The sequence below is a fragment of the Tenrec ecaudatus genome, chromosome 1 (assembly GCF_050624435.1).
Source record: "Tenrec ecaudatus isolate mTenEca1 chromosome 1, mTenEca1.hap1, whole genome shotgun sequence".
NCBI lineage: Eukaryota > Metazoa > Chordata > Mammalia > Afrosoricida > Tenrecidae > Tenrec > Tenrec ecaudatus.
The window spans coordinates 125,032,751-125,319,420 of record NC_134530.1 but is presented as its reverse complement, the minus strand read 5'-3'; the positions used below and the strand labels follow the sequence as shown (position 1 = coordinate 125,319,420).

Sequence of the window (286,670 nt, the reverse complement as noted above, 5' to 3'; positions counted from 1 at the left end):
GTTCATGTTTCTAATGGGTGCACCAGTGGTGGGGATGGTAGATGGGTGGGTAGACAAAGGGCTGGCTGTTGGTGGACGTGGCTCAAGAGTGCCTGGTCACAGTGGGTAGGTACAACCTCAGCTTGTCCAGGAGATGGATGGCCTGGCCAGGAGTGGTTGGGGTGGGTGAGCTGATGGACACTGGACCTCTTTGCCATCAGCTTCCTGGTGAATTCCTTAAACTTCTTAATTTTCTTTGGTATTTTCTTGTCCATTTTGGCCACGTGAGTCTTCTGGGACTTGAGCAGGGCTTGGCTCTGAGTGAAGACCTTGAGGTTGTAGTAGTAGCCTCCAGGCTGCTGGATTGGGCGCACTTGGTCCTTCAGCAACATGAGCTTGTCTCCCGGGTAGAGCAAGACTTTCAGGAGGATGTCCTCGGTCAGCAGGAAGCCGTAGGACTCAGAATTTCCAGCACTGCAGGCAGAACGGAAAGTTGTCACTGCAGAACCTGTTGATCGTGTCCCCAGTGTCACTCTGGACCGTGGACGGGAGGCAGTTCTCATCAAAGTGCTTGTCCCTGCTCAGGAGCAGGCGACAGCATTCCGAGTACTGGATGGAGGCCACGGAGATGGCCTGCAGTCGCTGCCTCTCTCCGTACCTGCTGAGACATGGACCTGCTGGATGGCGCCGGGCATCCACTGTGATGGTTTCCTTTCCCAGGGCGCGGCGGAGGAGCCCTCTGTCCTCCCTGTCTTGGCGGTCCCACTGCCCTCAGAGCCACACGGAACTCGCCCCGGTGATCTTTCGGCTGTCGCTGTGCTTCCCCGTGTTGACCATCTCCAGGATCTTGATCTTGCCGTGGCGCAGGTAGGAGAAATGGCCGACAGGGCAGCAGGTTTGGGCAGGTGGGGCAGGGGGACCAATTTGCGCCAAGCTCGCGAGGATTTTCCTACAGGATTTCCCCTGTAGGAGTGAAGTAGCCAGTTGCCCCGGCCTCCTGCCCCTTGGGCAGGCTGTGTCCGACCTCTGAAGATGTCAGGCCGGGCTTGTTCGACCACTTTTCCATGTTGCCATGGGAATCTAGCGCCTTCCGAAGAAGCTTCAGTCTCTGGCTCAGTCAAGTGGTGGGCTTGGGGGATCCTGGGGCTGGAGGGTGGGCTTCGTGTGAGGTGCACTGAGTGGCGCCTTTGAGGAGGGTGGGCTGCTTGAAGCCGTGGTCGATGACCAGTTCAGGACTGAAGGAACGAACCTTGTGAGAGGATTTGATTCATTGTCTGCTGAGGCTTGAAATATGTAGAATCCATGAGTGAGGAGGGTTAAAAGATGAGGTCCTGTGGGGTACCAGCCCTCACAATGGACGGGTCCAAGGAGCACCTGTGTAATTGTGTAAGGTCTCTCTCTCCGGGCTAAATCCCAACCTCGGTCCTTGGCTCCACACGTGAAGGAATTCACGCCGAAGCCGGGCTCGTGATCCAAGTGAATTTAATGAGAGTTAAAAGAAGCTTCAGGTTTTATGCGGCACCCATAGGATTCCTTTGACCATGTGGCCTGGCAGAGACTGCTCAGGGTCACGCAAAGATCTCTCTCCCAAGTTTCCTCCGAAAGAAGACCAGACCCGCCAAGATAAGCCAAGCCAAGCCAAGACCAGCCCCTCTCCCTCTTGGTTCCTGCCTTTTCAAGGATTCCTGGGGCAGGCGTGGTGAACGACCCCAGGTTGACCCCATTGGCTGAATTGCAATCACCTGGCCACCCATCCGTGCCCACCGGCGGGAAAATCCAGCTTTGTCCTATGCTGGCTCTCCTGGGCATGCGTCAATGGACATCCCATCCCTGATGCTAGCTACCTAACAATTGAGGGGTAAGATTAAAGAGGCATCAGGCAAGATAAGGCATGCGATTGCTCACCTCTGCCATGGCCATGATCTCAGCAGCCAGATCCGCGCAGAGAGAGCAGATGTATTTCCAATCACAGCATATATACATTTTGGGGGACGTGCAAGCCCCCATGATTATATCATAATGGGAAGGGGTTGTACAATAGGCATACATCAATCAGAAGGGGACAAGCTAGTGGTGTACACGCAATCAGAAGGAGCAGCCCAAAGGGTACACATGTGACAAGATGGGCGTACCCTAGATTCAAGATGGCAGCCTAACCTTGGTCTTCCTTGAGTTGGCTTGACCTGGGCTCTCCTTCTGGGACACAATCCAATATCCTTAACAGCAGGGAGTAGGCCCTACTCAGGGTGGAACAGTCTATAGAGGTTGATTGCTCTAGAATGGCTTAGAGATAACCTCCAAGCAGCTTACATTGACCTCCAAGTGTACAGTCATTTACCATGTGTTGCAAGCAGCATCTTAGGTTTGGCATATATTTGGGGAACAACAGGTGGGAAACCTTTCTGTATGCCACAAGTTCCTTTCAAGCAAAGATGCTAATGCACTTGGGTGCCATGAGCCTGATCATTCATTGCCTCACTAAAAGAAGGAAGAGTAATACTGCTAATGTTTTCAGGTCCTCCCAGGAACATGCGGAGGGCTTATATATTTTTTGGTATTTAGTCTTCTTAGATTTTACTCAGACTCTACCCCAGACTCTGTTATTCCTTATTGGCAGCCAGAATAAAATTTTATTATTATTATTAAAAGATCATTGGAGGGGGGCTCTTATGTTGCAGATTTGAATAAATGACAGTGACTCTAATGTCTTGGTCATTTAGAAGAGTCTATTCGGTTATAACTAGATTGCTGGATTCTGAAAGTGATTCTTTGATTGCAGTCATGAGTCCACATTTCAGTTCATCTTTAAAGGTGAAAAACTCATTGATCCTTTGTCTAAGACTTAAGCAAGCGTGGACAGAAGCAGAAAGCAAAATTAATGTTATTATTCTTTAGAGTTAGGGAACGTTACAGGGTACAGTATTGATTATAACGTTCTGGTAACTTCAAGCAGAGCCAGCATGCATTACAAGGTACATTCCTTATCACAAAAGAAACAATACCAAAATTGACTATAACATCTGGTTGCCATAACAAGATTAACTACACTATTCAGATTACAACATCAAAAGGAACAATATTAAAACAAATGATATATTGAACAATAGTCAAAACTAATTGTAGTGTCCAGAACCTGAGTACATGAGAGTACATTCTAAAATCAATCACTAGTGGGACTTTCCGAGATGGGGAAGGAGGCAGGTCATTCAGCAGCTCAAAAATGGAGTTTCTTTTGCTAGTCTGCCTCATTTATAGCTCATATAACAATCCATACATCAATTGTATCAAGCATGTTTGTACATATGTTGCCATCATCATTTTCTAGCCATTTACTTTCTATTGAGCCATTGGTATCAGCTCCTCTTTGTTTCCCTCCCTCCCCTTCCTCCTCATGACCCCTTGATAAATTATAAATTATTATTTTCATATCTTACACTGACCGTTATCTCCCTTTTCCCCTGGTTTCTGTTGTTTGTCTGCCTGGAGGGGTGTGTGTGTGTGTTTATGTGTCGATCATTGCAATCAGTTCCCCCTTCCTCCCCTCCTCTCTCCACCTTTCCCCTACTCTTCTGGTATCACTACTCAAAAGTGCGAAATTTTAAAAGTGTTAAAATTAATGGGAAAATATAGCTGGAGTCATTCTTTATACTAAGTGTCAAGATAAATTCAAACAGACAAGAGTTTTTGACATGAAAAGAGGAAAATATAAAAATAGAAGTACATAGTGGGGAAGACAGATGCCATTTGAGAACTGCCAAGGAGTGAAAGAATGGCCAAAGCCACAATAGGAGGACACAGATACCACCATGACCCTGATTGGGACTTTCACCTCCAGAACTGTAGGAAAGTAATTTCTGCTTTAAAATAAAAATAAAGGCAAACAGTGAATTTATCTATAACCTAGGAGTGGGAAATATTCCTATGCTAACACAGTAAAAAGAAAACAATTAACAAATTTAATTTCATTAAAACAATTATATGATAAAAACAAAACACAAAAATCACTGCCATTGAGTTGTTCTGACTCATAGTGACCCTATGGTATGATAAAAACACAACAAGCAAGATTAAAAGACAAATTCCAAATTGTAAAAGGTATATGCAACACTTATCATAGAGAATAGGTTAATACCGCCCATTAGAGAGAGACCTTCTAAGAAGAGAAAAGACAAAATTGGGATAGAGAGATGAGCAGGAAGTACACACACACACACACACACACACACACACACACACACCTGAAAATGTCTGAGCACTTCAAAAAGTATTCAATCATACTCATAAGAACAATGGAAATTAAAGCTATAGTGAAATCCCATTTTCCACATATAATATTTGCAGAAAGTCCAGTTTTATAATGCTCTTAATGACCAAAGATGTACGGTTTAAACATTAAGTTATTAATAACAATTTAAAGTATTAGAACACACCAACTTTATTTAAATCCACGAATGTGTAATAAGAAGCAAACCCCTGCATTGCTGGTTTGTCCCAGTAGACACCAATACTTTATTCTGAAAATAAAGGGAAAGAAACCAAAGCTCACTGCCATTGACTGATTCTGACTCATCTCGACCCTATAGGGCAGGGTAGAATGACTGTGGTGGGTTTCTACAAGTGTCACGTCCACTGGAGTAGAAAGCCTCGTCTTTCTCCCGAGGAGTGGCTGGCAGTTTTGAATCACTAACTATGCTGCTAGCAGGTCACCATGTAATCCACTACACCACCAAGGACCCAGAGGGAAAGAAGCAAGCCATTATCCTGCCTTTGCTATACAAACTTTACCAACTAATCAAATAATTGAGGTCAGAGAAACTTTCTCTTTATAAAAGTGCTCTAGTTAATACATGCAGAAGGACTGAAAAGAAACAGACAATCACCATTTTATAATCTTTAATAAATTAATGGATCTTGGCCCCTGCTATCTCACCAGGACTCTTGTGTAATTTTTGTTAGAGCTGTTTTAAAGAGAGAGCGAGGCTTTAGAAATAGAGAGCAGAAAGTCATCTTTTATTTATAACAACACCTCTCATATAAATTAAAGATTTTTTTCCCGCTAGTGTTGGGACATTGACTGCATTTCCTTTCCATTCAGGATCTTTTAAAAAATGCTCCAAGATCGGTTTTAGGATCTATTAATAATAGGCAAGGAAATTTACAAAGCTAAAAAATTTCAATTGATTTTAATACCCTTTTGAATATACTTCCTTTTTAAAAAAAAAATTCAAAGTCTGAAAGGAAACAAGTTGTCACTTTGATGTTGCCAAAGATCTAAATCTAGTCTTCTGCAGGGACTTAAACAGAAATAGCTACTCTATAGAAGAAAAAGTATATCCTGTTGATAAAATGACAGAGACAGTCACACCAACTCTGCCTCTGATTAACCCTCAAGCTGAACCTCGAGCTCCTGATGACCTATTCACTTCTCCACTCACTCAGCACACGTGTAAGCACCTTCTGTGTGCCAGGCGTTGTGTTAGGTATAAGAGTACAGTCACGGCCACGATTGGAGCATGTCTTGCTTTCAAGGAGTGGGGAAAGGGACATTAAAAACCCAGAGACACTGAATGTTATGGCACTGTAGATTTGCTTTGCTTGGTTTTAAATTTTTTCTTGTTCTATTTCCTCATGGTTGTAGTGAATGTCTTGCTCATTCATTATCTATCCATATACAAAAAAAATTTTTAAATACAATTTTTTATTGAATCCAATTTAGCATCTGCAAGGATCCACTTTCTTGAAAGAGTCTTCCTGGACAATCCTTGGATCATAATACATAAAATGCTTGTTTATTGGTACTATACTATATGCTCAGCTAGACGCCCTTGTGGTACAATGGTTAAACCCTTGATGGATAACCTAAAAGCTGGCAGTTCAAACCCAGCCAGTGGCTCCAGAAGAGCTAAAACCTGGTGATCAGCTCCCCTAAGACTACAGCCTAGAAACCCTATGGCACAGTTCTACTGTGTAACATAGCGGCACGTGATAACAACAACATTCATATATTACCTTTGTTAACCTCACATTAACCCGTAGAGAGTGTGATGATAATGCCCACTTTTAAAGTAAGGAAATACGGCTCAAAACCAAAACCAAGCTCCATGCCATCGAGTCAAATCTGATTCACAGAGACCAGAACTGCCTTGGTGGGTTCCTGAAACTGTAACTCTTTCCAGTCCCTGAAACAGCTGGTGGTTTCAGATGACTGACATTGCATGTAGCAGCCCGTCATGTAATCACTACGACACCAGGGCTCCTTAAATGAGCCTTAGAGAGGTTAAATAACTTGCTGAAGTTCTCCCTGCTGCTAAATGGCTGTGTTGAGATGGGGGAAGGAGGGCACACCTGATGCCCAAACCTGTGCTCATACACACACACAGCATATAATAGTCTACACTTACGTTTTCTGAACTTTCATAGCATGTGTCAGCTCTACTTCTCATCCATATTTTTCACTCTGTGTATGTGTGTGGCTGATACATGATAGGTGCTTACTGTTATGTCATAATAAACAAAGAAATAATTTTGTTGTTTATTAATAATAAATTATGTTGTTTCCTAGGCTATTGCTTATTAGCTAGTTTGTGTGTGTGTGTTAATTGTCTTCCCTTCACAACTTGATTGAAAATATGAATAACAACTTTTAGGTGCACCCTATAGTATCACTGTAGCCTTGAGAAGAATGGGAATTCCAGAACGCTTCATTGCGCTCAAGGAGAATCTGCCCATGGATGAAGGAGTTGTTTGAACAGAACAGGGGACATTACATGGTTTAATATCAGGACAGGTGTGCACCAGGGCTGCATCCTCTCATTATACTTATTGAATCTGTATGCTGAGGACATCGTCAGAGAAGCTGAAGTACATGAAGTATGTGGCATCAGGATTTGAGGTAGGCTTATTAAATAATCTGGGATATGCTTGCTGAAAGTGAGGGTGAAGTGAAGCACTTGCTGACAAAGATCAAGGACTGCAGTCTTCAGTGTGGATTATGACTCAATGTGAAGAAGACCAAAATCTTCACAACCGGTCCCATAGGTAACATCATGATAAACGGAGGAAAAAGTGTCGAGGATTTCATCTTGCTTTGATCCACAATCAATGCTCATGGAAGCAGCAGTCAAGAGATCAAATGACACGTTGCATTGACTAAATCTGCTGCATAGACCTCTTTAAAATGTTAAAAAGCAAGGATGTTACTTCGAGGACTAAGGTGGGCATAACTCAAGCCACGGTATTATCAATTGCCTCAAGCACATGTGAAAGTTGGATATTGATTAAGGAAGATCAAAAAAGAATCAATGCATTTGAATTATGGAGATAGAGGAGAATATCAAAAGTTCCATGGACTGCCAAAAAAAACAACCAAGTCTGTCTTGGAAAAAGCACACCGGAATTCTCCTCAGAGACAAGGATGGCAAGACGTTGTCTTATGTACTTTGGACATGTGGTCAGGAGAGACTGGTCCCTGGAGGACAGCGTGCTTGGTAAAGTAGAGAAGCATTAAAGAGGAAGGCCCTGAAGGAGATGAACTGGCACAGTGGCTGAAACAATGGGTTCAAGCACAGCAACAATTGTGAGGACGGGGTAGGACTGGGCAGTGTTTTGTTCTGTTGTACATAGGGTCACTATGCATGTTAGAGTGGGTAGACTAGAAAAACAACTTCATTGACACTCATATGTGTATAAGAGAGTGTCATATAAAGGGTAATTGTATACTAAGAAAGCATCCCAACCCAGTCCAGTCCAAGCTCCTAAGTCCAATATTAGCACATGTGTCTGATACCAATCTATAAAGTCCTCTTCAGACTCACGAAACTCATGCAATGACACCAAATGCAGGACGATCACAGGCCAGCAAGTAGAAAGTCTTTGGATCCAGTGGTGTTGTAAACATCTCAGGACTGGCAGGGATCTCCACATAGCTTCTCTAGATCCAGAGTTCTGGCTGCATCAGGGTAGGTCCATGTGGCTTCTTCGTAGGGATATCTCTCGGGGAGTCAGTCTAGTAAGTAGAGAGTTGCCAAGGGAGTGAGTAAAGTCAGAGAAGTCTTTGCCTCCAAGGAGGAAATACAGGATTTCCCAGAATTCTCAGGAGAAGGCCATGCCCACACAGAGGTCTCATTGGCTATGATCCCATTGACAGGCTAGACTCCACCCTTTCACTCTTAATCCTCTCAAATTGACACCAGATTATGTAACTACCACACTATGAGTCAGAACCAACTCCACAGCACCTACCGAAAATACAGTATCACTTTAAGCTTACATTTGGTTTCCACCCACCTGAACTCCAAACCTTCTTTACTATCTTAAAATGTCTCTCAGAGCTATTTCCTTTTTTCCCAATCCATTGCCTGTCCCCTAACTTAACTTGCATCTTCTCTTGCCTGAACCGTTGTCTCTTCAATGGATTCGGAGCCGCCATTCTCTTCTCTTGTCTTCAAAGGTTCCTTCTTGCTGCAGTTTAGGATTGTCGTTCTGAAATATAATTTCTCTTCTTATATCTGTTTCATCTACAGGACAAAGGCAACATTCCTGAGTCCAGAACATTCCTTTTCTACTCTATGACCCCAGCACTCTCCCCACTCAAAGCAAATACTTTTTTTCAACAACACAAAAGACTTCCCCAGATGGAATACAGAAATCAAATTGACTACATCTGTGGAAGACACACTATCAGCAGCTAAAACCAGAGCAGAGGCTGACTGTGGAACAGACCATCAATTGCTCATATTTAAGTTCAGAATAAAGCTGAACTTTGGCTGGAGCCAAAGTGGGTGAACAAGTAAATGTGGTGAAGAAAGCTGATGGTGTCCGGCTATCAGAAGAGATAGTGACTGGGGACTTAAAGGCTTGAAGATAAACAAGTGGCCATCTAGCTCAGGAGCAACAAAGTCCACATGGAAGAACACACCAGCCTGTGTGATCGAGTGGTCCCAAAGGGATCAGTTACCAGGCATCAAAGAACAAAAAATCTTATCATTGACTGCACACCTCCATGATAGGATCGCTGAAGACAAATGGGTGCATAAGCAAATGTGGTGAAGAAAGCTGATGGTGCCTGGCTATCAAAAGAGATAGTGTCTGGGGACTTAAAGGCTTGAAGGTGAACAAGCGGCCATCTAGCTCAGAAGCAAATAAGCCCACATGGAAGAAGCACACCGGCCAGTGCGATCACGAGGTGCCCAAGGGACCAGATATAAGGCATCATGCAAAATAAAAAGATATAAGTGTGTGTATGTATGTGTATATATGTGTATATGTATGTGTATATATGTATATATATATCATATTAAATAAAGGGGGAAGTGCAGAGTGGAGACCCAAGGCCCAAGTGTCGGCCAATGGAGATCCCCTCATAGAGGGGTTTAGGAGAGGAGATGGGTTAATTAGGGTGTGAGGTAGTATCGATGAAGAACACAGCTTTCCCCCAGATCCTGGATGCTTCCTCCCCCCAACTACCATGACCCGAATTCTACCTTGCAGGGCTGGATAGGACAGAGGCTGTACACTGGTACATATGAGGGTTGGAGGTACAGGGAATCCAGGGTGGATGATACCTTCAGGACCAAGGGTGTGAGGGACGATGCTGGGAGAGTGGAGGGTGAGTGGGTTGGAAAGGGGGAACTGATTACAAGGATCCACATGTGACCTCTTCCCTGGGAGAGAGACAGCAGAGAAGGGGGGAAGGGAGACTCCGGATAGGGCAAGATAAGACAAAATAATGATGTATAAATTACCAAGGGCATATGAGGGAGGGGGGAATGGGGAGGGAGGGGGGGAAAAAAGAGGACCTGATGCAAGGGGCTTAAGTGGAGAGCAAATGCCTTGAGAATGATTGGGGCGGGGAATGTATGGATGTGCTTTATACAATTGATGTATGTATATGTATGGATTGTGGTAAGAGTTGTTTGAGTCCCTAATAAAATGTAAAAGAAGAAAAGAGAAAAAATGATTAGGGCAAAGACTATACAGATGTGCTTTATACAATTGATGTATGTATATGTATGAACTGTGAAAAGAATTGTATCAGCCCCAATAAATTGTTAAAAAAAAAAAAAAGTTCACAAGAGCCAAAATATGACCATAAGTCTATCCCATTTGGATTTTGAGAACATCTCAATAACCGATTTGGAGCATTGAACACTAATGACAGGAGACCTGATGAGCTGTGGGAGGGCATCGAGAACATCTTTCATGAAGAGAGCAAAACATCATTAAAATGAAAGGAAAGAAAGAGATCAAAGTGGATGTCAGAAGAGACTGAAATTTGCTCTTAATTCTAGAGTAGCTAAAACAAATGGTAAAAAGGATGAAGTCAAGGAGCTGGATAGCAAATTTCAAAGGGCAACTCGAGAAGACAGGCAAATAGTGTAACAAAATGTACAAGGACCTAGAATTAGAAATCCCCAAGAGAAGAACACACGCAGGATATCTGAAACTGAAAGAACTCAAGAAAAATTCAAGCCTTGAGTAGCAATGTTGGACAATAAATACTGTAGAGAAAATATTGAACGATGCAAGAAGCATCCAGAGAAGATGGAAAGAAGACACAGAGTCACTGGACCAAAAAGAACTAGACAACAGTCTGCCATTTTGGGAAATAGCCAATGAGCAAGAATCAATGGTACAAAAGGAAGACGTTCAAGTGGCACTGACTGCATTAGCCAAAAACAGGGCTCCAGGAATTGATGGATTGCCCATTAAAATGTTTCAGCAAAATAAACAAACAAATAAATAAATAATGTAGCTATACTATTTACTAAAAAACAATCAAGAAAGAAATGTTTCAGCAAGCTGAAGAAGCACTGGAAACACTCCTTTGCCTATGCCAAGAAATTTGGAAGACAGCTAATTGGCCGATTGACTGAAAAAGATCCATATTCCTTTTGTACCCACTGTAGGTCTTAAGGGCATGGGGCTGGGGGGAATGGCTTTCAGCACAGGTGCTATCAGCATGTTTTTGATGATTTATGAGTCATCGGTTTTGGGTGGCTCCTGCCAGAATATGTGGTCCTCATGAGTCTGAAATCTTTGTGGAAGCAGGCTGCCACATCCTCCTTTTGCAGAATGGCTGCTGGGTGTGAACCGATGACATGCAGGTTAGCAGCAAGCACTTGATGACCATCAGGGCTCTTTTATTTATAATAATAATAATAAAGCCACCCCGACTACAATGACCCCAATCTATAGGGTTACGAGGGACTGTGGTGGCTTAGGGGGTATCCATTGTGTTGCTAGCCACAAGGCCAGCAGTTTGAAACCACCACCACGTTACAGGAGAAAAATGAGGTTTTCCACTCCCACAAAGATTTAGTCCTGTAGGGTTGCTATGCAGAGTAATCAATTCAAGGGTAGCAAGATTTTTAAAATTTGTTTTTCAATAGAGTTTCTGAGACTGTAAATCTTGACAGGAACAGACAAATTCATTTTGCTTCTGAGAAGCAGCTGGTGAGTTTGAATCACCTCCTGATGGTTAAAAGCCCAACACTGACTCCACAGCACTACCCAAGATCTTCATTCATAATCCTTAGCAGCACTTTAGTATTGAGGACTTAGGTACATCTGGCCCAAGTCGTGGTATTTTCAAATGCCTCATGCATGTGAAAGCTGCGCAATCGAGAAAGAAGATTGAAGAAAAATTGGTGTCTTTGAATCATGGTGAGGTAGTTAGTTTGTTGTGCCAACCTGGCGATAAACACATGTGGGGTTAATTGAAGGGCAGAGGGATAAATGGCTTGGTGAGGGCTCGCCTTTCAAGTTCTTGGGTCTCTTGCTTTGTGATGGTCGGACCAGGGTGCAGCTGCCTCAGCCAGTTCCCTGCTTGAGCTGGAAAAGCTCACTTCCTGTGAGACATTCCCGAGGAGAAGCCACATGGACCTGCCCTGATGCAGCCCTGGGTGTTGGAGCAGCCGTGTGGAGACCTCTGCCAGCGCTGAGATGCTTACACGCTCACTGACTCGCCTTTCCTCCTACAGTCGGCATCATTGTGTGTATTTTGTGAGATGGAGGAGGACTTTGTGGATTGGTGTTGGACATATGGGTTAATGTTGCACTTGTGGGCTTGGGCAACACTGGGTTGGGATGTTTTCTTAATGTGCGCTTAACCTTTATATAAAACTCTCTTATACATGAGTTTCTGTGGATTTGTTTCTCTAAAGTACCCCGACTAACACATATGGTGTTTTCTAAGAATATGGAATAGACCATGGCCTGCCAGAAATATGAACAAATCCATCCACGAAGAAGTACATCCAGAATGTTTCTTAGAAGCAAGGATGGTAAGATTTTGTCTCGTACACTTTGGACGCGTTATCAGGAAGCCTGGAGCAGAATGTCGTGCTTCGTAAAGGAGAAGTTCGTCGGGAAAAGAGGGAGACCCGCAAGGAGATGAATTGACACGGGGGTTGCGGTTATAGGCTCAAACATCACAACAGTTGTGACGGCGGTGCGGTTCTGGGCAGCGTCTTCTTCTTTTGTACAAAGGGTCACTAGGGGTCCGAGCTGACTCAGCAACACCTAAGAACAGCAGTTCTTAACCAGAAAAATCCTTTCCTCAATGTTCAGTAGGTAAAGCACAGAAGACTTCTAAATTACTTTATAACTATTGTATTAATATGACTTCAAGAATATTTATTGAGTGTAGAACTAGAGGGGGGAAAGCAACTCTCATTTTGAAGAAAAATAGTGTAAGCTGGAGTGATGGGCCCCTAGGCCCAAACCCAAAGTAAACCGAAACCTATAGTCAAGGGGATGTCGACTCAGGTGCCCCATGAAGGGTGGAGCTGCTCCATAGGTGTCCTTGGTTGTAATCTGTATGGATGTTGCTATTATTAAATACAATATGTTCTACCATCCCATATTCTATTAGCACAAAATGCCTGCTCATTGACACTTCCCTTTTAACTCAGCACTACATACTGATGAGGGGTTATTACGTAGAAGACTATCAAACTCACGGAGCGATCCAATGTTGCTTTAGTATATGTGATTTATTACAACTAAAGCAAAAGCACCCCTGGGGGGGCGAATAACAGAAATGTGGGTGAAGGGACAAAGAAGATATGTATATGTATGTGTATATATATATATATAATTTATTAAGGGTTCAGGAGGGTAGGAGGGTGGGGAAGGAAGGGGGAAAAAGAGCTGATATCAAGAGGCTCAAGTAGAAAGCTAATGCTTTGAAAATGATGATGGCAACATATCTACAAGTTCACTTGATGTAATAGATCTATGGATTCTTATGATATCTGTCAGAGCCCCCAATAACATGTTTTAACAAACCAAACAAAGAAACATCCTAAACAAAACAAATTTACTGTTGATGCTAACTCCCAGGAGTTTGCTATGCTACCAGACACGAGTCAAGTAATTAAAGAACCTTTCGATATTTTTTTAAACATTCAGTTGTAGAAGCTTTAAGGTCTATGTTGTAGCCCCTCAAATAAGCTACAACCTGCATTTTAAAAAGTGTTTTCTCTACCAAGACTCTTATCAGCCAAACAAAAGTCTTTACACAGTTTTTTCTTGAATTCACCTTCCTGGCTAAACAACAGCCTGAGCACTCATGCATACCCCATCCAGTATTGCAGGGTAGCCGCCGCCGCCGCCTCCTCCTCCTCTTCCTTCCTCCCTCCTCCCTCCTCCCTCCTCCCTCTTCCTTCCTCCTCTGCTTCAGGACCCTCTCGCCCCTCCCCTTTGGCCCTTGGCACGGTAGGTGGCAATCTCTTTTTCATATTTCTCATTTAGCTTGGCTGCTTTCTGATCATATGGTTGTTTAGCTTTCGCTGATTGTTCAGATCTCATTTCACCGTCACCCCTTTTTTTGTTGTGTTTTTTTAGTATCCCGAATGGACACTTTTTAATCTACTCCCATAAACAGTTCCAGTCGCGGAGCAGCATGGACTGGATAGCAGTGAGGTTTTAGTAAGTCATAGCATGCTTTGTCATGTTTTTACCAGATCTCCAAACGTTGACTCTGTCTTTGCAGACACGGTCTTCACGTTAGGAGGAAAAGGGAGTGGGGTCTTCCTTTGCCCGGCGTGAGCTCTGTCTGTGTCTGTATACTGGTGCGAGTCTAGAAGCTTTCCCTCGGCCCCGCGAGGTGGTTGGGTCCGACAGAGATGTTTCCTTCCACGGGTTCCAGTGTGAACTGTTTTGCAATACAATTTTTTAAGACGATGACGATGACAACACAATTTTATTTTAATTAGTATTATCAAATCTCTGTGCTTTTGGATGTGATTACTAGGACACTAAATTTATAGTGTGTACTTGGGACTTCTTTATTAACATACCGCTAACCAAATACAAATACTCTAATAAGATCTTATTTTCCCTATATATTACTCAAAACATATTTCAGCTTTAAAAATACTTGCTTTTATTACCGTCAGGTAAATGCAATTATTTATTTATTTTCACAGATTCTTGTTTTGTTTTTTTTAAGGTTATGAAATTCACTTTTGTTGACATACTTCTTCTGTCACAAGCCAGGTTATCAAAACAATGTGCTCTTTCAAACAGCATGATGCAAGTGTAAACTTTATCCCTGTGCAGATGGCTAGTCCACGGCTGTTTGGTAAAGGGAGGTGGAAGCATGGGAAATACAATCCCCAGCCAATTTTCAAGCATTATTCAAGCATAGAACAATCCAATCAGAACAATTAGAAAGCCCACCTGGGACCTTCTTCTATGTTAAGAATACTCAGTGCATGAAAAGATGCATCTACCTAATCTTTTAAAATAATAATGCACCTATGTTATCTCTTGAAAGAAACTATTAATATCCAAAAGAGATATTTATAACTTCTCTCCCTTATGTTTCCTGGGCATAAAATTGTAGGAGTCAAAACTTTTTCTACCCTTACTCTCCCATTTCCTTCACTTGAGTACTGTGAATTCCCACAGTATAGGACTAGGTCCAGTAGATAACTCCATCACTGATGTTGTCAGTTCTAGCTTTATCTAAATGATTTCCCACAAAAGGTATAGTGACTTAAGTTCATGTTAGATATCTAATAATCCATAAATAATGATCAGTGTCAGCGCTGATCATCTGTAACTGGGAGGCTGCATTGGACACGATGAAGCCATAGAAGATTTGCTGCTGCTTTTTTATTTTAATCAGTCAGACTGAGAGATCCAGCATATGCTAAGTTTGCAGTACTTCTTGATCTCACGAGGGCGATTGACAGAAGAGGAGGTGGCACTTGGGACCTCATTGCAGACATCAGATGGATCTAAGCCAGAAGCAGAGAATAGGAGAAAGGTGCTTATTAGTGTTTTATTGACTATGCAAAGAAGATTGAGAATTCTAGCACATCTCATCGACTCCTTTGGAACCTGTCCATGTTTGGAACCTGTCCATGTTTGGAACCTGTCCATGTTTGGAACATGTCCATGGAGCAAGAGGCAAGTGTGAGCAGAAGAAGGGATGACTGCGTGCTTTAAAATCAGGGAAGGTGTGCGGCGGGGTTGTATCCTCTCATCTTTCTTATTCAATCTGTGTGCTCCACAAAAAAGCAGAGCAGCTGAGCTACATGAGGGATTGGTGGAAGGTTTATTAACAAATGTGTTATGAAGATGACACAACCTGGCTTACTAGAAACAAGGAAGACTGAAGCACTTGCTGACGAAGATCAAAGATTGTAGACTTCACTGTGGATTACGATTCAGTGCAAAGAAACCCCAAATCCTCCTTACTGGGCTCATACACAATATCATGATAAATGGTAAAAAGATTGACGCTGTCAAGGATTTTTTTTGTTTGGATGGAAGCAGTAAAGAACCCAAACAACAGATTGCAATGGACAGACGTGTTCCACAGAGCTTGTTCAAGTGTGAACGAGTAGGGTGTCACTTTGGAGACCCACACCATGTGAAAACTGGACAATGAATAAAGAAGACCAAAGAAGGGTGGATGCCTTCAAACTGTGGTGTTGGCAAAGAACGTTGAAAGTACCATGAGCTGCTAGAAGGACAAACAGCTCTTTCTTGGAAGAAGTATAGCCAGACTGCTTCTAAAGCAGTGAGGATAGTGAGACTTTGTCATATGTACTTTGGTCATGTTATCAGAAGAGACCAGTTCCTGGAAAAGAACATCATGCTTGAAGAAGTAGCAGGCCCATGAAAAAGAGGAAGCCTGTCCAGGGGATGAGTTGACAGTGGCTACAACAATGGGCTCAAACGTAACAATTGTGAGGATGGGGCAGTGTTTCAGAGCAGACTCAACAGCCTAAAAACGACATTCAAGTGTAGGCTGGGTGATGGCAGGACATGTAGATCCAGAGTTGACAGGACACTGCACCCAAAGGATTCACACGGATAAAGGTTTATATCAGTGGGTTTGATTATGGTGTCAAAGTTGTGTTTTTTAAGAAAAACTTTGTTCAAGCAAATCCTTCACACACAAGAACAAAACAACCCCCCCCCCCAAATAGACAAAGTGGATAAAAAATGGAATGGCTTTAGAAACGAGGGCAGGGGAAGGAACAAGGGACTTCCACAAACCTGTTGGCCTTTTCAGAACTCAGGGCACTGCTGACCCCACTTAATAATAGCCAGTTGCCCTTGAGTTGACTACAATTCATGGAGACGCCCTCTGTGTTAGGGTGGAACTGTGCGCTGTAGGATTTCAGAGGCTGTTTTGTTTTTTAAGTAAGGTTCAGAATACTAGCTAACATTCATTGAAACTTAGCATGGCCAGGCTTTGTGCTAAGGACCTGAGAATCCATGATCTCACCTAGTCATCACCACCATCGTCTTCTCCACTTTACAGAAAAAGAAAATAAAAAGGGCAGAGTTCTTCGGTAAAATGCTCCTTCTTCCACAGACCTGGGTCTTGAAACCACATTCCCTGCCTCCCGGGCTCAAGATCGCCACTGCTCTGATGTGGTGGCCGTCTAGGAAAGCAGGCGTGTTGCCCTTGTCCAGGGCAAGGCAGTGCACGGGACTCTACGCAGTTCCACCCCAGAGCACGTGTGTGTCGGCCTGCTCTGCGCTGCTTGCCCGTTTCCCGGATGCATCTCCTGGCCCCTTCTGCCTCTTCCAGCTTGACTTCTTCTTTTTAAAAAAATTATTTTGCTGACATGTGACATGGGTTCTGTGGAATATAATGTTTTACATATTATTTTTAAAGTTTTGCCATTGTCGCCGCAATCAATTTTAGATCATTTTTGTATCATTATTAGCTCCCCGTTTCCCTCCAACTTACCCTGTCATAATCCTAAGGAACTTTTAATCTAGTTATTGTATCTATCAGTTTTCCTATCCAGGATTTCCTATAAAGAAATTAATATATATTTAAAATCCTACAAAATTAAATGCCAAGAAACCTCAATCCAAAGGAAAGCAAAAGCAGAAAATAATAAAAACTGAAACAAGTTGAAAATGGATCAAAAAGGAAAACTAAGGTAAGATGTTGGCATAGTGGTTACCTGTTAGGCTGCTGTTAAGGTCAGCAGTTCAAAACTACCAGCTGCTCCCTGGGAGTAAAGAGTGGCAGTCTCAGAAGCCCACAGGGGCAGCTCCATCCTGTCCTCGAGGGTCACAATGAGTCAGAATCTACTTGATGACAATGAGTTTGGTTTGTTACATCTGCAGTAATCTACTCTCCAGAGCATTCTGTCTGAGGACAGGACTATGCACAGTCCTGGTCAATAGACAGAGAGGAATCACCAGGGGATTAATCCGCATGGATACCCTGCAAATGCATTTTGGGCGTTCACTGATATCCATAGCCTCTGCAAACCAAGGGCTCAGAAGTTAAGCTCTGATACAATGTCCTTCTCGGATTTGGGCTTTTATTATTTGCAATCCTTGGATCACACAGCTGGTGTGCTCGTTCTGTGTGGATCTAGCAGGCATCTCATTTAGACGACTGCTTGTTTTAAGACCCCCAGATACTATTCTTTCTGGTAACTGGGCACCCTCTTGGCATCTTAGCTGCTGCGGCCCTTGATCAACTTTGACACCTTGTGGTTAAGCACAAACTTCAGCCTGTGATGTTCCCATTGCTTCTCTGATTTATGCTGACACTCTCGCCTCTAGGAACCCACACATCTGTTTTCAGTTCTGTGATGCCCCAGGTGTGACCACCAGAATGCCAGATGTGGGGCAACAGTTGGTCGTGGGAACATAAAGAGTAAACATCAAATACATCGAGTTCCTGTTACTGAGGCAAGCCACTTCAGCACGGAGGTGAGACGTGCTTTAGTTCCCACACTTACATGAGAACTTCTCCCTTCCTAAGATCCACTAGCCCGAGCAGTTATTTTATTGAAATCTCTTTGTGATAACCACCTGTGGTTATGCCGTGTCCTCCAAGAAAATCTATTAAGATTTCCCTTTTGAGTCACCCCACCCCCCAAAAAAGCAGTTGCCCTTGATTTTTATCATTATTCATCATTTTATTGGAAGCTCTTACAGATATAATAACAGTCCATAATTCAACTGGATCAAGCATAATTGTACAATTGCTACCACCATCAGTTTCAAAACATTTTCTTCTTGAACTCTTTGCTATCAGCTCCCCCTTTCCCCCCACCCTACTCACAGGAACCCTTATTATTAGATATCATTATTATTATTACTGTATCTTACACCATCCAGTAAGTCTGTTCACCAGCAATTCTGTTATTCGTTCCCCTCAAGTGGGATTACACAGTCATCATTGCTATCAGCTCCCTTTCCCCCCTCACGCCACCTCTTCCCATACCCTCAGGGAATCATTACTCCCATTACTGATTCTGAAGGGTTATCTATCTTGGCTTTCATGCATAGAACAATCTTAATTATAGAAATAAACATAAGCAGGTCTAATGAGATTAATGAGGTAAAACAAAGACCATAATAGTAAGGGGAGGAAATATTAAAGAACTCCAGGATAGCTATGTGTTTCATCAGTGCTATACCACTCCCGAGATTTACCCTCCCTTCTATGTAGTCCTTCTGTGAGGGACTGTCCAACTATCTTATAGGTGGTTTTTGGATCTCTACTTTGTCCATGTTCTTGCACGTCAATTTGATTGTTTGTTTTTGTACTTCTGATACCTCTCCCTGTCGACACCTCATGATCACACACGCTGGTGTGTTTCTTCCACGTGGGTGTTGTTGCTTCCCTGATAGATGGCTACTTGTTTAACTTTAAGCCTTTAAGACCCCAGATGATGTATTTTTTAATAGTCAGGCACCATCGTCTTTCTTCACCACATTTGCTTATGCACCCATTTTGTCTTCAGCAGTCCTGTCAGGAAGGTGCATACGATACCGTGTGATATTATTAGAACAAACTATTCTTGTATGGAGGTAAGATATAAGTTGAGGTCCAAAATCCATCAGCTTTCTTGTTTTATATATATATATACACACACACATACCTATCTACATATTTATATATATAGTTATAGCTATGTATATAATTTTTACTTCTTTCCTCTTTGTTTTCTTTCTTCCTGCCTAAACTATCGTGTTTACCCATTGTTCACCTCTCAGTAATTCTTCTCAGATATATTTCAATTGATCAGACATGACCAGGAATGCTGCCCGCTCCTCACCATCAATTCGAGATCCCTTGCTAGTCCCCTGTCCCTGCTGTTATTGGCTCTCCACTCACCTCACCCCCCTCCTCCCCTCTCATTCCCCCCCAGTCCCCAACCATCGGCCTGTCACCATCTCCTTGAGTTGCTTATCTTGCCTATCCTATAAAATGAGAAAGATGGTACAAAGAGTTCTGAGTGTCCTTCTGACCCAGACTAGATGAGCATCTCCCCGTTAAATAGCGAGCAGGCCATCGGTCAAATCCCCCTTCCTTTCAGGGTTCCTATCCCGGGACCCAATTACCTAAGAGCACCTACACCCTTTCAGTCCTCAGCCTTCGTGACCCAAAGGCACGCCTCCTCCATGTCCTCATTGCTCTTCTGGTGGTCAGGGATGGAGCGGTCTACTGTCCCCCCACTCCCACCCCACTTTACACCTTTGGACTTGCAGTGTGGCCCCTTTGTGAGTAACCCCAACCAGTTCAGATGAGGTGCCAAGCGCTGCCTCCCACTCTCCGAGTCAGAAGTCTACAATCGGGATTCTTCAGGGACTTCATGACTTTGGGTTGCCCCCGTGTGGGTGGGACAGACCGTCCGCGCCCTCCAGCTGTATCTTCAGTGCTGTCATCTACAGGGGATATCATGTCTTCATGCCCTGAACTTCTTTTCTTTAATTTTTATTGCGGGCTCTTACACTCATCACAATCTATACATACATCCACAGTGTCAAGCACATCTGTGCATATGTTCCCATCATCTTTTTCTAAACGTTTTCTTTCCACTTGAGCCCTTCGTATCAGCTCCTCATTTTCCCCCCTCCTGGTGGCTTCTGAACTTCTGAAGTGAACACTCTGCCTTGACTTTAACTGAAGCAGCAAGGAGCCTTGGTGGCATAGTGGTTATACATTGGGCTGCAATCCATGAGGTCAGAAGTTCAAAACCACCAGTTGTTCTGTAGGAGAAATGTGGGGCTTTCTACTCCTGTAAAGAGTGAACAATCTTGAAAATCCGCAAGGGCAGTTCTACCCTGTCCTATTGGGTCAATATGAGGTGGCTTTGACTTAGTGGCAGTGAGTGTGAATGAGCAGATCCCTTGGAAGTTACTTTTAGATATTTTTTAAATTAATCATTTTATTGGGGGCTTGTACAAGTCTTATCACAATCCACACATCCATCCATTGTGTCAAGCACATTTGTACATGTGTTGCCATCATCATTTTCAAAACATTTGCTTTCTGCTTGAGCCCTTGGTATCAGCTCCTCTTTTTTCCCCTCCCTCCCCGCTCCCAGATTATTATTTTTTAGGCACACTGTAAGACTCAGACAAGTATAACAAATGGAGAGCTTGTCTGCTGCCATCCACTGATAGCAAAGTCATGCTTAAACACATTTCCTTTGGAATAAACCCGAGGATGTATTAACTGCGACCCCAATAGCAATACTTTTCTAATTTTCAAAAGTAGATCATTCAGCCTTCATCCTTCCTTTGTCCTTATCTGGAGGCTCCACGGACCCCTGTTTAGCATCATAGCAACAGGTGACCCACCACTGACAGGTAGAGGGCAGCATCGTCAGAGGTGCCTTGCCAGCAGCTGAACGTCACTCTGCCCTCTGCCAGGCCAGGATTCTGCAAGACCGCCACTGCTTCCCAAACAGCCTGCTGCTGTCAGTCACATCGGCTCCTGAAGGTGACTCCATGGGCCCCCTTGTGTGGAGAACAGAGCTGGGCCACAGTGCGAGTATTCAAACCTGGGACCTTCTCTCTTTCTTTTTAATGAATCATCTTATTGGGGGGCTCTTACAAATCTTATGACAATCCATCCTTCAGTTGTATTAAGCACACTTGTACATATGTTACCATCAGCACTTGAAAGCTGGGCCCTTCTGCAAGCAGATCACTAGGCCTGGCTTCCAAGGTACTTCTGGGTGGGTTAGAACTGCCAACCTGCATCTAGTAGTGGAGCACTGAACCATTTAGCACCACACATAGCTGGAAGCTGTGTCACTGGTACTTCAAATGCCAGCAGGGTCACCCAAAGGGACATCAGCTCAGTCGAGCGCCCAGACTAAGGAGAGACCGTGAGGGAGGCCTCGGTGCCTGACTTTGGAGGAGGAAGTTGTTGAACACTGTATGCACAGCTTCAAACACTGTCAGAGACTGAAGGCCCACCTTCCAGAACAGTGCCATGGGCCGCTAAAGGGCAAAGGGACCTGTCTTGAAAGAAATACAGAGTGCTATTTAGAGGCAAGAATGGCCAAACTTAGTCTTACATACTTTGGGCCTGTTGTCAGGGGAGAGACCAGTCCCTGGAGAAGGACAGCATGCTTGGTACAGTGCAGGGGCAGCAGAAAAGAGGAAAATCTTCCAGGAGATGGAGTGACACAGTGGTTGCAACCCTGGGCTCTGACAGGAGCCATTGTGAGGCTAGGGCAGGACGGGCCAGGTTTCATTCTGCTGGGCCTGGGACAGATATGTGTTGGAACCTACTTGATGGCACCTAACAACAACAACAACAGAAGAAACCATAGCAGTCCTTAAGAGCTTAATCATCACTTTAAAAGTCCCTTTCTCAATTAATAAAGCAAGTAGGGACCTCCTTCGATGATTTGTGTCTCTTGATGGATCAGAAATCACCAAACTTGCTGTCTTTAAAACAATAATCAACAGCAACAAAACCCTAGAGACTCCTCTGAGCCAACGAGATTCTTACAAGACCCTCCTTTCACAACAGTACAGGCTCCATTTTCTTGCCTTCTGGAAGCATTTCCGAGTTCTGCCCTGGATGGGATCGAGGAAGGGGGCCCCACCAGGCACCAGCACACAGAGAGCTGTGAGGTACTGCGACTATGACTCATGAGGCAGGGACCCCAGTTTCGTTGACCAGGAGGCAGAGCAGCTAGTTGAAGAGCAGGCAGACCCACTCCTCCCCCAGGCCTCTCAGCGCACCCAGAAACTACCTCAGAGAAACCTGGAGGAAGGATCCTGCTCCCTGACCAGCTCCTTCCAGCTCCCCAGCCTCCTGTGCCTGGTTCTCAGCCCAGTGTTGGCGCTCTTCCCCCAAACCAGAATTTTACCTTTCTGGATCCTTCTCCACAGGTCTCAAACACATTCCTCTCTGCCACCCCCCATAGTCCCAGCCTGAGGGGGGTGCTAGAACCCCACCAGTGGCTTTGCAGGGCCGAGCAAGCCTGCTCCACGCAGCCTCCCGACAGGCGGGTGGTTAACATGACGTGCCACTGTATTTTGCATGTCTATCTTCCTATGACACTCTTTCACAGAGTTCCTGTTTTATAAATGCCGTGTAAATAGCTTCTTACTGCCCTCCCTTGGGAATGCCAATGGTGTCTGGCTGCCTTCCACCACCCTCACCACCCTCTTCGTTTTGGTCCAGGACATTTTGTGTTTGTATATAACTGGGTTTTCAATCCCAAACTCCTTTCTCTGTAGCATTTTAAAAATAAGTGTTTACAACATTAAAAAAAAAACAAAAAACCCAAAGCCCCTGGAGACTGACTGACTTAGTACAGATCCATTTTGATGTGAAAAAGAGTACTGAGCCCCATTGACTTTTTCCCCTTCAATATTTATTGATCCCTTTTAAAAAAAAACATTTTATTAGGGGCTCATACAACTCTTATCACAATCCATACATATACATACATCAATTGTATAAAGCACATCCGTACATTCTTTGCCCTAATCATTTTCTTTTTTTTTTTACCCCTCCCACAGTCCGCCCTAATCATTCTCAAAGCATTTGCTCTCCACTTAAACCCTTTGCATCAGGTCCTCTTTTTTTCGCCCCTCCCTCCCCGCTCCCCCCTCCCTCATGAGCCCTTGATAATTTATAGATTGTTAGTTTGTCATATCTTGCCCTATCCGGAGCCTCCTTCCCCCCCTTCTCTGTCGTCCATCTCCCTGGGAGGAGGTCACATGCGGATCCTTGTTATTTATTGATCCTTTATTATAGAAAATTTGAAACACATTTTATTTGATCAGCTTGGTCACCAATAGAAGACAGGCTTTCGGCACCACTGGGCAGCCCCTGAGGGAGAGGCAAAGAAGGTGAAAAGCATTCCTCTAATCCGTTCCATAAGGCCATGTGCTTAGATAGAAGTTTCTAGGTCCTCATTGCAACAACCATTTATTAGTACCAGAAAGTGATTATAAGATAAGTACACATCAGTCTTCAAGGTCAGAGTCTCTTGAAACAGTCCCCTGCTATTAGCTGTGAGGGTAATTTAATTGTATTTTAAGCACATTCTAAATAGTCTAACAAATCTCTGTCCATTCAAGCATTCCTAGAGGCGATGCTAGACGTCTAGATTAGTCTGAAAGGAATCCCAGCTGCGTGTGCGATCAGAATTTATGTTCCAAATGACCAAACCCGATTCTGCTCCACACCAGACAATCGACTTCCCTCCGTTTGTATGCAGATTATGCCAAGCAGGTGCTCTGTCGCTTGCAACTGACAAGACTTTCCAGCTGTTAAATTTACATGAATTTAAATGCTGCAGTGCTCTCCAGGCACTCTATTTACAGATCGCGAACCCCTCTCCGAACCTGAAGTCAATTCCAGTCACAGTGGCTGGAAGGACAGAGGAGAATTGCCCCATTGGGCGGCCAAGCGGAATCTTTGCAGAGCAGACTCTTGCCGGGTTCCAACCACTGGCCTTTTAACCACTGCACCGCCAAACCCAACCAACTGTAGAACCAATTTAGACTCAGAGTGTCCCTGAAGGATGGCGTAGAACTGCCCCAGAGAGTTCTCAACACTGTAAATCATTACGGAAACAAACGGCCTCATCTTTCTCCCGCAGGCTAGCTAGAGTCAACCTTGTGATAAGTAGCCCGATGCTTAACCCTTGACATCAGTAGGGCTTCACTGTACCACCAAGCCGAAAACAAAACTCACTGCCATCAAGGCAATTCCGAGTAGAACTGTCCCTACGGGCTTCCAAGACTGTAGCTTTTTACAGTGTAAAATGCCTCTTTTTTCTCCCTGGGGCAGCTGGTGGCTTTAAACTGCTGACCTTGTGGATCACACCTTACCGCATAACCACTCTGCCACCAGGGCCCCCTTACTGTCCTACCAGGACTCCTTAAACCCAGCTTGGATGACTCTAAGACTCCTTAGCCTGCAATCGATTTTAAAGTTAAACAAAACGCACAGTCCCTTGGTACCAATTTCGCAGAATCATCTTGTACTCTGAGTGCTGAGGAGCCCTGGTGGGAGTGTGGGAAAGCATTGGGCCTCTGACCGCAAGATCCATGGGACTCCAAGCCCCATCGGCTCAGAGGTAGAGCTGAGGCTTTCTGCTTCCTGTAAAGATGGACAGCCTCAGACCCCAAGGAGCCCCTAAGGCCCACCCTGCTTTGCCCAGTAGACTCTCTAGGAGTCAGAATTTAATCCACGGCAGTGGAGCTTTGAAGGCTTAAGATTATTTGCTTTAAAAAAAATGCACATCTGAGGTCTTTCTAGAAGTTAGTTTTTGAGAGAACTAAAAAGACAGAAACTTCCAGGCTTTCTACTAGTGCCTTAGCATCCTTGTTCCTTGAAACAAACCCGCCTTCATACTTAGAGTGTATCCAGGATGGTCAGAGAAGATGAAGCAAATATTAATAATTTGGGAACAATGACCAGTTAACATTATGAGCTGTTTCAATGTCAACTTCACCTGACTAAGGATCAAGAAGCCCCCACTTATCTTTTGGCTTGTCTTTCTGTGGGGACTTGCATGTTGCTATCATGTTGGAAGCTATGCCCCTGATATTTCAGATGCCAGCTAAGTCACACAGAAGGGACAGATTTCGGTGGAGCGTCTAGACTATGACAGACCAGGAAGAAAGGGTTGGTAACTGACTTCAGGGCATTCAGGAAATTGGTGGGTGAAGACTGTCAGGATGGCAACAGAATTTTCCTCCCTGTACTGGTGGAAGACGAGCCCGCACACCCACCGTGATCGCAGCCCGAGCGCTGAAGACACGCAGAGCCCTCAGTGGGTCCTCCTGTCGTGCGTCGAGCTCCACCTTTCAATGGCAGAGGGCTCCAGCCGCAGGAAATTCGGGGATTTGCTCAGCTGGAGTCCCGGACCCTCAGATCCCTGTGTCTTGGGCAGTACCTTGACCTCTTCCCCACGCAGTCTTTCCAGCTCCTCCAGTTTAGCAGCCTGGATAGGTGTGCCCTTCCAAAGTTCGTCGGAAAATTCCATTCTCCTTTTAATTCCACTTTTCTTCTTCTTTTTTTAATTCCATTTTCCTACGAACTTTTCAAAGCCTTGTACATAGTGTGAACGCGCAGGGTGGCGAGTCAGAGCCAGCGGCCTCTCTGGTGTCGCCCAGTGAGGCAGCTCACACTGTCACCGCCTCATGGACCTCCTCCCCCACCTGTCCGTTTTCATCACGGACAACTAACCGCCGCAGCAGAGGCGGGAGAGTGGCAGGAGATGGGAGGGGGCTCCCAGCCCGCTGCTGAGGCTGCTGGGTGCCTGTGGGTGGCAGGCGTGCGGGCCCAGGGGAATGCCTCCACGCCCTGAACGTGGAGGCCAGTGCCGGCCTAGGTTTGCTGATTCCTGAAGCTAGAGCCGAGCACGCTAGGGTTAAACCGTCCTGCTGATGGGGGGGGCTTTCCCTTAAGAATTTATGAGCCGGACCAGAAGAGCCCTGTAATACTTGTCGAAGCAAGGCGCAAGCCTGGGGCTGCGGGGTGAGGTGGGGCCAGAGAGAGGCAGGTCTGTGGCAAGACGGAGGGAGGCTTGATGTAAGAACTGCAACCTGAGCATTTGTGATTCTGAATTATAACCAGTTACTTCCCTCAGAAACTCCGTAACTGTGAAAAAATGTAATCGCAGAATCTTATGTGATGAATAGACAGAGGTGCTGTGGCTTAGGCGTTAGGCTGCTAACCTCGAGGTTTCCAGTTCAACTCCACCAGCTGCTCTGAGGGAGAGTGAGGCACGGCCCTCTGCTTCTGTGACGATGGACATGGACGGTCTCAGAAATCCAAAATAGAGTTGCTAGGCGTTGGAATCAACAGATGGCAAAGGGCAAAAAGTTTTATTTAACTGTAAATTACATGAATGCATTATTTCTTAGATTGTATAAATATTAACAGTTGCCTTATAAATCTTTCTGTACTGACTCATAAAATTACTCGTTACAATATTATTAGTAACTGAATGGAAGTCATTTTTTTTACCTTTAGATTACGACTTCAAACAGTTATTGCCATAGGTTCACAAATTCACTGTCAGGCTGTCATGTCACTTCTGACTCCGAGTGTCCCTCTGCCTGATGGAACAAAGCACCGCCTGGTCCTGTGTCCTCGCAATTGTTGTCTGAGCCCTTGCTGCAGCCACTGTGACCTCCAGCTCAGTGAGGAGCTGCCTCTGGCTTTGCGACCTTCTACTTTCCCAAACCTCGTCTCCTTTTGTAGGGACTGGGCTCTTCTGATTACTTGTCCGCAGCATATGAGACGAGGTCACAAATATGAACGACCACAACATTTGACAAAACCAGGAAATTTGGCAAACTCGGTGACTCTAAAAACACCAGCAGTGACAAAATCATAGCCTGGACTTGTCGCGGATGAAACCCTGTGATTCAAACATCATGTTAATTGGGTAATAATGAGAAGATTCAAAAAAATGAATTAGTATAGAATTTTAGGCTTGTGTATATACATTTACCTTAAGGAGCACATTTAGTGTCCCACAAGAGACAAAGACACAGACATATCATCCAGATGAGGGAGGCCGCGAGTGTGAAATCAGATGGCGTTCCAGCCTTACGTACATGCGAGCTGAGTGTACAAAAACTGTTTTCGTTCTTTGTAACTAGCTGTAGAGATAGTTGTACTTTAAAAATAATAATTTTTTGCTAAAACAGTGCACACAAATGTGATAGGCGGTCATGTGGTGTTGCTCCATCTGACAGCGTCACTGGTGTGGTCCGAATTCCCCTCTGCCTCACATCCACACCATTGGATCTCTTCATTTCACTTCAACAGTGGGGAGAGAATCATTACTGGCCCCTCTGCCCCAGTCTGAGTGCTGGGAGCTGTCAATGCCACCCCCCAATCTTTCTCACCACTTCTGATACCAGCCATCCCTCCCACAGAACTCTCTACTTCCCTGCTTGGTTCTTGGATTCTTTGCAGTGACCATGTAGAACTGAAAGAGCATATTCATAATTATGGGGATTATTAGAAAATCAAGAGATTGCAGTGCAGGAACAGGAATGCCTCAGGATACACTTCTCTCTTGCTCTGGATTCTAGAAGGTTATCAGCACAAGGACTCCAGGTTCAAAGGACTTGCTTTGCTTCCATTTTTTTTTCTTGATAGTAGTACTAAGGTTCCCCTTTTCTGCCTCCGGGGTGGCTCATTTTAAGACCAGTGGAATGGTCAAAGAGACCAATCCTTCCATTAAGCTTCCAGATATCTTTTTCATGCTCCCTTTCCCCACCAAGGGTGCCATACAACATGTTGTATCACTGCCAAGCCGTCTAATCCCATGGGTGGGACCCAAGCACCTTATTTGCATAGCACCAATCACTCTTATTGTAGAGTCCTGGTGGCAATGTGAGTGAAGCATCAGCCTATTAATCACTGGGTTGATGGTTCAAACCCATCTGTAAAGATTTATAGTCTCAGAAAACACAAAGAAGGCATTGTCTGTCCTATAGGGTCACTATGATTCAGACTCAATTAAATGGCGGTGGTTTTGACCCACTGCGTCTCTTTAGGTGGGTGATACAAAACCATAGCTGGAAAAAATGTTTTTAAAGGGACCCAGCACACTCAAATTTCAAGAAGCTCTCAAGAACAGACTTGATGCATTGAACATTAATGACAGAAGACCCGATGAGCTGTGAGACGACAGCAAGAACATCATCCACGAAGAGAGCAAAAGGCCATTGGGAAGACAGGAAATGAAGAGAAGATCAAATTGGATGTCAGAAGAGACTCTGAAACTTACTCTTACTAGATGAATAGCTAAAGCAAATGGAAGAAATGAAGAAGTCAAAGATCTGAATAGGATATTTCAAAAGGCAGCTTGAGAAGACAAAGCAAAACACGATAGTCAAGTGTGCCAAGATCTGTAGTTAGAACATCAAAGAGGCAGAACACACTCAGCACATCTTAAACTGAAAGAACTCAAGAAAAATTCAAGCCTCGAGTTGCAATATTGAGAGATTCGATGCGCACAATTTGAATGATGCACAAAGCATCAAAAGAAAATGGAAAGAATACACCATGTCACCGAACCAAAAAGAACTAGTCAACATGCCATCATTTCAGGAGGTAGCATCTGAGCAAAACCAGTGGTGCTGAAGAAACAAATTCAAGCCGTACTCTTTGGCTGAAAGCATTAAACAAAAACTAAGCTCCAGGAATTGGTGGAATATCAATAGAAATGTTTCAGGAAGCTGATGAAGCACTGGAAGCACTCGCGTGTCTATGCCAGGAAATTTGGAAGACAGCTACTTGGCCAATTGATTATAAGAGATCCATATTTGTATCCATTCCAAAGAAAAGAGAGTGCGCTACAGAATGCTCAAATTATAGAGTAATATCATTGATATAAAAAAACCTGGTACGTAGTGGCTGCGAGTTTGGCTGTTGTCTGCAAGGTCAGCAGTTGAAACCCATGAGCCTCTCTGCAGCAGAAAGACAGGGCTTTCTACTCCCGCAAACAGTCACAGTCTCAGAAACCCACAGGGGCAGTTCTACCGTGTCCTACATGGTCACTATGAGTTGGCACTGTGATGGCAGTGATGTCACATACAAGTAAGTTCTTGCTGAAGCTCATCCACCAATGGGTGTAGCAGCACACTTTCAGGAAGCTACCAAAGGTACAAGCTGAATTCAGAAGAGGGCATGGAACAAGGGATCTCATTGCTGCTGTCAGCTGGATTTTGACTGAAAGCAGATAGTCCATGAAAGATGTTCACTTGTCTTCTATTGACTATGCAAGGTCATTGGGTTGTGTGGACCATAACAAACTATGGATGACCTAAGAAGAGTGGGAGGTCCAGAACACTTTATTGTGCTCATGCAAAACCTGTACACGGATCAAGAGGCAGTTGTATGAATAGAACAAGGGAATGCCACTTAATTTAAAATCAGGAAAGATGTGCAACAGGGTTCCATCTATGCTGGGAAAATCATCAGAGGAGTTGGCTTATATGAAGAAGAATGTGGCATCAGGATTAGAAGAAGACTTATTAACAACGTGCAATATGCAGATGACATAAACTTGCTTGCTGAAAGTGAAGAGGTCTTGAATCACTTGCTGATGAAGATCAAGGATTGTAACCTTTAGTATAGATTATGACTCAGTGTAGAGAAAATAAAAATCTTCTGGACCAACAGGTAGCATCATGATAAATGGAAGAGAGATTGAAGTTTTTGAGGATTGTGTCATGCTTGGATCCACAATCAGTAATTATGGAAACAGCAGTCAAGAGATCAAAAGACAAGTTGTATTAGGCAAGTCTGATGCACAAGACCTCTTTAGAATATTGAAAAGCCAGGATGTTACTTTGAGGACTAAAATTCGCCTAAGATTCGCCATGGTATTTTCAATTGCCTCATATGCCTGTGAAAGTTGGACATTGAATGAGGAAGACCAAAGAAGAATCGATGCATTTGAATGATGGTGCCGGAGAAGAACACTGAAAGTACCGTGGACGGCTAAAAGGACAAGCTGATCTGTCTTCTTAGAGGTAAGACTTTGGATATGTTCCCTGGAGGAAAGGGCCCTCGAGGAGATGGACTGGCACCGTGGCTGCAGCAATGGGCTTAAACATACAAACAGTTGTGAGGCTGGCGCAGGAGTGGACAGTGTTTCAGCTTGTTGTGCATAGGGTCACTATGAGTCAGAACCGACCCAATGACACCCAACAGCAACAACAATAACATCATACTAAAATCCTTAGAAAAGATACAGAAATAGAATTCTGTTCAACCAGTGATATAAAAACAAAACCAACCCATTGCCACTAACCAGATTCCAACTCATTGTGACCTTCTAGGACAGAGGAGACCTGCCCCACAGGTCTCAGCTATAAATCTTTCCTGTGGCAGATTGCCAGCGCTTTTCTCCCCAGAGCAGCTGCTGAATTCTAACCACTAACTTTCCAGCTAGTTAACAGACAAGCACTCAACCAGTGAGTCCCAGGTGCTATTTACTTTAAGTCAAACCACAGATGAAAATTATGACTAAATGATCAGTTTGCTTCTTGACTTCATTTAAAAGGAATTACCGTTGATTCTCTAGCTAAACTATCTAGCATCTTAAAAAAAACCCAAACTCCCTGTCATCGAGTCAATGCCAACTCATAGTGACCCTATTTGTCAAAATAGAATGGGCTGCCCTTGGGAGTTTTGGAGACTCTGTGGGAGTAGAAAACCCCTTTCCTTCCACGGAGTGGCTGGTGGTCTTGAACTTTGAGCCTCGAGGATCCTCTAGCTCCCATAGAGGATTTAAAAGTTGGCTTTGCCCACCTTAAGCACATATCTCTTATTTAAGTGGCAATATCTGCTCATTCACACTAAGTGACTGTTTATGAAGTTCCTGATGCTGTGCCCATCTATAGTCTCAAAAACAAATACAATCTATAGTACAAGCCGTGCTCCCATTCACAAGTAGCTTGCCTCTTAGACAAACAAATGACACGCCTGAAAGCAAAACATTATGCAGTAAAATGTTAAACGGCACGGTATGAACAATGTGTAGGCCATCTACATATTCATATGATAAAGAAAAAAAGACGTGAAAATGTGATCTGGAAACATCTCTGTGCTAATTTTGTGGGACAGACAGGCTATCTGCTCCCTCATAGAGTCCACTGGATGGTAATGGATTTGGATTCATCTAGGCTAGCAAATGATAACAGAGGTCAAAGCAAGTTAGAAACGAAGTACTTCCTTAAATTTATCATTTATATATAAAATACAGCCTTTAAAATAAGTATTGGGGAGATTTATAAGAGGCATATCGCCCCCTTGTGGCCAATAATAATACAGTCCACTTCAATTCTGAAATAATTTTTGATACTAAAATAGTGGGAAGCATTATTTTTAAAGTCCATTTTGAATGAGCGGGACAGCGTAGTGTAGTGTAGACTAGTGGTTAAGCACATAATCTCTGATGCTAGACTACATTAATAAACACTACATCCTTTACTAGGTAATGAAATCAATACTAGTAATAATACTATCTCCTTTGTGTCATTGTATGATGACGAACAGAGCTAACACTTAGATCAGTATCTAAGAAAGCACTTAGAACACCATGTAAAACAGAGTAAACACTATGTAAATGTTTACTAAATGAATTAGAATAAATCATATTGTTATATTGAGAATGTGCCCACTGGTTGAGTTGATTCCAACTCCTCGAGACCTGATAGGGCAGGAAAACTGCCCTGGGGGGGTCATCAAGACTGTCAATCTTTTTTGTTGGGAAGAGGGAGCACAGCAGGTCCCTTGAGCTGGTGAGGCAGGATACACTGGGGACACACCCTCTGTGGCAGGGTGAGAGTAGTGAGCCTCCGCCGCCCAGAGCTGGCCGGCCCTTTTTATTTGTCTGGTAGGGGCTGTTGAGCTCATGGCTGTATTTTTTCCCAAAAAAAGTCGGTTGTCCCTGGTTGGCTGGGACTCAAACTATGTCTTTATTTGGCAAGGTGCTGGGTGGTCAGGCTCAGGATCGGCCTCCCATTTCTGGTATGTGGTGACTCATCCATCAGACTAGTCAGGTGGCTTTCCTTGCCCTTGTTATTCTCCTCTCGAGAGAGACAAGGTTCTAATTCATTAGAGGTTGGCCCTGCCTACCATCTCCACTCTGTCCTGGCTGCCCCTACAAAAGGCTTGTGCCAGCCTGTCTAGGGCCTCCTGCTGGAGAGGCTGGTAGGCTGCGTGGTCTTGAGTTTGGGCTGTCTGTCCGCCTGCTGATGAATCCAGTCCAGGAGGCCTGGAGCAATTGGCATCAACCAGCATTCTACTAGGACTAGGGCTCCCTCAACTCCAAGAGAAGTTCATTAGGACCTAGCAAGGCCTTTCCATCCGCCAAAGCATTGTCTAGTCAACCCATCAGGGGGATGGCTACCAATTTATGGGTGAGGGCAGTTAACCCTTGCAGAGTCTTCCTGACGGTTCCATGGGGTGCGGTGCTGTTTGGGAGGAAAGTACAGCACTGCCCTTCCACACCCCCACCCTAACCTGAGGCTCACCCCTCCTTCCTAGGCTAAGCGCCAGTCTAAGGCTAGCCTGTTTTTCCTGTCTTCCCCGGTGACCCCCCACTGTTCTGAGGGGCCCTTGCTGGCCTCTCTGGTATAATGAACAAATCGCTGTTGGTTAGGACATACGTAGTTGATCCAATCTGCTAATGGTGACCCACCAGAAGATGGATTCAAAGCCTGGTGCTATTTGATCTCTCTCTCGCTTTGCATCCACTGGGGACTAGCCGCGGAAGTCTGACTTTTAAAGTAATCTCTACTGGCGACACTTTGACTGCTATTCCGAGCACACCCTCTGCCCAGGCCGTCGGGTCGACGGCCGGAAACTCAGGTGGGAGGCTCCTGTCTGGGAGCACAGGCTACACCTCCGTCAGGAAGCACATAGGAACCACCTGGAAAAGGACTGGACCTTCGCTCGGGCCAGCAAATCTGGGCCTGATCAGGGAGAAGGAGCCCCTGGGATCACTAAGAATCGTCGTGAGAAGAGGACCCCTCTCCACACGCAAGGCAAACTGGGGTGAGATACCTCGGTACAGGCCGATCGTTGACGCCAATGACCACGTGGTGCGCGGAGTAAGGCGGCCCGCACAGGCTCTTAATGCCGAACAGAAGGAAACAAGTGGTCTTGACTTATCCTCAACCTCTAACGAGAGAGACCCACGGCTCCCCAGTTCAGAGCTTGACTTCTGCTGGTTGGTTGCCGGAGAGCTGTGCCAGGGGCGTTCCTTCAGCGTGTGGCCGGGCGGCAGGCACTTAGGGCTGGTCTGGCAGGTCCCCCGCTCTGCCCACCGGGTCTCTAAGGGGCTGGCGGCACTCCCACGCAGGAAGCAGGGTTTTCAAGGTCGCCTAGAGCAGGTGGCTTCTGACCACTGGGCAGCTGCAGCGATGGCTGCTCCAATTATGTGGCTCTATGACACTCCTTCCCCTCCTCCTGAACTCACCCCCCCCCCCAGTCAAGGCTGCGGTGGCCAGGGCAAGCCGGCTCCGAGCGGGGTCCCAGGGGTTTTCTCTGGAGTTTTTGTTTAATATCTTGCAAAGACAACTTGATAAAACGGATGTTTAACACTCCCCTTCCCTCAGGTGACTCCGGTTCTAAGGTGGTGAACTTGGCCATAGAACCTCAAAGCAGCTGGGATTCTGGGTAGGGGTCGGTTAGTGCCGCCAGCTTAGACTGGTTCACCTGCTTTCTCTGGATTTCCCTCCTTCCCTCAAGGAAGCAAGTCTGTATGTAAACCTGAGCTGCTGGACCAGCATGGCCAGCACACCCCAGTTCTTCATAGCACCCTGCTTGGGCCCCATGAGCACCATGGGGGAACATGACCCTCATATTGTCCGCCCAATGGCAAGCCACATCAAGTCTTCCGCGTCTTTCCTCAGGAGAGCAAGGGCATGCCAGGATAGTCATGACATCTCCCCAGGCATGTCAAGGGCGCTCAGCGTTGGAAAGCAAGAATGGAGGTCCCCAATCCAGAAACCAAACCAAACCTCTTGGCCCTTGCCTCTGACCACTCCTGTAAAGGGCACAGGGCCTGTAGAGCCACCCCACCAGCTGAAGGGGCACCAGGCAAGGCTCCTCGACCAACATGGCATGTGCGTGGAGTGTTTAACCTTTTCTTTTCTGAACCACCCTCATAATGGGGAGGTTTGGGGGTAACTTCTGGGTTTTCTGGGAAAACTTATTTTTCCCTGATTGGAACGGCTGGTGAGGTTAGGGTGGGCTTAGGTGGGATACTCAGGGAGCAGCCTGAGCAAATTTCCAGGTGATCCCCCCAAGTGACCTGGTTCACTCCCCTTCTGCTCGGCATGAGGCCAGCCCTCTCCAACCTCTAGGGGCTATTGAGGAAAAGCCTATTCCAGGAACTTTCCCCCTTTAGGGAGTCTAACTGGAGGCGCAGTTTAGTCCAGTTCTTAGGGCTACAGTCTAATGGAGTCGCTCTGGGTCTTGCAGGAGACTGATTTAATCGGTCCCCTGACTGCAAGAGCTGCAGGGACAAGAAAGGAAGCGTGCAAGAGCGTGTAGGAAAAAAAGAAACGATAAACCAGAGCTTCGCCTCCTTAGTCACTTTCTGCTGCACAAACCTCAGGTTCCTATACCTGCCCCTCTTTAGGGACTTGTTTGCCCCAACTCAGGGGACATGCCAAGAAGCAGCAGATCGGATCCATGGGAAAAGATTAATCCCACCCAGCACCCTGGTCTAGGATTGTATGTCCGCCTTCGGAGCTGGATCCCAGGAGACTTTATAGTCCTGATCCACCCTCCCCACCCACCCCCACAGCCATTAGCCACTGACAGGGCGCTATCCCCTGGGCGCCAGTCTTACCTTTCTGGGCATCCCTGTCTGTTGGGCCGGGAAGGACCCGTCTCTTTTCAACCAGGGTGCTTTGGCTGGACCCTGTGTTGAAGGCTGGACCCTGAGGAGGGAGACAGGAGAGTTCCAACCTACCCAGCAAGGCCGCCTCATCGAGTGGCTTTAGCTTATGCAGCAGAACACATTTTGGTGAGGATGATACTTTTGAAGGAGGTGTCGCTGGGCCCCATGATGGGCTAGGATAGACTGGATCAGCGATCGTCATGCAATAATTTCCAAGGGCTCCATTTCCTGAGCTGGCCCGGAACAGGCGGACACTCCTTAGAGCCGCAGAACAAACAAATGCAGATGTGACAGAAAACCAGGACACAGCCGGTGCCAGGCCATATGGGCCGAAGTTCGCCCCACAAGGAAACCTGGTTACCCCTCAGTCCTGAGGCAGAGTAGGGAGAAATGTCGAGGCGGTCTGAATCAAAAAGGACAAAGACTTTGGTCCCCAGTAGGCAGAGTCACGTTTCCAGAGGACCCAATGGAAAGCAAACTTGTTCGCCTGCATTTCGGAGCATCAGCTAATCTCTAAAGCAATAACTCCAACTCCGGACAGAAAAGAAAAGACGTGCCTCAGGGGAAGGCCAGTAAAGCAGAGAAGTTGTCCTTCCAATTCCTCCTGGTCCTTAGAGATGAGGCAATAATTTGGGTGTTATGTGCTGCTTGACACTTGCTGACTGGGAGGCTCATGCAGGTGAGGGGTTCACTCTTGGGTGTACCTAGTCCATATCTCTAGAGACTCTTCTAGGGGTGACCTCAGGCTCAGGATAATCATGACAACACAGAGGAATTGCACCAGGCCAGGTTCCTCTCAAGAGAACTTTCGGTAATCTGCTGACATTTTGGATGGGGGCTCCACTGTTCTCAGTAACTGGCAGACCAGGTCAACCCACTAGCTTCCAGCTGCTGGTGGTGGTGATGTTGGTGGGGATCATCTTATCCCCTACAAGTCCATCTTGCTACATATTCCAAAATCAGGCAGGCATAATCTCCATTTTTCTAATGGCACAGAGATGCCCAAGGGGCCTACAGGAAAAAGAGAGAAATAAAGGGGTCTCTCTGTTCCTGGAGGATTCTGCTGTTGATCGCCAATCCTGGATGAGCCCCCAAGATGTTAGGTTATGGTGACCCCTTTTCCAGGTGGATGCTGGCATTGCCTGCTCCTCAAGAGGAACGTTGACATGGTAACAATGTAGGGTCCAAACCAGCAGGTAGGAGGGGGCAGCACAGCAGGCTTATTAAACAGGAACGTTAGGATGCACTGGGGACAGACTCCCAACCAGTCTACACGATGAAAGGGTGAAAGTAGTGAGACAAAGACTGTAAATCTTTTTTAAAAATTATTAATCATTTTATTGGGGGCTCATACAACTCTTATCACAATCCATACATACATCAATTGTATAAAGCACCTTTGTACATTCATTACCCTCATCATTCTCAAAACATTTGCTCTCCACTTAAGCCCCTGGCATCAGCTCCTCATTTTTCCCCTCCCTCCCGACGGTAAATCTTTCTGGAAGCAGACTGCCACATCTTTCTCCCGTGGAGTAGTTGGCTGGTGAATTTGGACTGCCAGGACTCTTTCTTTAAGCTAACAGGGATTTAGAAGACTGAAGACTGCTTTATTTGGATTGTGGTGCTGGTGAAGAATATTGAAAGTACCATGGACCCCTAAAAGAACAAACAAACCCTTTTGGGAAAAGTGCAACTAGAATTGTCCTTAAAAGCAAGCTTGATGAGACTTTGTCTCATATATCTGTACGTGTTATCGGGAGAGACCAGTCCCTAGAAAAGAACACCAGCAAGAAGGAGGAAGACCCTCGACAAGATGGGTTGACACAGTGGCTGCAACAATGAGGTCAAACATGAGAACAATGGTGGGAATGGTACAGAACCAGCCGGTGTTACTTCTGATAGGTTTAGACAATAACAATAGCAACAGCAACAGTAATTTACATTTCTGTAACTGCGGGAAATTATTTTACTTTTCTAGGCCTTTGGGTTCTTTAATAATAAACACTTTTGTTATAAGCAATTTTAAAAATTGACTCGTTTTTAGAACAGTTTTACATTTAAAAGGAAAATCGACAATATAGAATTCTCATATTCCCAGCCTCAGTTTCCCCTGGCAGATTATGTTGCTGCTGTGGTTAGGTACCATCAAGTCTGTTCCACTCATAAGCCTGTGTACCACACACTGCCTCGTCGAGCCTGTCCTCACAATCGTTGCTACCTTCTTGCTGCACGGCGGGGTCTTCCTCTCTTTCACTGACCTGCTCTTTCACCAGGCACGGTGTCTTTTTCCAGGGTCTTGTGCCTCCTAATAGCATGTCCAAAGTGTGTGAAATCAAATCTCTCCACCCTGCCTCCTCAGGAGAATTCTAGCTGCACTCCCAAGGCAAGTTCCCTTTGTTCTCCTGGTGGTGGTTGTCAGGGGCCATCGAGCCAGTTCCAGCTCACAGTGACCTTACATAAAACAGAGCTAAACTCTTTGCCAACACCGTAGTTCAAGGACGTCAATTCTTCTTCTGTTTTCCGTATTCATTGTCCTGGTCTCACAGGCATGGGAGGCGATTGAAAATACCACGGCTTAGTTCTTAAATTGACACCTCTGCTTTTGAACACTTGAAACAGGCATTTTATAATTAGTCCAAGACAATACTTCTGTCACTTGATGTCTTGACTGCTGCTTCCATGGGCATTGATCGTAGACCCAAGTAAATGGAATCTTTGACAAATTCTAACTTTTCCCCACTTGCATGATATTGCATATTGGTCTAGTTATGAGGATTTCTGTAATTCATATTAAAGGCTATCGGCTTCATCAGCAGGTGCTCCGAGTCCTCTTCACTTTCAGTAAGCACGGTTGTGCGATGTCCGTGTATCGCAGGTTGTTGAGCAGCCTTTCTTCAATCCTGATGTCGAGCTCTTCTTCAATATGATGCGGCTTCGCAGCATGCACATTGAATACATATAATGTACCTAAATAGCAGTCTACAAATTTGGAGCCACACGCCCACGGAAAACAACGTTATCAGTAAGAGTACAGTGAGAGGACAGTGCTGGGTGAAACCCAATCTGCCTTTGTTCTCAGACCCCGCTGATTGCCAAAGTGACTTCCATCAAGGCTTTCCCTGCTTCTGAGAGACTGCATCATGCATGGTGGTCCAGAGTCTTTGTCTCAGTTTGCATTCCTCTGGGAGGTCCTCTGACTTCTGAAATGGTTTTATTTTCATTTGCATCCATTAAAGTTCTCTTTTGGGACCTGTAACGTTGTATGTGGGTTTGGCAAGTGTGTAATGTCATGATTACCACTGTAGTATCACTCAAGACCCGCGGTGGTGTAGTGGTTATGCATTGGGCTGCTAGTGGAAAAGTCACTGGTTTGAAACCACTCCCCTTTGTGGGGGGGAAAAAGACGAGGCTTTCTACTCCGGTAAAGAGGTACAGTCTCAGAGAGCCACAGGGCAGTTCTACCCGGCCCTGCAGGGTCCCTGTGAGTAGGAATAGAGTCAACGGGAGTGAAGGTCTTTCTTACTCGGTAGCATCATAGTTTAATGTCCCTAAAAACACCCTTCCCCCCACCCTGCCTTATTCATTCATCTCTTCCATATCACTTGAGCCCTTGGCAGCCACTGATAATTTTTACTGTTTCTATAATTTGTCTCTTCAAGAATGCCACACAGTTAAAATCATTCAGTATGCAACCATTGCAGATGGGCTGCTTTCACTGAGCAGTATGCATTTAAAGCTCTTCCAGGACATTCCCTGGTTTGATAGCTCATATCTTCTTATTGCTGCAGAATAGTCTCTTGCAGGAAGGTACCATGGTTTCTCTAGTCAGACAATGTCTTAAGAAATTGAAAATACAAAGATAAAGTAAAAAAATCACTCTTCCCCTGGAGGAATTCATGTATTGGAGTTGGCAAGACATAACTAAATTACAGCATGCTAAGAAATATATTCCATGTAAGACCAAAGTGCTGTGTATTCCATGCCGAACCGAAGGCACCCAGGAGCAAGAATGCACATCTAGGTGGAAATGTGATGAAGAGACCTGTGTCATGAGCCTTGAAGAGAAAGTGGGCATTTGAGGGTGAGGTGGAAAGGGAGGGAGAAGGTAATTGGGGAACATGAACCTGTTGAGAACTTGCTGAGAGAAGGCAAGAGAGACTGCTCCAACTTCCAGACTACAAGGGTGTTCCAAAGGGTATTGTACCCCCCCCCAAATGTGTGCTGGAAACCCTACTATACCAGTGGTTACAACCCCATTTGGAAGGGGGTCTTTCTTTGTTATGTTCATGAATCTGTATTGGTGTCAACTCAATCCAGCTCATTGCCATTGGATTGGTTCGACTCATGGGGACCCAATAGGACAGAGTGGAACTGCCCCTAGGGGTTTCTGAGACTTTACATTTCTATGGAGCAGGAAGCCTCATTTTTTCCCATGGGACAGCTGGTGGGTTCCAACCATTGTCCTTATGATCAGCAGTTTAGTGTGGCGCCCATTAAGCCACCAGTGCTCCTTCTGTATTAGTGTAGAGCAGCGGTTCTCAACCTGTGGGATCGAGACCCCTTCAGGGGTCTAATGACCCTTTCACAGGGGTCGCCTAAGACCATAGGAAAACATATTTCTGATGGTCTCAGGAACCAAGACCCTGCTCCTCTCTATGTCTCCAGGCCGGCCTGCCCACATGAAGATATCCCCGGCGTGAAGACTGTTACCCATACTACACCATGCTTCAAGACAAAATTCATTTATTTGTTATTAGAAATAAGTACTTCATAATATCTAATTACATATTATTTTTGTGATTCATCACTAAGTTTTCAATATGTTCAATTTGTAACAATGAAAATACATCCTGAATCTCAGATAGTTATATGACAATTCATAACAGCAGCAAAATTACAGTTATGAAGTAGCAATGAAAATACTTTTATGGTTGAGGATCACCACAATTGTATATGAGGAACTGTATTAAAGGGTTGCGGGAATAGGAAGGTCGAGAACCACCCGTGTAGAGAATGTCCTCAATCAATCCCTTTCCAGATAAAAGAGAGCAAATTATGATAAGCAAGCAGAGACGGGGACACAAAAGCGCCACCACATGGAGATCACCAAGGACGTTCTCCGAGAGCCCACGAGAATCCAGCTTCTAGTCTACTAGCCTGTGAGATAACGCGCTTTGTTCATAAAGGCCACCTGCTTGCAGTATTTCTGTTATAGCAGCGCTAGCTACATAAACTAGAATCCTAACCCCTGCACCTGTGGGTAAAGGAGCCCCGGTGGCTGAATGCATTGAGCTGGGAGCCCCAAGGTTAGTGGTTTCAACCCACCCCCCACTCCCCACAAGGAACATGAAGCTTTCTTCTCCCTTAAAGACTTCAAGTCTCAGGAACTTAAAGGGGCAGCTCTCCTCCGTCCTGTAAAGTTGCTGAGTCCGAATTCACTCAATGGCAGTGATTTTGGGGCTTCTACTGGTGGAGGTAATCTGATTTGAGAACAGCGTTTTTTGTTGCTATGTTAATGAAGTCACATCAGCATCACTGCCGAGTTAGAAACAGAGCAGAGTAGGCACAGGGAAAGGACAATCTCTAAGGACTTTGGAGGTAAACGATCTATCAGCTCAGAAACATTAAGGACTGCTAGTGCACACGACTTGGGCCAGGCCAGCAGTTTGAAACCACCAGCTGCCCCGCGGGAAAAAGAGCTCATGCTCCTGTAAAGAGCTGCAGTCTCCGACGCACAGGTGCGCTTGCCTCTTTCCCAGAGAGGTCGTGGGTCAGCATCCACTTGATGGCCATGCTTGTGGGGTTTTCCCGAGGTACCTGAAGCAAGACAAAGAAGGATATCTCCAGAGAGCAATACTGAATTCTGACATCCAGCATCCTGAACTCTGAGAAAATACGTGTTTTTCTAATCTAAATACACAGAGTTGGCTTGTCACACCAGGAACGAGGGCTTTATGGTATGCTTCAGTTTGATATTATTCATGTCAGTAGCTCTCGTTTTTAAGCACTGACTATTGTATGTCAGGCACAGTACTGGGTACTGTACAACTTTACACATAGTTTTTCTTAGCACTAGAACTATGCATGTGTAACACATCCATGCGAAGTTTGGAGGACTTTAAATTATTCTTCTTAGTCTTGTTCAAAGCTGACGTTATTTGTGGTACTTGCTATCCAAGTAAGTGTGTGTATGTGCGTGTGCATGTGCAAGAGAGGGGTGACTGAAAAATGGCTATCATCTATGAGCAGAGCCACCTCCTCTGCTGTCTGCAGGGACCAGACCTCAAGATCACTTTGTCATCGTCTCTACTTGTGCAACTATATTTTTCTAAACAGCTACAAAAATGAGTGATGATGGTAATGGGATCAAAACTGAAGGACCAAGTTTCTCTTTGATGACACTATCCAAACGAAGGCAGCTTTCTCTGGACTCTGCCCTATGTCAGTTCCCTAAAGAAAGTCAAAGCCAATGGGTTGATCTGAATGTAGGCTGCCTTCCTCCCACTAGAAGCCCTGGTAGATTAGCGGACTACTCACTGACCTGCTGATCACAAGATGAGCAGTTCGGAACCCATCAACGGCTCCTCAGGAGCTAGATGAGGTTATCGGCTCCCATAAAGATTTGAAGTCTCAGAAACCATAAGGGAAAGTTCTACTCTTCCCTATAGGGTCAAGATGGAAAACAAAGCAAAGACAAAAAACCTTACTGCTTTTGAGTCAATTCCAGCCCATAAACCCCCATAGAACAGAACTCCCCTAGTTAGTTTTCGAGACTTCAACTCTGTATAGACGTTAGAGCCTCATCTTTCTCCTCTAAATGGCTGGTGGTTTTGAACTGCTCAACTTGCATATCACAGCCCAACTTGGAACTCATTACATTACCAGCAGTAAGAGTTGGAATCAATTTGATAGCAGTCAGTTTTTCATTTTCTACTCAGAATTTAATTGTGACTCATAGTGACCCTATAGAATAGAGTAGAACTGCCCCTGTGGGTTTCTGAGACTGTAACTATTTTTTAATTAAAAAATTATTATTAATTGGGAGTTAATACATATATCATCTCATAGTTCAATCATGTCAAGCAGAATTGTACACTTGCTACCACAGTCAGTTTCCAAACATTCATTTTCACTCTGGACTCCTTGACATGGTCTCCCTTCACACACACACCCATCACAACTGTAAACCCCCCAAAAAATACCCTTATTCTACTTGCTGCCCTATAGGATCATCAATTCTGGGTTTCATATACCGAAACACAGAAAAACATGTAACATATAGCACAACTTATACCATATAACACAACTTCAAGAGGGTGTCCTCCAATGACGCTGAGATAAACCCTCATATTTACAAACCAAAATACAATGTTGACACACAAATTAGGTCCAGCATGCATCAGAGGGGATCAACTGACAAGGTTTTAACGGTTTAAGTCAGATTTAGCCTGTGATCTTTATATTCCTCTCTCACGCACTCTGTTTAGTAAGCGCTGTGCTCCCAGCCCTCAGCTGTGGACAGAGGGAGCTGACCAGAGGCTGCTTTCCTTTGTAGTCCCACAAATGTACCTTGGGTACCCACTGTCATCCCTGGCTCTCTGCAAACCGTATTCTCACAATTTAAGCTCTGATACTAATCTCTCCTTCGACTTTGGATAACACAATTTACAATCCTTTGGTGACTGATCATGGTTTGCTTCTTCCATGTGGATTTTTGTTGATATCTCCCTTAGATGGCTGCTTGTTAGACTAACTCTTCACAGGATTAGAAAGCCCCGTTTTTCTCCCGCAGAGCGGCTGTTGGTTTCAAATAGCCGACTTTGCAGTTAGCAGCCGCAGGCCTGACCACGATACACCAGAGCTCCTCCTCTGAGAGAAAGAGCTACACAAACGTGAAGCTAGAAACCTAAGAGCTGCCTCCATTCCAAGATTATTCGGTCACTGGGACTTTTGACACTCAAAGAAGACATGCCAGCTTGCACCCCAAACCAAATGACCAGTTTGGGATAATCTTCGACAAAGACTTGGAAGCCCTGTTGACATTGCAGGGCTTTTTCATGTTTCAGTGGATGCAGTCCACCGGGAAATGTGTACCGAGTGGCATGTGTCATGGCTAAAAATAAAGCAGTGGTTAATTTGACACCCACTACCAGATGATAAAAATAGAAGCTACCAAGTGACTCATAGTGGTAATAGTGTTTCCTGAATTCACTTCCTAAAATGCAAACAAGTCTAAAAATTGAGCTCGAATTTCTTGTGGAAGATTATTGCAGGAAGCACGGAATTTCAGAAAGTCAGAATTGTGTACATATAAAGACATGTCCTTATCCTTGTTTGGTTAGAGTTTAGTTCATGGTCCTTATAATTTTATCGTTATTGCCTCCATCAATTCTGCTGCGAGACTGAAACGCCCCGAGAGGAGGGCTTGGATTTCAGGTGTACCTTGTTCCCTCCATGCTGCTTCAGGGCTGTGGTTTTCATCATGGCAGGCTCCCCTCACCTGTCCAGTTTTCACACGGCTCAAAATTCAAGATCACATTTTCCTCCTCCTGCCTGACAGACTAAATCCAGCAATAAATTCAGAGAAGTGAATTATAAACCTCAGTGCTAATCAGCAGTCTCTGGGTGTCTTCCTAAATTCTGCTTTCTTCTCCATCCCTTCTTTCTGCTAACTGAGTTGTGAGTCTAAAGACCAGCCGTGAGCAGTGATCTTGGACCAGGAAGAGATCTTGGAAGAGAAATCAGACCCTACAGGGCAATTTGCTATGGTTTTGGGCGCCATTGCGTTGTTTCCCACTCACAGCGACCCCGTGCACAGCAGAACAGAGCACACCTGGTCCTGCGCCATCCCCGAAATTATTCCCATGCCTGAGCCCCTCGTGGCAGCCACTGTGTCCATCCATCTGGTGAGGGGCTTCCTTTTTTTCACCGCCCCTCCACTTCACCAAGCGTGATGTCCTTCTCCAAGGACTGGTCTTTCCTGACAACATGTCCGAAGTGTGTAAGATGAGGTCTGAAGGTAAGATGCAGTGTCTAAGAAGAAAGGTAATTTAGTGGAGCAAGATCAGCATACCAGCTTTGTCTTGTCTCTCTGGGAGCCTGTATGGCATAAACTTTTATCTGATTTAAGCCACACTCATGTGCATTTGAACATAATTCTGGATTTCTGGCAAGGGATGCGGTTGGACATCCTACAGTGCACAGGGCAGTCTTCCACCCCAAAGAATGATCTGGCCCCAAATGTCAACCGAGCCAAGGTGGAACAATCCAGAGCTCGCTGACTCCAGCTACACAGGCTTGCTCCCAACCCCCGCTATTTGGAATTCAGATAAAATATATTCTTTTACCAGCTTGGGTAACAGCTTGGAAACAGACAATCCAGACTTTCGTGTTCTGCACCATTAGACAGGTTTTGCAACTAAGCTGAGTACCTGCAAATTGCTCTCTGAATATTAAGTAGCTCATACCTGCCAAACACAAAGCCAGCTGGGCCCTCCACCACCAGCCCAACAGGGGCAATCCGCTAAGGAGAGCCTGGCATAAGACCAGGTTTGCCTTGGGGTTCTCGGGGCTCAGAGAGAAGCTCCCTCCTAGTGCGAAGGTGGGGAGCTGAGTGAAGTTGACCCGAAGCCTTTGGTGTGTGTCATAGGAGTCTAAACGTGAGAACCATTTCTGCGTTCCCCAGGTCCCTGGCAAGCAGCCGAGAGAGCAGATCTATTCTTGATTCTGAAGATGGCCGGCTGATTAAACTGGAGTAGCCCTCTGACTCTCCCAGGTGCCAGTTTTCCTCACAGTGAGAAAGCCAAAATTATCCTTAGCCCGAGGGGAAGCCTGAGGGAGCGAGGGAGCGGCTTGATGGAGCTGGTGGGGCTGCCAGACCCTCCAGACAGAAAGCAGCTCACTTAAACCTCACAACAGCCTTGCTGCTCTCCAGTGACAGGAGGGTTGCGGAGAGAAGTCCTGCTGACTTTAGTGGAGCCGCCTGGAGGAGCCCTGGGGGCGCAGTGGCGAAGAGCTTGGCTGCCTAACCCGAACCAACCAGCGGACCTGCGGTTGTAATCTACTGGTGATCTGCTCCCATGAAGATGAAAAGCAAATCCAACCCATGAGTGGATTCTAGCTCAGAGCGATCCTACTTAAAAAACAGAACAAAACAAAAGCCCCCACTGCGATGGAGCAGATACTAATGCCTAGTGACCCTACAGGACAGGGTAGAACTGTCCCTGTGAGTTTCAGAGACCATAACTCTCTGAGGAGCAGTGGGTGGTTTCAAACTGCCAATCTTTCAGATTGCTACCTGATGCGTGACAACTACGCCTAAACCACAAGAGGGGGCGGTTTCACTCTGTCAGCCAATGTCACTCTAGTCTGAATCAGCTGGATGGCAGCACTAATTGAATGCATGTTATACATACAGAAAGCACTATGCTAGGCATTAATAAGTGGGATCCCTGGTGGCACCGTGGATTAAGCATTGGGTGTTGGCTGCAAGGTTCAAACCCACCAATCACTCCGAGGGAGAACGATGGAGCTGTCTGCTTCCATAAAGATTACAGCCTCAGAAACCCCAAGAAGCCGCTCTACTCTGCCCTATAGAGTCGCTACGAGTCAGAATCAACATGACGAGCAGTGGGGTCTGGGTTCGGTTAGTGTAATACTCAGTACACCCAGATATTTCCTGCCCACAAAAAAGCTTTGTTCCAATGAGAAAGCAAAGATTTGAACAGATAAATTAACATACAATTCAATGGCGTGAAAGACACAAAGTATTGTGGGGGTTGACACATGGAGTTGTCATGCATCCAGAGTTGATAAATGGCCAGTTACCCAAATCTCTGTCCCTCCCCCCACACATGGAATTAGATATTAATTGGGAAAAGAACGTCTTTTCAGATCTAGTCTGTAATTTAAATCCTCCATGAGGAGTTTTTAAAATGAATGGGCAACATTTCTCCCATTCCTGATATCTAGGTTGCTTCTAGCAAATGCCGTGAAAGTGGTCCTGACGTCCTCTGATTCCCCAAGGGGGGAAGGAGAATCAAATGCAGCGTCAGCCCAAGGCTGATTTAATTCCAATGAGGCTGAGGTCAGACATGTCTCCACCTTCCAACCTTTCTTACCAATTTTGACACCAACCATCCCTCTCACGGCATTCTCTATTTCTCTACTGGATTTGGAAATTCATCGCAATGGCCATACAGAACTCACTGGCCACACTCAAGATTAGGGAGCTTATTAGGGAGGCTAATAGTTTACAAAATAGGATCTGAAATGTTCAGGATACAATTCTTTGGTCAGGACAGCCTCTTCTCTGCCATCCCCACAGACAGGACTCTGTCTGACCCTCTCGCCAGCTCAGGAAATATTTCAAAACTCTTTTAGCACTGCTGATAAATGTCCCTAAGGCATGCCACGGTGGGCATGTTATCAGGCGGTACCAGACCATGGAGAAGGACATCGTGTTTGGTAAAATAAGTGCAGGGGCAGCAAAAATGAGGAAGACTGTCAAGGAGATGGATTGATACGGTGGTTGCAAGAATAGGCTCAAACACGGTTTTGAGGATGACTAAGGACCGGACAGTATTTCACGGAATCTATGTTGGAGCAACAACAACAGCAGCAGGTTATTTCTGGTTGGAAGCTGTTATTTAAAATGATGGAACAAATGATACATCTTTGTGGATTGGTGTGAATATTTCTGCAAACTAAAGTTCAAAATTAGGATAATAAATGAAGCTGGGGCTGGATCGGTCTAGTGATAGCCCTGCCCAGCAGGTCAACATTGGGGTTTTCTTAGTAGATCTGTACCCCTTACACAATTCTGTCTTTTTTAAAAAAATCATTTTGTTGGGGGCTCATAGAATTCTGTCTTAATGAGACTCATTTTTGTCAGGGTTTGTTGAGCATTATGTTACTACTTATTAGCAGACAAGTGGAAGCAACATCAAAATCATAAAATAAATTTATGGGAGAAAACCATAACATTAAGAAAGATATATATATTAACTTCCTCCCTGTAATTGAAATAGATGGTTTTAGCTCTTAAACTCTGGGTCTGAGGAGAATTTCAGAACCCTGGGATCCGGTCACGTGTTAACTCGTGGTCTGGTTTGCTGAGGGGCTTGGGAGGATGACAGAGCAGAGAGGAGAGTCCAAAAACAGCTGAGTCATTTTCAAAGCGAGACACCGTTACATTCCCTGCAGTTTACGGCTCCTATCAGATTCAGGACATGTTTGTCACCTCAATAAAAGCTTTGTCCCTATTGGTTGGCATGTTCCTTATCTCCCTTGCCTTCTGGCCCCTGCACAACCACTAATCTACTTTCTGTCTCTATCCCACCCCACCCCCATGTGTTCTGGATAGTTTATATTAATGGAATTATAGACCAGGTGGCCTTCTGTGACTGGTGTCTTTCACTCAAGGGTCGCCCACGTGGCACCATGTGTCAGCTCTGCATTTCTTTTTTTGCCCAAGGCAATAAGAAGTTTTCTTTGGACGACTGCTTCCAGGAGCACTGACTGTGGATCCAAACAAGATGAAATCCTTGGCCACTTCCATCTTTCCTCTGGTTGCCATGATGTTGTCTCTTGGCCCATTCTTTCCTTCTTGTCCTCGTGGCAGATATTCCACTGCACGGGCAGACGGCAGTCGGCACGCACGCTTCATTTAGTTTACTTCCACCAACCGTTCAGTTAGTGGTCCAGTGCTTAGCCTACTGGGCCTCCGGCGCTGCTTTGATTAAGGAAAGGGAGGAATTGCTGGCAGGCTCCCATCCTTGTAGAAGGGAGGGGGCTGTGGCTCAAGCACTTCAGAACGGGGTTTGGGGGGAATCCAACATTCTTTCCCGTTTCTCTGCTTCTCTCAGCATGATGCGTCATCTCAGCATGGCTTCCTCCGGAGGGAACACAGGACTGCACACAGCTCCAGCCACTGCCTCACTCGCACAGGTTTCGCTTCTAGGACAGCCTGGGTTTCCCCCTGGACACTCCATGTATAAATCTCTTGGGAGTGTTTGCTATTAATTTGCCTTATAATTTGGCATAACCTTGACGAGGCAATGAAATACTCTCTGGCCAGGCCATGAAATACTCTGACCCAGTTTGGGTCTTGTTCTCACTCATGGATCCATCAAAGAGAAGGATTTGTGACCAACGAGAAGGGTTTGCCATAATTTGTGGGCTCTTTTAGAACCATATGGCAATAGTGGGAAGAACATGTCCCAGGAGAAAAGGGACCATTCCCTGAAGAAGGGAAGAGGAAGGCTGGACAGACACATGCTAACTCTGCGTCCACAGCCCACGTGGGTAGCTGAGCGCTCTGGGGCAGGAGGTTCCTCAGGGGTGTTTGCTGCCCTTACAGCAAAGACACACTCCACCTATTTGCAGGTGTCTCTAAGGCCCTCGGAGTCTTCGCAGCCCTGCAGGCCTCCCACCCCCAAATCATCCTGGTTTAGGCATTTTATAATCTACCAAGCCACTTGCTAACTGAGCTGCCTTCTTCAGAAGCCTGTTAACCTTCTGTAATTCAGTTAGGTGATGAATGAAATGTGGCCATTTGGAGGCATCGTTCTGCCTACCCCAGAGGATTAAGTTGTAACATGAACCACAGGGCCTGAGAATGGTTTATCACATCAAATATCACATCACACTGACTTGCTCCCCGCCACCCCCTTCTCTCACTGCATTCACTTCAAAGGTCTCCTCTTCAGAAAGACTGCCTAGACCCGTCCAGCTGTCCGTGCCTCTATTCTCATGCCTGATTTTTATCACTAACCCATGTCTCTTTAGTTTTTGTTTATTTCCTAATACAAGAGGAACCCTGGTGGTGTGGTGGTTACCCCCTTGGCTGCTAACTACCAGATCTCTAGTTCAAAACCACCAGCCGCCCCGTGGGAGAGAGAGGAGGCTTTCTGCTCCTGTAAAGAGTCGCAGCCTCAGAAAACCGCAGAGGCAGGTCTACTTTCACCTATTGGGTCGCTCGGAGTTGGAATTGAGTCGAGGGCAATGCGTGTGATTTTAAAATCTAGGACAATGTTTACCACAGTGAGTGGTGTCAGTGCCCCAGCATGGGGTCGGGGGTGAGGAACGCTGGGACAATCCAGAGGGGCTGGAATACCTATACCTATACTTTATTCTGGATTATGGACGACAGTGCAGGGATTTTTTAATTGCCGGAGAGGCGCTGAGTAATTTCTTTTCTGAAAGGGGATGCAGTAGACAAAATAAGTTTGGGAACCCGTGGCCTGGTAGAAGAGGAGCTCCCTGAAGGCAAGGATTCTGTGCAAAGTCTCGTGTTCCAGCGCTGCCATGCCAAAATGCCACTAACTGGGTGACCTTGAAGAACAGGAATTCCTACCTCACAGCTCGGAGCCCCAAAGCCCCACCTCTGTCTCAGCAGCCTTGCTTCTTTCTGTGGCCCTCTCCCCTCGTTCCCCTGCTCTGCTGCTATCCGTGACCTTTTGCTACCGAGATACACGTCTGCCTCCTCATCACGTGGCTTCCTTCTCTTCCTGGGGCCACTCCCTTTTCCTAAGTCTTCACTCGGAAGGAATTTAAACACCCACGCTAGGACCTACCCTACTGACCGGCATGACCTTTTTTTTTTTTTTTTCCAAAAGAAATGTCCTGTTTTACCAAACAAGGTCACATTCTCAGGGACAGGGGTTAAGACTTCCACACATCGTTTTCAGAGCCACAATTTCATTCATGCCAACTGCTGAAAATCCCTGTACTCGGTGTAGCACCTTATCCTGTGAGAGACACTGAATCAATATGTCTAGCTCCTGGGAAGCATCTGATGAGATCAATAGTCTCCACACGTCATTCAGGGCGAAATTAAGTGTGAAATACTGGGGCATCATGGTGTTTTTTTGTGAAATAATCATGCATTTCATAGGCTAGGAAGAATTATTTTTTGGAGAAAAATTATTATATATATATTGGAGATTAGCTTGTTTGTAACTAAAGACCCCAAGTCCATTTCACTTTTACTTTTCTTTCTTCCTTTAAAAAAAAAAAAGCCATTCAGACCAACTATTTAGGTTTGAGGGATAAGGAATCTGGAGGGATTTTCTTTGTTTGTTCTTAAAGAAACATACTGCATATAGTTACACAGGCCATCTCAAGAAATGAAACCAACACTATCCTGTTAAACCCTCCATATTGGTGATGTTGTTTCTTCCCCTCCTGCTCCCACCCCCCGCCCCAACATCCTTCCTCCTCAGTCATAATTCGGACAGAGATCTGGACATGTGGATTCTTAACCTCCTTAAAACTGGATTGGAATTATCAAAATTCAACTCACTGCCATTGATTTCAACTCATAGTGGCCTTATAAGACAGAGTAGAATGGCCCCTGTGGCTTCCGAGACTGTAAATCTTTACGGAAATAGAAATCTTACTCTTTCCACTGAGGAGCAACTGGTGGTTTTGAACTGCTGACCTTAGCAGCACAACACATAGCAACCCGCTCTACCACCAGGGTTCTTGAATAGAGTGATAGATGAGTGATTTCAAAATACAGCCTTTAGGAACCAAGAGGAATCACTTCAGAAAGGACCTTAACATTAATTGAATATTCTAATATTTTTACAAGATAAATGTATACATGTACATATACGTGTACATATCTATGCACACTCACGTGTGTGATATACACACATATATATTATATATGATAATACACACACATATATCATACATATATATATATATATACATACATATATGATCCAAGCTGTCACAGTAGTTAAGGGCTTAGCTACTAACCGAAAGACAGAAGTTTGGTAGTTTGAACCCACCAGCAACTCCACAGAGATGTGGCAATCTGATTACGGGGGGTGCGGGTGGAGACTACAGTCCAGGAAACTACTCTGTCCTATGAGGCTGCTGTGAGCCAGAATCAATTCAGTGACACAATACAACTTAAATAGTAATATTTTAAAAATTGTACATATGTGAAAAAAGACTAGAAGCAGACATGTCAAAATACAAATAAGGGTTAATTTTGAGTGAGAGCAATTTGGCAGACTCTTTTTCCAGTTTTCCCACTTGCTTTTAACATCCTCACTAAGCAAAATCAAATCTAATAGAAGTATAAATTCATCACCCAAAGAAGAGACGCAGCGATGACAAAGAAGGCCTTTGCAGTACTAAGCTGATGGAATACGTTTTACGAGTCTCTTCTGCAACCCCGAACTTAACATCTTGCTCTTTCTCTCTTCTCAGCACCGTGTTGATGTTTTGAAGCTCTCCGGAGAAGATAGACTTCAGAGTAACCCTGTGCTGTGTGTCTGCTTTCCGGAGTCATTTTAGATTCAGAACTGATTACATGTTATCTCTAGCCGGCAGAGTGATTCAGCTCTTTGAAAGAATAGAATCTTGATGCCTTTATTAACATTTGGTATTTTCATATGCTTACAGAGCAGACTCGTCTTAAAGAGGACCACAGAAACTATGGTAAAGCCAATTGAACCAAAAAAAGGTCTTTGATGGAACCAGGAAATGCTTTGCACCCCTTTTTAGCACTCAGGATTTTCGCACCACGGCACAGAAACAGTCTGAGCGGTAGAACCACCCAGGGCAGCCGCTGGTGTCTGTTTGGGTCACTGCCGTGTTTTCCCAGTCCCTAGCCCAGTAGGCACTTGATGCAGACGTGGATTTGAAATGTAAGAAATCCTTACTGGTGTCTCATTTATTTATTTATTTTAAAAGATCATTTTACTGGGGGCTCTTACAGCTCTTCTAACAATCCATACATCAATTGTATCATGCATATTTGTACATATGTTGCCATCACCTTTTTCTAAGCATTTGTGTTCTATTTGAACCCTTGGTATCAGCTCCTCATTTTCCCCTCCTTCCCATCCTCCCAACCCATTGATAAATTATAAATTATTATTATTTTCATATCTTTCACCGATCGCTGTCTCTTTCCCCAGGCTTTCTGTTGTTCGTCCCCTTAGGGGTGGGGGCCTTGTGTATTATTTAGTATGTGCCAGATTTGGTCCTCTGGGCGAGAGTCTCAATAATATGTATAATAAAGCACCCAGCATAAAAGCATAGATTGATCCGACTTTGGCCGCTGGCCCTGCGAGGGAGCAGGAGGCAGTCTCGGGGCTGGACTCCCACCAAAACCCCATGCTGCTGGAGGAGGATCTGCTAACGTAGGTGGAGGGCTGTCACCAAGACTAAGTAAAATAAAAGGAGGGCAAGGGCCCAGGGAAGCAAAAGCCGCGTGGTAACCAGTGAGCACACAGCAGACTGTTCAACCACGTTAGGAGGCTGAGAAATGAAATTTAAGCTGAGGACAAGAGAGAAAGCACTGATGAGGGGCTGCAGTCGGAGAGGCGGGCAGAACATTCAGACATTCAGAGAGGACGACAGAGGGAGCCGGGAGCAGCACAGGCAGGGCACCAAAGTGTCTCTCTTTGGTGAGAAAGTGACATAATTGGCCTATATCTTTAAAATGTCATTTTGGCTATTATACAGAGAAAACGAAACACGAAGAGGTGGAAAAAAGGGAAGCTTGGAAACAAGTTGGAGGTTACTTCAGCCATCCAGGCAAACCTTGAGGTGCCCTGATGTTGTAGTGGTTATGTGTTTGGCTGCTAAGTACAAGGTCAGCAGTTCAAAACCACCAGTTTCTCCATTGGGTAAACTGGGGCTTTCTACTCCTGTTAAAGTTTACAGTCTGGGGGGACATGGGTGGTGGGGTTGTCATGAAAGGGCGCTGATGTCAAGGCGCTCAAGAAGGAAGAGAATGTTTCGAAACTGACTGTGACAGCAATTGTACAGCACTGCTTGATGTGACTGAACCATGGAACTATAGGACAACTGTATTAGTCTAATAAAATGGTTTTGGAAATGAAAAGGAAGGAAGAAAATCTTCCAAAATTGATTGTGGTCATGATTGTACAACTCTTCTTGATATGACTGAACTATTGAATTGTATGATACATGGATTATGCCCCAATAAAACTGTTCAAAAACTTACAGTCTTGGAAACCCACAGGGTCAGTTTGACCCTGTCCTCTAGGACAAAGTGTGAGTAAAATCGACTTGATAGCAGTGAATTTTTATTTATTTTTGTGAGCCATGATGACGGTCTGGGGAAGGGTGGTAGCAGATGCACTGGTTAGCTATGTTAGATTCACCAGCATGAACTGACTGTCGATTTACACAAATAATTGTAGTTGGGATCAGTGCTATGAAATAGATGAGTGAGGCAACTTGGTCTGATCTGGCCAGGGGAGAGCAACGAGGGCAAGCGAGTAGAATTCTTCCACAAATGACAACCAATAGGGCCTATATCAGGATTCTCAACTGTGGGCCACAGCTCCTCTGGGGGTCGGACGACCCTTTCACAGGGGTCGTGTAATATATCCTGCATATCAGATATTTACATTACAACTCATAACAGTAGCACAATTACAGTTATGAAACAGCAACGAAAATAATGTTATGGTTGGGGGGGGGTCACCACAACATGAGGAACTGTATTAAAGGGTCACGGCATTAGGAAGGTGGAGAACAACTGGCTTATATGAACAAAGAAAGAGAGAAATACTTCTTTTAAGGATTTGGCTCACATGATTGTGAGAGTTGGCAAGTTTAAAATCCATAGAAGCAAACAGGCTGGAAGTTCTGGCAGAATGGTTGTGGTGTTTGTCTTGAAGCTGAATTCCTTCTCTTTCAGGAACTTCAGTTTTTGTTCTTAAGGCCTTCAGTTAATCAGACGAGGCTCACCCACATTATGAGAGGAATCATCAGATATTAAATGTCAACCAATTTTACAAAATACATCCACGGCAACAGCTAGACTCCTATTTGACCAAACAACTGGTCAAGTCAATACACAAAAGTAACCATCAGATAAAGTTTCCCTCAGGAAGAGACTTTTTTAGCTGTTTTACTGACATATATTTTATGTACAGTACAATCCAGTGGCTTAAATATATTAAAAAGAGTTGTGCAATCATCACCATTATCAAATTTTTATAATTTTCTTCACTCTTTTATCCATTAAAAGATAATTTTATTGGGAGCTCATACAACTCTTATCACAATCCACACATACGTCCATTGTGTCAAGCACATTGTACATCTGTTGCCATCATCATTCTCAACACATTTGCTTTCTACTTGAGCCCTTAATATCAGCTCCTCATTTCCCCCTCCTTCCCCGCTCCCCGTCCCATCTTTTATCTATTTTAATTAACTCTCCATTTGACCCCAACCTCCCCTGTGGGCAAGCTAACCCTAAAGAACTATCAATCTAGTGATTGTGTCTATAGACTTACTTATCCTGAATTTCATATAAAGAAAAGCATACTAAAAAACAACACCAGCAACAACACAGTAAAACACAGATAAACTTCAATCCAAAAGAAAGCAGAAAATAAAAACTAGAACAAATAAATAATTGGTTAAAAAGGAAAACAAATGGTAGTATGTTAAATTTTAAGCTACCTATAGCTGAAGTAATTCATTTCCCAATGCATTCTGTTCTGGGAAACTATTCACATATCTGGTCAATGATCGCAGGGAGTTCAATGTAGACTTAATTTACATAGGGACTCCGCAAATGGGGTTTGGGCTTTCACTGTCATCCACAGCTGTCTGCAAACCTGGTGCTTGAAATTTAATCTGTAATACAGTTCCCTCCTTTGGTCCTGGGTTTTATTACTTCCAATCCTTTGGATCACATGAGCTGCTGTGCTTCTTCCATGTGCACTTGGCTGACACCTCATTTACATGGCAGCTTGTTTTAAGATAAGCCTTCAAGACCTCAGACTACCTTTCTGATAGCCGGGCACCACCTGTCTCTGACACCACCCTTTGAGTATCATGGCACCTAAATCTTCAGTGATTACTTTAAGAGGGCAAGTATCCAGCCTGGCCAAATAATAGGAGCTAATTGTTCTTAAATCAGGGCTTGATTTAGTGTGAGCTCAAAATCCATTAATATAGCTAAGGTTTGTATTTATATCCCCGGTCCACTTAAGAGGCAGCATTATTAGCTTCTGCAGCAGACACTTGGTACTTCTTACAATAGTAAAATGAATCTAGCTAATGGTATGGAAGTTAAAAAACAAGTGAGAAAAGGAAGATAGACATATATAGGAAAGCTTATTAGGTTAAAATACATGGATTGTTAAGTTACACACATTAAAAAGCTAGTGACTAAAATTTCTTGAGAAAACAAAGAGGGCTCAACACAAGGCAACATTTTTTAATGCTCATTCACTAAGCAAAACTATGCTTGCCGAACCAAGACATGGCACAAAAAGCAAGGAAAATAAGAAAATAGCAAATTTTCTTGTCTTAAGTAGTCAATTACTGGACAACCTTGAAAGCAGGAGACTTGAACCCAAACCCCATGACTTCTAAGACCATGAGAGTGGGATAGTGGTCATCCTCTTCTCACCAGAGGGAGCTTCAGCTTTCAGTCTGATGGAGTGTTTCAGTCAACTTCCATCCGAAACAGGTTTGTGTAAGGTGAAGAGTCATTCATTTTAGCCAATGAAGAACACTTAAAGAGATATTTTAGCTGCTACCTGAAGCATGAGTGAAGAGGCACAGTTGGAAGGAGAAAAGTCCAACACAGAGGACACAAGTGATAAGATTTTGAGGCCAGGAAGGGCAGAGTTCACCTGAGGCCAAAGTGAATTGGGCTGACAGCAAAAGGGGCAATGGTTGTGATGAGGTAGGAGGGACTAGCGGGAAGCAGATCTTGCAGGTGTCGTGCAACCCTTATAAGACGGTTGAGCTTTAGCCAGAGAGCAGTTAGGAGCCAGGCAGGGAGTTTAGGCCTGAGAGCAGCACCACCGTTTCTCATTGAACATAAGCATGTTCGATATATAGCAAAGCCCTGGTGACACCCTGGGCTTGGTGTTGGGCTTCTAACTGTGAGGTCAGTCGTTTAAATCCCCATGCCACTGTGAGGAGAGACATGAGACTCTGCTTCCATAGAGACTTGCAGTCTTAGAAACCCTGCGGTAAACAATTGAGTACTTGCCTTCCAACAGAAAGGTTGGCTTTTTTTAATCCACCCAGAGATTCCTCAAAAGAAAGACATGGTGATCTACTTTGGAAAGGTCTCCGTCATGGAAACTGCTGTGGAGCACAGTTCTACATGAAAACACACGAGGTTGCTATGAGTCAGACTGGACTGGACGGTAACTGGCTGGTTGTTGGTACAGGACAAGACCAAATCTATAGTTTAGGAAGAGCACTTTGATGTCCAGAAATAGAAAATGATTAAGAGAAAGCAAGAATGACTGTAGAGGACTGGGTGGCTACTGAAGTTGGACACAGTCGTGATTTAGACCATGGAGGTGGCAGGGGGGATAAAGGGTGGTAGATGATGTAAGTGCTAGTTAGGTTGGGTGTCAGCTTGGTTGGACCAGGATCCTCAGTGGCTTGGCTGTTAAGATTTAGTAATCCCCCATGCTGTGACATAACACAATCAACTCCATAATCAACTCCATAATGGGATTGACTGTGAGCAGTCAATCAGTTGTAAGAAGATTAGGATGGGATGCAAGTCCCTTATTCAGGTCACAGCCCTGAGGCAATTGAAAGGAAGTTTCCTTGAGGCTGTGGCATACTTCCTACAGAAGAGGACACGGTTGAAAAGCTTCTTTGCTTTTTGCCAGGTCTAGATCCTGCATCTGCTTCAGAGACCTCTGGTTGTTTGGACTTGAGCTAGTGGCCTGCCATATTGCCTGCCAGTCCTAGGAGGCATCAGCAGCCTGTCATCTGACTTGCTGACCTTGGATTCATTTGCCTCTCTAGTCACAAGACTGAGCTGCTAACTGGATTTATCCACCTCTGCAGCCACCAGCCTTTGGTGTTCCTACCAATCTCGGCTTCATCATCACCCCCTCCCCGCCCGCCCACACACACCCCCAAAGCTATGAGAATCAGAAGAATCCTCCAGCTTAACAACATTTGACCCACAAACAACACCTGCCTGAACTCACACTGGACTTACCCATTTCCACAACTGTGTGAGTCATTTTCTTGATCTGAATCTCTCTCTGGGTGTCACTGGCCTTGCTTCTCTTTAGAATCCAGCCTACACCATGGTGATTGGCAAGCTGGGGAAGTAGGGGTGAGCGAGACGCCCAGAGACCGGGTGCTGCACAATAGGAGTTAGCAGACAGGATTCAATAATGAGCTCAGACACTGTTTTCTATGCCACGGAGCAGCTCGTCAGCCCACCCTGTCTCTCAAAATTCCTGGGAGGACTATGGACTCTCGGGGAATGACAACATAGTGGAATGAAGAATGCTACTAAATATCAAAATTGTTGAATTCACAAGTTTTGTTAGATATGTTTTTACCACAATGAAATCAAAATAAACCAAAACCAAAAACTTGCAGAATGACTAACAGAAAATAGATAACAGACTTAAATTAGAATAATTCAAAGTGGGTTAGTTGATGGTCAAATGTAACCCACCCACCCCCACCTAATTTACAATTTAAACATTACTGGAAAAAAACAAACAAAAACCAAGTGGATTATTCACCCTGAACGATTGCTTATAAAGGTGTGGGCAGGATGTGGGGAAACCATAAAAGACAGCCCTAGTCTCAGAAGGAGACCATCCTATGGAGAAGTCGCTTTGAGAGGAACTCTAACTCTCACAGGCAAGAAGCCAGGGGAACAAGCACCCTCCTCCACTCACTTGTCTTTTTACCAATTGACTGCTCAGGTTCCTCACTGATCAGCCCTGACCAGAAGCAGATGTATTTAGGCCCACTTCCAGGTTCAAGAGCAAGGTGAAGGTGGAAAGTGGTTCTGGGAAGGCAAACAGAAGTCTATGCTGGAACTCAGCCGACCAAACACCACGTTCGATTTCTCACTGCCTGGCCCACATTCAGGTAGGATTTCAAACCTAGCATTCTTTGGTTAATGGGGAGTCAAAGATGGAAAGTGTCTTCAGATGCTAGGCAATTCCCTCTACCCCTTCTGTTTCACCATTCAAGGTATTGAGATGTAAATTCTGGCCACAATAATCTTTGGAGATCTGCAACTTTTGCCAGTCTTTCAGTTCAAACTCATGCTGTTTGGTAAGAGGAGAGTTTCACAGGGAGGTTCAGAAGCATTCCGTTTGCATCCTGTACAAATGTGGGTTGTTTTCTAAAGGGTCGACCTAGGCAACTCCCTGGATGGTAAGCCCAACAGAACCAGGGCAATCTTGGCCAGACGACAAAAGGGTTCTGTTGCATCATGAATCCGAGCTACCCAAGCTTTCTGCCTTTGTCGTTCCCATTGCCCGAGTGACAGCAAATTTGTTTTTCTAGAACATTGTCCTTTGTAAATCCATGATAAATCATATGGAAAAGTTGTCACTCTTGTTTAACCAGTCAGCACATTTTCCATCTATGACCTAGTAAAACAGGTTAGCCAGCTATCTGACTTCTTAGCCCTTTGAAATGTTATGATCCCGGACTAGGCTTTTAATATTTTTTCTTAATGTCTCTGATTTCCACTGCGAGTTAACAATGATTACTTGTGGTCTGACAGTTCCCTTGGCTTTGCACCAAAAACAGGGACGAGAAAGCACAGGCTCAGCCAGAGAGGCTTAACATCTCAGCCAGACCTTCAGCTGTGAATCCAAATTTCTCTCCTCCTGTAGCTAGCTCCTTCCTCCCTGGAGGAAAATGTCATCTGCTTTCCCGACTTCAGAAAGCAGTTCCCCCAAATGTCACAGCATTTCCGAGCCGGTAGCAACGCCGATGCCTGCTCTTGAGTTAGGGTATGTGTTTCCAAGTTAAAAGGAATGAAAAAAAAAAACAAAACATTTCCCCTCTCTTCTGCTTAGAATGTTGGTTATCAAATATTGTCTTGGGACTGAACTGCAGCCCGAGATTAATAATGTGGATAAGTCAATAGCAGGTTGTGAGATGAATACAAAGACAGTGGAAGGCTGCTCCTTTTTCTTTAGCCCTTCTTCCTCTGGCTCATCCTTGCTCCTGACCCCGCCTCTCACAGTCCTCCTCCTGAGAAAGAACCAGAAGGGGAGAGGTGAGGAAGGCTGTGTGAAGAGCTAGGGAAAGTTTGGTTTCTCAAGTTAAAGGGTTAATAATAATGTGTTTGAATCAAAAGCCTTAGGAGTTCAAGACAATTTAATTTAACCCTTTAGTTTCTTTTAAAAATTGAACTGTTATGACCTGCTGTCCAGTTACCCCAGCTCACGGAGATCCAATGCACAATCGATGGAACACAGTGCTGCCCGATCCTGGCCGTCCCCATCACTGTGAGCAAGGTGATTCAGTGCATGGGCTGAAGTAGATTGCCAGAGTTCTGCCGACCCCTGCTAAGCATCACAGCAACACATAAGCCTCCACTGACAGGTAATTAGTAGCTGCATGAGATAGTTAAGGTTGATTGTGCCAACCTGACTGATAAACACTTGGGATTAGATGAAAAGTGGAGAGATAAAATGGCTCCTAGGGACTCACGTTTCTGGTTCTTGGGTCTCTTGCTCTCTGATGGTCGGACCAGGGTGCAGCGTCCTTAGCCAGTTCCCTGCTTCAGCTGGCAAGGCTCATTTCCTGAAAGACATCCCCAAGGAGAAGCCACATGGACCTACCCCGATGCAGCCCTGGGTGCTGGAGCGGCATGTGGAGACCCCTGCCAGTGCTGAGATGCTTGCATGTTCACTGACTTGGCTTTCCTCCTGCAGTCGGCATCATTGTGTGTGTTTTGTGAGATGGAGGAGGACTTTGTAGATAGGTGTCGGACATATGGACTAATGTTGGATTTATGGGCTTGGACAGCACTGGATTGGGATGCTTTATTAATGTACACTTAGCCTTTATATAAAACTCTCTCATATACATATGAGTTTCTATGGATATGCTTCCCTAGTTTACACAGAATAACACACTGCACATTTGGCTGAGAATTAAACCAAGCTAAGACTCTACCATTGCCTCCTAAAATCAAGAATGCCAATAAACTAGGCTTGCTGCCATCGAGTTGATTCTGATTCAAGTAACTCCCTAGGCTAGAGTAGAACTGCCACATACAATTTCCAAGGCTATGAAACTTTACAGAAGCAGACCGCCACATCTCTCTCCCACCAGGGGCTGGTGAGTTTAAATAGCCAACCTTTTTGTTATCAGCCCAGTGCTTCACCACTGGGCAATCAGGTAAGAATCTCACTCGAAAAGTCATGCCCATCAAGTTAATTCCTACCCATAGCAATCCTATAGGACATAGTAGAACTGCCCCCTCTAGTTTTCACATTTTTACTGGGATAGAGAGTCTCGTCTTTCTCTGGTAAAATTAAGAATACAGAATGAAAACTTCTATTTAGCAAAAATTAAAAGTTAATTAAAAAAATCCAGTTCTACATTATCTTGGAGAGAGAGGTAGTCATCATCACAAACCAGCATAACCAGACAAACTGTGAATCCTACAGTATCAAGAATTTCTTGTTCCTACCATTATTTCCATGTACAACAATCTATGGTACATTTGCTCATTTATTCAAAATGACAGTCATGTCATCAGGTCTTATTTTTGGAGGAATGCCATATATTTCAGCGAGAGGCAAAGCTGTAAGTAGGTCTTATTTTCGGGGGATTCTTACTTTCGGGGAAACAGGGTAGTTCTTAGCACTAGAACTTGTTATTTTTAAAAGAAGAAATTCCTACTCTTTAGAATTCAGAAATTTTGTAACCCTTTGCAAAATCATCTATCTTCATTAAAGTAGAAAAATTCTTACTTCCTGATATGAAAAGTGGGACTTTCGTGTCATAGTTTCTATGGAAATTGGTCTAGTTGTGTGGACTGACAACCTCCTATCAAGATGAAAAATAACAGTACCGAGCGTTTGGTGAAAGTCTGCATGGCAGGCTCGCTTCCTATTCGACACTCCCATGACCTTCCTCCCAAGGTGTCAGCATCTCCTTCACTCTGTTCAGTTTGTTGAAATCCTTTGGGATGCTGTTGCCCATGAGGTGTAACTAAGTAGCGTTTTTATTAGTTATGTGTTTTAACTCCAATAATGGATTTGCTCTGTGAGCCTGAAGGAATCAAACCTCTGGCCCTGCCTTGCATGAAAGGCATCAACTACAAAATGACAGGAAGGAGTCTGAAGACATCTTTAGATTCTTTCATAAACTCTGACTATCCCCACGCCTCCAGCCTGTGAGTACAAGGGAGCCACATGGGCGTTTTTGCCCACATTTTATGAGCTCATGACCCCCACCTATAATGACCTTATCCCCTACAGAGCTCTCCGCCCTCCTCCACATGGCAGCTGGAGCAGTCCCGGGGTATACCTCATGTATGCTCAGGAATGAGGCCACAAGTCCTGGGGCCTGCCTGACCCTGTCAGACTGCTGGTGGCCATCTCCATTCCATGTGGCCTCTGTCGTGTGAGCAAAGGAAAGAGCCCACTCCCTTGCTCTCAGCCCCCTTTGGATGCTCTCACACTGCTTTTGGCTCACAGAGGACTCTAGGCAGCTGTGTGGTGAATTGGTTCCCCTGCCCTTGGAAAGCCTAGGAGTGAGGTAAGGGTCCAGGAAAGGGGTGGTGACTAATGGGAGGACCGGGGAAGAGGAATTATCACAGAGGGAGGGCCTGAGGCTTGCCTCTCCATTTCGGGCAGTAGGATAGAGAAACATTTGCAGTTTCCATGGTTTCCAGTCCACCTCACCAGAGTAGGACTTGGGATTTGGGATTTGGGATTTGGGAACAAGTGGGATTTGGGAACATGGGCTGGCCTCTTGGACTTGACTTCAACTCCTGGTATATGTCTATAGACCAACCACAAACAGGAGCCCTGGGGGGAGCAGATCATCACAGTCCATCAGGGACACAGAACACAGCTCACTTCTACATCTACCTAGGGTCAGAGACACCCACAGCAGGAAGCATTGGATATTTTTTTTCTTCCTTTTTACCTTAATCTTTCCCCAGAAACCTTAGAACACCGTTCACTAGCAACTGACTTCATTGATGTTAACTCCTCTTTGTTGTTAGGTGCCACTGAGTCAGTGCCAACTCACAGGGACCTTATGCACAAGAGAAGCTGTGTTAGTCTGGGTTCACTAGAGAAGCAAATTCATAGACCCTCATATGTGTATAAGAAAGAGTTTTATATCAAAGAGTAATTGTATATTAAGAAAACATCCCAGCCCAATCCAGTTCAAGTCCATAAGTCTGATATTAGCCCATATGTCCAATACCAGTCTGTAAATTCATCTTCAGACTCACACAACACATGCAATGATGCAGACCTGCAGGGAGGTCACAGGCCAGTGGGTGGAAAGTCTTGTGGATCCAGTGGTGGTGGAAGCATCTCAGTGCTAGCATGGGTCTCCAGGTGGCTCTGCTAGCTCCAAGGCTCTGGCTGCCATCACCATAGCTTCAAGTGACTTGTCAACAGGAATGTCTTGTACGGAAGACAAGCAGAGTGAGTGTGTCTGGCCTCCAGTGAGCTGTTTATCTCTGTAGCACCTCCACATGAAGTCATCCAGCTTGACATGATTGGCAGGCTAATCTCCACCCCTTCACAAGTTGACAGGGGATGATGTAACTGCCACAGAAACAAACACTGCTCAGTTCTGCACCGTTCTCATAAATGCTATGTTTGAACCCATTGTTGTAGCCATCAGGTCAATCCATTGTTCAGAGTCTTCCCGTTTCACTGACCTATTTTATCGGGCATGATGTCCTTTTCCAGGGACTGATCTCTCCTGAGAACATGTCCAAAATCTGTGAGATGAAACCTCATGAACCTCACATCTAGGGAGCATTCTGGCTGTGCTTCTTCCAAGACAGATTTGTTGTTCTTTTGGCAGCCCCTGGTATTTTCAGTATTCTTCACCAGCACCTTAATTAAAATGCAGCGATTCTTTTCTGTCTTCCTTACTCACACGAACAGGACGTGATTGAAAATGCCAGGGCTTGAGGGGTTAAGCCTCATGCAGTGCAGCCGATTTGGCGAATGCAATGTGTGTTCTAATTTCTTGACTGCTGCTTCTATGAGCTTGGACTGTGGATCCAAGCAAGAGGACATCCTTGACCCCTTCAATCTGTTCTCCATTTATCTGTTGGTCCAGTGAGAGGATTTTGGTTTTCTTGACATTGAGTTGTACTCCTTGATTTTCACCAGCAAGTGCTTCAAGTCCTCCTCACTTTCAACAAACAAGGTGGTGTCATCTGCATGTCACAGGTTGTTAAGAAGCCCTCCTCAAATCCTGACACCATGTTCCTCTTTATGTAGTCCAGTTTTTCCAATTATTTCCAATTACAGCACACAGATGTAATAAGCATGGAGAGGGGATTCAATCCCGACCACACCTTTCCTGATTCTAGGTCATGCAGTATTTCCCTGGTCCTGTCTGACTACTTCGTGGTCCATGTCGATTCCTCATGAGCACAGTGAAGTGTTCTGAAAGTCTCATTCTCAATGTTATTCAGACTTTGTTATGATCCTTTGAACATCAGGCAAATCAGCCAAGATATACAAAAAGAAGTTTTATTAAGATTACTTTGTGGAAATGAGGGCTGGTTAATGTTTAACAGCAAAATCACAGAGGCCTAGAGTCCCCCGGATCCTTTGGAAGGTGTTCTCTGTGGTTATTCTCAGTTCTGGGGGTTCTCTGGGGGTTCGTGACTCTAGCTGTTCTTCTTCTTGTAGGATTTCTGACCTCTCTGAGATACCTGGCACAGGTCTGGGTCAGGCCCCTTCCCGTGCAGGACACTGGCTGAACAAACACAGTGCACATGAAAAGAAGAGCACATTCGAGAACCGTGTCCAAGACAGAGGGCAATCTGAGCCAGAGAAGTGTATCCAAAGAGGTCATAGGACAGATGGGCTCAATGCCGTCCAAGTGGACTGGGGTGAGGGAGGCCATGGGGTCAGAGAAGGTGGCAGGATGAATTGCACCAAAACCAGTGTTGGATGGTGCTCACACACTCTTTCGGAAGAATTCACACAGATGGAGCACACCCATTTAAAGGCGCCGTGCGGCTCATTTTGACTGCATCCTGTTAGGACCTTGGTTCCTGTCCACAGAGTCTTCTTTAGCCAATTACAAATTCCATCTCCCTACCACTCACCACTCCCCCTCCACCCTCACCCCCACCAAGTCTGCCAGGTTTCTGGCCGGACTGCTAAAATCTATAGCACTTTCATTTTTATTGGTCTGGTTTATAAAATCTTGCTTTGCATCGGCCTCGAATTCTTATGGGCACCTGGATAAAATATTTATTGTTGACTCATTGTTCAGCTTTAACAAATGACCTTTGTCTTTTTCTGAAGCAATGTAAGTAGTAGAATTGCCTAGGCCTCTTAGTGAGATTCAGTGAGACAGGAACGCTGGTGGTATAGTGACTAGGCATTGTGCTACAAACCACAAGGTCAGCAGTTTGAAATCACCAGTCTCTCTAAGAGCGAAAGATGCGTCTTTCTATTCCCATGAAGAGTTTCAGTCTTAGAAACGCACAGGGGCAGTTCTAGTCTGTCCTAAAGCGTCACTAACAGTCAGAATTGACTCAATGGCATTGAGTTTTGAGTTTAGTGAGACGGATATGAGTTTCAAATCTACCCTGCCAACCTACCAGCTCGGTGATCTTGGTTCAGTTGCCCAACTATTCTGAGCCTCAGTTTGCTTTTGTCGATTGGTCCAGTGGTGTGGACGTTGGTTTTCCCTACATTGAGTTGTAACCCACACAGAAGCCTCCAGTCCTTGAGTTTTGAATGTGGGCTGCAGGGTCATTGTGAAGAGTGAGATTTCATTTGTAAAACAACGAGCAGACGACCTGATAGAGTGTTGTTATACTATCCTTTTCCTTTCCTTCCAACCCATCCAATTTGGAAAAAGTGAGAAAAGCACCTGTGGGTTGTTTTTTTTTTTTTTTGGGGGGGGGGGGCATATAAAGTTCTGTTTGGTATTTCACCGAGAAATTAGATTCCCTGGGTTTATGAGAGCCAGGCAAATGATGAGTCTCAGCCCCATGATTTTCATTGTAAGGAAAGGAGTGGTGTCTACAGTGGCAGTGACATTACTCAGCACGCCCGGGCGGCCAGTCAAATTCAAGAGGGATTATTTCTGTGATCAATCTTTTCTTTATTCGCTTGGCAAACTAACATGGCCTAATTTTCCTAAAGGGATTTGGATAGAGAAAGGAAACCCCTGACTATCAATCATCTGCCATGCTGATAAATAGTAAACCGAACCAAAACTGTCTGATCAAATGAATCCATCCAAAACCAAAACGAACCAAAACAAAAATGCCTAAATAAGTGCAAAATGGTAAATCCATTAAGAAATAACAAACACCTAAATAAGGTAAAATAAAGTTTGGCCTAATATGTATCTAAATATATATTTCCCCCAAACCATAAGGGTAATAAGCAAACAACAGCAACAAACAAAACCCCAAGGATATAAAATCGATATATGTGTGGCTAAGAAGCACAACATCATAAAGTGAAAACTGTGATGTGAAGAGAAACCCAGACAAAGATTGTGTAATGAATAATTAATGTGATTAACGGGCGGGCATTAAAGAGAAGCGACCCTCCTAAATGAATCCTGACTTGGGAAAAGCGCTTACTGATTTAGAAGCTACAGAAACAGCCCCGTGATAGACAGGTAGCGCTGTTGAATGATGGGCACTTGGGAAGAGAGAGGGAATGAATGCGTGCTATACAACTTTACTGGGGAAAAAACATATAAATAAATGAATACACTTTACCTGTGGCTCAAGGTAGGGCTTGAGATTCTGCCCCTCACCCTCCTTTAGATTGTTCTAAGCCAGCGGTTCTCAACCTGTGGATTGCGACCCCTTTGAGGGTCAAACAACCCTTTCACAGGGGTCGCCCAATTCATAACAGTAGCACAATTACAATTATGAAGTAGCAACGAGACTACGTTTATGGTTAGGGGGTCACCACCACATGAGGAACTGCATTAGGGAAGTTGAGAAGCGCTGCTCTAAGCAAAGATATTACTCGAGACATAGGATGGAGGAGTCCCTGCGCTGCATGTACTGCAGTCCTGGTGGCACAGCGGATTGGAGTTGGGCTGCTAACCTCAAGGTCAGCAGTTCGAAATTACCAGCTGCTCCTGGGCAAAAACATAGGGCTTTCTACTACCATACAGAGTCAACAACAACAAAAGAGTAACAGGCTCACGAACCCAGAAGTGCAGTCCTCCTCTGTCCCTGGGGTCACTATGAATTGGCATGGACTCGGTGGCAGTGAGTTGGGTGAGGCTTACTCATCAGGTCCTTTGGGAATCTGAAACTTGGAGCAGAAAGGTCATATGCATCTCCCTCACCCCTGCAGCGATCGCAGACTTCCTCCCACCCCAATCCGGAGACATAAGAATTGACAGCTCAAGTCAAAATAAGAAAACAAAAGAATGCAGGGGTCTAGCCAGCTCCTACTGCAGGGTCAAGAGATTATAGGAAATCTGATTCAAAGCCTTTGGGTTCTGGTTTGCCTCTAACCTCCATCCTACTGGAATAAAACACAGTGGCAAAACCACGAAACGCCCCATTGCATTAATGGACCTGGAGAGCACCATGTGGAGTGAAATGAGCCAATCACAAAAGGACAAAGATTACAGTGTGGACTCCTGTATAAGTCAAGTTTTCTTTGTAAAAATCAGTTTATTGGGGGGCTCATACAACACTTATCACAATCCATACATACATCAATTGTATAAAGCACATTTATACATTCGTTACCTTCATCATTCTCAAACATTTGCTCTCCACTTAAGCCCCTGGCAACAGTTCTTCATTTTCCCCCTCCCTCCCTGCTCTCCCCTCCCTGATGAGCCCTTGATAATTTATTAATTATTTTGTGATATCTTACCCTGTTCAACGTCTCCCTTCACCCACTTTTCTGATGTCCATCCCCCAGGACAACAAAACACCAGTGGCAACAAAAACACTCGGCGGGCCTCATGTGGGCCATTTGTCTTCAGCAATCATATCTAGGAGGTAAGCACACAATGATATGATTTTTTTTTTGTTCTTTTATGCCTGATCCCTTCAGCACCTCGTGATCACACAGGCTGGTGTGCTTCTCCCATGTGGGCTTTGTTGCTTCTCTGCTAGATGGCTGCTTGTTTGCCTTCAAGTCTTTAAGACCCCAAATGCTATATATTTTGATAGCCGGGCCCCATCAGCTTTCTTTACCACATTTGCTTATGCACCCACTTTGTCTTCAGTGATTGTGTCGGGAAGGTGAGCATCATGGAATGCCAGTTTAATAGAACAAAGTATTCTTGCATTGAGGGAGTACTTGAATGGAGGCCCAATGTCCTTCTGCTACCTTAATACTAAACCTATAAATATATGCACATAGATCTATTTCCCCATCCTCATATGTAAATATATTTACATATGTACATGCCTTTATTTAGACCCTATAAATGCCCTTTGTTTCCTAGCTCTTTCCTCTATTTCCTTTGACTTTCCTCTTGTCCCACTATCATGCTCAGCCTTCATTTGGGTTTCAGTAATTCCTCTTGGTTACATTACCCTTGATCACGCCCTACCAGGCCTCCTACACCCTCCTCACCACCGATTTGGATCACTTGTTGTTCCCTTGTCCCTGGGTTTGTTATCACCACTACCTTTCCCCACACCTCCTCCTCTCCTATGCGCCCCCTGGAACTGTCAGTCCCATTGTTTTCTCCTCCAGATTGTTCATCCAGCCTATTTTATTTAGACAGACCTGCAAAGATAATAATATGCACAAAAACAAGGCAGAGCAAAACCAAGCAACAAAACAACAACAACAAAAAGCCAATGACAAAACACACACAAAAACACAACAACAACAAAAAAGGAAAGTTTTTCGGGAAAAAAAAGAAAGAAAGAAAAGCTTGTAGTTAGTTCAAGGACTGTTTGTTGGTCTTTAGGAGTGTTTTCTGGTCGAGTCTGATGGGTGTCAAGACGACCCCAAAGGCTACTTTTGGTATTACTGGGGACTTCATTGCTCTGTTCCTCTTGCTGTTCTGTTGCAAGACCTTGGTGTTTTGCCTCGGTGTGGTGGGATTAGGTCGGGGACAATTCCCACACTGTGTCTCCAGTGTTATCCCCTGTAGGGCTATGGTTCAGTGAGGGGTGTTGTGTCTCATAGTGGGGCCTGCCATGTGCTCTTCTCTATGGATTGGCTGCTCTGAGTGGGAATATAGTCGTCAAGGCTTGGTGGGCCAGGATGTGCTCCACTCCCTCTTCCTCCCCCTTTATTTTCTCCCTTGTGCTCTGATCAGACATGTCCCTCTCCCTGAGCTGCAGTTTCAATGTTGTCCTCTGAAATAAATTCTTCTGAGGGAGGGACAGTTGTCCACATAGTTGGAATTGGGGCCAACCCTAAGTCGAGTTTTTCAGCACATTTTTAAGGCCTTTTTTACGGTAATATTAGGTGCCTTGGCTGATATTCAGGTCGGTTTATACTCAAGTATATACGGTATTACAGTGGTTTCATATAAGACTGGAAGATGGAGGGGAAAAAAACTAGAAAAATTTTCATACTTTGGTATTTGACAAAGGCTGTAGGGTTAGAGAAGTGAGGGGTGGGAGGGCTGACAAGGGAGGGAGATTGAAGCTATAGGCTAGAGAGTTGATGGGTGTTAACTTGGGTGAAGAGGAAATGGTGACCCACAGGAGGAAGAAGGGAAATAGAGGAGTGGGAGGAGGTAAACTGATTGGGGGGGCAGGTGGTGGTGGTGTTGATTAGTAGTTTAGAGTGTGGAATACAAAGTTAATGATCTGAAAGTTATAATAAAAACAAAACAAGATGTAGAGACCGTAACTGGATAGATAATTGTCTAGGGGTGTGATGGCAGGGGAGGGTGGGGGAAACAGGGAGCTAACAACAATGAGTTCAACAAGGAAATGTTCTGAAATTGAACATGGCGTTGATTGCACCAGTCTTCTTAGTATGAGTGAATAATTAAATTGTATGATATGTGAACTGTATGCCCATAAAACTATTATTTTATTTTATTTTTTTTTTAACAATTTATTGGGGCTCATACAATTCTTATCACAGTTCATACATATACATACATCAATTGTATAAAGCACATCTGTACAGTCTTTGCCCTAATCATTTTTTTCTCCTCTTTTCTTTTTTTACATTTTATTAGGGACTCATACAACTCTTATCACCATCCATACATATACATACATCAATTGTATAAAGCACATCCATACATTCCCTGCCCCAATCATTCTCAAGGCATTTGCTCTCCACAAAACTATTATTTTAAAAAGAAGAAAATGCCACTTTGCCTGAGCTGATTTTAACCCATGGTGTCAATCTCCAGACAACCTAAATCTGCAGATAGCATAGGGCTGCTCTGTCCCAGCCGATGGCAGGGGACGCAAGTCTGCCCGGTGTGAGCCTGTGCTGTTATGACTAGTCTAAAGCCAAATCCTGGGTTTGAGTTCCAACCACTGCTCAGGCCAAAGCATTTGCCTTGTCATCAGACTGCAGACCAGGGGGATTACATTAGCCTAACTGAAACAAGTAGCTTACTTTCCTGTTATTCAGTGGCTTGTTTGCCCTGTAAGTCTACCTTTTTTTCCTTTTCTTTAATTGGGGGTAAGTCTGCTTCTTGATTAGGCAATGTTAACCGTGGAGGTGTGCATGTGTGTGTGTGGGAGATGAACACAGCAGTTGAGAAAGATATGTTATTATAACTGCTGAGTCTTCTGCCACTCGCCTCTCTCCTCTGGACACATCCTCTCTGTACTTCAAGTACAATTCAGATCTCGTCTGTAAATCATTGTTCCATTTAATTGTTTATTTCTTCATTCAAGAGACTGAAGGGTATTGTGTTAAGATATTTTTCCCTCTACGAATGCCATTGGCACTCTGTCCTTCTCAGGCTTGGTTACATCCAGCAATCAATCCCTCTCCATGCCTTTGTGGACATCTCATCTGTGGGTCGTCACTGCGCAGCTGCTGTGAAGTGGATGAAGATGCAGTGTGACCACTTAAGAGGAAAGGACGCCGCTACTCTGAAAGCTCATGGGAAGCATGAATGCTAAGACCCAAACAAATAATATTGACAGGAAGTGGTGTGGGTCAGGAAGATCTCTGTGGCCAGGAAGATCACTGAAGATCTCTGTCTTTCAGAAAGATCCTTGTAGTCTAAAGTGGCCAGTGAAAGATGACTTCCTGAAGGTGCTCAGACTGGAGTCAGATGTATGCAGCAGGAAATGCCAAAATCAGATCCAAAGGCCTGCAATAAGAATGCCCATGAGGGGCCTCCACCCAATTGTTCCGTCAATGCAAGAATACTTTGTTCTATTAAACTGGCATTCCATGATGCTCACCTTCCCGACATGATCACTGAAGACAAAGTGGGTGCATGAGTAAATGTGGTGAAGAAAGGTGATGGTGTCCCGCTATCAAAAAATATAGTGTCTGGGGTCTTAAAGGATTGAAGATAAACAAGCGGCCATCTAGCTGAGAAGCATCAAAGCCCACATGGAAGAAGCACACCAGCCTGCGTGATCACGAGGTGCCAAAGGGATCAGTTATCAGGCACCAAAGAACAAAACAATCATATCATTTTGTGCTCACCTTCCTGATACGATCGCTGAAGACAATGGGTGCATAAGCAAATGTGGTGAAGAAAGCTGATGGTGCCCCGCTATCAAAAGATACAGCGTCTGGGGTCTTAAAAGCTTGAAGGTAAATAAGCAGCCATCTAGCTGAGAAGCAACAAAGCCCACATGGAAGCAGCACACCAGCCTGTGCGATCACAAGAAGTCGAAGGGATCAGGTATCTATCATCAGAACAAAAAAATCATATCATTGTGAATGATGGGGAGTGCTGGTGGAGACCCAAAGCCCATTTGTAGGTCACTGTACATCCCCTTACAAAAGGGTCGTGGGGAGGAGATGAGCAATCAGGGTGCAGTGTAGCAAGGATAAAACATACAACTTTCCTCTAGTTCTTTAATGCTTCCTCCCCCCGCTCTCCCCCACTATCATAATTCCAAGTTCACCTTACAAATCTGGCTAGACCAGAGGATGTACACTGGTACAGATAGATACTGGAAACACAGGGAATCCAGGGCGGATGATCCCTTCTGAAGGTGACCAGAGTTTAACATTAGTAAAGCAGGACACCAGCGGGACACCATTGATAAAACTCATATCCTGGCGCAATAGCCGCATGGCTGCCCTAGCTTGTTGGGCATTCTTTCCAAAAATTGGGATTTTTTTTAAAACACCGCGGGACACGGGAAAAAATGTTAAAAACGGGACTGTCCCGGAGAGCAAATGTTTTGAGAATGATGAGGGCAATGAATGTGTAAAAGTGCTTTACACGATTGATGTATCTATGAGTTGTGATAAGAGTTGTATAATCCCCTAATAAAATGGTGTTTGTTTGTTTTTAAAAAGAATGCCTATTAGGAACTGTAGGTTGTGTATGTTTGTGAATATTCTCAACAACAAAATAGAACAGATGATTCAAAAAGAATGTATATTAAGGGAACAAAGGAAAAAAAACACCCATAAGGAGTGTAAAGTTTAAGAGGAACCATTTGGGAAGCAGAATAGCTCAACCTCACTGCCATCGAGCCAATGGATTGAAGGGGGACATTGGTGTCCGATTGTGGAGAGTGTTATGTTTGGGTTTTATCCTTAGGCATTGATAAGTCCACGAAGGGTTTTGTGTGGAGGAATTGGCATAAGCTTTGCCTCTGCAGTCCAGTCTATCTGCAGCGGTCTGCACAGTGTTTAACGTTCATAGGTTGACTCATAGGTTCATAGGTTGAACCTAGCAAGAAGTCAGATGAGCAATAAAGGAAGAGCGTTCACCTCAGTACCCATTTGAGTCTACAAAATAAACTTCAGTCCCCTGCAGGCCAGGTGAGTAGAGGCCAGATTGCCATCCACAAAGGTTCTTGCTGGGTCTCATGATGAGAATCCACCGTTAGCCTCTGCTGTCCCACCCCATTCCTGCCAGCCTAGACCCTTTGTGAGATGGTAGGCCACATTCTCGACCCTTCTTCCTGAATTTTGAACAGCTGATCTTGAATGGTGTTGCTCAGCATTTTTCAGGTTAAGATCGGCAAATCCAATAAACTCCAGCCTTACAATCCTTACTGTAAAATAAGTTCCACCTTCAGAAGAAACGGCGATGGGGCATTCAGTAGGTCTATAGAGAAAAGTTTCTGGGAGCAGTATGATAGGCAGAAGTTCATTTATTCAGAACAGGTTGCTATTCCCATGAGGACAAAGGCCTGTCCCCCACCAGAAATAACTAGTCATAGACATAACAAAGAATGAATGCACTACTAGTCCAAAGGTTCGAGGTGGGGCTGTGCAGAGGCACCTTGAGGACAAGCGTGGAGATCTGCTTCTGATAAATCAACCGCCGGGGGCAGTCTGCCTCTGTAAGGATGCAGCCTTGAAAACCCTGCAGCGGAGTCTGTTCTGTCCTGTAGGGTCCTGTGTGTCGGAATGGACTAGATGGCAAAGGGTTATGTTTGGTTTTAGGAAAGGCGATGAGGGTGGGGGAACCAGACCCTTCCATGTAATCAACCTGCCACCAGGTGGCAATCTTTTCCTGTTGTGTCTAATACTGAATGAGGAGCTCTGGTGGTACTACCAGGGGCTCCCAAGAATCCCAACATCTCATTGGTCACAGAGATGGGTACATGGATTAAGTGGGCAGTGGGCATGATGAAGATGGGAGATGGGAACGTGGGAGCTCCCAGAACTCATGGATCCATCTTCCTGAAAGCCAACATGCTGAGGGCAGCAAAGACGAACTGACGGTTTCTGGAAGGGTTCACTTCCCTGCTCCAGGGCCTCATCGTGCTACCTGAGCCCCCCGGGTGACACTGTTCGTTTCATCTATTAGAAGCAGAGCTAGACTGCCAAATAAGTAAGGTCAGCATGCAAGGGAGTTACCCCCCACCCACACCCACACAAAGGATTTTTGCCCCAAAGCTATGCATTTAATTTAAAAAAATTTATTAGGGGCTCATACAACTCTTATCACAATCCATATATACACATACATCAATTGTATAAAGCACATCTGTACATTCTTTGCCCTAATCATTTTCAAAGCATTTGCTCTCCACTTAAGCCCTTTGCATCAGGTCCTCTTTTTTCCCCTCCTCCCCGCTCCCCCTTCCCTCATGAGCCCTTGATAATTTATAAATGATTATTTTGCCATATCTTGCCCTATCCGGCATCTCCCTTCACCCCCTTTTCTGTTGTCCGTCCCCCATAATTTTTTTACAAAACCTTATCACCGTCAAAGTACTCTCCTTTACACTTCCTACATTTGTCAAATCTGTGGTTCCATTCTTGGAAACATTTTTCAAACTCATCTGTTTGGATGGCTGTCAGCACCTCCCTCATTTTTCTCTTCACCTCTTTTTTTTGAGGTTATATGGATTTTATTTTATGATTATGTAGCAAACATACACATACGTACCAAGCCCACACTTTTGATAGGATTAATGGGGTGATAGCACTTACTACAACTGGAAAACCAGCTTTTCAAGAAACTTGAGAGTCCAAAAATATCGGTAGACAATACAAGCTCCACAGGTCATAAATCAACTACAGTTGAGTAAACACTGATTCAAAAAAAAAAAAACCCTGTAGAACAGAGTACACCTGCTTCCTAAGGTTTCAATGGTTATAAATCTTTTTTTTTCAAGCACGTTTGTACGTTTATTGCCCTCATCATTCTCAAAACATTTGCTTTCTACTTGAGCCCTTGGTATCAGCTTCTCATTTCCCCCCTCCCTCCCTGTCCCCTTCCCTCATGAACCCTTGATAATTTATAAATTATTATTTTGTCAAGTCTTACACTGTCCAACGTCTCCCTTAACCCACTTTTCTGTTGTCCGTCCCCCAGGGAGGAGGTTATATGTAGATCCTTGTAATCGGTTCTCCCTTTCTACTTCACCTTCCCACCACCCTCTTGGTATGGCTACTCTCACCACCGGTCCTGAAGGGTTCATCTGTCCTGATTCCCTGTTTCCAGCTCTTATCTGTATCAGTGTACATACTCTGGCCTACCAGATTTGTAAGGTAGAATTGGGATCATGATACTGGGGAGAGAAAGCTACACTGCACCCTGACTGGCTCATCTTTTCCCCACGACGCTTCTGTAAGGGGATGTCCCGTTGCTTATAGATGGGCTTTGGGTCCCCACTCTGCACTCCCCCTCATTCATGATTATATGATTTGTTAGTTCTTTGATGCCTGATACCTGATCCCTTCGATATCTTGTGATCACACAGGCTGGTGTGCTTCTTCCATGGGGGCTTTGTTGCTTCTGACCTAGATGGCTGCTTGTTTACCTTCAAGCCTTTAAGAACCCAGATGTTGTATCTTTTTTTTTTTTTAAACAAGAAGTTCATTTAAACAATAAGACACTTGACTTGAAGAGAAAACTATCCAGGTTTCATTTCTTTGAGAGTAATTTACCCCTACTTATAGACAGAGTGCCCTACATGTAACAGCTATGTACAAAAAAAATTATAAAATTGTTCTTGGTTTAACAATGATAAATGAAAAACATTAAAATTCTCCAATCCAACAAGGTATGCAAGGATTTTTATGTATTTTTTTTTTGGTGTTTGTTAGACTATGAGAGCAAAATAACTTACTGGAATATAGAGAGAGGAGCTGAGTGAGCATGCCGCTGATGGCGAAGGGGGGGTTTTCACAGAGCCAGTGTTTTCCCCATCCCATTTCCACTTAGTATAGATCAAAACATACCCTTGGCCATTTAGTTAAAAAAATAGACAAAGGGAGAAATGCAATATGCAAGTGCACATGCACCAGTTACTTTATGTACAATAAAGGAATGGGGAAGGGGAAATGAAAGAGAAAACTATACTGTAGTCGTCAGGAGGTGGTGGAACCAAATTGTGGTTTTCTAATAGAGAATGGATTCTTGGTTGGTAGGAAGAGAGTTCTGGAGGAAAGGAGCAGGCTCCCTTTTAGAAGACGCCTCCTGTCTGCTGCTGGAACACATCAATTGTATCTTCATCCTCCATTTCCAACTATGCAGGTGTGTCTGTTTCATTGATTGGCTGTCTGTCAAATCGGAATCTGATCTGCCTCATTGACAAACTGTCATTCACAATAGGTTTTCATTAGTTTGCTAAGTGGCGTATGCCTCTTAGTCTTAAACTGCACCATAGAACCATCTTGCCCCGCCACCTTTAAATTAATATGATCGTTGTCCTCAGTCTTGACTCCTTCCTTGGGTTTCTTGTCAGCCATGTCGAGCACCGAAGTCTCCTCAGCTGCCGCTTCTCAAAAGAGGTACCAGGTCCGCACCAAACAAGCCGACACTGTATCTTTTGATATCTGGGCACCATCAGCTTTCTTCACCACTTCTCTGTCATCAAATCGCTGTCCTTTCATGGTCCTGTTCATTCTCGGAAACAAAAGAAATCACATGGAGCAAGGTCAGGTGAGCACGTTACGTGGAGGAAGAGAGGCATGCTATTTTTGCCCACAACTGGCTCACTGAGACAGCTGCATGAGCAGTGCATTGTCGTGGTGACCAAGCCAGTCCCCTGTCTGCCATAAATCAGGCCTTTTTGGTCTCACACTGTCATGCTATCTTTTAAAACTTCTAAATAGAAAGCTTGATTAATAGTCTGATCTGGTGGAACAAACTCCAAATGCACTACAAGTCGATAATTTCATCTGTTTGGGAAGTTGACAGACATCCAGCATGAGGTTTGTCATCAATCGACATTTCGCCTCTTTTGAAACAAGAAAACCACTCATGTACTTGATTTTTTCCCCCATAGTGCTGTTCTTGTGAGCTATGTTCAACATCACAGCAGTTCCTGTGGCATTTTTCCCAAGCAGGAAACAAAATTTCACAGCAGCATGCTGTTCCCTTAAGTCAACTATCATAAAAATTGAGGTTCGAGCAAAACTGCTTTCATGAAAAAATTCACTGTGACCAGAGAGAACCTTCCCAGGTGATGCCACTGGGTGCACTAACTCAGAGCTAATTGCTCAATGTTTGCTTGGCAGGAAAACAAGAAAAAAATGTGTACTACAAAAGCTCCACTTAGCTCAGCACAATTCTGTTTTTTGGGGGGACCCCCTTGTATGCTTATGCCATCAACAAAGCATGGGCATCAGTAGGCCAAAGCAAAGACAGTGGAAGGGAGTGGCAGAGCACTAAATGAAACTGATACCAGTTCCAGAGCATGAGAAATAAAGTTCACATAGGGTCATGCTCCTACCAATTCAATACCCTCATAAACATCTGTCTCCTATGGGCCCCTCCCATGGCTCCTTGGGAGTTCCTTTCTAATAGACAAGAGGTGGATTGAGCTGTCCTGTCTAACTCTTGCTACATTCACCCAATATGCAGCGAGATCCAACATGAGTGGTTACCGGGCATAGACACATGATAGTAACAGGTTGTAGATCTTAAATGGAACAACTGGGGGGTTTGAACTGCTTGAGGTGAGCCATCCAATGTCTAGTCCACAAAAATTACCTTACTGTATTTAATTTTTCATTTCCCTCAAATCAACTTTCTTTTCAGAAATTTCTTGATATTGTTATGATTTGCAAAACAAACTTGGTATTATCAAGAATGGTATTATAGCTGTATCAATGAATATGGAAGTTAAACAATTCCACACACACACAAAAAAACCCCAAATCGACATTTTAGATACGGTAACAATTATTACATTTTCCTTTCTCATTTCAGGCCTATCTGGCATAACCTCTTGTTGACCATAGAAGAACAAGCCAGCGGTATGATAACCCCATTACTAATGCATATTTGGCCCAGACCTGAGCAAGTGAACCAAAACACATCTTCATATCGAGCAGAAAACTTCGGAATATAATGAATATGGCACTTTGGTACCACATCCTGTGCATTCACTAATTCGTTAGCACACAGGCCAGTAGATCGTTGTCTGGAAGCAGTTGGTTTTTTGTTTCTTGGAGTCAGAAAGTTCATCTTCTTAGCAGACACAAGTCGGGCAGGCTTAGTGCTACTGAGGCCTTCGTGAATGCAGGGGCCACGACTGGGGGTGTATTTCACTCCACAGCCATGTGGGGTGAGGCACTTCTCAGGCACCATGTCTTCAAGCTCATCAGCTGAAACCTGATAAAGCCTCACATCCTGGAGATGTGGCTCTTCTGATGCCCAGGGAGCTTGAACTTGGCCCTGTGTAAGGCCTCAATCATGAGCGCCTTGTTTTGAAGCTTGTTGCAAATGGACATAACTTGGCTCACATCGATCCTAGCCGCAGGGCTTTGTGCTTTTTCAAAGGCACCTCACATCTCAGTCTGGAACCTAGATTAGGGACAGTAGAAATTAACAAGGTCAGAGACATCAAAGAACAGGAGAGGCTGTCTCCAAGGTCCCGTAGGGCAGCCCAGGCATGGCACCTGGCTGAGTACACTATCAAGGAGGTTGCTTTCACAGCCATTGCACGCCATCTTCCAGAGGAAGGAGGACAGGCAGTTTTATTGGTTGCAGAGCCAGTTTATATTTTCCTAAGGTTCACTTGCTCTACACAATTTTTTTCATCTTTGCACACTAGTAGGCAGTTCTAAAAGCTTATTTAGGCAATGATTGAGTATTAAAATGCCTTTCTTTTTAAAATCATTTTATTGGGGGCTCACAAACTCTTATCACAATCCATACATCCATTCATTCTGTCAAGCACACCTGTACACCCATTGCCATCAACATTCCCAAAACATTCACCTTCCACCTGAGCCCCTGCCATAAGCTCATTTTTCCCCTCCCTTTCCGCTCCCCCTCCCCCCATGAACTCTTGACAATTTATAAACCATTATCCTTTTGTCATATCTTGCCCTGTCCAATGTCTCCCTTCACCCACTTTTCTGTTGTCCGTCCCCCAGGGAAGGGGTTATATGTAGATCCTTGTAATCAGTTCCTCCTTTCCACCCCACCCTCCTTCCACCCTGCTGGTATAGCCACTCACACCACTGGTCCTGAAAGGATCATCCGCCCTGGATTCCCTGTGTTTCCAGTTCCTATCTGTGCCAGCGTACATCGTCTGTTCTAGCCAGATTTGTAAGGTAGAATTGGGATCATGATAGTGGGGGGAGTAAGTATTTAAGAACTAGAGGAAAGTTATATGTTTCATCGTTGCTACATCGCACCCTGACTTGCTCATCTCCTCCCAAGACCCTCCTGAAAGGGGATGTCCAGTGGCCTACAAATGGGCTTTGGGTCTCCACTCCCCCCCCCCCTCATTCACAATGATAAGATTTTTCGTTCTGATGATGCCTGATCCCTGATCCCTTCGACACCTCGTGATTGCACAGACTGATGTGCTTCTTCCATGTGGGCTTTGTTGCTTCTGAGCTAGATGACCGCTTGTTTACCTTCAAGCCTTTAAGACCCTAGACACTATATCTTTTGATAGCCGGGCACCATCAGCTTTCTTCACCACATTTGCTTATGCACCCATTTGTCTTCAGTGATGGTCAGAGAGGTGAGCACACAATGATATGACTTTTTGTTCTTTGATGCCTGATAACTGATCCCTTTGGCACCTTGTGATCACACAGGCTGGTGTGCTTCTTCCATGTGGGCTTTGTTGCTTCTGATTTAGATGGCTGTTTGTTTACCTTCAAGTCTTTAAGACCCCAAATGCTATATATTTTGATGCCTGGGCAGCATCAGCTTTCTTCACCACATTTGCTTATGTACCTGCTTTGTCTTCAGCAGTTGTATCAGGAAGGTGAGCATCATAGAATGCCAATTTAAGAGAAGAAGGTATTCTTGCTTTGAGGGAGTACTTGAGTGGAGGCCCAATGTCCTTCTGCTACCTTAATACTAAACCTATAAATATATGCACATAGATCTATTTCCCCATCCTCATATATAAATATATTTGCATATGTACATGCCTTTATTTAGACCTCTACAAATGCCCTTTGCTTCCTAGCTCTTTCCTCTATTTCCTTTGACTGTCCTCTTGTCCCACTATCATGCTCAGTCTTCATTTGGGTTTCAGTAATTCCTCTTGGTTACATTACCCTTGATCACTCCCTACCAGGCCTCCTACACCCTCCTCACCACAGATTTGGATCACTTGTTGTTCCCCTTTCCCTGGGTTTGTTAACACCACTACCTTTCCTCCCATTTTCCCCTCTCTTGTGTGCCCCCAGAACTGTCGGTCCCATTGTTTTCTCCTCCAGATTGTTCATCCAGCCTATCTTATTTAGACAGACCTGCGGAGTTAATAACATGCACAAAAACAAGACAGAACAAAACCAAGCAACAATATACAACAAAATAACAACAAACCAATGACAAAAAAAACAAAACAAACACAACAAGAAAGAAAAGTCTGTGGTTAGTTCAAGGACTGTTTGTTAGCCTTTAAGAGTGTTTTTCAGTCCAGTCTGTTGTGGCACCGATCCCTGGCCCCAAAGTCCTCCTTCAGCATTCCCTGGGGACCTCACCACTCCATTCCCTTGCTGTTCTGTTACACACCCTTAGTGTTTTGCCTCGGTGTGGTGGGATCAGATCGGGTGCAATTCCCACACTGTCTTCGGTGTTTTCCCCTGTAGGGCTATGGATCAGTGAAGGACGTTGTGTCTCATAGCGGGGCCAGACACATGGTCCTCTCTGTGGACTGGCTGTTCTAATTGGGAACATTGTCCTCAAGGCCTGGTGGACCAGGATGTGCTCCACTCTCTCCTCCTCCCCCTTCATCTGCTCTAGTCTGCTCCACTCAGATATGTCCCTCTCCCAGAACTGCAGATTCAGTGCTGTCCTTTGAAATAAATTCTTCTAGGGGGAGGGCAGGTGTCCACATAGAGGCTGTAAATCTTTATGGAAGCAGAAAACCTCATCTTTCTCAGTGAACTTGCTGTAGTCTGGTGGAATAATCTTGTAATATTTTCATTGGGCAAATTAATTTCAAAGCTCAGAAGTTAATTTAAATGCATGCACCCATCTCTACTAGTCAGTAATAGAGGAATAATTTAAGGGAAGATTTTGTAAACAACAAAACAAGTACTGATTATCAAGCAGTTCACCGTTAAAAGCTTGAGAAAGACACAAGCTAATGACAGTACAATGCTCTGAAAGTACTGAAATACAGATGTCAGTTCCGCATAACCACATACTACATCGCTGACACACTGAAATCTTGCAGGAAAAGGAGGGCGACCGTGTATGATGCTCTTTCAAATAGATTTTCCTCCTTAAACAATGAAGAACGCTTAAAGGCATCCAAGAAGTTAGTGCAGACTTATCCAAATGAGTAAAAAACAAACTTTCTTCAGAAGTAAGGTCCTTTCATTCTTACATAAGAACTAAGTTTGCAGATTCGGGAAAAGCAAGCTGACAAACGAGGCATCTGTAACCCCAGAACAGAAGACGAAACACAAGGCGTATTTCCCGGTGTTGAAGTTGCTTGCCACATATTCCTGATTTCAGCCATCAAAACCCAAACGCACACAGCATGCCCATTTCATCCTTAAAGAGACTGAAAAATCTGCAGCGTAAGCAACAATTCAAGAGGAACTTGATTTAGTATGCTTTTTACTTATGTATGGAAGCAGGTAGTTTGGCAGGTTGATTGTGATGAAATCCATGAAGAATTTGTAAGAGCAAAGAACAGAAAGAAAGGTTTTTTAATTATAACATGTAGCTAGAAAGATCCATCTAAAAATAAAATATAGAAATTTGTTGTAATATTTGCTTTCTGGTCATTACATTTTCTCTTATGACCTCTTCATTTGTTCATTTATAGTTTTAGCATTTTTTGAGACAGTATCACCCGTTTATTAGAAAAGGGAATTATGGAGATTATGTACAGGAGGGGAGGTCTCAGAACTGCAGTGGAATGGGCAGCTTCACAAGATGCCATTCCAGTACCGCTTTATTCCAATGTGCCTACTTCTCAAGGTTGTCGCCATCTCGAAACAAGGCCTCACCCTTGCCATCGAGAATGACTTTGGCGCCTCCCTATGGGGGGGTGGTGACCTTCATCTCCTCTCCCACGCGCTGCTTGCATCACTCCCGCTTTCCTTTCGAGCCGGAACCCACAGCTAGACTGCTGCTTGCAGGCTTTTCCTTGAGATTTGTGGGCAAGCATCAAGCCTCCTTCGGTGACAGTGTCAGCGGCACTCCTTGCCACCAACACTCTGTCAAAGAGCCGGAGAAACTGTCTGCATACCTGTCCGGCCACAACGTCAGCGCGTCCTCCTCTGGTGCAAGCAGAGGTCCGTGAACGTGGGAAAAGCCATTTTAGCGTGTATGATAAAACATGCCCCAATTTGAAATTCAAGCTATTTAAGGCAAAATTGGTGAAAGTCAACTTTCATTATGGGAGGGCAACAGAAGTTTATGTTGCTTGTTAGAACATCTAGGTTCTCGGATTCATATTCTTGGTTGTAGAATATATAGAACATTATTTTTGTAGAAAATATAGTGTACAGTAAAAGCTTTAGTCCTGCACATCCACTGTTTTTGTGTGTTTTTTCAATCCAGGTAATCTCATTCTGCTAACATTCTAATTCACCAAAGTGATAGTTACATTTGAAGAGAAGCTACATCATGGGTAGTTAAGACACACACAGAGACATATATTTAGCATGTATCTATGGGGAGACTTCAGAAAGTCTGTAGAAAAAGGGAATTAAAAGGTATCAGAGTTTTCCTATGAACTTTTTGAAGTCCCCTTATATAATCCACAAATCCCACTCAAGGATGTAAGTAGGTAAGCAGAGGAAGCGACACCACACATGGTCTGCTTAGGGCTCTCAAGAGCTTTAATCCAGCCCTGGTTAGAAGTACGAAGCTGATGAGGCTGTGACTTATGTACTTTGGACGCATCGTTAGGAAAAGACTGATCGCTACACAAGGAGGGGCGTGGAAACTGAAGGAAACCCTCGAAGGGGTGGGCTGGCCCAGTGCCTGCAACAATGGACTCAAACACACCAGTGAGAAAGCAGCTGGTGGCAACAGTCCACTGTGGTGGGCATACGGTCACCAGGACTCGGATTCAATTATACAACAACTACCCACCACCACATCCCAGTATCTATGGCACCTGAGCTAATAGAACTTCTCCAACCCAATGTTATGGAAGGAAAACACTACAGGACCAGTTCGAGTCCCCGAGAAACTTCCTCGTGAACTAGTGGTACTAAACACTGCCTTAGAAGCAATTCACAGAGGAGGAAATAGAAATAGCTAACAAGCATATGAAAAGAGATGTGTGATCTCATTTCAAATCAGAAAACTACTGATTACAACCAAAGAATACCTTTCTTTGTACCGACTAGATAAGCAAAGTTTCAAAAACAAAGTAATGCCCAATGCTAATGAAAAAACAGACATTTTAATATGCTGTTGGAGGAATGTAGGGGCCCTGGTGGTTAGTGGTTACCATGGAGATGCTAACTGCAAGGTCAGCAGTTCGAAAGCACCAGGCACTCGAAAGGAGAAAGACTGTTTTCTACTCCCACAAACAGTTGCAGTCTTGGAAACTCCCAGGGGGCAGTTCTGCCCTGTCCTACAGGATCGCTATGAGTCAACATAGACACTATGGCACTGAGTTTAGGTTTTGTTGTTTTTTTAATTATAGGAGTGTAAGTTGGTAACACATTTGTAGAGAAAAAAATGTTAGAGCTCGGGAAACTTTAAAATGCATGTATCTTTGATGAGCAATTTTACTTCTAGGAAGCTGCTTTCCAGAAATAGTCTCTCAAGCATTGAAGACCATATGCATAAGGATACTCACTGCAGCATAATTTGAACAAGGGAAAACTGGAGTGCAAGTTAAGTATTTATTAACAAAAACATGTTTTGATAAATTAGGGTCCACTGGCATAATGGTACCTTTTATAACAACTTCATAATAAGACGTTTTAACAATGGCCCAGTGGCATATGCATGAGACTGCTATAAAGAACAGGATGACTTTGGTGGTAGAATGCTGTTCATATACGATTTAGCGAAAAATAAATTACAGAATAGCAAACAAAATGCAATCTCTCTTTTTTTTTCATTTATTTAAAAAGCGCACACATATAGAACCTTAATAAAATTTGGGATTTCTCATCTCTCTAAACAAGACCCTATTTTCTTTTTCTTTTAATCACAATGAGACAAAATTAAAAGGATATTGGGGGGAGCAGGGAGGAAGGGGGAAAGATGAGGAGCTGATGCCAGGGGCTGACGTGGAGAGCAGATGTTTTGAGAATGAGGGCAATGAATGTACAAATGTGCTTTACACAATCGATGTATGTATGGATTGTGATAAGAGTTGTATGAGCCCCCAATAAAATGATTTACAAAAATTAAAAGGATACTGGATGAAACTGGTCAAAGAATTGTTTCATTGCCTTGAAGGGACATGGTGCTTTGTTTTGACAGACCAGGCGATGTCCTGACACCATCATGCCACCCTTGATCCACAGTTATCAGAATGGGAAGGGGAGGAGTCGCTAGGCAATGAGCATGGGCAACAGGAGGGGTGTGCTGTACCATGCTCAAGTCTCTGATGACTGAGCAAGCAATCGTTCCCTGTGGACAACCTGGGGTCCTCTGGCACTCATTTCTCAGGTCAGCAACTGTGAGCCGAAGGCAATGACTGGCCAGAGGCACACAAGAAGTTCTTGTTTATTTCTTAATGCTTCTTACTTCATTCAGAACCATGAAAAACAGATCGTTCTCTCTCCAGATCATTTGTGTAAACAAAGAGAAGCAAGTATTACTTTTTTAGAAAACTGCCTTAAGGCAGGTCATTTACGGATGCTCCATACATTCTCCTGTATGGCAGAACTCTTCTTGGAAGGTACACACAGATCTTGATGTACCTGCTTAAGAATAATAGACAAAAATCCTCATCAGCTTCTCTTGGCAAAAAGGCTGTCATCACATGACCATGGTGGGGGGTCTCAGGCCCCCTGGAGGTGATTTTCCTGAAGGATTTCCTTAAGGATGTGCACAGACAAAGGCTTAGAAGGAGGTGCAAGAAACCACCCACAGTTCCTACCTCAGGGCATGAGAACAGTGAGGGCAGGGTTAAGAAGACAGCAATGTGTGCTTTGAATATTTTGAAAGGCTTTGTGACTTAGGGAATTAACATTAAATAATGCCCAGGAAGAAGTAAGCTGCCCTGTGATAAAGGAGGGAGAGGCAACAGTGTCTATCCTACCGCTTTCAGATACCAAGGCACTTACTTTTTATTAAAAACCCCAACATTTTATCGAGGGCTCTTCTAGCTCTTGTAACAAGCCATGCTTCAATTGTATTCACATTTGTCCATAGGTCGCCATCATTATTTCCTAGATATTTCTTTTCTATTGAGTCCTTGATGTCACCTCCTCCCCCCCCCCCCCCGCACTTACTTAACAATTTTGTTAATGTCCATAGCATATTTACAGTACACAAGGTACTTCCTTGTATTCTATTGTATTGAATCCAAACAATAAACCTGTCACTTAGTACCTTTTTAAAAAAAATTTAAATGACAGAGATGAGAAGCTTGAGGAACAAAGAAAGCAAGTAATTTATCTGAGACCATGTAGTTATAAAAAGTAGAGTTTTAGATTCAAATTCAGGGGAACCCCAAATCTTCCTGTGAACCCTGAATTCATGAACCTAATGCAAAATCAACTTCATCTTTTAAAGATACCAGCAAAAGACAAGAGCAGGAAATCTTTCAGCTACCAAAGGAAGGACAGAGATGATCTGTCCCCAACTTAAAAAAAGGAAGTGAAACAGATAAGGCCTTCAGTCTCCAGAAATAAAAGCTTCAGTTTATCCAGTTGGCCTGGAAGGGGGCAGTGTCTGTGAAACCTGTGCTTTATAAAGAAAAAGGAAATATTCTCAGACTTTCCAATCTGTGAAATGTTGTCAGTACTTCTGTTTTTCACAAGAACCTACCTTTGGAACACAATCAGGTTCACGCTGGAATGGAATAGGATGTCCTAGACATGACATGTTTTAATTTGGTGTGGGGTTATTCAGAAGCAAGCGCTCCGATCCTGCTGAGTCAATGGGCAGGATCTATTTTCAGTTCCCATCTTGTCCTCAGGCGCTCTGAGACTCTTGCCAAGTTGAATCAGTGCAGCATCTGTGAGAACTGATTAAGAACTCCACAGTACTGAGGAAGAGAGCACTTTGAACTCTTACCTGAATAAAAGTGTTGTAAGGTGAAAAGAAATAAGCCAGATCTCCAGTCAGGAAGCCAAACTGTACAGATGAAACCCTTTGTTAAGAGAGAGAAGAAAAGATCTGGTCTGGCAGCCCAACCCCATCGTCCACAGACAATGAGGTGTCCATTTTTCTACTTCTGCCTGACAGCCCCAGTCTGAACACAGTTTGCCTGTCAATCAAGGTTTCCTCGTAGACTTCTTCAACTGCCTAGTCTTCACCTTTCTTGCCCAGATGTCTTGGTGACGCTGTGTGCTCCCAGTGGGATCACTCCTGGACTCCTAACTCCCCACCTTGCTCCTAAGTCCCCACCTGGCCCTTGGCATTCCTGGGCCCCCAGAGCCTTCTTCTGAGATTCCTGGTTTCCTTGGTTGCTATCTGCTTGTCCTATTTTCTGACACACTCTGAATTCTGCCTGCTTTGTTTCTAAACTACTGATTTTTTTTCTCTTGGTTTTTGTATACTTCTGGCTCCATGGCCCACTGCCTAGTCGGTACCCACTTCCATCTCCTCTCAGCTTTTTTTTTCTTTTCCCTTAACCTGTTTTTACAAAATGCCACCATTGTTCACACTCCCAGGCCTGATATGTTAGAACTTGAGGCCCAGCAGTCAGGAGGAAATACCCTTTTGGAAAGAGGAAATGTAGGCTTACAGTGAAGTCCAGTTTAGCATTCTGTAGATAGGAATCTTGGGAAGGCAATAATGGAGAACATCACCGTGAGACCGATTAGAATTCAAATACTGCTGAAAATTCAGGTCATAAAATTGTTATCAACCATCTATGTAGAATCTACCATAATAATTTCTCCTTTTTCATCACAAGAACATTTTGTAACTGAACTAAATGCTTTTTCCTTATGAGCAAACTTTGAAGATATGAATTTAGAGTTTAGAAATGTATAAAATAATTTAACATTCAGAAGCGTTTCTAATAGAGAATTTATTTTTAGTGTCCTAAATTTGGTACCAGTGTTTAATTTTAAATCTAATTGAATTGTGCTATTTTCATAGGGAGATACTGGCTCCTTTTGAAAGGCATATTTTTAGGCTGCAGAAACTTAAGAGTGTAAATTCTTAAGGAACACATAGAATAAGCAATTTCATACTAACAGTATGTCTATCTTATAAACATATAACTCAATCTTGACCCTTCAAAAATTATGAACTATATGACTCCAAGTTATATAGTTAATTTCTTCCTTAAAATCACAAGTAGCAAAAAATTAAACCTGTTATGTGCTGAAAGTCCTTGGAGAAAAGCTAGCAAAGTTCTCCCAAGCGGTTTGCCATAGCAGAGGGAGTCCACATGCAAGACAGGCAGTATGGCAAGACAGTGAGTGCAGCAAAGAGTTAATACGCAAAAGTATCCTTCAGTCTGGGAGATGAACGAAAGAAAAGTGGGTGAAGGGAGATGTCGGACAGTGTAAGATATGACAATAATAATTTATACATTATCTAGGGTTCATGAGGGAGCGGGGAGTGGGGAGGGAGGGGGAAAAATGAGGAGCTGCTGCTGGGGGCTTAAGTGGAGAGCAAATGTTTTGAGAATGATGAGGGCAATGAATGTATAAATGTGCTTTACACAATTGATGTATGTATGGATTGTGATAAGAGTTGCATGAACCCCCAATAAAATGATTAAACAAAAATGAATGCTTCAGTCACAGAGTGGGTTACCTCAGGATTTGAGGAAGTTGACCACCTCTAGGGATATGGAATTGGATTTTATAGGAGTCAGGTAGCCATATCCCATTGCTTCACCAAATCCCCTATTTTGCTTTCCTGTTGACCCATATTCTTGTGCCTTGATTGGTCTTTATTCAAGCACAATGATTGGCTTTGTAATCCAAGGCTTTAGTTGTGTTAGTCAATGGGTTATCTGGATATGACATCCGGAATGGATAATGTCAGGCACCTTGGGATGGGTCATAAAATCTCTAAGTATCCTCACTACACCTGGTGGAATGGATCAGGTGGGATAATTCACGAGAGGTCATCCAGACCTCTTTGGTCATCCGCGACTCTAGTTGACCTTGACAAGCCCACTGCTGTCAAGCCAACTCCAATGCCTGGCAACACCAGGGGTGCAGAGCAGCCACGCATTCCACAGGGTTTTCAAGGCTGCGTGCTGTTCAGAAGCAGAGTAGGCCTTTCTCCCGAGGTGCCTCTGTGTGGGTCTGAACCAAAACTTTTTTATGAGTATGCCTAGCACTTAACTCTCTGTGCCACCTAGGTACTCCTTTACAAACAGCAAACTCAGTCATTTCTCTTTCTACCAGAATAATATAACATATTTCTTTTGGGGCTCTACTCAAGAACTTCCTCAACATAAGAACACTTTGTTCTAATGATCCAGCATTTTGAGATGCTCACCTTCCTGACAGCATCGCTGAAGACAAATGGGTACATAAGCAAATGTGGTGAAGAAAGCTGAAGGTGCCCGGCTATCAAAAAATATAGCATCTGAGGTTTTAAAGGTTTGAGGATGAGTAAGTGGCCATCTGGCTGAGACGCAACAGGGCCCACTGGAAGAAGCACATGTGATCATGAGGTGTCAATAGGATCAGGTATCAGGCATCAAAGACCCAGAACAATAAAATCATGTCAATGTGAATGGGGGTAGAGGGAGTGTGGCGTGGAGACCCAAAGCCCATCTGTAGACAATTGAACATTCCCTTACAGAAGGGTCACAAGGAAAAGAGGAACCAGTCCGGTGCTATACTGCACCGATGAAACATACAGCTTTCCTCTGGTTCTTTAATGCTTCCCCCACCAGACCCCCCAACTATCATGACCCTAATTCAACCTTACAAATCTGGCTAGACCAGAGATGTATATGGGTACAGATAAGAGCTGGAAAGACAGGGAATCCAGGACAAATAAACTCCTCTGGACCAATATTGAGAGTAGCCATACTAGGAGGGTAAGGGAAAAGGTAGAGGGAGAAAGGGAGAACCAATCACAATGACCTCTCTATAACCCCCTCCCAGGGGGATAGACAGCAGAAAAGTGGGTGAAGGGAGACAGTGGTCAGTGCAAGACATGAAAAAATTATAATAATTTATAAATTATCAAGAGTTCATGAGGGAGGGAGAGAGGGAGGGAGAGGCAGTCGGGGGGAATGAGGAGCCAATACCAAGGGCTCAAGTAGTAAGAAAATGTTTTGAAAATTATGATGGCAACAAATGTACAAATGCGTTTAGCACATTGGATGTATATATGGATTGTGATAAGAGTTGTATGAGCTCCCAATAAAATGACTTGTTATATAAATAAATAAATATATATATAAAACATTTATCTTAAAGTAAACAGAGCAAAGCATCAGAAATATGGAGTCAGACAGCCTATAAGACAATTATAGCTTCAAAACTGTACAGTATGACCTTGGGCAAGTGAATCAGCCTCTCCCCACCTGAAAAAGATGTCTAACCAACTCCAGCCCCACAGTGTGACCCAGGGTAAGGTCACCCATGCCACTGGTTTGATCTTGATGATATTCTGAAGGTTAGACTTTCCATGTTCCCCCAGGCTTACAACGAGGCCTTTTCTGTGATGCCTGTTCTAAAATGTATGCTCCAGTTGTCTATACAGCACAGTTAATTCTCTAGACTTGCAGCTCTCTCCTACATACAACTGGTGGTTAAGAACACTGAGCAGCAGATATTAAGGGCTCAAGTAGAAGGCAAATGCTTTGAGAAGGATGATGGCAACAAATGTACATATGTTCTTGACACAATGGATGTATGTATGGATTGTGATAAGAATTGTATGAGCCCCCAATAAAATGATTAATAAAAAAAAGAAGAACACTGACTGCCCTGGACAGACTCCCAAGTACCCATTTTCAACCTATTAGTCTGAATTCCAGTATACTATATCTCTCAGCTTCAGTATTCTGTATTCTGTCCAACTGCTGTCTTAATCCATATCATGACAACTGCTTCTATGAGCCTGATCCTCTGAAATACTTTGAATACCTGTTGACTTTTCAGTATCCCCAAGTCCCAGTCCCATTCCTGTAAACATATTTAGGACTCCTATCCTTCCTCTTCGCTATGTGGATATCAGAAGAGACTCTGACAATTGCTCCTTATCATAGAGCAGCTACGGTAAATGGAAGAAATGATGAGGTCAAATTGCTGAGTAGAAAATGTCAAAGTGTAGCTTCAGAAGATAAAGTAAAATATAAATAAATGTGCAAAAAATAAAAAAAGAAATGTGCAAAGACTTCGAGGTAGAAAACCCAGAAGGAAGCACATGCACAGCATCTCTTGTACTGAAAGAACTCAAGAAAAATTCTCAAGTTGAAATACTGCAAGTTCCATGGGGAAATGATTGAGCGAGACAGAAGCCATCAAAAGAAGATGGAAGGAATACATAGAATCACTATACCAAAAAGAAATAGCCAACGTTCAGTCATTTCAATAAGTAATATATGATCAAGAACTGATGGTATTTAAGGAAGAAGTCCAAGCTGCACCAAAGGCATTAGCTAAAAACAAGACTCCAGGAATGGATGGAACACCAACTGAGCTGCTTCAACAAGCTGATGAAGCATTGGAAGCACTCACTCATCTGTGCCAAGTAATTTGGAGACAGCCACTTGGCTGTGTTAGTTCAGGTTGAACAGAGAAAAAAATCCAGAGACACTTATATGTGTGTAATAGAGAAGTTTATATGAAAGATATTGAGAATACATCCCAGCCCCACCCAGTTCAAGTCCATAAGTCAGATTAATATCTGTCCAATATGCCCATATATCCAATACCAGTCTATAAATTCCTCTTCAGACCCACACAACGCATGCAATGATGCCGAATGTGGGAAGATCACAGGCCAATTGGTGGAAAGTCTTGTGGATCCAGTGGTAGGGGATGCATCTCAGCGCTGTCAAGGGTCTCCATGTGGCTTTTCCAGCTCCAGGGCTCTGACTCTATCAGCATAGCTCCATGTAGCTTGTCAACAGGAATGTCTCACAGCGAGAGAAACAGAGAGAGTGTCTCCTGCCTCCAGGGAGGAAGACAGGAGTTTCCAGAATCCTCAAGAGAAGGCCATGTCCACAGAGAGGCCTCATTGGCTATGATGTGATTGACAGGCTAGACTCCACCCCTTCACAAGTTGACAGGAGATTATATAACTGCTACATTTGCCAATTGTCAGGAAGAGATCCTTATCTGTATCCATTTCAAAGATAGGTGACCCAAAAGAATGTGGAAATTATCAAGTAATATTATTATCACATACAAGTAAAATTGTGCTAAAGATCAATCAAAAGTTTCAGGAGGGACCTGCCAGAGGTTCATGCTAGATTCAGAAGAGGTTGTGGAAAAAAGGATACCATTGCTGAAATCACATGGATTTGGGCTGAAAGTAGAGAATACCAGAAAAATGTTTCCTATGTTTCATTGATTGTGCAAAGACATTTGTCTGTATGGATCATAACAAACTGCAGACAGTGTTGAGAAGAATGGGAATTCTAGAACACTAATTGCGCTCATGTGGAACCTGAACATGGATCAAGAGGCAAACATGCAAACATAACAAGAGAATACTGTATGGTTTAAAATCAGGAAAACGGTTCATCGGAGTTTTATCTGCTCACCATATTTATTCACTCTATACGTTGAGCAAATCATGAGAGAAGCTGGCATCCCGATAGCAAGACAATAACCTTGCTGGCTGAAAGGGAGGAAGACTTGCGCACTTGCTGATGAAGATCAAGGATTTTAACCTTCATATGGATTTTAATTCAATGTAAAGGAAATTTAAGTCTTCACAACTGGACCAATCGATCCCATCACGGTAAACAGAAGAAAGATTGCAGTTGTCAAGGATTTCATCTTGCTTGGATCCACAACGAAGCATGTGGAAGCAGCAGTCAAAAACTCCAGTGCGTCACTGGATCGGGTAACTGCTGCCCGAGACTTCTTAAGTCTTGGAGAGCAAGGACATCACTTTGAGGATGAAGGTGCACCAGATACAGATGATGCTATTTTCAACCACCCATATGCACGTGAAAGTTGGACATTAACTAAGGAATACCAAAGAAGAATGGATGCCTTTGAATTAGTTGGCTGGTAAGAATATTGAAAGAACTATGGACTGCTAGAAGAACAAACAAATCTTTTTTTTTTTAAGAAGTACATCGACAATACTCCTTAGAAGTGTAGGTGACAAGATTTCATCTCGTGTACTGTGAACATATAATCAGGAGAGACCAATCCCGGAAAAAAGACCTCGTGATGGTTCATCAACTATATATACCTGGGTGAAGGTAGGAATGGAGCCCAACCTATCACACAGGTCTCAGCCTGGTGACACCTCCTTGAAGTTGTGGCCTTTTGTACAGGAGAGACTCTGAGCAGAACTGAGCCCACTCTTGGCCGGATCCTGCATCTGGTTCATCAACCTGTTGTGTCACCTGTTGATCCCAGGAGCTGTTAGATGGATTCAGCTCTGCATCTACCAGCCTGTGGCCCTCCTGTATTGTCTTCCTGCTTCCTGTTGGCCAGCTTTCACCACGACACAAGTCAGGAGAAGCCTCCGGCTTACATTGACCTATGGACTTTTAAAAAAATTGGTGCCCAAGTAATTAGACCTAAAGACACTTAGAACTCTGCCTCTGTTGCTGTTAATATGGATAATACGTCTGTCACTATTAGTAAAGAGACCTGCTAGTCCATGGTGTGAGGTGGCAAAACTAATACTCAAAATAGCACCACCAAGAGAGAGAAGTGAGGATTTGGGTGATCGCGTATTTGATAGCTTTCTGCCATGTTGTCAGGTTGAGTAGGATTGTGAAGCTGGTGGGTACTTCTTATAATCAACAAACTGGTTAAGGAAACAGATGATCTCAGAACTTCAGAATCCCACCTCAAATGCCAAATAAATGACCTCAAAGCTTCTACTGGTGACATGAAATAAGTCTGATCTCTTCTAGAAACAGAACTGATATTGCTGAAACCCAATCCCAGAGTGTTATCATATGAGCAGCTGAATTACAACACCAACTTAATTCTCAACCTAGAAAGGTATCTGATACCCAAGAGTCCTAATGGGAAAGAAATGAGACCCTGAAACTTAGGATGGGGACATATGGACTGCTAATCCAAAAGATAGAGATAACTCTCTCATCTGAAGAGATTAATCCATTCTCAGTAAAACCATTATCTTCCTCAACCCACACTTGAGATTAGCCCAACTAGCTTATTGCTATAGCACTGGGGCTAAAGCTGGAGTGTTTCCTGAGGCCTTACCAGTCATTGCTTCGTGTTTCTAGGAAACACCCCCACCACCACCCATGTTTGCCTCTAGAAGACTTATAGCAATAGGTCTAGGCTTAAGTCACAGTGAGTCCCCAAAGGTGAAGTCCAGATGGTGACCAGGAAAGAGAGAGCTATATGCCTAAACAAATGCTAGAGTTTCCTAATATGTAACCAACAGAAACGTGGACAAGACGTGTGGGAATAGTTATGAAGGGTATTGGATAATGGTGCAAGGGACATAACCTTGGATGGGTCTGAATTTATCACTATTGGCCCACTAAGTACATTCTTCATTTAATGTTTCAGCTTGAGAAGTTAGGATAGGATCTAATAGTTTATTTGGTTAGTTCGCTGAAGCATAGGTTGCAAGATGGCCTACATTCAGTCAGATTGAAGTATCCAGGCCAACCTCAGTATACTATAGAGGAAGATATCCAAAGGCTTAGGAAATTGTCATTTTAGAGTGGGTTTATCAGGATCAACCCATAGACTCACATACAAAATGCCATGAGGGAGAACACGCCTTTTACACAAATGGTAAGAAACAAATTTGTGAAGGGAACCCCAGAATTTCTGAAGTCTCCTGAAATTGTTATTTTAATGTTAGCCAGACTTGACAGAGGGAACATTGATAAGTGAATTAAGACACTTGCTTGCTATGGACCAATTGGGTCCCATGGGGGTAGAGAGGCCAACTGGCAGCGTTCAATCAAGAGAGACAAGGTGGGCATGGATAGAGTACTGGAGAGCAGAGTCAAAGTACTGGTTACCAGAGTCAAAGTACTCTTCAGAGTTGTCTGACCTGCATGAATCTATGGCTACTTATGCAGGCTGTCCCAAGGAGCAACACATATAGGTATCTTGCTAAATACTTATTTGACCTATGAAAGTGAAAAATTCTAAGTGAGGTGAACAACAGTTGAATCACCAGAATAGAGAGTCCCCACCTTTTAATCAGTTCTCAAACTTGAGCCTGTTTAAGACCCACCTCTTGAATGAAGGGAGGGCTGGCCCCCTTTGAGGAAGGCCCCCTCACACCATCAAAGTTTATGCTATTTGGCTTTCTCCCAGTCTTCTCCAAAGAAATCTGTGGCCATTCACAAGAGTAACTGTTCTTGGTGAAAAAGAATCAGACTTTGGGGGGGTTTACTAGATGCTGGCTCTGAATTGAATCCCAGGAGATCTAAAAAAATTTGAAAGCCGACCAACCAAAGTAGGAGCATATGGAGGTCAAGTTATTAATAGAGTCTAAGCTTGGGTCTGTCTCACAGTGAGTACAGTGGGTTCCTGAGCCCATCTGTAGTAATTTCCTCCATTTCAAAATTGGAATGCATGTACTCAGAATTGGCAGAATCCCTAATGAATCTCTAGAATGTGGAATAATCACTATCATGGTAGGAAAAACCAGTAGAAGCCTTTAGAAGTGCCTCTGTCTAGGAAAATAATAAATCAAAAGCAATACCTCATTCTTGCAATGATTGCAGAGATTAGTGCCACCATCAGGATTTGAAGGATGCAGTAGTGGTGATTCTCAATACACCCCCATTTACCTCTTCTATTTGGCCTGTGTGAAAATCATCAGGATCTTGGAGAATGAGAGTAGTTTGTTATTATAAACTTAACCAGATAGTGACTCTGCTGTCCCAGATGTCGCTTTGTCACTTGAGCAAATTAATATTCGAGTACCTGGTGTGCAGCTGTTGATGTAGCCAATGCCTGTTTATTACTTTCGGTTTTGAAAGACCATCAAAAGCAGTTTGCCGTCAGCTGGCAAGGGCAACAATACACAATACACTCTTTTTTTTTTTAGAGCACAACTTATATATTTCAAATGGACAAAACATTAGTATCATGTACAGTGTCTTAAGATAACTTGCCCTTGAATGGGAGCTTCCTGTCCAGTACTTTGAGGTCTACAAGACGTTATCTAAAAAATGTACTACCGTGGAAAATGAAGACTGCTTAAATCGAATGGGGGAGGGGAGGGCCTGTGGTTTCTCTTGGTGATTAATTGCTGTAACACTGTCCTTCGGGTGGCTGAGGGAGCTTCGTGTTTTCTTTAGACATCATTAGGCGCCGGAGCTCTTGCAGGACAACTTTGATGCTGTAGGAATTCTGCCATTTTGCTAGCACTGATATGGCTCTGGGGTCCACCACTCCATTAGAACTATTAACTCCATTCATATTATTTTTTGTTACAAATCTTACAAAGGGGGGTGCTTCTGGGTATTTAGGTCCACATTCTATTTTAAGGCTGTATATCCGGTTTTCGTAAATTGTTCTTGGAGGCCCAATTACCATCCCTGTCCATCTGGTCAGTGTCATGTCTTCGTCATTTTCTAGACCCCAGCTAACTGTGCCATCTCCTACTCCTTTCTGACCTTCTTCGAGTTCTTCCAACAGTCGGAAATTGCAAGGGACTTTTACTCCCGAGCCCGTGGTGGCTGCCATCTTGCGTTGCTGTCGCTGGAAGGCCGGCCCCTTCTTCATCCCCCACCCGTTCCGGGCCCGAATACCCACAATACACTCTTATAATTCTTTCTCAGGGCTATATCAACTCTCCAGGACAATGTCATAAATTAATCTATAGGGAACTTTATCACTATCCTCAAGTGTCACACTGATCCATTACATTGATGACTTTATGCTGATGGAACCAAGAAAGGTAGATATATCAATGACTTTAGACTTATTGATAAAACATCTATGTGCTAGAGGGTGGGAAATTACCCTGACAAAAATTCAGGTGCTTTCCACTTCTGTGAAATTTCTAAGAGTCCAGTCACGTGGAGCATGTAAAGATATTATTACTAAAATGAAAGATAAGTTATTGCATCTGGCCACTCTCACAGTTAAAAAGGCACAATACCTGGTGAGCCTCTTTGGATGTTGGAGGCAGCATATCCCTCATTTGGGTGTACTACACCTGCCTATATACCAAGTGACTTCAAAAGTTGTCAGCTTTGAGTCAGACCCAGAGCAAGAGAAGACTTTGCAACAAGTTCAGGCTGCTGTCCCAGCCGCTCTGCCCTTGGGCCACATGAGCCAGCTGATCCAATGATGCTTGAGCTGTCAGAAGCAGGTAGGAATGCCATTTTGTCTTTGGCAGGTTCCTATAGGATATTGGAACAAAACTCTGCCATCTTCTGTAGACATTTACAGAATGTCTTTTGAAAAACAGCTTTTGGCCCGTTACTGGACTGATTAAAGTCCTCACTTTTGGGCATGCCTCAAAAAGTAACCAGGTGGTTTGAGCTGTTCATCACGAACAAGGTGTTGTATGGCCCACACAGCCATACAGTTAGATGTGCACAGCAGTGCTCCATCATTAAGTGACACTGGGCTATATGAGGTTGGACTAGAGCAAGACCTGAAGGTATAAGCAAGCTAATGAAGAAATGGCCCAAAATGCCTACGGTTTCCATTCTTGCTACAGTCCTGCCTGTCTCCCAGTCTGCACCCTCATGGGGAGAAAACTCCTGTTTGGTTTATTGGTGGTTCAAGTACCAAAGTGGACAGCAGCAGCATTACAGCCCCTTTCTGGGACCTCCTCGAAAGATAATAGTTCACAAAAGTGGAGCTATTTGTGTTTCGTGTGTGTTTCATTTGTGCTATTCTGCACCCTGGTTGAATTGTCCCTTCCTTCCAACCCTTCTGTGGGGGGATGTCCAATAGTTTACAGATGGACTTTGGACCTCCACTCCAACCCCCCTCATTCACATCAATACAATTGTTTGCTTGGTATCTTCTGATACCTGATTCAGTTGACACCTCATGATCTCACAGGCCAGTGTACTTCTTCCATGTGGACTTATTTGCTTCCCTGCTGGATGACTGCTTATTTAACTTTAAGCCTTTAAGACCCCAGACATTCTATCTTTGGGGCACCATCCACTTTCTTCACCGCATTTCCTTATGCACCCATTTTGTCTTCAGGGATTATGTCAGGAAGGTGAGTATCAAAGAGTGCCAGGTTATTGGGACAAAGTGGATTTTTTTCTTTTAAAAAAAATTCATTTTATTAGGGGCTCATACAATTCTTATCAAAATCCATACATACATCAATTGTTTAAAGCACATTTGTACATTCATTGCCCTAATCATTCTCAAAACATCTGCTTTCCACCTAAGCCCCTGGTATCAGCTCCTCATTTTTCCCCTCCCTCCCCACTCCCCTCTCCCTCATGAACCCTTGATAATTTATAAATTATTATTTTGTCATATCTTGCCCTGTCTGATGTCTCCCTTCATCCACTTTTCTGCTGTTCGCCCCCCAGGGAGGAGGTCACATGTAGATCCTTGTAATCGGTTTCCCCTTTCCAACCCACCCTCCCTCTACCCTTCCAGTATCGCCACTCACACCGCTGGTCCTGAAGGGATCATCGGCCCTGGATTCCCTGTGTTTCCAGTCCCTATCTGTACCAGTGTACATCCTCTGGTCTAGCCAGACTTGCAAGGTAGAATTGAGATCATGATAGTGGGGTGAGGGTGAGGGAAGCATTTAGGAACTAGTGGAAAGTTGTATTTTTCATCGGTGCTACATCGCACCCTGACTGACTTGTCTCCTCCCCGAGACCCTTCTGTAAGGGGATGTCCAATGGCCTACAAATGGGCTTTGGGTGTCCACTGCGCACTCTCCCCCTCATTCACTATGATAAGATTTTTTGTTCTGATGTACCTGATCCCTTTGACACCTCGTGATTGCACAGGCTTCTTCCATGTGGGCGTTGTTGCTTCTAAACTAGATGGCCGTTTGTTTACCTTCAAGCCTTTAAGACCCCAGGCGCTATATCTTTTGATAGCCAGGCACCATCAGCTTTCTTCACCACATTTGCTTATTCACCTGCTTTGTCATCAGCGATTGTGTCGGGAAGGTGAGCATCATAGAAAGCCAATTTAATAGAAGAAAGTATTCTTACATTGAAGGAGTACTTGAGTGGAGACCCAATGTCCTTCTGCTGCCTGAATACTAAACCTATAAATACATGCACATAGATCTATTTCCCCATCCTCATGTATAAATATATTTGCATATGTACATGCCTTTATTTAGACCTCTATAAATGCCCTTTGCCTCCCAGCTTTTTTCTCTATTTCCTTTGACTTTCCTCCTGTCCCACTATCATGCTCAGTGCCTACCAGGGTTTCAGCAATTCCTCTTGGTTACATTACCCTTGATCACGCCCTACCAGGTCTCCCACACCCTCCTCACCACCTATTTGGATCACTTCTTGTTCCCTTGTCCCTGGGTTTGTTAACACCACTATTTTCCCCCCACCTTCCCCTCTCCCATGTCCCCCAAGAACTGTTGTTCCTGTTGTTTTCTCCTCCAGATTGTTCATCCAGACTATCTTATTTAGACAGACCTGCAGAGATAATAACATGCACAAGAGAAGAAGAAAGCAGACAGAAGAAAACCAAGCAATAATGTACAACAACAATAACAACAAACCAATGACAAATAAAAACACAACAAGAAAGAAAAGCTTGTAGTTAGTTCAAGGACTGTTTGTTGGCCTTTAGGAGTGTTTTCCAGTCCAGTCTGTTGGGGCACCACGCACTGGCCCCAAAGTCCACCTTCGGCATTCCCTGGGGACCTCGCTGCTCCATTCCCTTGCTGTTCTGTTGCACGCCCTTAGTGTTTGCCTCAATGTGGTGGGATCAGATCTGATGCAATTCCCATACTGTGTCTTCGGTGTTGTCCCCTGTAGGGCTATGGGTCAATGAGGGACGTCGTGTCTCATAGTGGGACCAGCCATGTTGTCCTCTCTGTGGACTGGTTGCTCTAATTTGGAACAACATCCTCATGGCCTGGTGGGCCAGGATGTGCTCCACTCTCTCCTCCACCCCCTTCCACTGCTCCCGTGTGCTCTGATCAGATATGTCCCTCTCCTGGAGCTGCAGATTCAATGCCATCCCTTTAAAATAAATTCTTCTGGAGGTGAACAAAGGGGTTTTGTGTTTAGGGAGGTCTTGAGTAGAGGCCCAAAGTCTGTCTGCTCTCTTAATACTTAACATATAAATAATGCACATTGGCCTCTATCCCTTTCATTATAAATGAATATATTTGCATATATACATGCCTATTGCTATACCTCAGAGGAACTGATATCAAGGAGTCCAAGAAGGAAGAAAATGTTTTGAAACTGTATTAGTGACTATACAACATTGCTTGATATGATTGAACTATGGAATGGTATGATATATAGATTAGGTCCTAATAAGCTGGTTTGGAGAGAAAACAATATCAAGTAAACACCTTTCTCCTATTCTCTACTTTGATCCAAGATCCATCTGACATCAGCAATGATATTGCTTGTTTCACATCTTCTGCTGAATCGGCCTGAACTTCTGTTCCCTATCAACATTCTGCTGCAGCCATTGTTGGGTTGATATTATTCTATAGTTTGAGCATTCTGTTAGGTCATTATTCTTTGCAATGGGCACACATACGGATCTCTTCCAGTCAGTTGGCCAAGCAGCTGTCTTCCAAATTTCCTGGCATAGACGAGTGAGTATTTCCAGTGCTTCATCAGCCTGTTGAACTATTTCAATTAGTATTTCATTAATTCCTGAAGCCTTGTTTTGGCTAATGCTTCTAGTGCAGCTGAATTCCTTCCTTCAGCATCATTGGCTCTTGCTCATATGCTACCTCCTGAAATGGTGGAATGTCTACTAGTTCTTTCCGGTAGAGTGATTCTATGTATTCCTTCCATGCTTTCTGCATCACTCAATAATTTGACCCTAGAATCTTTCACAATTGGGATCTGAGGCTTGAATTCTTTTTGAGCCCTTTCTGTTTCAGAAGTGCCGAGCATGTTCTGCCCTTTGGGTTTTCTTTTTTCTTTTCTTTTTTTCATTGAACACATTTTTATTGAGTACCTACTACGTACACCAGACACTGGCCCAGGTGTACTGGTGACAGAGAAGACAAGCCAGACAAAAATCCTTTCCCTTCAAGAGCAGCTGGAGCTGCCATGCTAGTGAAATTGAGGTAAGAAAACTAACCCAAGGAGGTTATGACCACAGTATGAGGCAAACAACAATTTACCTGAAGAGTAACAGGAGGGGCTCCCTCTTGCTTAACAATGCAGTCGCTATGGCGTCACCAGAAAGCTGGCCAACACCAGACACAACTGCACTGGGGCCCTTTGGGTTTTCTAATGCTAGGCCTTGCACAACTCAGTACAATATTGGTTATGTCTTCTTGAGCAGCTGTTTGAAGTGGTCTACTCAGCTCTTTGACTTAATCGTCTCGTATCTGTGTTAGCTACTCTGCAGTAAAAAGCACGTTTCAGAGTCTCTTCTGGCTCCACTTGCCCATCAGTTGGCTGTCCTGTGGTGGCTTGTGTGTTGCTGGAAGTTATACCACTGGTATTCCAAATGCCAGCACAGCCACCCAAAGTGAACAGGTTTCACCAGAGCTTCCAGACTAAGAACAGACAACAAAGAAGGACTTGGCTCCCCACATTGGAGGAAGGAGTCTCTGAAAACATTAGTGTTCTCTAGGAGCCTGTATGTGCTCTAAACTCGTGTCCAATATGTGGTGCTATTTCTCCCATATCCAGAATTCACAGGTCCAGGAACCAAGGAGTACAAATCAGAGTGGCACCAGTCACTGTTACACCCAATGATCCACACATTTTGGCTTCCTAAGTCGTCAACACTGCTCTTCAGAGAGCAATACTCCCATGGAGACACAGCACTGAGCCCATTGAAGTGGAACTTCAGAATGCCTTCTGGCCATTTTGGAATCCTCATGCCTCTGGACCAACAGGCAAAGAAGTTTTACTGTATTGAATGGTGTGATTGATCCTGATTGCCAAGGAGAAATTGGATTAGTATTGCATATTGGAGTTAAAGAAGACTATGGCTGGAGTCTAGAAGATTCCTTAGGCCATCTCTTAGTATGACCTCTCCTGTGATTAAAGTTAATGGTAAACTACGGCACCCCAATTCCGGCATGACTACTAATAGCAGCCCAGACTCTTCAGGAATAGAATGTTGGGTCATCCCATGACCAAATGAGGTACTTGCTGAAAGCAAAGAAATGATGGAATGGGTGGCAGAGGAAGATAGTTCTACAAACTAACTATGGTCATGCGACCAGTTGCAGAAACAAGGACTGTAATTGTTATGAGTAATTCCTATTTGTATGTATGCCTCAAATATTTTTGTTTTGTTCATTTATAAAACGTAAGATGAAAATGGTATGAATGCATTTTTATTTGTATGTACATTAGTTATACATGTTAGATACAAGTATGATTCTATTATTGTCATTCTTTGAAGATTGCACATCCTTAAAGTGTTGTTTATAGCTGTCAGGTTGACAAGGGGTGGTCTGTGGTGGTTACAGTTTATGTCAATTAGACATACCTGGGTGAAGCTAGGAGTGGAACCCAATGTATCGATCAGGTTGCAGGCTGAAAACACTTCCTCAGGAGTGTGGCCGTCTGCGTGAGAGAGGCCCTTAGCTACAGAACTGAGCTCTCTCTGCCCCTTTGCCTTCTGTGGCATCTGGATCCTGCATCTGGTTCTTCAATCTCCTCTTGTGTTGCCTGACTATCCCAGGAGCCACCAGTAGACTGCTGACTTCGGATATTTTTAGCTCTGTATCCATCAGCCTGTAGCCCTCCTGCTTGATCTTCCTACATCCTTTCATCAGTTTCTGCGGCTACACAAGTCAGGAGGAGCCAGCTTACATCTGATCTATGGATGTGAACCAGACTAGACTTAGTTACTTCTGCTACCGTGTAAGCCATTCCATGATATCACCCTGTTTCTATGTCTATAACCATACAAGTGTCGTTGGCTTTGCTTCACTAGAGAACCCAGCCTAACAAAGACATGATGCTTGGTAAAGTGGAGGGGCAGCAAAGAAGAGGAAGACCCTTGACAAGATGAATTGACACCGTGACTTCAATAACGGGCTCAACCATGAAAACTGTGAGGATGGCGCGGGACTGGTGGTGCTTTGTTCTGTCGTCTGTGCGGTTGCTGTGAGCCAGAACCAAGTTGACAGCTTCTAACAACAACAACAAAATCTGCTGATTATGGCAAGGATACAGCGACACTGTTCAAAGGTATTTCTATTCGTGTAACATGGTCCAAAAGTTTACAGTGTTGGTTTTTAAAGGGCCCAATTTTGTTTATAGATCGAAAAAAATTGTGTGGAAAAGGTTAATACCATATAAAAATAGATTTTTTTACCTTAATAAGCTTTGGAGAAAGGGCTGTTGAATATACTGGCAGAAAGGGGTAAAATGGATGGGAGCATTAAATAGGGTGTAGATGACTTGCATTCCAAGGTTGGTCAGTTTTGCCATTCTGCTGGAGACAACAGTTAGTCATTTCAGAAACACAAAGAGGAATCCCACACCCGCCAGAAAAGAAGAGCCTCCAATGGAACACGTGCAAGATCCCTGCCTGAAGTGCCGGAAGCAGCCAAGGCACCAGAAGCTGTGGCTTGAGGAAGAGCAGAGGAGCAGCTCTGAGACCATGAGACAGAGCAGAGGTGCTGCCGTGAGGCCCGAGGCAGAGCAGTGGGCAGGCTTCCTGGCCCACAGAGGCAGAGGCCAAAGTATCACCTGCCTGAGAGACCGAGGACCAGAGAGAGATGCCTGCCAGCATGGCTGAGAAGTGGTGCTTTGGACCAAAGAACTGTTTCTTTGGTATTCTGTAACTTGCTCGCTCCACTAAAAGACACCATCATCTTGAGTATGGTCTGTGAGCTCTGTGTGGCCATTGAAACAGATCATTGAACCCAGAACAGAAGTAGAGCGCTGTGGACACTGCTGGTTGTTGTCAGCATAAGGTAAAGGAAAATGGAGGGGGAGCATATCTGGCCTCTGCCTTGAGATGAGCCTTGGGTTGGCATGGAGTTGGATTCTTTCTCCTGTAGCCAGAGGAGCTCGGATGTGACTTTTACCCTACTTCCTCACTGGTCCTCCATCAACTTATTCAATCATAATAGTAACAATAGGTGGCTCTTCAGCATGCCATTTTAGGCATCTGCTTGCTTCAAATAGCCTATGTGTGTGTCTGTGATTACTCTGTGCTAGGCATTATGCTTAGCACTTTATGACACGATACCTAATTTAATCCCCACACAGGTTTCTAACAGGTTAACAACAACAACGTGCTATTGAAGAAGAAACTGAGTTCTGATGGTGGACGTGGGGTCCAGGAGTGGATTCCAGGGCTGTCTCCAGTGGCTCAGCAGAGCGCCTCATCTCCAGGTGGAAGTAAGCAACACGGAAAAGAGCGGGAGTGGGATTGGAGCAGGAGCGCACTTACGCTCCTCAAGGAGCTTAGAATGACATTTTTGGTGAACTGATATCCCATTGGTTTCGACTGGATGACACTGGGAAACAAGGTCCTCTCCGACCTCTGAGAGGATCATATATTGCCTGGATTTGGAGGGCCCTTCTGTTCTCAGGAGGGTTTAGAATTGTGTAGGATTGGTCTTCAGGAGACGAAAACACTGCCAGGCACCCAGTGCGCAGGGGCCTGCTCGCGCTGTCAGAGCAGCCCCCGCTGCGTTGTGACTCGAGGCAATTTTCTCATCCAGCAGAGAGCATGGTGTGTTTGTAGACACAAAATTAAGAGACTGTCACCATATTGGGAAATGCTATTTGAATATGATCCCACTGACCACCAGTTGCGATAACCCCCCTGAGACTATTGTCAGGGCCTGAAAATAGGCTGAGACAGTCTCTGGACAAGTTCCTATCCTGCTGAAGACCATAAGCCACCATAATAAGGTGACTCTTTCAGTAAATGCTACACAACAGGTGGCACCTGATGTTCCCTCCTGACAGGCTGCTGCAGTCTTTGTGAATGGTCAATAGAAGCCTTTCAGCGCAATGTTTCCTTAGAGGGAATTTCCGTTTCCAGAATGATAGTACTATGCCTTAGATCAGACAAAACCCTTGCACTAAACTATTATAGGTATTTCTTTATTTGGGGGTACTGTTGAATTCCCTCCTCTCCCTCCCAAAACCCAGAATTGGCTCAGGGAGTGCATCAATAAGAACAAGGAACATAAAGACTGAGCCATTATGATGCAGCTTCACATTGTGCATGTTGAAGTTAAAAACCTTTTAAAAATGTGGTTGTTAATCTTTATCCTCCTAGCTACTTTATTTATTAATCCACCTTTTCTTTATTAAGCTTTGTATTGTAAATTAGAACGCTTACAGAGCAGACTCTCAGTTTTACATTCAACAGTTCATACCTATCTTGTTCCAACTCATCCACTGCCATCCTCTTAGTGTACCACCACCTACCCAACTTCCTCTCTGTGTTTCCTGTTAAATTCCTTCTTTCTATCAATGTTTAAGGATGACCTCCGATGGTCCAGGTGCTGTGCTAGGCATTAGGGACATAACAATGGGGAAGAATTGGCTTTCCGATTATAATCCTAACTTCTTTTGGAACATCCCACATGAAGACCTGCCATACTTCCTAGTATGTGCCCTGTGCTCCACACACTGAACACCTTTTCGTAACATTGAATACACAATGGATTCCTAAGATTTAGTGCTTAGCTTAGTGGAAAATTAGAGAACCATTGTACTTTTATTCCAATATCCAATTTGTCTTTTTGCAGAAGGTGAAATAGAGCCCTAGCTCTCATTTCAGTCAATGTTCTCCTGGTTAAGCCACATCCAGATTTCATTTCTCCTTGGGTGCAAATCTAGTCATGCCCTTCTGCCGTGTAATGACAAAAGAAAAGAAGTCTTCTGTTCTCTGGGGGAATTTCAGGTAAAACACACATTCTTTTTGAAATGGATCATTGATCCAGAGCCTGATCTCTTTTCTTCTGTTCTCTTCACCATTCATTGTCTTGCTTCTCATTGGAAACCCAGCGATGACCTTATTGAGTCTGCTTCCCCAAATGACTCTCGAAATTCATGACTCTAAATCAGAGGGCACAAAGCCATATGCCTATGGAGCCAGACAGGAAAGATAAATCGGTGAAAAGGGCTGGCTTAGGAAAACAGGGAGTGGAGGAGACTGGCAAGCCACAGAGCACAGTCCCTAAGCCGAGGGAGCTGCCAGGGCTCGGTGCCAGCCCACTGTTGGCACGCGCATGAGAGGCTGGGCTAACTGAACTGCTGCTTTTCCAGAGTCAGGAATCTGTATGTTCACGCAAACTGTTCTGGTTTGTAAATGTTGTTCAGGCCAAGCAAACTCTTATCTTCCCAGGGCAATAATTTGCAACTTTTACTGGTATTGGTATTATGTTCACAGCACTAAATACACACACCGTCAGCACCTGAAGTGTCCTTGAAAGATGAGCTGAGGTCTAAGATCCATAAAGGGAAGCGTGAAAGGAAGGGTGTGATATTGGTTGTTGTTGTTGTTGTTAGGTGCCATTTCGTCTGTTCTGACCCATAGCAACCCTATGCACAACAGAACAAAGCGCTGCACAGTCCTGCGCCACCTTGCCAGTGACCCTATGCCCAAGCCTGTTGTTGCAGCCCTGTGTCAGTCCATCTTGTGAAGAGCTTTCTTCTTTCTCACAGCCCCTCCACTTTACAAGCATGCACTCCTTCTCCAGGGACTGGTCTCTCCTGACAACATGTCCAAAGCATGTAAGACGACGTCTCACCATCCTTGCCTCTAAGGACCATTCTGATAGTACTTCTTCCAAGACAGATCAATTTGTCCTTTTAGCAGCTCATGGTACTCTCAATATTCTTCTCCAGCACCACAATGAAAATACATCACTTCTTCTTTACTCTTCCTTATTCCATGTCCAACTTTCACATGCATGTGAGGCAATACAAAATATCATGTCTTGGGTCAAGCTCACCTTAGTCCTCAAAGTAACATTCTTGCTTTTCAATTCCTAAACAGGTCTTGTGCAGCAGAATTTACCTAACACAATGCATCATTTGGTCTCTTGACTGCTGATTCCATGAGCATTGATTGTGAATCCCAGCAAGACAAAATCCTTGACAACTTCAGCCCTTTCTGTACATATCATGACGTTCCCTACAGGTCCAGCTGTGAGGAGCTTGGTCTTCTTGACATTGAGTTGTCATCCACACTGAAGGCTGCAACCCTAGATCTTCATTTTCGGGAAGTAGGATTGTGCTATTTGCATATCTCATGTTTTTAATAAGCCTTCCTCCGATCTTGATGCCGCATTCTTCTTCATTATCCATTTTCCCCTCATGATTTCCTCAGCATCCAGATAGAGTAAGTATGGTGAGAGGCTACAACCCTGACACACACACCTTTCCGGCTTTTAAAACACACAGTTTTCCCTTGTTCTGTTCAGGCACTGCCTTTGATCCATGTATAAAGTCCTCGTGACTTTGTACAGTGAAGGTCATCCAGGTCAGGCTCTCCATGGTTTGTTAGGGTGCACACCGCCGATGCCTCTGCACGGTCAAGGGAACCTCTTTCCGTATCTCTGCTTTGAGGCAAGCGCCGTCAGAGATCAGTAATGACATCCCCTGCTCTAGACCCTCTTTTGAATCCGGCCTGTCTCTGGACTGTTGCAATCTTTGTTGGATGATCTTTGGTAAAATTGATATCAGAGGGTCACTTAATCTCAGTCTAATTAGTACATTTTCATTAATGTAATTAGATTCTCATTGTGCAGTTTAAAAATTATAAATAAGCAATCCATCTTTTACATGAGAAAGGGTGCTATGATATATTTAATTTTATTTTTTTAAAGAAACCATAGAAAGGACACATCGAAACTTAATTAAAGTGATTGCATATGAGAGGGAGGGATGAGTCAGAAAAGCACGGAGTAAGATTTTCCAACACATACTGTTTAGATATTAAGCAATAACTCCTCTTGAGCAATAACTCCCCATTTCCTTCTTCCCCTACTTTCTGTTAACCTTTGTCTCAATGAATTTGCCTATTCTAGATCTGTGTTATAATTGGGATCATACCACAGTTACCCTCTTGTGCCGGAGGTATTTCACTTAGCATAATGTCTCAGGGTTTCATTTCTCTTTAGGCCTGAGTAGTAGAATCATTGTATAGAGATGCACCATTGTATAGAGATGCATCTGCTATGAACCCTTGAGTGGTTTTACTGTTGGTTGTGACGAATGCTGCAATGCACATTGATGTGGAAGCATGTGCTTGTTTGCCTGCTTCCGTGGCTTTTGGGAGTAGAATTGCTGGGTTCTGGGGTAATGTTAGGCTTAATTTTTTGATGACTTGTCAAGTTGCTGTCCACCAATTCTGTACTCATTTCCATTTCCATCCGCCTTGGATGGGTATTCCAATTCCCCCACATTCTCCCCAACACTTATTTCCCGTTTTTTCTGAAAATAGTCATTCTAGTGGGTGTGGCACAAATGACCTAATGCTCTCATCTGCTAATAAAAAGATTGGCAGTTTGAACCGACCCCGAGGCACCGCACCGCGGGGGAGAGTCCTAATCCTCTGCTTGGAAAAGTCACAGCCTTGGAAACCTGATGCAGTTAAACGCTGCACCCTTGGTGTTGCTGGCAGTTGGGATCCACTCACTGACAGCTAGCTCATAGCAGCAACAATAAGTGGGTGTGAAGTGGCCTTTGATTTGTTTCCCTAATGACAAGGGGGTGAGGGGGGATCATATTTATGCCGGTGCTGCTGTTTGAAAAGGCCAGCGTTCAGACACAGGGCTGCTTTACCTGAGAAAGACAAGGCTTTCTGTTCTTGGGAAGACTTGCCGACTGGAAACCCACAGGGCCGGCTTCTCCCCTGGCTCGAAGAGTCTGAACCGGACTCCACAGCAGGGAGCTTGGTTTGGGTTTGCAATGACAAAGGAGCCCTGGTGGCGCAATGGGCTCTGGGTGGGAATGCTAACCACAAGGCCAGCAGTTTAAACGGCCAGCCAGGCCAGGGGGAAAGACCAGGCTTTTTGTTCCCCTGAAGATTTGCATCCTCAGAAATCTGTAAGGCCCTTCTACTCTGTCGCAGGGTGGCTATGAGTTAAGAACTGACTTGTCTGTTTGTTTGAAATAACTGGTGAAAGGAGCCCCGGTGGTGGCTTGGGTTAGCGACTTGAGTGCTGAGCACAGCCCTGCAGTCCCAGCCCATCAGCTGTGCCCTAGGAGAAGGCTGAAATTGCCAGCTCCCTGGAGACGGAGAGTCCTGTGAACCACGTGCACGACTGCAGAGTTGGAAGCAGCTGGGCGGCAATGGGGAATGACCGATGATGCACAACAACTTTCCATGTGTTTATCGGTCATGTCTATTCAAGCCCTTTGCTCAGTTTTAAGATGAGAGGTGTGTGTTATGGAGCTGCACGAGTTTTATATGCATTCTGGATATCAGACCTTTGCCAGATAGATGGTTACCAAATAGATCCAGGTTGTCTGCTTTCTAGGTTGTCTCTTTAGTTTCCTGATCAAGTCCTCTGATGCACAGAAGTTGTGAATGAATTGTGATGAAGTCTGTCTTAGTTATTTAGTGCTGCTGTAAACAAGTAGGAACTCTGGTGGCATAGTGGGTTGTGTGTGGGCCTACTAACCACATGGTTAGCAGTTCAAAACCACCAGCTACTCTGGAGGAGAAAGATGTGGCTTTCTACTCCTGTAAAGAGTTACTTCTTTGAGATCCTCCGGGGCAGTTCTACCCTATAAGGTTGTTATGAGTTGGTATTGACTTGATGACAGTAGCTTTGGCTTATAACAGAAGTGGATGGTGCTAGAAAACAGTATCTAATTTACCCTCAGTTTAGGAGACCTCAAGTACAAATTAAGGGTGTCAGCTCTAGAGGAAGGTTTTTTCTTGCGTGGCTTGACCTCTCTCCTGCTAGCTTGTGTAATTGCTTTTATCGCTCAAAAGAATGATTTGAGATACACCCTACCGTAATCCTGCATTATCAATATATCAAAGACAACTCATTCCTAAGTAGGATTATAAACATAGGCAAAGAGGTTAGGATTTATGACATAATTTGGGGGGTGGTACAGGTAGAGGGCGGGCACAATTCAATCCACAACAATGTCCAATTTATCTGTTGGCTTTTTTGCTATTGTTGTTATTGCTCATGTGCTTTTGGTGTGATCTCTTAAGAACGCATTGTGAGAAATGAGGTCCTGAGGTTTACGCTTCTATTTCTTTATGAGGAAAAGCCTTATGGCTGTTAGAATGGAGGCCATCGATCCAGTTTGAGTTATCCTTCACATACAACAGAATGTGTGCAGAGACCCGTTGATCATTGTCCCAGCAGCATTTCGGAAGAGACGGTTCTTTCCTTATTGAACGGACTTGGCAACACAGTCGAAATCAATCGACCACAGATATGCGGTGCTGACTAAACGGATGCTGCTCCGTCACCCTTACCTAACTGCTGAAGCATTACATTGCACTGGATACTTGAAAGAGTTGTGTGACAGTTTTATTTTAAGGTACTGATATTTAAAACATACTGGAAATTATTGCAGTATAATTTTATGACACCAAATTTTAAGACGTTGATATAAAAATGGTCAAGAGGATGCATGTACAAGGGGGCTTCAAAAGTTTATGGGAAAAACCATTATCTTTTCACTCAGTTTTTCTATGAATTTTTTAAGCCTGCTAGCACAGCTGACAAAACACACTACAGACAAAAGCACTGTATTGCTAACATTTCTGATTATTTATTTATTTTTAAAAAACATTTCTGATTCTTGTCACCTGTTATTCAGGAGCCCTGGTATGGTAGCTGGATTGAAAACTGGGCTGCTAACCATACGGTCCGCAGTTCAAAACCGCCAACAGCTCTGCAGGAGAAAGATAGGCTTTCTACTCCCCAAAAGAGTTCCAGTCTCCCAAACCCATAGGAGGCAGTTCTACTTTGTCCTATGGGCCACTGTGAGTGAGCACGGAATTGTGGACAGTGATTTGGTTTTGAGAGTTTGGTAACCTGTTCATTTTTCTAATAAACCCCATAATGGAGAGTATTGTCTGAATTCTGTGTGGTCACCGCAATGAATGATCGATGCTAGCAGAGGAGGGGAGTGCCATGGAGAATAGGTCTTGTCAGAATAGGGTAAAAGGAGGAAACACCACACCGGAGCAAAGCGCTAAGGGTGTGCAACAGAGCAGCAAGGGGAGCAGAGCAAGGAAGTCCCCAGGGAATACCAAAAATAGACTTTGGAGCTAGGGCTTGGCACTCCATCAGACTCGACTGGAAAATACTCCTAAATGTCAACAAACAGACCTGAATCTATTTATAGGCTTTCTTTTTTTTTTTTTTTTGCTGTTGTTTTTTTGTTGTTTTGCTCTGTCTTGTTTTTATGTTTATTAGTGTCTCTGCATGTCTATCTAGATAAGACAGGCGGGATACACAATCCAGAGGTGAAAACAAGGGGACCAACAGTTCCGGTAGGGACATGGGAGAGGGGAAGGTGGGGGAAAGGACAGAGGTTGCCAACCAACCCAACGACAAAGGAACACAAGTGATATAAAATTGATAGCAAGGAGAGTGCAGGAGGTGTTGTGGGGCTTGATCAAGGGCAATGTAACAGAGAGGAATTACTGAAACCTGAATGAAGGCTGAACATGATAGTGGGACAAGAGGAAAGTAAAAGGAAATAAAGGAAAGAACTAGGAGGCAAAGGACATTTATAGAGGTCTAAATATAGGTATGTGCACATATAAATATATTTATATATAATGATAGAGAAATAGCTCTATGTACATATATTTATATGTTAAGTATTAAGGTAGCAGACAGAAATTAGGCCTCTACTCAAGTACTCCCTCAATGCAAGGACACTTTGTTCTAATAACCCAGCATTCTGTGATGCTCACCTTCCCAACCCAATCACTGAAGATAAAATGGGTGCATAAGTAAATGTGAAGAAAGCTGATGGTGCCTGGCTATCAAAAGATATAGCATCTGGGGTCTTGAAGACTTGAAGATAAACACATGGCCATCTAGCTGAGAAGCAAGAAAGTCCACATGGGCCCCAACAGACTGGACTGGAAAACACTCCTAAAAGCCAACAAACAATTCTTGAACTAACTACAAGCTTTTGTTTCCTGTTGTGTTTGGTTTTTTTGTCATTGGTTTGTTGTTGTTGTTTTGTTGTATATTGTTGCTTGGTTTTGCTCTGTCCTGTTTTTGTGCATGTTATTATCTCCACAGGTCTAAATAAGATAGGCTGGATAAACAATCTGGAGGAGAAAACAACGGGATTGACAGTTTTGGGGGGACATGGCAGAGGGGAAGGTTGGGGGAAAGGTAATGGTGTTAACAAACCCAGGGACAAGAAAACAACAAATGACCCAAATCGGTTGTGAAGACGGTGTGGGAGGCCTGGTTGGGCATAATCAAGGGTAATGTAATCAAGAGGAATTGCTGAAACCCTGGTGGGGATGAACATGATAGTGGGGCAAGAGGAAAGTAAAAGGAAATAGAGGAAAGAGCTGGGAGACAACGAGCATTTATAGCAGTCTAGATAAAGACATGTACATATACAAATATATTTATATATGAGGATGGGGAAATAGACCTATGTGCATGTATTTATAGGTTTAGTATTAAGGTAGCAGAAGGACATTGGGCTCCACTCAAATACTCCCTCAATGCAAGAATACTTTCTTCTATTAAATTGGCAGTCTGTGATGCTCACTTCCATGATACGATCGCTGAGGACAAACGGGTGCATAAGCAAATGTGGCGAAGAAAGCTGATGGTGCCCGGATATCAAAAGATATAGCATCTGGGGTCTTAAAGGCTTGAAGGTAAACAAGCGGCCATCTAGCTCAACAGCAACAAAGCCCACATGGAAGAAGCACACCAGCCTGTGAGATCACGAGGTTTTGAAGTGATCAGGTATCAGGCATCATCAGAACAAAAAACCTTACCATAGTGAATGAGGGAGGGAATGTGGAGTTGAGACCCAAAGCCCATTTGTGGGCCACTGGACATTCCCTTACAGAAGGGTCTCAGGGAGGAGATGAGGCAGTCAGGGTGCGATGGAGCAACGATGAAAAAGACAACTTTCTTCTAGTTCCTAAATGCTTCCTCCCTGCCCACTATTATGATCCCAATTCTACCTTGCAAGTCTGGCTAGACCAGATGATGTACACTGGTACAGATAGGAACTGGAAACACAAGGAATCCAGGGCAGATAATCCCTTCAGGACCAGTGGTGTGAGTGGTGATACTGGGAGGGTGGAGGGAGGGAGGGTTGGAGAAGGGGGAACCAATTACAGGGATCTACATGTGACCTCCTCCCTGGGGGTCGGACAACAGAAAAGTGGGTGAAGGGAGATGTTGGACAGGGCAAGATTTGACAATATAACAATTATCAAGGGTTCATAAGGGAGGGGGGAGCAGGGAGGGAGGAGAAAAAATGACCTAATGCCAGGGGCTTAAGTGGAGAGCAAATATTTTTAGAATGATGAGGGCAATGAATGTACAAATGTGCTTTACACAATTGATGTATGTATGTATGGTGATAAGAGTTGTATGAGCCCCCAATAAAGCAATGGAAAAAAAAAGAAAGTCCACATGGAAGAAGCACATCAGCCTGTGTGATCAGGAGGTGCCGATGCGATTAGGTATCAGGCATCAAAGACTCAGAACAAAAAATCATATCAATGTGAATGAGCGGGGGTGTGGAGTAGAGACCCAAAGCCCATCTGTAGACAATTGGACATCCTCTTATAGAGGGTCACAAGGAAGAGATGATCCAGTCAGGGTGCAGTATAGCACCGATGAAACACACAACTTTCCTCTAGTTCTTTAATGCTTCCTTCCCCACCCAACCCCCACTGTCATGTATCCAATTCTGCCTGACAAATCCAGCTAGACCAGAGCATGTATGTACACAGGTACAGATAAGAGCTTGAAACACACGGATTCCAGGACAGATAAACTATCCAGGACTAATAATGAGTAGCAATACCAGGAGGCTAAGGGTAAGATGGTGGGGGGGAAAGGGGGAACCAATCACAATAATCAACATATAACTCCCTCCCAGAGGTATGGACAACAGAAAAGTGGGTGAAGGGAAACAAAAATTATAAATTATCAAGGGTTCATGAGGGAGGGAGGATGGGAGAGGGAGGGGGAAAATGAGAAGCTGATACCAAGGGTTCCAGTAGAAAGAAAATGTTTTGAAAATGATGATGGTAGCAGATGTGCGAATGTGCTTGACACAATGGATGGATGTATGGATTGTGTTAAGAACTGTATCAGCCCCCAATAGAATTATTTAAAAAAAAAAGAAGAAGGCAGGAATAGGGTAAAAGGGAGGAGGTATGTCTAAGGCCTGCCTCAGAGGAATCAGCCTCGGGCTGGTGTGGAGTTGAATTCCCCATCTCTCTTGTGTAGCTGAAGGAGGTCACAAAGGTAGGCAAACAAAAAGCTTAAAGACCCTTGATCCTTTCTTTTACTTGAAACTAGAATCACACTTCTGTCTCTGAAAGGTCAAAGTTATATGTAAGGAAGGCCACCCAATGGCCGCTGAGTCAATTCCTGCTCACACTCATCCTATCCTATAGGACTGTAGAGTCCTATAGAATTGCCCCTTAGGTTTCCAAGACAGAAATCTTTATAGAAACAGACTGCCGCATCTTTTTCCTGCACAGCAGCTGGTGGTTTTGAACTGTTGACCTTTTAATTAGCAGTTTAATGGTTTCGTCCCTAAGTAAATCACCAGTGCTCTGTAGATTAGAACCTCTGAGCACATCATTTGGGTTAGTTTGGGACTAATTAGCTTATACCAGTTCTCTGACAATGTGGCCAGCACAGGTAAATTGAGATACAGTAATGTAGGCCCAATGCAGGACCTGACGCATGGCAGAGCCACTGCCAGGAGTTTACAGTCGAGGGCCAAAAACAGAGGCCAAAGGGGCCCAGCCTAAATTTGTCATAGGCTGGTGTGCTTTGCTCTATCAGGAGTGGATTTTAAGTCACAGTGCTAGGATCTCATCACACTCATTTATAACAAGGTCCCAGTGTAGAACCTGGAAGGCTGGGCTAGTCCCAGGTTTCTCTCGAACGTTCCTGGGATGTGCCTAATATTGGGATCAATGTAAGCTTGATGAAAACCATCTAAGCAGTCCTCCTTTCCTAGAAAATTGAATGTTAGCAGTCGTTGAACTTGGCTGACTGCTTGGAAACTGAACACCTAGTTCTCCTCATGGTTCAACCCTTGTCCTTGTCAGGGTCTTTGCAGCACGTATTCTGAACCCTTCTCCCACCACTCCCCAATTTTCTGCGACTCCCACTGTGTCCTGTGGAACTCAAAATCCATCACTGGCAAAATTCTCTACATCCGCCACTTCTCAGATTACTCCCTTCCTTCTCTTGTTCTAATACAATCCTGGCTCCAAAGCCCTGCGTCTGCACTTGGAGGTCACAGAGGGGTCTCCTTGGGCCTTCGCTTTTAGGTTATTCTCTCCTTGCTTTTAATTCCTCCCGCTGCCCGGTATTAAAAAAATTCACATTCTTGTATGCGTCACCCACTCATTTGATGTTGCAACCCTCAAGCATAGATCACTCCACCTTATTTCTCAAGGACTTTAGCTTCGGGTCCTGGCAGTCTCTCCAGCATTATTCTTCTGTTGTTCAGTATGTTGGTGAGTCTTAGGATCGCCTGTACTTGACTCTCAGTTCCAATGCTCCTCTCTTCTACTTACCTTGACTACGCATCACCGTGAGTGTACTCCACTCCAGACTTCTTCACGCCTCTGCAGTCTCTGTTCCATGCATCCCAATCCACTTGCTCCACTAAAGGACTATCAGTGTCCTCTGTTCCTAAATCCAGTGCTCAGTGCTGTCACTCACAGGACCCATAGGCAGGATTTTTATTTTCATAACAATCCACCCATCAATTGTATCAAGCACGTTTGTGTCTGTGTTGCCATAGGCAGTATCTGACACATAAAGGTATCAATCCTTCTTGATACACTATTGTTCCACAAGAGCAAGCTAGAATTTTTGTCTGTTTTGTTCACCTTTGTCATCCAGATATCTAGAACAGCTGGCTGGATGCTCATTAAATAGGATGCTCCCTAGTATTTATTAAATCAATGGAATTCATAGCATCTATCCTTAATTTGCTCAGAAACAACCAAGTCTGTTCACCCAAAGTGAAATTCAATGGAAATGGGTTGCTTTGCCAGCAATGAAATACCCCCTGGGGTTTAAAATCCGTGTCTTCGTGGTTCAGGGTGGGTATTTCTTTAGAAACAAATTCAAGAATAAATCTTCGGGGGAAATCGATTGATAAAGCAGGGAGCATTCAGGTTTCTCATGGCCACTTGGCACAGTGTGAAAACGTGGTAGGTGGGGAAAAAAGAAGAATCCTCTATTCCAAGTCACTCAACAGTTGTTCTCCCAATAGGTGGCTCTTTTTTCCTCCCTTATTTGGATCTCCTTGTCAAGAGAGAGACAGCACATCCTGAGTGTGTTCTGTAGCCTTAGCCATGCCACGTCCCAGCTCTGTATTTGCTGAGGCCTGTGGAATTCATTTATAGTTTTCTATTGAATCATCGTTCTTGAGTTAGGTCAGGAAAACGTGTCTGAAGCTGTTGGAATACAATACATACCCCAAAAGTTGGAATTAAAAAAAGTACATTAAAGAAAGAAAGCAGGCTTAAGGCGAACTGGATGGGGGTGGGTACCCCGTCGGTGTTCGGCGGCGGGGAGCCCAGTCCCCCACGGGATGCGCGTGTCGGCAGACGCGCTCCCTCCCGCCGGTGCGCGGGGGACGACGAGCCAGTCCCCGGGAGACGGCCCAAGCGTCCCTAGAACGTCGCCCTAAGCCGCCCAGACCCGTCCAGACCGCAGGAGCGAACTGTGCGGTGCTGCTCCGCAGCGGGTTAGCCTGGCCGGGGCCGGGTGGGGGAGCGCACGGCGGAGGGCGCACGGCGCGGCGGGGCGCGGGTCCGCGGGGTCTCGGCTCCCGCCAGCGCGGCGCGTGCCTCCAGCCAGCCCCGGTCCGCCCGGCGCGCCGCCTCCGCCCTCCTCCGCGCACCTTCCCTTTAAGCGCCCAGCGCCTTTGGATTTGTGTCGGCGGAGGCGAGGCGCGACTCCCCTTTATGGCGGAGACGGCGGCAACGACTCCGACAGCCGCGGCGGCCGTGCTCGCCCAGCAGCAGGCCAGGCCTCGGGCCGCCGTCAGCGCCGCGGGGCCGCGGGGAGCCGAGCGCGCGCCCCGGCGGGGCGGGGGCGGGGGCGGGGAGTGGGCGGGCCCGGCCGGGCAGGGGGCGGGGGCAGGCGGGGAGCCCGGGCGCCTGTGCTCCGGGTCCGCCTCTGACTGCGGCGCGGCGGGGCGATGTGTGATTGCCATGGCGAGCAGGCTCTGCCCGGGGTCCTGGCTGAGGAAACCCTATTACCTCCAGGTAGGCCCGCGGCGGTCCCGCCAGCCGCCGCGCACGCCCCCCGCCGCGCGCCGCCCTGCCCTCGCTCGGTCTGCGCCCGCCCGCCCCCCGCTGCCCCCTGCCGTCCGGCACCTGGCGGCGCGCCCTCCGTGGCCGCCCGGCGCCGCAGCCCCCGCGGCTACCCCCGCGCCTCCTGCGCCGCGCCGGCCGGCTCCGCGGCCCGGACCGCCCGGCAGGGCTCGCGCTCCGCGCGCGAGCGCCCAGAGGTGTGACCGGGGTGCGCCCCGGCGCCCCGGGCACTTCCCCGGCCCACGCCCCTTGCAGTCGCGGCTCGGGACGCGCCGCCGCCTTCTCCCGGGTCCTCTCGCTGCGCTTCCTCCGCGCGAGCCCCGCGCGTTGAATATTCTTGACTCTGTGTCCTGGGTTTTTCATCAGCGGTGGGAAAGGTGGTGTCGGTCCTCCATATTTTAGAAATTTATAGCAATGTGTCACCTCGGTTTTCACAGCCCCAGAGAAGCGTCGAGCGCCTCGTGCCGAGCCCCTGGGTCCGGTTGTTCCATCACCACCGGGATTTAAATGGGAGGAAGAGCTTGGAAGCCCGAGGGCGGCGGATGTGTGCTGGCCTTTTTAAAAGGACAGGGTCTGGCGTGCCGATCTCAAGTAGCCTAGCCATACCAGTGTAATTCTCAGTCATGTCATGTGTACTGCTCGCGTGTTAATTTTTCATGATTTCGCGTTCCACCCGCGGTTGCGCTGCCAGCCTGTGCCTTGTAATCCTACTACTGCCCTCTTGTACTGTTTAGTCACCAGGGGGACCTAGTAGACATCGGGAGTAGCTGAACCCAAATCAACCATCAGCCTAGTGGAAAAAACAACTACAAATCGATGCCTCGCGTGGGTCGGCAGTGCCGTCTGCATTCAGAGCACGGTGCTTCTCTGCCGCGTACGTTAAAAGGCTTAAAGATGTTGGGAGATCGTTTTGGGAAAGGAATTCATGGTCAGCTGGTGGTTTTCTAAATTATGAAAGAAGTTGAGCTACAACTATCCTGGGGCAAATGCATCTTGCGTATTTGTTTGAAACCGGTATGCGTCAGATCTTCCCTACAGTGAGTGATGTCGGTTGCAAATGGGAAGCATGATTTGACAGTCCATAACATGAAGCGGTGGGACTGAAAGGAATGCCGTGAGCTTTTTAAAAAGCAGCTCCACCTGCAGTAATAACCCAGTCCTGTATGCCTGGTGAGCAGGCGGGCAAAGCCAGGCACTTCTTTGTAACCCTCTATTGAACTCTTTACATAGGATTTAGAAATTCAGTTGGTTTGTGGCTTTAAGAATTACAAGTAATGCTGCAGTCATCCTTGTACACATGTGTCTGGCTGCGTCCTTACGTAGTTCTCTAGGGGCCAAGCCCTCCACCACCTCCCCGCCTAGAGGTGGTGGTGGAGGGGGTTTTCAAGTGCACCATCCGCTCTGCAGGAGAACAATGTGGCCATCTGCTTCCATGAAGGTTTACAGCCTCAGAAACTCAGGGGCAGCTCTGCTTTGTCCGGTAAGGTCCCTTTGAGTGGGATACATTTGATGGGCACTGGGTTTGATTCTGTGTGCATGCGCATAAACAGCTCCCTAGACCCTGCCTCCAGAATAAGTTTACTGAGCTCTTAGAAGTATTTTTCTTAACACTACCTGGCTGTCTATGGGTACGCAACCTTTTTGACTAGACTGTGGACTTACTCTCTCTCCTTGATCCGCCCCCCTCTCTCTCTTTCCCCCCTCTCATCTCATTGTAGAACTTGATCCTTTGGACTACAAATGCTTTCCACAGATGTGGTTCTGACGACATTTTTGGCACTGTAGTACAAGAACTTTCAGAATGGTTAGGACTGTTTTACAGATAGCTATGCTTGGATTTAATGGCAAGTTTGGCACTTCTACCGTCCAGAAGTTGCTTCCCATCTATTGCCAAATGAGGGGACACGCAAGAGTTTAAGCCTTTTAAAGGGGCACAGTAATCATTTAGTGGGCTATTTCTATATACAATTCTTATCAAATATAGCATTTGTGGGTTGTGGTATATTTTAGATGTGAAAATGAACTTACAACCCAGGCTATAGAATCCCAGGGGACTAGTGTGTTGAACATGTTGATATTAGTATTCATTCTATGAATTTCCTTGTTAATTGTCCCTCACCACCCTCCTTCATTCAATGGAACCCAAACAGAGCATTGAAATAAGCCTTCAAGTGACATCCTGTCTTCTGTTCCTTATTTCCTAAATGCCTCACCTTTTGCTTTTTACACTTTCAATCTCTAGATCTGCTTCAATGTAGAAATTTGGGCCAAAGTAATATTTTCATGAGGAGCTGAGACTAAGGGCTTAAGTAGAAAGCAAATGTTTGGAAAATGATGAGGGCAATAAATGTACAAATGTGCTTGACATACAGTGGATGGGTGTATGGATTGTGATAAGAGTTGTATGAGCCCCTAATAAAATGATTTTAAAAAGGTTTTTTTTTTTCAACTAAAACCAGAAACAACAGCAAAACTACCCCACACCTCTTGCAGTCAATTCAGACTCTTAGAGACCCTACAGGACCGAGTAGAATGGCCCCGTAGGTTCCTAGAGCTATCAGTCTGAACGGAGGCCTACTGCCAAGTCTTCCTCCTGCTGGGGGGGTGGGTGTGAGCCAGGCCGCGGAGCGCTTAACCACTGTACCACCAGGGCTCTTAATTTTCAACGGAGACTACTATGTATGCGTAGTTAGTTTCTCAGCCGCGGAAAGGAGTTACTATATACAGTAATTTTTTTCTCTTAAATAGCTTCTATTTGCCATTCAAATTGGTATTAACATCATTTCCCTTTAGGAACAGCACGAGGCTTTAAAACGGAGCAGAGTGCTGCTCTCTTTTGTGCATCTGGTTTATTATGACTCTGGAAAAGTTACTTAACCTTTCGCTCCCATACATGCCAAATCACAAAATGGAGCGTGTAGATGCTAGCTGAGCATTATGACATGACTGTGTGAGGATAAGCTCCATGAGGCAAGCATGTGAAGCTGCATGGTAAATACTTGTACCTAACGCTGCGTGCACCGAAGACAGTCAGCTACAGGTCCCAGACGTCTCTCCTTTTACTGAACAGCCAAGTTATGCGCTATCACTTGTCTTAATCTATTTACTCCTTTCCTTAATAAATGGTTGTTGTATGACAGCCAAACACCAAAAACTGTATGAGGTGGTGAGGATTCTCCAGGAGCTAAGCAAACACCTCTCTGCTCCTTGTGGAGCTTATGGCCTACCCCAGACTCAAACGCCCGCCACGGAGTCATCTCTGACTCACAGCAACTCTGCAGAGTCGAACTGCCTCTGTGGGTTTCCAAGAATGTAAATCTCTACAGAAGTAGAAAACCTCATCTTTCTCCCTTGGAGGGCCTGGTGGTTTTGAACTGCTGACCTTGTGGTTAGCAGCCCAACCCATAGCCCTAGGCCACTAGAGATATTTATATGATCAGATAATCATAGAAATATGTGGTGATTACAGTAAGTGTTCAGAAGGAAAAGAGAAGTTAATGGCTGCTAGAGAGGAAGAAAAATTTCTTTTAAAAGATTTTTAATAAAGGTATTTTAATACATAAAAGAATAATGAACTTTGATGTACCCACTGCCTGGCTTCAACAATTATCAATGCTTGATTCATTTTCCAATCCTCTCCTAACTACAGCATTTTAAAGCAAAGCTCAGATATCATTTCACCACCAAATACTTCAATACATATGTAACAGATAAGGAACATTTTTTATATAGTCACAATACTGTTATCACATTTAACAAACTTATAACAATACTTTTTTTATATGAGACAAGTCAGAAAGTTTTGATAGTAAGGGTCCAGTTCATATATGCATGGGGTCATTTCAAACAAAGCCTAGACCTAGATGGAGCATATGTGGAGAAACTACGGTCACATTCTGCTCTCAGTGGGTGCCCACGGATCAGTTTTCTTTGGAATACACTAGTCTCTGCCTCATTGGAGTGCCTTCATCAAAAAAAGAGCCGTGCACAAGGGGATCTGCTGGGCCAGTTCCCGTTAAAGTAGAGAGGTCAGCGCAGAAGCAATGGTGAATTTTTTGTTTGTTTTTTTCAAAGGACACAGTACAATCATGGGGGAGGAAAGGTTTTATGAAGAAATTTAAAAAATAATTTTATTGGGGTCTTGTACAGCTCTTAACACAATCCGTACATACATAACATCCACTATGTCAAGTACATTTGAACATATGTTGCCATCATTTTCAAAACATTTTCTTTCTACTTGAGTCCATGGTATCAGCTCCTTATTTTTCCCCTCCCTCTTCTACCCTCCCTCCTTCATGTACCCTCGATAATTTATAAATTACTATTATTTTGTCATGTCTTACATTGACTGATGTTTCCCTTCACCCACTTTTCTATGGTCAGCCCCCCTGGGAGGGGTGTCACATGTAGATCATTGTGATCAGTGCCCCCTTTCTACTTCACCTTATCCTTACCCTCCTGGTATCGCCACTCTCATGATCTGTCCTGGAGTCCTGTGTTTCAAGCTCTTATCTGTACCAATGTACATACATGCTCTGGTCTAGCTGGATTTGTAAGACAGAATTGGGGCCATGATAGTGGGGGGAGAAGCATTAAAGAACTAGAGGAAAGTTGTATATTTCATCAGTGCTATACTGCACCCTGACTGACTCATTTCTTCCTTGTGACCCTTCTGCAAAGGGATGTCCAATTGTCTACAGATGGGCTTTGGGTCTCTACTCCACACTCCCCTTCATTCACATTGATATGATTTTTTTGTTCTGGGTCTTTAATGCCTGGTACCTGATCCCATCAACACCTCCTGATCTCACAGGCTGATGTGCTTCTTCCATGTGGACTTTGTTACTTCACGGCTAGATGGCTACTTGTTTATCTTTAAGTATTATTTATTTGTTTATTTGTTTATTATCTTTAAGCCTTTAAGACCCCAGACGCTGTAACTTTTGATAGCCAGGCACCATCAGCTTTCTTCACCACATTTGCTTATGCACCCATTTTGTCTTCAGCAATGCTGTCAGGAAGGTGAGCATCACAGAATCCCAGGTTATTAAAACAAAATGTTCATGCATTGGGAAGTACTTGAGTGGAGGCCCAATGTTCATCTGCTCCCTTAATACTTAACATATAAAGATATTTACATAGACCTATTTCCCTATTGTTATAAATATATTAAATATGTAAATGCCTATATTTAGACCTCTGTAAATGCCCTTTGCCTCCTAGTTCTTTCCTCTATTTCCTTTTACTTTTCTCTTGTCCCTCTATCATGTTTGGTCTTCATTCGGGTTTCAGTGATTCCTGTGGGCCACATTGCCCTTGATCAAGCCCCACCAGACATCCTCTTTGCTCCTTGCCATTGATTTTAGATCACTTGTTGTTTCCATGTCCCTGGGTTGGTTGACACCCCTCTCTTATGAAGAAAATTTAAAACTGCATTATTGAGAAAAAGTTGTCCCAAGGAATTACTTTCCATCATCATCACGTCCCTGCTCATTCTTTGAGAGCAGCCATGGCTGTACGATGAGAACTTTGTTGGGAAGCCTTACCCCATCCAACTTATAGCCCTGCTATTGCCAACCCCAAACTCAAAGGACACTTACTTAAAGGTGACATGATTTGTGTTCTCCCAGAGTGCCCAAACTGCTGTTTTTATGTGATCTGAATCAGAGGGCAGGATTCTCCGGGAAGTTAGAGAGATGGACACGCTGCCTGAAGAAGTATGTAGACCTAGAGGGAAGATATGCTGAGGAACAATATCTTCACATCTTGGTATTTTTGTCTAATAAGTGTTTCTGTTCTTTCATAGCATTATATTGACGTAGCTCATATTTTCTCATATATGTGTCATTTGGGGGGTTGACTAAATTCAGTTTGCCCCAGTATGGGCGTTCTGTGATTTAAAAGGGTCTCTCTCTCTTAAAAAAAAAATTGTAGTGAAAATGTACCATATATACTTGTGTATAAGCCAAGTCTATCAGCACATCTTTAATGCAGTTTTTGTGGTAAAATTAGGTGCCTTGACTGATAGTTTGGGTTGGCTTATACTCGAGTATAGAGGTACATCAAATAAATCAACTTACTGCTTTCTACATACTTGAGAGGGTCTCTTGTTGGGGGTCGGGGGAAGGAAAGAAAGTAAAATCCCTCCCCTCACCAGCTTGTTCCTGTTCAGAATTCTTCATACAAGGGAAACGTATTCTCACTTAGTGTTCTAAGAGAATGTCCTAATAGTTGAATGTCTGGCTTAAGTAAAATTTTTATGTGAACGTGTTGTTGTAAGGAGCCCTGATGGATCAGTGGGTTATGCTTTGGGCTTCTAACCACAAAGTCAGCAGTTGTAAACCACCAGCTGATCAAAGAGAAAAAGAAGTCTTCGAAACCCAAAGGGGCAGTTCTACTCTGTCCTGCAGGGCTGCTGTGATTCAGAATCAGCTCTGTGGCAGTGAGGTGGGTGTTTTGGTTTGGTATTATCTTATAGTAAGGCTATAATGAATCCGTCAACCGGTGTGAGAACTCCTCCTTCCCTTGACGGGTGAGGAGTCCCGGAAGGAATAGGCCATACTTCAGAGATTGGGCAGAGATGAAGGGCCCAGCCAGGGCAGAGGGAGGAAGCAGTGACCCGTCTTATAAACTCAGAGTTTTCTGGTTTGTCTTCATGTGGTGGAATCAAAGAGCAATTATGTATTGAAGTGTTCAGACTTGGGCCTTGCGAGTTCTTCTACCTACAATTTATAGTGAAAAAACAGACCCCCAAACATTCAAGCAGCCGACTTAGGTGTTGGCTTAGGGGACTTACTGCCAGCATTATCATGTATCCAGAGGTCACTGCAGTAATTGATATCATTTTATGTTGTTCATGATTTATTTTTCAGCTGTATGATGGGCTAAGTAAGCATTTGACTTACAGGTTGACATGGGGAACTAATCACTGCTTATAGCTTTGTTTATTCGACGAAAGAGGTTCTACTGGATGTGAAGAAGAGCCCCAATGTGGCCAATTCAGACATTGGAATCGTATCAGCAGGACAGAGAATGGACACAATCTGAAAGCATTAACTATGTGGAAGAAGCCATTCACAAAAGACCACACGTTGTATGACTCCATTTAAGTGGGATGTAGACTTCATGTAACAGGCAGAGACAGAAAGTAGATCAGTGCTTGCCGAGGGCGGCAAGGCAGTGGGTGACTTTGAAGGGGCGCGGACTGTCTTGGCGGTGATCTGAAAGCTGTAGAACTGACCGGGTGACGGTTGCACAGCTCCGAGCCATTGAATTTTACATCTTAAGCCAATGAATTGTAGGGCACGCGGGTTTGTATCAAAACAGAACTTTAAACAGAGAGAACTCGTTTTATCCCACAGAGGCGGCTCTCCTCGCTGCCCCTGGCTGCAGGTGCTCATCATTCACCTGTGCAGCTCGTCAGCCAGTGGCCCTCTGGCCTGTCTGAAACAGGGAGCCAACAAACATTCACCCTAGAATCTAAGTGTCTGGTTTTGTTTTAATTTTGTTGTTGATACTATACACAGCAAAACATACACCAATTCAGCAGCGTCTCCATGTGCAGTCCAGTGATACGGGCTACAGTCTGAGTTGTGCAACCGCTTCCACCCTCCCTCCTCTGAGGCCTCCTCCCCTGTGAACATACACATCATTGCCCCATTCAGGTTCCTTTCCAGTCTAGATGAGTTGCTGGTATTGGGGTTCATCCAGCCCCTGTGGTGTCAGAAAGCCTGATATCCGTGAGAACTTGGTCCAGATCCTTGTATAGACTCGGTGATCAGAATATTCTGTAAGGGCCCTGGGAGGCATCCAGTGCTGGTCTCCTGGCGAAGGAGGCAGTTGCTCAGGGAGAGCGTTAGTCCCACATTCTAGATGCACTTCCTACTCCCGACTGCTCGGCCTCCTCTGGCTCGGGTGCATAGAGGCCGGGTGCCATGCCTTGGGTGACTACTTGAAGGCTTTTCAGGCTTCAGGCCCTGCACAGTGATGGAGGAGATGGAACCGAAGCATCAAACACTTTACGAGGCCAATTAACTAGGATGTCCCATGAAGGCACGACCCTAAAGTTCCAAACCTAGGGACCAAATCCCATGAGATGTTTAATTGTACGGAAGCCACCTCAGCAGCTACTCTTTGTTGTTGTTGTTGTAAATAGGTCCATCACACAACTTTTGTCAGCTTTTACCATTTTTTACAAGTTTACAACTTAATGACAGCAATGTGGAGCTGTTTATCCCACCCTTCAGCAGTGTTATTTTTGCATCAGCATGATCTTGCTTTTACCTTTCCTTCCTGCCCCTGACAACCACTAATAAACTTTGGTCTCTATACGTTTGCCTTTAAATTGCCTTTTTTTTTTTTTTTTGCTAACAGACCATTACAATAGTTGTCTTTTTGTGACCTACTTATTTTTACTCAGCATAATGCCTGCCAGCCCCTTTCTTACCACAACCTGGGTCAAGACTTCATTCCTTTAGTGGCTGAGTTAGTACTCCGTTAAACACTTCTCTTGGGGAGGTACCATTCCCAGAGCAAGCTAACACACAGTTTCATCCTTCTCAGCATTTTTGTTAACGTTTTATCTGGGAATAGCACTTCCTAGGTGGCCTAGACAGAGCCGAGTCACGCCTCTGAAATCAGAAACCATGGGTGTGGTAATTAGCTCAGGTGGGTTTTTTTTTAACCTTTCTTCCTTTTATTTTTGTTTTGTTTTAAATGTTTTATTAGGGGCTCATACAACTCTTATCACAGTCCATACATATACATACATCAATTGTGTAAAGCACATCCATACATTCCCCGCCCCAATCATTCTCAAAGCATTTGCTCTCCACTTAAGCCCTTTGCATCAGGTCCTCTTTTTTTTCCCCTCCCTCCCCGCTGCCCCCTCCCCCCTCCCTCATGTGCCCTTTGTAATTTATACATCGTTATTGCTCAGGCGGTTTTTAAGCAGTATTTTGTTTTGTCCTGTTTTGCGTTTCCTCCGTCTATCACTGTGCTGTGGACCCCTCTGGGTCTGCTGTGTGTGATAAACCAGAATGCCACCCGAATGTGTCTATTGTTAGTGATAGGTTTTCTACAAATTGGGATCACTTTGTTTGGAGTTTGCTCCTAGGCCGAGTGGAGCTGGTACCACAGAAGCCCTGTAATTAGTTGGTTTTAGTTTGAGATACAATCTGAAAGCCAAGACTGTCGCTGTCAATTCTGACTCCCACTGACCATATAGGACAGAGCAGCACTGGCCCATCGAGCCAGCCACACGCTCCCCCTGCAGTGCAGCCCACTGACTTTTCAGATAGCAACTGAGCACTCACCGCTGTGTCACTCGGGCGCCTTTCATTCGGGAGCTGTCTTTCTTTTTACTCTCACAAAATCCTGGGAGAATAGAAGTTAGGACAAGTTAGGGCAGTTCCATGGACTTAGCTTATGCACACTTTCCATTCCGCTCAGTCTGCCGACATGCCCTGTTGCATATAAAAAGCTGCCACAATTCTCATGGAATTTGAAACCCGAGACACTTGGATACTCTGGGTTTCCAAGCTCTTAAATTGCAAAACTTTTTTGTTTCTTGAGCCATCCTTTAAAAAATGGCTTCGCTAGCAGTTTCAAGATGTGCTTACGAGAGCTGTCAAGAATGAATAGATAGATGACATGTTCTAATTAGGGGTTGGCACTTGTTTAGCATTTCTGATACCTGGACCTGTGGTTTATATTACTATTATTTACAGACATGACTGCTTTAGATTGTTGTGTTTCTTTCAGTATGACTTAATGTGTCTATTTGGTGGGACTTAGGGTCCCATAGACTCACTGATACAGAATAACTGGTAATGGCTGACAATGACTAAAGTGAGAGCCAGGTGGCTTCTTGCCCATTTCCATTCTCCAGGGGTATTTTAAGCTAAGGGCAATCAGGGAACGTTGGCTGTTCCTGGTCCTCGGAGGCTGCAGAGGAAGAGTGAAGCCTACCAATGCTCTGGTAATTGTCTGACCTGCTGTTCAGGTCTGTGGTTGGCTTTCTGAGACTGGTGCACACATAGAGAGAGCCTATGGGTCCCACATTCCTATATTCAAGCATGGGATTATAATGCAGCCATCTGAGATGATCATTAGCTGCTTTTCTCTTCCAGTGAGCAGCTGGAAGAGCTGGTGAATGCTCCGGCAGATTTTAGCTTCAGCACGGTTTCTTTCAGACTGGAGCTCCTGGTATTTTGTTCTTTGTCCGTTTCCCAGTGCCCCCGTTTTTCACCTTGATGTATTATTGTGTATTGTCTATAGACATTTTCTGGGTTTTTTTCCGCCAACTAGATTTATTTTTAGTGTTTTCATTTCTCAGAGTTGCTTCTAACAGCAATATTGTGTCATTTTCTTCAGTACTGTTTTTTTTTTACATAGAAAATGTTATACTGAAAAGGTAAACTTTTTAGATTCTTAACAGTTTCTATCCATTTCTAGGTATTCAAGTATTTGAATTGTCTACAAAATATTCTGTTTAGAAAACCAAGATAGTGTAATGTGAACTAAAAAAAATACTGTGGTCAAAAATCTTACGTACTTGGGATATGTTCTCAGGCGAGACCTGTCCCCGGGGAAGGACCTCGTGCTTGGTAAGGTAGAGGGTCCTAGGAAACGAGGAAGACCCTTACTGAGATGGATGACACAGTTCCTTCCCCCGGTGGGCTCAGGCTGAGGCAGGTCATGAGGCTGGCCTAGGAGCAGGGCAGTGTTTTGTTCTGTTGTGCATGGGGTTACTAAGGAAGAGCTGGAGCCCACTCGGTGGCACCTAGCAACAGCAACACTATGTACAGTAACCCTTTAGAAAGTCAAAACCTGTATGCATACGATGGAAACCTACTTACTCCAAAAACCAAACTCACTGCCATCAAGTTGCGGTCGACTCATAGTTGAACTGCCCCTGTGAGTTTCCAAGACTGTAACTCTTTACAGGAGTAGACAGCCTCATCTTTCTCTCGAAGTGCAGCTAGTGGTTTCAAACTGCCAACCTTGCCGATTGCAGCCCAATGCATAACCACTATGTGCCACCAGGTTTCCTGCTAGAGAAGGAAAACTCAAGTATGTCCTAGTGAAATGAAGGCTAGACACCAGTGCTAAGGCTGCACTCTATCAAAGGTGGAAAACTTTGAAGACACAGGCGAAGAAGGCGGGCAGTCGCACTGTGTCAGAAAGCAGCTGTAGAGTCGTCAGGTTGTACTTGTACGGTTTGGTGCCTTACATCATGCTGTACAGCCATCATCACTGTCCTTTCCCAGATGATCCCGTCACCATTTGCAATGACTCCCCCTTACTCCCCCGTGGAAACCAATAAACGTTGGTATCTATAACACAAACAAAAATGCCCCAAACTATGTTGCTATGGAATCGATTCTGACTCATAGTTCCCTCACGTGTTTCTGAGTCAAATTGCACTCCACGGGGCCACCAGTGCCTGTGGCTGTTCCCAAGCAGCTCTCGGACCTTTCTTCCAAGTTGTCTGTTTGTAGCCGAGCACTTACTGGGCTCTCTACATTTGCCTATTCTGGACATTTTATGTAAGTGGGATCATATCATTTGTTTCTTAATGACTAATGTTTCATTTGGCATAAAGTTTTCAAGGTTTTCTTTATGGGCTGAGTATTACTCCATTGTATGTACATGCCACATGGTTTTAAATTAAAAGATCATTTTATTGGGGGCTCTTACACCTCTCATAACAATCCATGCATCAATTGTATCAAGGATGTTTGTATATATGCTGCCATCATTGTTTTCTAAACATTTACTTTCTATTGAGCCCTTAGTCTTAGCTCCTCTTTTTTCCCTTCCCCCACCCTCATGACCCCTTGATGATGACCCCTTCCTCCATGGTTTCTGTTGTTGGAGCCCAGCACCGTAGAGGGAGAGGCAGGGTGGTTATGTGTCGATCATTGCGATCGGTTCCCTCTTCTCCCCTCCACTCCCCACCTTCCCCTTCCCCTCTTGTTACTGCTACTTCCGTTCCTATTCCTAGACTCTTATCTGTACTTGTGTACATACTCCGGTCTAGCCTGCAGTGAAAGGCAGGAATGGGGTCGTGATAGTGGGGGCATGAGGAAGCCTCAAGGAACCAGAGGAATATTGTATGTTTCATCGGTGCTATACTGCACCCTGATTGACTCATCCTTTCCTTGTGACTCTTCTGTGAGGGGATGTCCCATTGTCTACAGATGGGTTTTGGGTCTCTGCTTTGACCCCCCTCATTCTCAACAATATGATTTTTGTTTGTTTTGGCTCTTCTGATGCCCGTTACCTGATTCTGTCAACACTTCGTGATCGCACAGGCTGGTGTGCTTCTTCCATGTGGGCTTGTTGCTTCTCTGTTAGATGGCCGCTCGTTTACCTTCAAGCCTTTAAGACCTCAGATGCTATATTTTTTTATAGCTGGCACCATCTGCTTTCTTCACCACATTAGCTATGCACCCATTTTGCCTTCAGCAATTGTGCCGGGAGGGTGAGCATCACAGAATTCCAGGTTGTTGGAACATAGGGTTCTTGCATTGAGGGAGGGCTTGAGCAGAGGCCTGAAGTCCATCCACTACCTGTGTGTCTGTACCACATTTTGCTTAGCCATTTGTTGATGGATATTTATATTGTTTTCCCCTTTTGACTATTGTGAATAATCCTGCAATGAGCATTGGTGCAGGGGATTATGAATGTCTTTTTATAAAACCCAAATATTAGTGGATAATAAGCAGTTTCATTTTTTTGTTGTTTCAGATTAATGTTTATTCAAAAGGTTATGGTTTATTATAAACAGCATTCCCGTTTCCTAAAAAAAGAAGGAAAACCCATGTTTTAAGATTTTCTTGGATGAAAGCTATATAATGTACTAAGGATTTCATTTTCCTTGGATTCATAATCAATACTCATGGAAGTACTAGTCAAGAAGTCACATGATACATGTATTGCATTGGGAAGATCTGCCATAGGAGAGCTCTTTAAAGTGCTCAAGAGCAAAGATGTCCCTTTGAAGACTGAGGTGTTCCTGACTCAAGTGATGATATTTCCAATCACCTCACAGACTCGTGAAAACTGGATAATGAATAAGGAATTCCAGAGAAGAATTGTTGCATTCAAATCACGGTGTTGGCAAAGAATATTGGAAGTACCATGGACTGCCAGGGGAACAAACAAAGCTGTCTTGACAGAATTCTGGCCAGAATGAATGTGACTTCGAAGTGAAGGTGGAGAGATTTCAACTCGTTTACTTGGGACGTGTTATCTGGAGGGGCCGGTCCCTGGAAAGGGACATCATGCTTGGTCGGTGAAACAGAGGGAGACCCTTGGCAAGATGGATGAACACCGTGATTGCTACACTGGGCTCAAGTAGAACAACAGTTGTGAGGATGGCATGGGCCAGGCCGGGCTTCGTTTTCTTGGACATAGCGCCCCTGTGAGTGAGGACTCAGAGGTACTAACAACAGCAGCAATCTCCTGAATGAATTAGAACATCTGTTCCAGACAGGCACAGCTTCACAGCCACACATCCACAGACCCTCAATCTGGGACAGGTTTTACTCCCTTTGTAGATAAAAGTCAACATCAATCCAGACCCCCAAATGTGAGAATTAATCAGGTCCCCACTTTCCCAGCACCCCTTCATCTCGGGCTCCAGCTGCACAGGTGGCACTCTCTCTCTAGCCCTAGCCACCTGGAGCTAGAGCAGAACTTACAAGTTAAAAGAACACCATCTTTTAAACTGCTAACTAGGCAAACCGCTGCAGTTCCCAGAGTCCAGATACCCTCACTGCTGACCTGTTGGCTGCAAAATCAGCGTTTTCCAGCTGCTCTCTCAAGATGCCAGCCGAAAGCTTGAAGGACTACTCTGGGCCCTTCATTTTCACTTGCTTGTTTCTATTATTTTGGGTCCAATAATTGCCTAGAATGATTCACAGGACTCATAGAAATACTGTACTTACAATTCCAGGGTCATTGTAGCCAAAGCATAGAACGCAGTGTTGACATAAAGAAGAGAGATAGGGCGTGAAGTCTGGCAGGGGTCCCAATGCAAAGCTTCTTTGTCCGCACAAGCATGCGCTACCTTCACATGTGTATCTGTTTTCACCAACTAGGAAGCTCCTAGAACTTCTGTGCCTTGAACCTTTGTTAGCTTCTGAGGTAGTTAGTTTATTGTGCCAACCTGGCGATAAACACATGTGGGGTTAATTGAAGGGCGGAGGGATAATGGCTTGGTGAGCCTCGCCTTTCGAGGCTCGGTCCATTGTTTTGTGATGGTTGGAGCAGGGTGCACCTGCTTTAGCCAGTTCCCTGCTTCAGCTGGCAAAGCTCACTTGCTGCAAGACATCCCCAAGGAGAAGCCACATGGACCTACCCCGATGCAGCCCTGGGTGCTGGAGCAGCCTTGTAGAGGGAGACCCCTGCCAGCGCTGAGATGCTTACATGTTCACTGACTCGGTTTTCCTCCTCAGTAGGCGTCATAGTGTCTGTTTTGTGAGATGGAGGAGGAATTTGTGGATTGGTGTCGGACATATGGGTTAATGTTGGACTTGTGAGCTTGGGCAGCTCTGGGTTGGGATGTTTTCTACATGTGCACTTACACTTTATATAAAACTCTTTATACGTGGGTTTCTATGGCTTTGTTTCTCTAATGTACCCAGCCTAACACAGATTCTTTGCATATAAAAATAATTGGGGGCTCATTGCACTAACTAACACAAATCCTCAGGTAAAGTTTTTAGGCCAAGACAACAGAAAAACTCACTGCCATTGAGCAAGTTCTGGCTCAGTGACAGTATGGTAGAATGTTTTGTCTCACTCCTGAGGGTGACTGGTGGTTTAGCACTCCTGACCTTGTACTGAGCAGTCCAAAGCAAAACCATTACACACCAGGGATCCTAAGACAACAAAAGGCACCTTAATTATTGAAAAGATTTCAAAGATTGTCCTAGGAATCCAGGATAAATACCAAATTGTTTTAAATAAGATGATTTTATATATATATATTATAAAATCGTATATATTATATTATAAGTAAGGTATTATCATATATATGATAATATATATTATATACTCCCTGATTGAAAATTAGAGCCTTTTATTTATTTTCAATTTAAACTGTTGATAAATCTGCCAAACTATGTACTATTGATTGGACCCTAGATTTAAAGCAAAATTATGATTTTTGAGATAATTGGAGAAATTTGAAAATAGACTCAGGTGGCATGACTATGCCAATGTTAAATTGCATTACATAGGAGAGTGTCTGCTTTTAGAAGATCTAATCTGATGTATTTGGGATAAAAAGTATTGCCTGGTACTTTCAAATGATGCAGAAGATGTTTGCGTATATGTATATTGTTTTAGGAGACAAGAGACCCCAAATTTCAAATATAATTTGAGAGCATTTCTTAAGCCTTAAGCAGATCAAAGATAAGACAAAGACACATCATCTGAATGAGGGAGACAATCAGCATAAGGTCCTCTTAGCATCTAAGGGTATCCTAAAACTTGGTCCTTCAGTTGAGATGTGGGATGGCAAATGAAACTGTCATAAATTCATGATTGCCAGCAGATCAATACATCAGAGTTACTGGTGGACAACAGAAGTGGGAATGGGACCATGATTGGAACATACATAGTACGTTAGAAGAGGTTACGAGATTGGTTCGGGGCCCTCAAACCAAGGCATTAAGAGTGTGACCATGTAACCCTAGCACCCAATTTCCACTGAGGGCACATCGAAGCAAGTCCCCAAGGACGAGGCTACTCCTCTCTGGACTGGCTAGTGGAGGTGACAGTAATCCACTTGCGAATGCACTGAGCTTGAGGGCTAGGCTATTCACACTGCCAGTGAAATGGTTAGAAAGAATTCAGTGGAGGGTAAATTAATATGTTGACTCATGAATGGATTTAGGTCTTCCACTGTACACTATAGACTTTCGAAAACGTAATGCTCAGAAATTTAAGAACCGACACAATGTAGAGAGCAGGGTTTCTTAATTTGCTAGAGAAAAGGATCCTAGACTTAAAAGTGTTTTCTAGAGACCTTTTTATTAAGCTTTGAAGAGGACAAAAACAAAGATGAGTGTTCGAAAGAAGAAACTGTCAGTCTGTACCCAGTACAGAGACCTGAGGGATCCTCTGGATCCCAGTCATGGTTCACATTATCCATGATGGAGAACAAAAAAATCGTCACAAGATCATTGTTGGTGGCAGTCCAATCCATCACTGTTACAGAAGCAGAGAAAGGACTGTATATATACATAATTGCATGGTTAAATAGGTTATAGTCGATTGGCTATTTTAAATAAGTCAGTAAGGACATGCTGGTTCTTTGTGTAAGCACTTTTCTCTATATTAGTTAACTTTCAACTATATTCTTTCTGAAAGCACGTGGAAGTATAGCCAGATTGTTTGTTGAATGGTTAGCCAGCATTAGAGAAGTAACATAACTCAAAATGACATCTGAACCTAAGATGTCAAGACTCAAATTGAAGTTAGAGTGCTCTTAGATTTTCAGCTCTAATACAAACTATGGAAAAGGCATCATGTTAAACTTTCCTGTAGTTTTAAACATTTTCCAAATAAAAAAGTAGCTGGTTAGCAAAAAATAAGTCTACTTTTAATGGGATGGATCGACACAGGGCCTACAACCATGGGTTCAAGTGTAGGAACGATTGTGAAGATAGCATGAGACCAGGCAGTGTTTTGTCCTGAGATTCTGGTCTCTCTCCCACAGCTCTCTCTGCTTTTTCCTCTGGGTCCTCTAATTCACTGCATTGGCCACACAGAGCTCACAGACAATGGTCATGATTGTGGGATTTATAATAGAAGCTAATAGATTACAATTCAGGTGAGAAATGGTCAAGATCCAGTTGTTTAGTCAAGAAGTGTTTACAAAAATTCTTTTAGGGATGCTAATAAATGCCCCAGAGCCCTGAGGGTGAAGTGGGCTATGCATTAATCTGCTAATCACAAGGTTAGTAGTTCAAATCCACCTTCTTCTCTGTAGGAGAAAGGTTAGGCTGTCAACTTCCGAAAGATTTAGTCTTGTGAAACCCACAGGGATAATTCTACTCTGTTCTATAGGTCACTATGAGTCAGAAACAACTCTATGGCAGTGAGTTTTGGGAATAAATATCCAAAGGGCATGCCACACCTGAAGCTGAACATTAAACCTAGCTCACCCAGTGAAGTGCCCATAGGCACTTCATCCACAAATTACTTCCTTTCCAAAAGCACTCAACTTTACTTGCTCTGTGGACTGGAAAGTCCCCTGCTTTGCCTCATGGTCTGGCTTCTAAGCCTATTGCTGTTCCTCCCTTGTCACTCCTCTGATGTGAAAACTGTCGTCCTGGGTCCAGAAGGTTCGCTGCACAGGGATCTCAGGGTCCAGATAGCGTGCTCCACTCCTGCCTCTTCTGGTAGGGAGATCCTCTTTCTTGCTCCAGAGATGGCTCACTTTATACCCAGCAGGATGATACTCTCCCACAGGTAAATCATATAAGATAGTCCGTATCTTCCACTTTCTTACCCAGACCCATCTGGAAAACAAACTCGTTTGGTCAGAGTAACAAAGTTATGCCTAGAAGAACCATATTAAGTAATTCACTGTGTTGCAGGTACATGGGGTCACTGTGAGTTGGAACGGACTCAGTAGCATCCAACAACAGGAGTAATTTTTTTCTATTGTGGAAAACTGTACTGTAAGGAGCCTTGGTGGCATTGTGGGCTAAGCATTGACTTGTTAACTGCAAGGTAGGTGATTCAAGCCCATCAGCTGTTCCACAGGAGAAAGATGAGGTTGTCTATTCCTAGAAAGCTTTATTGTCTTAGAATCCCTGTGTAGGGTCACTATGACTCATAGTGGGCTTGGGGTACTACAGGAAGTTTAGTAGCGCCCCAGCCATAATGCCATTCTACCAGTAAGCATCTCCCTGTTGTGATGGTCAAAAATATCTCCAGACATTGCCAGCTATCCTTTGGGAGGCAAAAGCATCCTGGTTGAGAATCATTGAGTCAGAGAAGAAGAAGAAAGAGAGAGAGAGAGAGAAAGAGAGAGAGAGAGAGAGAGAGAGAGAGAGAGAGAGAGAGAGAGAGAGAGAGAGAGAGAGAAAGAGAGAGAGAGCAAATAAATGAAGGAAAATGTTAGCAATTGAATGTAGGTATAGGGTTTAAAGGTACTTATTGTACTCTTTCAAATATTCTGTATGTTTAAACATTTTCAAAAATAAGAATTGGGGGAAATAAAATTAGATAAGGCTTCTTAATAATTGACTATGACTAGAAATATATGGCTTCTATCCAGAGTTGCTTTGAGGAACAAGAAAATGAGATACAGCAGAGAACAGTTGAAGGTTAGTGTTTAAAAGAAAATGATTTTTAGTTTTCCCTTACTCCCACAGCAACTCACCACAAATGTAGGAGCTTAAAACAGTGCCTATCTCTCACCTTATAGTTCTGTGGGTTGGAAGCTGGGTACAATGTGGCCCACCTCCTTCATTGCTCTTGGTTTCACAAGAGTGCCATCAAGGTATCAGCTGGACTGAGTTGATTTTTGGAGGCACTGGGAGTGAATCCAGTGCCAGAGTTCTAAGCAATCTAGAATCCAGAATTCTAAGCAAATTCACTGGGTGTCAGAATTCAATTCCATAGGTTGTAGACCTGAGCTCCTCACTTCCTTTCTATCTGTTGGATGGGGACTGTTAGCTTCTAGGCTACCTTCCTTGGCCCACATGCCCGCTTTCCACCATCAAAGCCAGCAATAGCAGTTTGCATCTTTCTCATGCATGGGATCCCTGTAACCTCCCCTTCTGTCTCATCCTTTCTGTATTTTCCTTTGTCTGCAGCCTCACTCTTAACTGAGCTTGTTTGATTACATTGGGCCTGCTGGGATAATCCAGGATAATCTCTCTCCTTTAAAGACAGCTGGTTAGTAAGTAGCCTTGCTCCCATCTGTCTGCAAAGTCCTTTCAGAGGAGAACCACAGTACCATCGAGCCAGTTCCAGTTCATAGGTACCTACATGGTTGTCTGATGAAGTCACAAGAGGTTGGGAATCTTGAGGGCACAACACTAGAATTCTGCCTATGGCAGAAATATATGACTGAATTCCAATAGTTAAAAGGAAATCAATCACTTATACATATTGTATTTGTTTATGGTTTCTTGCTGGTCCATTATTATGTTTAAAGAAGGTACTATTAAAGAGATTTTATGAGTTATTATTGGATATATCGTTTTAGTAATTGCTAAGAGAAGAATCAAATATTTCTAAAAGGATAGAATATACAAGTAGCTGATAATCACATTTGGATATACTTGTTTCTTTCAACAATAGATGCTATCCTTAAATCTTTGGTATACTTAAACAAGCTAAAGAATGGGAAAGTACCATTATATGAACTCTAAGAAGAGATTCTTTAAAATAAAACATTTCTTTCAGTTTCTTACTACAGTTCACCAAAGTTGTTGTCTTTTATCCCTGTCTTACTACCTAGGGCTTCACTAACAGAAATATCACAAATGAGTGCCTTTAACAATAGGTGTTTCTTTTCTTGCAGTTTAGGAGAAGGGGGAAAAAAAGGCCCTAGACTTTAATCAAAGGGATTTTTATTAAATGAAGACAAAGACAGTCATTTGAATGAGATATCTGCTAGCATGCACCAGGCACAAGCGAGAGACTAGCAGGATTCACTAAGTCTCCGAAAGCAGCTTGGTGTACTGCAAAAAGCGAAGTTGAGAAAATTTTTGCTTGTTTCTTCATTAGCCCATTACTATCAAAGGTTGATTAAGAAGCAGGGAAGGGACCATTATTGGGCTCTGTGTACCTCTCTTCCCCGCTCCCTCCCTCTGGGGGAAAAAACCGGGGACAGGTTTGCTCCTGGGCATTTCATTACCTGGCCACATGGTGACTGAGGTTAACTGGGTGAGCTCCTGATCATGCAACCCTGAGTTAGTTCCAAGGTGGTTATTAGATAATAGTGGGCCTCAACTTTTAACTGACAGCAGATACCATGCACCATGAAGCCTCTCTCCCTTGTTTCACTTAGGTACACTTACTTATTCGCTAGCAGAGAAACCTATTGTGGTAAGTTTTTCCATCCCATAACCAGGTGAAAGGAACCTTCTTCCCCTTAAAAACAAACAACTTTATTGTGACTTGGATGAAGGCTTACAGAGCAGACCATCCATTTTACATTGAACTGTTCTTACTCATTTTACTTCAGCACATTCATTACAATACCCTCCTTGAACCATCACTTACCCCATTTCTGCCCTGTGTCTCCTATTTCCAGTCCTCTTCCTAGCCCGTCTCAACTTTGTGCTTAGGTGAATGCTGACCCTTTGATCAATAAGGTGTTCCTCCCTCACTGGTGTTCCGGATCCCCTTACAGACCTGCCTGCTTTGCTGTAGCCTGAGCTATGGGGGTGAGTTCCATTCCAGAGAGTGACTTAGGAGATACAGTCTTGGGGGGTGCCAACAGTTTCTGTCTGCCCAGTACTGCAGTCTTTGTTTTGATCAAGGATTTCAGCCAAACATTGTTTGAATATAAAATCACTGTCTTGTGTATGACCTTACATTATCTTCATCATGGGCTCACTTTTCATAGGTGGTGGCCCATGTTTTGAGCCTGTGAATCCACAGCTGCTTAGGTGTTGCCCCTCAGGTTTATTGCTTGCCTTCTTAACCGGATGTCACTTGGCTCGTCACCATGCTTTGCTCTCTGTTGGTTTTCCCCATCCTGTGTGGATTGGGGATACATTCATCAGAGGCCTGGGGATACATTCATCAGAGGCCTCAGCTGAAGTGAGAAAGAATAAATAACTTTCCCTTTCCAGGAAAGCTAGTTTAAGGTGTAGGCTCCATCTGCTGTGTTAAAAAGAAACAATATGCTTCCCTTGTTTGGGGATATGTTTTAGTCTGACCTTGGCAACACACCTTATAATATATTTGACTACGCCAACAGTGATTACAGCAATGATGAATATATTCAGTTGTAATTACAATTATTATTAGAATAGTTTGCATGAAGGGCATCAGCTCTCACCTGATGCTTTGTGACAACCAGCTAAAAGGCTTAGCGAAGGCTGGCACCGCCATTGGGAGTACATGGAGTGTAAGCTTTTTGATGGGTCTCACAAATACTTTCCATGCCCTGGTGTGTCTCTTCATGGACAACAGACGATGGTCACTACTGAGTGAGCCAGTCTGGCCAAAGCAGTATCTTTTCAAGTCACAGCGTTTATTACAATTACTACAGAGCTAGTTAAAAAACTTGAAAGGTTTCAAAATGGAGGAAAATTGCCCAGAAGAATTAAGTGAGCAATTAGCATACAAATGACCGAGCAACTAAAACAACTCAAAAACTGCCATGCAGCTGATTCTGACTTATAGCAATCCTATAGAACAGGGCAGAACTCCTGTGGGTTTCCAAAGCTGTGAACCTTTACAGGAGCAGAAAGTCTTATCTTTTTCCCATGGAGCGACTGATGGGTTCAAACTGCTGACCTTTTGGATTCGAACTACTGACCTTGAGGATAGCAGCCTAATTTATAACCTACTAATAAAGAACTAAAATGCCACTCACTGCCATTGAGCTGATTCTGACTCATAGGGGTGCTATGAGACAGTATAGAATTGCCCCTGTGTATTTCAGAAACAGTAACTGTTTGTGGGTGTAGAAAGCCCTATCTTTCAAATAAAAATGTATGTAGGAAAGTTTTTCAGTTAAAACAAAGGGAAAGATTTACCTACACAAATATGTCTTACTGATTCATAATACTGTAGCCATGTCATGGGTTATGTATTGGCCTGTTAACTGGAAGGTCAGTAGTTTCCATCTACATTCCTCAGGAGAAAGAAGAGGCTGTCTCTTCCTGTTACGATTTCTAACTTTTGGAAATCCTAGGGAACAGTTCTGCTCCATCCAGTAAGGTTTCTGTGAGTCAGGGTTGACTTGATGGCAGTGGGTTTAATTGATAGAACAAAGCTACATTTAAAACAATGAGGGTTAGGTACAAAACAATAACTTCAAAAACAGTCATTCACTGGAAAAAAATCACTAGTCTCCAGGTCATAAAGGCATGTATAAGTTTCAAAGTTACAAGATTGTGATTGTTGTTTTGTGCCTCATTCTGACTTATGTATAAGAAGGTGAAACTGCCTGTGTGACCACGAGGTGTAGAAGGGACCAGTTATCAGACATCAAAGAACAAAACATCTTATCAGTGGGTGCCCACCTTCCCCATATGATCACTGAAGACAAATGTGTACATAAGCAACTGTGGTGAAGAAAGCTGATGGTGCCCAGCTATCAAAAGATATAACATCTGGGGTCATAAAGGCTTGAAGATAAATAAGTGGCCATCTAGCTCAGAAGCAAAAAGCCCACATGGAAGAAGCACACCAGCCTGTGTGACCACCAGGTGTCGAAGGGATCAGGTATCAAGCATTAAAGAACAAAAAAATCATATCATTGTAAATGAGGGTGAGTGTAGAGTGGAGACTCTAAAGCCCATGGGTAGGCACTTTTCTAGATCCTACTAACATTTTAGTTCAGACTAATCTCTAGAAACCGTGTCTGCTAGTGTTTTGACATGGGTTATAAGTGTAAGTACTTTCCTTTTTCCTGTGACCATGAGTGGGATGATCGTGGTCTGGAATGGGATGATGTCCTTAGAGAATGGTTGGAAATCTTTGAAACAGCTGCAGGGCGCTTTGCTTTTGAACAAGGCATAAAAGTGTCAGGAGGAGGTTGTCTTTTCCTTCGGGGTATTTAACTTTAGAGCCATTTAAAAATGAAATTTTCCCGTTCTTAATAGGGTAGTAAGGGTTAGTGTCTTAAGTGGAACTCACTGTTATTTCTAGAGATGATTTTTTGAAATGGGACTTTCTTGCTTGGCTGTGTTTGTAGTTGCTGTCGGATTATAAAGCATTCATTTACTTGTCAAGGATTTCTTTGGTTGGAACTAGTGTATGAGTCAAACCTGTTTGCTTTTTTATTAAACCTGAAAGTTCAGGATTAAGAGTGTTTTCAGTTTCTGGCAAGTAAGAAATTAGAGACAGGTGTAGAGGAAACGGGTGAAGATGAGATCACAAGCAAAAGTGCAGAGGGAACTGGATTACAGGACTGATGTGTAACTTTGCAGATTTATCTAGAACTTCTTCTTTCCAATCCATTATGCACAAAAGCTTATTTTTTACTGAGCTAGACACTTCCTTAGCACCATTACCTTCTGGTAAGTACACACCATTTCCTAATAAACAGAACTGAATGCGACCCTTTTCCTTACCATGTAGATGTCTGACATATTAGAGGGAGAAATAGTCTAGACCCCCAGAGAGGTATTCCTCACCTTACCCCAGAGCTCAGCATATGTGGCCTAAATATTCAGAGATTCATTAGATGATCCTCAGACTTTACCTTTGAGAAATCTCAGAACCTTCCAGAAATTCACACCATACAGTGTAAGAAGATTTACCTCTGACTAATACGCTCAAATTCAGACAACACAAGCAAAAGAAAGTATACCAAGATATTTGAAGAAATGCAGATGGAAGATATATAAACAGGAGACTTAAAAATCTTGGAGAATTGTGCCAGAGATTACTAGGTTTAAATCCAAGAATGGTTCCTTTGTGGGATTCCCAGGGGTCTATGAAAGGGTAGGGTGCATGGGGGTCCAGTCTCTGCTGATTTTTCCAATTCTCAAACTCTTGTGGGGTCACTTGAAGAGATGGCTGTGGGTCCTGCCAACTGGGCCAAATATGGATGTGGGAAGAAAGAACCTTAAATTTAATTAAGAGTTGCTTTGGTTTTTGTTGGCAGACTAAGACTGACCAAAATGAGATATTTGTCAGCGTGCATCAAGAATCTATTGGATCACAGTTGGAGAGCCACTGATAAACTGTTACTGAAGAAAGTGAAGTGGTGAAAAAAATCTGATATGTTATTAACAGTAGTGCATCATTAACAAAGGCAAGAGTACACAACAAGAAAGGAACCACAATTGAGATATATTGTAATTATATGTTTTAAAAGATGGTAGGATTGCTTCTGGGGTTTTAATGACCTTATTACTTGGTGGCTGGGGTTGACTCATGATCTTGCAATCCTGAGTCATAGTCACAAGGTGAGAGGGGTAAGATTTTCCACAAAGATTTTCACAGCACAGCCTCTGCTACCCTCAAAGAACAGCATGTGCACTGCAGTGAGGAAAAATAATTCCTCATTGCAACTCTGCTGGCCCCTTTCTGACCAAGGCAGGTTGTTGTTTTCTTTAAAAACTTCTTCACAGTAAGCTCCTGTGATCGTCTTGAGATCTTCAAGATAATATTGTCAGCTTTACCCCTTTGGAATTCACAATAACCCCCTTTCTAAAACAATTTTTTAAATTGTGAATTAGGTGGGGTTACATTTTAGATAATTTTGTCATTTGCTGCTTAAATTGCTTATCAGCCTCCCATTAACTTACCCTACGTCCCTCTTTTGATTATTCTTTTTCTTGTGGATTAGATTACTATCTTCCCCTTCACCCAAGTTAACACCTGTCAACTGTTTAGTGTACGGTTCCGTCTTCTCTCCCTTGCCATTCCCCCGCCTCGGCAACCTCCAAAGTCTGTTCTCTTTGATAGGAAAGTCATTGTTCTTTTTTTCTTTCTTATAACTGTGCTCTCATATAATTTTTGTTCTTTCGTGATTGACTAATTTCATTTAACATAATGTTCTCCAGGTGCATCCATGCCATTAGGGTGCTTCATGGGTTCATAATTTTTTTCAGCATTGTATAATATTCTGTTGTGCGTATGTATGTTTCATAATCCATTATTTTACTGATGGGCATTTACATCGTTACCATGTTCTTCCTTTTGTGGACATTGTTGCAGTGAACATGGGTGTGCATATGGCTGTGCTATGATTCTTATTTCTTTAGGGAATAAACCCAGCAGAGGGATTGCTGGATTATATGAAATTTCCATTATTGCTCTCCCCAGTGGTTTTACATATTTACAGTATCAGTCTTTCTGCATTTTCTCCAGCATCTGTTGTTGGTGGTTGTTTTGAACTTGACTGTCATTGTAAGATGGTATCTCATCCTTACTTAGATTTGTATCTCTTAACTGGTTAGTTATCTTGAGCATTTCTTCATATGTTTGTTGACCATTTGGATGTGATCTTTGGTGAACTTTCCGTTCATGTTCTTTGCCCATTTTTGAATTGAGTTCTTTGTTGTTTTCTTATTGAGGTGTTGTAGTTTTCTATAGATACTAGAAATTAGTCCTCTCTCCATTTTGTTATTGCTAAAATTTTTCCCGTCTGTGGGTTCTCTTTTTACTCATTATGAGTGGGAATTAACTCAGTGGCAGTGAGTTGGTTTTTTTTGTTTTTTAAATGCATGTATCTTATTTTTAGTAGATTCTAGTCATCTACTTTGTCTTCTGTTGTATGTTTCCTTTGTTATCTTTGGTATTGTTTCTGTGTTCTGCAATAGGGCTGTTAAGTCTGTCCTGTTTTCTCACTGATGTTGTTTGTAGCTCTGGAATTTACATTTAGATCGTTGATTCATTTGAATCTGTTTTTGTGAGGTGAGGAATGGGTCTTGTTTTATTTTTCTCACTATAACCTTTTGAGATGACTTCCTGGAATTTAGATTCCCCCCCACCAGATCCCCTCAAAGCCACTCTTTTGAACAGACTTTGCTCTCTGGCAAATCCAAGACTCATCCCCAGTTAGGAATTCTTCCACAGAGTCATCTTCATTAAAAGACTGTTGGAAAATCAGCTCTTTGGGTTAGCTAATCTTTGCACACTTTTGGCATCCACCCAGCTGAAAGCTTGTTGAAGCCAAAATGTTTGCTTAAAATTGAAAATCCCAAATCTTAGGAGAATCCCAACTTCAGTAGCGATATCTCACCAGTAACTCTGTGTCCTTCTTCTGCCCGTTTCTGGGTGTTAGTCATAATGTCTTCATTCCTCGAGGTTGGCAGTCTTCCTCCCTGCGTCACCTTTGAGTCTTTCCAACCTTCCCGAAAATGCTCGATCCATCTAAGTACTGTTGTTTTAGATGGGTCAGCATTTCTGTATGCTTGTTGCAACGTTTCCATGAGTTAGGGAGATGTCTTCTTTGTTTTTGTTAAAAATTTGTTATTAGCGCTGACCTAAAAATAAATTTTTCCCATGACACAAAAAGCCGCCCCCTTTTGAGGGCACCCTAATGAGACTAAGACAAATGTATTCTAAAAGAACTTGTCTGCAGCCATCCACTGATTGCAGGGATCAAGCCCTACCAGGCCTCATACACCCTCCTAGCCATCAATTTTGGATCACTTGTTGTTCCCTTGTTCTTGGGTTTGTTAACACCCACTTCCTCCCCCCCACCCCCACTCCCATTCCCCCACCTTCCTGCACCCTCCCCCAACCATCGGTCTGTTTGTTTTCTCCTCCAGATTGTTTATCCTGCCTATGTATCTAGATAGACCTGCAGAGATAATAATATGCACAAAACATAAGACAGAGCAAAACAAAGCAACAAAACAACAACAACAAAATGACCAAAAAGAAAAGCCTGTAAATAGTTCAAGGTCTGTTTGTTGACCTTTAGCAGTGTTTTCTGGTAGAATCTGATGGGGTGCCATGCCCTGGCCCCAAAGTCTATTTTTGGTATTCCCTGGGGACTTCTTTGCTCTTCTCCCCTTGCTGTTCTGTTGCACGCCCTTAATGTTTGCCTCGGTGTGGTGGGGGCAGATCAGGTGTAATTCCCACACTGTGTCTCCAGTGTTGTCCCCCGTAGCACTATGGGTCAATGAGGGATGTCGAGTCTCAGACCATATGGTCCTTTCTGCTTTGGCTACTCTGAGCAGGATTATCATCCTCAAGGCTTTGTGGGCCAGGATGTGCTCCACTCTCTCTTCCTCCCCCTTCATTTGGCCCTGTGTTCTCTGGTCAGACATATCTCTCTCCCTGAGCTGTAGCTTCACTGCTGTCCTCCGAAGTGAATTTTTCTGAGGGGGGCCTTCAGGATTCTTAATGAAGCAATAGGGTTATGATTGGATATGATCATTGGTTGCAATTTCTTCCTAGTCAGAAAACCTTCTCTTTTGAAATGGTTACCTGGTTTTGTTCAGTTGCAGGGAACAAACATTCCTTCAGTCTTAACCCTCTCTCCTGCACCCACTCTAGCCCTAAGGCCAAGTGAACCGAGCAAGTTCTGGAACCATTTGAATAATGAAAATAACTCTCACCTTCCGGGAGATCATTGCAGGTAGGAACTGGGTATCACTTTAAGAAAACAAGAGTGGGACGGTTTGGGCCAGTCTTAGATGTAGCCAGTTAACGTGGCCCTTCTAGTCATAATTCTTTAGGTTAGTGGTTCTCAAACATCCTAATGCCATGACCCTTTAATATAGTTCTTCATGTTGTGGTGACCCCCAACCATAAAATTATTATTGTTGCTACTTCTTCACTGTCATTTTACTACTGTTATGAATCAGGTGACCCCTGTGAAAGCATTGTTCGACACCCCCCCAAAGGGGTCACGACCCACAGGTTGAGAACCACTGCCTTAGGTGATGTATTATAATTCTGGACTCTAATCCTGTTGCTATTTCTCCATTTTGAAGGGAGCTCTCTGCTATACTAATGGAGAGGATTAGGGTGAGATTAAGTAGTAGATTGTGTAGATGCTGTAGATCTTCTACTTTAGTAGATAGTGTGAACCAATCCAAACCCTTTGTTTCTCTGAAGATATGGTTTGCTGTAAGATCAAAACCACACCTCCATCAAAGCCTTTCCTCTGTGTAGAAGAGCCATCTTGGACATACAGAGAAAGCCCAAGAGCATCAGAAGAGCACCTTCCAGATTTCTATCTTAAATGGCCAAGACCCAGTCCAGAGGAATCAGAGACGTGTGGAGGCAATGGAACAGAGCAAGAGGTGGCACGTAGACTCGAGGGACTGTGAGGCAGAGCAGCAGGCTGGCTTTCTAGCCCACAAAGGCCGAAGCCAATACTGAGTGAGAGCCCTGTGGCTGAGAAGCTGAGAACTGGAGAGATTTGGCAGCTGGCTGAGGAGAGGTGGTGCTGTTGACCAATGACTAGGGCATTTTCAATGTTTACATACACTGGCTTCTGGTAACCTGTTAACTCCTCCAGTAACCCCCTTAGTCATGAAACTGGTCTGTGAGCTCTGTGTGGGGATTTCGTTGATTGTAGAACCCAGAGTAGCTGCAGAATGCTGTGGGGGGAACAACTGGTGTCAGAATAGGGAGAGAAAGATGGACCATGGAGACCTGTCTGCCCCTCGCTCATGGCAATAGGGAAGCCGGAGGATAAAGGTGATAAAAGATCCACAAGGGCGCTTCAAAACCTTAGGGGATATGCACCCCGCCCCCTGTCTCACACTGTTGACTACAATCTTTCTCTTGGGGTCCTAAAATTTATGTCTTATTTTAGTATAGTTTTGGTGAAAGTTTACTGAGCAAATTCGTTTTCTCTTCACTAATACGTAATCCCGGTCACAATCCCCTCAGTGTAATGACACTGCACTTCCTGCAAGGCCTTTCCCTGAAGCTCATGTCTTGAGACCGAACAAGCCAAAGTTGGTCTGGCCCAAGATGAAGGGCAACTCTAATTTTAGTACCCTGTAAAAGATGATTCCATAAATACTCTTTAGTCAGAGCCAATTTGTGTGCTAAAATTGTGGGCTTTTCCCCCTCTCCGGGGCCAGGATCACAACCCCTGGACTCCTAAAGATTCTAATGTCATTAGCAACTCTGGATCCTTCCTTCTACCATGCCATGAATTCTTACATGCCATCTTACTCAAGTCACATATGTTCGCTGCCTATTTAAATGGTTGCTTTTTTTATGTGCCACACACACCCCTGAGGGAGTTTCTACCTGCCCTTTTTGTTTTTTATAATAAGCTTTTATCATAGCCTCTTCCATGCCCTCTGTTATCTTGCTGATCAGTGGTATCACTCTTTTGACGCCTATTTCCACTTCTGAAGAACCCCCTCCCCTCCTCCTGAGTTGGCCGCAGGCCGCACTGCTTTCCGAATGCTGCTGAAATTGCCCTTGATTATGCCACCACTTTACTAGTCTGTCCTGAGACAAGTTCTTTCGAAGGCAGTGTCGGAAGTAACCTTCCTGAGTCTGTTCATGTCCAGCACCATCGTATGTGTTTTTAGGCTGGGTTTAGAATTTTGGGCAGAAAATAATTTTCTTTAGAAATGTGGAAGACCTTGTACTTTTGTTTTCTAATAGTCCCTGTTGCTGACTACAAGACTGTTAGAGTATCCATTCTTTGTGTGGGACCTGATTTTCACCATTTTATGCTGTTGTTTTAAAATTCCATAAGGGGTCTGTTAGGGTTCCAGAAAATTTGTGGCAACATTTCATTATCTTCTGATTCCAATCCCCCCCCCCCCCACTACCACCAAGTTTTTGAAGCTCCCTTGTGGATCTTTTATCAGTTAGTATTCATTAAGTCTTGTCAACCTTAAGGCTTGGGTCTCTTTTCAGTCCTGGAAATTCTGTCATCTATTGATGTCTTCTTCCTCTTTCTTTTCCTTGTTGGATCACTAGCTGCTCTGTGTCTGGGATTCACTCTTCATGCCTCTTAAAGTTGATCATTTCTTCCTTCTGACTTTTTGAACTTTAGTTTCCAAATCATCTGTTTATTTTGTAATCATATGTTTCTGGAGCAGATTGGACTTCTAGATTCCTAATCCAATTTGTAAATCCCAGGAATTTTCATGTAATTTAAGAATTGTTCAATAAATAAATGAACGAACGAATGAATAGAAACAAAAGAGAATTCTAAGTTATTTGTTCCTTTTTCATCATTTTCCATTATTTTATAGGAATACAATCTCCTCTTGAATCTTTTTGTCATGTTATTTTTTGTTTGTTTCTTACATCCCTGAATTATTTTTGCTCCCCTAAAGTTCCTTTTCTCTGTTTTCCTTAGCTTTTTTCTCTTTTGCTCTATTGCGTTTCCTCATGTGCTCTTTGGTTGCCTAATCCTGTTTTAGAAAGAAGAACCGAGTAACTGGTTTTGATTCCTCAGCTGCTTTTAGTTCGTCTCTTTCCCCAGTAGCTGGACTACCTGAGTGGATGACTACTGGCGCACTGGCCGGTCAGTCTGCTGGCGCCAGCCTGTACTTGGTCAGTCTGCTGGGGCCAGCCTGTACTTGGTCAGTCTGCTGGGGCCAGCCTGTACTTGGTCAGTCTGCTGGGGCCAGCCTGTACTTGGTCAGTCTGCTGGGGCCAGCCTGTACTTGGGCTTGGGGCCCTTGTGCCACAAGAGTACTTTACTCTGGGGGACAGTATTCACACCTGAATCCTTGGCTCTCCCCCATGCTGCCTGTGATCTCTGTGTGGGGCTGGGGGAAGCAGATGGGGAGGCCAACCAGTGCAGTTGCAGGTACAGACCTTCTATTATGCCCCCCCAACCTCCCACCCCACCCCCCTTCTTCAGCTCTGCTTCTCACTCCTGCCCTCCCTCGTACCTGCTGGCTTAAAGCCCAGAGCCATCATGTGTGCCAGGGGTAGATTGACTCTCTAGATTCCTCCGACCATTCCAACAAGCCATTTGACTTCCAGCTCCCAGTAGCTTGCTTTGTAGCGTATTTTGGGCTGTGGCTTTCTCTGCCTCTTTCATCTATCAACACAATTCCATCAGCTTTTTGAATTCTAAAAATTGTTGAAATCTTTCATCCAATGGTGAACTCTCTACTGTCCTTTCTCCCTGCTGTATGACCTTTTTTGCCGCCCTTGTTTCAGTGTGGTTCTGTAAGCTGTAAGTAGTAAACCTGGAAGTCTTGGGTGAGCAGCGTTTGGTGGCTCACCAACAGGTTGGTGGTTCAAACTCACCAGCCGCATTGTGGGAAAAGGGATGTTGCCAGCCTACTTCTGTAAAGATTGACAGCCTAGAAACTGTACTGTGTCCAGTAGTGTTGCCCTGAGATGGAATTGAGAACAATGCATTTGCTTTTAAGTAGTAAATATATATCCTTAAGTTACCATCTTGAACTAAAAGTAAGTTTTTTTTAAAAATTGTGGTAAGTATACACATCACAAAACTATTTGCCATGCCCGAAGTCCCTAATGTAATTTTTAAACTACCTGTTTTCTGAAGATTGATCATCAAGGTTGTAGTGCCTATTTAAGCATTATATAATTAATATGATAATCCAATAAGATAAGGCAAGAAAATTAAGAGTAAGTAACTTCAGAGTTATAAAGATATATCATAATTATTTTCAGATACTCTTTGTGGTAGTTATATAACCTAGTGTCAATTTGAGGATTAAGAATCTAGCTTGTCAATCATAGTATAGCCAATGAGCCCTCTGTGTGGCATGGCCTTCTCTTGAGGATTCTGGGAACTCCTGTTTTTTTTTCCTCCTTGGAGGCGGGAGACATTCTCTGCTCACTCCCTGGGAGACAACAGCTGACAAGACATGGAATTACGCTAGTGCCCTGAGCTGGATAAGCCACATGGAGACCCCTGCCAGCGCTGAGATCCTTACAACGCCACTGGATCCACAAGACTTCCCACCAACTGGCCTGTGATCTTCCTGCATTCAGTGTCATTGCATGTGTTTCATGAGTCTGAAGAGGACTTTAGAGATTGGTATTCGAGATGTGGGCTAATAGAGTACTTATGGACTTGATCTGGACTGGGCTGGGATGTTTTCTCAATATTCAATTGCTCTTGTATGTAAACCTCTTTCTTATACACACATGAGAGTCTTCCTAGATTTGTTACCCAAGCTAACACACTCTTGAACAGTAGTAACACCTTGTTTTAGTTAAAAAGAAAACGACAACTTAAAGATTAGGGTTTTAAGGTTAGTTTTAATATTGTGCCCAATTTCTATAAGTTGAAACCAGCAATAACCCTTCTACTTTACCCAAAATGCCACCAGCCCTTTGGTTTTATCATACCTTTTCCCTTTATAACAGTGTAATGAATTGCTTAAACATTTCATCAGCTTTTAAATAGTACCTTGGTGAAATGAAAAGACTCTTGAGATGATTTAATCCCCTGGGACAGAGAAAGATAAACAAGCCTTTTTAGACTATGATAGCAAAATGTTTTGGTGAATTTAAAGACCTTAATTATTATGCTGTAAGCAACACCTTAATTTGCTTCAGTCTAATTCCCTTCCTTTGATATATTGTATTGCTATTTGGGTGCTTATAATTTTGCTATTGGACTTTTCTTCATCAAAAAGAGTTTATTGTTTATTTTCATATATTTCCTATTCTGGTGTTGATGCTGTGGGCTATAGATGCACATTGGCTTTTATATTTAAGCTTGAGCAGGCATTTTAAGGGAGTCAGTTAGAGATCTTTAAATTCCCCACGTGCATTCTCCTGACATACTTGGGAATGTGCGTGGTGTGGAGTGGAAGGGTCCTCCTTTCCCACTCTTCTTTCACAGTTATCCATCTTCCCCTTCATAAAGAAAGGCATGCTGCTCACCCAGGGTTCCCAACAAAGGACAATTGAAAACATTAGTGTCTCTGTTAAGTAGGGCTGGTGTCCCAGTGCTCGGCTGCTCATCAGTAGCATGGTGGTTGGCATCCACCAATGGGGCTCCTTGGGAAAGAGATGTGGCAGCTCCTTCCTGGAAACCCATGGGGGCAATTCCACTCAGTCCTACAGCCAGAAGCCACTGTGTAGCAATGGGTTTTGATGTTCAGATAGTGAATGTTAAGAGGAAGGGCCACTAAATAGCACAATCTTAGGAGTTATTGGCTGAGAATTCCTTTTTTTGCAAGGCAAATAGTTCCAGTTCATTGCTTTCAACAAAACAAAGGAACTAATTGACTTGTCTGCTAATTAAGTCATAAATCATTGAAAGTATTTTTAATGGTAGATAACTGTTATTTGTGTCACAGAGCTAAAAATATTTCTAAGAATGGAGAGAGATTGCTATTCTTGTCTTCTTATTTATGTAAAAAAGGTCTCGACACTTAAAGTTAATTTTTTACAAATGCTGAGCCCTATTTCATTTAGACAATGAATAATAGCCATTGCATATAAATGTGAATTAATTGAAGAAGAAAAATCTCACCCATTTCTTTAGGAAATGCACCACCAATTACAATTTTACTACCTATGTTGAAGAATTTTTAAAATTAAGGTAGTAGTATATTTATATATTAATTGATTAGATAGTAATATTAATTGCAAATAAAACTCAAAGCAAAAGACATTGTTTTAACTTGTGGAGTCTGTTACAGAGAAGAAGAGAACTGTGTTTTAAATTTATATACAGATTTTTTTTGCAGGAAAAATATTATACAGTAGTGGTCATTGTAGGCTTCCACGCACAAACTGTACTGCATTAAAATCCATTTGTGTGGGAGGAATCACTCTTACAGCTGTGTTCAGGTTTAATATGTAGTTAGTTAAGACATTGTGGTACTGACAGAGGGTTAGGCGCCTAACTCATTGGAATAAAAGAGCGAACCCATAAACCCATAGTTATTGTTGATATTGTGAAATGGGATGTGACACATAGAATGAAAAAGTCCCGGGTCCTGTGCCAGCCTCACCATCATTGCTGCTTGAGCCCATTGTAACCACGGTGTCAATTCATCCCACTAAGATTCTTTTTTTTTGCTGTTCCTCTACTTTCCTCTACTGTACAACAGGCCCCTCCTGATAACATGTACAAAGTTCATGAGATGAAGTCTCTCCAATCTTCTTTCTAAGAACCATTTTGGCTGTAGTTCTCCTAAGACTGATTTGTTCTTTTGGCAGTCGATGGTATAATCAATATTCCTCTCCAACAGCTTAATTCAAAGGTATCGATTCTGTTTCATCCTTTCGTAGTCATTGTTAGCTTTGCGTGCACAGAAAGTGATTGAAAATACCATGGCATGGATCAGGCACACCTTAGTCCTCAAAGTGACATGTTTACCATTTAGTACTTTAAAGAGGTGGCTTGCAGCAGATTTGCTCAGTGCAATGCCATTGGGTTTCTTGGCTGCTGCTTTTGTGGACATTGATGTGGATCTAAGTAAAATGAAATGCTTGACAACTTCAACTTTTTGTGCAGTTGTTCTTTATAATGTTGCTGAATTCCAGTGCCACACAAATAGACCTAATTAATATTTTACAAATGAGCAAGAGCAGTTCTATGGTGCTGGAACAATTGAACTTGCAGAGGCAAAAGAGAACCTTGATTTAAATGCATCCATACCAATATTCGATGGCAGTGAGTTTTTTAAAATTTTCATGCCAATACAAAATTAACTCAAAATGGATTACAGGTGTAAATTTACAAATATTAAACTATAAGACTTCTGGAAAAAAGGAGAAAATCTTTGGGATCTAGACTTAATACCAAAAGCATGACCTATTAAAAAAGAAAAATGTGATAACTTGGACTTTATCTAAATTGAAATCTTTTATTCTGTGAAAAATCCTGCTTTAAAGAGTGAAAAGACCAGATACAGAGCCAGAGAAAATATTTATAAACAAAATATCTAACACAGGACTGGAATCTAGAATATATGCAAAACTCTTAAAACTCACATGTATAAACAATCCAGTTGCAAAATGGGAAAAAGACATATAGAAGGCATGTCACTGAGGAGACTATGCAGATGGTAATCAGCACAAAAAAGATGTTAGCTTTGCTTACCACAGGGAAATGCAAATTAAAACGAGGTGGCATTGGAATACTAAAAATCTAATGAAAACACCAAGCGCTGGTGAGTTTCCAAAGACCCAGACTCATCCATGCAGCAATGATGGGGATGTAAACGCAGTGATATTTCTTGCAAACTAAACATGTAACTGCCATCTCAGTCAGCAGTTAAACTCCTGGGCACTTATTCAAGAGAAATGAATACTTAGGTCCACACACCCCTGTCCATGGCTCGTTCTGTAGCTTTACTTGTAATAGCCCAAACTGGAAGCAACTCAGATGCCTTAAGTGAATAAAGGTTAAACAAACTTTTTATAACCTTTATGTTCTTATCATACAATAGAGGAACTGTGTTGGCATAGCTCCTTGCACATTGGTCTGCTAACCACAAGGTCAGCAACGTAAAACTACCGGCCACTCAGTGGGGAAAAGATGAGACTTTCTACTCCCATAGCGATTTACAGTCTCAGAAACCTACGGGCCGGTCCACTCTGACCTACCGAGTCTTCGCCGTGAGTTGGAATCGATTTGATGGCATTGAGGGTGAGTTTTGTTATCATAGAATACCAAGGGCAATTGAATATTGAGAAAATGTCCTAGTTCAGTCCAGATCAAGTCTGTAAGTCCAGTAGCAATCTATAAAACCCTCTTCAGACTTACAAAATACATACAATGATGCTGAATGCAGAAGGATCAAAGGCTAGTGGGTTGGAAGTCTTGTGGACCCAGCGGAGTTGTAAGCATCTCAGTGCTTCTCTGGCTCAACAGTCTGGTTGAATCAGGGTAGGTCTGTGTGGCTTCTCCAGCTCCCAGGGGGTAGCATCAGTAGAGCATCTCTTTGAGCTGAAGAGGTGCTAGGACACTTGGGGAGGAGGCACTGCTGGGAGCACAGGCAACGGGGTGCTCAGGCTGTGGGCGCTTCTCTGGCACCGCGAGCAGTGCACGGGAGAGTGGGATCCTCACTATGACAAAATAATAATTTATAAATTATCAAGGCCTCATGAGGGAGAGGGGAGCAGGGAGGGAGGGGAAAAATGAGGACCCTGATGCCAGGGCCTTAAGTGGAGAGCAAATATTTTGAGAATGATGAGGGCAAGGAATATACAGATGTGCTTTACACAATTGATGTATGTATAGATTTTGGTAAGAGTTGTATGAGCCCATAATAAAATGATTAAGAAAAAATACCAAGGGATGGACAGTGTTGCTCCACACCACAATTCCGATGAACCTAAACCAAGCTGAGTTAAAAAGTCAGTCTCAAAAAGATACGTACTGCCTGATTCCATAGACAAGAAGCCCTGGAAGAGGGGGCTACTGCCCCGAGTGCCTCACTCAGGGGACAACTCCTACTTGTTATTAAATTTACCCTCACTTCCTAGTCACCACAGATTCGTCTTCACAGTCACTTTCACTTGCTACACATGCAGCTTTTAAATCACTAACAAAGCTAAATAAGAATGCTGTGTACCTATTCCTCTTAGCTACAAATTCAATTTAAAGACATTTATGATGCTGTTAATAATCCAGGGACTGCTTATATGTAACATTTATGAATGATCATCATGATAGAGATGGAAAGCAGATTAGTGGTTGTTAAGGGAACAGAAGAGGGAAAGGTATAATAAAGGGGGTTGGTGATGGTACAATTGAATATCTTTTTTAAAATTTGGAGTACTTACATAAAACTGCATATGTGATAAAATGACATAGAGCTACACATACCCACAAATGAGTACATTTATAACTGCTCAAATCCGAATAAACTCTGGATTGTACCAGTGTCAATTTCCTGGTTTTAATGTCCTCCTATTAGTCAGACAGGATGTTAACATGGGGAGAGTCAGGGAAAGAGATTCTGAGGATACCTCATACATTTTTTAGCACTTTCCTGTGACTCTTTAAATATTCAAATGAAAAGTTTAAAATTTTAATTGTTATTTAACCATAAGATTAAGTTCTGATATATGCTACCATATGAATGAATTTTGAAAATAATATGGTGAGTGAAATAAGTCAGTTAAAAAATAACAGACAGTATGGTCCTATTTATGTGATAGATTTAGAATAGGCATTAAACAAACAAACAAAATAATAGAATAAAATTACACAAAACACAAAAACCCATTGCCATTGAGTCAGTACCGACTCACAGTGACCTTGTAGAACAGCACAGCTGCTCCGCAGGAGCTGCAAGAATAAATCTCCAAGGCAGCAGCCTATCCCTCTTACATGGTTTCTCCTCACCTTGCTCCCTTGAAATCTCTGGTAGGTTAAAACTGCTGGCCTTAAATTTAGCAACCCAACATGTAACTCACCATACTACCAAGGCCCCCAATAAATCAGAATCAAAGGCAATATCTTTTTTTAAGAGGAAAAAAAAGAGAGACCAAACTGTATTCATTGTGACTGCTGTTGGAGCCCTGGTAGTGCCGTGGTTCCAAGTTGGGCTGTTAGCTACAAGGTCGGCAGTTCAAAACCATCAGCCTTTCTGTGGGAGAAAGGCAAAGTTTCTACTCTTTTTTTTGTTTTAAGTTTCTACTCTTATAAAGAGTTACCGTCTTGGAAAACTCCCAAGGGCAGTTCTGCTGTGCCTTCTGGGGTCACTGTGGGTCAGAATTGACTCAATGGCAGTGAGTGTGCGGAGGGGGTGGGAGGAGGAAATGAAGAGACATTACTTACGGGGTGCAGAGTGATGGGAAAATTTGCATATGGTAGTGATGATGCTTCCAAAATATGGTAAAATTGAGTACAATGTCATTGAATTGTTCATAAGAATGGCTGACTTAACAAATGTTTTATTATTTTATATTTTACTACAATTTAAGGTAAAAAAATGTATGTGAAAGTAGAAAGGTGTGCGGGGGGGGGGGTGTCTCGGGGAGGAGACGAGCCAGTCAGGGTGCAATGTAGCACCGATGAGAAAACAACTTTCCTCCAGTTCCTAAACGCTTCCTCCCCCATGCCCCCCACCCCACTATCATGATCCGAATTCTACCTTGCAAGTTTGGCTAGATCAGAGGATGTACACTGTGTGTACAGATCCTCTCAGTACCAGCGGTGTGAGTGGTGATACTGGGAGGGTAGAGGGAGAGTGGGTTGGAAAGAGGGAACCGATGATAAGGATCTACATGTGACTTCTTCCCTGGGGGATGGACAACAGAAAAGGGGGTGAAGGGAAATGTCAAACAGGGCAACATATGATAAAATAATAATTTATAAATTATCAAGGGCTCATGAGGTAGAGGGGAGCAGGGAAGGAAGGGAAAAAATGAGGACCTGATGCCAAGGGCTTAAGTGGAGAGCAAATGTTTTGAGAATGATGAGGGCAATGAATGTACAAATGTGCTTTACACAATTGATGTATGTATGGATTGTGATAAGAGCTGTATGAGCCCCTAATAAAATGATTTTTAAAAAGTAGAAAGGTGATATAATTTAAGGGGAAAACCAAATTTTCTGACTCTTCACCAATTGTTCATTAGTGTTTTGAAGTGCATAGTGGTTGCTATCAAATAATGGAGTTTAGATTCCATTTATACATTTAAGGGCTATACATTTAACAGCTTAATTTTTAAATGCCAGTATTTATCATATGTTAGAAATTCTTTGCAGTTATTTAAACTTATGGGGGGAAATTCTAGGTATCAATTTATACATGTGCATTGGAGTATGTAATTTACAAAATTTATTTGAGTGCACAAACAAAAGCACACATTTTAATAGTATAATACCTCATTGATGAATACGCTACATTCGTAAGTATAGTTTTTAAAAAATCAAAGTCTTAGCCACTAGACATAATTCAAGTATTGGGGAACTTGAGATTTTTTTCAGTTAGGGGTATGATTTTAGTACCAGAAAGCCACTATAAACAAGACTATAAAATATACTACTAGGAAAGGTGAGAAAAAGGAAGTACCATATTTTTATGAAAATAACATGAAACCGTGCCACCTCCTTGTGCATTAGTTTCTGATGAGCTTGGTGTCTGTTGTACATACTACTTATGTTGATGGGTGTATTGCATGCAAAAAATAGGTAGTTGTGCTGCTGTACTGGGTTAAAATTATATTGTTGCCCTTTAATGCCTATATTTTGAGTCAAAGTTATGAGATGTGATGAGAAGCAGGCCAAAACTATTTAGAAAGATCGGGGAAGACAGAAAAAGAAGACAAAAGAGAATTCTGTTTTTAGCAATCTGTTAGGATGGCAGAGTGACAAGAGACTCTCGTGTTCCCCCATGCTATCACTGAAAGAACTATGTCAAGTTTACTGCTAGAGAATGCCTGATTTTATACTCCAGGTTTCTAAACCCCCAAAAGAAAATCTGTGTGTGTAGATGTCTGAATTTTCTTAAACAGGGGATTAATTTAAGATTTTAGTTTAACTATTTGCATACTTACTGTAAAAATCCATTGTTATGTAAATGAACTCTAGTATTTGATAGATATAAACTATGTCTGATCTTTTCTGGTACAAGAGAGGAATGAGGAGGAAAGGAGCATTAGGAAGGTGGGAAAATAGTTAAAACTTTTAAAACCACAAAAAGAAGAAGTAAGTGAGATATTTTTGTCTTGTTAATCCATTGCATCACATGATTTACAAATGTTTTGGTTAATTTTTTTTAAATACTGCTGACTGCTTTATAAATGAATTTATATCTCTGAGGATTAATTAATCTAAAAGCAATTCTGTTAAATCAGATTAGTATAAAATGATCAATAGCTAGATTCAGCAAGTAAATTACAAAAGTCATTTTACAACAAAGGTGATATGTTAATTATATACAAAATGATAGTATTGGATAATAATGTCTTATTATAGCATGTATTTTTATTGAAATATCACTTTGAATTTAAGGAAAAAGAATTCAATTGTTATTTTAAGAGGAGTAACATTCTTTAGCGTGAGATTTAGAGCATATGGTTTCACTTACATCAAGTTCCTTTGTCTTCTTTAGCATTATTCTTTCATTTCCTGGTGAGATGATGATGATTGATAGGGCAGTTTTTTCACCCCCCTTACCTCTTCAACAGCAGTTCTGAGAAAAATGATAGACTCTCGAATGAGGAATGCTTTTACTTCCTTTTGAAGTGCTACAATAGCCAAGAATTATAAATTTTTGAATGACTTTCAAAAAACACATCATGGCTTTCTGTCTGTTCTTAAAGAACTTTAAAAGTCAGATTACTGAAATGACCACTTTTCCCTTTAAAGGACTGTCTGATACATATTTACAGGTTACTGTCTTAGGCTGGGTTCGCTACAGAAGCAAAACCGGCATGCTTTTATATGGATAGAGAAGATTTTATATCAAGAAAATGGCTCAAGTGCTTGTAGAAGTCTGACACTAGGCAGATTGCTAGTCCATGGGGTCAGATGTTACAGGATGGAGACTTTTTATGACTCAGGTAGCTGTTGGGGCTGAACTGGCAAGAAGACTACAGACTGATGACAATGACGGAGGATGAATCCGGGTCAGCAGGTGAGGCTTGTGGCTCTGGAGGCGCCGAGTCCAAGGTAGCAGGTCAGATGGCAGGCTGCTGATACTCCCAGGATCAATGGCAGCCCATTGGCTCAGGTCCAAAGAACTGGAGGTCAATGAGCTATGCGTAGGGTCCAGATCCCGCAAAAACAAACACACTTCTCCAAAGCATCCACTTAGGGAGAAAGCAGGTCATACCATGTGGCAATTGATTACATTAGGCCTATGACCTGAGTAAGGGTATTGCATTCCATAGCCATGTTTTCCAATCTGGACATTTAAAATTGATAGGCCATGATGATGTAGTTTCATTCAGGTCATGGAGATTTCTAGGTATTAGCTCTCAAACCACAGGATGCTGTTGCAGACAAGTTGACACGAAACCTTAGTTATCATAGACAGTTACCTTGGGAAAAATCAACTCCCCCCCCCCCATTGGAAGCTATTAACATCCATGATTTCTAGGAAAAAATATTTTTACTAAAGCATGAAAAATTTTGTCTGTTGAATATGGAGAATTTTATTATTATGCATGATAATAAATACTTTAAGAAACTATAAAGTCATACAGATTTTTTCACTTAAAAAAAAACAACCAAAACAATAAAAACCCCAAATCTGCTATTGCCACGGAATTAGTATGAACTCATAGTGACCCTGTGTAATGTTTCTAAGAGTGCAGGTGTTTACAGCGAGAGACAGCCTTTTCTTTCTCCCATGAGCTGGCTGGTAGATTTTAAACTACTGAGCTTGTGGTTAACAGCCCAACACGGAACTCATTTCACCACCAGGGTTCTTACCAAAAGAAGGCAATCAGGAATTTTATTATGTGACTTGAAAAAGAAAGAGAAAGAAAGAAATCCCTTGTAGAACTTTGAATCAGGAGGAAGAGCCATTGGTGGTGTAGTGGTTATGCTTTGGCCTGTGACTCACAACATGTGAAGTTTGAAACCACCAGTGACTCTCCTGGATTCTCAGCATAAAAAGCGCTGCAACAATTAAGCACAGTCGTTCATAACCCAGGGACAAGCAGATGTATTCTGGGGTCCTACTTAACTCTAGCCCCGATCCAAGAACAGTTAATTCTTGTAACATGAACCTGCTTGATACTCACCTTCATGAAATGATCACAGAAGATAAGGGTGCTGCAGCAAAGTGTGGTGAAGAAGGCAGATGGTGCCTGGCTATCCATTGTAATAGTGGCTGGGGTCTTAAAGACTTGTTTTCAAACTAGCAACTATCTAAGTGAGAAGTCAACTAAGTCCACATGGAAGCAGCATACCAGCCTGTGCTATCCAAAGATGACAATTGTAAAATTAAAAAAATGATGAAGGGAAAAGTAGCAGAGCTTAAATTGTGAACACCCAATTTGTCGAAGGCTAGGAAAGACAGTGGGAGCCCAAAGTCCATCTGCAGAGTACCCAGTCAGAGTAAGCCGCCTCTGACAGATCCCCTCTAACCACAGACAAGGGATTTGAACAGCTTTACTATCAGAAATTATTGCAAACTTGAATATGGTGGATTGAACATGGTATAATTTGATACTTGGTCAGTGAATCTCTCTTGACTCAACTTGAATTTGTTCTGGCCTCAAATATTTCTTGCTTATTCCAAGACAAAAATTTATTCTCTGGCCTTTTAAATATTGATGGTGGTCTTTTCTGTCTTACTCTTTATTTTTATCTTTGTATTATCATAATTTTCTTCTTGCCAGTTTATTTTGTCTTTGTTTTTTATTGTTTCTGTTGGTTTTCCCAATTTGTGAAACCCAGGAGTAGATGCATAGAGTAGGGGATGTTGGTAGGGTGGGAGGTGGGGAAGGTGAGGGGAATTGGGGAGCAAACAAGGAATGTGGGAGGGGGAGAGAGCTCTAGAACTGATAGTGATTTTATATATATATATATATATATATATATATATATATATATATATATATATATATATATATATATATATATATGTACAGCTCATTTTTAAAGTGATTTAACCATGGATGTGTATGATATGTGAATACTCTATCAAGAAAACTACTTTAAAAAGAAAGAAAGAAACCTAATTGGACCAATGGTTCCCGTGGGTGAAGGGGAGAGAGTTGTTGCTTAGGGGCACTGAGTCTGTGTCAATGGTGATGGAATAATTTGGAAAAGGATATCGGTAATGGTTGTATAAACAAAGAGTAAAATCAATGACATTGAATTATACAATGGAAGTTAGGAATTGTAGAATGTTTTGTTGTGTATGTTTTTGCCACAATTAGAAAAATGTATAATTACATAAATAGTAATGAGTACAGGGAAGAAGAAAATGTTGTAGACTTGAATACGGTGACAATTGTACAACTCTTCTTGATATGATTGAATTCCTGAATTGTATGACATGGATGAAGTGCTAATAAAATTTAAAAAAAAAAAAGGAGCTACAGTCTCAGAAAAATCACAGGGACAGTTCTACTCCGTCCAAAGGTGACTCTTAGCCGGTGTCAGCTCAACAGTAGTGAGTTGAGTAAGAAACATTTTACATTTTTATTTGATGAAAGGCCTAGATAAGAAGAACACAATGGAGATATGGAAATTGCTGATATTTTGGTAAAGGATAAGGCTAACAAGCCAGAGGGAACTCTCAATGAAATAGATTGACACAATTGCTGAAACAGTGCAGAATAATTGAAATATTGGACTGAAGTATGCCAGCCATCAGGATCAGACAACACCTTGTTCTGTGATATATGTCAGGCCACCTAGTTGGAACCAGTTTAGTGGCAACTAGCAACCAACATCTATGTTCACGAGTGAATGCCACAAATGATTGTTTTCCCCTTGTACCTGTACATGCTTTATAGAAGCAGGCTGGTCAATATGGCTTAATGGAATGTCCTTCATCTGTGCTTTACTGTGGGTGGGTATAGCTTAGATTCAAGCATTGGGCCATCAACCATGGGGACGCTCTGAAGTTTATGGCACCGAAGGAGGCTGTGTCACCTGTAGGTATTGGGAGAGGGCAAAGGAGGAGCAGCTCTAGTTCATAAATTAGGATTATGACATGGTAACAAAGTCATGAAGCTTTAATGCAATCATTTAGTATATGAAGGGGTTTCAGAAAGTTCATGGAAAAACTCAATTATCTTTTAATTCTATTTTTCCATGAACCTTTTGAAGCCTTTTTCATAGGGTTCTATAATATTGACAAGTATGTTTTCCCTTTGTTATAAAGATTAGCTTGTATATTTTATTGATTTTCATCTCTACTGTTGTGTTTTTTCCTCTGCTCCTGGGCCAGCGGAGCTGATATCCAGTCAGGAGTTAGAGCATAGGGAGGGTGGGAAAAGAAGAGGCCGGCTAGGGGGAAGCATTTTGAGAGTTCTTGAGTACAGTGGGTAGGCAACTAGGGCTCCGGGGAATTTCTTTCTGAACATAAACTTGAGTTTACTCCTTCCACACAGGGAGTTCAGGCTCCTTTTCCTTCCCTCCCTAGGCAATACAGTCCCCTGATCACACACGCGGTTAGCATGGTCAGGTGCTAACCCAGGGTGCCAGGGAAGAAAGGCCTGTCGATCTACTTCTGACAAATCAGCCACTGAAGACCCTGTGAAGCACCGGCCTACTCTGACTCTCGGCATTTATATTTTAAATGATATTGAATGGTTCAAAAAATAAAACTTGAAATTCTACATAGATGAAGGATGACAGAACTACCCCTCAAGTCAATGTGTGATTTTCTTTTTTAATCAATAGTTACTTTTCTAAGTTTAGGATTTTCCGAAGTTGAATAAGTGAGGGGGTTTATTTTCGCTTCAGTTCCATACCTGCAAGTTGGGAAAGCATCAAGTAGGAAAGACTTTTCAGAATGGAGCAATACCTGCTTAAAGATAGCAGCTGATTAAAGATCATTAGTCCAATCAGTAATATTTTTCTACTAACCTAATCTCCAACAAAGCCTTAATAACATCCATACTAAATAACTTACATTGTTGTTAGACACCTTCCTCTTTTTCACTGCCCTCTACCAAACATGCCATACCTTCTCCAGGGGCTGGTCTCTCCTGACAGCGTGCCCAAAGTTTGTGAGAGGTCTCCGCATCTTTGCCTCTGAAGGCCTTCTGGTCGTACTTCTTCCAAGACAGATCAGGTTGTCTTTTTAGCAGCCTATAATACTTTCAATATTTTTCTCATGCTCTACAATTCAAATGCATCGATTCTTTTACGGTCTTCCTTATTCAATGTCCAACTTTCCACATGCATACGAGACATTGAAAATACCATTGCTTGGGTCCGGCACACCTTTCCCCTCAAAGTAACATCATTGCTCTTCAATGCTCTAAAGCGGACTTGTGCAGCAGATTTACCCAATGCAATGTACCATTTGTTCTCTGACTGCTGCTTTCATGAACAATGATTGTGGATCCAAGCAAGATAAAATACTTCACAACTTTGACTTCTCCATTTATCATCATGTTACCTCTTGGTCCACTTTTGAAGCTTCTGATATGGTTCACATTGAGTCATAATCCTTAAGCTTCAGCAGAAAGAGCTTCAAGAGTCCTCCACTTTTAGCAGGTTATTTTATTTGCATATCAGAGATTGTTAAGAAGCCTTCCTCCAATCCTGATGCCACACTCTTCTTCACAGAGGCCAGCTTTTCAGATGATTTGCTCAGCATACAGATTGAACAAGTATGGTGAGAGGCGACAACTCAGATACACACCTTGATTTTTTTTTAAATCATTATATTGGGGGCTCATACAACTCATCACTATCCATACATACGTCAATTGTTTGTACATTCATTACCCTCATCATTCTCAAAACATTTGCTCTCCATGTTACACTTTGATTTTTAAACCATGCAGTATTCCCTTATTCTGTTTGCATGACTGCCTTCTTTTTTATATATAATTATTTTATTGGGGGCTTGTATAACTCTTATCACAATCCACACATACACACATTGTGTCAAGCACTTTTGTACATTTGTTTCTCTCATCATTCTCAAAACATTTGCATTCTGTTTGAGTTCTTGGTATCAGCTCCTCATTTTCCCCTCCTTCCCCCATATCCCTCCCCCTCCCCCATGAACCCTTGATAATTTATAAATTATTTATTATTTTGTCTTATCTTACACCATCTGACGTCACCCTTCACCTACTTCTCCACTGTCCATCCCCTAGGGAGGAGGTTATATGTAGACCTTGTAATCTGTTCCCACTTTCTCCCTCACTTTCCTTCCACCCTCCCTGTTTCGCCACTCTCACCACTTGTCCTGAGGGGCTCATCTGTCCTGGATTCCCTGTGTTTCCAGTTCCTATCTGTGTACATCCTCCAGTAGAACTGAAATTGTAAAGTAGAATTGGGATCATGATAGTGGGGGGAAGGAAGCATTAAAGAACTAGAGGAAAATTGTGTTTCATCATCACTACACTACACCCTGACTGACTCATCTCCTCCCTGCAGCCCTTCTGCAAAGGGATGTCCAATTGCCCACAGATGGGCCCTGGGTCCCCATTCTATACTCCCCCTCATTCACAATGCTATGATTTTGGGGGCTTTGATGCCTGAAACCTGATCCCTTCAATGCCTCGTGTTCCCACAGGCTGGTGTGCTTCCATACGGGCCCTGTTGTTTCTCAGTTAGATGGTCGCTTCTAGCCTATAAGACCCTAGACTCTATATCTTTTGATAGCCGGGCACCATCTGCTTTCTTCACCACATTTTCTTATGCATCTGCTTTGCATGACTGCCTTCTTAATCCATGCATAGACTCTGCAGGAACACAAAAAGTGTTCTGGAATTCCCATTCTTCTCAAAGTTATTCATAGTTTGTTATGATCTACACAGAAGAATGCCTTGGCTTAGTCAATAAAACACAAATAAATACCTTTCTGATATTCTCTGCTTTGAGCCAAGATCCATCTGACATCAGCAATGATATCTTGTGTTTCATGTCCTTTTCTGAATCTGGACTGAACCTCTGTCAGCTCCCTATCAGTTCCCTGTCAGTGTATGGCTTTAACCAGTGTTGGATGATCTTCAGAAAATTTTACTTGCATGTGATAGCAATGGCATTGTCTGATAATTTGACCATAACTTTTTTCATAACTTTAAACAAATCATTTTATTGGGGAATCTTATTGCCCTTATAACAATCCATATATCAGTTGTATCAATCACATTTATGCATATATTGCCCTCATAATTTTCCAAGCATTTTCTTTCTACTTGAGCCCTTGGTATCAACTCCTCGTTTTCCCCTCTCTCCCACCCTGTGAACCCTTGATAATTATTAATATTTTGATATCTTACACCATCTGCTGTCTCTCTTCACCCACCTTGCTATTGTTTTCCCCCCTGGGGTGGAGTTATATGTCGATTATTGCGATTGGTTCCCCTCTCCCCCCCCCCCTCTACTTCCCTCCTACTCTCATGGTATCGCTACTCCCATTACTGTTCCTGAGGGGTTTATCTGTCCTGGATTCCATGCGTCAAAAGCTCCTATCTGTACCAGTGTACATGGTCTGGTATAGCTGAATTTGTAAGGTAGAACTGGGGTCATGATAGTAGAGGGGAGGAAGCATTAAAGAACTAGAGGAATGTTGTATGTTTCTTATAAAGGATGGTTTTTAAATTTCATGGGAAAATTCCATTGTCTTTTAATTTGTGTAATCTTTTTTAAAAATAATTTTATTGGGGGCCCATACAATTCTTATCACAATCCATACATCCATCCATTGTGTCAAGCACATTTGTTGCCATCACCATTCTCAAAACATTTTCTTGAGTCTACTTGAGTCCTTTATATCAGCTCCTCACTTTCCCCCTCCCTCCCCGCTCCCTAAGCTGAGTTTTTCAGCACATTTAAAATGCCATTTTCGTGGAAAAATTAGGTGTCTCATCTGATATTCAGGTCGGCTTATACACAAGTATATATGGTAATATAGTTACATATGTACATGCCTGTATTTATACCTCTATAAATGTCTGAACTTCACTTATGGAGAAAAAATACTCTTGAGCAAGATCAAAAGCAATGCAGATAGTTCTGCACAAGTCAAGAGATCCTTCTTAATGATATTTTTAATTCCGATTCATCCTCTATGACCTAAGTAAAACACTTCAAATTGTTGTCTCATTTGAGATACTTTGCTAAGACCCATAATCGGTTTCTCACATAGCCAGTTGTTAAATACTGTTAAAAAAAATTTAATAGCGAACCTTTGGTATGATAGGCTTTCTGACTTGGTTTTTTAATGCCCAGCTTTTATTCCTTAATAATGCAGTCCCTCTGTGGGTCTTTACAAAAAAAGATACAGGGCATGGGAGAGAGAGAAACATTCTTTCAGATCTGGCCTTCTGAAATAAATTGAACAAAAGAGAAAGATCATCATTACCTCGTGCTTACGCATCCAGTGTGACAATAAGGAAGTAGAGTCATGGTTAAGAACATGAGTTTTGGAGTCAGGAAAACCAATCAGATCCTGCTGTACCATGTTTATGTGTTTCAGATTCCTTACTTAACCTTAATCCCTTGACCTGTAAAATTACGATGTAATACAACAGAATTTGCGAACGCATTAGTGAACTACAGATTTAGTCAATAATTCATCTGCATTGGTTCATCAATTGTTACAAAACCACTACAGGAATGCAAGATATTAGTACTAGGAGAAGCCGTGAAGCAGTAAGGAAAGGTGGTAGATGGCAACTCTGCAATTCTTTCCATAAACTCAAGATGTGCTCTAAAAGGTATCAAAGTATATGATAATGAAAATATTACTTCATAGTATTATTATGAGGATTGAATGAAAAATGTATGCATTTCCCTATCATATTGATTATAATAAAATGTTGTATAGGAGGGAAAATTATTTATAATACCTTTACTTTTAAAAAAAAAAAATAAGGAAAGAGTTAATTTCTTCCTCTACCCTGCACTTAATTCAGTGAAGCTATGTGCCTAGGTAAGGATAAATCTGCAATTATCTTAAAATCAGTTTCATTCCTAATGTTTATAGCATAACTGATTTGTCCAATGGGAGACCATGACCTTTTATCTTAAAGACCCTTAATATGAAATAGAAAAAAAAGTGGTGTTGCTAACTTTTCACTGAAGTCTGACATGCATGCAGAAAAGTACTCGTGGTTAAAAAATAGAACCAAAAACACCATAAGATTGTTCCCTTCCCATTGCCGCCATCCCTGGCAATTGCAACCAGTGTCTTGACTTTGATCACCATAGCTTAAATTGGTCTCTGTTTTTGTGTGTGTGCGTGTGCTATTGTTATGTTATCGATAGGAGGGGCTTCAGAAGTTCACAGACTAATCGATTATCTTTTCACTTCATTTTCCATGGTTTTTTTTTTTTTTTAGTGCTCTTTTCTCTTTTGGCTCTGGTTTCTTTTGCTCAGCATTATGTATGTGAGATTCATCCATATTATAATTTATTTTCATTGCTATATAGTATTCCACTATATGGCTTACTAATTTATTCATTGTAATGTTAGAGTGTTTGGGTTATTTCCAGTCTTTAAATATTGAGGCTGTTGCACTCTCTTTTCATGAGAAGGAGCATTTATATTGGAGTAGTCTTACTAGGTCATATGCACGCCCAGCACTGGATAGTGGTTTGTTCCATTGTACCAACTCAGTGGCACCTAACAACAACATATATGCATATGTTCACTTTAATAAATAATGACAATCAGTTTTCCAAAGTGCTAGTACCAGTTACCACCATAGGCATTGTATCAGAATTCTAGTTGCTCCATATCCTTACCAGTACTTGGTATTTTACATCTTCATTTTTATTTATTTTATTAGTTGACAAGTATAGTTTTACGGAAGGCTACAAATCTACACAGTACTTAGATGGAGGCAGTTTTTAAAAAACTAAATAGATGTATATTATTATTTTCAAATCATTTTAATATGACCACCTACAGATCATATTAGAGGGTTCTCGGTTGAGTAGGAGAAGATGTGGAACAGAACTCACAAGAGACCTTGCTTCATGGTAGGATAGAGACTGGTGGAAGTCCCAGAACTATGGCACCTAGACACCGTCCAGCCTGGCTCTGAACTCACCTCATGATTCAATTTCCAGCAAATCATAGGTCTGTAGGGAAATGAAAACACTAGTGATATGGAAACGCCTTAACATAATCCACCATGGGAGGGCAACGTGGTGGTGTTTACCCAAGCACAGTGTTCAGAAGGTTGAGAAAAGGAGGAGCGATGGAAAAAGGAAACACAGGGAGAAGTGATGCCGCATGGAGAGTGGCAATGGATGAGTTGAAGCAACATGTGTATGAATGATTGCATGTAAAACTGATGAACTGCTCCATAAACCTTCACTCGATCCGCAATAAAAAGCTGAACAAAGTACCACCCATCGTGCTTAGTCATCTGGCCCCATTTCCAAAGTGGGCGGCTCTTAGATCTTCCTTATTAGTCTGTTGGATAGTTCCTTTTCTGAGACCCAGACACGTCCAGACTTTTTTTGGTATCCTTGTTTTTAATTGTGTGACTTGAAAGCTGGATTTGGTTCAAGTTCAATATATTTGAATGAACTCATCTTTCTGGCCTCGAGATGCTGAACAAGTGACTCTTGGCCTCATCTGAACCCTACAGATTTATTTTCTACCCAAGAAGTTTTGAATTTCAAAAGAGCCCTACCTGCTGTTCTGATTAATGATGTCAATGGGAAAAAAGCTTACACAGACCTCATCTTGTAACTGCAGCCTGGGGTATTATGCTTCATCTATTTCACCATCATTTGTGAGCATCAAGCGTCTACTTTTCTTGCCAATGAGACTGAGTTTAACACTGATGTGATTAAAGTGTCCCTGCAAGATTTTTCTGGGCTCTTCATAATAACTCTGCATCCGAATCAGAGTGATGTGGACATTTTTTGGAATGTTGACAGTCTGGTTGCAGAGAATGGTCTTCATTTTTCAGTAACTCAAAGAGCTACATCTCCTTTTTGATATTCTATTGAATGTAGAGTGTTATCATGTTGTGGTTTTAATTTGCATTTCCTTGGCAGCTTATGAACTGGAGCATTTTTTCATGTATTCTTTAGTTTATTATTTGCTATTGGGATATTTTTGGCAAAATATCTGTTCCATTCTTTTTTCCATATTTCTTTTTTTAATCATTTAATTGGGGGCTCATACAGCTCATCACAATCCATACATACATCAATTGTGTGAAGCATATTTGTACATCCGTTACCCTCATCATTCTCAAAACATTTGCTCTCTACTTAAGCCCCTGGTATCATTCAGTTCCTCATTTTCCCCCTCCCTCCCTCCTTCCCCCTCCCTCATGAACCCTTGATAATTTATAAATTCTTATTTTGTCATATCTTACACTGTTTGACATCTCTCTTTACCCACTTTTCTGTTGTCTATCCCACAGGGAGGAGGTTATATGTAGATCCCTGTAATTGATTTCCCCATTCTACTCCACCCTCCCGGTATCACCACCCTCACCACTGGTCCTGAAGGGATTATCCGTCCTGGATTTCCTGTGTCTCCAGTTCCTATCTGTACCAGTGTACATCCTCTGGTCTCGCCAGATTTGTAAGGTAGAATGGGATCATGATAGTGGGGGTGGGGAGGAAGCATTTAGGAACTAGAGGAAAGTTGTATGTTTCATCATTGCTACATTGTACCCTGACTGGCTTGTCTCCTCCTGACCCTTCTGTAAGAGGATGTCCAGTTGCCTGTAGATGGGCTTTCGGTCCTCACTCTGCACTTCTCTTCATTCACAATGATACGATTTTTGTTCTTTGATGCCTGATAACTGATCCCTTCAGCATCTCGTGATCACACAGGCTGGTATGCTTCTTCCATGTGGGCTTTGTTGCTTCTGAGTATTTCTACTGGCTACCCTATCTCAGGACTTCTTAAACTTTTCCCATTCATGACTCTATTTCTCCTTAGAAATTTGCAAGATGGGCAAGTGCTTCCAGAACCACTTCAGATTCATTACATGTTTGATTTTGAATTTTTTTGGTCATTGTGAGTTCAGAAACCTCTTACAAATTTTTCACATCCCACAAAGCTCAACTAATTAAGCATTTCAGGATTGATGGGGGCCACTGCCTACTGGATCCATGCTGCCAGAGGCCCCAGATCATGGGTACAAAAATAGAGTCCAGGGATGGAGAAACATTAACCTGGGTACTATTAAAAGGGTTAAAACATATAAGTTAATTTGACTGCATTATGAATATTGATGTTTCTCCTGCCTAGTCTTGTAATGTGGGAAATCAACCATGATTATAGAATTTATAAATCCCTCTTCAGCTTATATTTTATAGGATATTCTAAGGGAGTAATTAGGAATTTCCTGGAAGAAATGTCTTTTTGTTTAAAGTAATTGTAGATAGGGACTTAGAAAGAAAGCCTGAGCCCAACCCAGAACTGCTGAGAGAACAGGAGATTTACATTTGAAGGGAAGGTTTACAAAGAAATACTATTTGCCTTTTAAATTTTTGAGCAAGTAGTTAGCCATTGGATGTATCAATGTATGAAAATCTATGCCCATTAGAGAAACGTCCCATTTAGAGTGGAAAGTTAAAGGGAGTCATTGAGCCTGATATGCTGTGATAGCCACCTGGGTTCACTTATTGAGTGGGAAGGGGAGGAAATACAGCAGTGAAGAGATGGGCTGAGTTTGGACATGTTGGCACCCACTCACCTGTCTCAGAGGCTAACGATGAAGGAGAAGAGGAAGGGCTGGCTGGTCTGAAACTTAAAGAGCGGTGTGGTTGCTGAGTCTCTGGGCATAACCTCTTAGGCCCAGGAGGTTAGGGCTGACGAGAGTGAGAAGGGTCCAGCTGGTCCAAAGAGTAGGGAGGGATGTGTGGACTCTGAAGCCTGCAGCTGGAACCCAGTTGTCCTAGTATGGATTGCTAAGGCTGACGTGGCCAGAACCCAATGACGTGGAAAGTGCTAGCTCCTGTGAACTGGTATACATTGCTGTAGTTTGATGGATGGCGTGCTCTATGCTAAACTGCAGTGTGCTGTGGCTGCAGATAGTCAGAGTTCCAACCAGATATGAAGATTCTTCAGATCAAGAAACACTTGTCTCCTCAGAGCACTAGGTTGATGAGGGATTGGCAATTTAGAAATTGGATATCTAAAATTAGGGTGATAAAGGCATAAGGTGGCTGCCTTACAAGCTTTTATGGGAGTTTTGCAGTTAAAAGATTAAACAGGGGGACATTAATTCTTCATGTACACAAGAGACAATGGCTAGAAGTACTAGGAGGTGACCTGCGGGCACAATGAATTATTTAATGTAGGGTCTTATAGCTAGAGTCTCTATAACTCCCACCAAACGACTTTTTCCTGCAGGGAAGATGCTGATAGGATTCACTTGTTAACAAGATTCATAGCAATTGCTATCCTGCTGGGTACAAACTGAGCCCTCTGAGAAGCAGCAGGGGGATTCTCACTGCTAGCAAGAGCCACGAGTGGAGTGCGTCCTCTAGCCCCGAGATCCCAGCACAGTGAACCTCACTGAGCCAAAAGAAGCTGTGACATCACAAGAGTGATGAGAAGCAGGAGCAGCAGAACCAGGAGCCAGAGGAGGAGCCACAGTGGTGGACTTCCCAGCCCACAGAGCAAGCAAGTAAAGCTGAGCACTGAGGGGCAGGAGGCTGGCTTGTGAAGTGGGGTGCCTCTGGGCACGTAATTCAGTGAGCTGTGCTCACTGACCCATGGAGCCAGAGCTGAGTGCTTTTGGACTGAGGCTTTTAGTGGAATAGCATGGGCTTTGGACATATATTAGCGGCCCTGAAAGAACTTTGTAACATGTCTTGACTGAATAACTATATCCTGAGCATTTCTTACCTAAATTGTAACATGGTAACTTCCTTAATAAATCCTTTCATTGTAAATATTGTTTGTGAGTTCTGTGTGGCCCTCGAACTGAATCATCTAGCTTGGTAGCAGAAAAAGTAGAGAATGTTGTGTGAACTAGAACACACCCCCACATTCAGTTACATGGTCCCATATGGGTCTCAACTCATAGTTTAAAAAGTTTTGGTCAATATTACTGATTTAAAAGAATTCTCTATATAAGTTTTTGGTCAGAGGTAATATTGTGATATCTTCCATGTTTGTGCTGTCATTTGCACAGTTAATGTTATCTTATGGTGAACAGAAATTCTTAATCAAATTCATTATTTTTTGATGGTCAGAGTTTTGGTCTTCTCTTTAAATATTCCAAGGTTACAATGTGTGTGTGTGTGTGTGTGTGTGCGTGTGTGTGTGTGTGTGTATATATATACATATACTGTATATATGTATGTAGTGTACATATATATAAGGTTTATTGTTTTATCTTTCACACTTAGGAGTGTGTGAGGTTATTAGGGATGTACTTTTTATTTGTTATAATTAGAGGTTAAGATGCTTCTTCCCCATGCCCCCACCACATAGTCAAATAATGTGCTGCTAGAAATGTCTTAAGGCAGCATGGATACTTGGTTTATAGCCGAGTCCCTCGCCACCAGTGGGAGCTCATTCCTACTCCATGTGGAGGCTGGAAGACTGTTTCAAGGCCCTTTTCTTCCCTGTTATGTCAACCAGCAGGTAAGAAATAGGATTTCTATGGAGACATCACAAGCTGAAAGTCATATCAGCCAGAATTAGGTAGAACTGTGACATTCAGTAACTCTGAAGTAATACTTGTAAATTATTCATGATGTGTTTATTAAATAGTGATATGCCAAGAAGAGGTTTGAGGAACTGAAGAAAGACGTATATTTAAAAATATCTAGTTTTAAACCTTATACAGAAAGTTTAAAAGTTAATATTAATAATGCCTTCTTGACTCAATGGCAGTTGGTTTTGGTTTTAAATTTATAGATGAGCTTGCAGAGTACTTTTATTTACTGCATGCTATTTTAACCTTTAACTAACATTCTAAGATTTTCAAGCTGACATGTCCCAATTTTAACAAAGGAAAAACTACAAAATCCAGATCAATTAATTAGCTTTATCAAGAATATGCCAATATTGATAATATAGTAGCTTTAATATCTTAATTCCTACCTCCTTATGAGATGGCCTTAGGCAATTTCTTCCAAAGAAACAGAAGTCCCTACATGGACTTTATTTTCTCAATAGAACATGAAACTTTAATGTTTAATCAAAAGGACAATATTTTAGGTCTGCTGAAAGTTTTGACTAAAAAAGCTCGATAAATCTCATTCTCTGTCGATTTCCTCTTGCAACCAACCATCAATTGGTCTGGCTCCTTGTGATGCTCTGGTCCCTTTTTCTAGCACCATAACGTTTTTACTTTTCTATTGATATCTGTTAATGAAGGGCCATAGGCCCTTCAAAATGTCAAACTCTAGGTAAAAATTTAATTTAAACATATAACTCAAGAGTTCATCAACCCCAAATCCATTTGCAGGGTCCACACATGGGTTAAGCCTCCAGTGAACCCTCTCCAGTCACAGTTGAGGGATGTGAATAGCCTGTTTTCAGACAGAGAGCATCATAACATCAATTAGGACAGACATAGTTAGGTCAAAATGTAATGTTATCATTTGCTCTCCCTTCTGAACCATTTTAAAGCTGTTGCAGTTAAAAAAAATAAAGTGAAGGGGAAATACACGTGAATTACCGTAAGCCTCTGATGAATCCCCTCTGACCATGAGCCAGGGATGTGAACAGCCTGTTATCATGCGGAATGCATTGGACGTGGCTTGCTGCAGGGGTAACTAGGTTACAATTTAGCACTGCCCTGTCATTTGATCTCCCTTATGATACATTTAAATTTGTTCTACTTTTTAATGTTTACTACTTTCTTTTCTGTTGAGGTTTTTCTCTGTTTTACTTTTGTTCTTTTTTTGTTGTTGTTAGTTTTTTAATGTTTAATGTATATGAAATCTAGGATAGGCAAATCTATAGAGATGGTAACTGGATTAATGGTTCCTTGAGGGTATGGCAGGGGAGGTTGAGGGGAGAGCTAATAACAAGGACAAGAATAAAGAAAATGTTCTAGAATGGATAGTGGTGATAAATGTACAACTTTTCTTGGTGTGATTGAACTCTTGAATTATATGCTATGTGAATTATGTGCCAATAAAACTGTTGGGGAAAAAAGAATCAAATCTCTACGATCCTACTCAGTTTTAAACTCCTGGAAGTTGATGGATACAGAGACTATGTATTTTGGGTTCTCCTAAGGATCGCTAAAAGTGAATTACATGTGATGAACATCTATAGTCTGTATGAACTAACACCTCAAATTACTATTGGATATTTTGAGTATTAAGTATATAATTACTGAATATTTTTGAGTTTAAGAAGACTTCGGGGATATTTGGGGTTAAGATTTAAAGATTTTCTCAGGTGCATAGTTTCAGGGGTTCATCTAGACCCCATGGTTTCAGAAAGTCGAATCCATGAGAATATGTGAACCTTGCTTTCTTTGGTGACCCTAGGACTTAGAAATACACATATCTTTTAGTGTGTGTATACAATGTTTTTAAAACAATGTACAGTTTTATTTTAACTACTGTGTATAGGGTCACAAAAAATAAAAGTATACAGCCATCTCTAGAAAAATTCCAACTGGGAAAAGTCTCTTAACTTTCAAGTTAAAAACAAAACAACTTAGATAAAGAGAGAATGAGATGTGCCTTGTTCTTCTACTCTCATTTCGGAAAGTGCAATGCCGCTCAGGAGAAGGGCTGGAAGATGCTTGTCCTGTGCATCCTGAGACCTGCATTGTGCCCTGCGTGGGTCATAGACACATATCCTGCCTTCCCTGGGCCTTCATGTGTAAGACTAGACTTAAGACCGTCTCTTCGGTGAATGATTCTCATGATTGCTGAATGTGAGAAGTTAGGTAGAGAGAGTTTGTTGTCAGGAGTCTTTGACAGGAACATGATCTGTGCCTAATATTCCTCATCTCGACACCACTAAGTAACCACAGGCCGGCCGGCCGGCCAGCGATCAATCTCTATCTGTAGAACAGCCACCGCTGTCCACGCATTGCAGTCTGGACAAGGACCAGATGTTATTTTTGCTAGAAACACTCTTGGCAGATCTGCATCCCTAGAGATGTCTGTTTAATTTTGTGGTACAGTGCATAGCTTAGTGACCAAGAAAAGGAATGCTGAGCTATTTGATTCTTAATGCGCTAAGAGTTTTAATGCCCGTTCACTTTCCCTACACTATCTACGTTTCAAGATGTTTCAAGGGTGCAGGCAAGCCAACATTAAATGGAAAGAAGACGAGAAGCCTGCAGTAGATGCCGAGTCTGGAAATGAATTTGAACTTTGTGACTGTGCATGGTATACATGTTGAGATACTTTTGATACGTAGTATTATATATCTTCCCAGATTTATCATTGTGTTTCTTTTTGGATACACATGCCTTAACTTTTTATTTCCAAACTAGTCTCCTAGTTTTAAACTGATTTCAAAACAAAACAAAACAAAAATTGACTTCATGAAATTTGGGCCCTTATAGGGATTTTTACCCCCAAACTCTACCACAATCTAGAAATAACGATAAAATAATCTGAATTTGGATAAATTCTCCAATGTATAAAGATTCCTTTCTAGAATAAAGATCCCAAATAGCATCTGATTTTAAAATTGATTTGCCCTAGAAATTTTGCTTTGTGGCTGAAAGTAATATGTCAAAAATTAAATTCCTGAATGTCTTAAACTATGTGAATAAGTTCAGTTGAGACTGAATTAAGATGTCATTACATATCAAACTACTCATGTTTAGTCTTCATTTTCCTAAAATTGTTTAGTCCGTAGAGACCTTAATTCCTTTTTCTAACTTCCATATTTTAAATATATAAAGTTGTAATGATTTTAATTTAATCACATCTCTCAAACTTCACCATACATCTTTATTGCAATTTACCTTTCTTAATCAAGGCTGAGCTTCTGTCACTGCAACAACTTCTCAACTATTTACCCTGTCCTCCATGTAAGGAATCTTCAAAATAGGAATTAGGAAAAAACTCTGCCTCGATTTAAATTTATTTTTTCACCAAAATAAACGCATACTAACTTGTTAATCACCTATCTGAACAGAATCTAGTTTGAGACACGAAACCTAAAAAGATACCTGTTTGCAAAGATCCCCTATCGGGGTAACATGAATTGTGCTCAAATTGAATCCAGAGTAAGCATCAAATTTATGATGACGCTTGCTTGGGTGGAAGAAGGATAAAGTCATTGATGCTTTATGAAAAGTTTATGGGGACACTGCCCCCAAAGAAGTCAGCAATTTACACATGGATAAGGGACAAGTCGATGTTGAAGATGAAGCCCCAGTGGCAGAATATTTTTCAGAGAAACAATCTGGTTTATGCTTTAACTGAAGAGGCCCTACGATGAACAGCAGAAATAGTAGCCGACACCACCAGCACCTCAGTGGGCTTAGTTGGCACAATTCAGCTTGAGCACATTGAGCCAACTTTCTGCCTAGAAACTGCCCAACTATTGCCCCAGTTCAGCACAGGCAAGTAGGATCCAGATTCTGAAGCATTTCTTGGAAAACTTGTAATCAGAGATAAAGCATGGCTTTACCAGCACAATGCTGAAGACAAAAATATAATCAAAGCAATGGCTGTTAAGAATTAGAAGTGGTCCAGTCACAGCAAAGCAGATCCGCCAAGAGCAGAGATGAGAGGGAAGAAAATTTGGATGTTCAAAGTAATTTGCTCGTTGACTTTTTGGAGGGTTAACGAGTAATAATATTTGCTTATTCTGAGAGTGTTTTGAGAGATTTAGCCAAAGCATTAGCAGAAACACACCCAGGAAAGCTTCCCCAGGGAATCCTCACGCCACAACGCTCTCCTACTCCGCACTCACCAAGCAAAGGCAATTGTGCAAGAGATTCCATGGAAAGCCCTTGGGCATCCCCTTTACAGTCTTGATTTGACTCCTTCAAACTACAGTGTAGTTCTGAGTCTTGCGGAACCTTTAAAGGCACACATGTCAAGACGTAGAAAAGACTGCATTGACGTGGGTAACCCAAACAAGGTTACACTGTTCTTGCAAGGTCACGGGAGTCGCCCGCACTTTCCATCCTGATTGAACTGAATGCAAGTGAAAGACAAGCTATCAGTGTGTGTAGGGTGCAGTGAAAGACAAGCTATCAGTGTGTGTAGGATGCAATGAAAGACAAGCTATCAGTGTGTGTAGGATGCAGTGAAAGACAAGCTATCAGTGTGTGTAGGATGCAGTGAAAGACAAGCTATCAGTATGTTCAGGGTGCAGTGAAAGACAAGCTATCAGTGTGTGTAGGATGCAGTGAAAGACAAGCTATCAGTGTGTGTAGGGTGCAGTGAAAACCATGCTTAGAAGACAACTGATGGCTTTAATGGTTTATATTAGAAATGAAGAAGGGTTTATGTTTATTTAAACTTCCAGAAGCTAGAAAAAGATAAGCAAATTAAATCCAAGGAGGAAGAAAATAGGATATTCAATAGAAAACAGAAAATTTTAAAAACCAAAGTGAATATTCTTGATAGCTTAATAAAAATGTAAAAAACTATTAGCAAAATTTATCAAGAAAGAAAGAAAAAGCATATTTCCAACATTGAAAATGAAAGTAGACAATGTAGAAAATGAATGGTTGGAAACTGATTGTGATAGCAATTGTACAGTTTTGCTTGAAATGTGAAATGATATGTTATATGTATTAAATCCCAACTATTTTTTAAAGCACAAACAGCAGAAAAGGAAAGAATGAAATAAGAGTTGACAGCCACAAACACCCCCAGGCTAACGAGGGAGCACCAACTAGAACTCTGTGCTGGCAGAACAGCTGAGACAAATGGACAAGTTCATGGAAAAGCACTGTTTGCTAAAATGGATACAAAAGAAATTTAAAAAACAAGAATAGCCTTATATATGCCAAAGAAATGGAATTTATTCCCACAGACAAACCCCAGGTCTAGTTAGTTTCAAACATTTATGGAAGAAACAATAACAATCTTATAAACTCTTTGAGTAAATCAAGGCTAAAGAAATAGTTCTCAATCATTTTATGATCCCAGTATTATTTTGATACTGAAACCTAGCAAAGATATTACCCAAATTAAAATATAGAAAATAAATTCCAATATCAATTGAATACGGGTATAAAATCATGAGCAAAATGTGGTGTTTTTTTTTATTATTTCATCTAGTCAAATGTAAAAGGATTAATATAGGAATACCAAGTACATTGTCTTTATCCTGGGTGTAAGATGGACTTTGTATTTGAAAACAATAAATGTCACCTACCATATTAATAGAATAAAAGTGATATCATCTCAACAGAAAACTCATTTAACAAAATTCAGTACTCATTTTAAAAGCACAGTCGTGCAAGCTAGGAATTAGAAGGGTATATACTTCTTTGATCTGTTAAGGATGTCTACAACTTACCTTCATCTAGTTAAAAATTTTTAAAAATTATTCTTTGTGTGAAAACTGAGCACACTTAAGACAGAGAACATGACCAGGATGTCCCTGGTCAGGGGTGCGAGGAAGATGAAAGAGAGTAGTCCTGCTTTAGAGAGCATTGGGTTTCAGTGCTGTATTTCCTGTTAGGGCTGAGTAATATTCCATTGTATGTGTGCCACACCCAACAGCTTAGACTTTTGAAACTGTTAAACTTTTTTCTTTTTAAAATCGTTTTATTGGGGGGTTTGTACAATTCTTATCACAATCTATATTTACATCCATTGGGTCAAGCAGCAGTTTAAACTTTTTTAAACAAATAGTGGTACAACATGCTGAATGTAATTAACGTCACTGAACTATACAAGTAAAACGCTGCGATGACCAATATTTATTACCTATATTTTCACCGCCACCGCCATAGGTCAACCTAGTGCCTTCCTGGACAGCCTGTGAGTGCAACAAAGAAGGGAGAAGAAGTAAAAAGAATAAAGATAAAAGAAGTAAAATTTTTCCTATTTATAGATGATGCAGTTATTTACATAGTAAGGAATCATCAAAATTTACTGAAATCAGTATGTGAGTTTAGCAAAGTCTTAAGCTGTAAGGTCAATAAGGAATCAATTATGTTTCTGTAAACTGGTCAGGTTATAAATACATTTCATATGTATGAAATTTGAAAAGTAATTCTATTTGCAACAACAAAAAAATGAAATACTCAAGAGTATATATTGCTTAGAGAAATGGAAAAAAGATGTGAATATGTGGAGTGATAGATCATGTTCATAGAGTGGCAGATCGATAAGGTTGTTGTTAGTGCTATTGAGTCAGTTCCGACTCAGGCAACACTATGCGCGACAGAAGAAAACACTGCCCGTTCTTGTACCGTCCTCACAATTGTTAGATCCAAGCCCATTGTTGCAGTCACTTTGTCAGTGCATCTCCTGGACAGTCCACTGTTTTGCCGATCTTCTGCTTTACCAAGCAAGTTGTCCTTCTCTAGGGCCTGGTGTCTCCTGTTAACATGGACAGATTGCGTGAGGCGAAGTCTCACTGCCCTCGCTTGCGGAGCGCCCGTAGAACTTGGAGGAACTTCCTCCAAGACAGATTTGCTTGTTTTTCTGACAGCGTGCTTTCGATATCCGTTGCCGGCACCGCCATTCAAATGCATTGATTCCTTTGTGATGTTCCTTATTCAGTGTCAGTAGTGTTTCGATGCCACCTTTCCTGACTTGATTTCTATATTTAATGCACTGGAAATCATAATATCAGCCACTTGTTTTTTGGGGGCGTGATGGTGGTGATGATAATATATAAAACAAATATTGATCATTTCAGCATTTTTACTTGTATAGCTCAGTGACATTAATTACATTCAGCATGTTGTACCACTATTTGTTTTAAAGATTTAAGCTGTTTGGTGTGTACACACAATGGAATATTACTCAGCCATGAAAGGAAATGAAGCACTGAAATTCCATGCTCTCTGAAGGACTCTTTCCCCTTCCTAACACCCTGGTACACTGATAAACTTTGGCCTCTGTACATTTCCCCATTCGTTTAAGTGTGATCATTAAATATTTGTTCTATAGTGGCCACTCATTCCACATCTCTTGCTGTTTTCGGAGTTCATCCGTGTTGTAGCAGTATCGGGACTTCGTTACCTTTGGTGGCTGAGTAAGAGTTCATCATGTGCATGAGCCACATTTTATTTGTACATTTGTGAGGTGCTAGACATTTAGGCTTGTTCCCACCTTTTGACTACTGTGAATAGGGCTGCAGTGAATATTGGCATTAACGTAATAGATGTACTTGGATAGTTAATGTTTGTTTATTATAATTTAAGTAGAATTTACCCTGAAACTTCTGTTAAAAATGAGGCATTGATGAAACAGAATGGCGGAAATATCAATACATTGATGAAACTGGGCGGTGGGTACACAGAGATTCATTACACTATTCTGTATACTTTGTGTAGGTTTGAATTTTTTTATAATAAAAGTTTGTTGAGAGCTGACATAACAATAGGACTTTTCATTTCTGTAGAAACCAATCAAAAATGGATTTCTGTTACTTTTAATCAAAAGCATTTCAAATAACACACCTGGATTTAAATATATATCCTTAGTGTCTGTGTACCAGTAAGCCCACTGTTGGATCTTATCTCCGGTCAGCAGACCTGCACCAGACGCAAGGCTGCCAGACACCGGAAATTAGATTAGAAATTGGGCTCATCAGTTGTACTGCTGTACATGAAAGCAAGGGAATCCACTAGTCATATATAGACAGAATGGGGCCAATTACGACCCACATATTATTTGTAGTCAAATATTAGGTCTAGGTGTTTTTATCATCCTCAAAGGGAGTATACATAGTTGTTGTTGTTTGGTGCCATCGAGTCTGTTCTGGCCCATAGCAACCCTACACACAACACAGTGAAACTCTGCCTGGCTGTGCGCCATCCTCACAATTGTTCTTAGGCTGTAGCCCAGTGTTGCACCCAGGGTGTAAATCCATCTTATTCAGGGCCTCGATCTTTTTTCACCGCCCCTTTACTTTCACCAAGCATGATATCCTTCTCCAGGGACTGGGCTCTCCTGACAACATGTCCAGAATGTGGGAGATGTCACCATTCTTGCCTCCAGAGAGCATTACGTATCTTCCAAGACAGGTATGTTTATTCTTTGGTAGTCTGTGTACTTTCAATATTCTTCCCCAGCACCATAATTGAAATGCACCAATTCTTTGGTCTTCCTTATTCAGTGTCCAACTTTCACATGCATGTGAGGCAATTGAAAATACTCTGGCTTAGGTCAGGCTCACTTTAATCCTCAAAGTAACATCCCTGCTTTTCAATAATCTAAAGAAATCTTGTGCAGCAGATTTACCCAATGCAATGAATGCATTGTTTGATCTCTTAACTTCTGCTTTCTTGAGCACTGATCGAGGATCCAAGCGAGACAAAATCCTTGACACTTCCATCTTTGCTCTGTTTATCATGATGTGACCTTTTGGTTTTCTCTATGGAGCTGTACCCAGACTGAGGACTGCAATCCTTCATTTTCATCAGCAGGTGCTCAAGGTTGTGTCATTACACATTTCAGGTTATTAAAAAGCCTTCCTCCAATCCTGAGGCTGAATTCTTCTTCATACAGTTCCATTTCTGTGATGATTTGCTCAACATACAGATTAAATACGTATGATGGGAAGATAGAATGCTGACACACAGATTTCCCGATCGTAATCCAAGCAGTATTTCCTTGTTCTGTTCTAAGAACAACATGGGGCTTATAAAACTTTCAGAACAAGGGAAATGGAACAAACTTCATTATAAATATTTAAAGGAAGGAGAATTCTGAAATCATTTATTGTAAGAATTAGAAATTAGTGGGCAGTTTTTGAAAATCATGGTATCTTCAGTTGATTAAAAAATACAACTTTTTTGGGGGAACTGGAGCAAAAAAGCATAAACAATCAATGGGCTGGCACAAAGCAAAGGATAATAAAGAAGGATAGGGAGCTGTACACAAACAAACAACAGCATGAAAATAACAGTTGGAGAAGTAAAGATGCAGGGTTCACACATCCTGAGACAATGATATGTAAAACGCATTTGAGGAATGCTCCTGGAGTACAGATTAAAAAGAAGAAGAAGAAATTAAAAACTGGTGGGGGGAGAGCTGATAGATGTGGACAAATCCTGTCTGAAAACATTAACTGTCAATAGTGAGCTGAAGTTGTTAGAGGTGTACAGAGAGCTGGGCTGGGCTTCATTTGTGCAGGTAAAAGGCATTCATGTATGCCAGAGTTAAAAATAAGACATGTCCATAATCTTGCTGCGGTGGGGCTGGGTAATTTAAGCTGACTGAAAGACAAATCAAAATGAAGAGCTTGGAATGGAACACGTGTGTTATAAAAAGTCTGGCAGACATTCCCAAAGCACTACCAGTAAGCATGCAGCCGCCCACAACTTCTTCAGATCTTCCCAGCAGCACACCATGCCGATGGACCTGAATTCAGTGAAGAACCTGTAAGGCTGTGTGTGGCGATGGTATGTAGATTAAACCCCATAGCAAACCGTTTCATTATGAATTGTTATTTCCCCGTGGACAGAACTGTGAAATTGGGCACAGGCAATTCATCTGGAAAATCCGCTCCCTCAAGCATTGTTTAGCACAAGATTCAGAAGCCCAATTAAATAAAATTACAATACAACAAAGTCACAAAGAAGCAGAAAGATAAACTTCTCAGAAAACAGATGGAAATACACTCCAAAATATTCAACAAATTAAATGGTTATGACAGCCTAGGTGACTTTTTAATTATCTACTTACATTTTTTCAATTTTGGAAAGGAACGTGTTTCTTGTTTTTTGAAAAACTATAAGGAAAAATTATGAAAATGCTATTACCAAGCAAAAAACATAATGAAACAAGAGAAAACCAAAAGCTACCAAGATTTCATTAAACATTTAAATGAAAAGAACACTATATTTCAAGGGTAGCATTAGCTAAAACAATGCAAAGAGGAACATTTAAAGCACTAACCTCTATGTTTAAAAATTTTTTATTCAGACAATAGGAAAAATGTCAAATCTTTTTTTAAATTTAATCATTTTATTGGGGGGCTCTTACAAATCTTATAACAATCCATCATTCATTTGTATTAAGCACACTTGCACATATGTTGCCATCAACATTTGCAAAACATTTTCTTTCTACTAAATGTCAAGTTTTAATACCCTTATACACTAACCTCCAACCTGAGGCAGATAATAAGACCACATTCTGAGGACCTTCAAGGTTGTGACTTTCCCAGTGATTGTTCATGGGGTAGAGAGCCAAGGGGCAGTGGACAGAATTACTAGTCTCTTGTCTTTTACCTCTTATTGATACCTTCTTTGTACTCCATAGTGACTAGCCTGGTTTGATTTTTGAAAATAAATACAGGATTAAACTTTTAACCATTCCCACAGGTGATAAAGAGGTCCCGTGTCTAGCAGGTAGCAACCTATTTGATTACGCTATGGACTCAGCTATCTGAAGAAGTGAAGCAAAAATCTTCCACCTTGCTCTGGGAAGCTCCATAAGCTTCTTCCCGACCTGCCAACATTAGATGACGCCAAGGTGATGAAGTCCCTTAGTTGAGTGCCTTTAGTTAGGAGCCTCCTGGCTCATGCAGCTGGGGACATTACCAGCTCACCACTTGCTTGAGGATTCCTTGGCACGTTCTCTGTACATACTACTACTGACAGTACTTAGGGAGCTGCTGGGAGGAAGTCAGTGTTGTTAGCGCCATCCAGTTCTGAGTCACGGTGACCCATCTACAACAGAGGGGATACTACCCAGTCATGAGCCGTCCCCATCTTGCAGCCTCTGCGTCAGTCTGTCTTGTCGAGTGTCTTCCTCTCTTTTGTTGCCCCTCTATTTTACCAAGCAAAGTGTCCCTTTCCAGAGACTAGTCTCTCCTGATAACATGTCCAAAGTACATGAGATGAAGTCTCACCATCCTTGATTCTAAGGAGCACTCTGGTTGTACTTCTTCCAAGATAGATCTGTTTGTATTTTTGGAAACCCATGGTACTCTCATTATTCTTTGCCCGCATCATAATGCAAATGCATTGATTCGTCTTCGGTCTTCCTTACTTAATGTCCAACTTTCACATGCATATGGGGTGATTGAAAACACCATGGCTTTGGTCAGGTGGTAAGCTTATAGATCACCTTGCTTCAAGTTTGTACACATTCCATTTTTTATATATCTCTTCTGCATTTGGTTTAATAGTCTTATCTTTGAGTTCTACATCTATTCCTTTCTTTTCTGGGAAGTCTCCCCAATTTGCTCATCCTAAGGGTGTTCCTATCTATCACACTTAAAAACTGAACCATAAAATTGCTTTCTCATCACAATTGCAAACACCTTCAATAAGAGTAGCTTTAAAAAAAACTGGAAAAAACAAACAAAAACAGTAGCTTACACTTTTTTACGCAACCCAGCAGGACAAAGCAGCCTAAGATTTTAAAAAAGATAAAATCTTCAATAACAACCAAATCCACAGACTCATAGCATCCTAGAGTTTCCGAGACTGTAAATCTTTACAGGTGTAGACAGCCTCATATTACTTCCAAGGAATGGCTAGTGGATTGGAATCACCAACGTGACAACAGCCCCCGGCTCCTTCAGTAACAACAGCAAGTAATAGTCTTTGCTTCTGCAGTAGCACTCCCCTGAACCCCAATTGTGGAAACTGACTTCCTTCAAACTCTCCCCCAACTAGTTCAGGTATATTGACAGAGAGAGCTCAAATCTGCTTTCAAATACCGTTTGTACTCGTGTATAAGCCGAGTTTTTCAACACATTTTAATGCAGTTTTTGTGGTAAAATTAGGCGCCTTGGCTGATATTTGTGTGGGCTTATACTTGTATATATACGGTAGTTCCCTCAGCTGCTCCATAGGCTAGATGGCCATTTCCCCAGTCTCAGCTCCATAAAGGAGCCAGTGGTGGCATAGTGAGTTATGAACGGGGCTGCTAGCTGCAAGCCCAGCAGCTTGAAACCAGGGTGAAGCTTTCTATTCCTGTAAAGATTTAGAACCTTGGGGATTTGGGAGTGATGCCCCAAAAGTAACAACCTCAAGAGGGGCCCCGCTGCTAGTCTCAGAGAAAACCCATCAGGCAAGGGTCATTCCTTTATGACCCCAGGTGCTCAACCTGAAAGTTAAGTGTACCAAGTTTTTTTGTTTGCTTCGTCTTGTTGTTTTTTCTTTTTCTTTCATGAAAAAAGCCAGAGTTCAACAACACACTGGGCCTTTCTGTTACCCCACCCCCACCCTGTGAACCATTGGTGGTGGCATGGACTACTTCAGAGTCCTCCACTCTTCACTTCCGATAGGAGGTGATCCTTCACAAGCCCCGTCCCATTCCCGCCTCCCCCCAACCCTTCACCACGCTGGCCCCTGGGGTCCTGCTGACTATGTGGACAATCCAGTTCTTAACCAGCCCCTAGTGACCCAAGGAACAAGCCGTAGACAACTTAGTCTGTGTCCTCCAGAGGTACACATCATTCTTCTTAGACCACACCAGAAGGGCCCAAATTGGAAACTCTAAGAGCCCTTGGCTTTACCTTAGACTCACTTATAGCAAAATCAAGGAACTAAGATACTCTTGAATTGTTAGTTGGAAGGCCCTCCTGGGAGAAAAAAGATACGCAGCTAGGAATTGATGGTTATTGATGGGTTCAGATCTATCGCTCTGAGAGTGCCCAGCAAATGGGTGGGACCAACATGTATTTGTTGTTCTTATGCTCTCTCAGCTGTCAGAGAAGCGGAATTATGTGAAGAAAAATGCAGCGTCAGAATTGGAGGAAAGCTTATTAACAACCTGCAGTATAGAGATAACACAACCTTGCTTGCTGAAAGTGAGGAGGACTTGAAGCACTTGCTGATGAAGATCAAGGATTGTAACCTTCAGTATGCATTACAATTTAATGTCAAGAAAACCGAAATCACAACTGAACCAATAGGCCACATCATGATAAATCAAGAGAAAGTTGATGTCAAAGATTTTGTCTTGTTTGCTTGGATCCACCATCAATGCTCATGGAAGCAGCAGCCAAGAGATCAAAAGGCATGTTGCATTAGGTAAATCTGGTACACAAGGCCTCTTTAGGTACTGAAAAGCAAGCATATTACTGTGAGGATTAAAGGGTGCTTGAACCAAGACATGGTATTTTCATTTATTTCATATGCATGTTAAATTTGGTCATTGAATAAGGAAGACCGAAGAAGAATTGATGCATTTGACTTGTGATGCTGGAGAAACATTGAAAATACCATGGACTGCTAAAAGGACAAATCAGTTTGTCTTGTATGAAGTACAGCCAGAGTGTTCCTTAGAGACAGAGTGATGGCGAGACTCGGTCTTACATACTTTGGACATGTTGTTGGAAGCAACCTGTCCCTAGAGAAGGACATTGTGTTGGTCTGGTTAGACTAGAGAAACAAATTCATGGACACAGAAATGTGTATAAGAAAGAACTTTACATACAAGAGCAGTTGAATACTAAGAAAACATCCCAGCCCAGTCTAGATCAAATCCCTAAGTCTGATATTAGCCCATATGTCTGATACTAATCTACAAAGTCCTCTTCGGATTCACAAAACACATGCAATGATACCAAGTGCAGGAAGATCACAGGCCATTGGATGGAAAATGTAGTGGATCCAGTGGCATTGTAAGCATCTCAGTGCTGGCAGGAGTCTCCATGTGTCTTCTCCACAGTATGTCTCGCAGGGAGTGAGCTGAGAAAGAGTGTCTTCTGCCTCCAAGGAGAAATACCAGAGTTCCCAGAATCCTTAGAAACAGACCATGCCCATACAAGGGCCTCATTGGCTAGATCCTGATTGACAGGCTAGATTCCACCCCTGCATTCTTAATCCTCTGACACCACATTATGTAACTACCACAGACATCATGCTTGGTAAGTGGAAGGGCAGAGAAATAGGAGGCCCTCAAGGAGAGGGATTGACACAGTTGCTGAAACAATGGGATTAAGCATGGAAATACTTGTGAAGATGGCACAGGACTAGACAGTGTTTTGTTCTGTTGTGTGCAGGGTCATTAAGGGTCAGAACTGACTCGACAGCCGCTAACAACGATGCTCTCTCTGCCTTTTTGTGACATGTTAGTCTAGTTAGTACATGCGTGTATGAAAGTATTGCCATATTTCCAACCCTCATGGCACGTGTAACTGTCCTGTCACCCACGTTTTGAAGATCTGTAAGTTAACAAATCATGTATTGGAGTCTAATGAGAAGTCCTACACATGTATAAAATCTTTTGCTCAGCAGTGTCCATTAACTCAAACAATGTTGTTATCAACTGAATTACCTTAAGCTCCATGGGAGTGATTTATGATCTACTGCAATAAAATGACAGTGATGCCTCTAAAAGTGAACCAGGGATTTACAGAAACCATAGTTATAGGACTGAATTTTGAGCTCTCACTTGATCGTGGTCCTAATAGAGGAACGATTAGTTCCTGGTACTTGCCCTGATGACATGGGTGCCATAACAATGCGGTGAAGGAATCATATGGTCATGGACCCGTTTGACAAAGATGGCCCTGAGGCAAAGAAGGAAGCCCTGGCTCCTCCCAAAACAGAAGCCAAAGCAAAGGTGTCTAAGGCAAGAAGGCCCTGCTGAAAGGCACTCACACACACACAGCACACAAAACAACAACAAAATATCCGCACATCACCCACTTTCCAATAGCCCAAGGCACTGAAGCTAAGAAGGCAGCCCAAAACTCCTACAAGATTGAGCGCTGTGCTGTCATCAAGTTCCCCTGGACTACAGAATCTGCCCTGAACGTGTCAAGGCCAACAAGCACCAGATCAAACAGGCTGTGAGCAGCTGTATGACATTGACATAGCCAAGGTCAACACCTTGATCAGACCTGATGGTGAGAAAAAGGCATAAGATGAGGTTCCCCCCTCCCCCTCAATGGAAAACGCTCCATTAGGTGCATTTCTCCCACTAGATGTGCATTGAACCATCATTCTAAGTTAGTGCACCTAGTGGCATCACCTGGGAAGGTTCTCTCTGGTCACAGTCAATTTTTTTTCGTAAAAGTAGTTTCATTCGAACCTCATTTTTTGTAATGCCTGATTTAAGAGAATAGCATGCGGCTGTGAAATTTTGTTTCCTGCTTAGGAAAAATGCCACAGAAACTTGTGATGTTGAACACAGTTTACAAGGACAATGCTATGAGGAAAACTCAAGTGAACGAGGTCTTTTCTCATTTTAAGAAAGCTGAAATGTTGATTGATGGGTGACAAACCTCATTCTGGACGTCCATCAATTTCTTGAATCAACAAAAATGTCAACAAAAGCCGTGCACTTGTGCTTGAAAACCAATGATGGACCATTGAAGAAATGGGAAAGTTATCTGGATTATCTTGGAGCTTGGTTCAGCAAATTTTAACAGAAGATTTAGGAATGATAAGGGTCACTGAAATTTGTGCTTTAGGTTCTCATTGACCAGGAAAAAGAGCTTTGAGTGGAAACATGTTGTGCTTTGAAATAACAGCTCCTAAATGACCCAGACTTTCCCCCCAAGGTCTTTAACGGTGAGAGACATGGTGCTATTCTTACAATGCTGAAAGAAAACATCAATCAAGCCAGTGGAAGATGCCACCATCACCTCTCCCCAAAACTCATCAAATGAGATCAAAATGATGTTCGTTGGTGTTTTTGATGTGAGGGGGGATAGTGCATTTGGAGTTTGTTCCACCAGGTCAAACTGTTAATCAAGCTTTCTGTTTAGAGGTTCTGAAAAGATTGGGTAACAGTGTGCAACAAAAAGGCCTGATTTGTGGCACACGGGGATCGGACGGGTTTTGCCACCACCAGGACAATGCACCTCCTCGTGCAGCCATCTCAGTGCGCCAGTTTTTGGCAAAAGACATGTGGCCTCTCTTGCCACATGTCCCTTACTAATCTGACTTGCTTTGTGCAACTCCTTTTTGTTTCCTTGAATGAAGAGGGACATGAAAGGACAGTAATTTAATGACAGAGAAGAGATGAAGAACAAACGAGGGAGGTGCTGTCAGCCATCCACACAAATGAGTTTGAAAAATATTTCCAAAACATACAACTTTCCTCTAGTTCTTTAATGCTTCCTCCCTACCAACTATCATGACCCCAATTCTACCTTACAAATCTGGCTAGACCAGAGCATGTACACTGGTACGGATAAGAGCTCAAAGCACAAGGACCCCAGGACAGATGGACCCCTCAGGAACAATAATGACCGTAGCAACACTAGGAGGGCAGGTGGGGGAGAAAGAGGGAACGATCACAATGATCTACATATAACCCCCTTGTCTCCTTAGCTCCTCCAAATGAGTACATCAAGCTGTGACCTGATTGACAGGCTAAATTCCACCCTTCACTCGTAAGTCTCAAATTGACAACAGATTATGTGACTACCACATCTAGCGTATGTCCTAGGACTGACTTTCCTTTACCACGAATTCTTTCCTAGGAGGACACTTGAGCCATAAAGCAAGTAAAATTCTTTTTTTGTTTTGTTTTAAAAACAAGTAAATTTCTTTCCAAGTCCCACCACACACCAAACATGTTAAAACGTGTCTTTTTGTTTTACTTTTTTTAATCATACAGCTCTTATCACAAACCATACATACATCAGTTGTATAAAGTATATTTGTACATTCGTTACCCTCATCATTCTCAAAACATTTGCTCTCCATGTAAGCTCTGGCATCGGCTCTTCATTTTCCCCTTCCCTCCCCACTCCCCCCCTTCCTCACGAACCCTTGATAATTTATAAATTATTATTTGGGCTTATCTTACACTGTCTGACATCTCCCCTCACCCACTCCTCCCTTGTCCGTCCCCCAGGGAGGAGATTATATGTAGATCCTTATAATTGATTCTCCCTCTCTACTTCACCCTCCCATTATTGCCACTCTCACCACTAGTCCTGAAGGGATCATCGTCCTGGATTCCCCGTGTTTCCAGTTCCTATCTGTACCAGTGTACATCCTCTGGTCTAGACAGATATGTATGTTAGAATTGGATTATGATAGTGGGTGGGAAGGGAGCATTTAGGAACTAGAGGAAAGTTGTATGTTTCATCGTTGCTACACTGTACCCTCATTGGCTCGGCTACTCCCTGTGACTCTTCTGTAAGGGGATGTCCAGTTGCCTACAGATGGACTTTGGGTCTGCACTCCCCCTCATTCACAATGATAGGATTTTTTGTTCTTTGATGCCTGATACCTGATCCCTTCAGCATCTCGTGATTACACAGGCTGGTGTGCTTCTTCCATGTGGGCTTTGTTGCTTCTGAGCTAGATGGCTGCTTGTTTATGTTCAAGTCTTTAAGACCCTAGATGCTATATCTTTTAATAGCCGGGCACCATCAACTTTCTTCACCACATTTGCTTATGCATCTGCTTTGTCTCCAGCGATCATGTCAGGAAGGTGAGCATCATGGAATGCTAGTTTAATAGAACAAAGTATTCTTGCATAAATGTGTCTTAATCATGTAAGATTGAGCTCAAGGGCCACTTTCTCCAGTCTTTCCTGTCTCCCTCCCATACCATGACATTTCTTTTTGTAACTGGATGTAGTATTTGTGGTGTTGTATGGAAATTACCTAGTTTATATACCAGATTCCCATTTAAACTACAAGATCTATGTGGGGAAGTCAGGTCTCAGGCATCTTTGGTGAGCTAACATATCATTAAATATCAGATAATATATTATTTCAAATACTGGAAGTTTTGTCTTGGATAAGAATTTCCTGGCAAAATGTTTCATTATTTTTCTTTTCAGATTTATATCAAATTGATTTATCCAACTTTTGATGAAAGCCTATAATGTCTTCAGTACTTCCCTACCCCCTGAAGATACAGAGACGCGTAAAACGAGGCTCGTACACATGGGTCACAGAAACTTCCTTGGGTTTCCCTCCACTCTTTCTTTTTTCCTTTGGTGGTGGTTTTAACGGAGCTTGGAATAAATACTGTAACAGTTCATTATAATATGGTATACTCAGTATAACACTGAGACGTTTGTTCCCAAGACTGTGATAATCCAGAGGAGAGCATTTGTAGGGTAGATGTGGGGGATAATGGATTGCTTCCTGAAGAGCGGACTTGAGTAAGTTATAAATGATGAAAGGCGGTCTGGATGTTCTGGCTGGTACTCCTGAGAGACGTTATGCATATATGAAAGCTCAAGGGCATGAAATAGCGCAGTGTGTTCCAGAAACCGTAAGTACTTTGCTGTTTACAAAGCATGAAGTTCAGGTTCAGTATGTTGGGGGTGGGGTGGTTTAGCAATAGGCAGTATTTTTAGGTGCTAAGATCTTTTGTGGAGTGCCACAGTGTTTACCTGGACACTCATGGTGGAGTGGGGGTGGGGTGGACAGTTTCAAGCATTTAACAAGCAATTTGTAGACCAGTGCAAATAATACTGTCAATATAGTATAGAAGGGTAAGTTAGAAAGTACCACTACAGTGAAGAAGGCAGATGGTGCCCGGCTACTGAGAGATATAGCGTCTGGGGACTTAAAGGCTTGAAAGCAAAAAAGCGGCCATCTAGCCCAGAAGCAACCGAGCCCACACAGAAGCAGCACACCAACATAGGTGACCATGAAGGGCAGAGGAGACCAGGTCTCCAACATCAAAGGTGGGGTGGTGGTGAGAATCACATCACCGTGAAAGAGGGGGAGTGCATGATGGGGACCCAATACCCACCTGTAGACAGCTGGACACCCCTTCCAGAGGGGTAGTGAGGAGGAGATGGGCCACTCAGGGTTCAGTGTAGCAACAATGAAACTCAAAACCTTCCTCTAGTTCCTGAACGCTTCCTCCCCTCCCAGTCATCATGACCCCAATTCTACCTTGCCTTGCGGACCTGGTTATACCAGAGGATGTACAGCGGTGCAGTGGGGATCTGGAGGCACAGGGAATCTAGGACAGACGAACCCCTCAACACCAGTGGTGGGAGTGGCGACACCAGGAGGGAAGGGCATGTAGAAAGGGAGAACCGATCTCGGAGATCTATGTGTAACCTCCTCTCTGGGAGATTGGCAAGGGGGAGGCGGGTGAAGGGAGACGCCGGGGAGTGTAAGATAAGATATAATAATTATTTATAAACTATCAAGGGACCAGGGGTGGGATCGGGGAGGGAGGGGGATGGGGGGAGAAAAAGAGAAACCGAGCTGATTCCAGGAACCCAAGTGGAAGGTGAATTATGAGAGTGACGAGTGCAACGAATGTATAAGGGTGCTTTGCTCGATTGATGTATGTACAGATTGTGATAAGAGCCTTATGAGCCCCAATAAAAAGATAAAAAAAGAATATATAATTAAAAAAAGAATATATAGTTAAAAAAAAAGAAAGTACCACTACAAATAATAGAAACTTTTATTGAACAGAAATTTCAAAATGTGAAGCTGTTTTTTCTTGACAAAGCCTCCACCTCGCTCTATGCACCTCTGAGGTGGTGTTTCCACCTCTAACCCTTCCCCAGAGGATTCTGCAGTCTCTGATTTACCGCAGCCTTGACATCCCTGAGGGACTCCGTTCAGGTTCCTTTTCAATGTTCCTTGAGTGAGGGAGTAAAAGAGTGTGAAGGGGCAAAGCCAGGGCTCTCGGGGTGATGGGGTTAGGCTTTCCAAGGACATGCTCTCACAGGACAGCTGCCACTACGCTGAACCGAGGAGCAGGTGTGGTGTTGTGACAGGAAAAAATGACGCACCTGCCCTGGCAATTTTCTTAATGTTCGCAGGGTTTGTTTTGTTTTAAACGTCTTCTTAATAAACCTTGTGATGGCCCTGTGGCTTACAAGAAAATCTATCAAGATTTCCCCTTTGGAATAACAAAATAAATAAGGTAATGGCCATATAACCTTCTGAGGTGACTTCTTGGCCTTGAATTCATTCTGCCTTTCCTTGAATCAGTTGATCCCCACCACTCCGGGGTGAAACACTAAGGGCGTGCAACAGAGCAGCAAGGGGAGCAAAGCAATGAAGTCCCTGGGGAATACCAAAAATAGACTTTGGAGCCAGGGTATGGGACCCCATCAGACTCGACTGGAAAAAACTAAAGGTCTTGAACTATTTATAGGGTTTTCATTTTTGTCATCTGGCTTTTTGTTGTTATTGTTTTGTTTTGATGTTTTGTTTTGCTCTGTCTTTTTTTGTGTGTGTATTGTTGTCTCTGCCTGTCTATTTAGATAAGATAGGCGAGATAAACAATCCAGAGGAGAAAACAATGGAACCTATGGTTCCAGGGGGACACAGGAGTAGGGGAGACAGGGGAAAGGAAGTAGGTGATAAAAAACTCAGGGACAAGGGAATGACAAGTGATCTAAAATCGATGGTGAGAAGGACTTAGGATGCCCGGTAGGGTTTGATCAAGGGCAATGTAACCGAGAGGAATTACTGAAACCTGAATGAAGGCCGAACATGATAGTGAGACAAGAGGAAAGTAAAAGGAAATAGAGGAAAGAGCTAGGAGGTAAAGAGCATTTATAGAGGTCTAAATATAGCATGTATATATGTAAGTATAGCTATAATGATAGGGAAATAGATCAATGTATATATATTTATAGGTTTGGTATTAAGTACTCAAGTACTTCCTCAATGCAAGAACACTTTGTTCTAATAAACTGGCATTCCGTGTTGCTCACCTTCCCAACATGATCACTGAAGACAAAATGGGTGCATAATCAAATGTGGTGAAGAAAGCTGATGTGTCTGGATATCGAAAGATATAGCATCTGGGGCCTTAAAGACTTGAAGGTAAACAAGCGGCCATCTAGCTGAGAAGCAACAAAGTCCACATGGAAGAAGCACACCATCCTGTGTGATCACGAGGTGTTGAAGGGATCAGGTATCAGACATCAAAGACCCAGAACAAAAAATCATATCAATGTGAATGAGGGAGAGTATGAAGTGGAGACCCAAAGCCCATCTGTAGACAATTGGACATTCTCTTACAGAAGGGTTACAAGGAAGAGACGGGTCAGTCAGGGTGCAGTATAGCACTGTTGAAACATACAACTTTTCTCTAGTTCCTTAATGCTTCTTCTCCCCACTATCATGACCCCAATTCCACCTTACAAATCCAGCTAGACCACAGCATGTACACAGGTACAGATAAGAGCTCACAACACAGGGAACCCTAAATAGGTAAAACTCTCAGGACCCATATAGAGAGTAACGATACCAGGAGGGGAAGGGGAAGGTGAGGGGAGAAATTGGGAACTGATTACAATGATCTACATATAACCTCCCAGGGGGATGGACAACAGAAAAGTGGGTGAAGAGAGACATCGGTTAGGGTAAGACGTGACATAATAATAATAATTTATAAATTATCGAGGGTGAAGGAGGGAAGGTGGGAAAGGGAGGGAAAAATGAGGATCTGATACCAACAGCTTAAGCAGAAAGAAAATGTCTTGAAAATTATGATGGCAACAAATGTGCAGATGTACTTGACACATGGATGTATGTATTGATTGTGATAAGAGTTGTACAAGTCCCCCATTTATAGAGGTATAAATAAAGGCATGTACATATATAAATATATTTATAAATGAGCATGGGGAAATAGATCTATGTGTATATATTTATAGGTTTAGTATTAAAGTAGCAGATGGACATTGGGCCTCCACTCAAGTACTCCCTCAATGCAAGAATACTTTGTTCTGTTTACTGGCATTCCATGATGCTCACCTTCTCCACACAATCGCTGAAGACAAAATGGGTACATAAGCAAATATGGTGAAGAAAGCTGATAGAGCCCAGCTATCAAAAGTTAGCATCTGGGGTCTTAAAGGCTTGAACATGAACAAGCGGCCATGTAGCTTAGAAGCAACAAAGCCCACATGGAAGAAGCACACCAGAGGTGTTGAAGGAATCAGGTATCTGGCATCAAAGAACAAAAATTCATATTGTGAATGAGGGGGAGTGCAGAGTGGGGACCCAAAGTCCATCTGTAGGCAACTGGACATCCCCTCACAGAAGGGTCACTGGAAGGAAATGAGCCAGTCAGGGTGCAGTGTAGCAATGATGAAACACAACTTTCCTCTAGTTCGTAAATGCTTCCTCCACACACACTATCATGATCCCAATTCTACCTTACAAATCTGGCTAGACCAGAGGATGTACACTGGTACAGATAGGAACTGGAAACGCAGGGAATCCAGGGCGGATGATCCCTTCAGGACCAGTACTTAGAGTGGCGATACCAGGAGGGTGGGGTGGAAAGGGGGAACCGATTACAAGGATTTACATGTGACCTCTTCCCTGGGGGATGGACAACAGAAAAGTGGGTGAAGGGAGAAGTCGGATAGTGTAAGATATGACAAAATAATAATTTATAAATTATCAAGGGTTCATGAGGGAAGGGGGAGCGGGACGGGAAGGGGAAAAAATGAGGAGCTGATGTCAGGGGCTTAAGTAGAGAGCAAATGTTTTAAGAATGATGAGGGCAACGAATGTACAAATGTGCTTCACACAATTGATGTATGTATGGATTGTGATAAGAGTTGTATGAGCCCCCAATAAAATGATTTTAAAAAGTTGTACAAATCCCCAATAAAATAATAAATAAATAATGGGAGGGGAGACAAGAAACCGTTGATCCATCTGAAATGATTCTGTGGGCACCATTCCTATAGCTTTGTTGCAAAGCTCAATAATTTGGGGAGAAGTCCACTTGAGTTGGTTGTTTTTTTTTGACATTTGCTCTTAGCCCTGCCCTCCCATTGCACCCCCATGGCATAGAAAGTTTTCCTATTTCCAAGGGCCCTGAAGAAGACTAAAGCAGTGATCCCTAGGAGAACTTGTCCGCAGCCGTCCACTGATTGAAGAGACGCATTTCAACAGGTTTTATTTGCAATGTACTTAGCCCTATCCTTAAGCAAGTAAGCTGCGATAGAGGATTGTAAGAAGAGTTAGGAAAATGTGAGGTTGAAAAGAGATTTGGTTTCTTTTAAGAAAAATAACTCAGCAGTGTTAGCTGAGCATGGGAAACGCAAAATTTAGGAAAGTACCTAAAGTTTGCATTTAAACTCAGAAATATCTTAGTGTTGTATAATCTACACTCAAGAAATATCCTCTTAACCAGACCAGCAAGTAAGTGATCATCTTTGAGCTTTCTGTGTATCAGAAGACAAATTTATTTACTTTATTATTTTTCTGCCGAGGACATGAGCCTGTGTTAGGAATTTAGTTAATAGTTACTTTATAGTTTTATTTCTATATACTTTTAGGTATTTCATTTCCTGTGGGGATGGTTTACTGTTTATATAAGATAGGTGCCATCTGCTAAATTACTCCCAGTCCAAACTACTTATGCCCTCCTCCTTTCAGAAAGCCGGGGCTTTCTAGTCCCATGAAGATTCACCACCTTGGAAACCCACAAGAGCAGGTCTACCCTGTTACAAGGTCACTATGAGTCAGTATTGACTCGATGGCGGTGAATTTGTTTGTTGTGGTCTCCAGGGAGAGAGATGGTGCTTTCTCCTCCCATACACTTAGAGTCTTAAAAACTTATAGGGACAGATCTACCCTGTCCTATAGGGTCATTATGAGTCGCCACTGACTTGATGACAGTGAGGTGTTAAGTTTTGTTTAGATTTTAAATCTCTTTACTCTAAAAAATGCATGGTGGCCTGCCTTTTGCCCGTGGAAGGCATTAACCCATTAAGCCCAGCACCACACTGCCCTCTCTTTGACTCTTCTTTCCTCCGTCCAGTTTGGCAGACTTTTGGCAGACCAGGAATGCTCCTGTGTACACCTTCCTAGAGCCTTTAGGTATTAAGTCACATTTCACACTTAGGTAAACTTACATTTAAGGAGTTATGAATTTGAATCAATCCTGCAAGAGGAGAGTGGGGGAACCTTTTACTTTTTATTTGAATAATTTCTACATTGTTTGACTTTGAGAATGAATATTTACTATTTTTATAATTAAAAAGTAAAGATGGTTCAACCTTGAAAAATGAATTAAAAATAGAATGTCTAGTACCATCTTAGGTCCACTAAATTAACCTATCTCTCCACATCTGCCCCCCCCCATACACACACAGATGCACACATAGTTAAATAAGTTTTTAAAAACTCATGCCAGCAATGATAGCCTAGAAACCAAGCATCCATTAAAATGTGCTTAGTCTATGACCCAGAAACTCTAGGATGGAAAAAACAAAAACCAAAACTAAGAGATTTCAGTATAAAGAAGCCTAAGAGATCTATGTACAGACTTGGGTACACAGAAAAACATTGGAAAAGATACTTCAGCGTATGCCATAAGGGAAAAGTTTGGTAAAGAATAGCATGTCAGCATTGAGCATGACTGTTAAGAGTATATCAGCAACACAGACTGTTTATGGTATAATGAGAAAAGAACACAAAATTATACGCACACCAATTACAGCTACGTATAAGAAGAATTACATATGAACACGAAGAACGTGAATAGTGAAAACAGCTGCTGTTGTGGTGTGCCAGGCTTCTATGGGAATTTCTCCATTTTCTGTAATGTCCTTCAGTAAATCACGTTGGAAGCTATCGAAGGGCTTCATCCAGGCCATGAATTCGGATGGTGGTTTGGAGAGCTGTGTTACCAAGCAAGCAAGGCCCCAGGCCCTGAGCTCCTCCCTTCTTCCCCATTGGCTGAAGAACCAGCCCAGGAAGGACGGAACCCTGACTGTCTTAAAAAACTGTGAGAAAGAACGTCCATGGGGCCGTGTGGTGGTGGGGGAGACGACGGCACTGTGGATTTTATCCCAAAATTCTTTAAGTAATCAGTGATTAGCAACTTGCTGTAATTCGTAAGAACTTGAACCAATAATTTATCTACTTTTTAAAAAATTGAATTTGAATTTCATCTTCATCTCTGGGCTGTTTTTGTTTGTTTGTTTATCATTGTAGACTCGTATGCAAATGTATGGAATAGTCCAGAGCACTTATACATTTGCCCAGCCAACCCAGTGGTGACATTTTACCTGTTACTTATAATGTAACCCGGGCATCAGTAGTGATATAATCCATAGATTCTAATCAGGTTTGCTATTGTATTTACACTCGTTTGCATTTTTGTGTTTTGATCTTTTTATAACCACACCCATCCATTTTTAACCTCGTACAACCACTAATCTGGTCTCTGTCTCTCATGTTGTGGTTGAAAGAGTTTTAGAGATTGGATAGATGCCTGATGGCACAGTGGGTCCAGCGTTGGTTGCTAACTGAAAGGTCGGCAGTTTGAGCCCACCAGCTGCTCCATGTAGCCGTCTGTTACAGGTGTACAGCTTTGGGAGGGAGCCCTGTGGGACAGCTCTTCTCAGCCCTGTTGTGCTGAATTGAGTTGGAATCTACTTGACATCAGTAGGGTTTTTTTGTTTGTTTGTTTTTCGACGAACTAGTTATTCAATAGAACATCATTTTAGTAAACTAGATATTTCCTGAGGGTTTAATAAAATAGGCATTTCCTGAGAGTTATTCATTATTTAGCTTTTGTGTATAACTTTTGTCCCCTAGGTTTATGAATGACCTGGGGAACTTTAAAAATGCGTTTTCCAAGGCTCCATCCCTAAGGATTCTGATTCAGTAAATCTAGAGCTGGGTCCAGGGAACCTGCATTTAGAAAATTATCCCAGCTGATTCTGATGCAACAGATCAGTAGGTGACACTTCAGGAAATGTCAAATTGTCGATTGACAGTGGGTAAAATAAAGTCTAAAACACAGAAACCCCTGCTATGGAGTGGTTCCACTGCATAGCCACCCTGTAGGACAGCACAGAATGGCCCCTTTCGGTTTCTGAGCTGCAGATCTTGGAGTTAGGTAAGCGCTTTAAAAGCAAAATGCTGATAACATTTTTCAAACACCCACATACTGAAAGAAGAATGTTTGATCAAACTGAGTGTGTACTTTCTCTGAATCAACAAGAACGGTGAACAGAAAGGGCCTTGCCTTTGGTTCTTATTCATGTGATGGAGCCCTGCCTAGTCTCCTGCACTGAATGACCACTAATGACTTATTTGGACAAAGAAGGCAAAGACTACTGCTTTAGTTACAAAAGCTCTTCTTGGGTAAGGAATGTTGAAGATCTCTATAAGCTCCACAAATTTAATTACTTTTGGAAATCCTAGTCAAACCAAACCCAGTATATATTTTTTCCAAACCCAGTATTTTTGTCAGATTGATTCCAACTCTTTGCTGCCCTTTGCGACAGAGTAGACCTGCTCTGTATGGTTTGTAAGCCCGTCCATCTTTACATAAGCAGATTGCCCTATCATTCTCCCATGGAGAAACCCTAATAGTCATTTTAAATGATTGCTCTTAATGAAAAGCAGATGCAAAGAAATTCACCTATTCTACCTTGGGTGACTCTGCCCTACCTACTTTAAGCAAATGCTCAGAGTATCTTAACTGGGGGATGCTTTGGGCAATTGCCTGCCAGACTCCTAGAGATTCACATCAAGTCCCTGAGTTGTCCTGAGCAAGCCCACTCTCCTAGGCTTGAGGCGAGGAAGGCTCACCCCTGCCCGTTCCACTCCAGAGCATTCACAGCAAAACAGCACTTCTCTTCAAAGATTTCGCTCCGCAAATCCTCCCAAATTACCTCTGATCGAACTGGGGCTTGGAATCAGAGGATCAGCCCAGCCCTTGTGAGCTTTAAAGTGTGCATTTTGTGGGCCACTACACTTTGGAATGCAGTGTTTAGTGGACTGATGAAACTCCCAGGGCCAGTTCTCCTCTGCCCTATAGGGTGTCTCTGAGTCAGTCAACTCCATGGCAGAGTTTGGTTTTGTTTTTGTCTCAGTCAAAACTTCGTTCTTCAACTCATTTCCTTAGGTAATGAAAATAAAAATATGAAAATACGTTTTGTGTAATGTTTTGCATAGGAAACCCACGATAAGTAGATCTACAGAGATGGTAACTGTATAGGGCCATGGTAGGGGAGATAAGCAGATCTACAGAGACAGTAACTGTATAGGGCCATGGTAGGGGAGATAAGTAGATCTACAGAGACGGTAACTGTATAGGGCCATGGTAGGGGGGATAAGTAGATCTACAGAGATGGTAACTGTATAGGGCCATGGTAGGGGGGATAAGTAGATCTATAGAGACGGTAACTGTATAGGGCCATGGTGGGGGAGATAAGCAGATCTACAGAGACAGTAACTATATAGGGCCATGGTAGGGGAGATAAGTAGATCTACAGAGACGGTAACTGCATAGGGCCATGGTAGGGGAGATAAGTAGATCTACAGAGACGGTAACTGTATAGGGCCATGGTAGTGGGGATAAATAGATCTACAGAGACGGTAACTGTATAGGGCCATGGTAGTGGGGATAAATAGATCTACAGAGACGGTAACTGTATAGGGCCATGGTAGGGGAGATAAGTAGATCTATAGAGACGGTAACTGTATAGGGCCATGGTAGGGGGGATAAGTAAATCTACAGAGATGGTAACTGTATAGGGCCATGGTAGGGGGGATAAGTAGATCTATAGAGACGGTTACTGTATAGGGCCATGGTAGGAGGGACAAGTAGATCTACAGAGACGGTAACTGTATAGGGCCATGGTAGGGGGATAAGCAGATCTACAGAGACAGTAACTGTATAGGGCCATGGTAGGGGGGATAAGTAGATCTACAGAGACGGTAACTGTATAGGGCCATGGTGGGGGAGATAAGCAGATCTACAGAGACGGTAACTATATAGGGCCATGGTAGGGGAGATAAGTAGATCTACAGAGACGGTTAACTGCATAGGGCCATGGTAGGGGAGATAAGTAGATCTACAGAGACGGTAACTGTATAGGGCCATGGTAGGGGAGATAAGTAGATCTATAGATGGTAACTGTATAGGGCCATGGTAGGGGAGATAAGTAGATCTACAGAGACGGTAACTGCATAGGGCCATGGTAGGGGAGATAAGTAGATCTACAGAGACGGTAACTGTATAGGGCCATGCTAGGGGGGATAAGTAGATCTATAGAGACGGTAACTGTATAGGGCCATGGTAGGGGGGATAAGTAGATCTATAGAGATGGTAACTGTATAGGGCCATGGTAGGGGGGATAAGTAGATCTACAGAGACGGTAACTGTTTAGGGCCATGGTAGGGGAGATAAGTAGATCTACAGAGACGGTAACTGTATAGGGCCATGGTAGGGGGGATAAGTAGATCTACAGAGACGGTAACAGTATAGGGCCATGGTGGGGGAGATAAGCAGATCTACAGAGACGGTAACTAATAGGGCCATGGTAGGGGAGATAAGTAGATCTACAGAGACGGTAACTGCATAGGGCCATGGTAGGGGGGATAAGTAGATCTACAGAGACGGTAACTGTATAGGGCCGTGGTAGGGGAGATAAGTAGATCTATAGAGATGGTAACTGTATAGGGCCATGGTAGGGGGGATAAGTAGATCTACAGAGACGGTAACTGTATAGGGCCATGGTAGGGGAGATAAGTAGATCTACAGAGACGGTAACTGTATAGGGCCATGGTAGGGGGGATAAGTAGATCTATAGAGACGGTAACTGTATAGGGCCATGGTGAGGGAGATAAGCAGATCTACAGAGACGGTAACTGCATAGGGCCGTGGTAGGGGAGATAAGTAGATCTACAGAGACGGTAACTGTATAGGGCCATGTTAGGGGAGATAAGTAGATCTATAGAGACGGTAACTGTATAGAGCCATGGTAGGGGGGATAAGTAGATCTACAGAGACGGTAACTGTATAGGGCCATGGTAGGGGAGATAAGTAGATCTATAGAGATGGTAACTGTATAGGGCCATGGTAGGGGGGATAAGTAGATCTATAGAGACGGTAACTGTATAGGGCCATGGTAGGGGGGATAAGTAGATCTATAGAGACGGTAACTGTATAGAACCATGGTAGGGGGGATAAGTAGATCTACAGAGATGGTAACTGTATAGGGCCATGGTAGGGGGGATAAGTAGATCTATAGAGATGGTAACTGTATAGGGCCATGGTAGGGGGATAAGCAGATCTACAGAGACAGTAACTGTATAGGGCCATGGTAGGGGGGATAAGTAGATCTACAGAGACGGTAACTGTATAGGGCCATGGTGGGGGAGATAAGCAGATCTACAGAGACGGTAACTATATAGGGCCATGGTAGGGGAGATAAGTAGATCTACAGAGACGGTTAACTGCATAGGGCCATGGTAGGGGAGATAAGTAGATCTACAGAGACGGTAACTGTATAGGGCCATGGTAGGGGAGATAAGTAGATCTATAGATGGTAACTGTATAGGGCCATGGTAGGGGAGATAAGTAGATCTACAGAGACGGTAACTGCATAGGGCCATGGTAGGGGAGATAAGTAGATCTACAGAGACGGTAACTGTATAGGGCCATGCTAGGGGGGATAAGTAGATCTATAGAGACGGTAACTGTATAGGGCCATGGTAGGGGGGATAAGTAGATCTATAGAGATGGTAACTGTATAGGGCCATGGTAGGGGGGATAAGTAGATCTACAGAGACGGTAACTGTTTAGGGCCATGGTAGGGGAGATAAGTAGATCTACAGAGACGGTAACTGTATAGGGCCATGGTAGGGGGGATAAGTAGATCTACAGAGACGGTAACAGTATAGGGCCATGGTGGGGGAGATAAGCAGATCTACAGAGACGGTAACTAATAGGGCCATGGTAGGGGAGATAAGTAGATCTACAGAGACGGTAACTGCATAGGGCCATGGTAGGGGGGATAAGTAGATCTACAGAGACGGTAACTGTATAGGGCCGTGGTAGGGGAGATAAGTAGATCTATAGAGATGGTAACTGTATAGGGCCATGGTAGGGGGGATAAGTAGATCTACAGAGACGGTAACTGTATAGGGCCATGGTAGGGGAGATAAGTAGATCTACAGAGACGGTAACTGTATAGGGCCATGGTAGGGGGGATAAGTAGATCTATAGAGACGGTAACTGTATAGGGCCATGGTGAGGGAGATAAGCAGATCTACAGAGACGGTAACTGCATAGGGCCGTGGTAGGGGAGATAAGTAGATCTACAGAGACGGTAACTGTATAGGGCCATGTTAGGGGAGATAAGTAGATCTATAGAGACGGTAACTGTATAGAGCCATGGTAGGGGGGATAAGTAGATCTACAGAGACGGTAACTGTATAGGGCCATGGTAGGGGAGATAAGTAGATCTATAGAGATGGTAACTGTATAGGGCCATGGTAGGGGGGATAAGTAGATCTATAGAGACGGTAACTGTATAGGGCCATGGTAGGGGGGATAAGTAGATCTATAGAGACGGTAACTGTATAGAACCATGGTAGGGGGGATAAGTAGATCTACAGAGATGGTAACTGTATAGGGCCATGGTAGGGGGGATAAGTAGATCTATAGAGATGGTAACTGTATAGGGCCATGGTAGGGGGGATAAGTAGATCTATAGAGACGGTAACTGTATAGGGCCATGGTAGGGGGGATAAGTAGATCTACAGAGACGGTAACTGTTTAGGGCCATGGTAGGGGAGATAAGTAGATCTACAGAGACGGTAACTGTATAGGGCCATGGTAGGGGGGATAAGTAGATCTACAGAGACGGTAACAGTATAGGGCCATGGTGGGGGAGATAAGCAGATCTACAGAGACGGTAACTAATAGGGCCATGGTAGGGGAGATAAGTAGATCTACAGAGACGGTAACTGCATAGGGCCATGGTAGGGGGGATAAGTAGATCTACAGAGACGGTAACTGTATAGGGCCGTGGTAGGGGAGATAAGTAGATCTATAGAGATGGTAACTGTATAGGGCCATGGTAGGGGGGATAAGTAGATCTATAGAGATGGTAACTGTATAGGGCCATGGTAGGGGGGATAAGTAGATCTATAGAGACGGTAACTGTATAGGGCCATGGTAGGGGGGATAAGTAGATCTACAGAGACGGTAACTGTATAGGGCCATGGTAGGGGGCGAGGGGGACAGGAAAGGGGGATGGGGTAGGGGGTGATGAGGAGCTAATGAATATAAGAAGAAAATGTTTCAAAATTGATTGCACAAATCTTAATATGATTGTGTGAAGTATATGCCAATAAAAATTTTTGAATCATTTTGTTGGGGGCTCGTACAACTTACCACAATCCATCCATCCATCCCTTGTGTCGAGCATATTTGTACATTTGTTGCCGTCATCATTTTCAAAATGATGATCATTTTCTTTCTACTTGAGCCATTGGTATCAGCTTCTCATTCCCCCCCTCCCTCCTCCATCCTTCTTCCCTCATGAACCCTGATAATTTATAAATTGTTTTTTTCATGTCTTACACCGACCAGTGTCTCTCTTCACCCACTTTTCTGTTGTCCATCCCCCTGGGAGGGGGTTATAGGTAGATCTTTGTGATCAGTTTCCCCTAACTCCTCCACCTTCCTTCCCCTTATCCTCCTGGTATGGCTACTGCCAATATGGGTCCTGAGGGGTTTATCTGTCCTAGATTTCCTGTGTTTCCAGCTCTTATCTGTACCCTTGTACATGCTCTGGTCTAGCCAGATTTGTAAGGTAGAATTGAGTCATGATATTGGCGGGGAGGAAATATTAAAGACCTAGAGAAAAGTTGTATGTTTCCTCAGTGCATCCACCTCACTCGTCTCCTCCCCACGACACTTCTGTAAGGGGATGTCCAGTTGTAATTTTTTATAAAAATATACCTGGAAATGATACTAATTTCAAGATAATGAGTGAATTGTTCTGAGGATAAAGCCTCCAAAGGGTGTTTAGATCTGTTTATAAACATTCTATTTCTTCTTAGAATATAGTTTAAAATCAGTATGGCAGAATATTGACATCTGTTTGAATATAATCATGCATACAGAGGTGAGTTTTATGGTATTTTCTCTAGCTTCCTACTTAAATTTCTTGTGTGTTTCACCCTTTTTATTAAAAACTAAATGTAAAAAAGAACCCATAGTAGTGGTCCTGCTTAAAATTTTCTCTCTTTTTCTCAAAGAGAGAGAAAATAGAAATCCTCTATGGAAACGACTCCACCTTTTTCCTAGATATGCATGCACGTGTCTTCTTTCCTTCTTCCCTGCAGGCATCTAGTCTAGTCCTCTCTGCTGGGGGCCCTTCCTGGGCAGCCTTCTCGGAACAACACCTCACTCTCTCCAGCCCATCTCTTCCAACTCACTCCTTCCTGTCCACATTGAAATATTTTCTCATTTCTCTTAGCTCTAATCCTTTGCCTTTCCCCAGCCCTAGCTCCATTGCCTCTTTTCTCCATCACAGTGCAACTTGTATTGAGAAATGTCTGCCTTGTCTCAATTTTCAGCCTTCCTGTTCTTCAGTCTCCTCCAGTCAGACTTCTTTCCCAGGAAGTTTTGTGGTTTTTTGGCCAAAGTCAGCAGGGATCCATGTCACTGAATCCAGTGGAAGCATTTCAGTCTCCGGCTTTGTTAACCTTTCAACAGCACTTGCCACTGCTGACCACTCTGTGTTTTCTGAAAAAGGACCCCTGATGGTCTAGTGGTTCTGGTTCAAGCCAGAAACCCAAGACTCTCCTCACTGGAGCCCTGGTGACTCAGTGGGTTAGCTGTTAGGGTGCTACTAGCCCCGTGGTCAACAGTTCAAGCTGACCAGCTGCTCTTAAGGAGAACGTCGAGGCTAGGCTGTGCCTCCTTAAGGTTTACCATTTCAGAAACCCTGGAGGATACTAGTTCCTAGTTTCACCACCCTGGAGGGCCACTATGAATTGGAATTGACTTGATGGCAGTCTGTTGTTTGTGTCTTGTTGCCCTCACATCCGTTTAACCACAAAATCTTGCTAGTTCTACTTCCTCGCTGCTATCTTCTCCTGTACCTGCATTCCTCACTGCTCAAAGCCTTGTACCAGAGTTTCATCATTGACCTGTGTTTTTTAATGATATAGGCATTTTTCAGCATCTGAGATTTAGATATTTTTAATCCAATAGTATTTCTGTGCTTGACATTTTTAAAAACTTGAGGTAGGTAGGATTTACATACAAAGAAGTGCTAAAATTTTAAGTTCTACAGTTTGATCAGATTTTCCAAATGCACTCACTAGTGTAATCCTGCTAGAAAAAAAAATAAAAGTCCTACTTTTCTCTGCCACCAAACCAAAAAGGGCCAATCAGGTTAATGCAATCTATTATCAGTTCCGGGGGGCCCAGTGGTGGTAATGGTCACACGTTGTGCTTTGATCCACAAGGTCAGCAGTTCAAAGCCACTAGCTGCTTTGAGAGAGAAAAACTGGCCTTTCTACTCCCAAAACTGTTACACTCCAAAAAACTCAAAAGGGTCAGTCCTACCTGGTCCTACAGTGTGGCTAGGAATCGGTATTGACTCTATGGCAGTGGTTATGTTTTTTGGGGTTTTTTAATCATTGTATTGGGGGCTCATACAACTCATCACAATCCATTCATACATCCATTGTGTCAAGCACATTTGTACATTTGTTGCCTTCATCTTTCTCAAAACATTTGCATTCTACTTGAGCCCTTGGTGTCAGCTCCTCATTTTCTCCTCTCCCTCCCAGTTCCCCTCTCCCTCGTGTACCCTTGATATTTATAAATTATTATTATTTTGTCATATCTTACACTGTCCGATGTTTCCCTTCACCTACTTTTCTGTTGTCTGTCCCCCGGGGTGGGGGTGGGGGTTATTTGTAGATCCTTGTAATCAGTTCCCTCTTTCTACCCCACCCTTCCTCCACCCTCCTGGTATCGCCACTCCTACCACTGATCCTGAAGGGATCATCAGTCCTGGATTCCCTGTGTTTCTGGTTCCTGTCTGTACCAGTGTACATTCTCTGGTCTAGATGGATTTGTAACATAGAATTGGGATCATGATAGTGGAGGGGAGGAAGCACTTATGAACAAGAGGAAAGTTGTATGTTTCATCGTTGCTACACTGTACCCTGACTGGCTCGTCTCCTCCCCACGACCCTACTGTAAGAGTATGCCCAGTCGCCTACAGATGGGCTTTGGGTCCCCAATCTGCACTCCCCCTCATTCACAATGATACGATTTTTTTTTCTGATGATGCCTTATACCTGATCCTTTCGACACCTCATGATCACACAGGCTGGTGTGCTTCTTCTGAGCTAGATGGACGCTTGTTTACCTTGAAGCCTTTAAGACCCCAGATGCTATATCTTTTTTTCTTTAAAATAATTTTATTGGGTCCCGACACAACGGCTGGAGCCAAAGTGTGTGAACAAGTAAATGTGGTGAAGAAAGCTGATGGTGCCCGGCTATCAAAAGAGATAGTGACTGGGGTCTTAAAGGCTTGAAGATAAACAAGCGGCCCTCTAGCTCAGAAGCAACAAAGTCCACATGGAAGAACACACCAGCCTGAGTGAGCGAGTGGTCCCAAAGGGATCAGTTACCAGGCATCAAAGAACAAAAAATCATATCATTGACTGCACACCTCCATGATAGGATCGCTGAAGACAAATGGGTGCATAAGCAAATGTGGTGAAGAAAGCTGATGGTGCCCGGCTATCAAAAGAGATAGTGTCTGGGGTCTTAAAGGCTTGAAGGTGAACAAGCGGCCATCTAGCTCAGAAGCAAATAAGACCACATGAAAGAAGCACACCGGCCAGTGCGATCACGAGGTGCCCAAGGGACCAGGTATGAGGCATCATGCAAAAAAAAAAAAAAGATATAAGTGTGTGTATGTATGTGTATATATGTGTATATGTATATATGTATGTATATATATGTATATATATATCATATTAAATGAAGGGGGAAGTGCAGAGTGGAGACCCAAGGCCCAAGTGTCGACCAATGGAGATCCCCTCATAGAGGGGTTTAGGAGAGGAGATGGGTTAATTAGGGTGTGAGGTAGTATCGATGAAGAACACAGCTTTCCCCCGGATCCTGGATGCTTCCTCCCCCCAACTACCATGATCCGAATTCTACCTTGCAGGGCTGGATAGGACAGAGGCTGTACACTGGTGCATATGAGGGTTGGAGGTACAGGGAATCCAGGGTGGATGATACCTTCAGGACCAAGGGTGTGAGGGACGATGCTGGGAGAGTGGAGGGTGAGTGGGTTGGAAAGGGGGAACTGATTACAAGGATCCACATGTGACCTCTTCCCTGGGAGAGGGACAGCAGAGAAGGGGGGAAGGGAGACTCCGGATAGGGCAAGATATGACAAAACAACGATGTATAAATTACCAAGGGCATATGAGGGAGGGGGGAAGGGGGAGGGAGGAGGGGAAAAAAAAGAGGACCTGATGCAAGGGGCTTAAGTGGAGAGCAAATGCCTTGAGAATGATTGGGGCAGGGAATGCATGGATGTGCTTTATACAATTGATGTATGTATATGTATGGATTGTGGTAAGAGTTGTATGAGTCCCTAATAAAATGTAAAAGAAGAAAAGAGAAAAAAATGATTAAGGCAAAGACTGTACAGATGTGCTTTATACAATTGATGTATGTATATATATGAACTGTGAAAAGAATTGTATGAGCCCCAATAAATTGTTAAAATTTAAAAAAAATAAAATAAAATAAAATAAAACAAAACAAAAAAAAAAGAAAAAAAAATAATTTTATTGGGGGCTCGTACAACTGTTACCACAATCCATACATACATCTATTGTGTTAAGCACATATGTACATTTGCTGCCATCATCATTCTCAAAATATTTGCCTTCTGCTTGAGCCCTTGGTATCAGCTCCTCATTTTTATGCTATATCTTTTGATAATCAGGCACCATCAGCTTTCTTCACCACCTTTGCTTATGCACATATTTGTCTTCAGTGGTCGTATCGGGAAGATGGGCACACAATGACAGGATTTTTTGTTCTTTGATGATCAGTTCTGTTCCCATTTGTTCAACTTCTGCCCTGACACCAGCTGACCATGCAGTGTTTCTCTTCTCACCCTAACCACAAAGAGCTAGGTCAAGTCTCATGGTACAGGGCCCTGGATCACTAAATCCCCTCTGCAAGCTTAGACACCCCACAACACCCTCACTTCCGATTTCTGTGCTACAAATTCATGGTTCTCTTTATTTCCTCAGAATACCAGCTTTAAGATCAAGGGTCAGGCCCCTTCACTGCTGACTCCCTTGGAGTCAATATTCACTAAAATGATGCAGAACTCACAAACAGTGCCCTGCTTCCCATTACAATTTTACTACAGCAAAGAAGATACACAGGAGTGAGGGCTGGGAGGGCCCCACTGCTGAGCTTTCCTGTCCTAAACGTCCAGGCTCCGTGGCAACTACTGTCTCTCCTTCACCAGGAAGTCTGTGGAGCCTCACTATGCAGAGCCTCATTCCACAGGTATGGATGATTGCATCCTATTCCCCGTTGCACTCCCAGGCCAGCTGATGTCGTACGGTTGTCTTTGTGGCCTGGCTAGTCCCCACGTGAGCCACTCAGGAGCATGAACTCTCAGGTGTTGCCTGCAGGCTCATCAAAGATTATTCCACCATGGGGGAAATTCCAAGGCTTTAGAGGTTACCTCTCATGAAGCAAGGACAAAGAATTCTTTGAGTAAGTTAAATTATTTACCTCACACCAACTTTTGGAGCTAACATAGGATTTTAGCACTATTCCGTGTGTGTGTGTGTGTGCGCGCGCGTACGCGTGCACTCCTTCAGAGAGAGATGAGGCTTTCTCCTCCAGTGGAGTCACAGTCTCAGAAACCTACAGGTGATGTTTTTCCCTGTCCTGTAAGGGCACCAGACGCCGGAATAGACTCGATGGCAGGCCTTTGGTTTTGGTTTTTGCACTACATTTTCCTTTGGGACTATTTAAAGTTAGTCCAGGAAAAATATTTTTTATTAAATATATTGATAACTATATTTTTACTTAATGTGCAAAGAATTTTACAGTTTTATTTAGAGAAAATGTCCAAAAGAGTGCCAAACTATCAAAAAGGGTTTTTTAATTTTTATCATAGCATTTAATCTAACATTTTTCTCTATTGTGCTATTTTTTGACCAATTACTTCTAATTATTAAAAATACAGACCATTCTCTTGAATACTATGAGTTTTAAGAACCTGAGTGAACCCAGAAGTTGGTCTCTTTGTTTTTCTAGAGAGCAGGTACAGTTCAGGTGGTCAGCATGTGAGTTTATCCTTCCTAGCCCGTCACTGGATTTGGTGCTAATGCAGAGGAAGCGTCTTTAAGGATAAGAGGTGACTTGAGCTACTTCAGTCAGCTTAGTCCTTCTTTCACACATAGGCTACTTGGGGGCACTAGATTCTGAATGGAGAGCAATGGTTTGTTAAAAGAGCAAGGATATTAGATCTGAAATTTTCTTGGGAGAAAAGAACATTATAAAGTCCAGGGCCAGGGTCGCTACCCTCTTGTCCCCATACTTTTTTCATCACTTCTATTGGGAAGCTTTTTAATTTTTTTAAATACAGGCAATCCCCTGGTTAGGAACAAGAGCCTAACAGTATCTTCAAGAACTTTTATGGGAGTCAAAGCAAGCACGTGAGCTTCTAATTTAGCTTTACTTTAAGAAGAGGAGCTCTGCTGCAAACTGCAGGGTCAGCAATTCCAAACTACCAGCTACCCCTCAAGAGAAAGTTGGGGCTTTCTATTTCCATAAAGAGTTACAGCCTTGGAAACTCACGCGGTCAGTTCTACCCTCTCCTTTCGGGCTACTATGAGTCAGCACTGAGACGATGGCAGTGAATTTGGTTTTAGTGTAAGAATTTGAACCTTGGCGGCTCTGTTGGGTAACTGGTGGACTAATAATCACAAGGTCGATGGTTCAAACCTACCAGCCACTCCATGGGAGAAAAATGAGGCTGTCTGCTCCCTATGTAGGATTGAGATGAGTCAGAATCGACCGGGTGGCAGTGGATTTGGGTTAGTACAAGAGAAGGCTCAAAGCCCTTTCAGTGATTTAAAAGTTGTTCCTGCAAGCAAGTGAAGCTGATTGTGATAAACAGCGCTGGGAGTAGGGATTGGTTCAGTTATTTCAAAGTGAGGGCACATTTACATATGCTATTGATCATGATGTTGCCTATATTGGGCCAGTTGTGAGGATTGGGTTTCCTTTACACTGAGTTATAATCTATACTGAAGGCTGCAGCTCTAGATCTTCATCAGCAAGTGCTTCAAGCCCTCCTCCCTTTCCACAAGCAAGGTTGCTATCTGCATATTGCAGCTTGTTCGGAAGCCTTCCTTCCGTCCCTACGCCACACCCTTCTTCATCGAAGCCAGCTTCTCCGATGAGCTGCTTGCAGACAGAGTGAATAAGTGTGGTGAAAGGATATGACCTGATGCACTCGATTGTAAGCCATGCAGGGGTCTGCGTGAGTACAGGGAAGTGTTCTGGAAGGCCCATTCAGCTCAGGGCTGTCGATACTTTGTCATGGTTGACGCAGTCAGGTGCTTTTGCATAGTCAATAAAACACAAGTAAACATTTTCCTGGTATTTCCTACTTTGGTCCAAGATTCAGCTGACATGAGCAAATGTATTCCTTGTTCTACATCCTCTTCCGAATCCAGCTTGAATTCCTGGTAACTCCCTGTCAGTGTACTGCTGCAACTGCTGTTGAATGATCTTTCACCAAAAGTCACTTGCATGTGATATTATTGATATTGTTGACTAATGTCTACATTCTATGGTGTCATCTTTCTTTGGACTGGGTACAAATATGGATCTCTTTCAGTCAGTTGGCCAAGTAGCTATCTTCCAAATTTCTTGGCATAGATTAGTGACTGCTTCCAGTGTTTCCTCAGCTTGTTGAAACATTTCAATTGGTATCCCATCAATTCCTGAAGTTACTAATACCTTCAGTGTATCTTGAACATCAGCACCATTGGTTTGTGATGATATGCTACCTCTTGAAATGATTGGATACCAACTTTTTTATGTAACAACTCTATTCTTTTCCTATCCTTTAGATAACACTTGGATTGTTCAATATTTTGTCCAAATATCTTTTAATGTTGCAAATCGAGGTTTGGATTTTTTCTTCAGTTCTTTCAGCTTGAGATGCACTGAACCTGTTTTTCCTTTGTGGTTTTCCCCTCCTGGTCTTTGCACATTTCATCATCCTACTTTGTCTTCTAGCGCTTCCTTTCCTTGTGAAATTTTCTTTTTCTTTTGTTTAATTAAATACTTTTCTTGGAGCTCTTCCATCTCTTATCACAATCCACACATTCATCATCCAATGTGTCAAGCACACTTGCGCATATGCTGCCATCATCATTTTCAAAGCATTCTCTTCATACTTGAGCCTTGTGAAATTTTCTATTCAACTCTTTTACTTCACCATTTCTTCCATTTGCTTTGGCTACTCTGTGATCAGAGGCTTTTCTGACATCTGCTTTGATCTTTTCTTTCCTGTCTTTTTAGTGCACTTTTGCTTACTTCAGGCATTATGTTCTTGGTGTCATCCCCACAGCTCCTAAGGTCTCTGTCACTAATGTTAACTTAGCCAAATCTGTTCTTGAGATATTCTGAAAATTCAGGTGAGAGATACTTAAGATCGTATTTTAACTCATTTGGACTTTAATTTAATTTTCTTCAACTTCAACCTGAAATTACAGATGAGCATTTGGTAATCTGTTCCACAGTCAGCCCGGCTGATGATATTGAGCTTCTCCGTGGTATCTTCGCATAGCTGCAGTCTGTTTGATTTCTGTGTAGTCCACCTGGAGACGTCCATGTGTATAGTCATCATTTATGCTGTTTAAACAAGGTGTCTGGAAGAAATTCTATCATGTCATCTCCAGCTTTGTTTCTATCGCTTAGGCCATATTTCCAACTGCTGTTCCTTCCTCTTTGTTTCTAACTTTTACATCCCAATCGCCAATAATTATCAATGCATCTTGATCGCATGTTTGACCAATTTCAGATTGAAGATGTTGGTAGAATTCTTCAGTTTAGTGACAGCTGTATTGCCAGGATTTCCGTGCTTGTACATCGATCTGATCCTATCGTAGACAGCATTGTACTTCTAGCTAGATCTTGAACTGTCCTTGGTGAACATGAGTGTGGTCCTCTGGAATGTGTCATGTGTCTGGTTAGCTGATTCAAACTGCTCAGCACCAGTCCTTATCAGCTTTATTTTTGACCGCTTCTAATTTTCTCAGGTTGAGACTTTGTACATTTCAAGTTTTAATTGCTCGTAGATGTTTACAGCTGCTTCATCTCATTTTGAGTTCTTTCCTATCAACAAATGAAGGTCCTGAAAGCTTTGGTCCCTACAGCAGTGGTTCTCAGCCTTCCTCTCGCCGCCGCCCTTTCAGACAGTTCCTCGTGTGGTGGTGACCCCCAACCATAACATTATTTGCATTGCTACTTCATCACTGTCATTGTACTACTGTTATGAATCAGGCGGCCCCTGGGAAAGGGTCCTTCGACCCCCAGGTTGAGCACCGCTGCCCTAGAGTTTACTCCGTCCATGTCATTGTGGTCAGCGCCACTTGGAGGAGGCAGCTCTTCCTCAGTCGTGCTGTGAGTCCCCTCCGCGCCTAGGGGCCCCTCTTCTGGCACTGGCCCTCACAGTGTTCTGCTGTTATTCGTGAGGTTTTCAGGGGCCGAGTCTTCAGAAGTGGACCACCTTCTCGTGTCTGTTCTTAGTCAGGAAGCTCTGCTGGAACCTCTTCACCCCGGGTGACCGTGCTGGCATTTGAAATCCCAGTGACTTCGCTTCTAGCATCACACTGACATGCAAGCCACAGAAGGACAAACCGACAGACAAGTGGTGGCAGGGACTGCCTGTATGTATACCCTCATGTCTGTGTCACTCTGTTAATAGTACTTAGTTGGTGGATGTGCATCTGTGAATAAGAATTTTTAAATATGCATTGCCTTTTGTTCATGATTGTATTGAATTTTCAAACCCCCAATTTGTAGATGAAGAAACAAGCCCAGAAAATTGAGTAGTTCACCCAGGGGCGCATCCTTTTCTAACTGTGTGGTATTTAACACATCCCAAACCACTTAGGGCCATAATTATAAAACTAGAGCAGTAGGGAGATGGGGAGGAAGGGGACACCAATCGTAATGATCGACACACAGCCCCCCCACCACCCCCTTTCCAGGGAGAAGAGCAGCAGAAACCATGGGGGAAGGGAGACTGGTTGGTGTGAGATATGAAGATAATAATTATATTATTAAGGGGTCACGAGGTGGGTGGGGAGAGGAGCTGTACCAGGGCCTCCATAGAAGGTAGTTGTCTAGAAAAGAATGATGGCCACATAGGTACAAATAGGCCTGATATAATTGATGTATGGACTGGAATAAGAATTGTAAGAGCCCTCAGTAAAATGATAACAAACACAAACATCCCTATAGCAGTGTGCCCTGTGCAGAAGGAGCTCTGAGGGTACTGCCAGGCCAGAGCCCTGACTGCTAACAGCAAGGTCGGTGACTCAGGGTCACCGCGCCCCTGCAGGAGAAAGATGCCGCTGTCTTCTCTGGTCACACTGCAAGTCGCAGAAGCCAGCCCCTGGACAGAGTGGCTCGGAGCTGGAGTTGACTCGCCGCTGGGCGATTGGTCTTTTCCTTCAATCGATCCACACTTCTAGTTCTGACTTCCCGGTAACATGTCTTCCCGGTTGAGACCTTATTATGATCCATGTATTAATAGCAATTTTAGGAATTAGTAGGTGGTAAAACAGAAACTACATACCTGGAATAGTGCCGTGTTAGCTTGGTCTGTGGTATAATTTTAAGAGTCCATTCGTATCCCTTACATATAGGCATGTGCTACATAATTTAAGAGATTGGCAACAAGAGTTACTTCTGCCATGATTTTCAAAGTATTCATTATTGTAAGCAGCATGGGTAATTCTGTCAGTATATTTTCATGAGGATTTGGGGGTAATTACTTTGCAGCTTTCTGAGGCACAGTGAAGCCTATTATTTCCCTAAGTACTTATGTTGAGGAGAATGGCAGTAACTGGAAGGTGTCTCATTCGTCAGCAAAGACGTCTTCATTTAGAAACTGCCTCAGTGCCTGTTCTTTGTAGGTGAGCCCTTTTCTTCTAAGCAAAAATTTCTGTGATCAAAAATAGCTGTCATTTGTCTCTGAGGCACTTTCCGTACGTTTTGTTTTGTTTTGTTTTGTTTCGCTTTCTTTGAGACTTAAGAGAGAAATAGAAAGATAATTTTAGATTAACCCTGTCTGAGAAGTTCCAAAATTAGAGGTGGCCATCTGGTTCATGTGATTTGTAATGTTTTCAAAATAGGATCTTAGCATTCGAAACAGATTTTTAGGCTCTTCTAAAATAGCTCAAAAACTGCTGTGCCGATCAGTTGTTTCACTATCACACTGAAGGGAGGGTAGATGCCGGTGATGCTCAGCCCACCCAGGATGCTACTCTGATGTGTCTGCTCTGGCCTGAGAATCATGCACACACAGGCGGAGTAGGGCCACCGTTCTCATGTTTGCACCCACCCAACCTCAAGGCCCAGCTTCTATTCCTCCGTGCTTCTGATGATTTCAAGTCAGTCCTCAAGTATTCAATCACAGTGGTCCTTGGGAATCTGAAAGTGACCTTGAGCTTGCCTACCTTAGGGTGCTTTACATTGAACCTAGCTCTCTCTTCTGCCTCCCAGAATCACTTGGGAATAAATTTCCTAAGCATGCCTAAAGCTCTCTGCATTTGAGAAGGTGCCGGGTTGCCTGCCATTTGCCAGCCCCAGTTGGTGGCCCCGTGGTCTAAGTCTACCTGGGCTCCTGTCGTGCTAAAACTCTGAGAACATATGACAAATGTGCAAATCCACTGTCAAAGAAGTGAAATGCAAACTGGCCACCCAGTCAATTCCTGCTCATAGCAACCCACAAGGATAGAGAACTGCCCCCAGGGGGGTTTCCAGGGGGTAAACCTTTACGAGGACAGCCACATCTCTCTACCAGAAACCGCCCACAGCAGCTGAGCGCTTCAACCACTGTGCCACCAGAGCGCCCTCTACAATTGGTATTTTAAAAAGCTCACTACCAACCAGTCTATGCTGACTCATAGAGACCCTGTTCGGATAGGGTAGACCTGCCCCTATCCAGATACTGTAACTCTTTATGGGAGTAGAAAGCTTCGTCTTTCTCCACACAACAGCTAGTGTTTCTAACTGCCGGCTTTGGGGATCGTGGCCCGACTGACTCATCACCGTATACAGGTTTTCTCCACTGTCCAAAAGTAGGTGTCCCTATAAAACCGTTTGTAAATGGAGATGGCATCTTTACCATTAACTTAGATGGAGAAAATTTCTGAGCATCCTCAGACCCTACTAAAACAAGTTAAGAAAACAAAAAACCTGCCAAATTACAGAAGAAATCTAAGGTAACACTGCCAAGCGTTTACGGATGCAGTTCAAAGGCATGGCGGCTCGGTGCATGTGGTGCCGGGGAAGGCACTCGGTGGCTTCAATGTTGCTGCTTGGACTTCCCCCCTCCCCCCACCTCTTTAACTGCTCGCTGCTAAACCAGCACTGTTTCACTTTTCACCTTTTCGAGGTTAGTTTTATTTTTTTGTAAAATCAACAACCCTCTTTCAGTTGGTGCATGTAGGTACGAATGTAGGTCTTTCATAAAAGGGAAGTAGCCAAGAGCAGGCCTTTCAAAAGCGGCAGCTGTGCTGTGGGATGCTGGCCATGGCGTCAACGCACTTGAGAAGAGTGAATGGGGCTGGCTGCCGGAAAGCAGTGTAGCAGTACGTACCCTAAGCCTTTTAAAATTGCTTCCCATCTTACCTAGAAATTCCACTTACTGAAACCTATCGTGAAGATCTAATCAAATAAAAGGGGAAATATTTGTGTGTTTAGGACAATAGACAATCCTGTAGAGCAAGTCCAAGCTCTGAAACGAGGCTGCCTGGATTCAAATCCTGGACCTTCTACTTCCTGCTGCTGGGACAGCAGGTTATTTACTGTGACTCTCCTAGCCAAGGTACCCCCGTCCCGCCAAACAACCCTTTCCTTATTCGGACTGGGAAGATGGTATGGCGGGAGACACTGATAGGATTCACCGGTGAGTACTTATGAACCGAATTCCTTGGAAGGCTGGGAGCCAGAGCGTAGAGCAGAGTAGTGGACTTCCCAACCCATGGAGTGCTTCCATGCAGAAAGCTGGCTTGTGGAATGGGCCTCCGGGCACCTAAGTCAGGAAAGGGAGCTGAGTTTATGGACCAGGGGAGCTTGCGCTGAACCAGCCTTTGGGTTGAGGCTGCCAGTGAAGTGGTATGCCCTCTGGGTGTTTACTAGCAGATCTGAAAACACTTTGTAACGTGGTCTTTTATGTTTTTGAAATTAAATGGGGAAGTTGATTGCTGGAGGACAACAATTCACAGGTGAGGAAACACAATGTTGAGAAAATCTCAACAGTGCAGTGTCACCTAGCAAAGGCCATGCAGGCTTCAATATCAAAATACCAGGAACTCCTATTAGCACTCTCGCTCGCTCGCGTTTTCTCTCTCTCTCTCTCTCTCTCTCTCTCTCTCTCTCTCTCTCTCTCTCTCTCTCTCTCTCTCTCTCTCTCTCTCTCTCTCACCCTCTCCCTCTTTCCCTCTCTCCCTCTCTCCCTCCACCCCCCTCCCCCCACCCCCCTTGGCTTCCCACAAGAAAGAGTTCACACCGAAGCCTGGTTTGTGATCTAAGTGAGTTTTATGAAAGTTAGAAGCCATTTCGGGTTTTACAGTAAATGGAGTACAAGCCAGACAGAGTCTGCAGCATGGTTGTGGACTGAGGCCTGGCCGAATCAAATTCACCTGGTCTATATGGGCCAATCCAGGTGTAGCACCTACCTAGGTGTACCACTCCTTCCTGGCTGGGAGCTCGAACATCTGAGAATGCTTACCTAACACTTAACAATGAAAAAAAAAATCTGTTTGGCTACTTAAAGTATGTTCTCTGATTGGCTATTTTCTTTCTTTTTTTAAAGCAGTCAGACCCAGGGTTTTAATCAAAACTTTCGTTGTTTTTTATAAATCATTTTATTGGGGCTCATACAACTCTATCACAATCCATACATATATCAATTGTGTCAAACACATTTGTACATTTGTTGCCCTCATCATTCTCAAAACATTTTCTTCTCCTTGAGCTCTTGATATCAGCTCCTCATTTTCCCCCTCCCTCCCCGCCCTCTTTGATAATTTATAAATTATTATTTTTCCATTTCTTACACTGTCTGATGTCTCCCTTCACCCACTTTTCTGTGGTCCATACCCCAGGGAGAGGATTATATGTAGATCATTGTGATTGGTTCCCCCTTTCTCCCCCACCTTCCCCTTCCCCTCCTGGTATCACTACTCCCATTATTAGTCCTGGGGAGTTTATCTGTCCTGGATCCCCTGTATTTCCAGCTCTGATCTGTACCAGGGTACATGCTCTGGTCTAGCCGGATTTATAAAGTAGAATTGGGATCATGATAGTGGTGGGGAGAAAGCATTAAAGAACTAGAGGAAAATTGTATGTTTCATCGGTGTGCTATACTGCACCCTGACTGGCTCGTCTCCTCCCCATGACCCTACTGTAAGGGGATATCCAATTGCCTACAGATGGGCTTTGAGTCTCTACTCCATGCTCCCCCTCATTCACAATGACAAGATATTTTTTTCTTTAATACCTGATCCCATCGACACTTCGTGATCACACAGGCTGGTGTGCTTCCATGTGGGCTTTGTTGCTTCTGAGCTAGATGGCCGCTTGTTTATCTTCAAGCGTTTAAGACCCCAGACACTATATCTTTTGATAGCCGGGCACCATCAGCTTTCTTCACCACATTTGCTTGTGTAACATGTTCTTATATGTAACATGCTGAGCATTTCTCCCTGGCAGTAACACTTGTTAGCTTCCTTAATAAACCCTTTAATCATGACTTTTTCCCGTGAGTTCTGTGTAGCCATTGCAGTGGATATCAGACCCCAGAGAACTAAAGTAGAACATTAATTAAGGTAGCACAACTACAGAGATGACTCTGCTTAACGTCTGTGTCTGCTTCCGTAAATGTAAAATGAGGAATGGCTCTCTACTCAGAGTATTTGAAGGGCACATCCTAGTTCTCGCCACTAGCCATCAGCTAGCACACAGGTGTCGGTGGGTTTTCTAAGCTGGGATGTTTGCAGGAGCAGTCGTTGGGTCTGCCTCTCGTGGGGTGCGTTTGGATCACTAACCTTTCTGTTAGCAAATCATTGTGGTACCAAGGCTCCCTCTCACAAGCAGACAGTTAAGTTTCTGCTGGGACTCCTGGCGTAAGGACAACTTGTACTTGCCCTTCAGTGCTATCTAAATTTGACCTCACTTAGAAATGATTGAACAAATGCCTCCTTACAGTAATTCTTCATCACAATCACTGTCCCTTGCACATACATCTTTTAAATCTTTTAGAAGGTTTGGAGCCTTTCTCACACTGAAGTAGGGAGTCCTGGTGGCATAGTGGCTATGTGTTGGGCTGCTAACCACAAGGTCAGCAGTTCAAAAAAAAGTCAATGAAAAAGAGAGAGCCCCTCAATGAGATGGATTGACAGTGTCTGTAGACCTAACAATGGTGAGTTAGTTATGGTTCACGAGTGGGCAGTGTTTCCTTCTGTGTGGGCTCGCTGTGACCAGAGCCTACTAGGCAGTCAGTGTCTCACACCTACGTAGGTGGACATCACACACATGGAAACAGGGAAAGGAAGCTTCAGAATCCAGCTGCTTCCTTCATCAAGTTCAGCACTGCTAAGGTGAGCTTTTTTTTTAAAAATCACAATAACAAAATTTTATGTAGATTTTAATCAGTTTCTGAGTACTCCAAGATACTAAACTATGTTGACTATTATGTTATTTTAATTCGGTTTATAACCTGGGGATGGAGGCCTGATGAGGTTGTGGTAACCGAATGATCGACAGTTCAAAACCACCACCAGCTTCTCGAGAGAAAGACTGGGCTTGCTTCTCCTGTCTTAGAAGCCCACAGGGTCAGTATATGTCAGCAATGACTTGATGGCAGTGAGAGATAACCTTGGCGGTAACTATTCCAAATGCCCTAAAATATTCTTTTCTGTGCACTGTAACCTCTCAGTAAAAACACAGTTAAAGTGTATTTTTTGTAATTGAATTTAAGTGCCAACTGGGATTCCCATCTATGATTTGCAGGTAGACTTGTATGACTTATTCTACACCAAGTTCCACGCCTAGTGTGCCTTGCTGTGTGCCATTGAGCTGATGCTGACTCCTGGTGACCTTTACAGGACAGAGAAGGACAGTTTTCTAAGCAATCAGCTGTTCACCCAAAGGTCGATAGTTTGAACCCACAGTCATACTTTCGAGGGAGAAAGATTTGGCAATGCACTCCCATATAACAGACTAGTGTGTAAGAAACATGGGAAGTTCTGTCCCAAGGGGTGGCCGTGGTTAGGGGGCTTTTTATTGGAGCCCATCTCCTGTGGGATTTACTGGTAGGTTCAAACCTCCAAACTGGCAGTTTGCAGCTGAGTGTTAATGGCTGCACCACAGAGCTCCTGAGGGGGCTCATAACGGGTGCCTGAGCTATCCATTTGGGTTATTAACTGGGTCTCAACTGAAATAATCATGCAGCAGGAATCCTGTTGAGAATCCTACAACCACATCTCAAGGAGTTCTATAACCTAGTATACATAAAACAACAGATTTATTGATAATTACTAGGCCATGAAATGAAAACTATATTTAATAACATAAACATAAACATGTACAACCTCAGGTACAATGAATGGATTCTAATACCAACTTCTAGTTCTACCCCACTAAGGACAAGGGTCGAGTCCTTCATCAAAATGTTTTTTTTTTTAAATCCCTCTTCTGTCTGGTCCATGTGGCTTCTCTGCTGACTCCAAGACCATGCTCTGCTGATTCTTCCCTGTATGTGCTTTGGTGTGGAGCTAGTCTTCAAAGATGGTCTCCAGTGAACCGTGCCTGCTGATATCCAAGTCCTTCTGTGTCCAGCCCCACTCCCATCCAAAAGAAGTCAGCAGAAGTGGTGCAGCTCTTATCTTGGGCTCTTGTCGCACGGGCTCAGAGGAAGTGAGCCATCATGGGACCAGTCTGCCTGCTGAGTCCGCCATGCTGAGAAGAAGCCCAAGCCACCGCAGGAGGAACCGTTGAGGAAAGAGAGATACGCCAACCACTTCCAGGTGTTGCAGCTGAGAGTGGCCATCCGGGTGAAGAAGCCACCGGCAGTGCAACCCACTCCCTCCTTCAACAGTAACCACGACACTCGAGAAACTTGAAGGGCGAATTGCCCAGCTGAGGCCAATCAATCCATAGGCCCACAGTGTTTTAGGCCACTAAGTTTTGGGGTAATTTGTTACACAGCCGTAAGAAATCAGAACACCTCCTGCCTATCTTTCTCTACTGTTATCTAGAGACCCCAGGACTGTGTTCTTCTCCATGCAGTTGCAAACCCTAATCTTCAAGTGTATTCCTACCTCAAATGAAGTAGTGGTTAAGTCACCTTTTAGGCCCATTCAATCGTATGATTTCCCCCGCCTTCCTGGCACCCCTCTGTCGATTCAAACAGCCAACCTCTTGCTTAGTAGTTGAGCAGCTAACTATTTGAGCCATCCAGGGACTCATCTCCCTCCCATATGCTGTGCAAAATGCTGGCTGTCCACACTTTCCTGAGGTCTTTTATGTGTCTTCTTTCAACTTGACTTTGGTCTGTCTTCTCGATTATGCTGCTCTCTAATGTGTGCCTGGCCTGTGTTCTCTTTCTCAAGTAGGAGCAAGGAAATCCTCAAAGAGCCTTCAATGTTGAGCCAGGAAAGTTACTTCCTCGTTGGCTAGGAACTAATATTGTATCTTCCGGGGAATTCTGTCACCCTTCCCATGCGACACCTGTGCACTTCCTCCTCAGACAGCTGACATAGCACCCAACCTGCTGACTTATCCTAAGCCCAACATGTGGGCAGAGTTCACACAAACAAGGGAGCTTCAAAAAGTCGTAGAAAAATGGAATTAAAATAGAATTTTCCACAACATTTTGAAGCCTTCCCTTAGAAGCCTAAGTCAAAAAGTATTGCTACAAAAAGTCATAGACACTTCTATTTAACAAAAATATCAAAATGTGAATCTGTTGTTTCTCAGCATGTCCTTGTCGAGGTCTGTACGCTCCTTAAGGCAGTTTGTCTATCTGTCTCTAACCCTTCCCAAGGATTTCTCCGCAAGGGACACCATGGCAACACAGCAGTTCTTGACCTCCTCAAGGAACTCACCTTGTGTGCACTTTAAATGCCCTAAGAGCTCTGTGGACAAACAGAAGCACACAAGGACAGGATTCGGAATATAAAGTACGGTTTCCCAACCAGCTTCTAGAACAGCCCCTGCGACCCTCTAAGAATTAACACATGCACTGCCCTCATGGGAAAAAATGCATATCTCATCACCACTCTCTTGGCCTTTTCTCACCGCTGCCGTTGTCTGTTTTCCTATAACTTCTTCATAATACGCCCCGTGATTGTTGCGTGTTCTTCGAGCCCCTCTATCCAGATGGCCTCAAGAATCAGTCCCCGTAGTCTTCTGAACTGACTTCTGTTCCTGAAGCTAGCTGGCCAAGCAGATCCCCTCAGAAGCTGCTGTTCTCGCGGGGTCCTTTCTGGAAGGCACCCTAACAAGACAAAGACCAGTGTCGTACGGGAGAACTGGTCTGCAGCTAGCCACTCAACAGACACGTGTCCGAGTACGTATGAAGCCCGTGCACGTATGTACTGTGATGCAGAGGCGGTGCTTTTTGACTTACCGGTGCAGCTCATAAACAAGTGGTTGAACTGGGTGTTCTCAAGTCTCTGACAAACCTTCTGAGTCACGGAGGGGAAATGAGGAGCCGATGCCAAGGGCTCAAGGAGAAAGCAAATGTTTTGAGAATGATGATGGCAACAAATGTGCAAATGTGCTTGACACAATGGATGGATGGATGGATTGTGATAACAATTGTACGAACCCCCAATAAAATGATTTTAAAAAACCCAAACAGACCTGAGTCCATAATTTCCCAGGACACTGAATTAATTATATGGGATGCACTGTGCTGGCCACATGTTATGTGTTCTTTTTTAGCTCAAAGAGAAAATATATATTTTTTAGCTTAAATATTGTCTATAAAACTAAATTATCACCCCAACTAAATTACTCCCAGTTTCTTGTGCAATGCCTGGGGTCACAAAAGCTCGGGAGCAGAGTCATCAAGTCATTGAACAGATTAGATAGGAAATGCATGCATTTATCCTGATGGGGGAGTAGGAATGGCCGCACAATTTGAAGAACGTAATCATGTACAAAATGTTAATGTATATTTTGCTGTGTTTATTCTCAGCAACAAAAATAAAATAAATTATTAAAGTGTTTACTGACAAATCAGACCGTGGGATAATGTGCAGCAGGAAGGAACAACAAGGAAAGAAAGGAGGGAGAGAGGGAGGCAGGAAGAGGAAATGATAACTCTGCTTAGGTTGGACGGCTCTCACAGTGTGATGTTGAGAATGTAAGTCATACTGGAGTATGTATTTACATAAATAAGTTTACAAGCAGTCAAACACCACGCTCTGCATTTTAACTATATATGACTAGTGGTTAACTACATAGGAAAGCCCACAAATAACTATTCTAGAAATCATGAGCATGTTGACCCTTTATGGGGGATGAGGGTGGGTTGTAGATTCTCTTTCTCCGAATCCAGTGGTAGTTATATGGGTGTTTGATCTATAGTTATCATTTAAGTTATATATATATATTTTAATAATTATGTGCGAAGGAGCGAAGGTGGCTGAGTGAGGTGCGCCTCGCAGCGCCTGAGCGGGGCCGTGGAGTCCCGCGTCTGACGGAGTGTGGGCGTCCTCATCAGAAGAACATTTCCTTTAGGTGGTTTCATATTTTCTTCATCTCAGAAAGAAAAACAAACATTCTGAACTCAGGACTTGGCAAGCATTTCCATGTTATGTCCTGGAGCAGGCAGTCCTGCCTCTTTTATCCAGCCACTTTCCCTCTTCATCAAGCAGGGGATCTCCTCTCTACTGTTGACCTCCAGGATTGAAATGGAAAAGGCTGCTTGCCCTTAGTTTGTTCCACCTCTGAAATTCACCCCCGAGCAGCCCTGTGGATGCAGTCATCATGCCAATTTCTCCCCAGAAAGAATTAACCGACCTGGGACTTCAGCTGTTGGTGGCTTAATTGTAAAGAAATTATTTTGAAAGCTGAAGTTCAACATAAATTTGAAACGCATGCTTTGATGGTGGTATTGTGAACTCTTTGCTTTTTGTTCCCTATAAGAAGACCAACGAACTAGCAAACATGGATGACTTCAGGTTTGGTTTTTGTTGTTTGTTGCCACGTCCTCCAGTTTCAGCCATTATCAGGGAAAGCACAGCTCACCCTGCAGCAGTAGGTCTAACATTCAGTCGAATTTGAAGTATAAAAGAGATGGTAAAACATGACATATATATCCAAACCTCATTTCATGACATATGTGAATAAACCATCACAGTCTCTGTACTGTTGTGAGTTTTTGCATATGTAAACCACAATTTTAGGTGAGATGGGGATTTTTTTGTCTCCTAGAGAAGGAAATTGTGTTCACTTTTTCTCGGAAATCTTTGGACATCGATAATTATGTTTTTTCCATTCAGCTAAGGACCGATGGATTGTATTGTTCGGAAGCTAAACTCACGAATGTGCACGTGTTTAATGAAAGACTGGTAAAAGAAAACAAAGTTGCCCTTAGCCTATTGATGGAACCTTTTACCTTCCTGGGAGGTGGGCCGCTGGGTTGGAAATGACTTTATTGTTTGAGGACTTTCCATTTGAAACTTGGTTTTTATTCTGTCATGGCAGGAAAATTAGCTTGAGGGTTTTTGCCGTTCAGGAGATGTTGACGAACCCTAGGTTATGATCTGCTTTCAACCTTGGACCTAAAGGAGGATGGTGTGGGGAAAGTTTCATTCACATAACTCCTGTCTCCTAAGCAGCAAAGATGCCTTACACAGCTACATGACTCTGGTGTTTTACATTGTTTAGTTTTGTCGTTTATAAAATTATAAGTAACTTTTTCCCTTCCAATAAAAAAATAATAATTATGTGAATTAGATATTTCACAGTAAAAAATGTTTCAAAATAAAATTGGGAGACTTCTGTACCACATAGTTATATTTTAAAATCTATGTTAAACACAGCCATATATATACAAATGTACTTGTGTGTCTATACAAGGGGGGGGGGGCTTCAAAATTTTGTGGAAATTTTAAATTGTCTTCTAATTCCATTTTCTATAACCTTTTTAAAGCCCCCCGAGTGTAAATATATATATATAAATATATAATTTTCCTTATTAAAAGAATAATACCTTTTCATTATAAACAAGTATATCATATGGAAGAAAATTAAAATTATAACCATGCCACTTTTGAAAGTTTGAAATTACCAGACTTGACCTATTGTTTATTTCTTTGAAGTTTTCTTCCGTGCTTGTTGTGATTTTTCTCTTTTTTAAAAATTAAATTGGGATCATACCATATATGTTGTTTTGAAAACTTTTTTGTGTTTTTACTTAATATGTTCCCCACTTTGACGTCTCTTTGAAATATGTAGTGATGTCCTGTTGTCTGAGCCACAGGCTTGAAAATAACTCCTTGCAAGTAACACCCCAGGTGCTTTTCATGTTTTATGCTGTCATCCTCAAAACAGTAAGAAATATCATTCAGAGGAAATTTTATTTCTACAGATCTCATAAAATCAAAACAGAGGATCATGCAAACAGAAACTTTAGGATTTTGATATAACAGAAAACAATTATGAATCTTACTATAAAAGTGAAAACTTGCCTTTAGACAGAGAAAGAATACCTGACCAGTAGATTAATATGTTGTTCTTCAAGGAATTGTCATTCTTTGAGAAATATGGATAACTAGGAGTGTTTAGTTAAAAATTTCATTTTCATGCACAAGAGAAGCTGAGGAGGAATCCGGGCCTTTAAAATTGTGTTCACTGTTCTGTGCTTTTAAACACTCAAAGTTTTCCTTGTTGAGAATGACATTTCTCTCTTTAAGTCTCATCACTCTCTTTGGATGTGTGTGGAAATGGTCATGAGGTTGGTTTCACGTACTGATTTATGTGTGTATGTGTCCCCAACAAATATGCGTCAACCTGACTGGGCCATCATCCTCAGTGATTTGGTTATATCATCATGTAATTATCCCTCACAATGTCATCTGATGTGATCAACCGATCAGGTGTAAGAGGAGGATTGTCGGGAGGGGGGGCGCAGTAATATTTAGATCCCAGATCACATGTAAAGAGAGTTTCTCTAGAGTTTGGCCTACATCACCTTTCATCTTATACAAGATATAAGGAAAGAGAAATGAGCTGAGAGAGGAGGAGGGATCTCAGTCCCACTAATAAAGAAGAGCCTGAAAGTGGAGTTCATCCTTTAAACTCCGGGTCCCTGCATCAAGAACCCTTTAGATCCTGGGGGAAATTGATGCCAAGATACATGTAGATCCCCAAGGGACGTAGCGCCCACACACAGAAGGAAAGAAGAGCCTACTCCGGGAGCCGGGGCCCTGCATGAGGGAGAATGGTGAGACCATACATTGCAGTTCGCCTGTGCTGGTTCTGTTGACAGCAGCCCTAGATAACTAAAATAGGTCGTTTACACTGGGTGAACCTACATATTCCTCCTCTGAGTGATTTTCCGATCTTCCAACTGGCAGCGAAGCAATTTTAACTAAAGATACAGAATCTTTCCTAAAGAAAGGTTCACTCTGTGGGCTGTGATATACAGATAAGTCTTTACCCTATAAATATTTTTCATATCTTTGTACATTACACCTGACATGATTTTTTGTTTTGTTTTCAGAAAATCAGGAATGTAAAAATCTAGATTTATTTCAGGAAAAGGGCCAAAGTTATATTTGGCATACAAGCCAATAATATTTTTACCTCTGTTTAGCCAGATTAATCCTAAAAATGCCATAAAACTAGCTAGCTATAGTGATGCTAAGAGAACAGTAAGAAGGGGGATATGTTTTTTGAAGATTATCTTAGTAATTGAAAATTTGAGATGGAAAAAACACCTTTTTGATGAAATGGTAAGTGATAGAATGAATGAGCTTAGATACTTATAAGTGATAGCTTTAGCTATTTGCCATATTTTCTGAATACTTCAAGTCTACTACATAGCTTAAGTAAAATATTTGTGGGTGAAAATAAAGATATTTTTCTTCCTTGCGTCTCAAAATTAACATCTGTGTAGGGGCTCTTTCAGAGTAAAGTAAATGAAACTGTTTTTTTATATTCTAGAAAGATTGAGTATATAAAAAAAGAAAGTATGAAAAATAGATAATCAATAGAGTACTTTTAAGTATCTAGATTTGGTTTGTTGCTGCTTCTTAATGCTTGTTTTAAAACAATTTAAAATAATCTTTAAGTGGGTAACGGGAGACATCAGTCAGTAAAAAAAAATAATTTATGAATTATCAAGGGTGAGCGAGGGAGGGGGGAAAATAAGGAGCTGATACCAAGGGCTCAAATAGAAAGAAAATGTTTTGAAAATGATGATGGCAACAAATATGCTCGATATAATGGATGTATGTATGGATTGTGATAAGAGCTGTATGAGCCCCAATAAAAAGATTTTAAATAAATAAAATAATCTTTAAGACATCACAAGCTCTCATTTGTTTGAATTAATAAGCTCTAATAATAAGGTCCAGCCACATTAAAAGAAAAGAAGATAAGTTATCACTGTTCTTCAGGGTAGAATTGGTAGAGGATGCTGATCATTTGCCTATATCTCAACTCCAATGGTTTTTCACTATAGCTAGATATCGATTTGTAATCATTGTATTAATTTGCAATCATTCTAGTCATAAACTAATTGTTACTTCCAGACAGATGTTGTTATATTTACCTAATTATGTAGTTTATGTCATAGCGCTGTTTTAAAACAAACTCAGTCATACAAATTTGATTCTGGCAACCTTGTAATTTTCGTTTTCATCGTATGTAACCACAGTACAGAGCTCTCAGCCTCAGTACTATTCACATTTGGGATGCACTAATTCTTGGGGAGACGGGCTTAGAGGTGGGGTACCCGTGCACTGTAGATAGGTAGCAGCAGCCGGCCTCTACAGACTACATGCCAGTAGCATACCGCAGTGTGACAGCCAACTGTGTCTCCCACGTCGCCAAATGCCTCTTGGCGGGCTGGGTTAAAACTGGTTCTTGTGAAGAACTACTGCCACAAAGGGCATTTATAGAGGTCGAGACAAAGACATGCACATATGCAAATATAGTTATAAGGATGGGGAACTAGATCTATGTGCCTATATTTATAGGTTTAGTATTAAGGTGGCAGAAGGACATTGGGCCTCTACTCAAGTACTCCCTCAATGCAAGAATACTTTCTTCTATTAAATTGGCATTCTGTGATGCTCACCCTCCCAACACAACCGCTGAAGACAAAGTGGGCGAATAAGCAAATGTGGTGAAGAAAGCTGATGGTGCCGGGCTATCAAAAGAGATAGCGTCTGGGGTCTTAAAGGCTTGAAGATAAACAAGCGGCCATCTAGCTCAGAAGCAACAAAGCCCACATGGAACAAGCACACCAGCCTGTGTGATCACGAGGTGTCAAAAGGTATCAGGTATAAGGCATCATCAGAACAAAAATATCTTACCATAGTGACTGAAGGGGGAAGTGCAGAGTGGAGACCCAAAGCCCATTTGTTGGCCGCTGGAGATCCCCTTCAGAAGGGTCTAGGGGAGGAGATGAGTCAGTCAGGGTGCGATGTAGCACCGTTGAAGAATAAAGCTTTCCTCTAGTTCCTAAATGCTTCCTCCCCCACCACCACCCCCCACTATCATGATCCTAATTCTACCTTGCAAGTCTGGATGGAGCAGAGGATGTACACTGGTACAGATAGGAGCTGGAGACACAGGGAATCCAGGACGGGTGATCCCTTCAGGACCAGGGGTGTGAGTGGCGATGCTGGGAGGGTAGAGGGAGAGGGGTTTGGAAAGAGGGAACTGATTACAAGGATCTGCATGTGACCTCCTCCCTGGGAGATGGACACAGAAAAGGGGTGAAGGGAGTCGCCAGATAGGGCAAGATATGACAAAATAATAATTTATAAATTATGAAGGGCTTATGAGGGAGGGGGAAGGGGGGATGGGAGAGGAAGGGGAAAAAAGAGGACCTAATGCAAAGGGCTTAAGTGGAGAGAAAGTTCTTTGAAAATGATGAGGACAATGAATGTACAAATGTGCTTTACACAATTTATGTATGTATGGATTGTGATAAGAGTTGTATGAGCCCCTAATAAAATGTTTTTAAAAATGCCATGTGTATTTACTAAAGTTCTTCCATACTTTTCAGGAATATGAGCCAGAATAAAGCAATAGACCTTTAGTAGCTAGGCACAAAATCTGGTAGGCAATAATTTGGGGTGATTCAGCCTAAATAAAAGACAGAAACAAAATAATTATGTTCCATAATCAGAGACTAGATTGTCTAGGTAATTGATACAGAACAGACCACTAAAAGTATGTTAGTGCCTTACAGGGAAGTAAAATTAATTACTAGTCAAGATGTAATTTAATGCTGTTTCTCACTTCCATTATTATTTTAGAATGTGAAGCATCCAGATCTGCAGATACTAAAGGACCCATAAAGGTCCTTTTACTATTTTGTGTTACCTGTAAATCACAGCAGTTTTGCAAGGCCTGATGGAATAAAAATTTATATCACTCCTTTTGTCATTATGTCTACAACAGGTGATGCCCAGTGCCCTGCTGGGAATGTCATTAATTTCACTTCCTCTCCAGAACCTTGGCATTCTGTATCACCAAGAAGACTCAGTAGGCAGGCCAGTACACGAGGTGATTTTCAGTTTAAACATATGCCAGAGGAAATAGAAAAATGTAGCTGTTTGAGAGACACAGAAAAGCAAAATGGTTTCAGATTTTATTAATTGGAAATACAGGAGTAGGAAGTATACAGTCTGAGCTGCCAACACCTATTAAGCTTCAGAATAGATCTAAAAGTGTTTTGCATCTAAACGCATTTTGGGGCAGCTTTATTGCATATTGGAATAAAGTCCTTAAGAGGAATTATTAATGAAGAGTCCAAAGGGCAGCTGACATCACTAGACCTCTTGTAGTGGGTGTCAAAAGAAGCTAAAACAGGACCAAGTTGTGGGCTCTGGAGAGAAGCCCCCTCAGCAGGTCCTTAGTGGTGTGTCCCTGCAGCTGCAGAGGGCGGGAAGAACAGAGACACTAGTGAGCAGTAGTGGAAGGGTTCCCTGATTCTCTTACTAAATGAGAGCGATTTTATTTTAAAACATTGCCTCAAAAAATCATATAAAATACTGATTTAAAATCAGGAGCTGGCAGTGTGGTGGGTTATGCATTGAGCTGCTAGCCAAAAGGCCAGCAGTTCAGGCCCACCAGCCACTCTGAGAAAGAAAGTTGAGGCTGTGTGCTCCTGTAAGAATTTAAAGTCCTGGACACCCAGAGAGGCAGTTCTCTGCCTGTAAGGTTGCTATGGGTCAGAATCAACTCGATGGCATTGGGTTTGTGTAATGGTAGACCTAGAACATGTGGTCCCTGTGACTCAAATATACTGAAAGAACCTACCACAAGTAGACAACACGGCAGTTCCAGAATGAACTTATGGGAAGGGGGTGTTTAGGTGTCCCTTACTGTATATTTTTAAAATTATAAGTAGGAAAAATTAAGGAAACCAGAGTAATGTTATTTTATTATAGAAAATTCTAAACATATAAAAGAAGACATGTGCATATATTTTCAAGAATCATCCCAGCTTTACTCATTATCAACTAATGGCTCATCTTTTTTCAACTATACCACACCACCACCTTTCCTTTTCCCATGTTATTCTGAAACAAATTCCAAATATCATCCCACCCCTAGATTTTTTAGTATCTTAACTCTAAATAATGAAAGTTATTTTCTTTCTATTTTTCCTTTTATGAGATTTTAATTGTGTCTGGTGAAAGTTGACATAGTAAATTGAGTTCTCATTTAACAATTCCTATGCCTATGGCTCTGCTGTAATCCATGTTCACTGGCCACTTTTTTCCAGAAGTAGATTTCAATGGCCTTCTTCATAATCTGCCTTGAGTATGGAAACTCCACTAAATCCTAGCAGGGTCCATGACAGGTGACCCTGCTGGTATTTGAAACACCAATGGCATACCTTCCAGCATCATGGACGCCCCAGTATAACAAACAAAATGGGAATAACAAGTGGGAATATCAACAGAGAATTACCATAAATCCAAGCAAGAGTCATAAGAGGATGTAGAACACAAGGGCAATGATTGCTGAAGCCAGATGGATCGGGTCCAGAACCAGAAACCGGAATGATATTTATCATTGGTGTATATTGACTACTGCAGAGGCATTCGACTGTGTGGATCATAACAAATTATAAATAACATTACAAAGAATGGAAATTCCAGAACACTTAATTGTGCTTATGGTGTTGGCAAAGAATATTGAAAGTACCATCCATGGACTGCCAAAGGAACAAGCAGGTATGTCTTGGAAGAAGTACAGCCAGACCGCTCCTTAGAGGCAACCATTGCGAGACTTGTCTCACATACTCTGTTTTGGATGTGTTAGCAGGAGACATCAGTCTCTAGAGAAGGGCATCCTGCTTGGTAAAGTGAAGGGGCAGTGGAAAAGAGGAAGGCCCTTACGTAATGGATTGACACAGTGGCTGCAACAATGGACTCAAACGTGAGAGCACTTGGTGAGGATGGCCCAGGACCAGGCGCTGTTGTGCAGGGGCTCTCCATGAGTCAACAGACTCCACAGCACATTACAACAATCTGTGGACCCTGCACAAGCACGCGGTCATTAACACAGAATTAGGGGACACACTGGGTGGTGTGCATCACAGTTGCATCCTTAATCTTTGTTCAGAGCAAATAATCCAATAAACTGTACTATGTGAGGAAGAAGGCAGTACCAGGATTGGAGAAAAACTCATTAACAATTTGCAATATACAGATGATGCAACCTTCCTATAAGTGAAGAAGACTTGAAGCACTGAGTGATGGAGCTCAAAGGCTCCAACTTTCCGTATGGTTTACCCCTCTACAGAAAACAAAATTCTTCACAATTGGACCCATAAAGAACACGATGCTAAATGGGGAACATAACGAAGTTGTCGAGGTTTTAATTTTCCTTAAATCCACAGTCGACACCATGGAAGCAGCAGACAATAAATCAAACAATGGGTTTCATTGGGCACAAGACCTCTTTCAAAAGCAAAAATGTTACCTTGGAGACTAATGTGTGGCTGACCTAATCCATGGTATTTTCCATCTTCTATGCACCAAAAGCTAGACAGGCATAAAGAAGAGTGAAGAAAAGAGGGAAAAGACTGAAGAAGAAATGATGCATTTGAATCACGGTATTGGTGACGATATTGAATATATACCATGGACTTCCGAAGAACAAATAAATCTGCCTTAGAAGTGTAGCCAGAAGGCATGTACATATGCAAATATATTTATATATGAGGATGGAGAAATAGACCTATGTGCACATATTTATAGGTTTACTATTAAGTTAGCAAATGGACATTAGGCCTCCACTCAAGTATTCCCTCAGTGCAAGAATACTTTGTTCTATTAAACTGGCATTCCATGACGCTCAACTTCCCAACATGATTGATTGATCTCTGAAGACAAAGTGAGTGTATAAGCAAATGTGGTGAAGAAAGCTGATGAAGCCCAGCTATCAAAAGATGTAGTGTCTAGTGTCTTAAAGACTTGAAGATAAACAAGCGGTCATCTAGCTCAGAGGCAACAAAGCCCACATGGAAGAAGCACACCAGCCTGTGTGATCATGAGGTGCTGACAGGATCAGTTATCAGGCATCAAAGAACAAAAAATTATATCATTGTGTGCTCACCTCCCCAACACGATCGCTGAAGACAAATGGGTACATAAGCAAATGTGGTAAAGAAAGCTGATGGAGCCTGGCTTTCAAAAGACATAGCATCTAGGGTCTTAAAGGCTTGAAAGTAAACAAGCGGCCATCAGCTCAGAAGCAACAAAGCCCACATGAAAGAAGCACACCAACTTGTGTGATCATGAGGTGTCAAGGGGATCAGGTATTAGGCATCAAAAAACAAAAAATCAAATCATTGTGAGTGAGGGGGGAGTGCAGAGTGGGAACCCAAGACCCATCTGTAGGCAACAGGACATCCCTTATAGAAGGATTGCAGGGAGGAGATGAGCCAGTCAGGGTGCAGTGTAGCAATGATGAAACATACAACTTTCCTCTAGTTCCAAAATGCTTCCTCCCCACCCACCCTACCCCCCACTATCATGATCCCAGTTCTACCTTACAAATATGCTAAACCAGAGGAAGTACACTGGTACAGACTGGAACTGGAAACACAGGGAATCCAGGACAGATGATCCCTTCAGGACCAGTGCTGAGACTGACGGTGGGGTGGAAAGGGGAACCAGTTACAAGGATCTACATATAACCTCTCTGGGGGATAGACAACAGAAAAGTGGGTGAAGGGAGATGTCGGACAGTGTACAATAAGACAAAATAATAATAATTTTAAGTTTTCAAGGGTTCATGAGGGAGTGGGGAGGGAGGAGAAAAAAAATGAGCTGATACCAAGGCCTCAAGCAGAAAGCACATGTTTTGAAAATGATGATGGCAACAAATGTACAAATGTGCCTGACACAATGGATGTATATTTGGATTGTGGTAAGACTTGTACGAGCCCCCAATAAAGTGATTTTTTTAAATTGAGTTGCTTGTTTTAGTTTCCCCAGATCCAGAGTTGTCTGATCACAGCCTCATAGTGTCACCTAACATGCTCCTCTGTTTCCGGTATGTTCTGTGAATTCGTAGTTGGAGATCGAGTCTTGACCTTGATTCAGATACGCTTTCTTTTGGGAAAGGACAAAATTAGAATGACAAGGTGAAATCAGAGTGGTAGCATTGTTGGACTCTTGTTCAGTGCCTTGTGTAGTGATTTAGCTAACATCTACTCAGAGTTTACTAATATGCCTTGCATTCACACATATTTGGTATTTAATAATACAACTAAAAAACCTACACTAAAAAATAAACAAAAAGACCCTGTCACTAAACTGTGAATTCGTTGTACTGGAGCTTTTGTACTGGCATTCACTATCTGTGTTCCTCACAAAGGCAGACAACAAATAGGGCCGACAGAATCCAGTCTTTCCTGAGTCTCCCGTTGCTCCCTTTGCGTGCATTGTCTTCTTCTCCAGGTGCGCCGTCTCTTTCCCTCCTCTGCTTTCTGTGCACGCTCACTAGCGCTCACAGTGCCCCACTGTCTACCCGGGCGAGAAACTGGCTCGGGCTATAAAAGCAATCTGTTTACACATCTTTAATGTACTCTGCTCAATACTCTCCGCAGTCCTGAATTCTCCTGTTTGTAAAATCAGACCATTGGCACGCTAGATCTCCCTCAATTGAATGTTAAATTATCTTGACCATCTGTCACTTCTGAAGATTAAACTCTTTGGTAGGTGGTTGGTAGAGAAAAGATACCCGCCGTACCATGCTGCAATTAGATACCAGAGCCCTGGAAGCAAAACAGTGCAAAGAGGATCCAATCGTGTGGCTTGACAAGTTGACAAACAGGGACTGATTTATTTTTAATACTGCATATACTCGAGTATTTTTAATCCTGTATATACTTGACTACAACATCAGCCGAGGCACCTAATTTTACCACAAAAACTTCATTTAAAAGTGCTGAAAAGTCCGGGTTATACATAAGTATATACAGTATATCTTAACCCTTTTCTCCCCTCATTTCTCCTTTAGTAGTTATAACCTGTTCCTCAATTTCCAGCATCTTAATTGAAGCAAACATTTGGTTGCTTGAGTAGAAGGAACAAAAATCTCTTGTAGATACAATAACAAATAGGTATCTAAGTAGAATTTAGTTTCTGTTTCAACTGGATGGCAGTGAATTTGGCTTTTTTTTTCCCTTCGGTTTTCGGCTTCATTACAAGCTATCACACAGGTAACCAGTTTTTCTGTTATTTCTCTAAAGCAAAATTGTTTTTATCATGACAATCCATAAAGACCTTTAAGATTCCTATCTTAAAAATGCCCTTTGTAAGCTCATAGAGTTCTTGATTTGTGCCCCCTTACCTGATCTGACTCGGCGCCCAGAGGAGAGCGCGGCGCCCGTGTTTGTGCTCAGGAAGCAGTTTTTGGTGATGGTGGTATTTGAAGAGTTATATATTCTAAAGGGCATTTTGTTCCCCTTTTCTTTGGCAAGACCAAGGAGCTTCCTTTTCTAAGACCAGTGCTGTGTGGAATCAGTGAAAGTACACTTTGTTCTAGGAGAATTGCTGTCCGAAAGCCTAGAATATATATTGAGTTCTTCCAAGAAGGGGGGAATCTTGTTCTAGGACCACGAGTGCTGCTTGATGCTGAATGGACGCTTGTTATGTGCTCTTTCTCCCACAGGCTCGCTTCTCCTATGTGCGGATGAAATACCTTTTCTTTTCTTGGCTGGTGGTTTTTGCTGGAAGCTGGATTGTTTATGTGCAGTACTCAGCCTATACAGAACTATGCAGAGCGAAAGACTGTAAGAAAATAATAGTGAGTATTTGGTTTCCTAGTTTTACACACTATGCTTATTATTTATACACTGGTACTTATTTTTTAAGTGAAATTTAATTTTTCATCAGAGTTGTGTTCCACCCTCCCTTAGCTTTTTCATGTGACCAGGTTAGTAGATGGGTTCCCCACTTTGAAAAATGCAATATTCCAAAATCCAGATACATTTGTGTGGGAGCATCCTCATTACCAAGAGGGGTTTTGGTTTTTAATTATATTTGAAGTTGAATTTAAATATGTAAATTTTAATCAAAAGTATTTTAAATGCTTAGAGAGCAAGAGTGTTATTTACAAACACCCCCTTTGAATGTATAAATAGGATAATTTCCAAATTTAAAAAAATTATCTAAATGGCATATGTATGTTTATTACTTAATTTCTATCCTAATGATTAGATAGGTTTCAGAAAAATCACTCCATCGGTCTAATATCTCTATCAGTAGTTAGTGGTTTCAGAGCACTAATAATAATTTAAATATTTAAGGACTTTAAATAAGTTTAAGTCTTTGTTTTCTACCAGTGGATTAGTCTGATTAGTAATTCAATAAATATTGACTGGTTACTGTTTACCCAAGGTAGTGTTGTTAGGTATTTGCATGTATCAAGAAGTAAGGTGTTCTTGACCTTACAGAGCGTAGAGTCTAGCAGGAAAGAAAGTAAGCAATTACAGTAAAGTAAGGTAAACTTTGCAGTAGCAAGTATTAAAAGAATAGAATATACCTGAAGATTTCCCAAATTAGGAGAAAAACATTGATTTAACTGTAGGCACTTTATCAGGAAGGATTAAAATCTGTTTTCCCTTTGGAGAGTTATAGTCTCTTAATTAAGCAAGGGAAGCATTACTATTGTAAGGAGCAGGGGGATGGATGCATTGTGCAGATGAGTCCTAAATCCAGGTTCAAAGATGCCAGCACTATATCCATTCCATTAACCATTTCAGATCTTTGCAAACGTTTCAAATAGAAGGAACATGTGGAGTCGGCCGTGTACTGGGTGCTTTTCATGTCCATTAAGGCTTGAACCCGTACTGTGAAAATCCAGAGCCATTTTTACAATTAAAGAAACGTACCCAGAGAAAATAGAGCAATTTGTCCGTGGTGGTGGAGCCAGAATGTGATCCTCATTCTCTCTGTTGCGCAATGCCAGACAAGACTGGCACAGGACGTTACGGTTTAATGTTGGTTGTTACCGGTGACTCCATTCCAGCGCATAATGACCCCCCGTGACTGCGTAGAACAGGCCCAGTGGATCATCAGGTCTTTCTCCCACAGAACCACTGGGTGTCTTTGAATCCCAATTTTTCAGTTAGTAACCAAGAGCTTAACGATTGTATCACCAGGGCTCCTTCTAGCTTCATAAAGCGAACAACGACAGGCACATGAATCTCAACTACTTACCTTCAGTGAAGAAAGAGGAAGCAAGGCTTACGTAGCCAACTATAGCACTAGATAGAGCTCCGCCATCAACTCAGCCCTGACCCACGGCAACCTTGTGTACAGCACAATGATCCTCATCATCATGCTCCCCAGCATGGTCGAGTCTCCTGTCATGGTTATTGTACCAGTCCCCCTCCCTCCACCAAGTTCTTCTCCAGCGACTGGCCCCTTCTAGCAACACGTCCAAGTTCATGAGATGAAGGCTAACTGCCCTCATTTCTAAGCTATAACTTCTTCCTTGGTAGGTTTGGTTGGTCTTCTAGAGCTCCATGGTACTCTGAACATTCTTAACCAGTACCATAATTGGAGTGCACCAGTGCCTCTCTGGTCTTCCTTGTCTAGTGTCCAGCCTTCACATGCATATGAGGCAAATGAAAATATCCTGACTTAGGTCAGGCCCACCTTCGTCCTCAAGTGACGTCTTTGAAGTCAAAGATGGTGTCCTTTAATTGTTTCTATAGCTCACCTGTTTAAGTCATATTAGATCGATTATAATAAAGTGCTGATATTCACGACCACCACCTGGGGTGGGGATGAACAACAGAAACATGGGTGAAGGGAGACAGCAGGTGGTATAAGATATGAAAATAATAATTTATAATTTATTAGGGGTTCACAAGGGTGGGAGGGTGGAGGAGGGAGAGAAAAAAGAGGAACTGATACCAGGGGCTCAAGCAGAAAGAAAATGTTTTGAAAACCATGGTGGCAACATAGGTACAAATGTGTTTGATACAATTGGTGTATGGATTGTAACAAGAGCTGAATGAACCCCCAATAAAAGGATTTATCAATAAAAATAAAATAGTAATAAAGTGTTGATAATAACAGTTCATCTTTGCTTTAGCACCAATCAGTATATGTGTTGAAAGTAAGGACAATAATTATGTGGAAATAAAGTCGATGTAAATTCTGTACTATAGATAAATTTGTTAACTTGAGACTCAGATTTAAAAGTGCATTCCTCATAAATGTCAGAAGACTACAGGCAGGAAGCTGGTGGCAGCCAAGTGAGGTCATTTCTCTGTAATACTTGCCAGTATGGGAGCTTCTTGGAAAGTGTCCCTGGCAAGAAGTTGTGGAGCTATGAGGTACGTGGCAGTTTGGTCAATATTATCTAAACATCTTTCAAGTGGATCAGATATTCTCAGTGCAGCTGAGTCTCGGTGAGCAGACATGGGAATGTGAGGGAAGCAGTAACCGAAGGCCCAAGGAACCATTATCAACAAAGCTTTGACAGAACCTGCACTTCAGAAACCCCTCAAAAGTAATGTCAATAATGACCTAGGCGGCGTAACTCCAGCTGTGGCAGTGAGTGGGTTTGCTCTGAAAAGCGGAGCGAGCCTGCCACCCGTAGCCATTAGATGCAAAGCCATCCCCAAACCATAGCGCCCCGTGCCTCCGATCCTTGATGGTCAGCGGAATGTAGGAAATAACGCATTTGGGGTGGAAGAAAAGCCTCGACAAGCTGCTGGAAACATTGCTGCACTGAAAGCTCGTTAAGCCTAGTAGCAACGTATCCCCCCAATCACCTCGCAATAGAGAATCAGGAAGGGATGGGAGATAACAATGATGCAAACAAGGCTGAGATCAGCTTAGTGTTTGAAACGGCTCTGGAGCAAAATATGGCCATCAGTTTCAAGGTTATTACAGAACGCATAAGATGACAAGCTTTGCCACTCTAATACCAACTGGAGAATTTTCTAGAGAAATGAGGGAAATGGCCAAAAATTCCAAGAAATGTACCACTTCAACCACTGCCTTCAAAACAAAACAAAACTCCCCTACACCTTCCTGCACATACGAAGCCAAAATTATTATTTCAAACTGATTTTTAATTCTCTAAAGCCAGAGTAAAGGCTGAACCAGGATATGGTCGTGGGATGAACCTGATTAGCCACCTAGCTCAAATTCTACAGACCCCAAAGGAAAAAGAACCAAATTAAGTTTTGCTTTCAGAAAGAGCAAGACTCAATATTGAGAATTTGGGTCAAGGTAGACCATGGAGTTGCTAATAAAAATCTCCCTCCACCCCCAAGTGAATGGCCGCAATGCTTTTGCCAGTTGGTTCTAAAAATCATTTTGACAAAACAAAGGAAAACAAAGGCCCCGCATCTGGGTTTGCTGAACCAGCGACAGCACTGCAAGAGCAAGCCTTCATTTGTTGTCCATGTGTTTGTCAAGCGATGGAAGCCAGCTGCCACAAAGTGATCTCTGGCACTACTGTAAGCAATGTGTCATCCAAAGACAGGGACCGACCATCACAGTCTCTCTCCGCGGTACCTCCCACACTGGATGGCTGCGCTCCTCCTTATGAAGGGAACGTCTCCTACAGCTGAAGCCGTACGTTTAAAAGGACGTCTCCTACTTTCCCTTGTTCTCCAGTGCAACCTTCAAATCAACTGCACTCTTTGGCCAGGATTCCAGGCTTCCATGAAGCTGTAGATGCCTTGACAGTTTTCTGAGCGACGATCGCTGGAGCCAATGTAATGGGCAATGAGTGTCGAAAAGATTTCTCTGGAAACACAAGCCAAGCATCTGGGAGAGAGGGCAGCCAATAACCAGGCACGCCTGGCTCCCTGGTCAGAACTAAGAAATCAAAGCTGGGCATCTAGCAACTTCCTGCACCTGTGACTGCTACCACATCTTTGTAAATCCACCAACACACAGAAGGGTGTCTGTGTTCAAGGAAATGGATGGCTGATAGTGTTGTTTGAGGCTTATGTGAAGACAACACCGTTCTCATGCAAACGATAATGTATATGATACTGTCTGTTCAACTGGTGGAAAATGAAACTTTGAGCATTTCCCTTATAACTTGATATCAGATAATAACTCATTAACCCAGAGGCCACAGAAACCAAATACTGCTACTGAACAACAATAACAACTACTGTGAAGTGCTAGAAACAGGTACAATTTTAAAAAGGACGAATAGACATGTTGGATCTGGTTGTCTTAGAGTTATTGTGTTTACCCTCTCTTGCTCTTTCCCTAATGCTTTTGGACTTTAACCAATGATGAGATGTGGTTGTGGTCTTCATACAGAGCCATGCAGTCCCTCATTGTATAGTGACATTTGTAATTGGCATCCATTAGCAATGCAAGTAACTTTAAGGCACAGCTACTCAAAGATGTTGGTAAACAACAATGTTTAAGGCAGATTTGACTAAAAATATGAAATGTGTTAGGAACAACTAGTTTTATTACACATCAGGAAGTGTTTCCCTAGGCAACACACTCGGGTATGTAAATGGTACCCACTCACGGTTTGCATCCAGACAGTTAACTACTGCCTTGGGACTTGGGACAGGGAGTTGGATCACAATGAACACTGTCATAGCGAAGAAGAGAAAGCCCATTGGATGGGTCCGGAAAGAAGTCTTGCCAGCCACGAGCCAGCCACACTCAGGATCAGTATGCTGGTATCCAGCATAAAGTAAATCCAGTTAAAATGGGGTTGGTTGAAGAGAAAAAGTAGCCTGTCGCGTATCAGAAATGGAAGTGAAGTATAATTCTAACATAATGTAGTGATTACCTTACTAAAACTTGAAAATAGTTTACAAGCCTTTTAGGTCTTAAAATCATTATTTTTTGGAGGCCGACTTTCTCTTGTTAATTGTATGGGCTTCGGTTCTTATGCCTTTTCATAGCTGGTAGCGCGGTGGTCAGTAATAAATAGTAAAGTAGTTCTAATGTCGAAGAGGGAGCCCTGGTGTGCTGTGGGGATTGTTGTTGGACCGCTCCCCACAAGGCGGGCATGCCAAGGGCTTCTTTCAGCTCATGGATTCACAGTGAGCGATCAAAAGCTTGCATTGGGTTAATCTGTGCTCAAGACCTCACTAGAGTGTTGGAAAGCAGAGACCTTACTTTGAAGGCTGGGGTTTCTTTATATGGATGTAAAAGTTGAACACTGAATAAGGAAAACTAAAGAAAAATTTATGTGTTTGAATTGTGATGCTGGGAAGGAATAATGAAGGTATCAAAGACTGTCAAGAAGAAAACAAATCAATCTTGGAAGAAATACAATCAGAATGCTCATTATTGGAAAGGACGAGGGACCAGTCCCTGGAGAAGGACGTCACGTTTGGTAGAGAGGCAGCAAAAGAGAGGAAGGGCCTTAACAAGATGGGTTGGCACAGTGACCACAGCAATGAGCCCAAGCACAGGAACACTTGTGAGGATGGTGCAGGACTGTGCAGTGTTTTTGTTGTATTGTACATAGGATCACTATAGGTTGGAAGAACTCAGTGGCGTCTAACGACAACCATAAGGTCAACAGTTCAAATCCACCAGCAGTTCTACAGGAGAAAGATGAGACTCTCTGCTCCCGTACAGATTTACAATCTCAGAAAACTTACATAGGGTCATTGTGACTCAGAATCAATTCTGTCAGTGGGTTGTGGGTTTTGAAATACCACATAAAGTGGTGGTGCTCTCAGGTGCAAACCAAAAAGCTGGCAGTTTCAACTCATCAGCACTCCATGGGAAAAGACATGGCCATCTCATGTAAAGAGTGACCACTTTGGCCTCCCTCTGAGCACTGCTCGGTCCTGATAGGGCGGTTTTGTGGAAGCAACTCAATGGCAGCAGGCTTAATATTTCATAGGAATTGGGGGCTTAGAACTATAATGCGATCAGAAAACAATACCTTTTAAAGCAATTTTTAAAGCTTCAAAGAACTATTAAGATAGTGAGAAATTGCCTGGGGCAGAATTGGACTTGAGAGAGGCTCCTAGGAATTGATCTAAAATGCATTTTAAAGTTTATTCTGGCACCTGTAGTTAGGAAACAAAGTACCAGCAATACTTTATCATTTGATAACCCTTTTGACCCATTATAGAGTTGTTTCAGTTTTAAATATTTTCATTCTTTTTTTAATGTGCTTTTTCTCATTTTTGTCTTGGCATTGTTTTGTTGTTATTGTTCACTTCTGGTTTGTATTTTGTATGACTTAGTGTATATGAAATCAAGGATAGGTAAATCTATAGAACCAGTAACTGGATTAATAATTACCTAGGTGCTCTTGTGGTGTAGCTTCATTGGGTTGTTAACTGCAAGGTCAGCAGTTCAAAACCACCAGCCACTCTTCAGGAGAAAGATACAGCTTTCTATTCCAGTAAACCATCTCAGAGACCCAGAAAAGAGGGGCAGCTCTTCCCTGTTCTATACGGTTGCTTTGTGTTGTGTCCCGACCTGCGGAAACTTCAACGCAGACCCTGGAGGAGGGAGTGGGAATTGGGGGGACAAGAGACACGAGAAATGGAGACAAGACAGTAGTCTGATCAAGTCTCGTTTATTGAGTAAAAGGCTACAGCTTATATAGGCCAGGGAAAGGAAAACAAGCCGCAGGTGTTTCCCTGAGAATAAATGGGGGAAGCATGCCACAGGTGTTTCCCTGAGAACCATGACCGCAGAAAAAACAGTTCCTGTGGAAAGTTACAGAGCTCAGGCAATAAAGATCAAGACAATGGCCGGGCCTCATGGCTCCGGACAGGCAAGGTTATGGCCGGGCCTCATGGCTCCCGACAGTGTTGGCATCACCTTCATGGCTGTGAGTTTGGCTTTTGAGGGGCATAGCAGTAGAGATTGGGGAAGACGGGGAGCTAACAACGAGTAGGGAAGAAAATGCTCGAAATTGATTGTGGTGATGAATACAACTCTTCTCAATATGAGTGAATGATTAAATTGTGTGATATGTGCAGTACACACCAATAAAATTTTTAAAGTAAAAATAATAAGTGCACAGTTGTGTCACATATTTTAGGATAACTCCTGTATTAGAAAAAGAATAAATAATTTCCAAGCTAATATAAGAATGGAATAAGAAAATAATATTCAATCCAAACAAAGCCAAGAAAGAAAAGTAAAGTAACAGACGAACCAAGAATAGGCAAGATAAATCAGGAACATACACTAAGCTGGTAGACGCCGCCAGTCAAGTTCCCTGAGGAGCAGACTGAGATTGAGCTGTGACTGCATGGGGTTTACTGGGGGGACTGTGGGGAGCAACAGCTGTAGAGGAGCAGGGACATGACTGATGGTTCTGGAGAAGTTGAACTGCAGTGCAGTGGCAACAAAGGCCTTACTCCATCCTTCAATGAACACTGCAGTTGGAACGGTCCTGTAGGTGCAGACCTTTAGACCTTTACCTGACCTGTCATTGGATGCATATGCCACTTGCCCTCCCCCCGCCCCCACCCAAGGGAACATGACTTTGGGCAATGCCACTCACTCACTGAGAGTAAAGCCTAAAGTGCTGATTCATGAGAGCGGTTGACCACCTGGACCCCCCAGACACTGAAGGAAGGAGTACACCAGTCTTTTTTTTTTAACATGTCAAGAATTTAATTGTGTACCCATATATCCTTTCTTAAATATCTTTGTTTTAAAAATCATTTTATTGGAGGGCTCTTATAGTTCTTATCATAATCCATACATCCATCCATTATGTCAAGCACATTTGTACATGTGTGGCCATCATCATTTTCAAAACATTTTCTTTCTACTTGAGCTCTTGGTATCAGCTCATTTTTCTCCTTCCCTCATGAACCCTTGATAATTTATCATTTTTTTTCATGTCTCACACAGACTGCTGTCTCCCTTCACCCATTTTTCTGTTGTCAAAACCCCTGAAGGGGTTATATGTAGATCTTTGTGATCGATTCCCCCTTTCTCCCCCTACCTTCCCCATACCTTCCTGGTCTCACTACATCATTATTGGTCCTGAAGGTTTTATTTGTCCTGGATTCCCTGTGTTGTGAGCTCTTATCTGTACCAGTGTACATGCTCAGGTCTAGCCTGATTTTTAAGGTAGAATTGGGGTCATGATATTGATACTGGGTGGGGCGGGGAGTAATAAAGAACTAGAGGAAAGCTCTATGTGTGTTTCATTGGTGCTATACTGCATCCTGACTGGCTCGTCTCTTCCTTGTGACCCTTCTGTGAGGAAATGTCCAATTGTCTACAGATGGGCTTTGGGTCTCCCCTCTGCACTCTTCTCATTCTCATTGATAAGACTTTTTTTGTTCTGAGTCTGATGCCTGATACCTAATCCCATCAACACCTCATGATCACACAGGCTGGTGTGCTTCTTCCATGTGGGCTTTGTTGCTTCTCAGCTCCATAGCCGCTTGTTTATCTTCAAGCCTTTAAGACCCCAGATGCTTTACCTTTTGATAGCTGGGCACCATCAGCTTTCATCACCACATTTGATTGTGCACCCATTTTGTCTTCAGCAATCATGTTGGAAAGGTGAGCATCACAGAATGCCAGGTTATTAGAACAAAGTATTCTTGCATTAAGGGAGTACTTGATCAGAGGCTCAATGTCCATCTGCTACCTTAATAATTAACGTATAAATATATGTACATAGATGTTTCCCTATCATTATATATAAATATATTTATATATGTACATGCCTATATTTAGACATCTATAAATGTCCTTTGCCTCCTAGTTCAGCCTTTATTCGGGTTTCAGTAATTCCTCTGAACTACATTGTCCTTGATCAAGCATCCTATGCCCTCCTTGCCATAAATTTTAGATCACTGTTGTACCCCTGTCCCTGAGTTTGTGGACATCCCCCTTTCCTTTCCCCTGTCCCGTGAACCCCTGCCCCCCAACCATTGGTTCCATTGTTTTCTCCTCTGGATTGTTTATCCCACTTATCTACATAGACATGCAGAGACAATAATAAGCACAAAACAACAAAAGAAAACAAACAGCCTATGAAACGTTCTAGGTCTGTTTGTTGACCTTTAGGGGTATTTTCTGGTCCAGTCTGATGGGGTGCCACATCCTGGCCCCAAAGTCCATTTTTGGTATTCCCCAGGACTTCATTGCTTTGCTCCCCTTGCTGCTCTGTTGCACACCTTTAGTGTTTTTCCGCAGAGCTCATGAGTTTTTAAGGCCTATTCACTACTCACCAGAATAGGATGTAGAGATTTGTCTTTGTGAGATATATTTTGCCAGTTGACCTTGGTGTCTGTCCTCCAAGACTATGGTCCTGAGCCCCCAGGCCCAGTGACTCATTTCCTCAATGTGTTTGATTATGTCTAAGAAGTTTTATAACTTTCTCATTGTCCTTTCATTTCAATTTCCCACAAACTTTTTGACACCGTCTTATATAAAGATAAAGATGCACATCAATCGAAAGTAAGAAAATAGTGCCCTGGACTGAATCGCACGCACCACCCCACCCCCAAAAATCAGTTTGGCTAAACCATGATTCTCAGTGGCTTAGCAGTTACGTAATAATGTAATGTAACAGTTATGTAATGATCCCCCCCATGATGTGATCTGATATAATAAACAAATAAGAGGATTAAAGAAGGGATGCCTTGCCCTTGATCCTATCACAACCCTGATCTGATGTAAGGAGCGTTTCCCTGGAGTTTGGTCTACAGTTCCTTTCATTTTTACAAGAGATAGAAGGAGAGAGGAGCAGAGATTGGGGGGGCGCGGGGGGGGGGACTGACTACCACCAAGAACAAATCTCTCTTCTTCAGCGGTCCGTGTCAGAAACCCAAAGCGGCAGTTCTACCCTGTCCTATGGGCTTGCTATGAGTCAGCATCAACTCAGTGCCAGTGAGAAAGGCCATCCACTCTGTTATTTCTGCTCCAACAGCAAGATAGATAGGAAATGTTCATGCAGATTCTAAAGAAAGGATAAGTAGAAGAAAGTGAATGGCATTAAAATGTGTGTGTGTCCTGTAAGGTTTATATTTCACAAAGTATACTTACTTTTGAAGTCTGGGTCAGCTCTACTGATATGAAATTAAATCTCTTGTAATTTCTTTCTTCCATGTTTTAATTTTACTATGCCCACCTAAGTAGGAGCCCTAGTGGCGCTGTCAGGTAAGCATTAGACTGCTAACCCCAAAGTTAGCAGTTCTAAACCCACCAGCTGGTCTGTGAAAGATGAGGCTTCTGTAAAGATTTCCAGCCTCAGAAATCCTAGATACTGTGAGTCGGAGCCAACTCATTGGCAGTGGTTTTTGTTTGGGTTTCACAAATTATGTGAATCTATCCTAGCCAATTCCTGCTTGGAAAGGTGTAGTCTAAGTAAACTGCACGGAACCAGAGCATATAAAAAGAGGACTGGTTTTAGATTTTGGATGTAACTCTAAACTGCATTATCTGAATGTCACATTTAGCAAAGTCATAGTTGGCAAAGGATTACAGTGTCCTAGGCATGAGTTTTGAACTGGTTTCCTTTAAAGATCCCTAGTCGGTTTCATCTTTGTGAACTAAGGGAGATGATAAAAGCTCAAAAGAAGCCCTACAGATGTTAGGCGGAAGCTTCATAAAATCCATAGAAAAATTCCATTATTTTTTAATTCTGGTTTTTATTTCCTGTATTTGCATAAGTTTACTGAGGGGTTATTTATAGTAAAGATTTCCATCTTGTGAAACTTGGCAGTGTGGCCTTTAACTTTCCTCTAGGTCTCCTCCCCCATCTTAATAATTTAATGTCTACTTTCAAAGTAATTCCTATCATATAGCTATTATACAAAAGATAGAATGCATTTTAGAAGAATTCTTCGTCAGTGCATGTGTTGAACACCTACTGTGTGCCAGTCATTGTCTAGTTGCTGCGTTGCCTGCCTTCAGGAATTTACTTTGATGTCATGGGATATGTAGCCGTTGACTGCCATGGAGTCGATGATGGTTCATGAAGACCCTGGGAATCGGGCTAAACTCTTTGAGTTTGTAAGTCTTGAGAGGAGCAGAAACTCTCCTCTTTTTCTGCTTGCGCACTGGTGGGTTCAGACTGCCTGTGCTTAGCAAGTCAATTTGAGGATTAAGCGTCAGGTGGTGGAAGCTAGTCTGTCAATCAGTTTATAGTCAATGAGGCTTCTGTGTGGGCGTGGTCTTCTGAGGATTCTGGGAACTCCTGGGTTTCCTCCTTGGAGGCGGGAGACACTCTCTCACTACTCACTCCCTTAGAGAGTCCCTACTGACAAAACACATGGCCCTACACTGATAGACTCCGTGCACTGGGAAGAGCCATGTAGAAACCCCTGCCAGCACTGAGATGCTTCTACTGCCACTAGACCCACAAGACTTTGCACCCACTGGCCTGTGATCTTCCTGCATTTCGTGTTACTGCATGTGTTTCGGGAGTCTGAAAAGAACTTTATAGATTGGTATCGGACATACGGGTTAATATCAGACTTAGGGACTTCATCCAGACTGGACTGGGATGTTTTTTTAATATTCAACTGCTCTTGTATATAAAGCTCTTTCTTTTTCTTTTTTTTTACCCTAATCATTTTTTTTCTCCTCTTTTCTTTTTTTACATTTTATTAGGGACTCATACAACTCTTATCACAATCCATACATATACATACATCAATTGTATAAAGCACATCCATACATTCCCTGCCCCAATCATTCTCAAAGCATTTGCTCTCCACTTAAGCCCTTTGCATCAGGTCCTCTTATTTTTTCCCTCCCTCCCCTTTCCCCCCTCCCTCATGTGCCCTTGGTAATTTATACATCATTATTTTGTCATATCTTGCCCTATCCAGGGTCTCCCTTCCCCCCCTTCTCTGCTGTCCCTCTCCCAGGGAAGAGGTCACATGTGGATCCTTGTAATCAGTTCCCCCTTTCCAACTCCACTCTCCCAGCATCGCCCCTCACACCCTTGGTCCTGAAGGTATCATCCACCCTGGATTCCCTGTACCTCCAGCCCTCATATGTACCAGTGTACAACCTCTGCCCTATCCAGCCCTGCAAGTTAGAATTAGGATCATGGTAGCTGGGGGGAGGAAGCATCCAGGATCTGGGGGAAAGCTGTGTTCTTTATCGGTACTACCTCGTACCCTAATTAACCCATCTCCTCTCCTAAACCCCCCTATGAGGGGATCTCCATTGGCCGACACTTGGGCCTTGGGTCTCCACTCTGCACTTCCCCCTTCATTTAATATGGTATATATATACATATACATATACACATATATACACACACTTATATCGTTGTTGTTTTTTTTTTGCATGATGCCTTATACCTGGTCCCTTGGCACCTCGTGATCGCACTGGCCGGTGTGCTTCTTCCATGTGGGCTTTCTTGCTTCTGAGCTAGATGGCTGCTTGTTCACCTTCAAGCCTTTAAGACCCCAGGCACTATCTCTTTTGAGAGCCGGGCACCATCAGCTTTCTTCACCACATTTGCTTATGCACCCATTTGTCTTCAGCAATCCTATCATGGAGGTGTGCAGTCAATGATATGATTTTTTGTTCTTTGATGCCTGATAACTGATCCCTTCGGGACCACTCAATCACACAGGCTGGTGTGTTCTTCCATGTGGACTTTGTTGCTTCTGAGCTAGATGGCCGCTTGTTTATCTTCAAGCCTTTAAGACCCCAGTCACTATCTCTTTTGATAGCCGGGCACCATCAGCTTTCTTCACCACATTTACTTATTCACCCACTTTGGCTCCAGCAGTTGTGTCGGGAGAGTGTGCATCATAGCTCTTTCTTATACACATATGAGTGTCTATGAATTTGTTTTTCTAGTCTACTTGGACAAACACACTTCTCAAAGCAGTTAACTGTAATGTTGTGAAGAAAGTAAAGCTTACCAAACCTTCCTTTGCTGATGAGGCACAACTGAGAATGAGAAGAAACAACTGCCAACATCCGTTAATCATTGGAATGTGGGATTTATGGAGTATGAATCTGGAAAAGTTAAAGAAATTATATGGAACTCATAAAGGCTGATCTCCTAGGCATTTGTGAGATGAATAGACTCATATGAATTGGACAACCATATGGTTGTCTGAGAAAAAGAAATTGAAGAAGAATGACATCACATTCATCATGAAAAATGACATTTCAAGATCTAGCTTGAAGTACAATGCTGTCAGTGATAGGATAATATCTACCTGCCTATAAGGAAGATCAGTTAATATAACTGTTACTCAGATTTATGCGTCAAACACTAAAGCAAATGATAAAGAAATTGAAGGATTCTACCAGGTTCTGTAGCCTGAAATTAATCAAGATGCACTGATAATCCCTGGTGATTTGAATGCAAACATTGGAGATAAGAGAAAGGAACAAAATAGCCCCATGTAAAAGGGACCAGGTATCAGACATCCAAAAATCATATCAGTAGGTGCCTACCTTCCCAGTATGATCAATGAAGACAAACGGGTGCATAAGAAAATATGGTGAAGAAAGCTGATGGTGCCCAGCTATCAAAAGATATAGTGTCTGGGGTCTTTAAGGCTTGAAGATAATCAAGCGGCCATCTAGGGGAGAAGCAACAAAGCCCACATGGGAAAAGCACACCAGCCTGTGTGATCACAAGGTGTCGAAGGGATCAGGTGTCAGGCATCAAAGAATAAAAATATCATATTATTGTAAATGAGGGTGAGTGCAGAGTGGAGACCCAAAGCCCATCTGTAGGCAACTAGACACCCCCTTACAGAAGGGTTGTCGGGAGGATACAGCCCAGTCAGGGTGTAGGGTAGCAACAATGAAGCATACAACTTTTCCCTAGTTCTTAAACGTTTCTTCCACCCACTATCATGATCCCAGTTCTACCTTACAAATCTGGCTATACCAGAGGATGTACACTGGTACAGATAGGAGCTGGAAACAAAGGGCATCCAGGACAGATGATACCTGAAGGGTGGAGGGAAGGTGAGGTAGAAAGGGAGAACAGATTACAAGGATCTACATATAACCTCCTCCCTGGGGGATGGACAACAGAAAAGTGGGTGAAGGAAGATGTCATAGAGTGTAAGATATGAAAAATAATAATAATTTATAAATTATCAAGGGTTCATGAGTGGGGGGAATGGAGAGGGAGGGGAAAAATGAGCTGATATCAAGGGCTCAAGTAGAAAGCAAATGTTTTGAGAATGATGATGGGAACAAATGTACAAATGTGTTTGACACCATGGATGTATGTATGGATTGTGATAAGAATTGTATGAGCCCCAATAAAATGATTTTTTAAATGGCTATGCAATGAATAAATCAATGATCTTGCTAATTTCTGTCACAGGATCTCTGCTGTTGTTTCTGTCATCAAGGCCATTTTTTGTGTTCTTTACATTGGGTTGTAACCCACACTGAAAGCTATATTCTGTGATCTTCATCAGAGAGTGCTTCCAGCTCTTTCCTCTCCCAGCGAGAATGTGTCTGTTGCTAGTGGGAGGCTGTTGGTGAGTCTCCCTCTGAGCCTGATGCCACATTCTTCTCCATCGAGTCCAGCTTCTTGACTGTTGGCTCCGCATACAGATGGAATGAGTGTGGGGAAAGAAGACAATCCTGACACCGCGTTCCTGATTTTGAAGCTTGCAGTATCTCCCTGTTTTGTTCAAATGACTGTCTCGTGATCTATGGACAGGTTGTGTGTGAATACAATGAAGTGTTCTGCAATTCCCGTTTTTCTCAATGCTGCGTGTGAGCTCACTGTTGCAGCTACTGGGTCGATCTTTCCTATTGGGAGTTGGGGTTACGGGTCTTCATCTGTTTTTCTCTAACCTACTTTACCAAGCATTAATGTTCCTCTTCCGGGACTGTTACCTCTTAATAACATGCCCCCCAAAAAAATTATTAATTTTTTTAAAAGGAAGAGAGGGGGTGAGATGCAGTTGGGGGGCAGGGTTGGCGGCGGATGTTTCTTCCATACATTCCTAGAAGAACGTTGTTGAGGGGTTCCCCTGCTGTGCTTCTTTGTCCCCCAGTGTGCTTTGCCTGTGATTCTGCCTGAGTAATAGAGAGGACTCGCCTCACCACACCGACAAACCTCATGAGAAGAACACACCCTTTAAACTGGAAGCACTAAAGGATAAAAAGAGCCCCGAAATTTTATTATACTTTTCTTTTGAGATTCAGTTTTGAGAAATAATGGCTGGCTGCTCTAAAAAAACTAACTTAATAGATGCTAAATTTAAGACATTGAGAGCCGTTGGTTTGATTAGATGCCAATAAATAGTGAACTGTATTTCATTTAGCTTTGCATTTGCGGAGGATCGAGTATCATTTGACCTGACGGGGCATTTTATGCTACAAGGAAAATTCGGGAAGCATTGCGACAAACCATCTAGTTTGGACATGGTCGGGTTTATTCCAGCGTACCGTGTTGAAATGTGCCTCTGCGATCAGGGGCGACTGCAGACGCCCTCTCAATTATATTCCTACATTTGCCAGTCTCCTTCGGGCATCTTCCCAAAAGGAGACTTTTGGGGCCACGACATGAAATATTTCAGGGTCTGGGACCACCTCACAGGTACAGCCAAACTCCCGTGGATCCCTCCAACTCGTTGAAACTTTGCAGCAGGTTCACAGGATTGCTGCCCCACCGGAAACGACGTGTTTTCAAGGAATTACGCGGTGGAAGACGGAGGAGGACCTCGAAGACAAACCACGAGAGACGCCTCGGAGGATGAAGAAATGGTGCCGAGGCCCAGAACCTGGCGAGAGGAGAGAGCAGAGGCCCTGTGGTGTGAGAGCCCCTTATGCTGGGTTCTCACACGGGTCAGGGTTTTCCATTTTAAGCAAACATCTTGGCCTCAGCTGGCTGTTAATTTAAAGAGCAGCTACATTAAGAGTCTAGCCCATCATTCTTTTAAATTAAGATCGAAGGTAAAGAAAGCAGCTGTGTGGACTGAATCGTCACAGAGCATCGGTCTTGATTTTGCCAGTATGATCCGCAAGCACATGGTTTCCTAGAGGGTCTACTCAGCCGGTATGATAGGTAGGTTTATTGTGCCAATCTGGCCAATGAACACATGTGGGATTAATTGAAGAGCAGAGAGACAAATGGCTTGGTGAGCCTCACCTTTCTGGTCTCTTGCTCTTTGATGACTGGACCATTGTGTGGCTGCCTTAGCTGGTTCTCTGCCTCAACTTGCGAGCTACACTACCTGTGGGACACTAACCTGTGGACTGTGTCACTGTAGTTTGAGGTTCCTTCAAGACCTGCTTCCCCATGCTACTGGAGTATATATGGCTTGAGCTGGGGACTGTTGGTGACCTGCCTTGCTGTTTGGTACCTGTGCAGATAGCCTGAATTGCTCTACAGAGAACTACCTGGCAGCCTCAAGGCTTGAAGGACTGCCAGTGCATTAGCTGTCTCACGGAAGTGAGTTGCACTGAGCCATTTGTACTGCTCTATAGGTTAATTAACTGTGTGTTTCTTATGTTATCTATCTATAATCATTAGTGTCATGGTTTTGTTTCTCTAGAGAACCCTGTCTAATATTCCAGGTTCAGAAGAAGAGTATAGTGACAGTGTTGTGGAATCCTAAAGGGTACTCTTGATGGATTTTCTTGGAGGACACAGGATGATCATGAGGTTTTCTTATGAAGGCGCTTTGAGAAGTTTAAAAGCTGTACTGGTGAGGAAAAAACCAGGGAAGTTGCATTGGGAGAATTCCTTGAGAGCAGCAAGTTGCTGTCCTGTGAGAATTTTGCTGGGAAATCTTATATCATCCACTCTAAGCCCTAATCTTGCCCCTTCAGACTTGGTTTTGCTTCCCAAACCCAGAGACTGTGTAGGCGGGGCACCGTGGGTTCCTTGAGGATGCCACAATGTGGCATCAGAGGGAGAGGGCAGAATTCTTCAGGGAATGGTTAGCGATGCGAACTTAGAAGTTGCAAAAATGGCCTGGGGACCATCTGTGACCTATTGACTTCTCCATTGCTGTGAGTCAAGGGGTCAGACATAGCCCCACCTCCGTCCTTCTTGACCGATTCTGATGCCAACTCTACTTCTGAGCTGGATTCGATAATTGATTGCAGTGTCCACGCAGAACCCACAGACAATCCTCACAGTTGTTGTCAGGTGCCATCAAACCGCTTCTGATTCACCGTACAGCAGACCGACCCCTGTACAGAGCAAACCCTGCCCTGCCCCACGGTCACGCTGGGTATGTTTGCGCCATTGCTACAGGCGCTGTCAGGCCATCCTGTCAAGGGCCTTCTTTCACCTCACTTCCTCACTCTCTTTCCACTGTCCCACACACGATGTCCTTCTCCAGGGCCTGGTCTCTCCTCATAACATGTCCAAAGTACGTGACAAGAAGTCTCGTCATCCTTGCCTCTCAGGAGCATTCTGGCTGTACTTCTTCCAAGACAGATCTGTTTATTCTTTTGGCAGTCCGTGGAAGGCTCGGTATTCTTCACCAGCAGCACCACAATGCAAACGCATCGTTCTGTTTCTTCTTCAGTGGGCAATGTGCAGCCTTCACGTGCATGTGCACATGAGCTGATTGAAAGTGCCCTTCGTGCTCAGAGTGACATCCTCACAATAAAAGGACAATATTCACAATAATGGGGGTTTATTAGGGACGTTAGCAGTTTACCACAAGCCAGGATCTGTAAACAGTCAGGATATAGTCACTGGCTTACATCAGCTCTTTTCTTCAGCCTACAGTGAAGTCTCTCTGGTTCTCGGTCACGTGGTCCCATGGCCTCTGCCTCTGTGGGCCCGGAAGCCAGCCCGCTGCTCGGCCTCACACTCTCATAGTCTCGGTGCTGCCCCTCTGTGCTCGGGCCCCTCCCCGCCTCCCTCTGCCACTGCAGACAGAGATTGTGCATGTGCTCCCTGGTGGCTCTTCTGCCAATGGCCCAGGGGTCTCTCTCTGGGATGTTCTAACACACAGAGGAATGGCTGCGATGAAGACGTGATTTTGTCGTTCCGCATGCGATATCCCGAGGAAACAAAGGATGGTGACTTGGTTGGCATCCTCTGCTAAGGTGGAGATCCAATTCTTCCCACCTTCATCCTGTATGAGAGAACCCCCTCCAACATGGGATCGTAACCACTGGCCTAGGATGAGTGACACATCACATAAGGAATTCAGGCCACAGGGCCCTTCTTAATCCCCGAAGTGTATAAACCTACAGCAAGGGCTTTCCATTTTGTTATTTTTCTAAAGCAAAAGTTTCTATGGTTTTGTAGCATTGTTTTTTTCAGTGACCTTGGTACTGTCCTTTAGAATATACGGAACCAGTCCCTACGAATGTAATGTTTTTAAAGTGCAAATGTCTTAAATTTTTTCTCTTTTTAAGAAAAGCATAGTCCTTTTACCTTTATTTCAACTTGGACGAGATTACCAAATCTCTTCTTTGGAACTTGTAGAAGAATTTTTTTTTAATGAGTGCTAACCAAACACGTTAATTCATATCTTTAGGAAAGGCTCTGTTCTAAAGGTAATCTTACGGGTTACATTGTGTTAGCAGTCTAGTGGCCTCTGCATCGATACTGCCTTTTCTTATCTCATGTCATGTGCTGGTCACTGCATTTCCGAGACAGATGGTGTGTCGTTATCATCAGCGCTGGTCCTGTGAAGCAGCAGAGACTGAGGGTGAAGCCAAGCAGTAAAATGCCGGAGATTAAGGCTGAGCATTTATTGGGTGCCAACTAGCACTGCAGAGCAGCCTGAAGACACAGAGATAAGACACCCCTCCCCCAGTCAGCCACTGACGGCCTTCTGGGGGATATGGAAAAATAAACAAGGAGAAGCACGTAATTGCGACTGAGAATAGGATAGCTAGATTTAGCCAATAGAAAAACAGGATAAATTTTCATTTCCTATAAATAGGGAATACTGTCTTGAGTCTAAGTGTGCCCTAACAATTGCCTACAGATGACTAATTTTTTTTTGTTTAAGTATATACATTAAGTATGAGCAATTCTTGAGCTAAAGTTATACTCGTATAGTAGTTACTGATTTCTAAGACCAAAATATAATGGGGTGCGTGGTATCCTATCAGGCCCTAGAAGACTTTCTCGAGAAGGTCGTAGGTGCTGCTCCCTGGTGGAGCTCTGTGATAAGCTTCAGGCTGCTCACTGCAAGTTCAAACCCACCAGCCAATCCTCAGGAGCAGCGTGAGGCTGTCTGCTCCCATAAAGACGGACTCTTGGGGACAAGAAGGAAGACTTGGTTCCACAGCCTGCATTTGGTGATGATTGCACAATGCTCTTTCATATGATTGGACTTTTGAATTTTATGGTATGGTCATTATATCGCAATAAAATGGTTGTTCAAGAGCGATTGTCTTTCTGGGGTCGCTGAGAGCTGGGATAAACTTCATGGTGGTGGGGGTTTCTGGGCTGGCTCTTGAAGAACGACTGTTGCAAAAAGTGGGGGAAGGGAGACGTGGGACAGGGCAAGATATGACAAAATAATAATTTATAAATTATCAAGGGTTCATGAAGGAGCGGGGAGGGAGGGCAAAAAAGAGGACCTGATGCAAAGGGCTTACGTGGAGAGCAAGTACTTTGAAAATGATGAGGGCAAAGAATGTACAGATGTGCTTTATACAATTGATGTATGTATGGATTGTGATAAGAGTTGTATGAGCCCCTAATAAAACGATTTTTTTAATGAGCTCATACCTAGGGCTCAAGCAGAAACCAAATGTTTTGAGAATGATGATGGCAACAAATGTACAAATGTGCTTGACACATGGATGGATGTATGGCTTGTGATCAGAGTTGTACGAGCCCCCAGTGAAATGATTGAAAAAAGAAAAACAACTGTTGCAGGCAGAAGGAAGAATGTGCGAGGCTCGAAAGATGTGATCACGCTGTGTCCCAGTTGTACCGAGATGAGGTTGAAAAACAAAAACACCATATCAGATAATGCAAAAGTGCCCCATCAGGTTCGCAGGGATGCAGATCTCCACAGAGGTGGCAGACTGTCACATCCTTCCCATGGCTCAGTTGCTGGGTGTGAACTGCTGACCTTTCAACCCACTGAGCACGTAACCTCTGTTCCACTAGTACTACTTGAGGTGAAAGAAAAAACTCAGAAAACTCACTGCCATCAAGTTGATGCCAACTCACAGCGACCCTGTAGGACAGGGTAGAACTGCCCTCTGAGTTTCCAAGACTGTAACTTTTAAAAAAAAGCATTTAATGCAATAAATTAAAATGTTTCTTATCTTGTATTTCCCTTAATGATATTGATAAGCTTTAGAACTGCTGAATGAACAATTCTCCCCTTAACTTGTGACTCATCTGTGCTCAAAGGGCAAAATAAGCTGCATATTTTCTCAAAGGTTCAACAGCATTTAATTAAAAGAATCAACTGCTAAAAAAAATCATTTAATTGGGGGCTCATACAACTCTTAACACATTCCACCCATCCATCCATTGTGTCAAGCACATTTGTACGTTTGCTGCCATCATCATTCTCAAAACATTTGCTTTCTACTTGAGCCCTTGTATCAGCTCCTCATGTTTTCCCCTCCTTCCCCTACCCTCCCTCCCTCATGAACCCTTGATAATTTATAAAGTATTTTTTCATCTCTTACACTGACCAGTGTCTCCCTTCACCCACTTTTCTGCCGTCTTTATGGGAATAGGAAGCGTCATCTTTCTCAGAGCGCCTGGTGGGTTCATGGTCTAGCACATAACGGATCAGAATCATTAACAGCGTTAGGACAGTGGTCCGTCCAATGGTCCCAAGGTGGTAGAGGTATCAACACTGTCCTTAAGCATGGCCGTGACAGATCAGTTGTATGTTTATTTCCATGAATCTTGTTAAGTGTCATGGAGAGGGTAGTTTGGCCAGGGGACAGCACAAGCCGGGGCACAAAGCGGTGTGGGGTTCAGGGAATAATGGTGACCAGTTTGGGGGGGGGAGGTTCAGGCAGCTCACGGTTTTCTCTCTGAGTGCAGAGGTTGAGAATTTCCAGGACAACCCTTGGAGGAGGGGAGAGCAGGAGATGCAGTTAACTTTGGGGTAGATTGAGTATGAAGTCCTTGTAAACTACCCAAGTGGAGACAAAACATGACCAAGAGACACTTGAATTGTGGGCCTCCGGAGAGAAGAGGGGGGTGGGGTGGAAAGAACCAGGGTTGTTGATCAGAGCCATGGGATAAATGTCACCCAGGATAGGATGCCAAGAGCCCAAAGAAAGCACAGCCACCCCTTTGGAGAGCACAGCCTACAGGTGTGACAAAGGAAGAGAACTCTAGAAAGAAGCCCAGCGGCTGGAGGGGCAGGAGAAACCCGGGAGCTGAGAAGCTGCTTGGAAGAATGTGACAGTCCTGGAGTCAAGGGGACAGAAGCCCCAGGAACTCCAGGAAGAACTGGCATTTCAAAGTTCATTGTTAGTGCTAGCAAGGATTTGCGAAATGTTAGTAGGTTAAAAGTCACAGTGTCCTGTACGAGTTGAGATGAGCAAAATAAACATCGGCACCAAGAATAGACTACTATTTCTAGACTGTCCTGGGAAAGTGTTTTAAAATGACCTAATCCATTTAGACACACACACACAGAAATGACAGCCACTGAAAGGGTCTGATCAAGGTAAGAATGAACTGTTCCCACATACGTTTATTGTTTCACTTCAGTAAAAACAGTTTGTGCTGTACCGATAGGCATTTATTAGCAAACAGTCACAAAACATGTCCTATAGTCTCTTCTGTGAGGGCGCACGTGATATTTACTCAGAGCGGAAGCAGCCAGGCTTCTGACACCTTTACAATGTGCATCAGGCAGCCAAAATCCTAAACAAGTGACCCTCGACACGTCTTCTCTGGGACACAGCAGCAGCACCTGGCAGAAGCCCGGCCCCGGGAGACGGAATGTGTGTGAGACGAGACCTGTGCCCCGTCGAGTGGTTCACGGTGCTTGTGCCAAAGTCAATCGCCGGGCCTTCCTTTCCGCCTTCTGGCGTGATGTCGAGAGGACGCAAACCCTCCAGCGGTGCTACGTGCTTGCACCACCAGGGACCCATCCTTCGATTCCGGTTCCCCCGCGGGCAGCCAAGTTAGAGTTTGCCAATAAATCCTAATGTTTTAATCAGCAAAATCTCACACATTGGTTCAACTTGATCAAGACATAAAAGGGCTGTAAAGGTTCCTGGAATATGGAATTGAAAGTTAATAGATTGCAGACATAACAGAAGGGAGAAAGCAGAGAGGACGTGTGTGTGTGTGTGTGTGTGTGTGTGTGTGTGTGTGTGTGTGTGTGCAGAGATTTGGAGCATGTGGAATAGTGAGGGAAGGAGGGAAGGTTGGAGAAACAGACAAGAGAATGGTGACTGTTGACAAGGCCTCCTGGTGAGGCGGCCAGAGGTTTTGGAGCATGGTTAAGACAAAGGGGGGGGGGGAGCTGTATTTAAAGGGAGAAATTGATACATTTATCTGAAACATATATTTTAAAACATGAATCTAGAAAATTACCTAGAACTTAGTACCTGTGTTTGTTATCACCCCCCACCCCTTGTGATCGTTTCCACAGCCTATTCATTTATCCCCTCAATTTGACCCGCTCCATTAAACAGCTCAAGCGTGCCATCTGCTGGTGGTATGTAGTCTGTGCGGAAAAGCGCAGCTAGTTCATGGAAGCTAAAGAAATCTTAGCTCTGGAAATACCCTGGATGTTTTCTGCGGCCGTCTTATTCTAGCGTTGTACATTCTTTATAATCCATGTGTATTTATTTACAAGATCATGTTGCCGACAGTGATTACATCTTGTGTATGTGGTGGTGCCTGAGAGACAAAGCACAACCATTGTGGCCAGTCCTTTTCCTACAAGCATGTGGAGAATGTGCTCTTGGTTTTCCATGGAAGCCACAAGCTGAGAGCTGTTCTTTGCAACGGCTTTGATGCAAGGCTGCCTTGAGGGCTTTGCTCAAAACAAGACGTCATTCAATGCCAAAATAATCTGTTTTAATATTTTATTGATAAGATACTGGTTTATGCTCAAAATGTATATATATATATATATATATTAGATATGGGAAAGTCTTCATTTACTTTCAGTGGGTTTTAAAAATTCAGAGTTGCTATATTCTCTATGCCCGTTATTTAACAGATATTTTCTGGACACCAAATCCCCCAACTGCATAATCCCTTGCCATGTGCTAGACTAGAGAGGAGCCCTGGGGGCGTAGTGGGCTATCGAGTTGGGCTGCTAACTAACCACACCGTCAGCCGTTTGAAGTCACCAGCCACTCCGAGGGAGAAAGGCAGGGCTTTCTACTCCCATAAAGAGTTATGGTCTCGGAAACCCTCTAGAATCGCTGTGGGTCAGCATTGACTTGATGCCAGTGTCGGTGAATTCCAGGCGAGGAGGAGATCCAAAGATGACTGGGGCCCACGTCTCTGCCTTCAATGCTCACTTTCCATCAGAAAAACAAGGTGAGTAAAAGGATGTTAGGTTTGGGAGCATAAAGCAAGAAGGGAGTCAGAACACAGGCTCATGAAGGAAATACACCGCCACCAGACTGGTCACCGGAAGCTTGGTATTGTGGAGAGGACCACCTTTGAATCTTGGCCTAGAGGCAGAGTTCCTCAGGATCGAGGCGTAAAAGGTCCGGAACAGTTGAACGGGCTAGACCTCAAGCCCTAACCCAGAAGTTGTGGAGAAGAGGATGTCCGCTGGGGCAGTTACATAATCTGTCAACTTGCGAAGGAGCAGAGTCTAGCCTGTCAGGTCACAGCCAATGAGGCCTCTGTGTGGGCATGGCCTTCTTCTAAGGATTCTGTGAATGCCTGTCTTCCTTCCTGGAGGTGAGACACACTCTCTCCCTGGGAGACATTCCTGTTGACAGCCACATGGAGCTGCACTGATGCAGCCAGAGCCTGGAGCTGGAGGAGCCACGTCGAGACCCCTGCCAGTGTTGAGATGCTTCCACCGACACCGGATCCACAAGACTTTCCACTCACTGGCCTGTGATCTTCCTGCATTCAGCATCGTCGCATGTGTTGCATGAGTCTGTGGAGGAATTTACAGACTGGTCTCAGACACATGGGCTAATATCGGACTTATGGACTTGATCTGGACTGGGCTGGGATGCTTTCTTAAGGTACAATTGCTCTCTATATAAAGGCCTTTTTACACACATATGAGTGTCTGTGAATCTGTTTCTCTAGTCCACCCAGACGGACATACACTGTCTCTAAATAAGAAGCCAGCCTGCGGCACGTTCCTGCATCCATTCACAAAGCTCTCGTTATGCACGCCTGGCCTGGGTCGGGCACTGCGGCAAAGTCCTGCTCCTGCTTGGATGTGCTCGAGGGGAGGCTTGCTTGTAGCCAGAGCTCTTCAGCGGGACCTCCGGGGAGGAGCGTCTCACGCTGCGCACATTTTCCACTCCATATATGGGGACGATTGAACGCTCGGGCTCTGGAGATAGACTGTCTGGGTCCCGGTTCCAGCTCCGCCTTGTGCAGAAGTTCCTCAGCCTGTCTTCTTAACGTCTCTTGCCTCCGTTTCTTTATCAGTAAGATGAGAGGGTGATAATATTTATTTCATAGGGAGATTTGTGAGGGTCAGGAGAAAAGCTCTTATAATAATATTGTCAGTATCACTGACAGTTATGACTTACTACCATCTCCTTAAAAATCTTACCCTTTTGCCATATTTGCTTCATTTTTAACAACAACAAAATTACATGCACACTTGAAGCCCTCGGTGGACTACTCAGTAGCCTCCTTCTCTTCCCGGAAGGAACTATCACCTCCAACAGCACAGCGCTCGCCAACAAGTAAGTTCTGCCTCTAGGGACCCTCTAGGACAGGGTAGACCTGCCCCGGGGGGTCCTGGGACTGCAACTCGTGACCAAGTAGAAAGCCTCCTCTTTCCTCTGTGGGCGACTGGGCTTTCCAAACTGCTGACTGGCTAGCAGCCCGGCCTGTAGCCACCACACCATCGGACCCCTGGATCCTGACCTAGCGACGCTTTGTACTTTGACCGCATGTCGGGGGTCCGTAAACACGCTATAGTGCTGCTCTTTATGTTTCTATGGCACTGACCCCTCATGATAATCCGCATTTTTCTCACTTAACATTTGTTCTCCATGTGGCTCTGTATGTGCCTCATGCTTTCGTTTTCAATATCACCGTTTAGCCATTCTCGGTTGATGGGCATTTATGTTGTGACCCAGTTTTACTCTTGAAACCGCTCTAGCCGGTGGTGCCCCGGCACTATGCTGAGTCTCCATCTGGCTTTGCTTTGACTGGAAGAACGGCTTTTGGTGAGAGCTTTTCTCGTCCCTCGTACATCTTATTTGACTAGAAAACCGTTTCTTCACTGCAAATGTATTGTCTTAAAGCCATCAGTTAACAACGTCACCACCGTGTTCTTTCCGACACTGCTTTTGTGCCTGCTCTTATTCTCTTGTGATCCACCGTACTTAAAGATTTATGTCCTTTATTAAAAATGTCAGGAACAGCTTTGTGTATTATCATTTTTCTCTTAATTGCAGCTTTTATTATTCCTTCTTTCTACTGTTTTGGGGATTTGGTCTCTGGATGCTTTGGTTTATGTGAGGAAGGTGTGGTAAGCCTCTTCATATTCTACTCAGCCTATTGTTTTTATCAGCATTAAATTCCCATCGAAGGGCAGCTTTGACTGGATCCCACAAGTTTTGTTAGATGTGTCTTTGGTGTTTGGACATACCTAAATATTCTTTATTTCCATAGTAATTCCTACTTTAACCCACAAAATATTTAAGAATGTGCTTTTTTAGTTTCCAAATGTGTCTGTTTGATTTTAATCTGTTGCTTAATTGCTGACTTATTGTTTGTGCTGAGAGTTTGTTGTGGTCTGTGTGGCTTACACTCCTTGAGAACCCTAAGCAGTGCCCTTAGTGAGGCCACTGGACCCCTCCTGCTGTGCCTTAGTGAGGAACCTCCGTGAAGGAGCCAAGCGGACTGCTGACCATCTGCCGCCAGAGGTTGACCAGATGAAAGAACACACGGAGCACCCATCCATCTTCCGACGTTCAGGAACTGGATTGCTCGATGAACAAGTCACCTAAAATTTTCTATGTACACATATGCACGAGCCCTAGTGGCATAGTGGTTAAGAGTTGAGCTGCGATCTGCAAGGTCAGCAGTTCAAAACCACCAGCCCCTCTAAGGGGGAAAGCCAGGGCTTTCTAGTCTCCTACGGTTACAGCCTCAGAAACTCACAAGGACAGTTCTACCCTGTGCTATAGGGTCACGATGAGTCAGCATCGAGTCAATGGCAGTGAATTTAGTTTTTGTTAGTTTATATGTATACGTATACATGAGTGTACATACTCATGCACAAATTATATTTATTTTCTTTTTGTGTGATATCTAGCATATATACAGCAAAATAAGCACAGTTCACATTTCTCCATGCACAGTTTATTGACATTCTTTAAAGTCTTCAAGTTGTACACGCACATTCACCCTCCTTTTCTGAGCTTTTTCTCCTCGAGATAAATGTCCTGCCCCCAAGTTACCTGTGTAACCCCGCGAGTCGTCCCTCAGAGAGCACAGCGCTCAAGGCAGGCTGCCTCACGAGGTCAGTTTGTTTGTTTGCTTTGACGGGATGGGGTACTTTGATGGACAGGTTTTCTCGGGGCAGTAGCTTCAGGGGTTCTTCCATCTTCCATGACATGAGATGATATATGTATAGATAGGGATTACGTGAACACCTGAAATTCTGTTCTGCATTTTCTCCCTTCTGATCAAGATTTTTCTATGAAATCTTTGATGTTAATGTTCAGGAATTATAACTGGGTACCGTTCTGTTCTGGTCTCATGGCAAGGGCGGCCATTCTCCTGGACACGATTAGCTGCATCTGTTCTTCCTATTCTGACTCAGCCTCCTCTTTTGTTCCTCGGGCAAAAAGAGAACAATTGTCATACCTCGGAGGGTCTCTTTCAAGCTTTTAAGACCCCAGGCACTACATGAGGAAGGAGGAGGTAGAACAAAAACACTAATTTTTTTAAACAACAGGCCAGTTACCTAGAATCCAGTGAGACCATGGCCCTAGCCCTCTACATCAAGAAACCGACCCACAGATGTTTCCTTGTACTGCGGCCTCGGGAGCCGCTCTCTGTCGTACAGCTTTTACCGATGTCCTCTCCCAGGTGTACAGTTTATTATACGCACAGCAGTTGTCTGGGCTGCTCCCCTTTTGTCAGCGTGATTTGCCATCTCTATTAGCCAACACTCAGTCCCCCATGAGTGAAAGCCCCAGTTTCCCTCTTTCCCACTCCTGGTCATCGCTAAGGAACTTTGGTCTCTAGGCACTTGCCTGTCCTTGACGTTTTATATAAGTGAGATCTATAAGACACACTAGTTGTCCTTTTGTGTCTGACATTTCACCCCATATGTCTTCCAACTCCGTCCATACTGTTATAGTCTGTATCAAACTTCATTTTCCTACTGACTGCATGTAGCATTCCACCGGGTCACATTTTGGTCATCCATTCATCCATTGATGCGCATTGAGGTCGTTTCGGCCTTTTGGCTGTTGTGAATAATGTGGCCATGAGTACCGGTGTGCGTGTGTCTGTCACAGCGCTCCTCTCTACGCTGGTCTTCGTGGTGACTGACAGTCATGCCAAAAGGAGAGGGCTCCTCCAAGAGCTTTCCTGCCATGGGTAACTGAAGGGCAATAGCTCCAGGGTGCTGCCCCTTAGTTCTACCCTCAGGAGGGCAGGGAGGTACTCTTGACCACTAGTAGGACCATCTGTAACCTCACAGCACACGGTAGGAAGTGTTGGCAAGGAAGTGGATTAGGGTCTGAGGAGCCTTTCCTGGGCTCTCCATGGAGTGAGTACAATTAGAGTCCGTGAAAATTTTAAGCCCCAAATCAAATACCAAAAGATAAAAAACCCCAAAGTCACTGCCATCCAGTCGGTTCCAACACATAGTAACCGGATAGGACAGGGTAGACGTGCCCTGTGAGGAAATACTAACTCCTTACGGGAGTGGAAAGCCCCGTCTTTCTCCCTCAGAGCAGCTGGTGGCTTTGTACTGCTGACCTTGCAGCCCAGCCCGTAACCACTGTGCCAGCAGGAGGCCAGGAACATGCTCTCAGCCCGATCTCAGACAAGAGGAACCACAGTGTTGGCTCTCAAATAAGTCACAAGGTCCGAGGAGTCTGAGCTGGGCAAAATGATCCATCAGCAGCATGAAGCTCTCGGGCAGGGCAAACCAGAGATAGTTCTGTCTGGGAAAGGGCAATCAGGAAGCCACTGAGATTTTAAAACATTGCTGAGAAAATGAAGACATGGGTGCCACAGCAAAGTGTGGGGAAGAAAGCAGGTGGTGCCCGGCTATTGGAAAGACTCGTGTCTCGGGTTTCAAGGTTTGTCTTCAAACAAGCAGCTATCTAAGAGATGTGTCAATTAAGTCCATATGGAAGAAGCACACCAACCAGCCTGTGGGATCCAGGGATCTTAATTAATAAGATCTAAATCTGAAGGAGGGACTGGTATCAGAGCTTAAATTTCAACACTCAGTTTGCAGAAGGCTGTGGATCCATTTGCAGGGTCCCCACACGGATGAAGCCTCCATTGAATCCCCTCGGACCACAGTTCAGGAGTGCGATAGCCTTGCTATGAAGCAGTATTATATAGTTGATTATGGCCGATATAATTAGGTTAAAATATAACATCATTTGATCTCCTTTTGACCCATTTTAAAGTTGTTTACGTTTTTAATATGTTTTGCTTTCTTTTCAGTTGAGGTTTTTCTCTGATTTGTCTGGTCCTTGTTGTTGGTTTTTATGCTGTTTGTTTGCTTCCTATTTTGTTATGTATGATTTTATGTCTATGAATTCCAGGACGGATAAAGCTACCGAGACAGTAACTGAATTAATAACTACCTAAGGTCACGACATGGGAGGATGGGGAAACGGGTAGCTGACAATAATCAGTTTGAGGAGAGAATCCTCTGAAACTGACTGGTGGTGATTGCACAACCCTTCTTAATATGGCTGAATTATTAAATTACATTATATTTGCAGTATATGCCAATAAAACAATTAAAAAAGGAGAAGACAACTGAGGAAATCCAAAGACCTAAGGTTAAGATCAAAAGACGCAGACAGAGGGATTCTCTTAGTCACATGGACACAGCAGAAGCCATTCTGTAAAATTGCGGTGAAAAATCTATGAAGTATAGAGAAGTTGGTCTTTTAACACTTTCAAGTGTATATTCCCAATGTTGTTCAACCTCACTATTTCCCACACATTTTTATCAGCGCAGCCCATATAGAAATCCTGCATTAATTAAGCTGTAACTTCTTTCCGCTCTTCCCACACTTGCTGGAAACCTCAGATCTGCTTTCCAGGTCTAGCAATTTTTCATATTCTGTACTACACATAACTAGAATCTTACTATGTTTATTCTGTTCTCTCAAGGTTTTAATTCATGTATTTTGTCCTTTTTTGTTCCTTAACATAATCAGGACAGTGGGTTCTTATTTAACCAGTTCTTTAATTTTATCTTGGGGTTTCTGATAGGTTTATTATCATTTCCCAGACACTTAAAATTTTCAATTTGGGTTTTCTCTTTGACCAAAGTATTAAAAGAACATTAAAATTTTTCCACATAGTAAAATGTTTTGTTTTGTTTTTAAGTTGTTGCTTATTATTATTATTATTATGTCAACATGTGATAGAATATTGTTTCAGCCATTTCTACTAAGTGTACTGTAAGGAGTTCTGATACTACAACTGCGCAGCGAAAGGTCAGCCGTTTGAACCCACCTGCTGCACTGGGGACAACCAGGGGGAGGCGGGTGGAGATGAGGCAACCGGCTCCCATCCGAGATCGACAGACTTGGAAGCGCTGTGGACCACTCGTACTTTGTCCTAGACCAGGGGAGCTCAATACGTCGATCACAAAGGTAGTGTGGGTAGATCGCATGGCATTAAAAAATGGATGTAAGCCTATCATCAATCCCATCACTGAACTGATATACAGCGCAGCCAATCAGATGCAATCTTAGGTGTCAAACGCATGCGCAAACAACTGCGCTGAGTGCAGCAAACTGACAGCTAAGTTATCGCCAAGTTTTAGACCTTGGGTTTTTTCTCTTAAACGTAAGAAAAGGTATTACAGTGAGTGGGGCACTGGACCAAGTAAGACAAAAATGTATCACTTTCATACGGAATGGGAGATTTTGACACTACAAGGCGACATTCAGCTGAAGCCTAGAGCGCATGAACAGTTCTGGAACTTACTCGCCGAGGGAAAGTCCCCAAACCTGAGAAAATGTGCTACCTCCTTGACTGCATTATTCGGCTCCACTTCTTTATGTGAGTCAGCCATTTCCCACATAAAGGTCATTAAGTCTAAGTACTGTTCCACCATGACGGATGATCATTTGGAAGTTGCTTAGGCTGGCTGTCAGCAGCTCCTGTCCGGACTATGCATCCCTGGCTCATTCCATCCAGTGCAAGTCATCAGAGTAAACTCAGGTCATGACCAAAATGTACATAGCTAATTGTGTTGTGTTGTGCATATGGAGTCATGCGGTTACATAAACATCCATTGTACATATAAAGAATTCTCAGTGCATTTATGAATACATGTAATAAATACAGGTTTTGCATGTTTATAGTCAGTGGATCATTTGACGTGATCATTTTGTAAGTAGCTCGCGGGCTGGAAAGCGTGAGCTCCCCTGTCCTGTAGAACTGCTCCATGAGAATGGTGGCTGGGGGCACGGTCTCAACTTTGGCTTTAATTTTACGAATGCTCCGAGGGCATTTGAGCAGTCTGTTCTCTGCTCCAGGAGGGTTCTTAGTTCTTTCAGACATATTTATGAGCTTCTCTAGTTGTCTGTTGGGATTAAGAAAACTCATTTAGGGTCTCCTGTTTATAACGCATTTATCTTGGCTTATTTTTATACCTTATAAATTTTGCTTAATGAATATTCATGCTACTTTATAGAAACGTCTGACTCTGGCACCGTCATTGTGACTTGTACATGGATTTTGTCTGTATAAAGGGCTTTGGGGGGCTTATTTCAAATGCTGCCTCTTCTGGTGTAAGATTGTGACTTCATTTTTTTTTCTTCTTTTAAAAAAAATCATTTTTGGGGGGCTCCTACAGCTCTTATCACAATACATACATACAAACATACATACATTGTGTGAAGCACATACATACATACATACATACATTGTGTAATGCACATTTGTACATATGTTGCCATCATCATTCTCAAAACAAGTTCTTTCTACTTGAGCCCTTGGTATCAGCTCATGAACCCTTGATATTTTATTAAAAAATTTTTTCATGTCTTACACCACTGTCTCCCTTCAACCACTTTTCTGTTGTCCATCCCCCAGGGAAGAGGTTCTATGTAGATCCTTGTGATTGGTTCTCCCTTTCTCCCCCAACCTTCCCCTACCCCTCCTGGTATTGCTACCTTCATTATTGGTCCTGAGGAGTTTATCTGTCCTGGATTCCCTGTGTTTCCAGCACTTATCTGTACCCCTGTGCATGCTCTGGTCTAGCCAGATTGGTAAAGTATAATTGGGGTCATGATAGTGGATGGGTGGAAGCATTAAAGAACTAGAGGAAAGTTGCATGTTTCCTCGGTGCTATACTGCACCCTGACTGGCTCCTCTCTTCCTTGTGACCCTTTGTAAGGTGATGTCCAAGTGTAACTATGTTTGACATCTTTTTATTTTCAACTTTTTTGATGTTGTTTGCTGGCTTATTTTCTTTCAGTGGCTGAACTTAGCCCATTGACAATTTATAGAAATTAATTAGTTCTCTATCAGAATTTATGGTCCACTTTCTGTTTTTATGAATTCATTTGGTTTGGATCTTTTTCTGGAGGACGTACCCCCCCCTTGCCTCCCCCCACCCCACCTTCCTTCTGATCATGTAGGACATTTGCCAGTTCTTTGTCCTTCCAGTGTTGGCCTTTATAACTTACTTTTTGCAGTGTGCTGCAGCCCCTGCAGACCACACCTGTCTGTCTAGAAGGGCGTCTGGTGGTGCAGACAGGGATGGTGGAGGACCGGTGTTGCTGTGACTTCTGCCCTGGGGTCTGTAGATTCAAATGTCCTTTGATTATTTGAAGTTTTAAAAGTTCTATTTCTAGGGGGCAGGGAGGGAGGGGGGAAAGGAGGAGCTGATTCCAAGGGCTCAGGTAGAAAGAAAATGTTTTGACAATGATGATGGCTACAAATGTACTTGACACAATGAATGGATGTATGGATTGTGATAATAGTTGTACAAGTCCCCAATAAAATGATTTTTTAAATTCTATTTCGAGGAATTTTTTCTGTTGCATTTTCCATCATGAATGTGTTGGTTAGTCTTCTGTCGTTTTGCCTCAAATTATTTCTAATTCTTTTAAGCAAATTTTCATTCCATTCGCTCACTGTTCTCAAGCTTGCCCTCGTTTGTTTTCTGTTATCTTTTCATTCTGTCCCTCCACAGGTTTTTAGATCCCTGTGTGTTTGCATGTGACTTGTTTTTCTTTTCTTAATTTCTTTTCCCCAATCTGTTACTTCATCGTTACTTCTGCTTTGATGTCGTATTTTAATTTGTTTCATTAAGCCCTTTGAATTCACAGAACTGTATTTTACCTGTTTCGTGGCATTATGTTTGTTTCTCTGCTATTTGCTTAGGGTGTCATTGCTCTTCCTATTCCTAATTCTTAAAGATTTGGTGTGAAACCTCATGCTCTGCGTGGGCGGGGCCTGCTTTTCCTTCCGGGGCAGGAACTGAGCAGGCGTGGGGCCGTGACACCGAGTTATGTGTGAGAATGAGAGAAGGTGAACCAGACAGACACATAAAGATTCATGTTTCTTTGTTTGTTTTAAGCCATTTTATTGACATATAACTCACAAACCTTTCAATTCAGTGTTTAAATATCTTTAAAAGAGCTGTGCGATCATCAGCACCCTCAATTTGCGATCATTTTCTTCCCTCTTGTGCGCATAATTATCGGCTCCTCGTTACTCCACCTTCCTCGTCAGAACCCTGGAGAGCTACTCCTCTGGTTACCGTCCGTATGCAGTTACCTGTCCTGGAGTTCAAGGGCACAAAATCAGAAACATGTGGATCCAACAGAAAGCAGAAAAGAATAAAAACTAGAACTAATTAAGAATGAGTCAAAGGGAACACCAATGGCAGGGTGCTAAACTGTAACCTAGACTGTGTCTGCAGTGATCTACTTTCCACCTCAGTCCTTCTGAGGGCGAGGCTGGTCAGTGGTCCAAGGGACTCCAGCAGAGGCTAGTCCATGGGGGGCTCTCGCAGGTTGGCTTAGCCCATACATCTCCCCCGCAACTGCCCACCGACGATGCAGAGTCCCTACTTATCAACTGTCTGCTTCTAACACAGGCAACTTTTTTTTCATATACTAAATGTATTTTTTAATCATTTTATTGGGGACTCATACAACTCTTATCACAATCCGTACATCCATCAATTGTGACAAGCACATTTGTACATTTGTTGCCCTCATCATTCTCAAAACATTTGCTCTCCACTTAAGCCTCTGGCATCAGCTCCTCATTCCCCCCCTCCCCTCTCCCCTCTCCCTCATCAACCCTTGATAATTTATAAATTATTATTTTGTCCTATCTTATACTGTCCGACATCTCCCGTCACCCATTTTTCTGTTCAGAGACAATATTTTTTTAATAAATCATTTTATTGGGGCTCATACAACTCTTATCACAATCCATACATACATCAATTGAGTAAAGTACCCTTATACATTCGTAGCCCTCATCATTCTCAAAATTTGCCTTCTGCTTGGGTTCCTGAAATCAGCTCATTTTCCTTTTTTCCTTCCCCCTCCCTCCCCGCCCCCCCCACGAACCCTTAATAACTTATAAATTATTTTATCTTATCTTACACTGCCCAGCGTCTCCCTTCACCTACCTTCCTGTTGCCCATCCCCCAGAGAGGAGGTTACATGTAGATCCCCGAGATCGATTCTCCCTTTCTACACCCCCTTCCCTCCCGGTGTCGCCACTCTCACTGCTGGTCCTGAGGGGTTCATCCGTCCTAGATTCCCTGTGTTTCCAGATCCCTACTGCACCGCTGTGCATCCTCTGGTCTAACCAGGTCCGCAAGGCAGAATTGGGGTCATGATAATTGGGAGGGGAGGAAGCGTTCAGGAACTAGAGGAAGGTTTTGAGTTTCATTGTTGTTACACTGAACCCCGAGTGACTCATCTCCTCCCCACTACCCCTCTGCAAGGGATGTCCAGCTGTCTGCAGATGGGCATTGGGTCCCCATCACGCACTCCCCTCATTCAGGGTAATGTGATTTTCCCCCCACCTTTGTTGTTTGAGACCTGGTCCCCTCGGCCCTTCATGATCGCACATGTTGGTGTGCTGCTTCCATGCGGGCTTTGTTGCTTCTGGGCTAGATGGCAGAGACAACATTTTTTAGGTTTTTTTCAGGCCTAACTTCCCTGATATGTCCCAAAGAGAGAGGTGGAAAGTTCTCAGAGAAAACTGCCACCTTCAAACAGGGAGCTGATTCGGCCCCTCAGATGATGTACCGCTTAGTTGGTGCCCTGGCAGATCTGTGTGCGAACCGAAGGAAGCTCCCACGGGCGTTTCATCTCAGCGCTCACCTGGGCTCTCACCACTGATCGGCAGCTGGCCCCATTTATTGCGCCTTATGGGTACCTTGTTTACTTTCTTGTTTAGAAATGATCTTAAGGGTGACAAAATGACAGAGGTAACTTTGTTTTTAAAAATAAATTTTTTATTTTAAAGACTAGAGCCATTTTAAAGAAAAACGGGGTGTCTGGATTCTTGGAGTACCTACCTAGGTCTGCCGTACAACTTCAGGCCATGATAAATAGGGGAAAGTTTCAAGATTAGGAGTCCACCTCAGTCAGAATGAGCTTGTTCGTGAACTACCTTACCTCCTTATTTTCTGCTTTGCAGTGTGACAAGTACAAGACTGGAGTCATTGACGGGCCGGCGTGCAACAGCCTGTGCGTCACAGAAAGCCTTTACTTTGGAAAATGCTTATCCACCACGCCCACCAATCAGGTAGGACACGGAAAAATCGCTCCAAGTTGATAGTGCTCTCTTCATTTGGCATTTGGCGCACGGCATGGTTAGCAGAGGTCCTGAACCAGAACTCGAGGACATGGTACACATTTGAATCATACAAGTTTTGACCCATTCAGTGGTTCTTTACTAACACCCTGATCCCAGTGCGCGCGCAGTGTAGGGACGGGGAGCTCAGTGATGAGTGAGATCGACAAGATTACTTCCCTGTGCACCTTGCATTCTCCCAAGAGGCAAAAGGAGCACACAGAAATCAGTCAAGCTGATAAACAAGTAAATATAATTACTAGAACATGGCAGCTTCTATAGAGGGGAGATGGCAGGAGCTGGTATCGGGGAAGACTTTTCTGAGACAACATCTGAGTTCATACCTGTGCGAAGCATTAAACTGCAGTTCTGAGCAACAGATGTGAAGGAGTCGGCCATACGAAATGGAAGGGAATGCTCTCTAAGCAGAAGCCACAGCAAGGCACGCGTAGGGACGTGCTTGATAGACTCGAGAAGAAAGCGGTTGTCGCTGGACGTCGATATTGAGGCATAAGGAGCAAGACCAGTGGAGAGACACACCTAAGCTACGCCACCTCATGGTCCAGGGAAAGAACTTGGGACGCTGAGAGAATTTGGAGCAGAGGAATAAATAACAAGTCTGCTTTGTCTGAATGAAGATGCTTAGTAAGACCCAGTGTTCTTTTGATGTGTTTGTGAAAGGGACCGCCCAGCCCAGTGGTTAAGACCAGGTATGAGTTTTGAGGTTAGGTTGCTTCAGTTCGAATACTGGCTTTGACACTGTTTACCTCAAAATTTCATTCCACTCTGTCTGCTTCGTTTTCCCATCAGTGAAAGAGGATAGTAATAATACCTGCCTCCTAGAGTGGCTACAAGGAGGTAGTAATAAAATAAATCAGTAGGTCATAGCGCATCGTAAGCACTATATGATGTTGGCTTGATAGCTAGGGAGGGAGTAGTGATTAATTCCGGGCTAGGCTTAGGGAGCTGCAGTGAGGGCAGCCTTTGCTTTTATCTCCCCTCTCTGTGGCTGGACTTTTAAGTTAGTTAGGCATGCTTTGCTGATAGACATCTAAAAATTGAGTCAAGGAAGAAAGCTTTGGAGAATGATTTTTTTAAGTGTGCAGTTTAAAAAGAAAATCAGCTTTTTAAAATGGAAATGTTATTGTGGATTAGGTGTGTGTGGGAGGATGACATTTCAGACCATCAACTGCATTCAACAGGACAAACCACTCTTTAAACCACTGTCCCTTATTCTATGCTACCCTCCCCTATGGCTCTTCTGCCTCTGTGGGCCTTCATCCTCCCTTCCGCCCAAGTGCACACCTGCCAGCCTTCCAGTCCATTGCTTCATCTGCCCACCCGTGCCGGCCCCTCCCTTGGGCACCTCCAAAGTCTGTTCCCTTGGGTATCAAAGCCTTTGTCGTGGATTCATTTTATTTCATCTTCCCTCATAACAATGGTCTCATACATTTGTCATTTGGGGACTGACTGACTTCACTCAGGATCATGTTTTCCACGTGCATCCATGTCATGGGGTGTTTGGTCCCAGCTCAGTTTTGATGTTTTTAGACTTTTCTTTTTAAATAGGATGATCTGAAAAGATACAGTGATCTCTTTTTTTAAGACCGTTCTGCTCGGCCTGTGCATAACTCATTCTCTTTCTCATAGATGTACTTAGGGATGTGGGACAGTCTGCCAGGGGTCGTGAAGTGTCAAATGGAACAAGTACTTCATCTTGATTTTGGAACTGAATTGGAACCAAGAAAAGAAATCATTCTATTTGATAAGCCAACAAGGGGAACTACCGTGCAGAAATTCAAAGAAATGGTCTACAGCCTTTTTAAGGTGAGTGCCTTCGATTTCCATGGTGTTTGTGTGAAGTGGTACATGCTTCTGGAAGTTGCCAGGGCCTTGTCTTAAAGCCGTACAAAATATTGAGGTGTGGTTTGTTTTTCACCTGTATCGGGGACTCCATTCTGATGCAATATCTCGAAGAAAAGGAGGATGACTACTTACAGTAGCTAGAAAGGTGGCCACGTCTGACCGGGGATGGGGGGTGGGGGGGTGATGAGCTACAGATGGGGAGCTGCATGACGCTTGGGTGATTGTAACTAAATCATCAAAAGAAAAGATGACACTTTGTACATCCTGGTTGCAAAGCACACTTGGAAATTGAAGTTAATAGTCAATCAGACAGGGATTAAATAAAAATGTACCAAAATGAAGTTGTTTAGGGAAAAAAATATTTTTTTCTCAAAATTTTGATTGCTTTTGTTTTCGATCAAAGCTCTTTTCTTTGACCGTTTTGTTTTCAGACTTGTGTCCTAGGGAAGCTTAACGGGAAACTTTCTCTCATGATGAAAGCAACACAGCTTGAACAAAATAATTGTTAGTGTCACTAACTCAATAGTGTAACTATTAGTGTAACTAAAAATAGTAGTCACTGGCCTTTTGGATACGAGTATATTAGACGGCAGTTCTGCAAGTAAACATTTGGCTAGAGCAAGGACTAGCACACTTTCATGTCTTCATTGAGTCTAAAGGGTGTGCAGGGCCAATTCTTTTTTTTGGGGGGGAGGGGGGTTATTTTTTATTTTTTAATTTTTTTTAACAATTTATTGGGGCTGATACAATTCTTTTCACAGTTCATACATATACATACATCAGTTGTATAAAGCACATCTGTACAGTCTTTGCCCTAATCATTTTTTTCTCTTTTCTTCTTTTACATTTTATTAGGGACTCAAACAACTCTTATCACAATCCATACATATACATACATCAATTGTATAAAGCACATCCATACATTCCCTGCCCCAATCATTCTCAAGGCATTTGCTCTCCACTTAAGCCCCTTGCATCAGGTCCTCTTTCCCCCCCCCCTCCCTCCCCATTCCCCCCCTCCCTCCCCATTCCCCCCTCCCTCATATGCCCTTGGTAATTTATACATCGTTATTTTGTCATATCTTGCCCTATCCGGAGTCTCCCTTCCCCCCCTTCTCTGCTGTCCCTCTCCCAGGGAAGAGGTCACATGTGGATCCTTGTAATCAGTTCCCCCTTTCCAACCCACTCACCCTCCACTCTCCCAGCATCGTCCCTCACACCCTTGGTCCTGAAGGTATCATCCACCCTGGATTCCCTGTACCTCCAACCCTCATATGTACCAGTGTACAGCCTCTGTCCTATCCAGCCCTGCAAGGTAGAATTCGGATCATGGTAGTTGGGGGGAGGAAGCATCCAGGATCTGGGGGAAAGCTGTGTTCTTCATCGATACTACCTCACACCCTAATTAACCCATCTCCTCTCCTAAACCCCTCTATGAGGGGATCTCCATTGACCGACACTTGGGCCTTGGGTCTCCACTCTGCACTTCCCCCTTCATTTAATATGATATATATATACATATATACACATACATACACACACTAATATCTCTTTTTTTTTTTGCATGATGCCTTATACCTGGTCCCTTGGGAACCTCGTGATCGCACTCGCTGGTGTGCTTCTTCCATGTGGGCTTATTTGCTTCTGAGCTAGATGGCCGCTTGTTCACCTTCAAGCCTTTAAGACCCCAGACACTATCTCTTTTGATAGCCGGGCACCATCAGCTTTCTTCACCACATTTGCTTATGCACCCATTTGTCTTCAGCGATCCTATCATGGAGGTGTGCAGTCAATGATTTTTTGTTCTTTGATGCCTGGTAACTGATCCCTTTGGGACCACTCGATCACACAGGCTGGTGTGTTCTTCCATGTGGACTTTGTTGCTTCTGAGCTAGATGGCCGCTTGTTTATCTTCAAGCCTTTAAGACCCCAGTCACTATCTCTTTTGATAGCCGGGCACCATCAGCTTTCTTCACCACATTTACTTGTTCACCCACTTTGGCTCCAGCCGTTGTGTCGGGAGAGTGAGCATCATAGAGTTCCAATTTAATAAAAGAAGGTATTCATGCAGCAGGGCCAATTCTTAACAAATATATGTAGCAAAGTAGACTGTACTATAATTACTTAAAACATTATTGATACCCTTAGGAAGCATCGTCAATAATTGGAAACTAATATAGGAAGTAAATTCTTTGTGGGGAATCATATCAAGTTTAGCCCTCCAGAACCCCACACTCACTGCTATTGAGTCAGGCCTAATAGTGCAGAATAGACTTGCACCCTTGGGTTACTGAGACTGTAAATCTCTTTGGGAGCAGAAAACCTCATCTTTCTCCCTCTGAGCACCTGGTGGATTTGAACCACCGACCTGTGGCTAGCAACCCAAGTAACTCGTGACACCAGAGCTCCTTAGATTAGTACTAGCATGGTAATAATCCTCATAAAGGAATTTCAAATGTTATCAACAGCTGGTTTTTCATTCCTACTGTCTAACTAGTCACATTTTATCTTTATTAGGCTAAACTGGGTGATCAAGGAAACCTCTCGGAACTGGTTAATCTCATCTTGACAGTGGCGGATGGAGACAAAGACGGTCAAGTTTCCTTGGGAGAAGCTAAGTCAGCGTGGGCACTTCTTCAACTTAATGAATTTCTTCTCATGGTAATACTTCAAGATAAAGAACACACCCCCAAGTTAATGGGATTCTGTGGCGATCTCTACGTGATGGAAAGTGTGGAATACACTTCTCTCTATGGAATTAGCCTTCCATGGGTCATTGAACTTTTTATCCCCTCTGGATTCAGAAGAAGCATGGATCAGTTGTTCACGCCCTCGTGGCCCAGGAAGGCTAAAATAGCCATAGGACTTCTAGAATTTGTGGAAGATGTCTTCCACGGCCCATACGGCAACTTCCTCATGTGCGACACCAGTGCCAAAAACCTAGGATACAATGACAAGTATGACTTGAAAATGGTGGACATGCGGAAGATTGTGCCAGAGGCGAACGTGAAAGCGCTCATCAAGGACCGTCGCTGTGAGTCGGACGTGGACTGCGTCTATGGCGCAGACTGCAGAACGAGCTGTGACGCGCGGACACGGAGGTGCACTTCAGCAGTGACGCAACCAAACTTGGCAAAAGCCTGCCAGTTGCTCAAAGACTACCTGCTGCGGGGCGCTCCGGGGGAGATCCGGGAAGAACTGGAAAAGCAGCTCTATTCGTGCATTGCTCTCAAAGCCACCGCCAATCACATGGAAATGGAACATTCGTTGATACTAAATAATTTAAAAACTTTACTGTGGAAGAAAATTTCCTACACAAATGACTCCTAGTTCAGCTGGACATTGTTACCATCGTTACAGAAACTTACTGCTGAAGGTTTTGAGCATTTTAAAAAATGGCTTCTGACTTCAATCCCCTGCCAGTCACTCAGAATGCCCTTCCCCTGGACCTCGTGAAGCTGCCACATAAAAGTTTGATCACTACATGGCAGGCCAGGATCAGGAAGTCCGAAGGATTCCATTCCTGCCTTCTTCAGGGGTTACACTTCGCAGTGCACACTTCACTGACTGTGTAACTGTCTCAACTAATGACTTAAAAACAATGCTGTGAAGATCCTCATTCCCTAACAGTGAGAGTATTTTGTAGATTTTTGTTAGCCAAAATCCCATTACTGGAAACATTGTGTCTGCATTGAAGCTGCTGTTTAGAAAAGAAGGCGTACACATAAATTTACTAATGTCTTAGCATGGTAAAGTTTGCACATTAACAGAAACTAAGCAGGCACATTACTCCTTGACAAACAGATGTTGGGTAATAGCATGGTCTGTTCGCTCATTTTGAACCTCACCTAGTCAGTCCTCAGTTGTTATCTGTGACTTCAGAATCTGCCCTTTAGGTGGGCCTTTTCATTATTTTTAAAATGAAAATTCCTTTGGATAGTATTCTACTTGGCAATACATTACTTGCCAATTTTAATGGCCAAAACTGGGTAAGTATTCATGCTGTTGTCTCCCAGTGAAATCCAAAGGGTCCACCAGTTACAAGGCTAGAGACCCAAGTATCCTGAATCTGAACTATGGTAGTCAGAACTCTCCGAAACAAGGTCATGGGAGGCATTTTAATATTCGTTTTACTGGCCAAAGGGCTATTTCTTAAAAGTCATCTTCCCCCCCAACCACCGCTAACTTAAGGTGACTATGCCCCTTATCCATGTTTTCCATGTTTACACTCAGAGCTGGCCCACACCCATCTCGTCACCTATAGCCTGAATACTTCTGCTCAAAGGCTTCCTGTGTTAGAAGCTGGGCACCCTTCACTGGACACCCGACAGCTTTGTCAACTCAAGGCTGCAGATGAGGTCAGTTTGAGATCACATGACTTGAAGGCATTTCCTTCCCAGGAATCGTCTGGTTACAATAAACGGATGGCAGCACGGTTTCCAAGTGACGTCTGTTGTCTGACACTGTGTTGGGGTGGCTGGAGGGTGCGTCTTCAGCCTCTGGAGTATGGGAGCTTCTGCTGGGGCAACAAAAGCCAGATGTGCAGTTGGGATCAGGAGACAGACAAACCTGCCTGCAAAAGCTACCTACTCTTGGATAATCCGCCAACGCTTGTTTTTTCATGCTTTAGTTTTTCCGATAGCTTTATAAAAAAGAGCGTAAGACAGAAAGCTGCTTGAAATAGTTTATTGTATTTATGTAATAAATCCTCATGGAAATTATGGTTTGGCTTAGCTCTCTGCAACCCGCTCCTGAGCTCTGAGGAAGCTTGCCTTCTTCTGAGCTACCCGATCTTTCTTCTGGGCAAGAGACATCTTGGGACGATTCCACCTACAAAACAAAACAGATTTTTAAGATCATAACCAAGGCAAACAGAGAATATTAGTAACTTAAAAAAAAGAAAAGCATGTGATCAGATGGAGAAAAATCCAAGTTCCGAAGCACGGTGTTATTTATTAAACCCCAGCGTCATGGAGCCAAGCAAGAACCAAACAATGTAATGTTGGTGTAAATGCGCAAATGACTCATTACTTACTATTTTTAAAATATCAAACCTTGTCTAGGGCACTTCTTCCCAGCAGTAACTGGTAGTTATTGCTGTCGTAGGAAAGAACGGGCCACCTCAGCAGTCCCTGAGGCTAAACCAGTACTGTCCCCACAGTTACTTTAGCAAACCTGGTTCCCCCTTGCTTCTGCAACACCATGCAGAGCTGGTGATCGAGTTTGCAGTCTTCACACTGAGAGTCTGGCCCCCAAAGACGAAAGGAACCCACAACTGAACCATTCTCTCCCAGCCTTCTCTTGCAAAAATCACAATAGTAAAGTGCATACCTCTTCTTCTTCACATCTCTCTTGGGCTTCTTCTCATAGACCGGGTTCTCTCGTATAGTGGCATGTGCTTTCTTGTACATCTCCTCCATCTGAAACAAAGGAAATCAAACAGTACTGGGTTCCACTTCACACACCCTACACGATGATCATGTGCTAGCTCCTGGTTCAACTTTGGCCCCTAAGACACTCTCAAAACAAAGTCATATTTGGTAGCTGCTTAAATTTCTAAATATAACCTTCACTTTCTCACAATGCACTCCTAATTTCTACCGGTGGAATTGGTGAATATAGCAATTGACATTGACTAAAACAAAAGACTCAATTTTATTCAAGAAAAACCTCCAAATATCTCTACAAGTTCCAACATGCATTTTCAATACAGGAGGCTTCAAAAAAGTGGGGAAATTCCCTATCTTCTTACACCTCCAGCCAGTGACATCTTACACCGCCAAATCATTAGTACACAGCGATCCTGGACTTTGCTGGAACCAGAGAAATCTTAATTTTCTTAGACAACCCTTCAAGATTATCAGACTTAAACCATTTGGGTGTTAATTTTCTAAAACAGTGAAAAACTGTTTCCATTCCCTTTTAAAAATATAAGTCACTTTATCAGGGACCCTTACAACAATCCACACATCGATTCTGTCGAGCTCATTTGACCACGCTGCCATCATTTCCAAAGCACTTTCTACTTGAGCCAGGTAATCAGCTCTCCCCTCCATCCCCTTGGATAAATTACTATCATTTACCTATCTCACACACTCCACCGTCTCCCTTCACTCACGTTTCCGTGGATCATTTCGATCGGTTCCCTTTCCCTCCCCAGACGCGATACTCCTCTCCCATTTCTGTTCCTGAGGAATTTACCTGTCCAGGAGTCCATGTGTACAGAGCTCTTAGCTGTTCATGCTCGTCTAGTTGGGTTTGTAAGGCAGAACTGGGGTCATGATAGTGGGGCATGGGAAGCATGGAAGAACTAGAGGAATGTTAATGTTTTGTCGGTGCTATACTGCACCCTGGCTGGCTCGTCCCCCCCTTCCTTTTTGCCGGTACCCTTTTCTTAACCCTTCCAAACTGTCCTTAGGTAAATGCTGCCCCTTTGACCTCAAAAGGTTGATTTTTTAGCACACATGGGGTTATCACAAGTCGGAAAACTTGATGGCAAAGAACTTAGATTTAATTAAGAAAATCCAGGGTGCTGGAACATCGAGGTTCTTGCTGAGGCAATGGTAGAACTCTTGCCACCATTAATGCAAAGGAGCTGACTCTACTGAGTAGCCACAGCTGTCAGTGGATGTTTATGTGTTGCTACTAGGCTGAGAAGTGTCAGAGCCGTTCCCAGGCCAAGATGATATGACCTAGTGGGCAAAGGTCAGATTTACTTCTTTTACTTCATCAAAGCCTGACAGAACACTCTGGCCCAGCCCATTGTAAAAAGGCGCTTGCCTTGAGCCAGAGGCTCATTTTGCAAGCAGTTAACAAGGAATGTTTAGTAACCTGGGTCTCTAAAGTTAGTTCAGAGTGAAGCATATAAAAATTTATTGTTTATGGGCAAAAAAATTTTAAAGCTTTTTAAATATAAAAATGTGAGGCCACTATCTAAATCGCTTTCGACAAAGCGTTGTCCACCCCTTTTAGCAGTGCATTACGGCTGCTCATCGTGACAACCCTGCCCATGTAAGCAGCCAGTTAGTGTTCCCAGAGATCAGACAAACACGCATGCGGAGAAAACCACGAGTTGGGGTAAAAATGATTTCCTGTAAGAAACAGCCGATGTCTGCAGAGCATTCCGGTCAGCCAAGTGAGGAAACAGGCCACTGCAGACCATCTGAGCAAGAGTCAAGCAGATCCAGTCTAACAGTGAAAGGCCCCACACAGGGGGTTCTCTGTAATGTCCAGGAACATACTTATGCCAATCCTAACACTGAAGCCCTGACTTAAATCTCAAGTTCTGTCAAAGCCATACAAAAACATGGATGGAAAAAATAGCCATCTATTCCCAGGTGCAGCTCAATTTGAAAAAGCTTACGGTTAAAGCAGTGCCAAAATAAAGACCATGAGCAGTAACACAACAGAATCTAGCAATTACTTACATTATCCACTTATACGCAATTGTATAGAGTTCCAGTCAATTCAGCAAGCCTCAAGCTGCATGAATTTGCTAGGATGAAAGAACCTCTCCTCACAGCGTCAAAATTAGTTAAGTTGAATAACTAATACAGAAAGTCATCAAAAGCTATAGATGCTAGAAAGATTTCCAAAAGTTTAACTTATACACTACCTTTATCTGACTTGGATCTAGCCTATTCTGGTCCAGCATAATTAATTTTCTATCATTTCACACTAAACACAGGTCCAGTCCGTATTTACAAACACATCTATAATTCATCTGCTGGCCTGAAACAAACCTGTATTAAGAATGTCCCCACACCGAGTGGAGACCCAAAGCCCATTTGTCGGCCACTGGAGATCCCCTCACAGAGGGGTCTAAAGGAGATGAGTGAGTCAGGGTGCGATGTAGCACCGATGAAGAATACAGCTTTCCTCCAGTTCCCAAATGCTTCCTCCCCCGAGTCAGGGTGCGATGTAGCACCGATGAAGAATACAGCTTTCCTCCAGTTCCCAAATGCTTCCTCCCCCCAACTACCATGATCCGAATTCTACCTTGCAGGACTGGACAGAGCAGAGGTTGTACACTGGTGCAGATAGGAGCTGGAGGCACAGGGAATCCAGGGCAGATGATACCTTCAGGACCAGGGGTGTGAGGGGCGATACTGGGAGGGTAGAGGGTGAGTGGGTTGGAAAGGGGGAACCGATTACAAGGATCTACATGTGACCTCCTCCCTGGGGGACGAACAACAGAAAAGTGGGTGAAGGGAGACATCAGACAGTGTATAAGATATGACAAAATAATAATATATAAATTATCAAGGGTTCATGAGGGAGAGGGGAGCGGTGAGGGAGGGGAAAAAGGAGGACTTGATGCTAAGGGCTCAAGTGGAAAGCAAATACTTTGAAAATGATGAGGGCCAAGAATGTACAGATGTGCTTTATGCAATTGATGTATGTATGGATTGTGATAAGAGTTGTGAGTCCCTAATAAAGTGTTTTTAAAAAAATGAAATACCCCACACTCACAAAATCCATAAACTCAATTTACAAATCAAGGAACATGAGTTTGTAGGTAAAATCTTTACCATGTCAGGAGTCACGTTGTTCTTTATGTATTGAGAGAACTGTTTCTTGTAAGCATCTTCATCCTCTTCCATTAGGTAGCGCATGTAGTCGGCGACGTTCTGACCCAGGATGTGTTTTCGATGCACCTCTGCATTGAATTCCTTGCTTTCTGAATCATAACCAGGGAATCGCTTGGTACTAAAACAAAGTTTTAGTATTTCAGTATTTGTTGACAGGAACCAGCTCACTAGTAGGAATTCAGTTCACTCATTACATGAATAGCTGCCATCAGTCCCGTCTTGAAACAAGCAATTGCATCACATGCAACCGAAGGACCAACTCCCGACTTGCTCAGTTAGAGGGGTATCATCATCCAGCAGCCTATCTCCAAATTCCAGAAGAGAGAACGTACACAGCCCCTTTGCAAAGCCATTCACTGTACTAAGCGTCCCCCCCCCACACTTACAATTTGCTTGCACTATAGCTGAGAATGAGTTTCAAAATCGCCCTGCCAAGTCCTAGATTTCTCAGTAGTGCCTCTGAGCACGAGTAATGATTCAGAAAAATTACCAAATGAGCACCACAAGATGTGTACACGACACGCAACCTACTTAGCTTCTAAGAGTCTATCATAATGCTGATCAAATAAATCTTTCATATTTTCTCAAACTCTAACCAATTATAACATGCAAATATAGCATTTTAAACTCCAGCCCTGCCACTTACAGTTCCATTACCTCACACAAACTACTGTTACCTGCATGCCTCATTTTCAAACATTACAATCCCACTGTCAGGTTCCTGCTGTGGAGTGCCTAGCAAATACCAGGCATTTAATAGTGCTATTCTGTGACTGATTCAGTCATCTCCGGTCTAAACAAAGCTGGAACTCTACGGAAGTATAGGCGGCCTTGTATGACCTTACCTATGAGGGATAGACAAGCCTCCGTCCACAGCCCCCTTCAGAGCCCCAAACACTTTATTTCCAGTGGTGGTCCTGGCAAGGCCGGCATCCAGATAGCAGGTGAAGGCACCAGGTTGACCGTCAATGCTTTCCACATTGTATTCATCTCCAGTTACCTCCACTTGGCCTTCATAGATTTTGTCCATGCCAAACCTATTAAGAAGCTGTATAAAAAAAACCCAGCCCAAATATGTAGCTCAATATATTTAAGCAGGGCTAAAACTAATATACCCCATGGTCACTTCTGAAAACATTTCTTCAATTCACTCATTCCATTACCCTAATGAAATTTTAAAGATTATTGATATTGAATATGAATTAAATCCTCAAAGCAAGATCCTGAGCTAAAGGCAGTTATCTTTTTTTTGGCTCTTTCCTCCAATTACATGATGCACACTTGGGCCAGTCTAGCTAGCTCCGGTTGCCAAGGGGCATATTTGTACAATTGCTCTCAGAGAGAAGAACACTCACCACTCAAGCATGTTTATAATCAATGAAGATTTGTCTCCAACATGGGTGCATCCACTTAGCATAAAAGGCCAGCAATAGACACCCCCCTTTCTGCAGTAGGACGCTGGTAACCCGCAGCTGCTCCCAGGAGAAAGACAAGGCTCTCTACTCCCATGAAGAGCTCCCGACAGGGTTGCTATGGGTCGGAAGTGCTGCCGGCCCAAGATGACAATGGTTACACAGAACCAACCCTTCTTCACCATCGGCCCCCACAAAGTTCAAGACACTGCTTCTGAAATGTGTTTGGATCACTTGGACATGCTATTAAAACATGATTTTCAAGCCTGGGTATTCGCTCAGATGACACGAGATCTACACATCTGAATCCAGTAAGGCAGCCACTAGCCGCATGTGACGACCCAAACTTAAGTAAACCAAAACAAGTATTCGGTAAGTAACTAGATACATTAAAAGGATTCAGAAACCACGTGTGGTTTAATGGCTTCCTTAATGGACAAGGCAGATTATAATTCTCAACACTGCCCAAGTCTACTAACAGAACTTGTCCAAATTTATTCAGAATGGAAGACAGGAAGCTAAATAGCCACTTTACATGTTAAGAAACACACTGCCACAATTCAACCTTGTGCTGTCGAATCACCTTCCCTTCCAATGCTCTGTAAGCCACAGGAAGGGTAGCAAATCCCTACGTCACAGGTGAGGGCAGCAATAGCCAACTTCAAAGTATGACCGGTTAAAGGGACCCGTACATACCCTGCGGGCCAGCAGCAGGCCAGTACAATATGCTGCAGCGTAATTGGTCAGGCCGACTTTCACACCATACTTGGGAAGTTCGTGAGCATACGCTGCACAGACAATCATGTCCCCTTCGATACGGGCATAAGCGATCTGTGAGAGAAAAACCACGTTAGTCAGCTGTGCTTTCCGCTTCGGAACTGGCCGTAGAATTCTAAAAGGCTTCAAAGTAAAATTTAAAAGCTGGCCCACACCACTTATCCTCGGATCACCTCGCAAACCTGTGGCCTGGACAATTATAGCAGGCAGGTGTATGACTGCAGCTAGGCGACCAATGCCACAGTGCTTAAAACTACAAAGGCTCTACTCAGGTAGCAAGGCGGTCAGCAGGTGTCCTCATGGGCAATTCCACTCTGCCCAGAGGATCACTGAGTCAGAATCATCAGCAACACGTGTGTGCTCGCCTTCCCAGCTACTGCTATGCTTGAGCTCACTGTTGTAGATACTGACAATTCGTCACCCTGAGGGCCTTCCTAGGGTTTGTTCACCATCTACTTTACCAAGCACGATGTTCTTCTGCAGGGCCCTGGCCCCTCTTGAAATAACAAGTCCCAAATCCCCAACTCTCGTCATGCTCCCAAGAACAGCCTTAGGGTCTCAGCAACTCTCACAACCACCTACCCACCTCTCTTTCTGGTGACAAAACACACTACTTACTGGAAAAAAAGATACCCACGCAGCTCCCACCGCATCTCATATTCATCCCCAGCTCTTAACATAGGATACCCAAGGTTTCTTGAAGCCTCTTTACAAGTGGGCTCCAAGGCCAGACCCCAAGAAAGGGAAAAAGAACTATTGAGCCGCCTGTTTACAGTCAAGCACTAGACTCGTTCCCCAAGTGCAGAGTCAAGCTGCAGCATGCTGGCCACCCGCTGCTTTTATTCAGAACATCACTCACCTGGCAGATGATATCCCTGTTGGTTACACGAACTATCATCCTGTATTTGGGTGTATTGTACTTATTTTTATCTTGGATTACCAAGCGTTTTCGAGCATAATAATCAGTTTTGCCCTCTGAAAGAAAAACAAAAAATTAGATCTAAGAGGCAGATCCATCACAAGAGAGATAGCTCATTTATATAGTGTTAATATCATGGAAAAATTGCCCCTACCTCGTCGTCTTCTAAATTTCACTTGATATCTCTTGAAGTAGGCCTTGTTCTTGACAACTTTAACAAACCCCTGTAAGGGCAGGGAAAAAAGAAGTTAAGCCCAGGAAAAAGTTGAATCGCTTGTGACTTCTAAGTCAGCCACGTAACAAAGTAACACTTGAAAACTTTGTCCAAAAAAAGCTTTCTCAAATCATCCAAGGGTCAGGGACTACTGTTGACTTTCAATCTGTCCAGAGACTGGTGGTTTCCTAAAGCAGGCAAAGCCTATCAGTGGGGACTGGGGAAATGGAACCATAAACAGAAAGCTCAAAATCCAAGTTCCAGACTTTTTAATCGATCCACCTGATTATAAAGTTATTTTTAAAAAGTCATCACATGTTTAAAACTTACTTTTAAATTCCTTTACTTGTTCGGTGCAGGGCCAGCACCCACCCTTGTGCTACCAAGTTTTCGAAAGCGCTGCTCAGAGGATTCGATCCTGCCAATGTCAGGCTACCCTCTCCGTCCTAAGTCCCAGGTTGAGTGGAACCTCGCAGCACCCCGCTTTCCCTCATGTACATGCCCCCCATCCTGCCACTGCGGCCATCCCAGCCATCGCCCCAAGCTGCAGCCAGAGGCGGCTGGCGTTCACGCCGACTCGACGCCTAGCTTCCTTCCGGGGTGCACACACCGCGGGCCCCCCGGCTGCAGCGGCGGCTCTGGCTCGCAAGCCCACGCCTGAGCCCACCACCGCGGCCGCACGGCGGGACCGGCGCCCGGGAGCCCCACGAGGCCGGCAGCGGCCGGGTCGGTCCGAGCGGCAGCCCGCTCCCCGCGGCCCTCGGCTAGCGCTAAGCCAAGCTGCAGACTGTGGCCGGGTCGGCAGCTCACGACCCCTGACAAGCCCACACCACCCCCTTGCACCGCAAACTTAGCCCACCGCCCAGTTCGCTGCCCTTCTCCGCCCACCCCTCCCCCAAGAGCGGGCAGGCGGCAGCCATTAGGCCACGCTGGGAGCGGCGGCCCGACCAAGACAGAGTCGGCAATCGAACGCCATCCGGCCCATGCGCCGCGCGAGACAGGCTCCAGGCTAGTGTCCGGGCAAGGAGAGGTAACACCCGTGCTTCCGAAGGCCCGAGGCCGTGGAACCCACTCACCATCCTGCGGAAAAGAGCAGCGTCCGCGGACCGCCACAGACCGGCAGGGCGAGCGGCTCTACAGGGGGTGGGAAAAGGCCGAGGCCTGTGCGCAGGCGCAGTATGTAGCGTCCGCGAGCACGCCGGTGACGTGCTGAAGAGGGGCGGCTCCCTCGCCAGGGCGTGGGACGTGCTGTCCCCTGCCGACGGGAGGGTGAATCGCCCGACCTGCTCTCGCCGCCGATTCCTGGCTTGAGGTGCCCACAAAGATGGGAAAAGAGGAGCTGGAAGAATTATAAGAGACCTTCGCTACCTGTGCTAGGGAATTTTTCCATAACAAATTTAAATATTTTGTATACTGGGGGAAAGTTCAAAAATTAAATAGAGTGAATTTGCTCTGCAGCCCTCTTCCTCCAGGAGCCTCCCTCCAAGGCCACTCACCCCAGTTCCAGGCGCACAGAGCCACCCAGGAAGCCTCTGCGTGGGAATGCCAAGCCTGAGTGAAGGGCTCCTCCTCCGCGTTCCCAGCACCTGCTTGTCTGTTTCAGGACCTCGGGTCAAGGTTCAGCACCGAGTGACTAACAACCATCTTGACATTCGCTTAAAACACACACACACACACACACACACACACACACACTCGCTCTCTGCTGTAGTAGATTCCCACTCAGAGCGACCCTACAGTAAGGACTTCCTAAACATACCTAAACCTTAGTGCACGCGGTTCAGAACTCTGCTGCTAACTACAGGTCAGCAGTGCCAACCCACTTGGCTGCTCCCAGGGAGGTAGACATGCAGTCTGCTTCCGTAAAATTCTAACCCAGAAAACACTGCCATCAGTCGATTCCCATTCACAGCGGCCCTACAGGGCAGAGTAAAACAATCCCTGTGGATTTCCAAGAGTGTACATTTTAATAGGAGTCAAAAGCCTTTGTCCCCTGGATCGGCTGGTAGTTTTGAACTGCAGGCCTTGAAGATGCTGTTCGCAACCTAGTACAACTCAGCGCTCCCTTAGGACGCAATGCTACTGCCTGTCCTGTAGGCGCTGCGATTATTGGAATCCACTCATGCAGCAGTGCATTGACAGGAAACTGCTAGAAGTTCAGGCCAGATCGATGAGCGGACATAGAACAAAGGATATCATTGCTGATGTCAGATGGATCTTGGCTCAACGCAGAGAATTCCGGAAAGGTGTTCACTTGTGTTTGTTGACTAGGCAAAGGCGTTCGACTGTATGGACCATAATAAACTGTGGGCCATTATCAACTTCCCTTGGGAAGAAAGGGAATTCCAGAACACTTCATTGTGCTCGGTCCGAATTTGCACGCCAACCAAGAGGCAGTTGTGCAAACAGAACAAGGGAATGCTGCGTGGTTTAAAATCTGAAAAGGTGTGTGTGTCAGGGTTTTATCTCTAACCACCCTTGCACAATGTGTTGGCTGAGCAAATTCTCAGAGAAGCTGGATTACATGGAGACGAGTGAAGCCTCGGGACTGGATGATTAACAGCCTGCGGTGTGCAGATGACACAGACTTGCTGCTGAAAATGAAGAGGACGGGAAGCACTTGCTGATGCGGATCAAAGACTGCAGCTTTCAGTGTGGGTTACAACGCAGTGCAAAGAAAACAAAAATGCTCACAACTGGACAATAGGGAGCATCATGGTAAATCGAAAAAAACGTTGATGGCGTCAAGAATTTTGTCTTATTTGGATCCACAATCAATGTTCTTGGAAGCAGCAGTGAAGAGATCAAAAGACATACTGCATTAGGTAAATCTGCTCAATTGTTCGATCATCACCACAACCCATTTCAGAACATTTTCTCCCCCCACCACTCCACCATGATTAAATCACCTTTAAAATGAGTTGCGTAATCACATTCAATTCTAGTCCTCCCTCCACCTCCTGCCTTCATTGTTTAGCTCTGAAATCTTCTCACCCTCCATCTCCCCACTACCCACTCCTAGATCCCCTACAAATCCCTGCATCAGTTATTATCTTTATGCATCCACTACTTCTGTGCTTCCCAAACTGGTAAACCCAACAACAACAATAAATAACAGAAATTAAATGATGTGATAAGGATAAAATAGAAATATAAAGGGAAAAATACCAACAATGAGCAAAAAAAAAAAGACCTCCATCAATGTTATAAAAGTGTGGAAAGAGATGTTTGTCATGGAACAAGCAAGAGCAAATTCAAGTTGGTCTAGAGGGAGGTCAACTGTCCAAGTGCCAAGTTTGATCCAACATAATCAGGATTAAAATGATCTGTGTTTGATAGGAAGGCTGTTCCAGACCTTTGCCTGAGGCTAGAGAGGATCTGCCAAAGGCTTAATCTGCAGATGGATTTTGGGGCTCCTTCTGTCCTCCACAGCCTTCCACAAATTGGATATTCACAATTTTAGCTCTCATATTTTTCCCTTCATTATATTAGAATTTTGTTATGATCATCTTTGAATCTCACAAGCTGGTGTGCTTCTTCCATGTGAACTGAGTTGACTCCTCCCTTAGATGAATACAAGCAAGGATGTTACTTTGAGGACGAAGGTGTGCCTGAGCCAAGCCATGGTATTCTCCATTGCATCCTACACATATGAAATGGGGACAATGAAAAAGGAAGACTGCAGAAGAATCAATGCATTTGAACCGTGGAGCTTAAGAAAGCTATTGAGAGTACTGTGGGCTGTTGAAAGGACAAACATCTGTATTGGAAGAAGTCAGGCCAGAGTGCTCCTTAGAAGCAAGAATGGCAACACTTCATCTTACATACTTTAGATTTATTGTCAGGAGAGAACAGACCCTGGGAGAGTGGTGGCAAAAAAGAGGAAGGCCTTCAAAAAGATGGATTGACACAGTGGCTGTATCAATGGGTTCAAGCACAGGAACAATTGTGAGGATAGTGCAGGACTGTGCAGTGTTTCGTTCTGCAAATCAGGTGCTTAGAATTTAAGCTCCAATACAATTCCCTCCTCTGATCTTGGATTGGATTATTTACAATCCTTGGATTGTGCTCACTGGGGTTCTCCTTCCATGTGGACTTGGCTGAGTTTTTGACAAGAGTAAAACATTCATTCGATAAGAAAAAAGCCTCCTCAATAAATATGATTGGAAAAATTGAATTTTCATACTGCAGCAAAAGGAAAACCCATGCCTCAAACCATCCACCAAAAAAAAATTCAAAATGCATTAAGGCTCTAAACAAATAAATATGCAAACTAAAACCACACAACTCTTAGAAGAAACATCAGGGGCTTTTCTTATGACAATGAAGTATCTAATAGAAAAACAAAACCCCAAGCAGCAAAGGACAAACTAAATAAATGGAACCTCATAAAAAATTTAACCTTTTACTCATCAAAATCCCTTACCAAGAAAAAGTGTAAAGATAAGCTACTGACTGAGGGAATATCTTCAGAAACCATATATCTGATAATAATCTAATAACCAAAACGTAGAAAAATCTTGACCAACTTAACAAAAAAGAGACAAATAACCCATAATACAGGGACAAATAATCATAATACAGGGACACACATACACACACACACACACACACAACAAACAAACCCCAAACTTATATAGACATTTCACCAAAGAGAACATTCAAATGGTCACCAAACACATGAAAATATGCCGTGTCATTAGCCCTCAGAGACCTACAAATCAAAACGACCGTGAGCTATCACTTCACTCTGATTAGGGTGGCTAATAAAACAAAAACAAACAGAAAATAACAAATGTTGGCACAGATAGGAAGAAATTGGTGGGAAAGTAAAATGGTATGGCTGTGGTTGAAAATAGCATGGCCGCTCCTCAAAAAGCTAAAATAGAACTAACGATGCGATGCAGCAATTCTG

General features: G+C 43.3%; 2 protein-coding genes, 3 non-coding genes and 2 pseudogenes across 5 annotated transcripts; 2 read left to right on the top strand and 5 right to left on the bottom strand.

Moving 5' to 3' along the window:
- Window positions 1–77,540: 77,540 nt before the first annotated feature.
- Window positions 77,541–77,672, bottom strand: LOC142438389 (small nucleolar RNA SNORA70). The gene has a single exon (XR_012782768.1). It is a non-coding gene; the product is annotated as a small nucleolar RNA SNORA70 (small nucleolar RNA).
- A 16,753-nt stretch (window positions 77,673–94,425) lies between these two features.
- LOC142436928 (ubiquitin-conjugating enzyme E2 variant 1 pseudogene) lies at window positions 94,426–95,112 on the bottom strand (annotated as a pseudogene).
- Window positions 95,113–115,807: 20,695 nt separating this feature from the next.
- On the top strand, window positions 115,808–277,939 carry DIPK1A (divergent protein kinase domain 1A). The gene is made up of 5 exons (XM_075558460.1): window positions 115,808–115,939; window positions 232,595–232,729; window positions 267,821–267,928; window positions 269,627–269,803; window positions 272,360–277,939. The coding sequence occupies exons 1-5, from the start codon at window positions 115,886–115,888 to the stop codon at window positions 273,170–273,172; spliced, it is 1,287 nt and encodes a 428-aa protein (XP_075414575.1). The 5' UTR covers window positions 115,808–115,885; the 3' UTR covers window positions 273,173–277,939.
- Window positions 235,152–235,847, top strand: LOC142429142 (double-stranded RNA-binding protein Staufen homolog 2-like; annotated as a pseudogene).
- On the bottom strand, window positions 274,513–282,977 carry RPL5 (ribosomal protein L5). Its single transcript, XM_075558469.1, has 8 exons — window positions 282,832–282,977; window positions 281,696–281,765; window positions 281,482–281,597; window positions 280,542–280,676; window positions 279,279–279,481; window positions 278,374–278,551; window positions 275,174–275,262; window positions 274,513–274,672 (listed from the first exon to the last, which is right to left on the bottom strand). Exons 1-8 carry the CDS (start codon window positions 282,832–282,834, stop codon window positions 274,573–274,575), a joined length of 894 nt encoding a protein of 297 aa, XP_075414584.1. The 5' UTR covers window positions 282,835–282,977; the 3' UTR covers window positions 274,513–274,572.
- LOC142438379 (small nucleolar RNA SNORA66) lies at window positions 274,938–275,071 on the bottom strand. Its single transcript, XR_012782760.1, has one exon. It is a non-coding gene; the product is annotated as a small nucleolar RNA SNORA66 (small nucleolar RNA).
- Window positions 278,635–278,731, bottom strand: LOC142438348 (small nucleolar RNA SNORD21). Its single transcript, XR_012782736.1, has one exon. It is a non-coding gene; the product is annotated as a small nucleolar RNA SNORD21 (small nucleolar RNA).
- Window positions 282,978–286,670: the final 3,693 nt, after the last annotated feature.

Coding starts and splice junctions, on each gene's coding strand:
- RPL5 (XM_075558469.1), bottom strand. Junction 281,598..281,695: donor GAAATTTAGAAGACGACGAG/GTAGGGGCAATT, acceptor TTTTTCTTTCAG/AGGGCAAAACTGATTATTAT. Junction 274,673..275,173: donor AGAGATGTGAAGAAGAAGAG/GTATGCACTTTA, acceptor TTTGTTTTGTAG/GTGGAATCGTCCCAAGATGT.
- DIPK1A (XM_075558460.1), top strand. CDS start 115,886: ATGGCGAGCAGGCTCTGCCCGGGGTCCTGGCTGAGGAAACCCTATTAC. Junction 115,940..232,594: donor GGAAACCCTATTACCTCCAG/GTAGGCCCGCGG, acceptor TTTCTCCCACAG/GCTCGCTTCTCCTATGTGCG. Junction 232,730..267,820: donor AAGACTGTAAGAAAATAATA/GTGAGTATTTGG, acceptor TCTGCTTTGCAG/TGTGACAAGTACAAGACTGG.